Source organism: Equus caballus, chromosome 27 (assembly GCF_041296265.1).
Source record: "Equus caballus isolate H_3958 breed thoroughbred chromosome 27, TB-T2T, whole genome shotgun sequence".
Classification (NCBI taxonomy): Eukaryota; Metazoa; Chordata; class Mammalia; order Perissodactyla; family Equidae; genus Equus; species Equus caballus.
The window spans coordinates 31,221,580-31,475,183 of NC_091710.1; the positions used below are offsets into that span (position 1 = coordinate 31,221,580).

Here is a 253,604-nt window from a genome sequence, read left to right on the forward strand (position 1 = left end):
ACATCAGATGCCATTAGTACTCCCAACAGCACTCCTTTCCCTGCCCTGTTGTGATAACCAAAAATGTCTGTAGAGGGCAAGATTGCCCTGGATTGAGACCCACTGATGTGGATGTAGGGATTTGTATGGGCCTATCTACAACATAGTCTTAACAATGATATCTGTGGGGTGGGATTATAGATTTTGCTCTCCTATATAATATTTGAATTTAATATTGGTATTTATTGAAAATTTGAATATATGGAAAATACATATATATTTTTGAATACATATATTCAAATACACAAATATTTCATGGCAGTCACTATTACTGTCACCAAAAGAAATTCTGAGGAGATAAAAGGATGAAGCACACCAATTTGTACCCATTTAATGAGAACTGGGTGTAAATAAAATCTGAATATGTTATTCTGAGTTTAAGGATAAGAATCCAACCTGGCCATCCCCTACCTCCTCATCAGGGGACCCAAAATCCCTTCTGAAAACTCTGCCAGGCTGCCTTGGGACAGGAGCTGCCATTTCCAAAGAGATTCTGATACATATTGAAGTTCGGCAGAGGGAAGCAAGACAGGAGAGACACTGTCACCAGTGAGGGAGGCAGGCCCTGTCCAGGGATCTTAGAAACCCTGGGGTCCATCATGAAGTTCCAGTAGAAGAAGGACCATCCCTTTAAATATTGGAAAAGAAAGGAGAAAAGATCTGGAAGAAATATCCAGACAGAGTCCCTGTGATCGTGGAGAAATCTACTAAAGTCAGAGTGCCTGATCTGGACGAGAGGAAGTACCTAGCGCCCTCTGACCTCACTGTTGGCCAGTTCTACTTCTTAATCTGGAAGAGGATCCACCTGAGACCTGAGGACGCCTTATTCCTCTTTGTCAACAACACTATCCGTCCCACCAGCGCTGTAATGGGCCAGCTGTATGAGGACAACCATGAGGGAGACTATTTTCTGTATGTGGCCTGCAGTGATGAGAGTGTCTATGGGAAGTGAGTGGTGGAAGCCCAGCAGATGGGAGCACTGGACTAGGGGGTAGCGGGATGGGTATGTGCGGGACTTGGGGAAAGAGAGGGAGGGCTCCCACTGTGGAGGAGACAGAGGTGAAGACATCTGGAAACACTACACCGCACACGGCGGCACTGTATTTTCACACACTCAATTAATACTTTTTGCTGCTTCCTCAGCCCAGGGAGAAAGCACGTCCAGACAGAGCTGTTGGATTGGCTTTGTTAGAGGAATGGGGATGACATAATTTCACAGCATTGCTGCGAATTCATTTTTGTGCGATTTCATAGAAGCCTGAGGAGGTAGGCAAGTTGGGCCCAGAGATGATTATGGACCAGCAGCAACTTCCTGCTCTTCTCTTTGGGCAGACACTCTGTTTTTGACATGTGCACAAGATGGGTAGGGAAAGCGGATGGGAATCTTTTAGACTATTGGCAGTGGACCATTCCCCGGGACCAAAAGGGATCTATTGTAATTAAGACGTTGTGATGCGTGATCTCTTCTATCTCCACACCTACCCCCATCCCAATCCTAATCTCACACACAAATATCAGAGTATGACCTCAGTGGTAGTGATAGACATCAGACACAGAAATTTAGATGGCGCTCTCTTACTATTGGAAAATAGGAATAAGGAGAGAAGGACATTGTGATTGTGAAGATAGTTTTGATGGCATTAAAGCGGAATTGCTAATTATTGAGCATCTCTGTCTAACCTGCTGGTGCCCCTTATTCCACACCTGCCTTAGACTTTAATGAGCCTTAGCCATTTTCAATTACAGGCTAAAACCACTCCTCCAGCATTCCGCAAACTTCACTCCGTGTGTGGGGACAGAGATGTCTTATGTACGGAAGAGGCAGGTATGAGGTAAGGCAGATTGTCTACATCTCCCACTCATCCAGAATTCTTGCCCTCTTGCTGCTGTCCCTTCAGCCTAACACGCACAGAAATGCTAACAGATGGCCAGCTGCATCCCTCCTTTGGTTTTTCATCTACTGCTACTGCTAGTTAGGAAAGTTTGAGGGGATGACTTTTAGTAATTCATGGGGATTCTGTTGATTCGGATTATTTTCACTTTAGGGGTTATTATATGGGTGGGGGTGGGGAGCAGGAATTGCACTCAGACTTGACATTTCAGTTCATCTCTGCTCATGAAAAGTGTTCTTCCTATGGGGGAAATCTGTGTGTCAGTTCTATCAGCTGCAGGTTCTTGTATAATGAATTTTATACTGTCAGGCCAAGGAAATAAAATAATTGCATACCTTAACCACCCCCCCACCTAAAAAAAATCCAAACTCTGAGTGAGAGAAACCGGAGCTGGGCAAACTGAATTGCTTTTCAGGAGAGGAATAGAAATAACTCCTGAGAAAACACGCCTGTGATATTTTGTGACTCGTTTGCTGAAGAGTTTCAGTATGAGATCTACCTCCAAGTTTCCCCTTGAACTCGAAGAATTTGTACCACAGCAGAGCTAGACCGTGCTTGCTGGGGAGCCAACCAGAAAAGGTACATCACTGAGCGTGTGTGTCACCTTCTCCTCACACTTACATTTATTCCTCCAGTCTCTTCCTTCTTAGATATAAGGTCCAATGCATTTTTCAGTAATTTATCGGTTAGACAAGAAATGGAGAACCCATCAATAAAACAAAACATTTATCGACTGCCAAGTACATGCTCAGAACTCTAGATAACAAAAATTGTTCAGCTTGTAGCACCAGTACAAGTAGGTCTCTTTCCAAAAAATGAAAAACAACCCTATGGTAAAAGAAATCTTGGCTAGAATTTTAATAGATCTTTCGTATTAGTTTATGATGGTTTTGTATGTAAAAAAAATGCCTCAGAATGAGAAATTTAACTCTTTTTTGCCTGTCTTTTAAATTTATACAGTTCACATACCATAAAGTTCACCCTTTTAAACTGTACACTTCAGTGGCTCTTAGTATAATCGCTAGGTTGTACAACGAGCACCTATACCAAATTCGCAAACATTTTTCATGACCTCCAAAAGAAACCCATATCCACCAGCAATCACTCACCAGGTCCAGCTCCCCTCAGCCCCTGGCAATCACTAATCTACTTTCTGTCTCTGGATTTGTCTATTCTGGATGTTTCCTATAAGTGGAATCATATAATATGCAGCCTTTTTGCGTACAGCTTCTTTCACTTAGTATGATGTTTTCCAGGTTCATCTATGTTGTAACATGAATCAGAACTTCACTTCTTTTTATGCCTGAGTAATATTCCACTGTATGAATATACTACATTTTGTCTATGTATTTATCAGTTGATGGATATTTGAGTTGTTTCCATTTTTCGGCTATTACGAATCATGCTGCTATGCAGATTCACGTACAAGTTTTTGTCTTTTGATTGGAGCATTTAGTCCATTGACATTTAAAGTAGCTATTGATGAATATGTACTTATTATCATCTTGTTACTTTTTTTCTGGGTGTTTTAGTAGTCCTCTGTTCCTGTCTTCTTCTCTTGCTCTCTTCCCTTATGATTTGATGACTTTCTTTAATATTATGTTTGGGTGCCTTTCTCTTAATTTTTTGTGTATTTATTGTAGGTTTTTGGTTTGTGATTATAATAAGGTTTATATGTAATAACCTATGTAAATTGTAATCTATGTTAAGTTGACGGTCTCAAGTTTGACTGCTTACTCAAAGCCCTACACTTTTACTCCTCACTCCTCCATTTTATATTTTTGATATTGTATTTAACCTCTCTTTTGTGTGTATGTATCCTGTAACCTCTTATCATGGAGACAGACATTTTTAGTACTTTTGTCTTTTGACTTTCGAACTAGCTTTATAGATGGTTGATCTGCTACTTTTACTATATATTTGCCTTTAGCAGTGATTTGTTTTTCTTTGATAATTTTCTTATTCCTATTTGTGCTCTTCTCTTTTCCACTTAAGTAAGTCCTTTTAACATTCTTCATAAGGCTGATTTAGTGGTGGTAACTCCCATAGTTCTTGCTTGTCTGGAGAACCCTTTATCTCTCCTTTCATTCTGAATGATAACCTTGCCGGATAGAGTATTCTTGGCTGTAGGTTTTTACTTTTGGCACTTTGAATATATCGTGTTACTCTGTTCTAGTCTATAAGGTTTCTGCTGAAAGTCAGCTGATAGCTGTATGTGGTTTCCTGTGTATGTCACTTGTTGCCTTTCTCTTGTGGCTTTTAGGATTCTCTCTTTATCTTTAATTCTTGACATTTTAATTATAATTTGTCTTGGTGTGGGCCTCTTTGGGTTCATCTTGTTTGGTGCTCTCCCTGCTTCCTGTACCTGGATATCTATTTCCTTCCTTAAGTTAGGAAAGTTTTCAGCTATTATTTCTTCAAATATGTTCTCTGGCCCTTTGTCTCTCTCTTCTCCTTCTGGGACACCTCTAACACAGATGTTAGTATGCTTGATCTTATCCCAGGGGTCCCTTAGATGGTCTTCATTTTTTTTTATCCTTTTTTCTTTTTTCTCTTCAGCTTGGGTGATTTCCTCTAGTCTTTTGTCCAGCTCCCTGACCCATTCTTCTATGTCTTCTACTCCACTGTTGATTCCCTCTAGTGAATTTTTCATTTCCATTATGGTATTCTTCAGTTCTGATTGGTTCTTTTTTATATTTTCCAGTTCTTTGTTGACTTTCTCACTGTGTTCATCTATTCTTCTCCCAAGATCACTGAGTATCCTTATGACTACCAGTTTGTACTCTTTATTGGGTAGATTGTTTATCTCTGTTTCATTTAGTTTTTCATTTAATTCTATTATTTCCTTGTTGATTTTCTGTCTGGATGTTCTGTCCATTGGTATTAATGGTGTGTTGAGGTCCCCTACTATTATTGTATTGTTGTTGATGTCTTCTTTTAGTTCTGTTAAGAGTTGCTTTACAAATTTTGGTGCTCCTGTGTTGGGTGCGTATATATTTATAAGTGTTATGTCTTCTTGGTGGAGAGTCCCTTTTATCATTATATACTGTCCCTCTTTGTCTTTCTTTATCTGTTTTGCTTTGAAGTCTGCCTTGTCTGATATTAGTATAGCGACATCTGCTTTCTTTTGTTCATTATTAGCTTGGAGTATTGTTCTCCATCCCTTCACTCTGAGTCTGTGTTTGTCTTTGGGGCTGAGGTGTGTTTCCTGGAGGCAGCATATTGTTGGGTCTTGTTCTTTGATCAATCCTGCCACTCTGTGTCTTTTGATTGGGGAGTTCAATCCATTTACATTTAGAGTGATTATTGAGATGTGGGGGCCTACCACTGCCATTTTATGTCTTGTTTTCCGGTTTTCTTCAATTTCCTTTGTTTCTCGTCCCATGGTTTAATCTGTTCTGATGAAGAGCTGCTACTCTCTGTTGTTGTCCTTCTACTTATCTCCTCTGCTCTTGGTTTTGTAGCCCCTTTCCTTTTTTGGATTTTTCAGGAATGAGGCTTTTCCTGAGGGTTTCCTGAAGAGGAGGTTTTGTGGCAATGAACTCCCTTAATCTTTGTTTATCTGGGAAAGTTTTTATTTCTCCATCGTATTTGAAGAATATTTTCGCTGGGTGTATTTGAAGGATATTTTCGCTGGGTTATTTGAAGGATATTTTTGCTGGGTTCATTTAGTTCTTTTTTCTGAGGATTTGTCCTGTTCCCTTATTTGGAACATATTCCTTGGTCTCTTCATTTTGCCTACTTCTCTGTGCTTGTATCTATGTATTAGGTAGGTCAGCTATGTCTCCCAATCTTGGAGATATAATTCTTATGTAAGAGAGGGCTTATGGGGCCCAGCAATGTGCTTCCCTCTCATCACCAGTTCCAAATGTTCCCAGAGTGTCCCATATGTGGGCTATGTGTGCCCTTCTGTTGTGGCAGGGCTGCTTTTGCTGCAGGTGCACAGGTAGGCTAGGCTGACCCCTGGGCAGGCTGGTTGTAAGGCTCAGCCGCACATGGTTGCTATGGTCACTTTAGTCACTTTTTTTGGGGGGAGTGGGGGGCAAGCCCCAGCATGGCTGCCTTCCAGGTTTAATAGCATACACATCCTGCTGTTTTGCTGTTAAGTGAGTCAGGCCCCCAGTGTGGCTGCTTGCTAGGCTCAGAGGCTCACAATTGCTATAGGCTTCTGGAGTGCAAGGCTGTTATCAGCTCTCTCAGGAGCTCAGCGGGGTGGGGCTGACCCCACGCATGGCAGCACACAATCATTTCAGGCATTGGAAGGTGGGGCAGATCCCCCGTGTGGCTGTTTGAGAGGGCCAGCAGCACAAGTCTGCTGCAGCCAACACACCCCACTGCCTGCAGGCCCACACACCCTGCCAATATAGGCCTGCCCTGCGTGCACACCCCACTCCACTAAGGCAGACCCACTCACCCCACTGCAGAGGACCCACACACCTCACCTACCCAGGCCCACAAGTTCTCCACAGGCTTGCTGGTGGGTGGGGCCAGTCCCTAGGGCAGGCTGCCTGCCCTGGCTGAGCTGGATTAAATCAAGTGCTCTAGTGGGCAAGGGATACTCTTGGGGTAATAGGCCAGAGGAAGAAATCCAAGGGCTTCTGCCAGCATCTGTGTCAGCACACTTGTACTAGGTCACAATAATGGCTGCCACAGTGTCTCAGTCCCTGGGGTGATGGCCCCAGCTGCCTCCTACCTCATTGCGTTGTGCTCAGAGCTTATCAGGTGAGTCTCTTTTGCCAAAGGACTATGCACCTTTCTCTCTGGTGATTTTGTGTTGGTTTTCGGAATGGGTGAATCTATGTGTGGGCCCTTTAAGAGCAGGCTTTTCTTTCTCTTATATTCAATACCTTTTCTAGGGGTATTCCCTGTTAGTTCTAATAGCCAGAAAAGCCAGGTATTATGACACTCATCAAAACTGTGCTGAATTCAAAAGCTACTTATTGTGGCGTAGCTCTTCCGCTCAGATCCCCCATTCCTCCAAGAAAAGCTTCATCCCTTAAGATTGCTCCCAGCCATGAAGCACTGCGCCTAGAATGTGGTTTCATCCTCAGCAGAAAGGTATTTCTGCCTCTTCCACCTCTTTCAGTGTTGTCCTTTGTGGTGGGGGTTATTTTTATCCAGTTTCCAGTTCTCTCTCAGAGTTAATTTTTCCGCTAGTTGTAGATTTGTTGTGTCCGTGGGAGGAGGTGAATTCTGAGTCCTCCTATGCTGCCATCTTCCCAGCAGTCCTTATACAGTTTTGAGAGCCCATGTTTACGGAAAAGAATAAAAATTTATGAATACAAAATTAGGTATGGGGCCTGGCCCAGTGGTGCAGTGGTAAAGTTTGCACTTTCCAGGGGCCTGGGGTTTGCCAGTTGGGATCCTGGGTGCAGACCTAGCACCTCTCATCAAGCCATGCTGTGGTAGGCGTCCCACATGTAAAGTAGAGGAAGATGGACACGGATGTGAGCTCAGGGCTGGTTTTCCTCAGAAAAATGAGAGAAGGATTGGAGGCAGATATTAGCTCAGAGCTAATCTTCCTCAACAAACAAACAAAAAACTAGGTATGAAGAAGAAAGGATATCAAAACACAGTACAGATTTTAAAAAGCTGACAAGGGGCCAGCCCCATGGCCGAGTAGTTAAGTTCATGCGCTCCGCTTTGGTGGCCCAGGGTTTCACTGGTTTGGATCCTGGGCACAGACATGGCACTGCTCATCAAGCCATGTTGAGGCGGCATCCCACATGCCACAACTAGAAGGACCCACAACTAAAAATATATAACTGTGTACCAGGGGGCTTCAGGAAGAAAAAGGAAATATAAAATCTTTAAAAAAAGTTGACAAATACCACATCATCACAAAATCCAGGAAAATAACATGAGATTTTATTAACTACATGATACATCTCTCATATATACTTTCTCCCTCTGTGTTTAGGCTTCATTCTCTTTGAATGTCTCTTTGTATGATGTAATGTTGCACATACTACCATTTTCTATAGTGAGAACAGGAAAACAATTTAGTCTTCCAGCTTGGTTGGCTGATTTTTAATTTTATTACTGATAGCTGAGATATAAAAAAAATACGAATTCACACATATATACTTGCTGTTTGAAGTTCTTATAAGTTTTTGACCTACAAACACAGGAATTCTGAGAAATATTGGTGCTGGACATGATGGGACATATTTAAATCATGATTCAACTTCTCAATATATATACAATACACAGAACTGACTGCGAAACACAAAAATACATCACATAAACTCAAACTAAAAGTATCCCCAATTCAAGATCCCCACAGTCACATCCTTAAATTGTCTAAAGCCCTTTCAACCCTACTCTGAAGGTGAAGGTAAGTGAAAGAGGGGAAATGAAGTCAAATCAGTGGTCTTAACCAATAGTCATTAAAATATCTTACTTTCGCAAATCCTAACCAAAATATATGGCCAGGCAAAGATATTGCTGCAGCCTCTTTCAGGAACCGGGGAGAGATCACCCAAGTGAGGATCCTGAAACTTACATTTCCTTAGCTTCATGGTAAACCTACCCTTGCCTATTTCATAGAATAGTTGTGAGGGGTTATTGAGATAGCACGTTAAGTATTCACTTTTGTTTTGCACAGTACTTTATAGAGTTCCAATCACACTAGAAGCCACCTTTTTATTGTCATAGAAATTACTGCATCTCAGTCGGTCTTTTTCCTAATGGAAAAACAAGAGTAATAGTGTTTTTTCCCCTGCATACTGTATAAAGCTATAATAGAAATACAACATCATTTATGAACATGATTACTTCTATTTTTTTCCTCTGATAGGCAGCTTAGCATATGATATGAGCCAAAATGTCAAATGGAAATAATTTTTTAAAGGTTATATTAATGTAATATATTAAAGGATGATGGCAACACCTAGAATAGTTACAATTCTGTATAAATGCATCAAACAATGCTTATTCAAAAAAAAGATCGGCAATATGGATTTTTTTTTTCAGATGTTTTCAGTAAGAGGGTTCTGCATTTCTAAAGAGAAGAGAGGACAGGATGCACAATAAGAATTGTGCAGGATGAATGAGCCTTTTGCATGGACCGACTGATCTTGATTCTGCATGTCTTGGCACAGGCCAGGGGTGGGGTGTGAGGAGAGGCCAGCACTGCTGTACTTAGAGGGCTAGAGGTAGAGAATTTCTCGAGTTCAGAAGGCTGCTTTGCTCAGCCCTGTTGTAGGGCTTGCTCTGTGCAGTACCGTGTGCACAGCTGCCCTCTACCGGGTGGAATGACAATTTGCCCACGTTCATTGAAACTGGAATTAATTTACTCAAGTATTTATTTAGCATTTAACAAACATGACTATCCCAGATATCGTGTTGAGCTTCAGGGATACAGACATGGGGAAAACCCAGTGCATTCCCTTGAAGAGCTCACAGAAAACTGGAGGAGCCTCATGAGAAAATCAGCGACTGCCATACAGTATGAAGTGCTGTAATCGTGGCACAGGTACAATTTGATTACAGAAAAAATACTAGTTATAGTATTTTCTGAAGTTTTTACCTTGGAGGTGGGGTTGATGGATAAAAATACAAGACACCCAGTTAAATTAGAATTTCAGATAAATATTACATAGAACATAGAAATATTCAGAACTTATACTGAAAACTATTTGTTGTTTATCTGAAATTCTAATTTAACTGGGCATCCTGTAATTTTATTTGTTTATGTTTTGCTAAATCTGGCCACCTCCCCGATAGTGATTTGTCCAAGAACTCCGGGGACTCAGTGAGTGCAAAGGGGCCAGTTTAGCTTTGGAGAGGCTATGTGGAGAAAGAACTGCGTGATCAGTCCACTAGACTGAACACTGCACGGTTCTTTCCTGCAGCTGATGCATCTGTCACTGCCAATGCCGCTCTTGTCGCTCCATTTTATCATTGAAACAGCAGTTCCTGAATTACCTCTGTACCCTTGCTTATGTTTGTGATGGAGCCATCGATCTTCCAGCTTCTTGCAGAGGTCTTAGAGATTCCTCAAGAGAAAACAGCCTTTTTCTCCAGTTTTGTGTTCCAAGCTCATGCCCCTAAGGTTACACAGCACCAGGGATTCCCCATACTGGAGCAGCTGGTTCAGGAAGAGCTTCCAGATGCAGCCAAGGCTAAGTACCAATGTTAGCCATTGTCACTGCATTTTCTCTTCCTTCATAGAGTGCTCCTCCCTGGGGATCTTTCAGGGAGACAGCCTGCCAGCGTATCTCAGTGGGGACCATCTCAGATCATCAGAGAAGTTTTACATTGACCCTAAAGTTGGTCAAGGCCTCCACCTCTTTGCTCTCAGAAAGCTTACTGGTTCTGGAGTAAATTTGCACATTTTCTCCCCAGTGTCAAGATTTTCACACCAAAAGGGTAAGGGAAAGTCATGGGAAATTGCCACTACACTCTTTCCCTGGGGAAGTGGGGACATATTTGCGTTTAAATTACATAACTATTCAAGTGATCCTTTCTAGATCACTTACAATACGGAGAAGATACTGAAAACTTTTAACTAATTAATTTATTTTTTTAGTTGAGCTAAAATTGGCATATAACATTATATTAGTTTCAGGTGTACAACATAATAATTTGATCTTTGTATACACTACAACACGATCATCACAATAAGTCTAGTTACCATCCATCACCATACAGTTGACCCCTTTTTGCCTGCCCTCCAACCCCCTTCCCTCTGATAACCATCAATCTGTTCTCTGTATGAGTTTTGTTTTATTTGTTCATTTGTTTTGTTTTTTAGACTCCACACATAAGTGAACTCATATGATATTTGCCTTTCTCTGACTTATTTCACTTAGCATAATACCCTCAAAGTCCATCCAGGTTGTCGCAAATGGCAAGATTTCCTTCTTTTTTATGGCTGAGTAGTATTCCAGTGTCTGTGTGTGTGTGTGTGTGCGCGTGCGCACGCACGTGTGTGTGTGTATACATATATCACATAAATATATACATATATCACATCTTCTTTATCCGTCTCTCCATCGATGGACACTTAGGTTGTTTCCACATCTTAGTTATTATAAATAATGCTGTAATGAACATACGGATGCTTATATCTTTTTGAATTAATGTTTCTGTTTTGTTTGGATGAATACCCAGAAGTGGAATAATGGGATTATACGGTAGCTCTATACTTAATTTTTTTAAAGAAACTCCATAGAGTTTTCCATAGTGGCTGCACCAATTTACATTCCCACCAACAGTGTATGAGTGTTCCCTTCTCTCTACATCCTCTCCAACACTTGCTATTTCTTGTCTTTTTGATCATAGCCATTCTAATAGGTGTGAGATGACACATCATGCTGGTTTTGATTTGCATTTCCCAGATAATTAGTGATGTTGAACACATTTTCATGTGCCTATTGGCCATTTGTATATCTTCTTTGGAAAACTGTCTATTTAGATCCTCTACCCATTTTTTAATTGAATTGTTTGCTTTCTTTTCTGCTATTGAGTTATATTTTGAATATTAAAACCCCTTATTGGATATATGATTTGCAAATATTTTCTGCCATTCAGTAGGTTGCCTTTTCATTTTGTTGATGATTTCCTCTGCTGTGCAGAAATATTTTTAGTCTGATTTTGGAGTCAGATCCCAAAATTCCGCACAAAGACAGATGTCAAGGAGCTTACCGCCTATGTTTTCTCCCAGGAGTTTTATGGTTTCAGGTCTTACATTCAAGCCTTTAATCCATTTTGAATTAATTTTTGTTTATGGTACAAGACAATGGTTGAGTTTCATTCTTTTGCAGGTGGCCGTGCAGTTTCCCAAAACCATTTATTGATGAGATTGTCCTTTCCCCATCGTATATTCTTGGCTCCTTTGTCATAAATTAATTGACCATATATTGTGTAGGCTATGCTGGAAACTTCTACATGGTAGCTTTTTTGCCAGTAAATTAATGATTAACAATCATTCAAGAAAAGAGATAATTTACTTGGATTTAAGTCGACAGCATTTGTTGGACAGCCCTTTTGCATGTACAGCACTGCCTTGGAACTACAGTAATTAGCCAAAAAATGTCAAAGACGTGAACTTATGAAAGTTATAACATCATTAGGAGCTTAAAAATTTGACAAATAAACTATCCCTACTTTTGGTATTTGGTAAGAAAGTATTTGTTCTTTTCAAACTTCCACTTAGTGGAAAGAAAGTGGATTTTAGAGCCAGATCTCTTACATTTGAATTCTCACTTTACCACTGATTAGCTGTGTGTGCTTCAGAAATGATTTTATCTGAGCTTCAGATTCTCCAACTGTAAAATGAAATTAATGCCACTTTTCAGGATTGTTGGGAAGAGTAAATGAGAATATATGTAAAGGGCACAGCGTTTGGTAACATATACAAAGTGGTAGTGTCCCCACTGAAGCCCTAAAGGGCTAGAAAATATTCTACAGAAAATTGACTTGATCCAACTTCTTCAAAGTATCATAAGTTAGTTTTATCTTGTCTCTGTGGAAGATAGAGACAGAGAGAGAGAAGAGAGCACAGATGAATATGTCTTGATGCAAAGATGTTTTGAGTTAAAACCCAGACAAACTAACTACGAAATATATCTAGAAACTGATAACGTCTTTCTGTGTAGAAGGACACTGGTTCTTTCTATGACCCATTCCTCTTCAATCTCATTTCAAATGGAGTACAGTGTGTGGAAAGTAAGGGATTTCTTAGTAAGAAGAAAGGCATATGGGACAAGCCCTGTGACCAAGTAGTTAAAGTTCCATGTGTTTCTCTTCAGCAGTCTGGGTTCACAGGTTGGGATCCTGGGAGCAGACCTACTCCACTTGTCAGCCATGCTATGGAGGCATCCCACATACAAAATAGAGGAAGAGTGGCAATGGATGTTAGCTCAGGGCGAATCTTCCTTACCAAAAAAAAAAGAAAGGTATATAATTTACTGATAAATATTTAATAAAGTAATAGCTATATGATTTTGGGCAAGTTATCTAAAACCTGGGACCTCAGTTTCCAGAATATCTAAGATCTTTACCAACTCTAAAACATGAGACTTTCAATGTCTGGACTGTAGCTTACACTTAAAGTTCAGCACTACCTTGTAAAATCCTGCTCTTATTGCTAACCCTACAGTATTTGATTTAAAAAAAGCATTCATATTCATGACACTTGGGGACTAGTCACATCTAGGAAAAGGAATCAGAGTTAACTTTGGAAATTATTTTTTAAAGTGCCATATTTAAAATTAGAATAGAATTTTAGAATAGAGCAAGATTTCCACATTTAAGATTAAAGGTATGGAATAAAGAAAACATTGGAGGAATGAGTTGACAATGTTTGTAGAGTTCCCAGCAGGAGCAGATGTCCATCAGCAAACCAATGCAGGAAATAAGAAGCCTATAGATTCCAAGGAGGACAAATTAGACCGAGAGAAATTATGAAATTATCACCTATATCCAGTGAAATTCAAGTAGAAAAAAATTCAGCAGGATATTTGCTGCTTTGGAAACTAGCCAAAATCATCTGCCAATGGGGGTGGGGGGAAGAACAAGTTCATAAGTTGAAAAAGATAGCTGAATGGCAGAATAAAGTAAACAAATGATTATCAACTGCCATTGAGTATTATGAATCTAAAAAGAAATCAAGGCTCAAAGGAGCAGATTGCAGCCTTTGAAATTATTGAGAAAGAGGTGAAGATGCAAACTGAAACTAAAGGTATGAGAAAAAATGAGAAACTTAAGGGAATCACAAAATACGAGTAAGTGGAAAATTTCAAATATCAATAGAAAACAAAAACTCCATAGGTGTCTAACATACATATGAGCAAAATATTCAGAAGTTACAAAAAGGAGCTCCTTTTAATATCCACTGTCATGATACTCCACACAGCATTGCTTCTGGGTACCAGGTCAAGATGGTGACATAGGAGGCTACTGAACTTACCTCCTCCTGTGGACACATCAAATTTACAGCTACACATGGAACAATTCCCTCTGAAAGAAATCCAGAGAGTAGCTGAGTGACTCCTACACACTGGGAAAATGAGGGGAAAAAATCACACTGAAACAGGTCTTGGCACACCCTCAACTACTGGGAGACAGTAAGAACAGAGAAGCCCGCTTGGTCAATCACAAATGTTTGGGAGACAACCAAGAGCTAGCCTAGGCTGAAGGATAATGTTCATCTCCTACACAAGACCACTCCTTCAAGACTGGGAGAGGTGGCTGTTTATCCAATGTACAGAAACCAACACAGAGAATCAAGGAAAATGAAGAAATAAAGGAATATGTTCCAAACAAAAGAACAAGATAAAACCTTGGGAAAAGACCTTAATGGAATGGAGATAAGTGATGTACCTGATAAAGAGTTCAAAATAATAGTCATAAAGATGCTCACTGAAGTCAGAAGAATAAAGCATGAACAAAGCGAGAATTTCAGCAAAGAGACAGAAATTATTAAAAAGTACTAAACAAATAATAGAGCTGAAGAATACAATAACTGAACTAAAAAATTCAATAGAGAGGTTCAACACTAGTAGAAGTTCAACTATATGAAGTGGAAGAAAGGATCAGTGAACCTGAAGACAGGGCAGTGGAATTCATCCAGTCAGAGGAGCAAAAAGAAAAAAAGAATGAAAAAGAAGGAAGATAGCTTAAGGGACTTATAGAGCATCATCAAGCAAGCCAACATTCATATCTAGGGGTCCTAGAAGGAGAAGAGAGAGAGAAAGGGGCAGAAAGCTTATCTGAAGAAATAATGGCTGAAAACCTCCCTAACCTGGTGAAAGAAAGACATATTCAGATCTAGGAAGCCAGAGAGTTCCAAAAGAGATGAATCAAAAAAAAAAAAAAAAACCCATACCAAGACATATTATAATTAAATTGTCGAAAGTTAAAGACAAGGAGAGAATCTTAAAAGCAGCAACAGGAAAACAACTCATTCTAAAGGGAATCCCCATTAGACTTCAGCATATTTTTCAGCAGAAACTTTGCAAACCAAAAGAGAGTGGCATATAGTCAAAGTGCCAAAGGAAAAAATCTGTCAACTGAGAATACTCTATCCAGCAAAGCTGTCCTTCAGAATTGAAAAAGAGATAAAGAGTTTTTCAGACAAGCAAAAGCTGAAGGAGTTCATCACCTCTAGTCTGGCCTTACAAGAAATGTTAAAAGGACTTCTTCAAGCTGAAAAAAAAGGGTGCTAATTAATAACAAGAAAACATATGAAAGCATAAATCTCACTGGTAAAGATAAATACACAGTTAAATTCAGAATACTCCAATCTTGTAATGGTTGTGGTTAAATCATTTGTAAATCTAGTAAGAAGGTTAAAAGACAAAAGTAGTAAAACAATTATAACTACAGTAATTTGTTAATGGATACATAAAAAGATGTAAATTGTGACATCAAAAACACAAAACATGGGGGAGAGGGGAAAATAAAAATGTAGAGCTTTAGTATGCATTTGAACTTAAGTTGTTATCAGCTTAAAATAGATTTATCAATATAAAATGTTTTATACAAGCCACACAGCATTGCTTCTGATCAAGGAATTCACTTCACAGCAAACGAAATGCAGCAATGGGCCCACGCTCATGGAATTCATTGGTCTTACCATGTTCCCCACCATTCTGAAGTACCTGGCTCAACAGAACAGTAGAATGGCCTTTTGAAGATTCAATTACGGAGCCAGCCACCTGTCAATACTTTGCATGGCTGGGGCAAGGTTCTCCAGAAGGCTGTATATGCTCCGAATCAGCTTCTAATACATGGTATGCTGTTTCTGTGATAGCCAAGATTCCCGGATCCGGCAATCAAGAGGCAGAAGTGGGAGTGGCACCATCATTATTACCCCTAGTGACCCACTAGCAAAATTTTTGCTTCCTGTTCTTGTCACTCTATGGGCTGCTTACCTAGAGGTCATAGTTCCAAAGGGAGGAGTGTTTTCAAGAGACACAATAGTGATTCTATTCAACTAGAAGTTAAGACTGCCAACCAACTATTTTGGGCTTCTCATGCCTCAGAATCAAGAAGTAAAGAAGGGAATTACTATGCAGGCTGGGGCGATTGATCCTGACTACCAAGAGGAAACTGGACTGCTTACTCCATGACGGAGGTAAGGAAGAGTATGTCAGGCATACAGGAGATCCCTTATGGCATCTCTCAGTATTACCATGCCCTGTGATTAAAGTCAATGGAAAACTACAACAACGCAATCCAGGCATGACTGCTGATGGCCCAGACCCTTCAGGAATGAATGTTTGGGTCACTCCACTAGGTAATGAATCATGAACCGCTGAGGTGCTTGCTGAAGGCAAAGGGAATACCGAGTGGGTAGTTGAAGAAGATAATTATAAATACCAGCTATGACCATGTGGCCAGTTACAGAAACAAGAATTATAATTGTTGGGAGTATTTTCTCTTTATTTTTTATGAATGTCTCATATGTGCATATATGTATATATATTAATACATAATAAGCAAATATCTTTGCTTTCATCCCTCCTTTGTTGCTTTATCATGTAACATAAGATACACTGACTTTCTATCATAGTATTAAAGTTTTTTAAATTTTACATAGTATTATTTAAGCTACAGGATATCAGGAGAAGAGTAAATATCCCTCAAGGACTTTACTTCCTTTCCTGGGGAAGGGATTAGTGCATTTTCAGATGTACGCAGGATAGTTGTATCATCTTAAGTGGAATTATGACCTCACTATTGTCTTTATTTGGGAATTAAGCATGATTTATGGAGATAAGTATGGGTGTCAAGTTGACAAAGAGTAGAGTTGTGATGATTAATTTCATGTGTCAACTTGACTGGGCCTCGGGTGTGCAGACATTTGGTCAAACATTCTGGATCCGTCTGTGAGGATGTTTCCGGATGAGATTAACATTTGCATCAGTAGACTGAGGAACGCCGATTGGCCTTCCTAACAGGAGTGGGCCTCATCTACACAAATGTAGACCTAAATAGAACTAAAAACCTGAGTAAGAAGGAACTTCTCTTGCCTGACTACCTTGAGCTCAGACATGGGTCTTTTCCTGTCTTCAGACTAGAACTGAAACGTTGACTCTTCTTGGGTCTTGAGCCTGCCACCTTTGGAACCAGAACTACACCATTGGCTCCTGAATCTCCAGCTTGTAGACTGCAGATCTTGAGATGTGTCGGGCTCTATAATCGCATGAACCAATTCCTTATAATAAATCTCTTTATATACATATTTATCTTAAATGTCTTAAGCTTACAGTGTCAGAACACTTAAAAGATTATAAGATTCACCATACTTATAAGTTTAATTTTTTTGGCATTATAAAAATTATTTAATACTTGGGAAAATTTGTCAGACAATTAGTACATAGCCAAAGAACACTGAATATGTTAAATTTGCAAGTGCAATTCAAAAAATAAGTTCAATTATCCAAGTTTATAAATGGGACCAAATGTTTAGCAAATGCCCTTTAAAGTAATTATTATAACTTACTACATTTTTAAATGAAATAAGATTTATAGAGTGGATTTAAAAGTTTAAGGAAGGCGCCAGCCCAGTGGTGCAGACATTAAGTGCACACGTTCCGCTTCGGTGGCCCAGAGTTCACCGATTTGGATCCTGGGTGCGGACATGGCACCACTTGGCAAGCCATGCTGTGGTAGGCATACCACATATAAAGTAGAGAAAGATGGGCACGGATGTGAGCTCAGGGCCAGTCTTCCTCAGCAAAAAGAGGAAGACTGGAAGCAGATGCTAGCTCGGGGCTGATCTTCTTCTTCAAAAAAAATAATAAATTAAATTAAATTAAAAGTTTAAGGAAGAACCAAGTTTAATTTTGCCTGGTAATTGATGGACCCATTTTCTGCAGACTAAGGGCTTTGCAATTAACAATTTTTTTCTATGACAGTATTCATTACAGCATACATAATTTAACATTTAACATTTCAATCCAAGTTAAAACAAACGAACCGACAAATAAAAACCTTGCTGTGGAGTGAACTTTTTAAAAGTATCTATCTCAAGGGCCAGCCTGGTGGCATAGTGGTTACGTTCATGAGCCCAGCTTCTGTGGTGGTCTGGGATTCGCAGGTTCAGATCCCAGGTGCCAACCTAGCACTGCTCCTCAAGCCACACTGTGATGGCATCCTACATAAAATTAAGGGAGATTGGCACAGACGTTAGCTCAGGCCCAATCTTCCTCACACATACACAAAAAGTATCTCAAGCCATGCTGCTTTCAAACTATAAAATACATTTAAAATTTGCCTTATAATAAATGATTACTGGGAAATGGAACAGTGCATCATTTGGGTTCCCTGTACCAGTATTTTTACCCATAAATAGTGAAGGATGCTTCAGGCCTGCAATCCTGAAATTAAATCTAAGTGACCAGAGTGAAGAACCTGGATGCTATGATCTACATAGCCCTTGAATCATACGCCATGCTATAAAGAATTAATTTTCTGAATGCAAGGAGTCTTAAAAGTCTTGATATTTTAGATCCCCAAAACTTATTGTGATGTTTTTGCCACCGCCAAGCTCAAGCCTTAGCTAAGACAGCTGGCCACTCGCTGCAGAACATATAAAGTCATTTCAAAACTTTTGAGCTATCATCCATGCCAATCCTCCTCTTTTTGCTTGAGGAAGATCATTCCTGAGCTAAATCCGCGCCGATCTTCCTCTGTTTGTTTACGGGATGCCGCCACAGCATGGCTTGATCAGAACAGCAAACCCAGGGCTGCCTAAATGGGGTGTGCGAATTTAACTGCTACACCATCAGCCGGGCCCCTTTCAAAACGTTTTAAATCGAATTATAAAGTCATTGAAAATGTCCCAGAATAGCCCCTTCATAAGAACTGAGGATGCCTGGAGGCTTTCTTAAGCAAGGCCCACTCCGTTCAGTTTAGGGAAAAGAACCCAGACCTCCATCTGAGTCAAAAAGAAGCCGGTAGCACGTACATGCCATTTATTTAGTCATTGAACAAATGTTTGTTGAGGGCCTACTATGTGTAAACGTACTACGAACTGAACACACATTCGACTCTAGGAAGCGGAACCCCTCTACGCAGTCCTCCTACCCAGCCCCGAATCGGCGTCGCTCCCGGCGTCCCCCGGAGGGCCTCTTGCTCCGCCCATTGCGCAGGCGCAGACGCGACGTTTTCCTGGCTCAGAAGCCTCCGCAAGTGCACGTGCATCGGGATCGCAGCTTTGTTCGTGAAGTTTCTTGGGGGACCTGTGGGAGAGGCTGCTTCTCCCGTGAAGACTTACCTTCTGAGGAGCTGACTGGGTAAAGAAGGCGGCTCAAGGTTTATGGGGAATGTAGCGGATGAGGGGAGGCGGTTTAGAAGCTGGCGGGGTTCTCGGTGAATTAAAGAGGGAAAGAATGTTAATTATCATGAAGTTTCAGGGATTTTTAACGTGGGCCCCAAGGTGAGCCTCCGAGGGGCCTGGCGCCCCGACAGGACGTGAAATGCTGGCTTTTCTCAGATGAGCTAATGCTCCTCATCCCCCCCACCCCGTGCCAGGAGCCACTGAGGTAGCCTGCTGCCTCCGTTAGGAGCCGGGGACATCGAGACACCGGGAGGGGCAGCCTTCCAGCTTGGACGTGTGACCGCCCCTCCCCTAACCCTCAGTTCTCAGCGGCCCGAACGCACAAGGGAGCATCCGAATCCTCCGTGGCCGCTGCCCCGAGCGGGCGCGTCGAGCGTTCGATTCGCGTTGGTTCCGGGACGCCCGGGTGCGGTCTCCCGGGGGTAGGCGTGGCTTCGTCGGGGCGCCACTTCGGGCTCACGCACGACCCGCGGCTCTAGAGCGTGGAGGCCAGGAACGCCGCCCGGGTGACGGCCGCTCCCGCGACGCCGCGAGGCGCTGACCTCCCCGGGCCACCCAGGCCGTCCGCGCGCCGCGTGGCCGCCGAGCGGAGCCTGCGCTCGGACGATGCCCGCCGGCGCCGGCCGCCCGCCCGCCGTCTCGCTGCAGGAGCCGGTGGAGTCGGCGGCGCTCGGGTAGGCGAGGGCGGCTCGGGAGCGGGGCGTGGAGGGCGCTCGGGCTCCGGCGAGGGGTACCCGAGGTGAGTGTCCTCCGACGGCCAACGGGGCGGGCGGACTTGCGCGCAGAGGTGCGGCCGCCGCGTGTCCGTGCGCTCCGGCCGTTGTAAGGCTGGGTGGAGGTTTTGCGAGGCTGCTTCGCCTTGGTGATTCCTGACTGCTGGATTCAGCTCTTTGAACATCTTGAAACTTTGCGGGTCCTACAGTGATGTAGGTGCAGAAAAAGTCCCCGAGCGTCAGGTAGTTTAATATGAGCCGCTTCCTACGTCCGTCCCCGCTCAGATCTTTGAAGGCAGTTTCCATCCTTTCCACGCTTGTGGTTGAGTTTATTCCATTTATTTATAGACTATTCCGCTTGAGATACGTGGCCGCCGTGGTGGCTGAGTGGAAGAAACTATTTAGTAATGATAATACAGAAAGTGGAAAGGTCGAGGGTGATTGGTAACTCCAAGGTTTTAAAAGATAACAGTTCCCCTCAAGTTTTAAAAATTGTGGGCTCCACGTGCAACGTGAAGCATGCCAACACCGTAAGTGCGTTGTTTGCTTTTTGGAGTGACAGGTGAATATGGGACTATTTCAGAGTATAAAGTCAAAGGGACACAAAATTATAATTTGCTTACGTTTTTTAATTTCCTTTTTGCTAATTGTGTGTTGTGTGTATGTGTAGACAGAGTAAAAATGGTACAAGCTTTAAGAAAAGTGTCACCGAGTTCACATTTAGAAAGTAATTTTATTTATTAAACGTTCTAAAAAGGTTTTAGGCTTCATTCAGAATATATCTTTGCTGATTGGAAAGGAGAATATATTTTAACTTTTGAGGTGAGGCCAAGGGGACTGGAGGAGTGAAATGAGTATTTAGAGAGATTTTCAATGCTATTTCCTTACTTCTTAAAAGCCTCTAATTAAAAGAAAAGTCTGTCTTTACCTTATTGGTCAGATCTTTAAAAATCTGAACGTTACTTAATCATAAAGATGTCAGAATTTTGGAGACAATGCCTGAGCGTCTTGAAAACCCATGCACCTTTTCTTTTTAAAAATTTGTTGGAAAATTCATATCACTAGGGAAAAATAATGAATTATCTGTAGAGGTCAGTTGTTGACCAATAGGAAAACTAACTTTTATTTACATTTTCTGAAATTTTAACTCTAGTGGCTAGTGATAATTTCAAATTTAGTATATATTTCAGCCATATTTTGTAGTTTAATACATTAAAAATGTTTTTTCATTTCCCACTATATGCATATGGAATCATTGCGTTGTTTGCCTGAAAGTAATTTGATGCTCTATGTCAGTTGCCTCTCAATTTAAAGAATGTTTTATACAACCAGTAAAATAATAGTACTTTTATTAATAAAATATTGTAGTACCTTTACTCAATTGCAAGTGACCTGAGGATCATCACTTCCTCTCAGTTTACCAACGACTGTACTTGGTCCCCTTCAAACTATAAAGTTATGTTTTATTATAATGAAGGATGACATAATGTACCTTGATTGCAAAATTTTTAAATTAGGGAAAACCATCACCATTCTACAATATCCAAAGATTAATTTTAGAAAATCGGCAATTATGATGTTTGGTAAATGTATTGCTTTGGTCTTCTTTTGCTGTGTTTCTCTTTCCTCTCTCATTTATTTCGAAATATTTTTGCTTTCATGAAGGGTGATTTAGGGAATTTGAAGTGCCTGCATGTCATCCTGTTAGATGTGATAGAATCTGATTAACTCTGCAAACCCTGCATGTGTTGCACAGTTGGGATTAGTTTTCCTCTAAAACTTATCTTTTTTCTATTCATATTTTGTTACTTATCCTTATTTTTGAAAAGGAACTTTTTTTTTGCTCATTTGAACAAATATTTCCAGAACACCAGTATTTTATTCGTTGATTTGATGGATTTATAAGTGATATTATAAGGTGATTTATTTTTGCTTTGTAGTAATTTCAGTTTTATAAAAGTTAGTCTAGTAGACTAAGATTGTCAGAAATTAACTTTTCAGAGATAGCGATATTTTACAAGGTGAGGTGAAGCTGGGTAATAAACTGAGCAAAGTTCAGAAAATTTTAAACTCATGTATAGAGTAAATTTGATGATTGCCTTAATGAGCAACTTTGCTTATTAAGATAGTCCCTGAAGTCTGGTAGCAACTCTATATCCTTGGAATGTATAATCCACATAATGCAAAGTCTTTGTAATTACTGCTCTTTGAAACTAATGATAGCTGCTCCTAAGGGTCTGTCTTAATTACAACAGCTGAGACTTTGGCAAAGATGCAACTCCTGCTTTCCCCAGTGTGGCTGTGAGTATATGTGGACAATTAAATCCTTATCAGAACCTAATCTTCATTTGGGGTAGCTGTGATAGTGCTTATTTTATTAGACCCTAGATAAACGATACAAGAAATACTTTGATTTTTAGATTTCTCTGAGAGGTTTAACCCACTGTAACTCAACTTGAGGATTTTGAGGACAATAATGCAATAGAGAAAATCACGAATTTGGATATCTAGCTTGTCGGGATACACATCTAAAACCTCCTGGCTAGTGCACATGCCTAAGGGGGAAAATACTTTCCTTTTACCAGTGAAGATAAAATTTTCTTTCTTTTACACTTTTATAAGCATGAGCTTGTCAGCAGTGGTATATTTACAGATTGAAGAGCAAGACTGTGAAGCGTATCTGTGTGAGAGAGAACAAGAGAAAGAGTGAGTAAATGGCGTTTTTTATGTTAAATCAGCAGGACCCATTGTAGTAATCTCGTACAGAGGTTCTTAACTTGGGATACGTGGACTTCAGCGATTACTTGAAGCCCCTGATTGTTTGCAAAAAATGTGTGGGTTGTCTTAATTTTTATTGAGGAAAAGATATGTGGCTTCATCAGACTCACTAAAGGGTGTGAGACCCTCTTCCCCCAAAACAAATTTAGCAGCAGTAAACTGGAGAGAGCTTGTTTCTAGAGAAAGACATTTTCCTTTTTATAAGCTGAAACAGCTAGATAGTAGCGGAATTAGAACTCACACCTAGGTTTCTGACTGCCAGTCCTTTGCTGCTTCCATCAGTCCACATTTACTGCACCTTGTGGTGACGTGCTTTGATAGGACAGTGTTTCATGCTCTGTGGCTTACGAGCGAAGCCTTGTTTAGAGAGACATTTCAAGCTCATGCAGGTATTTTAATGCCGGATCTTAGCAGAAACTATGAGCAAAAAATGAATCATCATCTGTAAAGGGAGATGTGAACAAATATTTCCTCATAGAACTAGATGAAAATATTACCACAGTTTTGTGCCATTAGTATAATACAGCAAATCCAAGAGGGTCAAAGTTTTTGTAAGATCAACAGAATTTTTGCTAGTAGAATTACGTATCGTAGTGGTGGTCAGTCAAGTCTCTAAGCCCTTTGAGCTGGGAATGATCGTCTTATTTAAGGGTTATACATCCCTTACATTCTGTGTGGTGTGTGACATCGTATTTAGACAAGGAATAGGAAGCAATTTCAGCAAACAGCAAAAGAACAAATTTTACAGAAAAGTTTCACAAATGCATCTTTTCCTCGCTTTAGAAAACCCAATTTTTATGTTTTTCTTTTGTAGTTTTGTGTTTCTTTTTCTTTCCTTTGTGTCTTCCAAGCCCATTTCAATCTATTAAACCTCGTATTTTAGTTTTCCCAAATTTATTTTGTGCCTTCCTATCTGAGGTATTTAGTCCATACAAATACAAGCACTTTATACATACTTGTTCTCTCTGAAGGCTTCACCGGTCAGTAAATACATAGTATGAACTATTTGAAAAAGAATGAAGGAGTGTTAGATGATTAATATTAAACTATAAGGATTAAAAAATAACTTCCTTAGGTGATTAAACATGCACTAATAATAATAGCCGGCAGTTACATAGCACTTTACTATAAATCGATCATTGTTGTTTGTGTTGCGTGTATATTAATTCACTTAATACAGCAGGAGAATGTTGATTAACTGGATTAACTTACTAAGTAGATATTTGATTTTCCATTTTCATATTTTAAGAAACTGAGGCGCAGAGAAATTGGGTAACTGGTCCAAAGTTGCACAGTTAGTAAGGGGGAACAACAGGATTTGGACCCAGGTCATCTGGCTTTACCAAAGTGCCACTAAAAACGTTTGTCTCTAACCTATGGCTTAAATAAGTCAAATAATTTCTTTAAAAAACTATCTGAACTTCTTAGGCTAAATTTTTTTAAAGGAAAGTTATTTGCTGCGCAGTTTGCTGAGTCTGGAAAAAAGCTGATGGCAAATTATTCTGTTTTGGTCACCTTATATTTGTGGACTCTCCAAAAGTGAGACTAAAATGTTTAGTTTAACAGAAGAAGAGCATCACGAAAGTCAAGAAAAATGATCCAGATTCATTTCTCTGCCTGAGGTGCTGTGACCGGTGTTCTAGTTACTTTTCTTCTGGGGACTCGACAACATTCAATCTTTGCCTACAGTGTTCTTTGAAGTGCTTTAAGTCTCCAGTCTGTCTACTTGATGTAATAATCCCTGCCAGGTTTATTTCCAGCACTTTAGACATTGCATGCCTAAACTGCTTCTACAGGATTTTTGAGAAGCTTGTTATTAAAGTTAGGTACAGTCTTAAAATGGATGTGATGTTAGACATAGACAAATTATATTAAAATCCATGCCTGAAAGGAACATTAGTAAGGATGCACATTACTAGTTTATTGCTGATGTGAAAGAAGATTGCATGATTGCCAGTTGCTACCCTCAAATCTAAATTTAAATACGGAAAAGTTAATTTTTAAATGAACATTCTGCCTCTTTCTTGAGAAGAGTGTATAATTAGATAAATTTATTTAGGAATTATAATTGTGTATTAGTGTTTCTGGGCATGACTCCATTATACATATACATGATACAATATTAAATAGTTATCTTAAAAATTCTTCTCTTTATTATTCTAGCCTCAGCCATACATTTCTTACTTTTAGGTTCGGCAGACCGTAATAGGTGAATAATGGTTGGTGGCTGTATTTTCCATACCAAGATGTCTAGAAAATGAAATTGCTTTTGACTTCTTTGGACCAACACAGAAAGATAGCTTAATATGTTAAAATGAGAGGAACGCTTTGTATAGCAAGCATGATTCAATGCACAGTTCATGGATGTTGAAGGGCAGTCTGAGGAGGACCTTTGGCTTTTAACTAGAAAACAATGCAGTGCAGGAGGAGAAGCTGATTCAGTGTTGCCTCAGTCTTAGAAATTTATCAAGCAGTGCTTCGTGCATTACTTGTATAGTTATTTTTCCTATATTAATAAACATGCACTGTGGGGATTTTTAAATATGGCCAGTTTTAGAGATTACTTTGTTGTTGGGTAAAGTAACCGATAAGTTTTCTACAAAGATTACATAAGGTGCTCTTATTATTCTTTTTCCCCCAAGTTTTATGTTTTAAATTCCCTTGAAAATTGTGTCATTATCTTTAATCATCTGATTACTCCTTTGTATTTCCCTAATGTCTTTTAAAAAGTCTCTTAGCCATAATAGATTAGCTATTAATCTTATCCCTGTGTTTTTATAATAATTCCATAACTCGTTTTGCATGTAATTTCCATCTGCTGAGCAGAGAGTGCACTCAGTTTGAGGTTATATTGATTGATTTATCTGTTCCTTGTCTTTCACAGCCTGGTAGCACAATTTACTTCCATATGTTACATCCGTCTAGCAACACATCTAATTTCTAGGACTTTGGCCAGGCAGTCATCTCTCTATCTGCCTTGGGAGGACAAGAAGTGGCTTTAAGCTGGCAAAATGATGGCTTTATTGCTGTTTTCATTTGCTTTTCACTGTGTTTTCAGTAGGATAATTTAGAGGAAAGCAGTCTTTATATCTAATACTGGCACTCACTAGTAGTAAGCGTTATCCTCTCATTGTGTTCATCTATAAATGTTATGAAGCAGGGTTGGTAGAAGAAGGGTAGGTAATCCAGGTTATTTTTCTTGCTGTGGAATGGGTTGCACGTTATCCTTTGCTAGTTTACTCCCTGGTGGTGTGGTTCCGTTTCGGTCAAGCCAGTGTGAATCTGGTCATTTGAGAAGGTTGAAGGAAGGACTAGGACTGGAGGATTGAGTTAGTGAAGAGTTGAGCTGTTTTCTCACGTTTCTCTAAAGCCAGGATGACCTTGACCTCTTTGTGGAACCTGATCTGTTTTTACCAAAGTTCCTAGACTCCAAAGGGAAAGAAGCCCGGAGAGTCGTAACCCTTGAGGAACCCTTAACTTTATTCCCCTGCTGAAAAGCAGCTGGACTGGAAGTACTCTTTCCCATAGCCTAGACTCTTGGGATAGTCTTTAAAGTGTATAAATTAGTTTTTACTCTCATTTGACTGTGTATAATTAGAAAGAAACAGGATCCTCCTTGGGTTTGGAGTGAGAGCCTGCCTCAGACTTGTAGAGAAATCCATCCATACAGTACAGGACATTAAAACAAAAGTAGGACTTCTGAGTCACCACAGAGTAATAGAAATCTTTGAGTACTAGTTTTTGCTTCTAGTTTAGGAAACTCCTTAAATTGGGGCTTGGTTGATCCACCATAGACAACTGAACATGGGTCTTGTGATAAAATAGTTAAACAATATAGTTTAAAAGATAATCGCTCTTTTGCCTATTCTCTTTGCCCTGAGGGCAACAGACTAAATCTCAGCAATAAATATAGATGAATAAGCCTTGAAAATGTGCTGGTAATTCTTACTGTGCCTGATCATCTAGATTGGTGCTTTTCAAAATGTGGTCTCTGGACCATCAGCATCACCTGGAAATTTAATAGAAATAAAAATTCTTGGGCCTCAGCTAAGACATATTGAATTGGAAACTCTGGAGGTGGGACCCAGTAATCTGTGTTTCAATAAGCCCTCTAGGTGATTCTGATATATGTTCAAGTTTGAGAACCACTAATCCTAGAACATCAAGAATGAACCATGGTGTTTTGCTAGTGCACTGCTTCAGCGTAAATACCTTATTGCTCATGTGGGTATCACTGCCCGTGTATACACCAGGAAAAGACAACCTGCATTATTAGTATTACATTGAACGTTACACAAAGTAAAATTGTTGGTGGCCTTCAGAATTCTATTTCCCTCTCTTCTTGCTGAGTACCTGGAATAAGGTAACTGCTTGATAAATACTTATTAAATGAATTCTTCCCACCCCCAAAAAGCAAAACAACGTTCTCTTTTTTATTTCTTGTGGATTCTTCCTTTGCAGGAGCATTAAGCCTGAAAGTGAGGTTCCCAGTTAAGAACATTTCTTTCTCCTAATAGTGATATTGGTTAAAGGAGATTGCTGATACTAAAAATAAGAAAGAAGAAAGAGACAAAAAAGACATAGTTCCTATGTAGCTGATTGTATGCTTTCCTCAGAATTATCTACCAGTAGCTCTCAAATGTAGCCTACATCAGAATCACCTGGAGAACTTGGCAGACATAGATTGCTGGGCTTAACTCCTAGAGTTTCTGATGTGGTGGGTCTCGCATGGGGCCAGAAGATTTGCATTGCAAAGTTTCCAGGTGATACTGATGCTGCTGGTCTAGGGACCACAGTTTGAGAACCACTGCCCTTAGTTCACTAAGACCAGAAATACAGGTAATTTCATGAATGTGAATGTTAGCTCCTGGTGCTTACGGAGCCAGTGATCTGTAAATGGAAAGTATAGTATACACCTGGATAGCCAACCTAACTGAATTTTTTTTTCAGAGGTATCTGTTAAGATCTTCTTCAGCATAAGACTTTTTTCCCAACACTTCTTTAAAAACTGACTCAAAACTCACCTACCTAAATAATTTGAGTGGAACAGATTCTTCATCCAAATCTTGCCACACCGGTAATTTCATTTCTCTGCTGCTTTTCACCTCAGGGTTTGTTGAGAGTTTAGCTAAGCTACTCCATGGTGTTGCTGCCTCGGCATGTGTTCTGTTTGTCCACGCAGCCTGCAGTGACCTTAAACTGACAGTAGCCCCCTCATGCAAGTGCATGCCCTACATAGTAGCTGTCAGTCACAAGCAAATGGAAGTTTCTGATACGTCTTCCCTCATGGCCCTTATGATCAAAAGATTCCCCTCCTCCCATTGCCTTCCCTTTTTGCAACCCTTAGATAAGACTCCCTGTGGCTTACCAAAACCCTGCTCTCTTGGTTTGAGTTGACCAGTCCAGCCTTAGCCCAGGAACCCCAAAGCACTCCACTCACAGACCGTAATAGGGGTATGTGCCCCAGGTCCTGCCTCTCCCTGCGCTCTGCCTTGACCTGCCTATGTTGTCCCTTGAGATGTGTCAAGTACTTCCTTCAGGACCTGTGAATAATGAACTTCTCTATTTCATTTCCTTTTGTGTCTGGTTGAAGCTTGGCTCACCATCCAGCACCCTGTGCTCCATTTAATGAGTTAATTTGACATATTCATAACAAGCTTACTTAATTTTACACTATAATTTTGTACCCAAACATACGTTGCTTCTATATCTTATTTGTTTCTCTATTTTCTGTCCTCAAATTGAAGTTCATAAAAAATGAGAAAGTTGGCTTTTCTTTTGAATTTTTTCTCACAATGAAACACTTTTTGTAGACTTAACTCCTTGTCACTTGGATTCTTACATAACACATTCTTAGCATTTGCTGAAACATGTTAAAATGAGGTGAAACTGAGGCTTTTTTTCCTCCAACTCTTTTATAAGCCTTTTTTCTTCTTGCTAAACGGGTAGTTGTGAAGAAGGAAATCTGAAGTATCTCAATGAATACAGAATTCTTACATTTAATAGAAACTTTAGTTGAATAGTTTCCCCCATATCCATATAAACACACAGAGCCCTCTGTGAATTAAATTTAGTGTTACTGTACTAGATAGGTTCTAGTGGAGAAGAAAAGTCTTGAAGACGGTTTTAGGTTTTTTTGTTTCTTTTTGCTGAGGAAGATTTGCCCTGAGCTAACATCCGTGCCAGTCTTCCTCTATTTTGTATGTGGGTTGCCTGACACATGATGGCTGAGAAGTGGTGTAGGTCCAGAATCTAAACCTGCAAACCTGGGCCACCAAAGCAGAGTGCTCCAAACTTAACCACTACACCACGGGGCTGGCCCCAGTTTTTCTTTTAATGGAATGTCTCCCATGAATTTGTGGAAAGACTTACCAAATCAGTACCTTCTTTGTTAAAACCTGTGGTTGGTGTTGCTCTGTAATTTCAGTGACACTATAGCCAATTTTTTTTTCCTATTTCGAGGGGTTATTTTTAACCACTGTTTTGCCATTACAGAAAGTCTGAAACAGCTCTTTGTAAGTGTCTTTGCCTTAACGTGCTTCTTTGAGCAACTTTCATGATCAAATTAAAAGGCAATTGGTAACTTTTATATCCTCATACATATTTGTTTTTTATACATGCCAGTTGTGTTAATTTACACATTTGCTTGAGAGTCTTATTAATACACTGACTTATAAATTATCCTTTAACTTACTATAATTATAGTGGACATGCAAAGGCCACTAATCAATTTCCAGAGGTACATATTACCCATATAGTTATTACTAAATATTTGATGCCATTATTGATATTCTTATGTGAATGCCAGCTCACATCATGGGAATTTGGGTTGGAATAGACCTTCACTATCAAATTGCTCAGAATTTCTAGTGTGCAAATTATTTGGCATTTCATTTTTATGTGCTAGTCTCTCATCCTTATTACCCTGATACTGTGTGACTATACCTACTCCTGGTTGTTTCTTTATATTCTCTACTTTTATTTCTTTGAGTCTCTTGGGCAATGACACTTCATTAAAGCACCTCAGTAAAACATAGTCAAAACAATAAATAAGCAAAAGATAAGATGTTCTTTTATTTATACATTGAGCGTTAAAATGTGTAGTAATGATATTTTCTTTTCAAAAATGGATCTACAGTGTCTGTTTTAAATAGCTTTTTTATTTTCTTGAATGTTTAGCTTGGAGAAAAGAAAAAATTAGAATTTGCAATCAGTCCCAAATTTTAGTGGATGTTTCGCTAATGAAAAATACCTTTTTCTAAAGAATGTGTAGCATTTTAATATATGGATTAGTACCATGTAGATATTACCATGTTATCAGTAGTAGTAGTCTGAAGTCAAGGCATAAGTAGTGTGTTCCTGAAATCAAGACATAAACCTGAAGCTAATTATAACAGGTCATTAGGATTTGGACTAATTATAGTACTTTATTGTTTCCATGGTGCATACAATCAGAGTTAAGGTTTAAATGCTTCTAGAAAGAAAACTTAAGAACTGGTTGGGATAGTGTAGTGATTTAGAATCCAGACATCAAGCCTGGACTTGAAAATCAACTTTGCAGTTGGATAACCCTAGGCAAGTTTCCTAAACTTTCTGAGTCTCTGTTTTCTCACCTGAAAAAATGGGAGTAATACTACCAATCAGTGAGGATTAACTGGGATGCTGTGTATAAAGTACCTGCACAGTGCGTAGAATGTATCGTAACCATTTACAATGACTGTTAATTAGAATTTTGGCATAAAACTAGCAGTGTTACTACTTAGTGTTTAGTATTTTTTGCTCTATATAAAAATCCAGGAGCAAGCTCATTTGCTATGTCACAATGTCATTTTCTCTACTGGATGGCTGCATAAAAGTGGTAGGCTGATTGTATTCAGCAGATGAGAATGCACTGAAGGGAAGAGAAAGCAAAGACTTAATGAGAAAAGAGTGAGAAAGGAGAAAAGAACGCAAAGGTGTGAGAGAGAAGGCACTGAGACATGCAGAAAACAGACGCCCCCCTCCCCTCGAAATGAAACAGGAGTGAAAGGAAAGCAGAAATAAGGAGAACAAAACAATGGAGAGGACTAGAAAGATTATTCTGGGGGAGCTTCTGACCATGATTCTCTACATATTTCTGCCTTTTTTTTGTAGAGTTGCTATTTTTCATCTATGGATTGAGTCCTGATCATAACCATATGATGATAGATTCCATTGAAGAGTGGTAAGTATTTCAAATAATGGCTTTACTACTGCTATTACTTACAATACTGTATTGATGTTTTTTTCAACCCACTTTGGGTAAACTCTTCTACTTTACAATTGACTTAATAATTTGGCAATAAAAAAGATACATGAAGAACATGTGTATTTTTTCACACACTGGAATACTTTTAAAGTACACACGTATTTATCCTTCACAGTAATTATTTATTAGATACTTATTTTGTAAGGAACTATGGTTGGTGCTGGAGACAGAAAATGGGTAAATTATGGTCCAGTGAGGAAGATTGGCCCATACAAAACTGACCTTAATTTAGCATAAGTATTGAATCTTTGAATAACTAAATTGGAATGTCAGGCCAATATGCAAAAATTGCTTAGAACATTTGTGGTATTCAAGATTTGGAATTGCCCTTTGAACCAGTACATAAGTAGGATAAAAAATTTATTTTTTATCACCAGATTTTTTTTGGTTTTACATTTTTAATCAAAAGTAGTATTGCCACATTTGGTCACCAATATATTAATCAGATGGATTTTAAATGATAGTTGGTTGGTTCTAAAAGCAAAACATCTCAGAGGATGGAAATTGGACCAGCTGTTGACATTTAAAAAACAAAAGCGCCGTAGTCATAGACAGAAGTACTCCAGGCCGTGAATTTTCTAGGTTGTTTAAAAGTTAGGAAAGGGATCAGAGCTGTTTAACTTAGGAAGCTATCAAACTTTTATGGCATCAGCCAGCATACGGTGTATAATTTCTTACATATGCCTGTATGTGGAGCCACAGAGAAAACTTAAATAAAGCCTAGAAGTGGTGGAAAGAGGATAGGTCTAGGAGGGGGCAAAATATTGTACAGTTCAGCATACAGTTTTAAGCCGGACTGAAATGCAGGTGAGAAGAGTAAAGCTTAGGAGCAGACGTTTAGCAAGTGGCAGAATCAGAACAGTGGGAACCCATGTCTGCTGATTTGTAGAGTCCGTTCTCTCCTGTATCATAAATACTTTTTAAAAAAGTGTTTTCAAGCCAATTTCCTGAAGACAATTTAGGATGACAGTGAGAAGTTGGATTGTTCAGTCGCAGGAGTATGCGTTCTCTAGCCAGGTCACCCTCAGCTCCTTGTAACCAGGCCAGAGAATTTAGATATTTCCCCTCCTTCCCCCATGTTTTAACTGGTCAGTATGATCAGTTCTAGGGTTTTTGGCATTTGGGAAAAAAATTGCTTTTTCAATCTTAGTAAAGTCTTCAAAACACGTCTGAGATTTTATTTGGTAACTCTCAGATTTTTATTTGGTAACATTCTGTAATATATTTACTACATTCACCCCACGGTATTAAGGTTTTATTCTTCCCACAAAGTTCAAGTCCGTACAGTTTTACCGTAGATTTCTAGGAGTTCAGAGGTACAGCACATTCTAAGGTGTGATATTGTCTTGATATAGCGTGTCTTTCCGGGGAAGTGATTGATACGGGCACTGATTTTCAGAAGCACACAGGTTCTGCTTGTCTAAAGCCTTTAAACCTAAGTAAGACAAGTATCAGCAGAGCAGAGCTGTTCTCTTGGGGGTTGTGTTGGCTTTTTTTTTTTTTGTAATCATCCTTGTTATTTCTTGGTAGTGAGTCCAGGTAGCTCTTGGAGTTACTATGCAGTTGTTAGAAGCCCTTGTCTCTGACGCACAGTAATACCTCCAGGGAACTAGGGCTCAACAGATGGCCCGTCTTCTCCAAAAGGATTTGATAATCTCCACATGGTGCTCTTTCTAAAGATTCTGAGATTTGGCAGTGGCAAACTAAACAGGAGGAGCTGAAAAGAAATGATTAGATAGTCCTAATGGACATTTTAAATAAGATTAAAAGCATGATAAAACTACTCTTGAGCCTCATTTGCTATTTTGTTTTCTCTTAATTTTATATGAAGAGGATGGAGATGATCTAAAAACATTTTTTATTTAATAACTTCTACCTTCTGTGTATGACTGAGGGGCAGTTTTTGAAAAAGAAAACTTCCTGATTATCATTCTGCATTTAGGCATTCCAGATGTCCCTCTCTCCTCCTACGCTCCGGGTTACCTAGAGCCAAATCCAAGTTAAAGAAGAACTTGAGAGAGAATTAAGGATAGAACTTGCTAAGTCACTGCAATCAAATTAAGCTTTCTTGAAACGTATGTGTTCACAAAGTGTTGACATGTAAACCTCTGAATAACCTCTAAATTTACCTAAGGGGATACGTGTCACATCATAATGGCTTCATAGATGTTGAATCTGAAATCCGTGAGAAGTGATCGATGCTCAACCAAATGCTCCTGCCCAAATTGATAGACAGATAAGGTCAACAACATTCTTTGAGTGAAACGAGAATTGTTTAACAGTTGAATTTTACTGATAGCAGCTTAGGGGCATCGTCTGCCGCTTCAACAAAATTTGGCTTCAAGCTTCTAGTTCATGAAAAACAATGTATTGTTTAACTTTACCTCTGCAATCCTCACTCCCCAGTTCAACAGACATTTATTGAAAATCTATTTGTGTAAAGTTAGGTGTGAACTTTTGAGTCATTTTGCTGTATATTTTTTTCATATGAGCCTTTTTCCTTCTCATCACACGGATCATAAGCCTTTAGATTGTGACCTTGCTCTCTAACAATTAGTTCAGCCTCAGCTATTGGAGATTTCCTAAAAATCCTCCAAAATTCATATTTTCCTTCTTAGTGTTTTATTCATTTATTGTGCTATCAGAAGGAATTTCTTTCTCCAGTTTTCTGTCATCACTCCGTTCCTTTCCATGGGCCTGTATCTTCCTGCTTTTGGCTGCCTCAGTCTAATGCTTCATTTCCACTTGGATGGACACTCTTCATTACCAGAAACTGTCACTGTGCTAGTATTGCAGACAGTCTCTTTGCCCACAGTCTCTTTTCTTTCTGTGCTTCCCACTCCATCTCTCCTATGGTGCTTTTTTAGCTTCACTGCAATCTCTACCCCTTTCACCTTATATTTTTTATCAGCTTCTTTTAGCATCCTTTGTATCATTATTGAAGGGGGATTTACCCAGGTTATTCATTTCATTAATAAACTTCCTAATATTCTAGATGTTGTTTCCCCTGAAATGCCTTAGCATTGCTAGAAAGTATTATGATTGATTCTAGTGTACATTTACATCCAACTTGAGGTTTTTTTTTTAAAAGAACAACAAACGTTTTTTATCTCACACAGCTTTTGTGGATCAGGAATCTGGGAGTGGTTGGCTGGCTGGTTCTGGCTTGAGGTCTCCCATGAGGTTACAGTCAAGATGTTGGCTGGGGCTGGAGGATCTGCTTCCAAGATGGCGCCTCACATGGCTGTTGGCAGGAGGCCTCAGTTCCTCCCCACATGGACCTCTCCCTTGGGCTGCTTGAGTGTCCTCATGACATGGCAACTGGTTTCCTCCAGAGCAAGTTGTCCAGCTAGAGCAAGGAGGACACCAAATATTTTGGACACACACCATTACTTCAGCCACATTCTCTTCATTAGAATCAAGTCCTTAAGTCCAGCCCATATTTAAAGGGAGGGGAATTAGGCTCCACCTGTTGGAGGGAGAAGTATCAACCAGTTCAGGGACCCGTATTTAAACTCCCACACTGCTCTAGGATACCAGGAAGAATGAAAGGCCTTTTTTGTTGTCTCCTTCCCAATAGGCAGCCAAATCTTAGGATTCTAAATCTGAATGCCCTTGCCAGAGGGGATTTTTTTTTTTCTGAGATAACATTGGTTTATAACATTATATAGGTTTCAGATGTACAAGATTGTAATTTGATGTCTGTATATACTACAGCTATAGTGCAAGATTGTAATTCAGTGTCTGTATATACTACAGCTATAGTGCACTCACCATCAAGTCTAGTTTTCATCCATCACAATGCAGTTGACCCCCTTTACCGAATTCACCATCCCCCAACCCCCCAACTTGAATTTTTTAATATTATGTTCTCAATTAGGGATCTAGTCTTGTTTCCTCACAAATATGTAACCATTCATCTTGGCACCATTTAATAAATAAACCATCTCTTTCCTAACAAATTGAAAAGCCACCTGTATTATATATTAATTTTTCGTAGATGCTTAGATTTATTTCTGGACTCTTTTTCTGGTTCTACTATCTATATATGTCCTATGCTAATACTTTATCATTTTGATTATAGTAATATTGTAATAAATTTCAATAACAGCAAGGATATTGGCTATTCTCAGACACTTATTCTTCCACATGAATTTTAAAGTCATTTTTTTCTAACTGCAAGAAAAAAATCTTATTGGGATTCATAAAGAAATTGTCTTAAGTGTATCTTTCTTCCTCTTGATCAGCCTTAGCAGAGTTATTTTTCAGGGTTTTTTGGTCTTTATGAAGAACTGATTTTGTCTTTTGTTAAGACAGTTCTCTATTATAAGATTGTTTTCTTTCTCTTATTTTAATTAAATGAGACTTTCAATGATTAAGTGCGAGTTAAAAGTTATGAACTCTGTAAAAAAGCCTGCTACCAGGAGAATTAGGAGGGGTAAATTAACAGAAATAACAAGAGTGCAATTAGTAGCAGTTATTGAAAAAAATACATAATCAGTGTTTACAAATCAGTGAGTTGAGACTCTTTACCAAACCAATTAATTATTCATCCATCTTGTTAGCCTGGAAATTAAAACATGCATGCATAACTTAAGTCTAAAGTTAATTAGTGGGGCCGGCCCCGTGGCTGAGTGGTTAAGTTCCAGTGCTCCGCTGTGGCGGCCCAGGATTTCGCCTGTTCGAATCCTGGGCGAGGACATGGCACTGCTTGTCAGGCCACGTTGAGGCAGCGTCCCACATGCCACAACTAGAAGGATCTGCAACTAAGGTATACAATTATGTACCAGGGGGATTTGGGGAGATAAAGCAGGAAAAAAAATAAATAAAGTTAATTAGTATGTTTACCTTCCTTGTAGATAATGTGGGATCTTAGAACGGTTTTAACTCCATCTCTCTGGGGTCAACATGTTAGAAAATACAAAAGTAGAAAATAAAAAGGAATTTAACCGATAACCCAAGCCATAATTATTGTTGAACTTTTGCTCTATTTTCTGCCAGGTTTTTTCCCCCTCCTGAATTTACTCAGTGACCCATGGTGTTTGCTTCTAATAGAAACAGGCTAGTTCTTTCCACTTATAGCAGACTGTCTCCTCATACATTCTTTTTAGTGAAGAGTTATGTGACAACCCAAACCCTGAGTTTAGTTATATATTTACATTAAAAAGTGTTACTCTGCATAGTACTTATAGTGGGAGAACAGGGATATGCCAAGAATGGTTTCTTTCCAGGCACATTTCTAGTGAGAAAGGGCTTTTTACAATTTTGTTCATTCTTCTACTGTCTAATCCCTGTTTCTTCAAGATTTTATTACTTGAATATAAGCACTTACCGCTGAATGTTTTTCTTTTACATTGTTTGCAAGTTTATAATTACTATTCTTTTAGCCTTGATTTTCTTCTATATACAGAATATTATCACTTTCTATATAGCGTTTGATGAACTAGCCAATTCCAAATGAAAGTACAAGCATTGCTTATAAAAATGTCAGGTGTGGGGCCCGACCTCGTGGCTGAGTGGTTAAGTTCACCTGCTCCGTTTTGGCGGCCCAGGGTTTCACCGGTTCAGATCCTGGGCACGGATATGGCACCGCTCATCAGGCCATGCTGGGGTGGCATCCCACATGCCACAACTAGAAGGACCCACAACTGAAATATACAACTATGTACCGGGGGACTTTGGGGAGAAAAAGGGAAAATAAAATCTTTAAAAAGAAAAAAAAGTGGGGCCGGCCCGGTGGCGCAGCGGTTAAGTTCGCACGTTCCGCTTCTCGGCGGCCCGGGGTTCACTGGTTCGGATCCCGGGTGTGGACATGGCACTGCTTGGTGGCCATGCTGTGGTAGGCGTCCCACGTATAAACTAGAGGAAGATGGGCACGGATGTTAGCTCAGAGCCAGGCTTCCTCAGCAAAAAGAGGAGGACTGGCAGTAGTTAGCTGAGGGCTAATCTTCCTCCAAAAAAAAAGAAAAAAAGAAAAAGAAAAAAAAGTATCAGGTGTGTTACAAAAACTGAATAATGCAAATAAAATTAAGAATTAAAAAGGACTTGGAACATTTCTATAATAATAACCACTGCAACAACAAAAGCAAACTTTGCCCCCGTATTCCTCAGAATGTTATCTGGATCTGTGAGAACTCTGACGTATGATAGCAAATTTCATGGATGACTTCTGATTTTTCCATCAAAGTGAATACTCTGCCTCTCTCTGAAAGATGTTATACTCTTCTTCTTTGATATCCTGATTCCTGTCAAAGTTGTTGCCACAGGTAATGGCATAATCGTACAACTTAGTTTTATCCAAATATGAATTATAAAATATGCCACTTTTTAAAAAAATTAACTTTTGCTTTTTAATCAAACTGATATTTGCATATAATTTAAAAAGTCGTGGTCCAAAAGATGTATAGTGGAAAAAGTTGTCCGTTGTCCCACTGTCTTCTATTCCTACTTCCTAGGGGCAGCTGCCTTCAACTCTTGTTACTTTCCTAGTTATTCACCTCTACACTTATAAATAATATGCTTTTACTAGTATTTCTTGGTTATCAGAGGTAGAAATTATGCATTGATTTTTGTCATCATAGTAGATGAGAACATAGCTGTCCCACCCAACCCCTGCCATCCCACTCCCTTCCCCCATTCTTCCAACATACTTAAGTTTTTTTGTTAAAAGTCAGTGCTCACATTGTTATGATCCAGATATTGTTTACTACAACTGTGACCATCCGTAACTACCTTCCTTAGAATTAATGGTTTGTTTAGCCTGCTTTTTTATAAATCTAATCATTTTTTTCTGTAGATGTGCTAGTAATTGCCAGTAATGTGCTAAGACATGTAAGTTCCTTTTTTCTTTTTAACCTTTTTCTTTGAACGTCTTTTAGACCTTTCCATTTTCCTGCTTCAGTCTAGACTGATAGCTTCCTGGAAATTGTGTGCCACTCTCATCCATCTTGGGTTTAGAACCTGTGTTGGATCCATTCATTTTTTTATCCAGTGTTATCTTCATTTTAGATTCATTCTCTTTCTTTGCAAAGCGCATCTTCTGGTAGCTCTCTAAGACAGGGTGTGTGTTAAATATATATGTGCTTTACCCCTCGCATACCTCGAAGGGCTTTCTCTTACCCGAGGACTGACACTGTGAGCCTGGCAGGGTAAAAGAGCTAAGGCGTCTGTTTCCACCCCAGCCCTCTTTTTCCTGGTGTTACTTGAGTCATGAAACTTGAGTCTGCCCAGTAAGAACAGCTGCATTTTGGTTGCACAGTCCGTGTCTCTACTTCTATGAGTTTCATAGTCACTGGTGATTACAGCCAAAACTATCAAAGACGACAGTATTTGATCAAAGAAGTATCCTTTGTCTATTCATAAAGTTATCATAGGATCTAGTAGCAGTGGTCAAATTCGTCAGAGATTTGATTTTACCTTCTCTGCATGTCACTAGATCAGTAAATTTTAGAACATTGAAATAGTTCCAGTTAGGATGAACACAGTCCAATTATAGCTGTTTTTAAGTTTATGATTACTTCTTAAGTAAAGTTTGAGTTCAGATCAATAAAAAATATAAAACTCACTTACTTCAAATAAGTCATTAAAAGCTAAGTTTTTAATATAGTAATACAGTTCTGGTTGAACACAGTTCCTCCTGATTCAGGCCTCTGATTTCTCTGTCAGTAACGGACTGGCTGTTAGGTCAGAGTGAGAGCCAGTATGGTACTTTAGGAAATTTGTAAAGTGTAATAGTTAACAATAGGGAATGGTAAAAGGAATTTATTGGGACTATTGAAAAATAGTAAATTTTCAGTGGTCAGTTTTTTTTTTTTTGGCAGCATTCAGCTGCTACTCAGTTGTGTAACATCTATCATATTCGTTCTGTTCTAGATTGCCATTGATGTAAGATCTTTATCAACTTAATAGTAATCTGTTTATGGAGAAGATAAAAAATACTGCATTAGAATTCATATTGATGTTAATATATGTCCTGATTCAGAAACATTGAAATTTGAAAAAATAGGTTTCCTGGAATTCTGATATAATACAGTAGTTATATCAATCATCAATCTGCCTACATAATGAAACCCCATTAATGGATGGTGAGGAGGAGGAAGGCTCTTACTATAGATCTGTAAAGCACAAATTTGTCTAAACCCTTCTGTATATTTTTTCCTAGACTGACTTAGTCATTCACCTGGTATAGGATTGAAAATTTTCGATTGAGACCCACCAAGGTTGTTACACACTGAGCTGATGACGTGCCTGCTGAGATATTTCTTCTCTTCTAAATTGTTTAGTTTTACTTCTATTTTTTAACTTTATATAAATGAAATCATACTTTAAGTAATCTTTCACGGCTTGATTTGACGTTGTGTTTCAGATGGCTGTAGTTGATTCATTTTCATTCACGTGTTGTGTTTCCTGGTATGTACACTGCGGTTTATTCACTCCGCTGGTTGGTAATGGACGTTTCACTGATAGTGCTGCTTTGAACATTCCTCTACTTTCCTTTAGGTATACGTGTGCAAGAGCTTCTCTAAGGCAGTGGTTCTCAGAGATTTTGGTTTTAGAATCTGCTCTGTTTCCACCCTCACTGGAGTGTAATGCTGTACAATTCGAACGCTAACCATCTGGACTTAGTGTCAGACCCCACAAGTTAGGGGCTGATTCCAACACAAAACTGCCCTTACTTCAGATGCCAGTCTCAAGGGGGGTCCTCAGGCCATCCACACTTCTGACCAACTGGCTACCAATTCAAGGGTTCTCATGAACTCTTCAGTTTCGATAGTTTGCTAGAACAATTCACAGAACTCAGGAGAGCACTGTACCTACAATGAGGACTATATCTATTGATATTTACTGTACTAAATTAAAAGCAAGAAACTTAAAAACATTTATTTTTCATTTAGAAATAATGCATCTGTTACATGTGCCATAAATAATATTTTAATGAAAAATAATTATTTACCAAAGAAGAATGCCATTGTTTTACATTTGTTAACCTAAAAATAAAGGACCGAAATGAGAGGCAGAGAGACATTTATTTTGGGATCAAAGAATTGCAATTCCAGGTACACAGATTCAGGTAGCAACCCAAATAGTGTCCAACTAGAGAGTGAGAGGCAGGCGCTTTTAAAGGCAAAAGAGGGAGGTTCGTATTACAAAGAATGTTCCTTGGCGTTGTTGGAAGAAAGCTGATGTTGGCTCAACATAATTGATTGCTAAGGCTAGCTGGGGGGAGGCAAAGGGCCATCACTGTGATGAGCTTGCAGCATCACTTGGTTCAAAAGTTCATGTTCTGCCCTATGAGGACATGGGTAAGACCCCTTTCCTTAATGGCTTTCCGACTCCATTTTAAAGCCTTTATACATAAATGACTCTGTTTTATTTCACATTTTTCCCATTTGATAAGATCTTTTTCTGAAAGCATTGCTGATCAACCATAGATTTGTGTAGTCCCACGTCACTGGGATGGACCTGTCCCAAGAAAGTTAGTGTCCCATGTTGGGGGGGATTTTTTTTTTTCCTTTCTTACTAATGGTTATTCCAAGGAGTCAGTGTCCTAAGGGTTAGGCCACATTTGAGAAACAAGGAGACAGTCAGGAAATGACTCTTAAGCAGTTCCCTTGACCAGGAATTTCATCTGGTTACCTCAAAGTTCATGTGAATAAGCCTTATCTATCATTTCCGTACACTGAGTAACCATAATCTTGGTGTCTGAGCAGATCTGAGTAATTAATAGCATAAGAAATTTAAATACAAGTACACATAGTAGAATTTCAATAATAATTATAAGCAATATCTGAAGTCCTGATCTTATCTAAACACCTAGACCTGAAGGAATCTGGGTGAAAACCTCGTTAGGGAACCAGAGGGTGTCATTAAAAGACGTTAGGTCGGCGAGATCCTGTGCTGTTCTTCTAATTTTTCCAAATTGTAACTCAACTTTTCCAGAAGAAAAGTGATCCAGGTGCAGCAGGGGATGTTGGCTATGGCACAGATGCTTCCCTGATCTGCAAGGAGATAACTGAGTGCCGTTTGATTATCTAATACAACCCTCGCCAGGGAATCCGGGGATCGTTAATGGTGAGCCAAGGCTCAAGTGGTAGAATTTGCCGGTTTAGCTATAGTTAGGGATAAATTTTTTTTTTCAACACATCGTTATGGACTGTGTGAATCCAAGGGACAAAGGTTTGGCAGTGGTAATTAATGGAGAGTAGATGGAGTGTAAAAAGGGGGTCACCAAGTCTCATCTATACCTATGAGATTGTGGTTGGGTTTCTTCTTTAACAAGAACTTGAAATGGAATACTGTAGTATGCTAAAGGGCATTGTCCTGTCATACACCAGCCGTCTAGACATTCATAAGCCATGATTCCCCATTGTAATCATGCAGAAAGGTGTAGCGGGCTGGAGCACATAGTATTCAATGCCTTCTAGTTCTGTAGCAGTGTCAGTGGTCAGGAGCACTTGGTAAGGTCCTTTCCAGCAGAGCTCCAGTGCTGTCTTCCTCTTAGGATGCTTCCAGAATACCCAGTCACCAGGCTCTAGACTGTGACCTACAGGATCTCTTAAAGTGGAATCTGGGAAAGCTTCTTTAACCTGTTGATAGTAGGCTTGAGCAAAAGACATTAGAGACTTACAAAAGCTGGTGATACTAGTATAAGACTAGGGATCAGCAGAAGGTTGTATACCAACAGACATTGGTCTGCTGGTAATTATCTCATGTGGAATGCGTTTATGTTTTACAAAGGGAGTAGTGCAAACAGTCAGCAGGACTAAAGGCAATACCTTAGGCCAGAGGAGTCCAGTTGACAGGTATATAACATACTTCGAAGATCATTAACAGGACTGGAATCTAATATCTACAAAGGTGCAAACATAATTCTTCTCTCTATAATCCCCCCTCCTTTTTTTAACCAAAGATAGTCACAGTAAAACTAACTTGTCTGTATTAAAACTTGGCCTGATTGTTTATATGAGTAAGAAGTTCTGAATTTTGGCGGGATCAAGTAGAGAGAAAAAGTAAATGTTTCATCTTTGCTCACAAAGCTATCTTACCAAAGAGAAAAGATTTATTTAAATCTGGAAAAACAAAATGTTAGTGCATCCTCCTCAGTTCATGCAGTCCCATGTAATTAATACTTGTTCTGCTTGAATCCAGTGTTTCCATTAGTTTTCTCGACTTTGCCTGATGATTGAGGATGATAGGGACAGTGATAATCACGAGAAGTTTGCAAGGTTTTTTAAGGCTCGTTTGATTTGCCTAGTAAAGAGGGTACCTCAGTCATTGGGGATTATGGAAAGTATACCCAAGTGGGAAATACACTTTCTGACAGTTTTCTCCACCATTGTGAGCACATCAGCTTTGTGATAAGGGAAGGCTTCAGCTCATCCAGAAAACATACATACAGTAATAAGGACATACTGACAACTTATGCTAAGTGGCAGTTGAACGAAGTCCAGCTTTGGGTGTTCAGAGGACCCAGAGGGAGGAGTTCTGAGGACTCTGGGTACAGAAATAATTTTTCTTAATGCACTATGGTGGGTGAAAGAATGCAAAAAACAAAAAGTGGAGTTTACCAGAGAGCTAGGAAGAGCCAAGAGGCTGTGTTGGGTTTCCTATAGCCCTGACTGTTTCTTTAATTTACAGCCATTGTCTCCCCATCTTAATTTTTCTGATTCAGGAGCAAACTGTTGCCATGTTACAGGGACATCAGGATGGCAGAAGTCGGCAGTGAGGGGCTGCTCTTTGCAGAGGCAGAATGGACTTCATCCACAAGTACCAATCTTCATAGATTCTGTTGTTGCTGCTTTTACATGAAAATCAGCTAAGGAGTTTACCTGATACTCAGATTCATTTCTTTTAGTGTGAGCCTCAATTTTGATGACAGATGATATTTTATACCAGGACATATTAGACTTCCAGGAATTTTACATAATTTCTGGAACTCTTATAACATATAAAGACAACATAAAGAAGACTTAATGTTATTTGTTATTTGACAATGCTTCCCATGTAATTTAACATAACAAATAAGCCTATTAGTTTAATATCCCCCTTTTTATAAGGAGAGAGAACAAATCTTTTGAGACGTTTCAGGGATCCTCTGAAAAATCCTAAAGTTATCTAGAGGTCAAGAAAGACTTCATTTAGAATCTGATGTTAGAATGTTCGTGGAAAAATATCAGGGGCGGTCCAGTGGCGTAGTGGTTAATTTTGTGCAGTCTGCTTTGGCGGCCTGGGGTTTGCGGGTTCAGATCCCGGGCACCAGTCTACATACTGCTCATCAAGCCATGCTGTGGCGGCATCCCACATACAAAACAGATGTTAGCTCAGCGACAGTTTTCCTCAAGAAGAGGAAGATTAGGAATAGATGTTAGCTCAGGGCCAGTCTTCCTCACCAAAAAAAAAAGAAAAAGAAAAAGAAAAGAATCTCAGGCAGATTAAAGACTTAGAGGTGAAATGCAAAACTATGAAACTTTCAGAAGAGAATGTAGAGGATTATATTTAAGACTGTGGAAGAATTATTTCTTAAAGTTGATGAAAAGCAGAAAATATAAAGGAAAAAAACTCATAATTTCAACTATGTTAAAATATTTCTGGGGGGGCCAGCCCCATGGCGGAGTCGTTAAGTTCATGCGCTCCACTTTGGCGGCACAGGGTTTCGCTGGTTCAGATCCCGGGCACGGACATGGCACTGCTCATCAGGCCGTGTTGAGGCAGCATCCCAAATGCCACAACTAGAAGGACCCACAACTAAAATATACAACTATGTACTGGGGGGATTTGGGGAGAAAAGCAATAAAAAAAAAAGATTGGCAACAGTTGTTAGCTCAGGTGCCAATCTAAAAAATATATATTTATATTTCTGTTCAAAAAAGTGAAAAAAGAGGTTTTAAAAGTGGAGGAAATCATTTGCAAGAAGTATAATTGGTGAGGAGCTAGTATTTCAGAAAGATTTCTTGTGAATACATAGAATGAAATAAACAGCCTCATAGAAAATTAGGTAAAAACAACTTGAACAGGCATTTCACAGATGTGAAAACACAAATGATCAATAAACATAATCAGTAGATGATCAGTCTCATCAAAAATCAAAGAAATGCAAGCTAATCTCAATGAGATATCATTTACATCTATCAGATTGGCAAAAATTAAAGTTTGCCATATATGGAGCAACTGACACTCTCGTACACTGCTGGTGATAGTATAAAAATCCAGTCTAATAAAAGATTAAGAAATTGTGTGGGAGTAAAATGCCATAAACAAAATTAAAGGCAGAAATATTGCAACACTCATGACAGACAAAAACTAATTTCTCTGTATATACAGTTCTTACAAATCCTTAAGACCAAAAAATGGAGAAAAAGGCAGGAACAAGTAATTCACAGAAAAACAAAATGACACAGCCTCACTGATAATGAAATACAAATTAAAACCACAGGGTTCTATTTTTATTGTTTGAAAAGCTTGGTTCAATAAAATACTAAAAAATTTTTTAGGATATTTTCTTACTTTTCTTATGCAAGTAAAAATTAGTTAAACAATAATATAGGCCAGATAAAGATAAGTTGTTAAGAGACTACCAAAGCACCACCCGAGAAGTAGCTTTCAAACAGGTCAGAGGAAGAGTGCATTAGTTCAAGAAGAGATTGGTGAAGAGTATCAAACGTAGAAAGTCTGAGTAAGTTATGAGCTAGAAATGTACCTATGTGAGTGAGAGACCGTGGTGGAAATCACTGGTCACTGAAGATTGCTGTTGAGGTAGAGTAATGGAGGTAGAATGAAAGTAGATTGAGGAAGAAGTAGGAGGTGATGTAGGTAAGGGCAAATATGGACCCTGGCCGGTTTTTGTTTATTCTGTAAATGATCGGGTTTGAGCCTGTTGAAACGCTGTTGGGCAGGGTGCAGAGGGGCAAAGTGCGTAGGGGTGAGATTCAGAATGCAGTGGAGAGATGATTGAGACAATGGGAGAATAGGAGAAAGAGCCCTGAAATGGAAGTCACGAGACCTAGTTTTTATTGTCCCAGTTCTTTGATACTTAACTGCTTTATTTATAACAGGGGCTGGCAAACTTTTTCTGTAAAGGGCTAGGGAATAAAATATTTTAGTCTTTATGGACCATAGGGTCTCTGTCACATTTACTCAACTATGCTCTACTAGGACAGCAGCCACAGACAGTAGATAAATGAATGGGTGTGGCTGTATTCCAGTAAAACGTACCATGGACCCCTAAATTTGAATTTTATATAATTTTTTAAGTGATGTGAAATAATAATCTTGATTTTTTTTTCAGTCATTTAGCTTGTGGACCCTACAAAAACTAGTAGTGGGCTAGGTTTGCCCCACAGGCTATAGTTTGCCAACCTCTGATGTATAAAATGAGAAGTTGGACTAAAATATATTTCATCTCTGCATTGTATAGTCTTAACTGTGGGATTCTTGACTTAATCTCACTAAGTGTATGTATAGTTTATTATACGTATGATCTGATTTAGCCTTTTGTTTATCAGAAGTAATTTTTAGTCTCAGCCATTTAGAGCTCTGCAAAGAACTCAGAATTTATCTTTCTCTGACTAGAGTTCCAAGTATATTATTTATTCATTTTATTTGCTCATCAGAAACTCTTCCCCGAGTTTACTAGAAGAGGGATAATCTTTGCCATATCCGCATACCGTCATTGCAATCTCTCTTTAATGTTTTGAAACAGACTTATTTTTTACGTAAGTATATTTTGGGTTGGAAAATCAGTATTATTTAGCACAAATAAAAGGTAGTTGCAAAAATAAATTAGAACACTGTTATTAGCCAGAAAATCCTGAAACTGAGACATCGTTTCTTTTTAAAAAGATTAGCAAATTTGTAGAGATGTCAAAGATAAATTAACAAGTTGATTAATGTGAAAGTTTGAAGAGAACTGAAAAAATCTTTCTCACTAATGCCTCATCTGTCTACAGTCATCCTGAGAAACCTTTTCATAACTGATAGCAGCTGAGTCTTATTAAAGGAATTCTAAGGCTCTCTAAGTTATTCAGTTGAAACAGCAAGTTGTGTTATTAAAGACTCTGATAGTAATCAGGTAAAAGATTTTGCATGTTTATTTAGTAATCTCTAATCTCTAACCACTGGTCTCAAGCATTCAAATCCTTAATTTTTAAAGATCATCTTAGGAACCTCAGTACAAATATTCTTTTAAAATAGGCTTTGAAAGGATCAAGTCTTTAGACTGGCTATTTGACGTAAGGAATTTATTTCATTGCCACTAAAAAATGTATTACCATTCATTATGCACTCAGAGTAGTGCACTGCAAGGGAAGTTAGTTTCTTGTCCAAAATTAATTGGTTAATTGCAGAGCTAGAATTAGAAGCAACATCAGTCGACTTCTAACCCAGTTATCTGTATAATACTGTGCTTCTTGACAGACTCCATAACTTGGTTCCATAGCACAGGCTTCAAGAGTACGCTAATGGTTAATTGTGCAGTTACTGTGTACCAGGTTCTGCAGCCATGTGAGGTATACTCTTGCAGCCTCAGAGAAGTTAGGCGTTTTGCCTTCTGTAACATTGTTAATTAACGGTAGAACAAAAATTTGAACCATGATGATTTTTTGCCTTTCTAAGTAAAATTCATTCTTAATCTGTCTAGTATTTGGTTCTAAGCTGTGTCTTAAGAGCTGAGACTCACTCTTTCAATCCCAGAAATTCCCAATCCTTTTTCCTTTCCCTGTTAGCTTTTTAGTTTCTTTATACCTTTTATTTCTTGTCTTCTGCCTTTGTGAGCACCTCCAGCACACTGTTAAAAGGAAGCAGAGGTAGTAGGTATCCTTGTTTTATTCTTAATTTAAAAAATAGTGCTTCTAACATTTACCAGTTTGCTGTCAATTTTCAGTAGACACTCGTCATCAAATTATGAATGTTTCTGTAAATTCCTTTTTACTAAGACTTTTTTAAAAATCATAAGTGAATTTTGAATTTGGCTAGATGTTTTTTCTGCTTCTATTGGGATACTCTCTTGATTTTTCTCCTTTGATAGGTTTATGTAGTTAAGTGAAATAAACATATGTCATATTGTTAAATCTCCCTTGCATTTCTGGGGTGAACTCAGCTTCTTGATGATATATAAATATCATCTTTATTTTTAAAACCAATTTGTAACTATTGATTTAATTTTTTTCTGAATAGTAATAGGATAATACACTCTTTTAATTCCTTCTCAAATCAGTTTTGGTAAATTACATTTTTCCTGGAATTTATTATTTTGTATAATCTTTAAATGTATTGATTGAAAGTTGTTCATAATATACATACTCTTAAGACGTATGTGAATAGATGCTTTAGTTGTTGGGGATTCTTTCTGGTTTTGGTTTCTTTGTTTGATCTTTAAGTTCATTCATTCATTTGAATCTGTTATTTATTGAATGTGTTAAGGACCCACAGTGTGCAGTGTCTTGTGCATGAACTGTGCTTGAAGTGTTTAGAGTTGGTTTTTCACTCTCTCCTTTCCCACTGCTAGGATAACCAGGACGCCGTAGAATAGGCTCGGCATGACCCCTCAGGATTCAGACTTCCTGATTTCATTTTACATGTATAAAAAGGAATAATACATAAATATATGGATAATGGTTATAGGACTATTGTATTTGTTTTGCAACATATAATTTATTTTTTTGCATCTGTATGTAAAAATAAACAATATAAATAATGTAATGGTTATGGGACTGTAAGATATGAATGGAAAGAATCTATGAATTTGTTATCACTTTAATATGGCTAATTTGGGCTGAAGTTAAAGAGGCGTTATTCCTACTTGAAAGGTTGTACTTGAAAAATTGCTGGGTGCAGCTTATTTGATGAAGGACATTGAATACCACTGTGCCCTGAATAGTCTGTCTTTCATCAGTTTTTAACTTAGCTACTTTGTGGCCAAGTATTATCCTAAGCACTGAGAAACAAAATTAGTCAATTTCAGAAGTCTTCATTAGTAAATTCTACTAGTGAAATGTTTTGTAAGAAACCATACAGCTGAAATATCATCCATCTTTCCTGAAGATATAATTTAACTTAGTTAAAAACATTGAGGATTGTCGCAGCACTTGGATCGTCAAGTAAAGTATATTCATCTGACGGTTGTATACCTTTGTGTGCAGAAGGTATAGATCATGATGAATTTAAGAGTTTTTTGTAATATGTTATTCTAAATAAGTTATTCTCCCTTTTTCTCCTTACTAAACTAGCAGGTGTTATAGCACCTGGTATATGTTAAGATTCTGTCTCTGGAGCTGGTATATATTAAGGGTATTCTTGGTAGGAGGCAGCACCGCTGGTGTCTATCCATGTGACTGGATGAGAGAAAGGCTGATTTGTCTTCTCTTTGTAGAAGTCTGTTCTCTATTCTGAAGCATATTTGATTGGGAGATGGCAAGATAACCTTTCATAAAGGGTGGGGGAGTGAAGATGGGGGGGGAATCTTTTGGGAACCTTCTATGAAATCTTATCCTTTGTGATCCTTCTGTGGAATTTTGGCAACTCTTAATTTGGATTGTGATCTAAGGTTTGAACTAAGCAGTTAGATATCAGAGGACCCATGAACCATGTAATGAAATGGTATGAAAAGTCCATGTTTACATATATTTCTCTGTGTGTGGGCTCCATAGCTTTCCTTTGATATCCAATATGAGTTCTACTTGGAAGGTTAAGAATCAATGTGTGTGTGTGTGAGCAGGGGGAGGGCAGTTGGAGAAAGAAGGGAGGAGGGAGGAAAGGGAATTGGTTACTGTTAGTATGACTGCATATGCTATCTTAATCCATTTGCAGAGTGGTACTGTGGAACGGTAGCCAGTGAGTGACTGACTGTTTTCAGCCATCAGTTGTAGGGATAGCCTTGTGATAGTTGGTTCACACCTTTAATAAGTTTCTCCCAAGGCAAGAGATTCTGATTTAGGTAATATTATTCTATTCATAGAAGTATATAGGAAAAAATTTTTAAAAATAGAGTATTTGGCAAGAATTTTACCAAATGTTAATAAAAATTGTCTTTTGGAAGTTATTATTAAACCTTTAAGGAACACAGAGGCTTTTGGTTACCTAATTAAAGTAACATGAATTACAAGGAAAAGGTCTATTAGGAACTATAAAATAAGTATTTTTAATGTTATATAAAAGTCAAAGTTAATTCATTTTCTATTTTGGGTAACCTGGCGAATTGAGACTGAAACCTATTGCAAGTGTGACCAAGAATATGTCTTTATTCAATTTAGTTTAAGAACTTTTAAACAGTTTTACTGCCATTGACTCTTATGTATTTATTGACCTTTTGCTTAATAACTTTCAGTTGGTTTTAGGCCACCAACAAAATGGAAATAAAAGAGATTGTTAAACACAAGACACTATGGAAAATGAACTCAACCAATGAACCTTTATTAGTTACTGGTGTAGACATCAGTCCTTTAAAGAACTTCACCATTCCCAAGATCAGGAGGACAGCTGGGAAAGGTAATATTTACTATTTCTATGAAAGATAGGGTTATTTCATAACTCTTACTGTATTTTTCTGATTCTTTATGTTCATCTTCTATTTTGACTAATTGGGTTAAGTCAGGCCTTTAATTTCTTAAACACACATCTACTTTTGGTTCCACACAAAGTGGAACAGACACCTCTCCTATTTCTCTCACTAAGTACACCTAAAAATGCTGGACATCATACATAAAATAAATATAAGATTTTGAAAGGTAGAAGATGACGAACCAGCTAAGGATCCTGGGACTCAAGGAATAACGTAGAAGTAAGTTCTCTGGATTTTCTTTTTGTCCTCCATGTCTCAGATTGGATGCGCACAACCTAAGAATGCCTAATGGCATGGACCCAAAAAGTCCCAAGGAAAGTCTGTTCTCCCTTTCCAAGGACTGGGAAAGGGTCATCCTAGAAAGACAGAAACCTATTTGACAATAAACACCCTAGTTCTGCAAAACGTAGGGCAAAAAAATAGCATGCCTCCTACACCTTTGTAAACAGAGGCTAAATGGAGGGCCTAGACTTCCGTCTATGCCTCTCCCCTTCATGGCAGTTCACAAGTTCCCATCCCTGCCATCCCCTGCAGTGTCAGTGGATTTCCACCCTTGCCCTGTGGTGATGAGACACCCCTTCTCCCTGGGAGTAGAGTTAGTGAATACCATGTGGGGAGCCTAGACTTCTTTCACACCCACCAGTAACAAGGCATGTGTTGCCCTCCCACAGTGTGGGAGGCTGAGTCCGAGTCAGGAGCGTGGACTTCCACCCCTTTGTCATGATAACAAAGCATACGCCCAGGGTGTCAGTGGAGACCCTGTGGAGAGTCAGGACGTCAACCCTGCCTGGTGGTAGAGTCAGCACCCTGCCCACCTTTTCACTACTAACAGAGTTTCGCCTGCTGGCTCAGTTTTAGTGGAGGCTTGTTCAAACTCAAGATTAACTATGATTCAGAGTGTTTTAACGGTACCCAAAATGCCCAAGGTGTAATTTTAAAAATCACTCGTTTTACCACACACAAGGAAAATCTCAACTTGAATGAGCAAAGATAGTCAACAGATGCCAACACTATGATGAAACACATGTTGGAATTATCTGAGAAGGTTTTAAAACAGCCATCATAATCATGTCTCGGCAAGCTACTACACACACTCTTGAAACAAATGAAAAAAATAGAAAATCTCAGCAGAGAAATGGAAAATGTAATAAAGAACCAAGTAGAAGTTTTGCTTCTGAAAAATTCAGTAATTGAAATAAAAACTAGTTGGGTGGGTTCCGAAGAATTGAGAAGACATTGGATAGAACGAGTGAATTTGAAGATATAACAATAGAAATTATTCAGTCTGAACAATGCAGAGAAAACAGAAAAATATTAACAGAGCCTGCCTCAGTGATGTGTGGAACAATAATAAAAGATCTTACATCTTTGTCCTAGAAGTCCCAGAAGTAGAAGAGAAAAAGTGTGGAGCTGAAAAAGTATTTGAAAAAATATTGGCCAAAAATTTCCAAGATTTGGTAAAAGACATAAACGTGTACAGTCAAAAGGCTGAATAAACTTAAACAGGTTAAACCCAAAGAAGTTTGTGCCAAGGCACATTATAATCTAATCAAATTTTTGAAAACTAAGGACAGAAAACGTCTTGAAAGCAACTAGAGAGAAACCACACATTGTCTATAGGGGAAAAATTGTTTGAATGACAGAAGATTTCTCATTAGAAACCATGGAGCCCAGAGGAAGTGGCACAACATTTTTCAAGTGTAGAAACCCAGAGTTCTGTCCCAGGCAAAGATATCCTTCAGGAATAGAAGTGAAATAGACATTCTCAGGTAAAGTAAAACCAAGAAATATTTCATCAGCAGATCCACTCTAAAGGAATGGCTAAAGAAGGTTCTCCAAACAGAAAATGACAGAGAAGCTGGGAACGTTAGGAAGGAGGGAAGAACAATAGCAAGAGTAAGACTATAGCGAAATGTAATAGACCATCCTCCTCTTGAGTTTTCTTATTATGTTTGGCAGTTGGAGGACAAATTATAACATTCTTTGATGTGATTCTTAATGTATATAGAGAAAGTATTTGGAACAATTATAGAGCGAGATATCACCATTGGAGGGAACTGGGTGAATGGAATATAGGATCTCTCTGTATTACATGTTACAACTTCATGTGAGCCTACAGTTATCTCAGAAGTAAAAGCTTTTTATAAAAACACTATAGATAAATCAAAATGGAATTTTTTTTCTGTTCTGTTTTTTTTTTTTTTTTTTTGAGGAAGATTAGCCCTGAGCTAACATCTGCTGCCAGTCCTCCTCTCCTTGCTGAGGAAGCCTGGCCCTGAGCTAACATCAGTGCCCATCTTCCTCTACTTTATATGTGGGACGCCTGTGACAGCATGGCTTGACAAGCAGTTTGTAGGTCTGTGCCCGGGATCCAAACCAGTGAACCCCAAGCCACTGAAGTGGAACGTGAACACTGAACTGCTGTGCCACTGGGCTGGCTCCCAAAATGGAATTTTTAAAATGTTCAAGTAACCTACAGGAAGGTAGGAAAAAATGAGATAGAAAATTGAATAACTGAGGAGAAAATAACCAGTTAAATGGCAGGCTTAAGCCCTAACATACCAGTTATATTAAATGTAAATGACCTCAATATACCAATTAAAAGACAGGTTGACGCAATGGTTAAAAAAAACATGATCCACCTGTATACTGTCAATAAATTCACCTCAGATTTAGTGATATAGGTTTGTTGAAAGTAAACATGAAGAAAGATAGGCCATGCAAATAATCAAAATAAAGCAGGATTGGCTATATTAATGTCAGATAAAGTAGGCTTTAGAGGAAAGAAAATTACCAGGAACAATGATGAAAGCGTCACCCCACCAGTAAGACAGCAATTCTAAATGTGTATGCACCAAACAGAACTTCAAAATGTGTGAAGCCCAGTTGATCAAACTGAAAGAAGAAATGGACAAATCCAGAATTATAGTTGGAGACTTTAGCACACTTCTCTCAGTAGTTGATAGAACTAAGACAGAAAATCAGCAAAGACAGAGAACTTAATGCTGTCAAGCAACAGGATATGACACTTAAACATTACTCTACCCAACAGCAGAATAGACATTGCTTTCTGTCTTTTGTTTTTTGTGAGGAAGATTCGCCCTGAGCTAATATCTGCCAATCTTCTTCCTTTTGTATATGGGCTGCCATGAGAGTATGGCCACTGGCAGATGAGAGATGTAGTTCCACACCTGGGAACCGAACCCTGGGCTGCTCAAGTAGAGCCTACTGAACTTAACCACTAGGCCACTGGGGCTGGCCCTTAACATTCCTTTCAAGTGCCCATTTGACGCTCATCAAGATAGACAATATGTTGGGCCATGTGACACATCTCAACGTATTTAAAAGAATTGAAGTCATACAGAATGTGTGCTCTGACCACGTGGAAACTAGAAATTAATAAGAGAAAATAATAGGTAAGTCTCTAAACGCATGGAAAATAGCACATTTCTAAACATTCATGGGATTTCAAGGGAAATTTAAAAAATGTATTGAACTCAATAAAAGTGAGAATGCAACATGTCAAAATCTGAGGGACACAAAGCATTACTAATTTATAGCACTAAATACTTCCATCAGAAAATAGGAAGGATTTCAAATCAGTAATGTAATCTTCCACCTTGAGAAACAAGAAAAAGAATAACAAATCCAAAACAAGCAAAAGAAGGGAAAATCAATGAACCAAACAAAAAAACTGGTTGATTGAAGCCAAGGTTTGGAAGCAACCCAAGTGCCAATCAATGGATGAATGGATAAAGATGATGTTGTGTATACATACAAAGGAATACTACTCAGCTATAAAAAAGACAAAATCGTGTCATTTGCAACGGCATGGATAAACCTTGAGGGTATTATGTTAAACAAAATAAGCCAGACGGAAAAAGACAAACTGTATGATTTCACTCATATGGGGAAGAGAAACAAACACATGGACAAAGAGAACAGATTAGTGGTTACCAGAGGGGAAGGGGGTGGGGGAGAGGGCAAAAGGGGTAAAGGGGCACATATTTTTGGTAATGGATAAATGAGCATGACAGTGGAGCACGATGCAGTCTATATAGAAACTGATATGTAATAATGTACACCTAAAATTAGACAATGTTATAAGTCAATATGACCTGAATAAAATAATTACGTTAAAAAAACTGGTTGATTGAAAAGACCAGAAAAATAGACAAACCTTTAGCAAGAGGAATTTTTAAAACACCTGCTAAATGTTATATAGGAGAAGGGTTATGCAGCAAGTTTTCAACCATGATGAAACTGGCTTGTTTTACAAGGATGTTGGCAAGCAAACCTATATCGCAAATGGCGTTTCATTTGTCAAAAATGTGACCAGAGGTTCATAGGAAGCTACCTAACCATGTATTTCACCTAAGAGTAGTAGTTCAGTATTCACTAGTTCAATATTGGCGGTGACTTTAATAGACTATAACTACCACAAATAACAAGAATCTACTGTATTTGTTCCCTGCTTTCCTCTGAGTCCTCTTCCTTAAGGGTTTTGGTCCTTTTATGCATCTACTTAATATAGCGGTGCTTAAAACATTGCTCATTGTCCTGAGAAAGTCTGTTACTTCTTACTCATGCTACTATATCAGTTAGCAGTTTACAAAGATGTTCTGGTATTTGCAAGTCAAAATAGCCAACTAGTTTACCAGTATGTAGATTGCCTTATTTGGGGGAAATACAAGAAATGTTCATGTCCTAACAGTAGTTCCCAGATTTGTGTGACAATGCATGTTGTAGAGTCAACATCTTAAGTTGAAAATGAATCACCTGAATTCTAATACTGTATAATATGTCTGTGTCAACTTTCAAGAACTCTGTTAACTATATGCAGAAAAACAAGGTTTGTATTTTCATTTATACCAAGTGTAGGAAGTCTATGTTACTGTTATAGAACCTTAAACATAAATAGATGCCTCGACATGTTAATGAAAATTCCACGTGCTTAGCTATTTTGTGTCTCATATCAGATATACGTTTGTCATTGTACAGATGTACAATGATGACATCCTAAACACAAATAACCATGTGCCCTTTTCTTTATGTTTAGTTTACTTGTCACCTTGTTGCACCAATACTAGAGAATATAGTTTCATACATGATACTCTTAACCAGTGCCGGCTTGATGTAAGCTGTGATCTGCAGTCATCATGGCAGTTTGGGGATACAAAACTAGTTCACAATGAGGATCTGGAAAAAAATTTTACTTCTAAGAGGTAAGTTACTGTGACCTAAAGAAGTTTGAGGTTTTGTTTTGTTTTACTATGAAGTCTTAATATGAGTTTATTTCTACTGTTTGAGATTTGGTATTACTAAGAAAATAAGTACAGAGACTGTTTATTCTTTATTTTGTTGCCTTCTCATAGCTTTGTGTAATAGTGAAAAGCTAAGTGTGAGATTTGATTAGTAGGTTGTAGACATTAATGTAGCCAGATTTCAGACATTGTTGATTGTTTGATCTTGATAAGTTTTGCAGAAGCGTACATCAGCACGTTTTTAGGCAGCCATTTTGTAGATCTCTTGTGCCTCCTGCATAACATAAAACAGCAGTTAAGGAATTCAGAAAGTAGATTTTCAGAAACTGGGTTGATGTTTTAATTTGGCAGGATTGTATCTGGCTATTTCTAGCTGTTCCACCAGAGCCACTATTTCTGAAACTTAAGTTTTAAAAAATACTCCTGCTTTTTGGGAAGGCACGTTCCATTATGTTATTTTGATAAGAAAGAATAACAGCGTATGCAAAGTTCTCGTCGTAAACATTTTTTATATGTGTACATCTTGTGTGAGTACAATTTAGTTTAGCTTTTCCATTTTCTGAACTTGCCTCCTTCACCAGTTTGCACTTAACTTAAAACCTAACTGTAGCTTGATGGACCCAAAAACTTCAAACTCGTTTTGGGATGTTTTTGGTTTTTCGTTTTAGAATCAGTTCCTCTTGATTCAAACATGCTATCCCACTTGGTGTCAGTTTGGGAATCTTGGTGAGTGACAGAATTAGTTTATGGCATAGTCTTTTATCTAAAAACCACAGTTTTGAGCAAAAGTAGAATGGACTGGATATGCCCTGCCCCTTCCAGATTGAAATAACAGTTTGATCAAAAATGAACTCCTGGCATGTTCTTTGATTTTGGATCTTTGAGGCATTTTAAAATTTTGTCCTTTTTCTTAATGCCCCCTTGCCTAACACTTAATTTTCAACCAGTTATTTGTCTAATACTACACAAAAGTTAGAACAACTACTTTACAATACATGGTACAAAGTTCTAAGAGTTCTAAGTGACCAACAGGTACAGGATTTATTGGTTTCTTAGTTATTTGCCCAATTAGACAAACTCATTTGTTTCCCATGGTACTTTCTACTTGTTTTATAGGATTTACCACAATGTATTGGTTTTTTCTGATTCCCCTACTACATTGTGAGTTTTGTTTTATTTTGTTTTTGTGTCCATAGTATAAGTATAAAGACGTAGTATAAAACTAAGTCTGGCAACACACTGGGTGCTTAATGTTCAATTAAGTTAAATTTTTGTTTCACTTTTTTAAATCAGTGATGCTGCAAAGCACCCTTAAGTTGCCTTAAGGGACAGGTAGAAAAGAAAAATAAGTAAGAATGGTTAGTAGTAGAGAATAATCAAATGAAAAGAGAAAGTACAGTCGTGTGCTGTATATAACGGTGTTTCAGTCAACAACGGACTGCGTATACGATGATGGTCCCATAAGATTATAATGGAACTGAAAAATTCCTGTCGCCTAGTGATGTCTGTCATAATGTTGTAGTGATGTATTTGTGGTGATGCTGGTGTAAACACATCTACTTCCCTGCCAGTAGTATAAAAGTATAGCAATGCAATTATGTACAGTACGTAATACTTGATAATAAATGACTGTGTTACTGCTTTATGTATTTACTATAATTTTTATTGTTATTTTAGAGAGTACTCATTCTCCGTATTAAAAAAAACGTTTAGGGGCCATCCCCATGGCTGAGTGTTTAAGTTCTCATTCTCCGCTTCGGTGGTCCAGGGTTTTGCCGGTTCAGATCCTGGGCGCGGACATGGCATCGCTCATCAGGCCATGCTGAGGCGGTGTCCCACATGCCACAACTAGAAGGACCCACAACTAAAAATGTACAACTGTGTACTTGGGGGCTTTGGGGAGAAAAAGGGAAAAAAACAGAAAATCTTTAAAAAGTTTACTGTCAAACAGTATGCTGTGTTACACCGGCAGCAGCCTCCAGCATCTCGTGTTTACCATCTCTTGATTACATCATTTTTTCTTGCATTTGATTTAATCTCATGTTGTTTTGTCCATCATGCCCCCTAAGTGTACAAAATCCACTCCTAATGTTGCCAGTAAGAGTCCATGTTGAATGATTAACTTGGAGATGAAATATTCCACCACAGCTACGATCTTGAAAAACAAGAACAAAGTGATGGAAGCTATTAAAGGATATGCTTCATTGAAGGCAACGAGAACAACACAGATTCAAGAAGGGACTATATCAGACGTGGAGAAACTTTGTAATGACCTGGATTGAAGACCAGGCACAGAAGCCTATCCCTCTCAGCACCATGATGATCACAGCCAAAGGAAAAAGTTTGTTTGTGATGTTGAAAGAAAAGGCTGGACCCAACTATGATGTTGAATTGACTGTTAGCTCTGGGTGGTTTAAACGATTCAAGAATTTGTATTCATTACACAATGTCATAGTGAGTGATGAGTCTGTGAGTGCTAATGTAAAGGCAGCTGAAGAATTTTTGGAAACTCTACACAAGCTGATTGTGGAAGAAAATTACTTGCCAGAGCAAATATTCAATATGGATGAAACCTCCCTATTCTAGAAACAGACACCTGAAAAGACTTTAATCCATAAAGAGGCCAAGTTGCCTGGTTTGAATGATAGCAGTCTTGCTAGGGGACAGTGTTGCAGGCTACAAATTGAAGCTCTTTGTGATCTGGCACAGCAAGAACCCCAGGGCCTTCAAGCGTATCAGTAAGCACACACTGCCAGTGTTGTACGGAAGCAATAAGAAGTCAAGGATGACTCATCTCTTCTTCCAAGATGCCCTCCTGAATTGCACTGTAGTGAAATGGAGAAGTACAGTTTGGAGGATAACATACCTTTCAAAATTTTGCTTATTGTTAATAATGCTCCTGGACATTCTCTTATTGGTGATCTTCATCTCAATATCAAAGTGGTGTTTCTCCCTCCAAACGCCACCTCTCTTTGGTCCAGCCAATGGATCAAGGAGTTATAGCAGCTTTTAAGGCCTACTACCCGAGGAGGACCTTTGTCCAAGCTATTGCTGCAACTGAGGAAGACACTGATGCAATTCTGGAAGGACTGCAACATCTCTGACTGCATCAAGAACTTTGCTTGGGATTGGGGTGATGTCATCAAGAAGTCTGTGAATGACATCTGGAAGAAGACACTAAAGAGGTTTGTCCATGAATTCAAAGGATTTGCCAAGGTTGAGGAGGTTGCAAAAATCAACAGGGCTATGGTTGAGAAGGCAAACAGCTTTAACCTAGGTGTGGATGAAGATGACGTTGAGGAGCTCCTAGAGGTGGTTCCTGGGGAATTGACTAATGAGGAGTTGTGAGAACTGGAACAGGAACTCATAGCCAAAGAAGAGGCAAGAGAAAAGGAAACTGCAAGAGAAGAAAAAGAAGAAGAACCCTCCAAAAAATTCACTGTGGAGGGGTTAGCAAAAGCTTTGGCAGATCTCACCAAGCTCCTTAAAAAGTTTGAAAACATGGACTCCAGCACCAAAAGGTTTACATTAATGGGGAGGAATGTTCATGGTGCATTATCTGCTTACAAGCAAATCTGTAATGAAAAAAGAAAGAAACCAAGCAAACCACCATGGACGTTTTTCTGAAAAGAGTGACAGCTCCTCAGGAAGAGCCTCAGGCAGGTCCTTTAGGAGGTGTTCTAGAAGAAGTAGTTGTTATCATAAGAGATGAAGGCTCCATGCATTTATTGCCCCAAAGACCTTCCAGGAGGACCAGATGTGGAGGTGGAAGATAGTGATATTGATGATCCTGTCCCTGTGTAGGCCTAGGCCAGTGTGTGTGTTTGTGTCTTAGTTTTTAACAAGTTTAAATAGTAAAAGAAAAAAAATTAATAGAAAAAAGCTTAGAGAATAAGAATCTAAAGAAAGAAAATTTTTAGAAAATATTTTTGTACAGCTGTACAATGTATTTTAAGCTAAATGTTATTACAAAAGAGTCAAAGTTAAAAATATTTTGAAGTTTACAAAATAAAAAAGTTACAGTAAGCTAAGGTTTATTATTGAAGAAAGAAAAATACTTTTTTTTTTTAATAAATTTAGTGTGGCCTAAGTGTGCAGTGTTTACGAAGTCTACAGTAGTGTGCAGTAATGACCTAGGCTTCACATTCACTCACCACTCACTCACTGACTCACCCAGAGCAACTTCCAGTCCTGCAAGCTCCATTCATAGTAAGTGCCCCATATAGGTATACTATTTTTATCTTCTATACTGTATTTTTACTGTACCTGTTATATGTTTAGATATGTTTACATACATAAATACTTGGAATTGTGTTACAGTTGCCTACAGTATTCAGTACAGTAACATGCTATACAGGTTTGTGGCCTAGGAGCAATAGGCTATACCATATGGCCTAGGTGTGTAGTAGCTATACCATCTAGGTTTGTGTAAGTTCACTCTGTGATGTTCACACAATGACAAAACTGCCTGACGACACATTTCTCATAATGTATCCCTGTCATTAAGCAGTGCATGACCATATTAATAACATTGACTGCCTGTGGCTTTTCTTTTTATCGCTCCCCTTAGAGGAGTTTATAAATCTGTGGTCTCAGCAAAAGCAAGTAGCTCCATGGACCAGCCCAGTGGCATAGTGGTTAAGTTTGCGCGCTCTGCTTCAGTGGGCGAGAGTTCGCCAGTTTGGATCCTGGGCGCAGACCTACACACTGCTCATCAAGCCATGCTGTGGAGTCATCCCACATAGAAGAACTAGAAAGACTTACAACTAGGATATACAACTATGTACTGGAGCTTTGTGGGGGAGGGGAGAGGAAGATTGGCAACAGATACTACCTCAGGACCTATCTTCCTCACCAAAAAAAAAATACCTTGAAAAAAAAGCAAGTAGCTCTAAAAAAAGATACCAATTTCTACTTATTATCTACATTCCATCTACTACTACTTAGCTGTGAAGTCAGCAAAAACACATTAATAATCTAAACGTCTATGTATCCGATCATTCATTAAACACTTGAGTACTTACTGTGTCAGATACTGTATTTGATAACCTCAGAGAAAATGAATATTTTCTTCTCAGTCTTAAAGAATTTACATTCTAGTGGAGAAGGCATATGGTTAAATATAAAATGCAACATTATAATAAAGACGTACAAGCACAGATGATGGATTGATTATTCTTCCTAAGAGTCTTGAGAGATGTTTTGAAGAGTTAAGAAACTTGAGCTGGTCTTAATAGGTAAAAGGGAAACTGAATTCTTCTGAAGTCCATTGCTTTATTTGTATCAGCTTGACCCTTTTTTGTTTTGTTTTAGGATAACTTACATTTAAGCATTTCAAATTTATATGAAAGGCTATCATTTTAAAGACTGTCAGTACCCAGCTTGATGCTGTGGTTGAATTTGTGCTCGATGTGTCAATACCTTGGGGCACAGACCACGTGCTTCATGAGGCTGTGCTTTGGGGGGATAATGTACAAAAAATTCAGCACCATTTCCTTTTAGACCCAAAAGGCCTTTAGAATTCAGATTTGGTAAGAAAGATCCTTTCTGCTATTGGCCTAATTTCACAGATTAGCTTTGCAAGATTAGCTTGAAGTAAAGAATTCAATGATGTCTTAATAATTTTACAGATCTTTCACCTCCTTGGTTAAAATTTATTCCTAGGTAATTTTTGTTGCAATTGTGAATGGGATTGTGTTCTTGATTTATCTTTCTGCTATTTCATTGTTAGTGTGTAGAACACAACCATTCTTTGTATGTTGATTTCGTACCCTGGAACTTTACTATATTTGGTTATTTCTAATAGTTTTTGGTGGATTCTTTAGAGTTTTCTATATATAAAATCATGTCATCTGCAGGAGCCGGCCACGTGGCCTAGTGGTTGTGTTTGGCACGCTCTGCTTTGGCAGCCCAGATTCAGTTCCTGGACACAGCTCTACACCACTCCTTGGTGGCCATGCTGAGGTGGTGACTCACATACAAAATAGAGGAAAATTGGTAACAGATGTTAGCTCAGGGTAAATCTTCCTCAGGGAAAAAAAATGTCATCTGCAAATAGTGACAGTTTACTTCTTCCTTTCCAATTTGGATCCCTTTCACTTCTTTTTCTTGCCTCATTGCTCTGGGTAGGACTTCCAATACTCGGTTTAAGAAGAGTGGCAAGAGTGGGCATCATTCTCTTGTTTGTGGTCTTAGAGGGAGAGCTTTCAGTTCCTCACTGTTGAGTATGATGTTAGCTGTGGGTTTATCATATATGGTCTTCATTTTGTTGAGGTACTTTTCCTCAACAAAAAAGACAAGGGAAACAAAAGAAAAAAACAAATGGGACTCCAGCAAATTAAAAAGTTTCTGCACAGCAAAGGAAACCATCAACAAAACAAAAAGACAACCTACTGACTGGGAGAAGATATTGCAAATTTACGTATCTGATAAGTGATTAATATCCAAAATATATGAAGATCTTATACAGTTCAACAACTGAAAAACAAACAACCTAATTAAAAAATGGGCAGAGGATCTGAATATTTTTCCAAAGAAGATATGTGCATGGCCAACAGGCACATGAAAAGATGTTCAACATCACTAATTATTAGGGAAATGCAAGTCAAAACCACAGTGGAATATCACCTCATGCCCATCAGAAAGGCTGTAATTAATAAGACAAGAAATGTGTTGGAGCAGATATGGAGAAAAGGGGACTTTCATACACTGCTGTGGGAATGTAAATTGGTGCAGCCACTATGGAAAACAGTACCAGTATTCCTCCAAAAATTAAAAATAGACCCATCATATGATCCAACTATTCTACTTCTGGGTATTTATCCACAGAACACAAAAACACTAATTTGAAAGTATATATGCACCCCTCTGGTCATTGCCTCATTATTTACGATAGCTAAGACGTGGCAATAACCTTAAGCGCCCTCCAACAGATGAATGGATAAAGATGATGTGGTTTAAATATGCAATGAAATACTACTCAGCCATAAAAAAGATGAAATCTTGTCATTTGCGACAACGTGGATGGATCTTGAGGGTATTATGCTAAGTAAAATAAGTCAGATGAGGAAAGACAAATATTATATGATTTCACTTATGCAGAAGATAAAAAGACAACAAACTCATGTAGATGCAGAGAACAGTTTGGTGGTTAACAGAAGAAGGAGGGTTGGGGGAGGGCGAAAGGGGTAAAGGGGGACATTTGTACAGTGATGGATGGAAACTAGACTTTTGGTGGTGAGCGCAAAGTAGTCTATACAAGCTGAAATACAGTGATGTACACTGGAAATTTATATAGTGTTATGAACCAGTGTTATCTCAATTTAAAAAAAGAATTCATCTTTTCCAAGGTTAGTGTGAACATGAGTTTTAAAGGAAGGAGGTTTAATGGGAGATAAGTATTCGTCAGCACAAATATGTTGCCTTCGATCTTCCCCAAATACCTCTTTTTAAGCATTTTCCACCTGGTAAATGGGAACTACTCAAATTTATATATAAAGATTTATTTTAAATGCAGTCTCAGGGAGGAAACAGTTTCAAATTGTAACGCAATAGTTTGTAAAGTCCATTCAAAATTCAGGCCATTGGGGGATGGGCAGGTTTCAGAGGTGGTTGTTGCCAGGAGACTGAAATTCTTAATCGTAACCATCATCTAAACAAGATCTTGCTATGGTTACTAGCCTTTGGAATTTTGAGCGCAAAGAATGCTAGCTACTTGTTAGAAGGATATATTTTGTGCTAAGGACCAATTAACAGTCTCACCATCATCGTGTCATTTTCACTTTCCTGAATTTAATTGTAGTTACCCTATTTTTTCTCCACCAATGTATTTTGAGTGTATATAACTGAATCTTGTAGCCGTGTATTGGCCAAATTAATGTTGACTATACAGATCTATATCCAGGCCTGTTAGAAAAGAAGGCATATTACTCACATCATAAATCTGAAGTTAGATGCAGTAACCGAATGACACTTTGGGTTGTTCCCTTTTGTGAGGTGCTTTGTGTGAGCATGAGCATTTTTGAAAGTATATGTGTTGGAAGAAGGGTGTGTATAAAGGGTAACAAAATGAGTAGCTGCAGTCTCCCTAACAGTTCTAAATCATCTTACATAATTAGTCTGAACTGTTCTTCATCCCATTCCCCTTACCTTTATTGGTTTAGTGATGTACAAGCCTAGTCAATATGGTTCAATAGAACACAGAGTGAGACTTGCTTAGAAACCCTGAGAGGAGGAAGTCATTGTCTCTATTGATGGCTGTGAGCAAGGAAGCCAGTAGGCCTAGTTCCTGCTGGCAGCCCTCATAGCATCATAACAGGAGCCAGACATAAGTAAAGCTGTGTACAACAGTGTAGAGTGTCAAGGAAAAGAAACTCGAGTTCCCAGTATTGTTGAGGGGCCGAGTAAGTTCAGAATCTACCTGTGGTAGATAGCGTAGTGTTCCCCCAAAGATGCTCACATCCTCATTCCCAGAACCTATGAATGTTACTTCACATAAGAAAAAAGACGTTGCAGATGTGATTAGGGTTACAGACCTTGAGATGAGTGATTATCATTAGTTATCTGAGTGGGCCCAATTTAATCATATGAACTCTTAAAAATGTAAGAGGAAGGCGGAAGAATGGGTCAGAGAGAGGAGACAGAATAAGCGAAGTATAAGTGGAATTCAGCCTGCCTTGGATAGGTTTAAAGATGCAGGAAAGGTGTTACAGCCAAGGAATGAGAGTCACTTCTGCACCTTGGGAACAGCCTTTATCTGAGAGCCAGCAAGGAAACAGGATTTCAGTCCTCCAGCTTAGTGGTTGCATTCTGTCAACAAAGAAAGAGATCCTCCCCTAGTGCCTGAGAAAGGAACGCAGCCCAGATGACACCTTGATTTTTAGCTCATTGAGACCCATATTGGGCTTAGACTTACAGAACAGTAAGATAATAAACTTGATTTGTTTGAATCCCCTGAGTTTGTAGTAATTTGTTACAGCAGTAATAGAAAACTAATGCACTGCCTTATCTCTGGACTTCTTGTGTGAGTTAGAAAATTTCTTTTTTTTCCTCCAGCTTTATTGAAATATACTTGACATAGAACATGGTGTAAATTTATGGTGTACACTGTGGTGATTTGATACATGTATATGTTGTGAAATGTTTACCAAAGAAGGTTAGTTAACGTGCTTTACCTCACATAATTACCATTTTATTGTTATGGTGAAAATATTAAAGCTCTATTCTGGTAGCAACTTTCAGGTGTACAATATAGTATTGTTAACTATGGTCACCATGCTGTACCTTAGATCCTCAGAACTTATTCATCTTATAACTGAAAGTTTGTACCCTTGACCAACATCTCCCTATTTCCCCCACTTCCCTGGCAACCATCATTCTACTCTGTTTCTATGAGTTTGATATTTTTAGATTCCACATGTAAGTGAGATCATATGGTATTTGTCTTCCTCTCACTTATTTCACTTGATATAATGCCCTCAAGATCCATTACATTGTCACAAATGGAAGGATTTCCTTCTTTTTAATGACTGAGTAATATTCCATTGTGTATATATACTACATTTGGTTTATCGATTCATCTTTCAACACACACTTAGGTTGTTTCCATGTCTTGGCTGTTGTGAATAATGCTGAAATGAACACGGGAGTGTAGATATCTCTTTGAGACAACAATTTCATCTCCTTCAGATACATACCTAGAAGAGGGATTGCGAGATGATGTGGTAGTTATGTTTTTAGTTTTTTGAGGAATCTCTATACTGTTTTTCATAGTGACTGAACCAGTTTATATTCCCACCAACAATGCATCAGGGTTCCCTTTTCTCCTCATCGTAACTAGCACTGATCTTTTTGAGAACATCCATTCTAACATGTGTGGGATAATTTCATTGTGGTTTTGATTTGTATTTCCCTGATGATTAGTGACGTTGAGCACCTTTTCATGTACTTGTTGGCCATTTATATGTTTTCTTTGGAAGAATGTCTATTCAAGTTCTCTGCCCATTTTTAAATCAGATTGTTTATGTTTTTGCTATTGAATTGTATGAATTCCCTATGTATTATGGATACTAACCTCTTATCAGTTATGTGGTTTGCAAATATTTTCCTCCATTCCATAGGTTGTCTTTTCCTTTTGTCAATTGTTTCTTTTTGCCGTGCCAGAAGCATTTCAGTTTGAGGTAGTCCCGCTTGTTCATGTTTCCCTTTGTTGCTTGTGCTTTTGATGTTATATCCAAAAAGTCATTGCCAAGACTGGTGTCAAGGAGTTTTTTCCTATGTTTTCTTCTAGGAGTTTTATAGCTTCAGATGTTACCTTTAAGTTCTTAAGCCATTTTGAGTTAATTTTTGTGAGTGGTGTAAGACAAGGATCTAATCTCATTCTTTTGCACGTGAATATCCAATTTTTCCAACACCGTTTGTTGAAGAGACCGTCCTTTCCCTGTTGAGTGTTCTTGGCTCCTCTGTCAAGTATTAATTGACCATATATGGGTGAGTTTATTTCTGGGTTCTTGATTCTGTTCCACTGGTCTGTGTGTGTTTCTATGCAGGTACCATACTGTTTTACTTACTGTAGCTGTGTAATATAACTTGAAATCAGGAAGTGTAATGCCTCTAGCTTTGTTTTCTTTCTCAAGGTTGCTTTGACTATTTGGGGTCTTCTGTGGTTCCATACAAATTTTAGGATTGTTTGTTCAGTTTCTATGAAAAGTGCCATTGGAATTTTGATAGAAATTGCATTGAATCTGTTAATGGCCTTGGATCATACTGACATTTTAACAGTATTGACTCTTCTGATCCATGAACATGGGATATCTTTGCATTTTTTTGTGTCTTGTTCCATTTCTTTCATTGGTGTTTTCACTATATAGATCTTTTCATCTCCTTGGTTAAATTTATTCTTAAGTATTTTATTATTTTTGATGTTATTTTAAATGGAATTGTTTTCTTTTTCAGATAGTTCATTGTTGCTATACTGAAACATAATGATTTTTGTATGTTGATTTTTTATCTTGAAACTTTACTGAATTCATTTGTTAGATCCAACAGTTTTTTTGGTGTAGCCTTTAGAAGGAGCCTTTCTATATATAAGATCATGTCATCTGCAAACAGATAATTTTACTTCTTCTCTTCCTATTTGGATGCCTTTTTTTTTTTTTTTTTTTTTTTTTACCTAATTGTTCTGGCTAGGACTTTCAGTACTCGAATAAAGGGCGAGAGTGGACATCCTTGTCTTGTTCCTGATCTTAGATGAAAAGCTTTGGGCTTTTTACCATTGAGTATGATGTTAGCTGTGGGTTTGTCATATATGGTCTTTATTATGTTGAGGCATTTTCCATATATACCCAATTTATTGACAGTTGTTCTTTTTCTAGTTCCTTGAGGTGTAAAGTTACGTTGTTTGAGATCTTTCATTTTTCCTAATGTAGGTATTTATCACTATAAAAGTTCTCTCTTAGCACTGCTTTCACTGCATCTCATAAAGTTTGCTATGTGATGTTTCCATTTTCCTTGTTTGAATATGTTTTTTTATTTCATTTTGACCCATTTTTTGTTCAGGAATGTGGTGTTTAATTTCCTCATATTTGTGAATTTCTAAGTTTTCCTCTCTTAAGTTTCCTGTTATTGATTTCCACTTTCATACCATTAAACTTAGAAAAGATACTTGATATAATTTCAATCTTTTTAAATTTTCTGAGACTTGTTTTGTGACCTAACATAGGATTTATCCTGGAACGTGTTCCAAGTGTGCTTAAGAAAAACGTGTGCCCTGCTGCTGTTGGATGGACTGTTCTGTATATGTCTGTTAGGTACATTAGGTCTAAAGTATAGTTCAGAGACAATGTTTCCTTATTGATTTTCTCCCTGGATGATCTATCCATTGGTGAAACTAGGGTATTTAAGTCCCCCACTATTATTGTATTCTCGTCTATTACTCCCTTCAGATCTGTTAGTATTTGCTTAATGTATTTAGGTGCTCTGATGTTGTGTACATATATATTACAATTGTTATATCCTCTTGGCGAATTGACCCCTTTATCATTATATAATGACCTTCTTTTCTCTTGTTACAGTTTTTTGACTTAGTTTTATCTGATTATAAGTATAGCTACCCCTGCTCTCTTTTGTTGTCCATTTGTGTGGAATGTTTTTTCATCCCTTCATTTTGAGCATGTCTGTGTCCTTGAAGCTAAGATGAATCTCAAAGGCAGCATATAATTGGATCTTGTTTATCCATTCACTTACTGTGTGCCTTTGATTGGAGAATTTAATCCATTTACATTTAAACTAATAATTGATAGGTAAGGACTTACTTTTGTCATCTTGTTAATTATTTTCTGGCTGTTTTATAGTTCTTTTGTTCCTTTCTTCCTGTCTTCTTTTGTGAATTGATGATTTTCTTTAGTGATACACTTTGATTCCCTTCTCTGTATCTTGTGTGTATCTACTATAGTTTTTGTTTTGTGTTTACTTTGTGGCTTACTTGAAACATTACAGTAGTCCCCCTCTTATTCATGATTTCACTTTTTGCAGTTTCGGTTACACACAGTCAACTGTGGTCCAAAAATATTTAGTGGAAAACTTGAGAAGTAAACAATTCTTAAGTTTTAAATTGCACACCATTCTGAGTAGTGTGATGAAATGTTACGCCATCCTGCGCCATCCTGCTCCATCCTGCCTGTAATGTGAATCATCCTTTTGTCCAGCGTATCCATGCTGTACTGTATAGGAAGAAAACATGGTGTATATAGGGTTCAGTACTATCCACGGCTTCAGGCATCCTCAGAGAGTTTTGGAACTAACCCCCATGGATAGGAGGGGAGTACTGTATATAGATATAGCAGTCTATTTTAAGCTTATGACAGTTTAACTTTGCATACAAGAACTCTACTTTTTTATTCCCTGCACACACATTTTATCTTTTTGATATCATACTTTACATTTTTTATATTGTGCGTCCATCAGCAAATTATTATAGCTATAGCTGTTCTTAGTACTTTTGTACTTCAGCCTTAATTCTAGAGCTGTGATTAACACACCACCATATCACAGTACAGAGTAATCTGAATCTGCCTATATGCTTCCCTTTATCAGTGTGTTGTTTATTTTCATATGTTTTCATGTTACTTGTTATAGTCCTTTTGTTTCAGTGTGAAGAACTCCTTTTAGCATTTGTTGTAAAGCAGGTCTAGTAGTGATGAACTCCCTTAGCTTTTGTTTATTTGGGAAAGTTTTTATCTTGCCTTCATTTCTGAAGAACACCTTGGCTGGATAAAGTATTCTTGACTGGCAGTTTCTTTCTTTCAGCACTTCGACTATAGCATCCTATTCTTTCCTGTCCTACAGGATCTCTGCTGAGAAATCTGCTTATAGCCTTATATAAGAGAAATTTTTTTCTCTCACTGCTTTTGAAATTCTCTCTTTGTCTTTGATTTTAGACAGCTTTATTATAATGTCTTGGAAAAGATCATTTTAGATTAATACTTTGGGGTGACCTATTAGCTTCATGAACTTGAATGTGTATATCTCTCCCCAGGTTTGAGAAGTTCTCAGCCATTATTTCTTTAAATAAGCTTCCTACTTTATCACCCTCTCTCCTCCTTACAGGACTCCAGTGATGTGTAGATTGTTTTCTTAATGGTGTCCCATAAGACCTGTAGGCTTTCTTCATTCCTTTTCATTCTTTCTTCTTTCTGCTCTTCTCACTAGATAATTTCAAATGATCTGTCTTCAAGCTCACTTATTCTTCTGCTTGATCTAGTCTGCTGTTGAAGCTCTCTATTGAATTCTTCAGTTCAGTCATTGTATTCTTCATCTCCGGAATTTCTGTTTGGGTCTTGTTTATGTTTTCTCTTTGTTGAAGTTCTCATTTTGTTCTTGTGTTGTTTTTGTGATAGCATTAAATTGTTTATCTGTGTTTTGTTGTACTTCGTTAGAACAATTTTGAATTCTTAGTAGGGAAAATCCTGTACATCCATTTCTTTGGAGCTGGTTACTGGAGGTTTACTATGTTCCTTTGGTGGAGTCATGTTTCCCTGATTCTTCATGATCCTTGTAGCATTGCGTACATGTCTGTGCATCTGAAGTAGTAGTTACCTCTTCCAGCCTTTGTGGACTGACTTTGGTAAGGAAAGACCTTCACCTTCAGGTGGGGGCACACTGGAGTATGCTGTGACCCCAGGTTAGGGGTGCAGGACACTAAATGGGGAGGCATGTGGTTCTTCCAGGTCTGTGGTGGGGTATGGTGATTCATTGGATCAGGCCTTAGGATGCACAAGCATTGACAGTTGTATGGTCTTTGGTGAGCACTGCCTGGAGCCCACAGAAGCTTCAAAGACTATAGAGATTTTTAGCAGCTCCTCCAAGTTTATCAGCTAGGGACCAGGGTATTCAGCAGTAGTAGCCTGAGCCAGTGGTGAGCACACACTTGACTGCGGGGCCAGTTGCAGGTGCCTGTGTCAGGGGCCAATTGCAAATACACATGTAGTGGTGGGGGCCAGGGCAGTCAGCAAGGGCTAGGTGCACTGGCAGCAGTAGGGGTCCTGAATGTTGGCATGCACTACTGTGGCTGCTGGATCTTGCCATGGACAAATGCCAGTGGAGGCCAGTGACAGAGATTAGGTTGGGGCTATGTGGGTGCATAGCTAGAGGGGCTAGCTGCAGGTGAGCCTAGTGGTGCAGGCCAGTGACAGAAGACAGGACTCGATCTGAGCCCACATGCAGTTGGCTGTCAGTGTGGTTTAACGTGGCTACAGGATCTTGCCCTGGGGTAAACACAGCAATTCAGGATGGTGACGGACCTTGGTTGTAGCTGGCAGTGTGTAAGTTCACTGCTAGAGGGGCTAGGCCTGAGCATTCGCAAGTTGGTGGGTGTCAGCTGCAGGAGTCTAAAGTGATCTGTTGCATTCATGCAGCTGCAGAGGCATTGCTTGGCTGCTGGTGGGGATCCCAGGCTCCCACCAGGGCTGAGTTGGGGGAGAGGGGGTGGGGAGGGACTTGGGCAGATGGTGTCAGCAAACGCAAATACACGTGGAGTAAAAGCTGATGAAGTTTGCAGGGATCTTCAGCAGCTGTGATGGCCATTAGTTTCTTCAGTGGTGAGAGCTGCTGGAGTTGTTGCAGAGCAGGTCACTGGAAACCATGGTTGTTCCTGCTGCGTGGCTGATGTTGGTAGCGCCTGCTTTTCTTCTTTGTTCTTAGTGGTTTCTGTATGACTTAGCTTTACTGGTCTCTGGTTGTGGTGAAACCAACACAGGTCCGTCATGTGGTCCCCCTAAAGGCTGGGGAAGCTGGTCACTCACCCTGCTGTCACTTTCCCAGTGAGGGGAAATCTTTCTACCCTCTTGGCACTGAGTAGTGCCAGCTTAGGGGCTGGGATGATGCAGGCAAGTTGAAGCTGTTCTTCCTTCCCTTTTTGTGCAGTTATTCTCAAATTTTTTGTGACACCATGTTGCTCAAGTTTCTTAAAAGAACTCCAGAGCTCTCCCAGAGCTGTTTTTTCTCGTGGATAGTTGTCTAATTGTTGATCTTCGTGAGAGGCCAGAGGCTGGGATCTCCTACACCATCATTGTGACATCACTACCCTTGAGTCAAAAATTTCTTATTTAAACTTTGTTGAATCCCAATTTCTCTTGCTGTCGATCCTTCATTTCACGTATTGCACTTTCTGCCAGCTGAACAGTGATCACTTATCACCAGCAATCTGATGGACTTGAAAACAATTAAGTTCTCCTTCAAGCTCTCCAAAGGCAATTACTTCATTTTCTTTAACTATTTCCTAAAAAACATACCTGAGTACTTTCATTCTCTCCCCTAGGCACGCCCAGTAGCTGAATAGCCAATAGCAGTAGCTAAATAACCAATAGCAGTAGCTAAATAGCATGCTTTTTGTTTCCAGTTAAACTTGGAGATATGATCCTTCCAGTGTTTCATGTATTCAACATAAAATTATTCATTACCTAGTATGTACGCATTATCTTGGAACCTGTTCTGTATAATGTAATTAACTATGACATAGGCATTCTATTTGAGACACTTATACTTTGTACTCTGTTGTAGTTGATTTCAGTAGATAGACATGGTAGCACAGAGTTAATTATAAGTTTGTGGTCTTCCAAAAGATGTCCAAGATTCTAATCCTGTTTTCTACCATTCGTTCATTGTGCTATGTTAACTTATAATAACTTCTCCATCAATATGAGTTTCCTTATCTAAGTCTTTTACATTTATTTAACTATCCCTTAGCATAGAATCTGATGTGTATTAATGTCTCTAAATAATAGAGCACTTTGTACGTACTCGGTCTTTATATTCTTATCTGATTACATGTTACTGTAAACATGTAAACTATTTGGATTTATTTTACCTGTTGTCTCTGAAGTGGAAATCTTGAGACTCAGAGCTTCTGTCATTTAATGAATTGACATAGATGCTAGTGTCTGAATAACTTTGAAAAGTCAATATTTTACCAAACTTTTTAGACCTAGACATAGTCATAAAGGCTAATATTTTTATTGGTCATTTTTATTATCTAAATCATATTTAATCCTAAATTTTTTTCACAAGGAATTCTGAAAACATACTTCGAAAACTACGAAGTATTTATCGGTATTTTTACCAATATAAACTCCAGGGAATATTCTCTACTTTAATTTATATAGGTTTTTGGAGCCCTGGGTCAGATCTTTCTGAAGTTATGTTTTTTCGTTCTACTCAATTCCTTAAGAGAATATAATTAACCAGTTGGATGACTCAGTAACACAAGTAATTATTTGGCCCAAAATATCAGTAGTGCCACTGTTGAGAAACCCTGCTGTCTAGGGCTTACATTATACATTATACATCTTTAATTTACCACAGTGTTCTATTCATGCGTAGTGCAAGAACCTTACAACAACATACTTTGATTTCCTCCCTTCCTCCCATCCTTTGTGCTGCTGCTGTTAGTGCTTTCATGTGGGAATTCCTTCCAGGCATTGCTCAGAAAGTTGATGTTTTTTTGGACCCTGAGAAACACCAATTGAGAAATTGGAAAAGAAGAAAAAACACTTATAATTCTTCTGTGAGAATTAAACCTTAACAATTAGCATAGGGATGTTAGTGGTTCACAGAATCTACTGATGTCAAGTTGAAAGCAAGAGCAGGAAATGATGACGTGTAGAGTTGGAAGTTAAGGTTGACATTTCCGGGAACTGAGAGAGAAGTGGTTATGATCAGTATCGCTTGTAACTCTTGCCTTGTGTTTTGTGGCCCTGTCTGCTGTTAATGGTGTGTCATTCTTGCAAATAAAATAAATGTTAATATGCCAGTGTGCATAGCATACTTATACAAATTCTATGAGTAGTGTTCCAAGAAATAAAAAATACTGATTTTTTTTACTGGTTTTCAAGAACAATTTTCCTTTTGTAGTGTACACATTAATTTCTGGGTTCTGTTGGTTCTCCATTGCTGATAATCATTTGGAATCACACTTCTATGCTAGTGATTGAACCTCTGTACCACCTGGTGTGGCAGTTGCTGCTGCTGCTACACCTGAGCGAGCCATATAGAACTCCCTATGTATGTAATCTCCCAATTTGGGGGGTAGGAAAAGTTTTTGTTTCATATGCTTAAGTGGTTCTTGTTGTGGAATGTCGTTGAAATTTTAAGAGTATCTATACCTTACATTATCTTTTCTGAGGATGATTCATAATTTTCTTACTACTAAGATAGGAGTCTGTAATCAAATCCTAGCTTGTTTCTCACAGCTGTTAATTAGATCCATGAAGAATGGAAAATGTCCCTAATAACTGACCATACATGTGTGTATGTGTCTCTCTATATATATGTATTTAAGAAATGTACATTCTTCCTTCCCTAACACAAATGAGTAAGAACTTGTACTCTGGAACCTAACAGATAAGAGCTGGGGCATATATAATTCCAACTCTGTCGCTTTACTACTTTGGCAAGTTTTAACTCTCTGAACCTCAGATTCTTCATTTTAAGAATATGTAAAACAACAGCCATAAGAAGAAGAATAGCAACTCAATTCTTGGGGAGTTGAGAACAAAATGACAAAATGCAATTAAGTCTTAACAGTGCTAGGCATAATAGCTGCATTCAGAAAACGTTAGCCTTTATCATCGCTAGCCTATAAAGAACATAGTCCGTAACCCTGGACAAGTGGTTATCTAACTACTTCTTCTGTTCTTTCCTTTCCTTGAGTGATTTTCAGCATAACATGTTACCGTAGGATAGTGACACCTCTGAATGTTGTCAGTTCAGTCTTGTATCACTTAACAGGAATACATTCTGAGAAATACATCATTAGGCGATGTCGTCATTGTGTGCACATCATAGAGTGAACTTAGACAAACTTAGATGGTATAGCCTACTATACACCTAGGCTATATGGCACTAATCTTATGGGACCGCTGTCATATATGCACTCTGTCATTGACCAAAGTGTCGTCATGCATTGCATGACTGTAACTGTCTTGCATTCTAACTGTAGTAAGCTGAAATAGTTATCTTCTCCGTGAAAATGCTGTTGATATTCTCATATAACTAAATGCTGTTTGTTTTGCTTTAGGTCAGAGATGCGTGAGAGTGGAAGACATGGCAGAGAGCTTGAAGAACATTTCTGCTTTTTAGCACTTCCTCAGAGTGATGTGGCTGAGATACATCAGAATGGGATAAGTACCAGAGCATCTACATTGAAGATATTAGGAAATCCTCTTCTTGGAATTTATATGTTTAGACATGTTGATGTTGCCTTGAATTATGCTCACAGTAGAAGCATTACTGTAGAAAGTATTATAATTTTTAAGGTAGGTAGCATAAAACAAATATTAAATATTATATTCACTTTGCTTTAAATTGACCTGAATATATTTTCCTTTCAATAAGAATTGTTAGTGTTTTTAAGTGGCAGTATATAAAATAAATGATAATTATCTACCATTATCATCATCATCATTTGAAATTTCCCCCTCTTTCTGACTCTAGTTGGGTGTGCAGCATAAAACAAAACTCCAAGTAAACAAAGGCAGCCTTTATCATCTTTGTCTTCCCAATATATATTTTTTCTGTCCTAATTGACTCTCCTCTTTTTCTTCAGACCATGATTAATGCCAGAGTGTTTTAAGTGTCGTTCTCCAAATCATTGGTTATAATAATTCTAGCTGTAGCTCAAGTTACTAAACTCTTACTGTTTATTTTAATTAATCGTATTATACAATGTTAATTTCTTAGTTTTGATGATTTTGCCTTGTATGTAAGATGTTAATTAGGAGAAGTTGGGTACAGTTATGTGGGACCTCTGAACTACTTCTGCAACTTTTCTGAAACCTAAAATTACTTTTTATTTTGGAGTAAATTTAAATTTACAGAAAAGTCAAGAAGATAGTACAGAAAGTTCCCATATACAATTCATCAGCGTCCCCTAACGTTAACATTTCACATAACTCTGGCACATTTGTCAAAACTGAGAAACTAACATTGTGTATGTCAATTCTATCTTAATAAAAAAATTTTAAAAATAATGAAATGAAAGGAAAGTAACATTGGTACAGTACTATTAACTAAACTATGGACTTTATTCAGCTTTTTACCAGTTTTTCCACTAAGGTTTGTTCTCTTCCAATATCCAAATGCAGCATATCACATTACATTTAGTATTGTTTTTAATTTTGAATGAGTATATTAACATATTTTAAAATAACATTATTAGAATTGCTAACTAAAATGTGTACTTGTTTTCATGTTAATTACACTTTCTTCTGTCTTGTCTTTTATCACTTAATTATGTTCATTTTTTTTAAATTTTATACTCGTTTTTGTACAGAATATACATCACTTCTGTTATATACAGAAGTTTTGGAATATTTTACGGTGAAGTCTCTGTTTTTGGTTCATGGTTTCTTGGCACATATTTAGAAAAGAATTCTCCCTTTGAGATCAGATAAATATTTGCTTGTGTTTCTTTCTACAATGTTTGCATTACTTAAATATTTAACTTGTTTGGTATTTGTTTTGGTTTATAGATTAAGAAAAAAATTTAAGTTTTTGCAGTTGTTCCACACTATTTATTGAATAATCTGTTGCTTCACTTATTTCAAATGGTACTTTTGATATTATATTTCTATAGACGCTTGGGCTTATCTGGGCTTTTTATTTGGTTCAGCTTTTTTTCCCCCTCTCTGCTTTTTATTGTGGTAGTACCATCCTTGTAAAAAAGTATTTAATATCTGAAAGTGTAAGTCACCTGTCTTGTTCCATCATTCTCTATCCTTAACCCCCAATTGTTTTTCAAAAATCTTTTTTCAAAACTTTCTGGAGTATGCTTGTTTTGTTTAGCCTTCCAGGTAAATTTTTAGACTAAAACTCGTTTGTACAAATAGATTTTTATTGAATTACTATAATCTTAGAGTTTAATTTGGGGGTTTAGACTGTAATTAAATTAATTTAGGGGTAAGGCTGGTCTTAGAGTTTAATTTAATTAGACATAATTACGGTAAGCCATCCCAGTCATTTATCTGGCACATGGATTATGTCTTCATTTGTATTTGTTTCCTTAAAAAATGTTAGCCTTACTTTTCTGTTTGAGTGTGAGGGTTTAAAGTGTTTGGTATATTTTTATATATCTCCTTTCTGCTTTTTTATTTTTTAGGTTCTCTTTGGAAAAGTGAAGAAAATTCAGCCTTCAGTGGATAAAAACAAAGTTTCTTTGGATCCTTCTCCTAACTTTGATTGCCACATGTCAAGAAATATACCTTCTCTGAAAGATACCATTGAGCTACAAGCCTACAGTTCAGCTGTATGTTAACTTTTGGGTTCATCTGACTACTTGAAGGTCACATGCTTCACGTAATACGATACAAGACTTAAAACAACTTCCCAAAATATTAAATGAAAATCTCTTAATGCATTCAATATAATATGTCCTTAAATAAATAAATTGTGAAAGCTCTCTTAATATTTGTGGGAATGGATAAAAAAGTTTCCAGATTTACATTTAACTTTGTGCAAAGTACAGTAGTTGCTTTTCTTTAGGTATTCCATAAATAAATTCCTAACTTGCAAAACATGCCAGTTTTTTTTTAAACAAGGCTATTGTGAAATAATGTTATTAATCTTTTCTACTTTGCAAAAGGAGAAAAGACTTATGTGTTAGTCATTATGTGTGAAACAGTGATTTTCTGTCATATGTTGCTGACACACTTAGTAGACTTTTAATCTTCTATAGAAGATTATATATAACATAATATATATGATTAAATGAGGATAAATCTAGAAGTATATATATGCTCCCACATGTAAAGTGAGCTATTATTTTTGTAATTAACTTTTCCTACCAAATAAAATATAGTATAGTGGTTCACAGCATATACAAAACATTGAACTTTTAATGGAAAAATACCTTTCTATTTAAAGACAGGTTGTGTGTGCTTCTGCTGGTATTGGTAGCCTACTAAAGAAAAAATAAGTGGTGGGGAAAAAAGTTCACACATCTTCAGAAATCTAGGGTTGAAGAAGGCAAGAAGAAGAGGATATATAGAAGCAGATGAATAAATAACACCATGCAGTTATATAGTTTTTTTTAATATGAGTGTATTCAAGTCTGCTAAATTAATCAGCATAAAAATATTCATTCTTCTTTTTTATGTTTCAGGTCTACTTCTATGAATACAATGTTCTTTCAAAACCAGTAGATAAACCTAGGCAGTGTCTACCATATGCAATAGTAACGGTGAAATTTATTGGTCAAAAAGTAGATAATGGACACTTTATGACATCTTTGAGATTTCTCTCAACAGGAATTTCTAAGAAGGCTGGTAAGATATATATATTATTCTACTTCAGTAGCATTTGTACTGGTTTTATAACTTCTGAATAGTGTTTGATAATATATTATGAATCTCTAAGCAAAATAGTTGTGCTTTACCTATTTTGATTTTATGTATCTGGAATTATACTGCAGATAATTTTTGTGACTTCTTTTGCTCAGTATTATCTTTGTGCGATTCTGCCATGTTGAGATGATAACTGTAGTTTCTTCATTGTAATTCCTATGTATACATATAAACACATGCGTGTGACTGCTTTTTGTGGCTATACACTGTTTCTCTGGGGATTTGGATACTTTCCAGTTTTCTTCATATTGCAAACCTTGCTGTTTTCAACATTCATGTAAGTTTCTTAGTGCATATGTGCAAGAGTTTTTCTATAGGTATATATCTGCATCAAGACTGTGCAACTTAGGGGCTGGCCCTGTGGCATAGTGGTTTAGTTCGGCACACTCCACTTCACTACCCTCAGTTTGCAAGTTCGGATCCCAGGTACAGACCTACACCACTTGTCAGCCATGCTGTGGTAGTGACCCACATATAAAGTGAAGGAAGATTAGCACAGATGTTAGCTCAGGGCTAATCTTCATCAGCAAAAAGAAAAAAGAAAAGAATGTGCAGCTTAATCCAAAGACAATGTCAAATAGTTTTCAAAAGTGATTGTATCAGGTTACATAACTACTCTACATCTTTGCCAACACACATACTTTTTGAAAAATGTTTTTTTCTGGCATCCTAGTGAGTGTGATATGTTATCATGATCACCTCAAAAAGAAACTCTGTACCCTTTTAAAAGCTATCGTATCCTTTTCCCTGCATGTCCTCCACCCCTAAGCAATCACTAATCTGCCTTCTGTCTATATATTTGTCTATTCTAAGCATTTCGTGTACGTGAAGTCATAAATATGCAGCCTTTCATGACTGGTGACTTTCACTTAACAGTGTTTTCAAGGTTCTGGCATGTTGTAGCATGTATCAATACTTCATTCCTTTTTATGGGATAATATTCTGTTGTTAGACAATACTACGTATATTTATCCATTCATCAGTTGATGTACATTTGGGTTGTTTCCACCTTTTGGCAATTATGAATAATTCTTCTGTGAACAATCTTGTATAAGTTTTGTTGTAGACATGTGATTTCCTTTCTCTAGGGTATATAGCTAGGAGTGGAAGTGCTGGGTCACCTGGTAACTCTGTGTTAACCATTTGAGGAACTACCAGACTTTTCCAAAGTGGCTGCACCATTTGCATTTATACCAGCAGAGTATGAGGATTAGGATTTCTCCACTTCCTTGTTAACGTGTGTTATTGTCTGAGTTATTGATTATAGCCATCCTAGTGGGTGTGAAGTTTCAAGGTATAAGTTTTACACTTTTTTTATTAAACTTATTTCTAAGTGTATTATTAATATGATCCTATTGTGAATAGAATTATTTTCTCAGTTTCATTTTTGTATTGTTAATTGCGAGTATATAGAAATACTGTTCATTTTTGTGTACTTGTCTTATATCCTCCAACCTTGCTCATCTCATTAATAGTTCTTAAAGTTTTTTTACTGGTTTCCTTGGGATGTGCTACATACAATATCAGGTCATCTGCAGATAGAGACAGTTTTACTTTTTATTTTCCAATCTGGATGGCTTTTATTTCTTTCTCTTACCTGATTCCCCCGGTTAGGACCTCCAGCAGAATGTTTATAGAAGTGGTGAGTGGACATCTCTTATCTTGTTCCTAAACTTAGGGGGAGAGCATCTAGTCTTTCACACCAGTTAGTATGAAGTTATCTGTGGGGTTTTTTGATGTCCTTTATCATGTTGAGAAAGTTCCCTTCTATTCCTAGTTTGTTGAGTGTTTGTATCATGTATTGTATTTTGTCAAATGCTTTTGCTCTGTGTTTTGAGATGATCATGTGATTTTTATTCTTCACTCTGTTACTGTGGTGTATCAACACTAATTAATTTTCAAATATTAAGCAAACCTTGCATTCCTGGGATAAATCCCATTTTGTCATGGTATAGTCATTTTATATGTTGTTGGAATCAGTTTGCTACTAATTTGTGGGGATTTTTGTGTCCATATTCATAAGAGATATTGATGTGTAGTTTTCTTGTGATATCTTTGTCTGATTTTGGTATCAGAGTAATACTGTTCTCATAGAATGAGTTGGGAAGTGGTTCTTCCTCTTCCATTTTTTGGGAAGAGTTTATGAAGAATTATCATTAATTGTCTTCAAGTATTTGGTAGACTTTACTAGTAAAGCCACCTGGGCCTGGGCTTCTCTTTGTGGGTAGTTTTTTAATTACTCATTCAATTTCTTCACTTGTTCAGACTTTCTGTTTTTTCTTGCATCAGTTTTGGTGGTTTGTGTCTTTGTAGGAATTTGTCCATTTCATCTAACTTACCTAATTGATTGGCATACTGTTGTTCATAGTATTTCTTTACAGTCCTTTTTATTTCTATATAAGGTTGGTAGTAATATCCACTTTTTTGTTTGTGATTCTACTAATTTGAGTCTTGTCTCTGTTTTTTCTGGGTGAGTCTAGCCAATGGTTTTTCAGCTTTGCTGATCTTTTCAAAAACCAACTTTTGGTTTCGTTGCTTTTTTTTCCCCTATTGTTTTTCTATTCTCTGTTTTTTTAATTTCCTCTCTAATCTTTATTTCCTAACTTCTGTTTGCTTTAGGTTTAGTTTACTCTTTTTCTGGTGTCTTAAGTTGGAAGGTTAGGGTATTGATTTGACATCTGTCTTCTTTGAAAACATATGTATTTACAGCTATAAATTTCCTTGTAAGTACTATTTTAGCTGCATCCCTTAAGTTTTGGTATGTTGTGTCTTCGTTTTCATTTATCTCAAAGTATTTTCTAATTTCCTTTTTGACTTCTTATTTCACCCGTTGGTTTTTTAAAAGTGTGTTGTTTAACTTTTATGTAAATATGAATTTCCCAAATTTCTTTTTGTTATTGATTTCTAATTTCATTGCATTGTGATTGGAGAATAAAATTTGTGTTGTCCTTCTTTTAAATTTATTGAGGTTTGTTTTATAGCCTGGCATGTGGTCTGTCCTGGACAGTGTTTCATGTGCACTTGAAAAGAATAGATATTTTGCTGTTGTTGGATAGAGTGTTCTGTAGATGTCTGTTAGGTCCAGTTGGTTTATAGTTTGCTTAAGTTTCAATTTTCTCAATGATCTTCTGTATAGTCATTCTAACCACATTACCACTCAGCTAGAAGGCTTCACATGGAGACAATACATGAGAACCTTTCCCCACTTCTACTCCAGCCCACCCATAATCTTAAAGCTTATTACTTTAATCAAGGATGATGCCTTTCAGCATGATAAACTTTGAGGAATACCTATATTATGCCCAAAGTCAAGGTCACATGTGTTGGCTATCAGCATACTCATCTCCTTCTAGAGTACTCTAGACCTGTGCTATCCAGGAGAGTAGCCATTATTCACATGTGGCTATTTAAATTAAATTAAATTAAAATTTTAATTCCTCAGTCATACCAGGCACATTTTAAGTGCTCAGTAACCACACGTGGCTTTTGGTATTGGATAGCACAGATAAAGAAGCTGTCCATCATCGCAGAATATATAGTGCTAATAACTATTGATTGTAATTTCACTTTTTTTACACTTTCTTATTTTATTGAAGATATTAGGTTCTCCATTTTTCGTTTGGTATTTAAGAATTCCAAATATGGGAATAAATTTAAAATGCCTTTATTAAGTTTAAACAAATAGCGTAACATAGTGATTAAGGTTCTGCTGCTTATAACTGTGATCCTGGGCAAATTACTCTTAACTTCACTTTCTCATTGATAGAAATGTTGGGAACATTAAATGAATTAATATGCATAAGGCACTTAGAAAAACCATATCTGGCGTTCACACTAAGTACTTTATAAGTTATTAATATTATGTATATGTTAAAATATGCATTTACCATACATTTATGAAATTGAGATCATTAAACTTAAGTGATTAGGTTGGCTTGTATTAATGTATCTTAGTCTTTGTAATAGCTGCATAACGTTCTGTTTCTAGGGCATTCTTTTAGCATATGCACGTAGTACTTTTACTGTTATAATTATTGATATGCCAGACTTATTTAACCAATCTCATATTGATAGATAGGTTTCTATCTTTCAGTTTTCTTAGATTATTGTGCTAAAAATCCTTGTCCATATATCTTGGGTATTTGGCCAAGTGTATTAGACTAATAAATGTGTAAAAGTAGATTTGCTGGGTATAGATGGTTATACATTACATCGCAATGAATACTATATGTTTACTTTCCAGGGAATTAGTACCAGTTTATACTCCTGTGAACAATATAAAGAATGCTTACATCTGCAGAATATTAATTATCCTTCAAAATTTTTGCCACTCTAAAAAGTTTTTTAATATGAATCTTATTGTTAGTGGGGTTAGAGATATTTCTGTGTTTGTTGACAATTTTTATTTAATCTGTGATTTTCTTGTTCATACATTTGCCCACTTTTGTGTTGTCTTTTTATTAATCTTTTGAAGATGTCTATATACTCTTTATGTATTCTAATATATATGTAATTATGCTCTAAGCTTGTCTCATTCAGAATATCTTTTTGTCAGTTTATCCTTCTTAGTTTTGTTTATCACACATTTGACCTATTAAAATATTTAATTTATATGTAATTAACATCACATTTTCATTTTTGGTTTTCTGATTTCCAGACATGCTTAAAAACTACTTTCCTACCTCAAGGTTATAAAACTATCTCTCCATGTTTTCTTCTAATACTTTCATGGTTTTATGTTTTTTCCACAATGAATTTTATTTTATTTTGGTATAAAGAGGTATAGGGATCCACCTTTCCTTTTTTCTGCTGTAGGTCCCATTTTTAAGAACTACCTCTCTATTTCTCATATTTCCACTGTAGCTTACTTTAATTAAAAGAGTACAATCACAAATGATTATAGAATTTAGAAAACTTCAGCAAAGCTATCTTTCAACATATAGTGAAAAAGAACCTCATGGTACATGTGTGTCATAAATCTCACAAGCAATTTTCCATCAACGTCTGTTTTAATATAAGTATTTTTATGGTATTACTCAGCTATGAATGCTTTGCAAAGATTTTACTTGCTAAATATGCATTGTTATGAGTTCCTTTGTTATTACATGAAGTTCTTTATGAAATTTTAGGAATAAATCTCTCTAAATTATAAAAGAAAATTCGCTTTTATTTTCCAGGTTTTATTTGCATGTATTATTTGCAGGAATACTTATTTCACTAGGGAGCAGGGTAGTGATTTGCTTTGGTTCCTGGGAAGGATTTTGTGGAACCTTTTTGATCTTTTCCCTCAGCTTCTCTGCCTCCTTTCCCTTTCCTTTCCATTTTTGTTCTCTCATGGTGGAGGGAAAAGAAGCAAGGTAACAGTAGATAGAGGGAGACAGTTTTGCCTATTAATATGTAAATTTTATTATTAAATATCTAAATATGAAATTAATATAAGAAATATGTAGTCTATGAATATTGTTTTATTTCTATTTAATTTTTCTGTTTCTTAGTATGTGTCAGAATTCAAACTTTTCTATGGCAAATAGTTTTAAGGTTCGTAGACTAGGACAGAGTTTCATGCTACATCATTTATACTTTATCAGTTTGTTATTCATCTTCGTCTCTTTTTGCTTTTTCTGCTGAGAACATATTTTTAATTATCATTAGGTTATTTGGTGAACTTTCAGTTAAAATTGCTCATAATATAGTTAACTTGTATTAATAGTCTATAGAAACACTTTTTTCTCCTATTTTTCCTTTCTTATTATTTCCACAGAAAGAACATGCTCTCTGAATAACTGTACAGTGGCCAAAAGAATTGGAAAAGGAAAAGATGCTACTGTCATATTTGAGCATTTCAGGAAACCTGTAGATCCATTTGTCCGGGAAAACTGTTCGTGCAATGCGCTAAATTCAGAGATAAATCCTCCCAACTCAACTATTTCTAATTCCTATGGAAATGTGCAAAGTGGAAACATTTCTGTGCTTGAAGCACACAATGGACAGATGGAGCACAGTTTAGCAGAATGTAGAGATACGTCTCAAGTGCATGCACAAGATTCAGGTCTTTCATTTATTCCCACTGATAGCAGAGAAAGTGTAAATGGTGACCTCTTGTTAAATTTGACACATCTTAAAAATATTTTAAGTAATCTTTCTGCTGCTTTTCCCCTTCATAACAATATTGACTCAAGCACAGTTATTACTTCAAAACTCATCAAAGACCCAAGACTGATGAGGAGAGAAGGTGGCATGGGAAAACATAGTAATATTACAGGTTTAAATGAGATTTTACCATTTGAGAAGAGTTTAGATGTTGTTAATTCAGGAGTAAACCTATCATCTATGCCAACTAATTCTGCCTCCTCATCTGAAGTCATGCCTGGTGATCATGCTCTTCTTACTAATTGTTTGGATGCCCCTGGCTTCAAAATTTCTTTTGATGATTCACAGTCTCAGATTCATACCATGGACTTTAACAGCTGTAATTATACATCTTCTAATATAATTACCATGGCAGGACAGCGTGAGGGCCAAGACAATTTTTCCTTCCCAGTGTGTTTGTCAAGTGTAATTTCAGAAGTTGAGAACTACAACCACAGTGAGGAAATAGCCCAGAGATCCCAACAGAGAAGTAACATCCCACTTTTAATTGAACAAAACAGTGAGCCGCATAACTCTTACGAAGCAGTGAATACCTCTACAGAAGGGTACAATGGTCACATCTCTCAGGAATCACAGTCTTCTAATTTAGAAACTAACTATCAGACTGGTCACCAGATGGCTACAGTTTTTCAACTCCAAAGGAAAGAAAGCATACATGACTACATTCAAAATATTGGAAAGGTGAGACACTTCACTGGCCCGGAAGACAATTTGAAACCTGGAGAAAAGCAAAATTTGTGGAAAGAAATTGATAATAATTTTGCTAATGAAACAAAAATCAGTCCAGTGGATAGTTACATTTCTTTTCACCAAGAATGCAAAAAGGTTGAGAGTCTTGATTCTTCTGGAAAAAATAGTGATCAAATATTAATTACTCAAGAGTTAGAAATACCAAAATTTTCCACATCTACCACGAAGGATAAGTATGAGCTAGATCATCTAGCACTGGAATTACAAAACAGTCTTACTCCCAAAGTAGAGGGCATTTCACAAAAGCATCGTCAGCACTCTTTGGAGTATGAAGATAACATTCATACAAGTTTTGCCATTTCTCAAAAACTAATGGAACTGAAATTGGAAAAACCAAATCAGAATTGTGTTAGCATTATGACTGATGCTTTCCAGGAAGCAAAAGACAATCCCCAGGCCAAAGTACTGCCAAATGATACAGTTGTTTCATCTCAAGACAATTCAAACTGCAACATATATAGAGAACATATACGTGTCAATGGGAGAAATCAAAATGATCTGTTGTCATTAGAGAACTTTCAAAGAGACTGCGAGGAAACTCCTCAAATTGATGATAATAGTCAAGATTATACTCAGTTCTCTAATGCGCAGTTGAACAATGATATACACCTGAATATTGATTTCAAAGAACAAAGAGATAATGATAAAGAAAACCAAAATGAGGCTAAAGAGGAAGACATTGCTTCATCTACAGAAGACAGCATAGAGAAAATATATGGAGGTGAGAAGCAGAGTTTTCATACAAACGAAAATTTCACTGATATAGCTGAAAGGAGGGAGAATAAAAATTACAATAGTGTAGAAATTGTGGATTCCGAAGGTTTTTCTACTACATTGAATTTGACTTGGGGAAAAAAATATGTATCAACAGAAACTACATTATTAGAAAGGGAAGATACTATCAGTGCCATAAAACCAAAAGATACTGAAAATACTGGAAGAGGTGTGGAGCATTCGGCTTCCACAACGTTTCCTGAAATTTCAGATTCTTCAGTGCACGTAGCCTCAAATGCTGCAGTACAGATAGCCAGTACTGTGGTGCCTGCATTAGGCACAAATCATGAATATCACCAAGGATACCAGTTTAAAGAAACTTGTTCTTCAGTGAGTACAGATTTTGGTTTGTTCATAAAACATGCAGTTTCTGATTGTGAAATGGATGTGGATAAAAATAAGTCACACGACCCATTTCACCAATCAATAAGTGACAACCCAATTCTTCAAAGTTTTGAATTGGAAAACGAGATTGAAGTTGGATCAGAACAGTGTGATGATGCTTTTCTATTTCAACAAGATACCCCCAGTCATGGCAGTGTACTGTGTGAAGAATTCAGGGTCTCATTTGAGGCTCTGAAGTCTCGTATCGATTGGGAAGGTCTGTCAAGAGGTAGTAATGGAGAGACGGAAGTTTTGAAAAGCACCACAAGTAGAGAGAACAGTGATCAGCATTACTCTGAGGAAAGTAATTGTTTTTATTCCACTACACAGAAAACCAAAACAGGTCTCTTCAACCCAGTTTTACTTCCAGATCTACAAGTTAGAATTACTAATATGTTTATGCCAGGAGATAGTCCCACTGTTGAATCCTTTGCATTGAAAGATAATTTTTGCAAATATATAACTGAAGCGACAAAACCAGAAATAAATGAGGAGGAAGCAAAAGTTCCAAGGTTTGAAATTTGTTCCCAGTGTTCTGGTGAAAATTTAGATTATCCGTGTGAAGATGAATGTGGTAACCTGAGGCATGAATCAGGACCAGTGAATAAATCTGAAATCTCACTTTCTTTTGATTTGAGTCATAATACACATGCGAATCACATGTCTGAAGAACAAAGCAGTGGACCTTTGCTTACTGAACCTGCTAATGTCACAACAGTAAACGAAAGCAGATGTTCCTTGACACAGTCAAAAACTGATTGTATTGATACTAGACGTAAAAAGGACACAGAATCGAGAATTAGCAAGAGAAAGTCACATACACTTTTTAGGGACCGGAACATACCAGATAAAGATTTAAGACGTCACAAAAGTAGTGGGAAGAAAAGAAGGCTAATCAGTCAGGGCTCATCGGAATGTTTTGCTTCCTTATCCCAAGGACGAATTAAAACCTTTTCACTGTCAGAAAAGCATATTAGGAGTGTCCTGGATATTCTAAATAGTGAAGCATCTTTATGCAAAAGCAAACGTCTTTCCAGAAGGCTTGACAGAGCTGTTCTTCACTTGCAAAAAGCTCATAGAAGAGTTCACACATCTTTGCAGCTTATAGCTAAAGTGGGAGAAAAAAGAAAAGGCCCCTTACCAAAATCATATGCAATAATATGCAATAATTTCTGGGAAAGTTGTGACCTTCATGGTTATAGTTCTGTGTCTGAAAGAAGATATTATTCTAAGCATTTTTTGTCAAAAAGAAAATATGACAAACCAGGAGAAAAAAGAGCTTTGGGATTTGAAGTTGATAAATCATTAACTCATGTATCAAAGCACAAGTCTTATAAAACAAGTGGAGAGAGAATTACCAAGTGCCTTTCTACGAAAAATGTGGCCAGCAGTGTCTCTAGAAGTCATACCACTATTCACATGAGAGAATTTTGTGATCGAGAGGATCCTGAATCACAGTTACCCCTGTGTTCCGCATCCCAAAGTACAAGTCAGTCAGCCTATAACAATAGCTGTGTGAGAAGTCCAGGATCATCAGGACTTCAGCCCTCTTCTGGAGAAACTGCGTGTCTGTTTTCCACAGACTGCCCAGATGAGAAACTAACTAAAAAAGAAAATCAAACTGACAAAAAGTTTTTATCTAACATTGGTAAATATGAACAGCTTGAGAACCATTCAGCACGTAGTATTAAGGATGCAACAAAAGAAAACTATTCTGAGGCTAATGAAGTAATAAACAAAAGTAATTCAGTATCTTTGAGTTGCATAAAAGAAAACAGTGTAAGTTTTAGCACAGACAAAAATTATGATGCAACTTGTATGGCTCACACTGACATAGTTATTTCAGTCTTAGAATCAAATGTGAAGCACTTCTTAGACGTTGATATCTGCAAACCAGATAACCTTGTTTTATCTGGTTATAAAAGAAACCTGGAAGTAAATTTTCCTCTAGAAAAATGGGTGGCTCCTAATGAGAGCTCTGAACCAGGCATTATTACAGGAAACTTCCATGTGGACCCATTAAGTCTAACTCTGATAAGTAAGAAGTGTAACAATATTCCTCAGTTGTTATCAGCCACTTCAGTGACAGATAGTGAGGGAGAATCTCACTCTTTGGATGAACAGAGGATTTTTGCTGTAGATTCTTTTGCAGCATCCAGCAGTGTACTGCATTATCAGCAAGAATGTGGTGGAAAGGAACTTCTAAAGACAGAACAGTGCTCTTCAAGTAATTGCTTCCATATAGACAGGAATGAAACAAATATTACTGAGAGTTCTGAGATGGGTCTCACATCAGTAAATGAAGAAAGTAAAAGTCATGGGGAAAATACAATGAAGAAACTATTTTCCAATGATAGTTCTCTGGTCTTAAAAGATAATATAAAGGATTCTTCTTCAGAAAAATGTATTGCAAAGAAAAGCACTCAAGACAGGAAAACATGGGAAGTTCAACAAGCAGAAAAAATAAAAGATTTAATTCACCAAAAAAGCATGACTGAAGGATCAGCTGTTAAGACTGAGCACAAAAATCAAAAGAATAAGATCTTGGAAGAATCCTCCTGCTCAAGTGAGAAAACAATTAAAAATAACTTGATTGATCCTCATCTAAGCACTAAAAATACTACTGAGGAAGTCTCTTTGAATAACACAATTTCTAATCAGCTTAAGAAAAGAGAGAAAGAGCAGGGAGTTAAAGTTAGTAATGACTCTCATTCTGCCTCTACACTGCATTCAGAAATAGCCTGTCATTCCAAACCAGGCATTATAGGAATGAATCATATGCCTGTTTTACATGCCCACTCTGAAACTTCCAAAATCGCTACTCCTCAGAAGAAGCCCACATCATACATGAATGAATTAAAAGAAAACCATTGCTCAGCTAATCGTTCAGCTCATGTAGCTAGGCTAACCCAAATTTTGAGGAGGGCGGATGAAGCGTCTTCTTTGCAGACTCTACAAGAGGAAACTAAGGTTTGTCAAAATATTCTCCCTTTATTTGTTGAAGCTTTTGAGAGAAAGCAGGAATGTTCAGTTGAACAAATCTTGATTTCAAGAGAACTGTTGGTAGAGCAAAACCTGTGGAATAATTGCCAGCAGAAACTCAAACCGTGTGCTGTTGACTCCTTGGTAGAACTCCAGATGATGATGGAAACTATTCAATTCATTGAAAACAAAAAAAGACTCTTAGGAGGTGAACCGACGTTTCGAAGCTTGCTTTGGTATGATGAGACATTGTACAGTGAGCTGTTCGGCAGGCCACGTGGATTTCAACAACAATCCAATTTCTATCCTTCTTTTCAAGGAAGGTTAAAGTATAATGCGTTCTGTGAGTTGCAGAGCTATCTTGATCAATTAATTGAATTGTTTGAGGAAACCAAAAAGGTGAACAATTCATACTACGCATTCTTAAAATACAAACGGCAGATTAATGAGTGCGAGGCGGTGATGAAGCATTGTTCTGATTGCTTTGACTTTTCTCTTTCGGTTCCGTTTACCTGTGGAGTTAACTTTGGAGATAGTTTAGGAGACTTAGAAACCTTAAGAAAAAGTACTTTAAAGCTGATCAGTATGTATGGAGACTCTTCTAAAGCTGATTCCTATCCAGGAAAACAAGACCATCTGTGGATTATCATAGAAATGATCTCCTCGAAAGTTAATTTTATCAAGAGCAATGAGGCAGTAAGTATTAAAATCTCTCTTTATGGTCTGGAACATATCTTTTTTGATGCTGCAAAAAGTCTTTTTTGGAAAGAGAGGAGACAATCTTTCAGCAAAAAATACTCAGGAAAGAAGAACAAAGAAATGCTACTCAGAATGAATCAAAGTGCGTTTTCTAAGTTGCAGAAGATATATGATACATTGTCTAAAGATTTATGCAGTGAACAAAATTCCAGTATTGGGCTTGAGGAGAAGACTATAGTTGCTTCCAGAAAGTCAGATGATCTAATAAACAAAGCAACGATTAGCATAGAAAATTGTAAGTTTAACAGTACTTTGCTTTCACACCCAGATATCTGTAGCATTAGTGAAATACTGGATCAAGCGGAGTTTGCAGACTTCGGAAAGCTACAGGAACTTACTTTGAGGTGTACCGATCACTTAGATGTTTTAAAAAAATACTTTCAGATGCTACAAGAGGATAACATAGATAATATTTTCATCACTGAAGAAAACGTTTTGGACATGGTGAAAAACCACAGCCATGAGGCTATAATTTTAAAACCTGCAGCCATTGAAACCTATATTGAAATCGTCATGCTCTCCGAAACCATTCACTTTCTTAAAAACTCAATGGCAAAGAAACTAGACAAACAGAGATTTCGAGGTGTGCTTTGGTTTGATCTGTCACTTCTTCCTGAGCTGGTTCACTGCCAGGAAAAAATGGCTTCTTTTTCATTTCTTAAAGATAACTCAACAGATTGCCTTTGGAAAGTGATAGAGACTTCTATTTCTGAACTTAAGAAAGATCTGGATATTATCTACAAATATAATGAAGCTGTTAATTGCTCATATGCTCTTCATTTGTTCTCAAGAGAACTTGAAGAACTTTCAGAAATAAAAAAACTTCTAAAGAAATCTAAGTATTCCATTTCCACATATATTGACTTTGTGCCTTATACGGCATCCGTAAATTATGGAAGCACTCTGACAGAGTTAGAATACAACTACAATCAGTTTTCTACACTGCTCAAAAATATACTGGCTGCCCCTCGGAGAGATTTAGGGAAAATGGCCCATACTATGAAAGTCATGAAAACTATTGAACATATGAAGATAATATGTGCTAAAAATGCTACGTTAACCGTTTCCTTTATTCTATGCCAAATGCTACATAACAGAAAGAAGACTATGCGACTGAACAGAAAAGAAAAAGTGAATATTCATGTAAAACCTAGAAAGAGTATCAGTAAATCCAGTACTCGTATGAAGGTGCCCTCAATTTCAGAGCGCATAATGAAAAACGTTTCGAATTCCTCTAAAAAGCGACCTATCACTGTAGACAGAAGGGAAGACTCTCAGGAACAAGAAAAAAGTACTACTGTTTCCAGTTGTAAAAAACAAAAGGTAACAAATGTTTTAAAATGAAACCTATGTAAATATTCTTTTTGAGAACAAGTATACTCTTTAAGCAAAGGCAGTTTGCAGAATTTTGAAAATGCTTTAAATATTGCCTTATAAAATGAATTTACTAACTAAAGTATTGGATTAAACAGTTCATATTATCTGTAAAATGATATGAGAGAGCTTGCAAATGTTCCCTTTTTAACTTAAAAATTAAATTAATGTAGAAAACATTTCTTGGAAGAATGTGAATTTTAATAACTTCTTAAGGGAAAGTCCAATATTATGAATGTGAATTAAGTAAGTTACCAAGTATTTATTGAGTTGCTTCTATGTCACAAGGCTATACCCAATGTAATGAATATTAAAAACTGGCTACTGGAGCCTGTGTCCTTAACCATTATCATCCGCATGGAGAAATAGGACAAATATTTTTAAGTAGATGATTCTGAAGAGGTTAGAGTCCTACATAAATACGTTTTACTGAAATTTTATACAGCATTTATTATGTACTTGGCACTGTTCTAACAATTGTACAAATATTAACTCATTATTCACAAAAATCCTAGTGATGTAGGCACTTATTATTATCTTATTTAAAGGTATGGAAACTGAGGCATAGAAAGGTTCACTTTCCCAAGGTCACAGAGTTTGTAAATGGGAGGAGACCCCAGATATAAAACAGGCAGTCTAGCTCCGGAGCCCACTAACAATTGCCCTGCTCTACTTTCAGAGGCTTCTCTTAAAATTTTTCAGGCATTTCTCAGTTCAGAAGTAAGGAAGGAGAAACCTATTTGCAAAATGAAAAGTAGAATTCTTTCTCAGCTTTTACTCTGTGTTCGTTAGTTAAACTAGTTTAGAGACTAGGAAACTAATCGTTTATTGCATGTACTGTGTTGATAGCAAAATGCTTAATAAACAACCAGTTTATAAACATACTTTAAAAACACAACAGGAACACAAATTGTGTATTCCATATCAAGAGTAAAATGAGGGTGTGATACTAAAAAGGTGTTGTAAGTATTAAGAAGAAAAGCAAAAAAAGAAAAAAATTAGATTGTTAGAGAAAAGTTTACTTATTAATTTCATGGAAGAACACAGACCATAGCTTTGCCTTAAAGGAAAAAACGTTATCAGATAAAGGTAAAATGAAGAGAGTAAGTTATGGAAAATATATGAGCAGACATAATACTTACTGACAGTATTTGAGAAATGAGTTTAGAATTGTCTAAAAGAAAAAATTTAACTTAGTGGACAAGAGAAACCTACGGATGGAGGAGAATATTATTTTAAATTATAGAATGTCTTAAATATAGGGCTGAGGAGTTTGAACTTAACTCCCTATGTATTGAAGGGTAGCGTCCTGGGAAATGTTGTTTTTTCAATGATTTAAAGAGTAGAGATTCTGAATACAGTTAGGAGAAGTGAGTCATCCAGGGCTTAAAAAAGGGGCTGTTTTACAAAATAAGAAGTGAAAATTCATATTTGACAGCCATTATTTCCAAGGGGCTTAACGACTAGTTTACTGAAAAAGGTATATAAGAGGGAGCAGTCATAAATGGACTCGGAGATTTGTTGTAAGAATGTGGAGACAAAAAGATTGTTGCAAATTGCCTTTTAAAAAAGTTCCTCCAAACGTTTATGAAATATGGGAACTTGAGCAGAGTCGCTGGTTTTTGAAGGGGAGGGTCATGAATGAATGTAGTTTTAGATAATGACCAAACAAGCAAATGCAAATATCTGATATTAAAATAATATATGTTTATATGGTATTTTAGACCATCACCAATGTAGTTTTTCTTTGTATCTTTTAAACATAGATTAACATGAAAGATGTCGCAAAAATCAACAGAGAAAAGAGAGCGTTCAAGCATCCAAGGTAGGAGTTGCATCAGCCCTGTCTGAAGAAAAACTAAGCAAAATCGAGTACATGCTAAGGAATAAGACTAAAACATTTGTTTGTATACCTCTACTGGATCATACATGTAACTTAGGGGACAAGAGTAAGCTAAGGAGGGAGAAGAAACTTGTTGCAGGTTATGCAGCATCTTAAGTGAGTCCTAAGGAGTTTGAACTTCGTTCCGTAAGTATTGAAGATAATGTCTTGTGAAAGGTGTTTTTTCAATGATTTAAAAGTAAGGAGATTCTCATGTTCTCAAAAAGATACGTTTCGAATTCTAATCCCATCTGCTATGATTGGGATTTTCCGAGAAGTTTCTATGGGACTAGTTCATAGAGTCACTATTCTCTGGCCTTGGCACATGTTCAAAATTACAGCATTGTCTCAAGAGAGAACTTTGGGATTTGATGAGAAACTGGCAGTCCTTAAATGTTTTTAGTACTTTATGAAGATTTTTGAAAAATGCTGTGGCCTCATTTGAAATGGAAGTTAAAATTTTAATATAAATAATAAATTATTGCAAAAAATATAATTTTCAGAATATAATAACATTTACAATTTAAAATAAAATTTTACGTCACCAGAAAAAAAAGTAAGGAGATTCTGAGTACAGTTAGAAGTAGTAAGTCAGCCGGAGCTTAGGAAAGAGTGGTGTTTTACAGAATAAGAAAGTAAAATTCATATTTTACAGACATTATTTGAGAAATTGATGGGGCTTAGTGACTGGTTTACTGAAAAGGGCATAAAACAATAGGACAAGTGATTTGATTGAATTTTTAAACTTATGGATTTTATAGACCAGTCACATTTCAAAATTGGTTAAGAAGATTTAAATTGCCAACTTATGTAACTAAGTGGGAACTTAGTCATAGACACACACATATTATAAATATACTACTGTTTCATAAAAGGATATTTTAACACCATGATGTAGGAAGAACATGATTTCAAAATAAAAGCTAGTTCTTTAAACTGAATTATTTTCATGAAAAACTCACTACATTATTTATACGTTTCTCATTTTGACATGAAGTGGCACCACTGGACTTGTTAACCATCTTTGTCTCATTCAACTCTGTAAGATTTTTAATTTATGACAAGCTTTATTTTTGCCATCTTTTCCATTTTATGAAGGAGAATGAGTGTAATAAAAAATAAGCATCCTCATTTCTGCCTTATTTGGTTTTGCTTCTTTAAATGCAGCATTTCGTTTACTACATTTCTCAGGTCCTTTTCCTGGCACACAGGACTCTTGAAATAGTGGTGTAGCGGCATGAAGATGAATAGGCTGTGTTCGAGGGATAACACAAACCACTTCTATAATCATCTTAGTTTTGGTAGCTAAGTATAGGTGGTATTTGCTACTCAAAGAATCAAAGTTTGTCTCATTTAGCAGGAAAATTAATTCTAATGTAAGGTTAATATAAGGTGCTATCATCATGGAAGAATAGCCCCTAAAAAAGTCCATGAAAGGATAGACCCTACAGGCAGCTGTCAATCTATAAACTCGAGACATCCCGGAAACATCATTGGAAATGTGATAAAGTCAAAATTATACTTTCTGGAAACTCTGGCAAAGTGTTATATGGGGTTGGATGATGATGTAGGTTATCATTAATGTAGTGCCTCTTAAGGAGGCTGGATTAAGTGAAATATGAGGCTTTTAGTTTCATGAGTAGGCTATACAAATTCCAGGCCAAAGATTAATTTCTCTTGACTGGAGGAGTGGTTACATCTTTGTTCTTTTTAACATGTTCTTTTCCAACATGTAATTCAAAGAATTTGATGAGACACCAAAAGATATAATTGTCTTGGGGATCTGTATTAACTGTCTGGCTGGGCATTTCCGTAATGGGAGCTTCCTTCAGCTTGCTTGTGACTGTCTAAATTTAGGTAGGAATGCCAAGGATATTAAATTGGCAAGGTATTTTGGAGGTCTGCTTTTCCTGTTCTTGACTTTGAGCAGACAGAATATCTTAGTTCGTGATAACAGAAGATGATCTTCTGGGGGGGTGGGCACAGCTGGTGGTTTCACCAGTTATATATAGCCATTTACAGGAAAGAAGATTGTCACTGGGTTGGAGGTATGTGAATTAGAAACTGTGCTAAAGAATTGAATAATGATACTTTCCTACTTATATAATCCTCTATCAGGAAATGTCCAAAGCGTAAAGTAATTTATTATAGTATTGGCAGCACTGTATACTTCTTATTGGAAGTATATTTGAAATGTGGAGTATATCACCTTCAACAGGAAAAGTATCCAAATTCAAACCAAGGGAGTAAAACTAGGGAAGTAACGTTGCTTTTGTAAACTGCCAACAGAAAGAGAAAATGTAAATCTTAACTCTTTTCCTGAATAAATTTCAAATATATACTTATATTAAAATTTTGTGACTCTGTATACTTAGAGTTGTTTGTGTTTATGTGTTACAATTAATAGGACTATAAGATCTCATCCTGAAAGTGAAAATGAAGTAGGACCAAGTTCATCTGACAATCTGAAAAGAAACCACGTATCTCCAAAAATGGGTGAAATGCAAAGACCACTACCTGACTCACTTTTACCTTTAAAGAACCTAAAAGATACTTGCATGTCAAAGTCAGAGGGCGAAATAGATTTAGCTGATATTTCATCTGACACTTCACAAGATTTTACTGGACAACAGGGCAACTTAAATAGCCTGAAGAAAAGAGATGTGAATTTTAGTGCTGCTGAAACAAAGAGTGATGAGAAAGATTGTTCTTTTGCAGTTTTTGGCCAAAAAAGTGTGGATGGCACGTTTTCAAAAGACCACGAGACACATTCACAGAAATTTCTTAAGAATTCTCCAGATCCTACAGAAAAATCTTGTCCCTCAGACGTAAAACCAGGAACTTCTCTTCTGCCTGATGCATCAGTGCTCTCAAAGCCTGTTTTTCATTTTGTGAGGGATATCCGTGCCAACTTAGGAATGAATGACACTGTCTTTGAACTTGAAGATAATGAAATATTAAATTCATCTATTAAAAATTCTACATGTACCAATTCTCTAGAACCCATATTTATCCAGAACAAAATTCCTGTTCTGCAAATAAATAAAACACAGCCAGCAAAAACTGAGTCAAAAGAAAAATATATGAAGGATACATTGAATCCCAGTACCATACCTGTTGGAGCATCTGGAAACATAACACTTAATGTGAATCAAACAGCGGAGTGTTCTTTTTCTGAACAACAGAGTAATGAAAGTTCGAAAGTCCTAACTGAGAATGCTGCAGCGTATTGGAATGGACTTCCACAGTCGGCCTGTACCCCAATATATAATTCTTCTGAGCACTCATTTGGAACTTCATATCCTTACTACGCTTGGCGTGTCTATCATTACAGCAGTAGCAATGACAGTTCCATTACCCAGACATACCAGGGGATAACGTCATATGAAGTACAGCCACCTCCTGGGATGTTGACTGCAGTTGCAAGTACTGTCCAAAATATACATTCTGAACTTTTGTACACTCAATATTTTGGTTACTTTGCTGGGGAGCCACAAGCACATGACTTTGTGCCAGTGAATGGGTATTTTCAATCTCAAATGCCTGTTTCTTACAATTTTCAGCAGCCTATTTTTTCACAGTATGCTTCCTATCAACCATTACCACAAGCCGCATACCCTTACCCTCCTGATTCAGGTGTGCTTCCAGACGTTCCTTGGACTTACGGTGAGTTTCACAAGTTTTAATGCTTGCTTCATTGAGTCTTTACTTTTATCTTTGTACATTTATGTAAGTGGAATTTACAAGTGATATATAGCAGTCACTTTTTTGTGCACATTTGTAGAATTGTTCAAATATCAGGCAGAGCGGAATTACGTCGTCAGGTAGAAATCCAGGTATCAGAGGTTGAAAAAAAATTGGTAATATCACTAATCTCTCCTTCAATAAAACTGAACTTTAGGGGACAGTTAAGTAAATTATGGAAAATCTATGCTGTGAAATATGCAACCATTAAAGAATTTATGAAAGTTTTTAATGATAGTTTTTAAGAATATATCATATAAGTTTACCTGTGTAAATAAATAAATGAATAGAAGTACTGAAATGAAATACACCAACATTGTAACTTATCTGCCTCTGGGTGATAAAATTTGGGGTATGTGGAGAGTGTTTGTCTGTACCTTTTAGATTTTCTACTATGAACATCAATTATTTTGATAAATGGAGGGAAAAAATAGAGTAAAAAACCAAGATGGAGAAAGAAACTTCAGTCAGATAGAGAAACCTTCCTTTCTCTGAGTATTGTAATAGAATATCTTGGTGTAAGTAAACGGACTTAATTAAAATGTGTTGATAGAACAGCTTGGTAGTTTGCCACCAGAACTTGAAAATTTTTCTCTTAAACATAATTGTATTTGTAAAATATTAGAACATAGATTTTTAAAATTAAATTGAAATGTATATTTACCAGAGTTAAAGCAAAATTTTTTAAAAATAATAAGTCTGCAAAAATTACAGTTATCCATTAACACCCAAATATTCTACCATCAAAGGGAAAATGTACTGTAAGTAAAATTAGAGAATCTCTTTTAAATTAAAAAGTTGTTTCCCAATCCTGGGTTCTGTTACAAATTAATAAGTAGAAAAAATTAATTGATTGATTCATTTATCTGAATTAGACAGTAAGTAGCCTGTTAACATAGTTTATTTCTAATTAAGAAATCTGAAGGTGCAGCAGCACCTTCCAGTGGAGTTGTCACTGGCGCCCTATAACCTATAGGATAAAATTCAAGTACTTCAGCTTGGAATGCAGGGCTCTTCACAGTCCTGCCTCACCTCCATCACTTCCACCTCTGTATTTAAGCCGCATTGAACTTCTTGCTGGTCTCCCATGTGACAGTTCCACTTGTACTTCCATAGTACTTTTTGTGTGTGTTTCTCACATGTCAGTATTATGTGGTATCATAATTATCTGTGTGTCTTTCCCTTCCCTCCCCACCCCACCAAATGAGTTTAAACAGGACTGGAAATTTTTCACTTAAAACCTAAGGAAAAACTATAGAGGGGAGAAAGAGCAGGAGTGGGAATGGGAGAGTGTATGATGGTGCTTTTTCCTTTTTGATTAATTTGATACATTGCTGCTGCTGCCTTAACGATAGACACACCAAGCATGGGCAAACCTATGAATTAGAGTAGACTTTAATTTCTGAAATAGAAAATCTTGAATATAATTGTTTCATAAAGGTTCTCAGAGTATGAGCTTTCTTGTGTTCTTAATAATTAAGCTATTTTGATGATAAAGATATTTCTGAATCTATAAGTCAAGTCTAGCTTTGATTTTCAAAAATTTTAGTTGTTACCTCCTTGGTTATATTAGTCAAGTGAAAATAAAAGAAAAAGAAACAATTTTCTATTTATTATAGTACCCAAAAGTAGCTCTAAAAAAAATTAGGCAATACATCTTTTAGTGTTCATAAATGCAAATAATCCATAGAGAGTACCTGTCACACTTTCAGGAACTGTGTCTTTCTAAAGATATGAAAATCCCTGTGACCCACGCATAGGTGTTTTGTTTATGATGCTTGTATTCAGCATCATAAATGGAACTAAAGGAAGGGGCTCAGTGAGCCCTGTGTGCCAGACACGTTACATCCTTTATTCCATTTAATTCTCACAGGATACCTGAGAGACGCAGCGATGTTACTTTTCTTTTACAGAGGAGGAAACTAACTTTTTCTCAGGCTCCCATGGCTACTGAAGGGCAGATGTGCAGTTTGAAATCTTTGGCTCTAACTTAACTCGCCTCTTTCCACTATACTATTGTGTACCATTAGTTTGCATCGTTAACTTATCTCAAATCTTTGTGGTTTTTTCTTCCAGTTCCATGGCAACAAGAACCCTTTCAGCCAGGACATTGAAAATAGTCTTCTGTCTACTGAAATAAAGCAGATTTAACAAGTTTTTTCAAGTATCTTTTACTTACGTTTTTTTAACATTTTAAAACATATGTAAATGTGGTAGGAAATATAAACCATATAGCCCTTTGTAAAATATTTAAATACAACAATATATCATCTAATGCAATAGGAAATCAATTTCTGACATCTAAAATACCAAAATTTTTCCATGAAATTATTTTAGTGAACAGTATTAGGCAATTTTCACTATCCACCTAGCCATCAGAAACATTAATAATATTTTGAAATGTATTTTTTGAAATGTCACTATCACAGCTATTACAGTTATGTAAAGTCTTCCGTTGGGATTATTCTAATGGAATGAAGAGAGTAAACGTTGCATTTAATGTGATTCGGGTTAAGCAATGGTAGTAAAATCTTTAAAACAAGATTTTTGTTTCTGATATTTTTTGATACATTGTTGATGGCAGAGTTGTGCCATTTGACGTATTGGTCATTAGACCAACAATTTTATAATTCTTTATACTTTATTCATCTAATTTATAATTGTACTGTGTCTAATGGGACAAATTTTTTAATTTCAGTATTTTCTAATTTTTACTTGTAAAATGCATTTTGATAGAGAGCTCGATTTGCGTATTTTTAGTGTTCGTCCTTGAGTAGAGATTTTTTAAGTTTTATATTTGAAGGAGTTTGGGTTCATTGTGTTGCAATTAAAGCACATTTTAGCACCTTTTTCCGTAAGAGCCTTTTCCACAAGATTATTTCTTTTGTATTTGTGTTTCACAATTTAAATGGTTCTTTCAATGATTTTGTAGGAAATATAGGGAATAATGTCTTTAGCTTATGCTGTTAGTTTAGTCATATTGCAGTAATTTAAATGATACAGCACAAATACAAGTTCTTTAATGCTGTGGTCATAGAGTTTTTTTCCTTTTCAGTATTCCACAAAAGTGAAAAATGTCTTTGTACTAATCGTCATAGAACAGGGGTGTGGTGTGTAACTGGTCTTCAGCAACCTCTCCACCCACCAGCAGTCATTCCTGTTTACGTGTGAGAGCCCAGTCAGAAAGATTGCTCACACCTGGGTAGACCTTTCTCCAGTGCCAAAGGGCTCTGAAATGTGACAAAAGCTCTGCATTGGCTAAATCGAAACAGATAGCTAGCAAAGCTTCAGTGTTTTCTCAAACTTTTTATATTATCCAGCACAGCCTTCCAAAGAGAGTGTAAACCAGCCCAATCCATTAGATGAGATGTGGAGTAACTAACTTTTCAATTTAGGAAAACACTAAGAACCCCCCAGGATAAGTCACATTAACCAAATAGAGTGAAAATCAGAATACTTAGGGTTCTTCTCTGACAAACAGATGTTTAAAAGGGGCAAGTCAAGCCGAGAACTGCAACGGAAAGAAAGAAAGAATTTGAAAGAGACTATAGAATTAAAGCAGTATCAAAATAAGGTATTTTTTTGTCCATATAGTTATTTCATTTGAAAATAATCTGTAAAAGTCAGAACTCCTGAACAAGCATAAAGCAGTAATATTAGCTGTTATTCAAAAAATGATTTTGCCTCAGCCATTTGATTTATGTTTGATTATGGAAAGATGTTACAAATTTATAATTAAAAATGTTTCTGTTAGGTAAACCAAAAGTTAAATATTCTAATGAAGGAGGCTTTTCTTTCAGATTCTGTTGATACTGTCTTTGTGATATTTTTATTTCATGTGGTTTAATTTCTTAAAAAAAAAAAGGAAATGAAAAAACCTTATCTAACTACTGTTGCATTTAAAAATCTGCACTTTGAAACAGAACATGAAAAAATGGAGTATTTTCCTTTTTTCCCCTCAAGTATGCATTTTGGTTCTAAAAATAAAACAAATTAAAATTTGAGCAAACATTATAAACAAAACCTGCTTGTTGTAAACATTATTGTTTTGGAACCTAAGGAAGAATTATCTGAATAAACTGAATTCCTTCTAGTTTCGGAGTTTTTTTCCTTTGGTGTTTTTTGACTAGTGAGCAAATATATGGATAGTCCTTGGTTTGCACATACCCATTACATGAAAAACAACCCACAAAGAACTGACGTAATTAGATGACTAAGTAAACTGCTGGAGCACTCCTTTCACTCTGGCTGCCTTTGCCTTCATCTCCTTCCCTCCTCTCTCCTCCGTCTTACAAAGTTTATTACTGCCTGGAGTTTCCTAGGACAAGCCAGAGTCCCTGTTCTCGTGCAGTTCTCATTCCAGTCAAGAGAGCCAAGTAGGAATACATGGAAGTAATTCATTTCACATCGTGAGAAGAGATATATAAAAAACAAAGTAATGGACTAGAGAATGACAGGATGATACATAAGCCGAGATGTTCAGGGAAGGCCTCTTCAAGGGGGTAATCAAATGAACTTTCATATTCTCATTAATTCTGTCACTCTACCTTCTGTTAATAACACGTAATGCAAAAGTGCCTCTAAAATTTGAGTTCTGAACCTAGCCCAATAAAAGGCTATGCCGTTTTCTCAATGAGGAGATTCCCCCAAAAAAGTTTTTTGGTAAATTTAAATATATAAACTTTTAGAGATTTAGATGAAATGTTTAAATGTCAATCATATGTTATATAAATATTTTAAATTATTTTTAAACTCATTTTGTAGAACAGTTTCATTCAGTGTCCTCTCATGCATCATTGACATCAGTGTCCTTGTCATCATTAGAGCCTTTTTGAGCCCCTTGAAAGAGTTTTCTAAAGCATATCATCCTCATTTGTAAGTTGAGAAAATATGCTTTTTAAGTCCATGTACATATCCAAAATTACTTTTGATTGAGGTCATTTCAGGCTAATTTCTTCCCCAAAGACATTCCTTAATGACTTAAGTCTTCAGACTGTAGGAAGGCCCTACATTCTTTTCAGTGGGGGTAATTTTAAGGGAAAAAAATATCTTTTATTTAGGCATATGTGGTATTTTAAAACTGTTATTTTTTTTTTTCAGGCATAGTTTGATTTCAATTCATACAATATTGATATTGCTTGAGTATTATTCTAACCTTCTAGTTATCTGTGCAGTTTGAAAAATAGGATTGTGCAGGGGCCTGGCCCTGTGCCTGAGTGGTTAAGTTTGTGCGTTCCGCTTCTGCGGCCCAGGGTTTCACCACTTCGGATCCTGGGTGCAGACATGGCACCGCTCATCAGGCCATGCTGAGGTGGCATCCCACATGCCACAACTAGAAGGACCCACAACTAAAATATACAACCGTATACCAGGGGGCTTTGGGGAGAAGAAGAAAAAAAAAGATTGGCAGCAGATGTTAGCTCAGGTGCCAATCTTTAAAAAATAAAAAAAAGGATTGTGGAGGAAGAAAATTAAATTATTCTAGAAGACAGACGTTTTTTAAATTAGTTCCGATAAATGCAATTCTAAAAGCAGTGACTGCAGATTCCTAGTTAGTTGCTCTGAAAAGAAACTGAGAAGGTAAGAGGTTGTTGATTGCTAATGTAATGTGGAAATAAGATTTAAAAGAACTCATTAGATAGAGATTATGAATTTTGTAAGGAAATAAATCCTAGTCATTTATTGGGGTGCAAACTCCGCTGTCTGCTTTATTGTTACCATCGTATTTCTGAATCTTATAACCATTAAAGAGTCCTGGTATTGGTAAGAAGTCTCCTTTGAAATAATCCTGTGGAACTCTTAATCTCAAAATACACTGCATTCTAGTTTGTCACAGGAAACTGCATTTACCTTAGGATTTGTAACGCCTTTCATTTTTAAAGTCTGGTTTTCTTTATTAGGTAAGAATAATTCAGGTCCGTGACAGATTCATTTCCTTTTTTAAAATAATGAGAATTGTTTTGAGAAGGCTGGTCTAGTCAGTTGAGCATGTTTGGTTAATTCAAGATTGTATTTACACTCAGTTGGCAGTTATTGCACATCTGACTTGTACTAAAAGTGTGCTATTCTGTTTGTGTGTGCATCAACTAATCTTTATCATGAGCTCCATGAAGGGAACTGTGTTATTTGCCTATTTTATAAATGCACTCATTCAGAAGGCCCTTCAAGATATTTTTGCAGTTCATGCCATCTTTGTGAACATCAATTAATAGGTTCCAGCATTGCTAGTTTGAAAAGAATGTAAGATCTGTCTTAATCTCTCTCCTTTGACATACTTCCTTTTTTAATTCCAGACATCAGCTTGTGTACCTGATGCGTAATCCCTGCTTTTAAAATTTGAATGTAGGTTGTACAAAGAGCAATACAGTAATTTGAGATTCTTGCATGTTTGGTTAAGATACAAACGCTCTATGTGCATATAAATAATTCTAATCCTTTGGCTAAGATTATTTTAATTACTAAGTGAATGTGTTTTGCATCTTGGGAGTTTTGCTAAGTCAAGTAATGAATGACTCCTAATCCACTGATGCCCAACCAAGGTGTTTTGAAACCATGTCTATATATTAATGAAAACATTAGTTTCCTCAAAATTGACACTGTTCCCACTTTGTCTCTTCAAATGCTGTCCTGAAGCTTATTCTGCTCCATATCCCTTGAGAGGCAGGCTTTCTACCTTCCTTCCCTCCCTCATTATTTTCAAAACTATCCTAAGACCATTCACTTGTGTAACAGTTCCTTGGAGCTGTGCCCACCCTCTTAACCTTTCTTACAGGTCAACTATACAAAATAAAAGGAAGTGATGTTTCAAATATGCCATCTATGGAAAATGTACACACACAACCTGCTGAGTCAGCTTTGTTGCTTTTGTGGTCTTCCACCAGTTTTTCAGGGCAAAATATTAGGACAGACTAAAAACAAATTTTCTTACCCTGCTTTCTGGGTTTTTGATCCAGGAACCTGTAATGATGGAAAATTTTCTCCTACAAGCTTCTGCTGGTACGCATCAAAGTGAAAATAAAATGTTAGTGAATGATATTTCATCATGAGTGTTTCTTTTGGATATCAGTCAGAGTGAAAAACAATTCAAAAAGGATTTGAGGTGGGAATGACAATAATTTGCTTGCTTCCTTTCGTATAAAGGCAAAATGAAAATCCATTCCATTCAATGTAAGTACACTACCAAGTGAAAAACAACAAATGTTTATTCAAACCTAATCAAGACTGTAAATGTCATAAGTTCAATTGTCAAAAGATGTATTAAGATAAAAAATGTGTTGCACTGTTCTGTGACTAATTCCATGACACTAACTGGTGTCTTCCACTTCATTTCAATTCTGACACTACATGTAGTTAGCACACACCCCACAAGCAAAGTGCAGAGTCCTTCACAACACTGTCCCCACTTCAGACTCCAACCCCAAACTTCAGATATACCCCAAATAGGCTACAAATTCAGGGGTTCCCATGACCCTTTCAGGTTCAATAATTTGCTTGAAGAACTCACAGAATTCCCTGAAACACTGCATTTACAATTATAGTTTTATTATAAAGTAATGCAAGTTAGGAAAAAAAAAACTAAGAAACACTTAGACCAAGTTCTTTGGGAGTGATGGGGTATGGAGAGCTTCTGCACCCTTTGTCCTTGTGGAATCCGGGCACCTCACCCTCCCGGCACATCAATGTGTTCACCAACATGGAAGCTCCATAGAGCTTTGGTGCCCAGAGTTTTTACTGGGGTTTCATTACATAGGCATGTTTAATTAAATCACTGGTTACATAGTTCAGCTCAGTCTCCAGCCCCATTCCCTCCCCTGAGGTGAGGCTGGCCCAAAGTTGGCTGACTTGTCATGTGGTTGGTGTTTCTGGTGACTAACCCCCATCCTGAAACTAGGGGCCCAAGTGAACCACCTCATTAGTCTAACAAAGACACTCCTAGGGACAAAGACCAAATAAATTCTTTATTATACCACTGTTGCTTATAAACGACATTGTAAGTGGAAAGATAAACCTTATGGTTTAATATTGGACAAAGATTTGCCAATTGTCATTTAGAAAAAAAATTGGCGATGATAAGCAAAGTTACGTTAAGGTAAAACGAGAGTAGTAGGTTATAAAAATATGAATACATAAAAATACATTGCACAATATTGTGTAGTTAAAAAATTTTATCAAAAAAATTTTAGAAACTCAGGATTATTATGGGAGGTTTTTCACTTTTTTGGCCTATGACAGATTTAGTAGATTTAAATAAGGCCATAGAAATGAAACCAGGGACCAACTTGCTTGGACTATGCTCGGTTGGTTGTTGACAAAAGTAGTGAGATACTGCATTACTAAAGCCCATCCTATAGCTAACATCTCTGACTCTTGGGTCACCGTGGTAACAGGTGCTTAAGTTTTTCAAGAACTGAAAGTCAACTCCTTGTCCGGTTCGGGCGGGTTAAGACCACTGACTCAACAACCAGGCCTGCATGAATGCCTCTAGGTGACCCTTTGAGATCAGCAGGCTGAAAACTCCACCTCAGATCATGCTAACAGCACTATTTAGTGAACATGCATCCTATGAAGAACCAAGAAGCTTGACTAAGCTTGCGCAGAGCATTGATTACCTTACTACTCCTTACCTCCAATCATCTATCCCCACACTTCAGACCACCCTGTCCCTTTATGCCATAAATATCCCTAATCCCCATTTTTGGGAAGGCAGATTTGAGACTTGTTCTCCTGTCTCATCACTTCGCTACCTCAGTAATAAACCCTTCCTATGCTGCAAAACTCATCATCTTGGCAGTTGGCATACAGTGCAGCTGGCAAAACGTGCCTGGCTCAGTAACAGAAGAAATGACAATATACAAAAATAGATAAACCCAGAGTAACTTTTGTTCTAGCATTCCAGTGTTATTATCAAGGGGTTTGTGTGCAGAAACGGAATATTTTCAGGTGATTTAATCTCAGCATGCATTGACTCACTGATTATTGCTGAACATTCCTCTCAAGTGTTCAGCATGTTTTTGTTTTACATGTATCCCCAAAAGCAGCTGTCAGAATCAGGATCTCAAGCAATGCCTCAAGTGAAATCTTTTGCTTCTGTCAATATTTAATGTGTTTGTTTACTGTATTTAATTGTTATTCCCAATATCTTCTTTTACCGTGTTCATGGTTGTAAAACACAATCCCATGTTATTCTCTTCCCCTTTGATTACCACTTTTTGGTCATTCATATCCAGTACTTCTGTTCACTTCCTCTGGAGGTCCTTCTACTTTCCAATTTCCAGTTGTTCTTAGCTTTCAGATCTTAACTTTCAGAGATTATCTCGTCTAATTTTTAAATGATAATTTTACTATTTTTAAGTAAATAACCCATCCAGTTCTTGACATTTACTACCCACCTTGCCAGTCATTGTCAGCGTTAGTAAATGAACCTGCTTGGTTTGTAATTAGTCACTGGGTTTTTGCATCTTAATTTCCTTGAAGGAGCAAGTGAAAAAACACGCCTAGGTGAACTTTGGGTGGATACACGTGTGTTTGTGACACACTCTTTCCCTAGTCACAAATGCATTTCTTTGCTGTTAACTAAACCCCGATTTTGTTCAGATACTTAGAAGGACAGCCTTTGAAATTGGGGGGAAGACACATCCCTGCTCCCCACCTAGGGGATTATTCATTATTAAACCAGTGATAGTAATCTAGTTTTGGAGAAAAATGAAAAAAGCAGAAATGCAAATTAAAAATACGTTGAGCTATCATTTCTCACCTATCATATTAGCACAATTTTCAAAAGCTTGACCGTGTACTCTGTTGGAGAAGTTGAGGAGGAACAGACACTCTCATACATTGCTTGTACGAATGTTGCATTGTACAACGTCTATAGAGTAGAAGTTGTCAATATCCAATACCCAATGAAACTACATGTGCCTTTTCTCTCTCGGTAACTCTACTTCCAGGAATTTATCCTAATGATAACTCTCCAATTATATAAAAATATAAATGTATTATGTGTAACTGGGAAATCTTGGAAATTATCTAAATGCCCAAACATTTAGGCGTAGTTGAATAAACTATGTTACATACACTGGTGGAGGACTATGCAAGTGTAAACAGAATGAGGACAATTTATATGAACCAATAAGGAGTGTGTTCTGTGAAATATTTAATTGAAAAAAGCAGAGTACAAAAGAGTATATATATTACTTTTTGCATAAGAAAGAAAGGGAAATATATATGCATGTTCTTGCATAAAAGGATATAGGAGGGGCCAGCCTGGAGGCATAGTGGTTAAGTTTGCATGCTCCACTTCAGTGGCCCGGGGTTTGCTGGTTCAGATCCTGGGCGCAGACCTAGCACTGCTCGGCAAGCCACATCGTGGCAGCATCCTACATAAAAGAGAGGAAGATTGGGGCTGGCCCCGTGGCCGAGTGGTTAAGTTCGTGCGCTCCGCTGCAGGCGGCCCAGTGTTTCGTTGGTTCGAATCCTGGGCGCGGACATGGCACTGCTCATCAGACCACGCTGAGGCAGCGTCCCACATGCCACAACTAGAAGAACCCACAACGAAGAATACACAACTATGTACCGGGGGGCTTTGGGGAGAAAAAGGAAAAAATAAAATCTTTAAAAAAAAAAAAAAAAAAAAAAAGAGAGGAAGATTGGCACAGATATTAGCTCAGCCACAATCTTCATCAAGCAAAAAGAGAAAGATTGGCAACGGATGTTAGCTTAGGGCCAGTCTTCCTCACACACACACAGAAAGAACATAGGAAAAACCAGAAAACAATGAAGTTGGTTACCTGCAAAGAGGAAAACTGGGTGAAAGGGCTAAGGAAAGAGTGACATTTTTCTGAATTCACCTTTTTGGATAAACTTTACTTTTGGAAGCTTTTGTAATGTTCTACATATCAAAAGGAAGATTAAATCAATAAAGATGGAAGTAACAAACTATATGCAAGCAAAAACAAAATTAACTATTAAATGAGTGCTATAACCACAGTGAAATGAAGGGAGGGGAGGGATCAAACTAAAGTAGTTTGAACACAGCACTTTGGCTATAAACCCTCCTTTTAAAGGGATTTGATGGAATCTAAGATGTCATTGATCGTAAAATGGAACTCAATTTCAGAGCAGTTAAGCTGCGGAAAAAAATGGTATTTTAGAATCAAGGAAATTTGATGTAATATGGGAAAAATATAATTAAATCATAATCCAGATAACTCAAGAGTATTAGAATAAGTACCAAAAAGCTTCTTCTGAGGCTTATGATAATATAGAAAGGTATTTGTATATGGGGGGGGGATGGTGATTATTGTTTAATTGGTACAGAGTTTCTGTCTGGGATGATGAAAACGTTCTGGAGATGATAGTGGTGAGGGTTGCTCAACATCGTGAATATTCCTGAGGCCATTGAATTGTACATTTAAAAATGGTTAAAATGGGTGGCATAGCGTTAATTCACGCACTCCACTTCAACAGCCCAGGGTTCGTGGGTTCAGATCCCGGGCACAGACCTACACACCGCTTGTCAAGCCATGCTGTGGCAGCGTCCCACGTATAAAATAGAGGAAGGTGGGCACAGATGTTAGCTCAGCGACAATCTTCCTCAAGCAAAAAGAGGAAGATTGGCAACAGGTGTTAGCTCAGGGCCAATCTGCCTCACCAAAAGCAAAAGAAGATTAAAATGGTAAATTGTATATTTTCCCACAATAGCAAAAATCACCAAAAAGATGGATTGCAAGATTTTAGTAGAAAATCTACAATCAACTCTATATTTCATTTATGTATGTATATAAAATACATAATAAAATAGTCACACAGTCTTGGGGCAGAGGAGCCTTTCTAAACAGCCTTAAGCAAAATGATTGACAGGATTGGTGACAGAATACAAGACAGAGGTTGGAGAGCATAGGCTCCGGCTACCTGGCATCATTTCCCAGCTCCAGCTGAGGGACTTTGGGCTAGTCACTTATCTTCTCCACCTCAGTATCTTCATTTGATTAACTGGACCAATGATAATAGCACTTGCTTCATAGGGTTGTAATGAAGGGAATATATGAGATGATAATCTAAGTACATAGAATACTGACATCATAAATACTCTTATTATGACCAAAGACATCAAAAACTTTTGTATGGCAAGTATCTTATAAACAAATATAAAATCCAAGTAACACACTGTAGAACATTTGAAACATATATCAAGGAGCCTATAAACCAATAATAAGGAAGTGAAAAAACCAATAAAATGAACGCTCAATTCACATACACAATCTAAATGTCAAAAAAATATGAAAAATTGTTCAAACTCACTAATTGTCAAAATTATATGATTTTTCAGCTACCATTTAGTCAAAGCTTAAAATAAATAGTATCTGGATGTATCAGTCAGATTTGTGTTCAGATCTAAGTAACAAAACCCCTGAATGTAGCTTAAAAAAATGTTTTCTTTTTCATTCATAAGTCTGGAGGTTGGCAGTCCAGAGCTACTGTTCTGGTTTCACATTGCCCTTAATAACCCAAATTCATTTTATCTTTCTTTTTAGCCATCCCTAACATGTGGCCTTTAGCCTCTTGCTTCTTTTCTAGTGGCCTCAAAATGGCTGTTCCATCTCCAGCAATGAGTTCCAGGCAGGAGCATTTTGAGTTTGCTCCCTTTAACAAGCTTTCCTGCAGAGCCCCACTCAGCTACTTCTCCTTACATCTCTCTTGCCTGAATTACACCACATGGCCATCATAGGTATTTTCTAAGTGGGGCATTGTTCACTACAAACAGAATTGTTAAGAAACGTACAGTGGGTATTGGCTAGACTACTAACGATCCCTGCTCCACCAGTGTTGGCCAGAATGAAAAATACGGCGTCAAAATCATAACAAAAGCGTAAGTTACCTTTTAAAAGAGAGAAGATGAAACAAATATTGAGGCTTTCCCTAAAGGTGAACCATTCCTAAATACTGAAAAGAATCCTTTTAGTCAGACTAAAGTTCCCCTTCATTCTTGCTACTTTCCTCAAATTCACTCACAAATATTTACTGAGCACCTGCTCTCTAAAGGGCTTGTCCTATGTTTTTGGTATCACGAATGTAGGATATACATGGATCATGTGGTCGAGAGATTTATATTCTAATAAGAAAGAGAAGAAATTCAGATAGATGAGTAACATGAGGCATGAGGTAGAAAGCATGTGGTATGGAAAAAGCACAGACCCAAAGTTATGAAATTTTAAAGTGTGGAGAGATGAATTCCTTCTGGTGTCAGTAAGAGAAAGGACTTCATGGGAAAAGATAATCCTGACGCTTGTCCTTAAAGATTGAGGCAGGTTTATATGTGCATGGAGGAGGGAAAAAAGTACTTCGCATGGATGTAAAGCATGAATTAAGGCACGAAACCAAGAAAATGTGTGGCCAGTGAGAACAGTAACTAACTGAACAGAGTAGATTAAAGCCATTGCCAGACGTTATGATGATGGGGCAATTAAATGGCTCTCAGAATTGATGCCACCACAGTTTCTTCTCCAGTAGTTAGTTATGGAAGCTTCTCAAGTTTCAAAAGAGAGATGGAGGCTCCGTGACCAAGAAATCCGCACCCCAGCTGTGTCAGTCTTTAGAATATCGTAGGCCTCAGCTTTGTAAAAGCCCATAGTGGGAGATTACAAAAAATTCTATTACGTAGAGGAAAAAGTGTCAACAAGGATGTACAAATTTTTAAAATTTCAAACATAAGATTTTCACTTTCAGTATTATAGATGTCCAGGAGCTCTGAGGGAACTGCCTGCTCCAAAACAACCAGACCCAGGATAGAACACAATTTTTTGAGGCTTCATCGGTCTTACAAAAGTGGGATGGGTCTCCATGGATTTCCCAAAAATAGACAAGCATGAGTTTAAGACCAGAATGGGTAGACACTGGGGCTGGAGTGGAAAGGATCCGGGGCTTGAGCCATCTGAAGTTTTGAGAACTGGATGCTTAGGACAGAACGGCTGGGAACTAAGGCCACCAGGCCAAGAGCCATGGCCCGGCCTAAACCAGCAGGGAGGCTGCCTGGGCAAGATGGCTGCCAGAAGGAGTGAGATTGCTGTGAGGCCGGATTCCTAAAGACACTGCTATGCGGACACTGAGGTGCGGAAACTGACACTCCCGTTCTGAGACAAAACTCTTGCTCAAGTCGTGCTGGGTTAGGGATATTTCCTGGAGATTTCTGGAGATATAGAAGCAAACTTTCTGGAGGAAAGCCTTCCCAAAGTTGGCTCCCAGGACTGCCACAATCTGTCAGGCTGTGAATCCATACGCAAAGGAGGCAAGCCACTGTGAATAAGAGTCAGCAGAAACAAGAAAAATATCTTTAGTTACTTAAGAACTGACAGTTTTGGAACTGTCAGATACACAACATAGAATAGCCAGGTGTGAAATGTTCAAAGATATAAAGGACTCCACTTCCATAGTGGTATGCTGGTGTATTTGAGCCAAGCCTCCTGTTGAGGTCAACAAAGAAGGACAAAATATTAAACCGCATCTTTTTTGGTTGCTTTATCTTCAAGTAATTCCATCTCTTCCTTGATAAATTTGAAGATTAGAACCAAGTTTTTTGGGCAGTACAGTGAGAAGAGGAGAAAAGAACTATGGTCTTTATTACTAATAGTGATTTACAGTTTTTAAATTCAAAGGAAGCATTTCCAATTTGACTTTGTCTTTTTAATCTCATCATTATAGATGGAGATTCTGATGCAGAATTCCTGGTATCAATCTCAACATCATATTCACATTCCAATTGTCAGAAGGTTTTCGAACTAGAAATAAATATATTTATTTAATCTTTTGAGAATTATGGTGGTATAGAAGAAGTTTTTTAGACCAATATAATGTGTAATTTTAAATATACAACTCCCTGGATACATTACAAAATATAAATGATTCATATTTCATACTTTTAAATGGCATAATACCATTTAAGTCAAGAAGGATATCAATGATTATATATTTGAAAAGAACCTAGTTAATTGTGTAGGAAAAAAAATCTAACATGTAATTTTAAGACAAAGGATTTGCCGAAGTCAATGATTTTAAAATTCTTTGACCAAAAGGAAAGAAATAAACAAAATAAAAATGAGAACACTTCTGGTAAACAAAGAAATTTAGAACTAGCCTGCAAACCTAAGAATTAAAGGCATTTTTGCATGACGTGATTAGCAAGGATTGGAGATTGATGGTTATGTTCCACAGGGAAAAGTATATAGATATGTACATGACAGAAGGCCATACGTACATACATACAGAAGCAAAGAGCAAAGAAAGAAAGAAGTTTAAGAATTACAGTTTTTATTTTTAATTAAGATGCCTTCACAACCAAAATATCAAAAGCTGAGATTACAATCACCAAGCCCCTTGGCCGGTCTACCAATCCCCAGCTTTCCCTCCTCCCGTCAGACCATAGAGGTCATGTAACACAGAGCGCAGAGTAGACGTCAGACAGACTTGGGTGTTAGTCCTTACTGCACCAGTTACTATCTGTGACCTCTATGTGTCTGTTTCTCTTCTGTAAAGTGGAGGGTAATAAGGGCACCTGTCTCATAGGATTATTGGAGGATTAAATGAGAAGACAAATGTAAAACACAGCAAGCACATAGGAAGAACTCAAAAAAGCCTTCTGATTTGCTCTCCAGCATAACTTGACTACGCTTTTCAGAAGCACTATTTTCACAAACTCACCTGCCTACCCCCAACTCTAGGAACGTTCTCTCACATTAATTCCAAACACATTTGCTTTATTTCAAGGATCTCTCTCCCTAACCACTATCATATAGAGTTCCCATTTCTCCTCAATGTATATTTTCTGTTCTCAATCCATCTTCTCTAGGAACTCCGAAAATGCCATTGTCATTCTCATTTTCATTCTGAGCTTTTCAGCGTTAGCTGACATTCAGCCTCCTTTAAACCCTTATAGACTAACCTCAGAGACTGCAATATCTATTGCAATCATACAGGTACCCCTTCTCCTCAGTATTGTTTCATTACCTTTTCGTTTTGTTCTTCAATAATTGGTTAGCTACTATTTACAAATCACTTGAGAGCAGGAGCCATTCCAGCCTTATTTCCCACCATATGACCTATTTCTGTTGATAGGAACATTTATAGCTCTCCAAACAGACCGTGGTCTTTCACACATTTGTCCTCTGCTACACGCAAAAAAAATTGCTTAGAACTTCTTTCCTCTTCTCCAAGAAACTTTAAGGTCTTGCCTTGGGAGAAGGTTCAAAATTCCGTTCAAATGCCACCTTTCTAAAGCTTTCTATAACTGTTGCTTAGGAGGCATAAGGCAACTATCACATTGCTTCCATACTCTACTATTGGGTAGACACTTGTAAAATTTAATCTTCACAACATGAAAAGGTTGGCTTTACCGAGCCCTGTTAACAGATGAAGACTCTGAGGTTTGGGGACATTTGGTGATTGCCCAAGGACACAGCTAAGAAGTTGGCAAAGCCAAAATTGGAACCTTGTCTTCTGATACAGGATTTTGCCTCCCACTTGGGTTCAGCGGCAGTACTATGTACCTCCAATGGAGGAAGTATGGTTGTTCAGCATCTGCTCTACAAGGGATCTGGCAATTAGCAGCTGCTCAATAAATATTTGTTGACTGAACAAATTATTGCAACTCAGTAAACATTGCAGTAAATGCAGTGAAGAATGCTGTAGGGGACACATTGATATTATACAGAACAATCATTTCATCTTTCTGATGCTGAAAGGGGTGATTCGAGATATTAGGGCCCCACAGATAGTTAGTAGCAGAGAAAGGCTAGAAAGAATTCATTTATTTACTCAATAAATATTGCATGCTTGCTAGGGGAGAGTGCTAGACTCTGGGGAGACAGTGTTGTCGAGGAAAGTCACAAGCTTCCCAATTCCCCCTCCAGAGCGCTGAAAAAGCTCCGCAGGAGACCAAGATGGGGACAAAGTTCCCAAAGCAAAGTATGTGAAGAAAGAACCAGGACAGCTTGGTCCGGACCCGAAGGGACAAACAGGATGGAGAAGGAAAGAGGGAGAAAGCGGCGACCCTTGGCTCCCTTGGACCGTTTCTCCGCCGAGCCACACGGGGGCGCTGCGCCCCTCCTCGCATCCCGCTCCCCCGCGGCGCCGCCTGCTCGCCTCCTCCCGGCGGAAATGCCCGGGCGATGACGGAAACCCGGAGAGAGTGAGGGAGGGAGGAGAAGGAGCGAGAGAGAAGGGGCGAGAGAGCCGGGAGAGGCCGGCGGGCGGGAGGAGGCGGCGGCGGCCATCGTGCGGCGGGAGCTGCGCCGAAGCCCCGCGCCGCGCTGCCCCCCACCTCCCCGCGCGCTTCACCGGCTCCCGGGCGCGCGGCCCGCGGGCGGGGAAAGAAGGGAGGGAGGGCGGGGGCTCCGCGGGGCCGCGCCCGGAGCCGCCCGCTGGCCGTAGGCGGGGCGCGGGGCCCGCGGCCGCCCTGCCCGGCTCCTTGCTCTCCCGCTGGGAGCTGGCGGCGGCGGCGGCGGCGGCGGCGGGGCGCGGGCCGCCATGGACGACAAGGCGTTCACCAAGGAGCTGGACCAGTGGGTCGAGCAGCTGAACGAGTGTAAACAGCTGAACGAGAACCAAGTGCGGACGCTGTGCGAGAAGGTAGGGGAGCCGGGAGGAGGGCTGCGGGGGCCGCTCTCCGCCGGGCCTGGCCCCGCGGGGCCGCGCCTCCCGCTCGGACGTCCACCCTGGCGGCGGGGAGTGGCCATCGCCGTGCCGGGGGGACGGTGCGCTGGCCTCCCATCGGGACCCACCCTGGCCGCTCACCTGACTGACCTGAGGGCTGCGGTGTAGATGGGCGGGGAGAAGGTGGCCCCCGTGCCCTGAGTTTGGGTGGTCACCGACCCTCTCCTGGGGATTACTGACCCCCCGGCATCTCGGCGTGGACCAGCGATCGCGGCCGTTTAGAACGGCGGCCCGTCCGTCTGATGCGCTCTCCTATTCGAAAATGCACTGAAAATTAACCTGGACGTTGTTAATATTAACGAACCTGTGAATAAACGTAGGATCTTTCTCAGGTGAATCGGGCCCTTCAAAAGTCACCAACTTGCAGTGCGTCAGGCATTTGTTTGTAGAGAGGTGGGTGTGATGGCAGGCTGTGATTTTTAAAAGAGAGGTTGATTTTGGTTGAAACAGATGGTGATCGGTCTTCACGTTGAGTGGCTCATGGAAGCAAAATGTGGATTTTCAGAAATAAAACAGCAAGTCTTAAGTTTGGCAACAGTGCTTGCTTCAAGTGATAAATGGGGTATGTTGGTAAATAGGATATGTATTTTTCGTACAGAGTAGCACTTTTCAGAAAACCATTTCCATTTTTGTTGTATGTAACGTTTTTTTTCTTTTCCGAAGAGTAATAAGATATGCAGGTGGTGGACTGTTTACACTCATTCCAGTTTGTGTGATTGTAGCTTTCTGAATTCTGTATCCACTGTTTTAACCAGTGGAATTATTTCTGGCTCTCCATCTTATATATATTAAAGTCTAGAGTTTCTGTCATTCATCTTGTTTAACCTGGACTAAATAATTTTTATACATTTTTATGTTAAAAGGCCCCGTTTAAAGTCCGAGGAGTAACAAGGTTATTTATTCTTTAATGCTGTTGGGTTTGTTTGTGTTTTTAAGCCATGATCTTTAAAACTTTCTTGATCACAACGTTTGGAAGTTAGGATGCCCCAGAAATGCACTGGAGAAGGAAAGATTTTGTCAGTATTGTTAATAGGGCACTCGAAATAAAACAACTTAGGGATCGGGGAGTAATAGCTAATATTAAGTTAAAATAGTGTTTTTAACAAGTGAATGTTGCCTAGGGCCTTTATATATTAGATAACTATTTGTTAACACAGGACAATTTATTTCTGTACATAGAACTGCCAAGCAAATGGTATTTTTCTCTCTGTGAAAAAACTGTTTATTGATAGTTTCAGGTAGACATTCCGTTTCCATGTGTGGTAGCTTATAATTTCATGAGTCTTAACATTTACATTTTAAATCTCTCTCTCTCTCTCTTAAGCTCTAGTGTCAAGTGAAATAGCCAGTTTTGAAATTAGCTGAGTCAGTTAACCCCGCTGCGAGCATTAGACAGACTTGACACAGTTAATGGACGCAGTCAGTAGCTGAATCAGCTTTTCCCTTGACGCTCTAATCATTTTCAGATGTATTCCTAGGGAAGACTGTCGTGCCACTACTCACTCACGCTTGAGTCTTAATCATGGGAGGAAGCTTTCAGTATTTGTCAAGAAAGATTATTTTTGCTTCGGCTCCTAAATAATTGGACTACCAGTCCCTGGGACCTTATAGGTATATTTAAGCTTATGTTTTACCCACTTTTTTCTTTGACTATTTGTACTTATCCACTGAACGTGAGTTTTGAAGTGAAGATCCCCAGTCATTTATCTTTCTCCTCCCCCCCCCCATGGAGTTGCCAGTGGGATGGAGAAGTAGGCTAGTCTTCTTTCTCTCTGCCTTTTAAAGCAATGCTTGGTTTTGAAGCCCTCTTCAACTGTGGCGTCCCTTTGTGGTTTATATGTTCTGTCTTCTACCCTTAGTCTCTAGTTCCATTTTCCATCCCTACCTCTATTCTCCTTTGTCCTGATGGATGTGGTGTTTACTTACCGTGACCTTGGTGGTCAGCCTGAGCTCACACCCTGGCTCTCCGATAGCTGCCAGTCTCTCTGCGCTCTGATTCCTTGTCTGTAAGACAGGGGCGATAATGTCTGCTGATCTCCTCGGTTGGTTGTGAGTATTAAGATACCACCTGTGTCAAGTCCTGACAAGAAATGGCACGCAATGAATATTAAATGAAGAAGAGCTAAATAAAAATAGCTATTTCATCTTGTTTTACATCTGTCACCTCATTTTCTTTTGGAAAAAAGGTATAAAATAAATCCATGTGATGATGTGACTTCTCTGTGGAGCATGCACTTCAGAAAAGGTTTTTTATTTAGTGGCTGTAGAATTCTGAAAAATACACTGTCAGGATTTCTTAGGATCCCACTTATCTGAAGCATAAAGTACTGGGATTAGTAGCAATTTGTGAAGTAACTTTACCATCACTTGGTCTACTTAATACTTGCCCTACTCTGGGTCAAGAATGGCAAGCACATGGAAGGCACAGAAGAGAAGAAGAAAAAGTGAAACCTAATTATGTAAATCATCTTTTTGTTTAATTCTTTGTGACTAGATTTTAGTTTCTGTTTTTGAAAACATGATTCTTTGGAGTCGATTGGAAATATCACCCTATAGAAAGTTAATGGTGGTGATTTTTCCCTCATAATTCAATTCATATTCTGACTCAGATTGCCTAAAAACCAAAGGAGTCAGCTGAAACGAAGATCAAAGTGGTACTGGTAAAAGCCCTATTTTGAGGTAATGGGAAAAATAAAATCCATCCTAATGCTAATTGGGGGATAACCACAAAAAACATGGGTATGAATGGTATGTATGTCTGTCCTTTGAGGTTAATTTCTGTCTAAAGACTAATTGTTTGCGTAAATAGTAAGGCATACCTTCTGAGAAGACTAGCCCTTCACATGAACTTAAATGAGCAGTGTGGCTTTTGAAGCTAATTGCGAATTTGACTCCCCTTACGTGTGTGGAGAAATCACTTCTGCCATTCATTCTGCAACAGCAGTCTGCAGAGTCGTTTTTAAAGATAGCGGAGAGCCCGTCTGCACTGTTCAGGACGTTCTGTGACTAGAACTATATTTAACTCTTGGGAGAGTCTCAGGAAGAGACATTTTTTAGCTCTCTGACCTGATAAACTTTATTTTCTACTGAAGAATCTTGGTGATAATACTCCATGTGGGGAGGGAAGTTTAGCTTATTTGTGTGCTAGCGGATCTTGACTCTGATGATTATAAAGTGCCTACTTAGAAAAATTTTGAGGCTTGTGCAGGAGTGGAGTATAAATATGAAAATTTTATAGTGGACAAATGGATCTGTTTGTGGGTCCTGGCCTCAGCCTTGAAATAAGCAGAAATATCTTGAGGATATTACTTACTTCATTAGTGTGAAATAGCAGCTTAAATTCCTGAATGCCTAAAAGCATTTTAATGAAGATTGGATCCTGGTGATAATGAGTGATTTTTGAGAGTCAAAAAAAATCTCTCGGATTACTTTTCTGTGATAGGTTATAGCTAAAAAATAATGGTTGTAACAGCCAAAAAGCCTAACTGGTACTTTGATTTGAACTTCCTGATCGAGGATTAGTGCCAGCCTTGGTGGTCCATTGATACAGTCCAGAATGCCGTGGTGTAGAAAGCAGCTCCTTCCTTTCTTACTGTAACAAAGAGTGACATGATTGCAGTGGAATATGAGGTTAAAACTCATTCTGCTGACTGAACAAGTCATCATTTTCCATGCTGATCTAAGCCAAACCTCTCGCAGCAGACTGGTGAAGAAACTAAACAAAACTAGACTAGCCTGACCTGCCAATGACTAGAAAGCAGACTTCTTAAAGTCACGTCGTTTCTCAACTGGATGTGTGATGTGTGAAATCGTATGTGTAGATAGATAAAATGAAGATATTTACATTATAAACTTTATTTTCACGTGGAGTAATTTTATTTGCAGCATATGCCTTTTATTCCAACTTGAAGATCTTGCAGAAATTTTTCCTTCGCAGTCTTTTCTTCTGGATAAATGCTAGGAAGGTGGTGGATGGAGTCCTCTGGTGAAAGGAAACTGAAATGCCAGAAATTGAAGATAAAATTAATGCCAAAATAATCACTGCATTTTAGACTGTATAAACAGTATCTATTCTCTGAATTTAGCTTTTCTGAGAAGAGTGGCATTAAAATCACAGAGGTAACCTCTGTATGAGAAATTTGAGTCTACTTTTGATTAAATGAGAATTTTGAATTGTTTTGAACTGAATTCCTTATAATTCTCCTTCCTGCAAATGTAGTGAAATGTAAAACTAATCTTGATTTTTTAAAATAACTTGCTTGAAGAAATCTTTTCTACTGTACTATTCCCTTTATTAATGACGAAACAGTGTCTAGTACTTCCTGTACGTTGTTTTTCAAGTCTGAATTTCTTTAATAATCATGTTAACCCGGAGAACGAGGTCTGTGCATTACAGATGGCAGTTTTCTTTCTAGGGAATGGGGGAGCTCTTATAGATCCAGTTTCCTTTCTAGGGAATGGCGGAGCTCAAGCTTATACTTGGTTCGCTTTCTCTTGTAGTCTGGGACAGCTTATTTTCCCTTGCAGGCTGTCCTTTGACTGAAATACTTTTGTGATCGAAAGAATTAAATGACAGTCTTGAGGTCCAACCTGAGATTACTGACTTGTACCATAATAGCACTGTGGTATATTACCACAGAAATGTGCAAAATTCTTTTTAAGATGTATTAAGTGATATTTTATGCAAAGACAATCACTTTGTTTTGAGGATGGGGTGGGGAGGTGAAATTGAGTATCCTGGCTTATTCAATCTTAAATGAAACTTTATTTGAACTGACTTTTTAGCATAGAATTGGATTTTATTTAATGTGCAAGACACAGTCTGTAGGCTACAGTTTAATTTTGCTCTTCCCATTTTGTCGAGAGGAAATAATTATAAAGTTTCTTCTACCTGGGAAGGATTTCCACGTGGTGTTTGCGTCCTGGATCCGGAGCACTCAGAAGGGGCTCAGTGCAGTCTTGCCTTTGCTTCTGGAGCAGAAGAGGCACTTGTTCTGAGGGACGTGAGAAAGAAGAGAGGAGTGGTTGAATACGTGCTGCCACGGTGCATTGACACCGTTCGTTCAGCATGTTGTACTTGTGCTCCTACGTGGCAGCCCCTGTTCAGAGTGCTGGGGCTTCAGCTGTGAACAGAAGGGGACAGGTGATGGACAGGTGAAGTGGAGTGCCGGGCAGTGATTCTCGCTAGGAAGAAGCAGGAGCACGGGGGGAGTGATGGGCTTGAGTTCAGGAGGCCTTTTTAATAGGGTGGGCAGAGAAAGCCTTTCAGATTCTTCCTAATGTGACTGACTTTTGTGATCAAAAAGGCTACTGCCAGAGTGGGAGGACACAGTTCCCAAGATGCCCTCACTTTTGACACCAATTGCGAGTTCACTGGGTTCCCAGAACCATTCTCAGCTTCAGCAGTTCACAGGGGGGACTCTTAGAACTCAGAACTCTCTGGAAGCTGTGAAGCTCACAATTACAGTTTATTACAGGGAAAGAATGCAGATTAGAGTCAGCCCACGGAAGAGACGCATAGGGCAGAGTTGAGGAGGGGCAGATGGCATTAATCTCCAGGTCCTCCAGAGACTGCAGTGGTTCCAGGTCACCCAGAGCCCCATCGTGGATCACACTGTTAGACTGTCTGGTGGTCAGAGCCCACAGGCAAAGACCCTCTCACCAAGCAGGACATCCCAGGGCCTAGCCATCATCTCCCAGTAGCCAAGGGCAAAGGCCATACCTCTGTGGGTAAGGCTAATTCTTCACTACACACGTTTTTACTCCGCAACATATTTCAGGTGACAGGAACTTTAATGAGCAATTAAAAATGTATAAAAACACCAAAGTACATGAAGTGTGTCCACATGGGTGGATTTATCAGAATCACAGAGTTAGTAGGATATGAGGTTTTTCCCTGTGAATTGAGTTGGCATATTCCTTTTTTGTTTTAATTTCATAATATTTTGTCTTGTCTTAATTCTGTAAGCTCTTTTAAAAATGGTTGACTTTCTTCATTTTCAATGTTTCAGAATTTTTCCCAGCTTTTAAAAAAAATTTTTACTACACAAGTTTTAGCATTTTTCTGTAGTCCAAATTGTCCAGCTTTTCCTTAAACTTTAAGTGTGCATAAGAATCACTTGGAAAGCAAATAAAAATTCAACTTTCTTGACTTCGTTCCAGAGACTGATTGATTATGTCTTGGGCAGGTGCAAGAATCAGCTTTTTATTTTTACTTTTTTGCTGAGGAAGATTAGCCCTGAGGTAACATCTGTGCCAGTCTACCTCCACTTTATATGTGGGTCACAGCCACAGCATAGCTGATGAGTGATGTAGGTACGTGCCTAGGATGTGAACCTGCAAACCCAGGCTGCTGAAGCAGAGCACGCTGAACTTAACCACTATGCCATAGGGCCAGCCCCAAATATCAGCCATTTTAAAGAGCTTCCTCAGGTATTCAGATGTAGAAAGTCCAGATTGCATTTTGAGAAATGCTGCTTTGTAGTACACACTAAGATTCTGATAAGTTTTCCTTTTCTAAGTTTGGATCAGCTTCCAACATTTTCTCCTTTGTGCTTTTTTTTTTTTAAAGGTTGTATTTTTCCTTTTTCTCCCCAAAGCCCCCCAGTACATAGTTGTGTATATATATATGTTTTTTTCTTAAGATTGGCACCTGAGCTAACAACTGTGGCCAATCTTTTTTTTTTTTTTTTCTGCTTTATCTCCCCAAATCCCCCCTGGTACATAGTTGTATATCTTAGTTGCAGGTCCTTCTAGTTGTGGCATATGGGACGCCTCCTCAACATGGCCTGACGAGCGGTGCCATGTCCGCGCCCAGGATCCGAACCTTGGGCTGCCGCAGCGAAGCACGCAAACTTAACCACTTGGCCACGGAGCCGGCCCCAATAGTTGTATATTTTTTTAGTTGTGGGTCCTTCTAGTTGTGGCATGTGGGACACTGCCTCAGCGTGGCTTCATGAGCGGTGGCATGTCCGCACCCAGGATCAGAACCGGCGAAACCCTGAGCCGCCGAAGCAGAGCGTTCAAACTGAACCACTCAGCCACGGGGCCAGCCCCCCTTTGTGCTTTTAATGTCATTAAATGTCTCTGAGAGTTCCTTTAATGAAACTTTTGCCAGCGTCACGTCCTCTGAGATAGCTTCATCCTTTTTGTCACAACTGCTTTCCTCATTTATGTCAACAAGCATATTAATTTATTTCCCGCCTGCATATCTAGTCTCTCCAGCAGCAGCAGTCAGCTATTGTGTGTACTTTTTGTTTGAATTTCATTCCCAGCATTACCACTTTTCATTTCTTTGCTGCAATTTCATCATTGTTAACCAAATCCCTGCTTTGAGTATCCATTTTTGTAAAATGTCATGAGTTTATTGCTAGAAGATAAGGAGGCAACACAGCTCTATGCTTTGCTGTCTGGGTTGAACCTTATAACTGATGCTGTGGGCAGTCACTGACAGACTTTGAAAGAAGCAATGTGATAGATCAAGGTCATGACTGATTGTGATGCTGCACCTGTTTATGTAGTGCTTTGTATGCTAGCAGCAAAATTTTTACTTTAGGTAATTACAGTAAATATACTGCGGTAACTTAAATTTGAGTTATTTTGGGGGCCTCGTGTTATTAAAATAAGGGGTCATAATTGAAATTCGTGCATATAGGAACTGTGCAAAGTGAGAACTGCCTATATTAAAGAGAAATGATGGGGTAGAATTCAAATCCACCAGGTAATTTTGTTCTAACGGCGTCAGTTTTAGTTTTTCCCCGCATATAGTTTTTTTTTTATTGAGATGTAATTCACATACTAGAAATGTCGCCCTTTTGAAGTGTACAATTCAGTGGTTTTAGTATATTCATAAACTTTTGCAGCCATCACCACCATCTAATTCTAGAACATTTTCATCATCCCAAAAAAGGAACCGTGTACCCATTAGCAGTCACTCCCCATTCTCCCCTCCCCCCATCCCTTGGCAACCACTAATCTACTTTCTGTCTCTATGGATTTGCCTATTCTAGACATTTTACATAAATGGCATCATGCAACATGTAGTCTTTTGTGTCTGGCTTCTCTCGCTTAGCGTAATGTTTTCAGGATTCTTACCTGTTGCAGCATGTGTCAGTACTTTATTCCTTTTTATGACGGAATAAAATTCCACTATATGTATATAGCACTGTGGTTGTTTTGATAAATTATTGCCATCTGGAATTTGTTTTGAAGTTCAAAAAGTTATTTTTTCAGATTTAAAAAGTAATATATATATTTAAATTTAACCATCTCATAAACGTAGGGAAAACAGCAAGCCCTGTCCCCTGTTGCACCCACCGTCCCCACCCACTGCCCTCCTCCCCCGGAGGCAAACAGTGTGTAGTCTTGCAGGCCTTGTTCTCTGTGTGCAGAAACGCATGCTGGGAGGGGATGGCTGTTTGTGCTGTATTGTTTTTATTAAAATGGGATCATAGGTGTAACATCTTAACACTAGTTTCATTGAGCAATATATCTTGGCCCATGTATGTACACATAACTTATTCTTTAATTTGGACAGAGTATATGATTTATTGTTGTGTTTCCAAGCTTGACGTTGCTTGGCATACAGACACTTAACTGTTGTTGAACTGAAAGGCAAAGTTCATTTCCTTGTATTTAAAAAAAAAAAAAACAGTCAGCAGTCGTTTATGGAAGAACCTTGTAACTATAGGAGAACAGGCACCCAAGCCCTGTGGGATCTTAACTTCATTTCATTTCATCTGTTTGAGACATGAGTGTTCTATGGCTGTCTTTAGGTGAATTTGCCTAGAGAGTAAGAGAGAAGGTATAATGTTTTATAGCAGATAAATATGTGCCAAATAGAGATGGAAAGAAAATCATTTGTATATTGCCTCTGCCAAAACCCAATATAGTGCTTTTTGCTATGATGGCTCTGGCGATGGCACCGACACAGAAGCAGGAATAGAATGTCACCTGTTGGGAGGCAGGGAAGACTGGAGTGTATTTACATATTCTGCAGTCCTAAAACATGGGGAGAAGGGAAAATAAAATATGTTGTGCATCCTAATATACGTGAATGCCAATCCCAAATCTTCATTTTCTCAGTTCTGTTCCTAGGATGGATTTGATTTATAGCAGCAAGAAAGAATATGTCTTCGATGAGTGAGAAAGGAAACAAGTTTGAATGGCTAGGGATACAGCAATGCGTGCGGCAGTAACAGCTGTCTGCCTGGATGTGTCTCTGCCAGGTGGCAGTCAGCATCACCACAGGCCTTCACTTTACAGGTTTAAACTTGGCCTTACCCGTGTCCTAGAGATAGTTAAACTTTGGGTGCTAAGTCACGTTAAAAAACACTCATAAGCATTACATATAGAGTCACAAGATGTGCAGAAAACAGTTAACATAGCAGTCCTGAGACCACTGTCGGCAGAAATGCCTCGTTTCAAGGTTGCCCTTGGCTGGTGTCCAGAAACTTGGGACTGGGGAGGGTTCTCACCATTCCCTGGTAAGAGTGGCCCACTGTGCCTGAGCTGTTCGTGCACACAATGTGATTATGCTGAACACGTGCCTTCCTTCTGACAGTCTGGAAGTTTGGTCCATGCCAGGCAGAGGGTACCTACATGACGAGCGCCCAGTTACAGGGCACTGAGCCTCTACTGAGCTTCCCTGGCAGACAGCATTTCCTGTGTGTTGTCACAGCTCGAGGCTGCGGGCCTTCAGTGCGGTCTGTGCGACACCCCCGGGAGAGGACTCGTGGAAGCTCGCAGCTGGTTTACTCAGGGCTTTGCCCCATGCGCCTTCTGCCTTAGCCATCCTTTTGCTGTAATAAATCACAGCCGTGAATATGACTACACGCTCAGTTCTGTGGGTTGTCTTTGTGATTCACCACCAAACCTGGGGACCCCTGACACACAAAGGTTTTTACACTGAGATTTCTAAGTATCAGGTGAACTGTGTACTTCCTTCTGCCAGTCCAACACCTTCTTTCCCTGAAGGCAAGCCAAACTGATCTTAAACTAAAATCACCTGGTGAGCCAGGAAGCTGAATGAAGGGTGTGAGTTTAGAATAGGTGTTGAAAAACATCAGGGGATCTGTACAATGGAGACGAAAACTTGGTGGGGGATGGGGGTTGGCTCACACTGGCCTGGCAAGTACTTTCTTCACTACTATGTAGATAAAAGCTCAGGAAGTATGACTGTAAAGCATACACACTCTATGTCACATAGCTTAACCCATCCATGTAGTTTTGTAAAACCTGTGCTGGGTTAAGATAACCGTATATCCTTAAAAGAATAATTGAATTGGATAATATTTACATTTTGGTGCTTTTATTCTATATTTAAAGTAGGACAGTAAATGATAGTGATTGTATTTGAAGCAGATTTCCTTTTTGGATTTGGAACCATCAGCCAAGTGTTGATTTTTTTTTTTCCCCCAGTGAGAAAAATTGGCCCTGAGCTAACATCTGTTGTCAATCTTTCTCTTTTTGCTTGAGGGAGATCGTTGCTGAGCTACCATCTGTGCCAGTCTTTCTCTACTTTGTGTGGGGGACACCGCCACAGCATGGCTTGACGAGGGGTGTGTAGGTCCGTGCCCGGGATCCGAACCTGCGAGCCCTGGGCCGCCAAGGAGAGCACACGAGCTTAACCCCCACGCTGCTGGGTTGGCTCCTAGTATTGATTCTTTAAAAATAGTAATAAATAGAAGACATCAGCCCTGATTGAACTTTCTAATGATTTATGCCATTTTATTTTTTTCTAAACAAAATTAGGAAGCTGTCTTATGGAATAAACTTGGTAAAAAGCTTGTTTCCTTTGTAATCTTAGCCAGTTCTGAGCCATCTGTCAGACCCTGTAGGAGAGGCTTGATAATCTCTAAAATTCCCTGCGGCTCTGATTGGAATTACACCTTGTAGTGACTCTCCCTTCATTCTGGTCACATCCCTGTGATTGACTGGGGCAGCAGGAAGCGTGTGTCTCAGCTGGTCGGTGAGATGTAACTTCTGGGAAAGCTGTGTAAGCTGGATAGACTAGGCTGGCATGGGCCCTTTGGCCTTTTGCCCCTTCTGCCTTCTTGCTGAGTGGGATACCAGATACAGTGCCTGGAGATGCACCACCCTTCTGGGACCATGAGCTGGCAGCTCTGTTTACTGAGGGTGGTGAAGAAGGTAGGCGGAAGGAGTCTGCTGTCATGATGAGGTCCCTGGAGAAGCCGTGCCAATCCTGGGCTGCCGACCTCCAGGCTTCTTGGTATGTGAGAAAAGGAAACTCACAGTTCGTCTTCTCTCCGCCGCACGAAAAGATCATTTCAGTAACATGATGATAATAAAATAATGTATTTTGCCACACAGCCAAGAATCAACCCTTAAAGAATTTCAGTTTGGGGGCCGGCCCCATGGCCAAGTGGTTAAGTTCACGCACTCTGCTTCAGTGGCCCAGGGTTCACCTGTTTGGATCCTGGGTGTGGACCTACGCACTGCTCATCAGGCCTGCTGTGGCAGTGTCCCACATAGAACAACTGGAATGACCTACAACTGGGATATACAACTATGTGCTGGGGCTTTGGGGAGGAGGAAAAAAAAGGCAGATTGGCAATAGATGTTAGCTCAGGACCAATCTTCCTCACCAAAAAGAATTTCAGTTCAGAAAAGAATAACTATTTCCATGTTATACATGTGGAAATAAGAGTTCATATATATATATATATATAAGAGATGTAGACTCATAGGTACCTAATCTAAATACAGAAACTGAAGGGGATATAGGTCTTAAGCTTACACAGGTTTGAACTGGGAGGGGAACCCATTGTTTCTGAAAGAGTTCTGTACATATAATCTCATTCCAACTAATTATAGGCAAACAGAAAAAAACGTTTGGGCTACATTGTTCCTAACTTGTGAGAAGCCTACCAGGCTAATTTAAGCAGAAACAGCATTTGTCGGAAGAATATTTGGTAGCCTAGAATCAAAAGGAAAGCTGACAAACCAAGCTTGGAAATTCTGCAGAAATTAAGAGAGATTGGAGCCATAGTCAAAGTCATTCCACAGAAATGTAGAACACAGGAGAGGACACCCCTGCTGAAATAGGACTTGCCACTGTCCCTACTGCTTAGAGACGGTTTAAGTTAAAAGTCTGTGCTGGGGCATCCAGTTGGTATAGGTGAATCTGGAGGTGACTAACTTTGTGATTCCTACAGTGTGTATGCCGACTTTCATTGTGCTTGTTTTACATGCTCTAACACCAGCACTTTGGACTGGTGTAATAGGACACTAACAGTCACTGCAAACAAGTTGAAGTGAATAGAATGCATGCCTTTGTAGAAATGTGAGCCCTCCTGCCCTGTACGTGCTCTCTGTTTCTTTCATGTTACGTGTAGGTCATCAGAACAGTTGTATTAACATAGAGTTTTAAGTTTTTTAGTCTCATGACCCCCTTTAGACTCTTAAAACTTAAGGACTGCAAAGAGCTTTTGTTTCTATGGGTTGTATTACTGTATTGGCAATTAAAACTGTAGTTTCAAAAAATACATATTCTTTAAAACAATAGTAAATCCATTACATCTGAACATGCCCTTGGGTCATACTTTGAGAACTGCTACATTCATTTATCTTTGTATTAAGTGAATAAACACAGTTTTTTCAACAAAACTTCATAGTCTCAATATTACAAGTCTTAGACCTATTAAAACCATCAATATTACAGAAAATCTCCTTACCTAGACTTAAAAATTAACTTTCTGATGTTAAAATGCAGAAAAATATAACTTCAGATTCCATTTTAAGTCAATTGGTATAAAAAGTCACAAGCCCTCTTCCGTTTAACAGTTTAAAGATGGCTAATTCAGAACGTTATATTCTTGAACACCCTTATATAAATACCAGAGTTTATACATATATATGTATGTGTATATATATAGATTCTTATATGTAAACTATATAGTTTCTTAGAGGGGCTGGCCTGGTGGCATAGTGGTTAAGTTCACGTGTTCAGATCCCAGGCATAGACCTAAACACCACTCATCAAGCCATGCTGTGGCGATGTCCCACACACACAATAGAGGAAGACTGGCACAGATGTTAGCTCAGGGCCACTCTTCCTCAAGCAAAAAGAGGAAGATTGGCAGTAGATGTTAGTTCAGGGCCAATCTTCCTCACCAAAATAAATAAATAGTTTCTTAGGACTTCTCAAAAATATGAATTTCTAATTTTAATTAAGATTGAATCAATGATTTTTTTGAGACAGATTGTAACCTACAAATATCTTTGTATGACTTATGTTAACGTGTTTCTATTGTGTGCTACAGATACTCTCCCAGGCTTCTCCTTTTATCTCTTTTTGTGTACAGAAGTGGTTTGATTTTTTTTATTGAGTTCACAATGGTTTACATCGATGTGAGCTTTCAGTTGTACATTATTTCTTGTCTGTCACCACATAAGTGCTCCCCTTCACCCCCTGTGCCCACTCCCCCACCCCCCTTCCCCTGGTAACCACTGAACTGTTTTCTTTGTCCATGTGTATGTTTACATTCCACATATGAGTGAAGTCATTGCATACAGAAGTTTTTATTTTGTTCACTTGAGCCCGCCGAAGCCAGCATGTTGAGGCTAGAGAGTTTACATGTTCCTCTTTTTGTCTCTGGTAGCTGGCCTGCAACAGACACTTGGCAAGTGTTTGTTACATGAACCTTGCTCTTCAGGGATATTTTGGTGTGTCAGGTGATTACTGTGTATGATGTACATCAGAGGGAATGGTCTGTCGACCTGATGACTGTTGTCCTGTACACGTGCTATGTATGAAATCATTTTTCCTCCGTTTTTTGGTAAGGTTTCCTTTAGTGGATTTTTAAGTAGGATTAGCTTGTTAAATTCTTAATGTTATATGACTTGAGGATTCTGTTTTACTATTTCTGCAAAATGTTGGTTATTTGCTCCTGTCTAACTTGAAAAACAAATTACTTGATGCTTGCTAAGCACGTGACAGAATGATTTTACTCTTTTGACTTTTTTTGTCCAGTTAATAGATCCATTACAGGAGGTGAGGTTGTGTTGCTCTTGAAAGACCTCTGCTAATTGTTTTCTCAATCTTCAGCTATTTTACTGGGGTCCTTTTAACTTTAGGATTTAGCTTCTAATATTAAGGACTTTTTTCTTTACCCCCGATGCATTAATTCTTTGGCTGAAATTGGCTGACTTTGCTGTATTTTGCCGCTGTGATCTAAAATAGCTATCTGGAGAACCTAACGTGATCGTATCTGAAAAATTGTTAGAGCAGCTGCTTGGTGTGGAACTCCTATGTAGTTTTCCTTACTAAACGGGGAATTGTTTGGTTTTGTGACTTGCCTTTTGCATTTATCTATCAAATACCCTTTATATCAAATATACTTCTATACCATTCTGAATGTCTACTTAGTATTCCATTCTATAGATGTGTACTATATTTGTTTCCTTAACTATCCAATGGACATTTATAATTTCCAGTATTTTCCCTTAAAAGCAAACATTCCTTTATTTATATCCATACATATTTATCTGATTTTATTCATAGTATGGCTGTCTAGAAGTGGAGTTGTTTGGTCCAGTATTGTAACCATGTATCAGTTAGTGTTAGGTTTGGTGTGTGTAACAGAAAACCCAAAATAATAAAGGCTTAACCTAGTAGCAGTTTGTATTTCTCTCACATCCAGGAAAATTCAGAGGTGAGCAGTCCAGGGGCAATATGGCAGCTCTACACAGTTATCAGGAAAACAGACATCTTGCTGTATTCGTTTTTTGTGGCTGCTGTAACAGATTACTACAAAGTGGGTGGTTTAAAACAGCAGAAATATCTTCTCTCACAGCTCTGGAGGCCTGGAGTCCAGAGTCAAGTCAGCCGGGCCAGCTCCGTCTGGGGCTTCCAAGAGAATCGGCTCCTTGCCTCCTCCAGCTTCTGGTGTCTGCTGGCGTTCCTTGGCCGCATCACTTCAGTCTTCCTCTGTCTTTATGTGGCCTTCTCTTCTGCGCTTGTCTGTCTCAGAGCTCCCTCTGCCTCTCTCTCATAAGGAGGCATGTAATTACATTCAGGGCCCATCAGGATAATCCAGGATAAGCTCCTCCTGTCAGCATCCTTAAGCGCATCTTTTCGTGTGAGGTTATAGTCACAGGTTCTGGTCACTAGGAAGTGAGTGTATCTTTGCAGGGTGTTTTTTCAGCCTGCCGCATCTTCCACACTCTGTGCTGCTGTTACTAGGGAGCAGCTCTTGTCTTTATGGTCTGAGCTACCTTGATTTTAAACCTGTTGCTCCTTGGGAAAAACAAACCAGTCTCAGATGTGGCAGAGTGGGAGTTAATAAATGACCCACAATATATTGGAGTAAATAGAAGGTTTAGACTGATAGATCAGCAACAAACTGAGAAGGGACAGCATGGCAGACAAATTACAGCAAGCAAGAAAGGAACATAGCTTGGGGAATGATGTACAGAGAACCCAAAATAAATCCAGGGAACAGGAAGAAATTACCCACTGGTGCTCAGGTTATAGGACAACTCACTATGATGTGGATTAAATAAAAGAAGCTCAAAAACAAGAATTGTTGGGGCCAGCCTGGTGGCATAGCAGTTAAGCTTGTGTGTCTCCACTTCCCGTGGCCCAGGGTTCACCGGTTTGGATCCTGGGTGTGGACCTACACACCGCTCATTAAGCCATGCTGTGGAGGCATCCCACATATAAAGTAGAAGAAGATGGGCACGGATGTTAGCTCAGGGCCAATCTTCCTCAGCAAAAAGAGGAGGAATGGTGGCAGATGTGAGCTCAGGGCTAATCTTCCACAAAAAAAAAACAAGAGCGTTGCACCATGAGCTGAATAGAGATTTATGAAACAAATTGAGGGCAAAACCAGTAGTGAAAGTTAATAACAAGAGAAGCAGAAGGGACATGGCAGAAAAACATAACTGCCTCCAGAAAGGAAAGACTTAAGATAATCGCAAGGAATGCACATGAGAACAAAAAAGAACAGACAAACATGATTTAAAAAAACCTCAAGTAATTAAAGTTTCTGAAATAGGAAATACAACAAATAAAACAGAAAAAAATACCCCATCCCTTGACAAGAAAATTTCTCTGAATTTAAGAAATTCTGGGATTTTTTATCAAAGGAGCTTCTGGAAATCTTGATCTTAGGCTTCCAGCCTCCAAAACTGTGAGAAATAAATTTCTGTTGTTTCTAAGCCACTCAGTCTGTGAGTTATTTTTGTTATAGCAGCCTGAACAGACTAAGGCACTAGTGGTTATAAGATTTATAAAGGAAAAAACAAAAGCGTCATTTTATATGATCTATATGGAAATCCAGGAAAATCTATAAACTATTAAAACTAAACAGTTTTCAAGTTACAAGAGTGTAGCTTGTGTAAAAATCTGACATTGAGAAATATTTTTTAAAATCCCAGCATCATCTCAAGTATAAATTACCTTGGATTATGTCCAACAAGTAGACATTATTAGACAATTATCAAACTTGTTTAAAGAATAAAGGAAATCTAAATAAATGATGATCAATGCCATATTCATCAGTGGAAAGACTTATTTTAAATATACCCATTTGCTCCAAATATATAAATTCAATGTAATTTGAGTCAAAACCTCAACAAGATTTTCATAGGATTTGACAACTTCTAAAATTCATATGTCAGGCTTAATGAAAGGGCCAAAATAGCCAGATAGTCATAAATAAAAGGAATAGGAAGAGAGCCTCTCTTCCCAGATAGTATGATTTCTTATAGTAATTAAAGCAGTCTGTTATTGACACAGGAGTGGTAGACCAATGAGAATGGAGCCTGAGGAAAAGATGAAAATGCTGACACTTTATTTGGGGAATGCAAGCCCACAGACATAAAGTGGAAGAAAAAAATAAAGTGAGGAAATGTGTAAAGCAGTGTGATATGATGCATTACCTTGGGAGGTGGGACTTCTTCACTATCCAGAAAAATCGCGAGGAGAAGTCGTACCTCAGAGAAGTGCATGGAAGGAAAAACAGTGGCAGTTTATTTCCCTGGCTCCCTTCTTTCTCTCTCTTCCCACTAGTCAAGGTTTACTCCACGGGGAGATGACTCCCACGTATTTCCAAATCGTGCCATCCAGCCCTCAGCACCTGCTCAAGAAGCCAGATCCCACATCCCACCATGTGGCATTCCATCCGTGTCTGTTGGAAGAGGAGCAGCTCAGCATGTTAGGGCTGAGCAAGAGCCACGCAGGTCCACGACTTCAGCTTAGACTCAAGCCAGCTCAGGGCTGGGCAAGGTGTCATCAATGATGACAGCAGTGCAGTTTGAGAGACGGCAGCTCAGAAAAAGAATATGAAGGCATCTGAGAGGGTGTACAAGGTTGTGTCCAGTTCAGGTAAGAAATTAGGAAACAGACATAGGTCTTTACAAAAACTTGGCAGAGGTGACATTACAAATTAGGAAAGGATGGCACTATGTAATAATAATGCTGAGCCAGTTGGCTAACCATTACGAATAATAAAATTAAAATGAATTCCTACATTACACCATATAACAAATTCCACTGCTGGGTTAAAGACTTGTGAAATGTGAAAGCAAAAACTTCCAGGATAAAAATACAAAAGTGCTTTTTCGACCTCCGTGTAGGGAACAGTTTCTGAAACAAGAACCCAAACAGCACAGACCATAAAGGGGAAAGAGTGATAAATTTGGCTATCTTAAAGTTTAGAAACAACAAAAGAAACTTCAGTGACACTATACATAAAATGAAAACACTAGCGTCAGACAGAAGATATTTAAAATACATAAAACTTGTGGCCGGCCTGGTGGCTCAGCGGTTAAGTGCTCACATTCTGCTTTGGTTCACCGGTTGGGATCCCGGGTGCAGACATGGCACCACTTGGCAAGCCATGCTGTGGCAGGCGTCCCACATAGAAAGTAGAGGAAGATGGGCACGGATGTTAGCTCAGGGCCAGTCTTCCTCAGCAAAAAGAGGAGGATTGACAGCAGATGTTAGCTCAGGGCTCATCTTCCTCAAAAAAAAACAACCAACAACAACAACAAAAATACGTAAAACCAATATAAGGTAAATATTTATAATACTAAAAAAAAAAAGTACAAATCAATAGGAAAAATACAAACAACCGACTAGAAAAATTAGGTTAATTTTGTGAGTAGGCATTTCAAAGAAAAAAAAAATTTAGTGACCAATAAGCATGAAAAGCTGCTTTTGTAAAGAAATGTTAAGTATCAGAGGTGCAAATTAGAAGATACTATTTCACACCTGCTAATTGGCAAGAATGTCAAAGTCTGTTGACAAAGATGCTCAGCAACAAGAACTTACATTATGCAGAGAGAAGCTCAAAATCCGTGTTTTTAAATGCTCCTTAGATGATCAAATCCCTGCAGAGGCAGAGAAATGTCTGTCCCTAAAATTCCACTCCCACTGCTCTTAGCTCTCCGCTGCCAGCTCCTACTGTCAGCTTCCTCCTGGGCAGCTGACTTGTTGCCCTGCGTCATTTTCACCTCCTCACCCTCACCGCGGGGTTGTTTCTTACTCTTAGTTTGTATGTACACGTCAGTCTCAGTTCTTACCTCTTGTTCTTCATGGTTTTCTGTTTCTAATCTCGTAGACCTGGAAATGTGATAAGCAGCTTGTTAGAATTTTGTACATAACAAGTAAATAGGCCCAGAATAGGGCCTAATAGAGTCCTCTGGCAGGTTGATGGGAAGGTGCATATGCTTGTATTCTATCTGTTTTATTACAGGCCTCAGAGACCTTTTTAATTGTCTTTCTGCTTCTGGGATCTTTTTCCTATTAGGCAAAGTTGCTAAATACATGAGGTGCGATGAACTTGACTTTAGTCAGTACATTTAATCTGCCGTCGTTTATATATGAACTCTGTGCTTCAGGGCCTCCTAAGGGTATATTCTCACTTGATTCATTGAATATAAACTAATTGGAATAAAGAAGTTGGAGATTGGCTTATGAATTGGTGTAAGAATGTGTTTATTTATAAAAGAATTTGAATAGTTTGTGACTTTTTTCTTTATTGATCTATTTTAACTTGTAAATAAGATTATTCTTTTTAAGAAACAACTTTATTGAGATATAATTCCTATACCAAACAGTTCGCTCATTTGGAGTGTACAGTTCAGTGGCTTTCAGTGCATTCCCAGATATGTGCACTCATCACCACAATATTAGAACATTTTCATTCCCCCCAAAAGAAACCCTGTATACCTTAGCCATTACTCTCCAGTCTCCCCGGTTCTAGGCAGCCACTGGTCTACTTTCTATCTCTGTAGATTTGCCTTTTCTGGATATGTCATGTAAATGGAGTTATACAATCTATGACCTTATAATCTGTCGTATAAATGGAGTTACAATCTATGACCTTACAATCTGTGACTGCCTTCTTTCACTTATATAAGCAAAAGATAGAATACATTCGCATTATATCAGTGTTTTCAAAGTTGTAGTGTGTATCAATACTTCGTTTATTTTTATTTCTGAATAATATTCCATTGAGAGGATATACTCAGATTTTACTTACCCATTCATCAGTTAATGGACATTTGGGTGGTTTCAGCTTTTTGGCTATTGTGAATAATGCTGCCAGAAACCTGTAAACATAATTCTCTTAAGTATATTTCTAAGTGGAATTGCTGAATCACGTGGTAATTGTTTAACTTTTTGAAGAACTGCCAGTTTTCCACAGCAGCTGCACCAACCACTGCATTCCCACCAGCAGTGTATGAGAGTTCCAGTTTCTCCACGTCCTCACGCACACTTGCTATTATCTGTCTCTTTTATTTGCAGTCTTAGTAGGTGTGAAGTGGTATCTCATTGTGGTTTTAGTTTTATGATTTCATAAAGCACATTTCAGGTGTTTTTTCACCAGATTTTCTTTTAATACACAAAGAATAATGCCTTTAATTTGTGATAGAATCTTTTTTTAATTGTTGGTTTCATTTTTCTAACAGGCTAAGGAAATTTTAACAAAAGAATCAAATGTGCAAGAGGTTCGTTGTCCTGTTACCGTCTGTGGAGATGTGCATGGTCAATTCCATGATCTCATGGAACTCTTTAGAATTGGTGGAAAATCACCAGATACAAACTATCTATTCATGGGCGACTATGTAGACAGAGGTTATTATTCAGTGGAGACTGTGACTCTTCTTGTGGCATTAAAGGTATGATTAATGACATTCACTTTTCTTTTTTTCAAGCTTTAAACCAACAAAAGGCAAGAATGGCAGTATTGCACCTCATCTGTTCTGTTTTGTGATCCATTCAGTTTCTAACCCCTTAAAATAATAGTTGATTTTACATCTTTTAACAGAGAGGGAGATGAGGATGATACCTTAAACCTCTCCTGCCTTCTCCTGGTAAATCATTCTTTTGGGTAATCCATAGCTGAAGTCTTAGAATCATTTTTTACTTAGTCACTTATCTCTCATATTCAGTCAATTAACAAGTCTTTTTTAAATTGTTGCCTTAAGAAGTCTTATATCTCTGTCTCTGTTTTTACTATCAACACACAATTCGTATCTCTACCACTTTACACTTTGTTGCAGTAGTATGGTAACTAATATTTTTGCCTCTAAGGTCTGACTCCTCCAAATTGACCTTGCACCTTGCGTATGCTGCCAGATTAAATCTCTTTTATTTAAGATTTTCATCTTGGTACTTCCCTGCTCCCAAACTCTTCAGTCATTCCATATTGCCTGTAGAGTGGAGCTCAAACTCCTTGGCTGGCCGTTGTAGTCTAGCCTGAATTTGCCTGCCAGTAGTTGACAGCATAAACTCTTTGACTCAAAGAATTTCAGTGCTCAGTCTATCTCCATAAATTTCTTTAACCACTTTCCCCAAAGGATTACTCCATCTGTGATTTGTTACCCCTTCTACCACAACACAAGTCCTGCTTCTTCCATGAAGCCTTCCACCATTTTAGCCTCACTCTTCCTACTCTAAATTAACGTGAAACATCTTCTCTCACCCCTTATTCATACTCCATAGTGGTTTCTTGCCTTGTATTATGTACTTCACATACCTCTTTAGTGAGATTAGTCCTTAGAGAGGAGAAGTCATGTATTATACTTGTGCGGACCTGTCACTTAGCTTTAAGCACTAAATTTAATGTTGGACATATAACAGATGCTTAGTAAATATGTATGAATTAAAGTATGCATTTGCAGCTTTTGGTTAATTTGGTTTACAGAATCTGATGCTTTTTCATACTTCTCAGACATATTCTTAACTATAAACAGCATGTTATAAGCCATGTGTCTATATTTTGTTATGGAAAAGAGACTGTTAATACATTTGAAATCTTGCCTAGATTTGGCAAGGGTCTGTTTTTGTGTTTTTGTTGGCAAACACAATCTTCCTGTGGGAAATAAAAGTTGAAAGGGGAGGGAGAGGTTAGTCTATAGAAGAGTTTGTCTCAGGTCCAGATCTCTGATCTTCAGTGTCCATTCAGCAGTAAGAAGTCATAGTGTTCTGAAAAGATTTAGAAGACTAGTGATAGTTTGAGGATGAAGAAGATATTTGAGACAAATCAGGTACAAGTTTATTATAGTAATAGAGGTATCAGTTAATAAGGATTCCAATGAGGGTGATATAAATAGTAAAATGACTGCCTATATAGAAAATATGTCAAAGTTTAATCAATAGGACCTGGTTATGAATGAGAACATTTTTTATTCTGAAAAAGAATTAGCATTTACTTTACTAGCAGGAAAAAGAGCCATTTAAAGAAATGGGTCAGCGGTTAATGTGCTTAACGTGACGCTCATAAAAATATGATTTGTACAACATGGGTTTCTTTTGCTTTTCTTCCAGGTGCGTTATCCAGAACGCATTACAATATTGAGAGGAAACCACGAAAGCCGACAAATAACCCAAGTGTATGGCTTTTATGATGAATGTCTACGAAAGTATGGGAATGCCAATGTTTGGAAATATTTTACGGATCTATTTGATTATCTTCCACTCACAGCTTTAGTAGATGGACAGGTATGTATGTACGTGCTTACATCGGGGTGGGGATAAAAGTAGGAAAAGATTTTCTACTAGTCATTTAGGATCTAGGTTTACATAACGTGTATGTCTGTATCCCCTTGGCCTTTTCTGCCTCTTTCCCTTGTACTTAAGATTTCAGAACAGGGAATTGGATAAATTTTATGTACATTGGGACCAGCAAATTTCCATGTTGTTCTCAGATATATTTGTAAAGCTTTTGGCCAAAGGATATGCCAATATGCTTTTTTATTATAGATAAATATTGTAAATAAATGCTTATGGTCCTGACGTGCACGCTAGTAAAGCAAAGCCATTTTTTGAAGCTGTCTTCACACATTTAACCAGTGTCCGCTGGTTACCATTAATAACTTTTTCTTCCTATGTTCATGGTAATTGCAAGCCAGTAATATTGTGTATTACGCCGCCTTCACTAAGAAGTGAATGCTTTGTTTCTACCTGTAACAAGTATTACAGACATAAAACGTTCAGAAGTGTAAGAAAAATTTGTGCCAGTTTCCTGTTATTCCAATTTCCGGGTGTAATCACTGTGAGCATGAAGTGGTTTCAATTTCAGTCTAAGACGTGCTGTGGGCTCTACAGCTCTTAAACCACAGACGCCCACAGGCTGCCCCTGGACCACTACTGCCGATAGAATCTGCTTCTGACCTTTTCTGTGTGATCCTGACGGTCCATGTTTCCCAGCTGTGATTCTGAACATCACAATAATTAATTTAAAAGGGCAATATTTTGCTTAGACTTGCTAAAATGAAAGAAAACAATGAATTTAAAGGAGGTTAAATTTTAATTAAGGTTTTTAATTTTAAAAAGCAATATAGCTTTCATTAACATAACAATTGACATAATTATTTTAGAAGGACAGCCTATCAGTGTTATGGTGAATCTAGTTTTTTAAATGAGAGCATTAGTATAGCTTTTATTTATTGAATATGTTTATATTTCTCCCCCTCCCCCGCAACCTTTTACCTTCAGTGGACCATTGATCTTTCCTATTGTAGTACTCTCAAGGAACAAAATAGCCAGTACACACACACACAACATTGGTAACACGTTATTGTTTATAAAATGTTGTTGTGGGAAGACTTTATACACCTTAGAAATGAAGTAGATAAAAAATAAGTATATAGAGTATTTGAACAATGGGACAAGCTTACCTAACAGATATAGACAGTATTTATAGCTTTTGGTATATGAGTACCCAACAAACAAAAACCAGATAATTTTCCACATATTCATTCATTTATTCTTTCTTTCCTCCTTTACACCCTTTCGTCTATCCATCCATCATTTATTTATGTATCAAATGTTAAGTGACAGTCTCCAATTCTGAGTAGTAGAAGAAAAACTCAGACTGGGAATGAAATAGAAAAGGATAAAAGAAAAATCTACTTGCTTGGGAACTTTCACCATCTTTTATTAACACTCAGAAAATAAAAGATAAGAATCCAAATCATTTCTAAATGACAGTGGAAGTATGGTGTAGACCGAAACTTTTAGATGTAAACAAGGGAAGAAATACGTAGTCTTACATTTGTTTTGTAGAAAAATAGAAAGGAAATAATGTTATATAAACATTTAGCTCAAAGAATGACACAGTAAAATAAAGGATTTATTAAGGATCAAAGCAGAAATGGATACTGATCAATATGGCCAAAAGCAGTTTTTGAAAAGTCTACTAAAAAGAAATGTAATATTCAAAACTGATCTAGAAAAAAAGGGGGAGATCACATGAAACACTAGGAATGAGAAATAAGGCGTTACTGTAAATATGGAGGTGCTTACATATCACAACAGATACAGCTTTATTCCAATAAACTTGAAAAGATGGGCGAAATTTATTATAGCAAAATATTAATTGTTAAATTGGTTTTGAAGAAATTAACCAATGTAAATAGACTACTAGATTTAGCAGAAATTGGAAAAGTAGAAATTGGTCTAGATAGATTCATAGACCAATTCTACCAAGCCTTTAAGGCACATAGAATTTCTGTGTTCCAAAGCTTAGGGAAAAGATGGAGAGCTTCAGAACTCACTCTATGGCTAGTATAACCCCAACACCAAACTAGACATGGCTAACACAGAAAAATGAAACAGATCAAAACTGTTTGAAAAAAATTCTATATCTTCATTATTTAAAACTCAGTTATTAAGGAGTAAGATAAAATAACATTAATTGGAAAAGAAACTTTATACTGCGTGTACTTTTCAGCAAAACATCAGAAACCTCATCAAAGTCAGGAGAAAAATGCCCTCTAAAACTTGTAGTATTAATTCTTCCTGATTCAGCATCTGTAGAGGATGGGCTTGGAAATAAATGTTTTACAAAAAAAATCAACTTGTATCATTCAGTTTTGTTTTGAAAGTCCTAGCCTTTGCACTGAGCAATAAAAAGAATTAAAAAGTATAAACTTTGAGAAGACAAAAACAAATATTTTTGCAAACAACATGATTATGTACTCAAAAAAGAAATCTAGGAAACTGAAAAACTGTTGGAACCAATAAAATGAATCAGTAGGGTCTTTAGTGTAAGAGAAACAAATGTTATATATACTTCACCAGTAACCAGCAAAAAATGTAATGGTGAGTCACAAGGATGGAGATCCCATTCACCAGACAAGGGGAAAAAAACATATACCTAGGACTACAAAGAAAGAAGACAAAAGAAATACATGTTAACAAGTCTCTCTGATGATATGGTTTTTGTTCTTTTCCATTGAATTTTATATATTTTCCACCGTGAATATTTTTAAACTTTATTTTGGAGAGAAGAGCTGTTAGGATTGAGAGTTGGCAACCAGTGTTTACTCTCCATTAACTTTTAGCAATTAATAAAACAAATTCATTTTCTTTTTAAATTCATAAACAGATATTCTGCCTCCACGGTGGTCTCTCTCCATCCATAGACACACTGGATCATATAAGAGCCCTGGATCGTTTACAAGAAGTTCCACATGAGGTAAACTCAGTTTTAATAAAAAAAAGAAAGAACTATAACCACATTGTGGTAAAGGTAAATGAGTTAAATGTGACTGGTAATAATTTATAACATGTACTTGATTTTCTTGGCCAGGGCCCAATGTGTGATCTGTTATGGTCAGATCCAGATGATCGTGGTGGATGGGGTATTTCACCACGTGGTGCTGGCTACACATTTGGACAAGACATTTCTGAAACATTTAACCACGCCAATGGTCTCACACTGGTTTCTCGTGCTCACCAACTTGTAATGGAGGTATGTCCTTTTCCTACAGGATGATGATCTTTATTTCAAATAAATATATCTGTCTGTAATAAAGCTTCATGACTTAGAATGTCAGAAACATTTGAGGAAGGAGAAAAAACTTGTCTGGTTTTAGCAAGGAGGAAAGTGCTAGTTGGCCAGAGCAAAATTATGTCACTTTTTAAATTAATTTAGACTTAGCGAAGAGTTACAAAAGCAGTGCCAAAAAGCTCCCTTGTATCCTACAGTCAGATTCCTCAAATATGAATATTGTAATATTTGCTTTATCATTCTCTCTCCCTCCCTGTCCCCCTTCCCTTACACATATTACTTAGTTTCTTTTAAACTGTTTGAATGTCAGTTGCAGGTATAATACTCCTTCACCCCCAAATTTCCATATGTATTTTGTAAAAATAAAGACTTTCTCTTACATAACCGCAGTATTGTTATCACAGTCAGGAAATTTGCAGTGACATAGCACTATTATCTAATCTAAACACTTTATTCAAATTTTGATTGTCTCACTAAAGTCCTTTATAGCAAAACTTGTGTGTGTGTGTGTGCATGTATAATCTAATCCAGGATCATGCTACATTCAGTCTTCTTTGATCTGGAAATAATTCCTCTGGTTTTCTTTGTTTTGCATAATCTTTACATTTTTGAAGAGTATAAGCAATTTTACTTTGTAGAAATATCCTTCATTTTTGGTTTGACTGATCTTTCCGTATGATTACAGATTCAGGATATGCATTTTTGGCAGGCATACCACAAAATGATTCTCAGTGCATCTTATCAGGACTCATGAAATCTATTTGTCCCACTTCTGGTGGTGTTAACCTGGATCACTTAGTTAACGTGGTGCCTGCCAGATTTCTCTAATATGGTGTTAGTATTTTGTAAATACTAGAGAAATATAAATAGAATATAATCCTTCCGAACCAATAGGTAGTGGCTTCAAGATGTTGGAGAAAACTTCACAAACCTGATAGAGGCAAGAGGAGAGGTGAAAGCATGATAAATAAAGAACATAAATTCTTACGGTAAAGATAAGTCTAGTTATATCAGTAAGCATAGGAAATGGAAATGGATGAAAACTTTTCCTTTCCTAAAAGACTGAGACTCTCAAATTGGATAAATAATCAAAATTCAGCTGCTATTTGGGATGTATCTAAAACATGACACTAGAGACTAGAAGTAGAGGGAGGGAAAATGGTGTATTATCTATGTCAAAATCATGATTTTATGGTGAAATATTGATTTTTTTTTTATTGCTGCAGGGATACAATTGGTGTCACGATCGGAACGTGGTCACCATTTTCAGTGCACCCAATTACTGTTATCGCTGTGGGAACCAGGCTGCTATCATGGAATTAGATGACACTTTAAAATATTCCTTGTAAGTAACTTTAAATTTTAATGTATATAATCACATTTGGAGGGAAAATTTTAAATGTAGGTTATTAAATTAAGGTAGAGAGTTTCTGCGTCTGGAACAATGGGGTGAGGAACATGGCAGACACTTTCTCCAACATAAACAACCATTTAACCAGAGAAAATTGTTTTAAACAGGTATTTCGAGTTTTGGGAAGTTGTCCTAAGTACATACAGCAAATAGGGAAACAATTATTCTAGAAAATCTAAATCTCAGTCACAGCAGCCAGAGTCTGTGGAATTGGAACACAGCATGCTCCCTCCCCCTCCCCCAGATCCCTTGTATAGAAACTACTCCATGCATTTCTCTGGGTGGGTGTGGTCAAGAAGAGGGGGGCTTTTCCCCTTCCCCAGCTCCCAGTCTTGTGCTATGGTTTCAACCCTAAGTGGGCAAGTGTCAGCATGCCTCACCTACCCCAGTCCTGGGTGACAGAAGCTCTATTCCTGGTGGGTACAGTCAAGAGGCTGAGACTCCCTATCCCCACCTATCTTCTGGAGTGGAAGCTCTACTCTATACGTGCATGGTGGGCAGAGAATGCTGGGTCCCCAGTTGTTCTTGCCCCAGCACCTGTTCATAGAACAGCGTATGTCACTAAGAAGTGGGTGACATAAATGGGTGACAGTGGTCAAAAGGTACAGGCTTCCATTTATAAAATAGGTCCTAGGGATGTAATGTACAGCATGTATTGTACAGACTATAGTTAATAATACTGTATTGTATATTTGAAAGTTGTTAAGAGAATAGATCTAAAAGTTCTCATCACAAGAAAAAAATTGTGACTGTGTGGTGATGTATGATAACTAGACATATTGCAGTGATCATTTTGCAGTATATACATTTATCAAACCATTACATTGTACACTTGAAAATAATATAATTTTATATGTCAGTTACAGGTCAATTTGAAGAAAAGTGGGCCATAATACCTGCCCACAACTCTGGAGCAGTGGCATAGAAGTTCTGCTCCGAGTGACAGGCAGAACAGAAAGTTCCTCAGCTCTTCCTGAGAGGACTGACCTTACTTAGAGCACAGGGTAGAGAGTTCCAAGCCTAAGTGCTTTGTTGAAAACAATGCGTATCGTGGTGGAGGCCACTTAAGAGGGCTCTCATAGCTCCCATGATGCTCCTAGCAACAAACAAAAGATCAAAGCAAGGAGAATTTTAACAGATAAAAACAGTGAAGAAAAATGAACCAGAGCCTCAGGAAATGTGGGATACTGTTAAGCACACCAGTATAGGTGTAATGGGAGTTCCAGAAGGAGAGAAGGGAGAGATAGAGACAGAAAGAATATTTGAAGAAATCATGGCTGAAAACTTCTCAGATTTGATGGTAAACATTGATAAACACGTCTAAGAAGCTCAACAAATAACATGGATAAATACAAAGAAATCCATACCCAGACACACCATAGTCAGATGCTGAAAGTCTAAAAGAAAAACTCTTGAAAGCAGTAAGAGAAAAATGACTTACAAAAGGGAACCTCAATGATAATCAGCTGACATCTCATCAGAAGGGCAATGGGATAACATGTTTAGAGTGCTGAAGGTAAAAAGCTCAACCAAGAATCTCATATGTGCAGCAAAACTTCAAAATGAATGCAAAAGAAAGATTTTTCCAGATAACAAAATTGAGAAAATTCAACAGTAGCAGACCTGCCATACAAGAAATACTAGAAAGAGTACTTCAGTCCAAAAGCACATGACACCAGAAAGTAAATCAAATGTATTACACACAAGATAGTAATTGTGAAAGACAGTACAATTGTATCTTTCTTCTTAACTGATTTAAAAATCAGTTACTTAACACAATATGGATATATTTGTAGTGTAGTGGACCTTAAATGTAATGTATAGAGATGGGATATATACGACTGTAACAGCACAGAGGAGGTGGCCGGGAACAAAGCTGTACTAAAGTAAAGAAGAGACACCAGATGGTAGTTCAAATCCTAAGGAATAATATGAAGAAACTAAAAATAAGATTAATATATCAAAATCTGTAAATATTTGCTCATTTTCCTTTCTCTCTCAACTTCTTTAAGGTCACAAAATTATGTAAGGTAATAATTAAATAGGTGTTCTGGGGGTTGTAACATATCTAGATATACTATGTATAATGTCAGTAGCAAAAAAAAGGAGAAGGGAAAGGAGCTATACTGTATAGGAGTAAATTTCTATAATTCACCAGAATTATGTTAGTATAAATCTGAAGTAGCATTCTGTAAGTTAAGTTGTGTATTGTAAGCTCTAGAGCAACCACTAATAAAATAATTTATTGAAGCTGTTAAAGGAATTTAAATGGTATACTAGAAAATATCCTTTTAATAAATAAGAAATCAGTTAAAGCAGGAACCAAGAAACAAAGAAGAGAGACGTTAAAAAAAAGAAAATGACAGGTATAAATCTAGTCATATCAATAATATTAAATGTAAATGATTTAAGCAATGCAATCAAAAGGCAGAGATTATCTTTTTTTTAAAAGATCCAGTTTTATGATGTCTACAGGAAACAAAATTTAGATTCAAACACACAAATAGATTAAAAGTAAAATGGTGAAAAAAGATACCACGCAAACAGCAGCCACAAGAGTGCTGGACTGCTTATACTAATAGCAGACAAAATAGATTTCAAAACAAAAATTGTTACTAGACATAAAGAAGGACATTTCATAATATAGAAAGAGCCACACCGTTAGGAGGATACATCGCTTATAAGCGTATGCACTTAACAACGGAGCCCTAGAATATATTGAGCAAAAACTAACAGAATTGAGGGGAGATGTACACAACTCAACAATAATAGTTGGAGACTTTATTATGCCACTTTCAGTAATAGAACTAGGCAGAAGATCAGCCAGGAAATAGAAGACTTGAGAAACACTGTACCTAAGATCCACAGAACACTTCACTCAGCAACAGCAGAATACAGAGTCTTTTCAAATGCACAGGAAACATTGTCCAAGACTGACCATATGCTAAGCCATAAACCAATCCTCCATGAATTTAAGAAGATTGGAATCATACAAACTATTTTCTCTAAACACAATGGAATGAAATTAGAAATCAATAACAGGAGGAAGATTTCTAAATATGTGGAAATTAACACACTCCTAAATAACCTATGGGTCAAAAAAGAAATCACAAGGGAAATCAGAAAATACTTGAGATGAGTCAAAACAAAAACACAGTGTACCAAACAGATGCAGTGAAAGCAGTGTTTTCAGGGAAGTCTATAGCTGTAAATGCTTATACTAAAAATCAAGAAAGATCTCAAATCAATAACCTAACTTTATTTTATTATTACTATTTTTTTGGTGAGGAACATTGGCCCTGAGCTAACATCTGTGCCAGTCTTCCTCTGTTTTGTATGTGGGACACCGCCACAGCATGCTTGATAAGCAGAGTGTAGGTCTACACCCGGGATCCTAATCCGTGAACCCAGGGCCGCCAGAGCAGAGTGTGAGGACTTAACCAGTACACCACTGGGCTGGCCCCCAGTAACCTAACTTGACACTGTAAGGACCTTGAAAAAGAGCAAACTAAACCCAGTGTAAGCAATGGAAGGGAATAAAGTTAAGAGTGGAAATAAAATGGAGTAGTGAAAAAAGAGTAGAGAAAATTAACGAATTCAAGGGTTGGTTCTTTTAAAAGATAAAAAAAATTGAGAAGACTTAACTAGACTGGGCAAAAAAAAAAAGAATGAAGACACATAACCAAAATCAGTATACACCTTACTGAAATAAAAGAATTATAGGGGTATATACAGTGAATCTCTGTATAGCAACAAATTAGGTATCTTGGATGAAATGGACAAATTCCTAGAAAGACAAAAACTACCAAAACTGACTCTAGAAATACAAGTGAAGAAGTTGAATTACTAATTTTAAAACTTCCTACAAAGAAAAGCCAAGGCCTGCTTGGCTTCACTGGTGAATTGACCAAATATTTAAAAAGAAATTAACACCAAACCTTCACAAACACCTGCAAAAAAACAAGAAGGATCACTTCCCAACTCTTTCTTTGAGGCCTGTGTTACACCAATACTCTTCATGCATATAGATGCAAAAATCTGCAACAAAGTACTAACAAACCATATCTATGAATATGTGAAAAGAATTATGCTCCATGACCAAATGGGATTTATTCCAGGAATGCAAGGTTGGTTCAAAATGTAAAAATCAGTCAAGGTAATAAGCCATATTAAGAGAATAAAGGACAAAAATCACATGATCATCTCAGTAAAGCCAGAAAAAGCATTCGTTGAAATCTAACACCGTTTCATAATAAAAATACTCAACAAACTAGTCAAAGAAGGGAACTTCCTCATCCTGATAAAGGTCATCTACAAAAAACCCACAGCTAATGTCTTCTGAGCTAACATCTGTTGCCAATCTTCCTCTTTTTGCTTGAGGAAGATTGTCACTGAGCTAACATCTGTGCCAGTCTTCCTCTATTTTGTATGTGGGATGCTGCCACAGCATGGCTTCATGAGCAGTGTGTAGGTCTGCACTTGGGATCCCAACTGGCAAAGCGCAGGCTGCCAAAGTGGAGCATGTGAACTTAACTGCTATACCACTGGGCCGGCCCCTAACTTCATTCTTAATAGTGAAAAACTGGATGCTCTCCCCCTAAACTCAAGAACAAAATAAGCGTGTCCACTCTCACCATTTCCGTTCAACTCATAATAAGATTACAAACGTTTTATGCCAGACACCCACCAGACATTTTGTCTGCTTAACTTTCCCCGATAACTCTGAGCTAGTTTTTGGAAGAGAAGACCTGCAGTGCCGTGCTCAGGGTCGGTCCTGTCCTAAACGGCACGGGAAAGGTGGAAACCAGGACTGCTCTTTCTACTACAGTGTCTTGTTCTTTGTTGATTTATTTGCTTGCAAATTCAAATCCTTTAACCATGCGCTTTCTTTTTTGTCATTCACAGCCTTCAGTTTGACCCAGCACCTCGTCGTGGAGAGCCTCATGTTACCCGGCGCACCCCAGACTACTTCCTGTAATTCCTCCTGGGAAAACCTGCCTTTCTATGTGGAAGTATACCTGGCTTTTTAAAATATATATATTTAAACACCAAACAAAAAAAAGCAACAGTAATCTGTGTGTTTCTGTAACAAATTGGGATCTGTCTTGGCATTAAACCATATCATGGACCAAAATGTGCCATACTAATGATGAGCATTTAGTACAATTTGAGGTTGAAACCGAGTACGACACTATGTTCTAGATGGGTCAGTCTTAACAGTTTGCCTGCTGTGTTTGTAGTAGCCATTTTCCTGGACTGTTCAAGCAAAAAAGGTAACTAACTCCTTCATCTCCTTTCGCACTTACTTGGAAATTTTAGTTATAGTGTTAACTGGCATGGATTAATAGAGTTGGAGTTTTATTTTTAAGAAAAATTCACATGCTAACTTCCATTTAATCCATTACCCTTTATTTTATTGAAATGTATAATTAACTTAACTGAAGAAAAGATTCTTGGGAGTATGTTGTCATAACATTTAAAAAGATTTCCATTCATTTAAACTAAATTACTGTTTTATGTTGATCTGCATATTTCTGTATATTTGTCATGACAGTGCTTGCATCCTATTTGATGTACTGAGCAAATAAACTTTCCATTTTAAACAAAAGCATTGATTTACTGTGGTATGCTTTAAATGAAAGTTTTACTATTTTGAAACTTGATATAAAATCTCTTGACCTTTAATAAACAGTTACATTGAGGTAATTTAAATGTAATGTTCTTTGTATGGGGCATATTTTCAGAAGAAGGAGATTCAAATAGTAGCTGATAACTTTTAGACCATAAAAATAGCCATTTTTATTTCTAAACATGATTTCCTTAGGTAAATTTGTATTAATGTATTCACATTTTTAAGTATGGTTTTTATGCTAAAATTGTAGAATATTGTATAGCTGGGAAGAATCTTTTAAAAACTAAAATATGTGTTATTTTACCTTTACCTTTTGATCTAGAAGTGAGAATAAATCTCCACAAGAGAGTTTAGTAGACATAGTAGTAATAGTACTATTCAGATGTATGATATAAATTCCGAACAGTAGACAGGAAAACATGGAGTGAGGGTGGCGGTGGAAGACACAAGAGAAGAAACTCAATATTTAAAATCTTTATAAAAGAAAACGAGGGGCCGGCCCCATGGCCAAGTGGTCAAGTTCGTGTGCTCCGCTTTGGCAGCCCAGGGTTTCATCAGTTGGGATCCTGGGCGCAGACACGGCACCGCTCGTCAGGCCATGCTGAGGCAGCGTCCCACATAGCACAACCAGCAGCCCTCACAACTAGAACGTACAACTATGTACTGGGGAGGCTTTGGGGAGAAGAAGAGGAAAATAAAAGAAGATTGGCAACAGATGTTAGCTTAGGTGCCAGTCTTTAAAAAAAAGAAAATGAGACAGTAGAAATAAGTATAAATATCTCAAAATTGTAGTCAATTAAATGGCTTGAATTCTCTAGTTAAAAGATAAAGGGTCAAATTTGATTTTTAAAAAAGTCCAGCCATGTACTGATGACAAGACATACACCTAAAGCAAAATGACTTGGATAGGTTGAAAATAAAAGGATGGAATAGCCCAAGACACTAAACAAAGGAAATCTAGAATAGCCATGTTAATATTAAAATAGACTTTGAGACAAAATTTAGGAACAGAGGATTAATACAAATAAACTTAGTAACTCACAATTCTAAACCTGTGTGTACATACTGAAATATCCTCAATATGTTAAAACCAAAAATCCTTAGAAATGCAGAGACAGATTGACAGGTTTTCATTACCATGGCAGATTCCAACTCACTTCCCTATTGTTAAGTCAAAAAAAGATGTAGATTTGAATAACACATTTTAATAAGATTGATATAATGAACATATCTAGATCTCTGCACCCTAACAGAATTCACATTCTCATCAAGTTTATATGGGCCTCTTAAAATTTATAAAAATTATTGGGCCATTAAGGCAAGTCTCAAAAACTTTCAAGAAGTTCATATATGGCACCAAATTATCGGACTAGAAGGCAGTTAATTTAAGAAATCAATAGCAAAAGTACAATTTTTAGACATAACTATTCATTTTGAAATTTAAAAGATAGGAGGTGGCTGTTACAAAAATAAAAAAGGTCAAAGATGAAATAATGGAAATTTTAAATCCTGTGAAATCAAATTTAGAAAAACTGAGTGCTTATGAAAATACATATTAAAATGTGTGGACAAAACATCTAGAATAGCCAAAACAATTTTGAAAAGTAAGAACAAAGAGTACTTTCACTTCCCTATGTCAAAACTTAGTGTTAAAAAGTACAGTTTGCAAGACAGTATAGGCGTAAGCATAGACATATAGATCAATGAGCAGAGCTGAGAATCCAGAAATAAATCCTTACACTTGTAGTCAAGTGTCTTTTGAAAAAGTGGCTAGGCGATTCATTGAGAGGATGCTCTGTTCAAGTGGTGTTAGGACAATTGTATATCCACGTGCCAAAGGATGAACTTAAGATGCTTACCTCACTGTACACAAAAATTCTCTAAATATGGATCATAGACTAAGAGCTGAAACAAAGTTTTACAAGAAAACGTAGAACCCCTTCGAGACCGTGGGTTAGGAAAGGATTTCTTAGATAAAATACCAAAAACATGGTTTTAAAATTGATAAAAATTTAAAACTTTTGTGCTTCAAAGGACAGAAATGAAAAGACAGCACACTTAGAGAAAATATTTGCAAAACACATACTTAATAAAGGACTCCTATCCAGATTTTTAAAGAATTCTTACCACTCAAGACAACCTAATCGGAACACCGGTAGACAATGTGAATAGACATTTCACCAAAGAAGATACACACATGGCTCTAATAAGTACATGAAAAAATCAATATCTCATAGTCATTAGGGGAATGTAAACTAAAAGCACAATTGAGACACTATTTCACACCCATTAGAAAGGCAATCATACATAAGACTTTCTTATTTATTAACAAATATTAGTGAGAATGTGGGGAAATTGGAACTCTCACACATTGCTATCAAAACATGGAAAATGATGCAGCCGCGTTGGGAAACAGTTGGCAACTTCTTAAACGTAAAATTACCTTATGACCCAGCCATTCCACTTCTACCTATCTACCCAAGAGAAATTAAAATACATGTTCACACAAAGACATGCATGCGAATGTCCATCAACTGTTGAATGGATAGACAAAATAGATTCATACAATGGTAAACTACCATTAATAAAAAGGAATGAACTGAAACATTACAACACAAATGAACTTCAAAACATACTAGTGAAAGAAGCCAGACATGAGAAATTACAATTATATGATTCTATTTATATAAAATGTGCAGAAAAGACAAGTTTATAGAGACAAGTAGATTAGTGGTTGCCTGAGGCTGGCCAGTGGGAATGGGAATTAACTGTAAATGGGCATGAGGGGTCTTATTGGAATGATGAAAACGTTCCAAAATCGATTTATGGTCATGGTTTCTCCATTTGGTAAATTCATTAAAAATGTTTGAACTGTACCCTTTAAATGCAAAAATGTATGTAAAATATACCTCAATGAAGCTGTTTATAGAACAAAATAAAACTTGTACAATGCAACCAGTCTGTAGGGGAAATTTACAACTAACTGCTTGCATTGTAACAGGAGAAGCTGAAAAGTAATGAGCTAAGTGTTTACTAGTCCATGAAAGTTAAAAGATTAAAAGCAAATATCAAAAGAAATAAAAGATTCAAAAGAAAAGATCAACCGAACCAAAGTTGGTGCTTGACAAGACTAATAAATATAAAGAAAAACATTCTGAAGACACAAATAAAAGCATGAATTTGCAAACTAAAAGATACAGAAGAGATTAAAAAATTGAGGGTACTATGAATAACATCTGCCAATAAATTTGAAAAGTAATGAGCAATTACCAGAGTATTGTCGCCTTATCAAACTGACTCAAGAATAGTCTAAAATACTGCCGTTACTGTTAAAGAAATTGAATTACTCATTTAAGTCTTATAAAGCATACACTAGAAACCAATGTTCGTAGCAGCATTATTCACAACAACCAAAAGGTGGAAACAACCCAATGTCCATCAATAGACAAATGGATAAACAAAATGTGGTAGAGTATTATTCAGCCATAAAAAGAAAGGAAATTCTGATACATGTTACAACATGGATGAACCTTGAAAACATGTAACAAACCAGACAGGAAAGTTGTATAATTCCACTTATATGAGGTACCTAGTAGAGAACAGGCAAATTCACAGAGACAGAAGGTAGAATAGAGATTACCAGAGGCTGGAGGGAGGAGAGGAAGGAGGCAATGGGGAGTTGTTATTCAATGGGTACAGAGTTTTGGATGATGAAAAAGCTCTGGAAATAGATAGTGATGATGGTTGTACAATATTGTGAACACACTTAAGGCCACTGAATTGTACACTTTAAAATGGCAGGTTTTGTTATATATTTAAATATTCACACATGAAGGAAAAAAAAACCTCCTGGGATTTTGACTAGGATTGTATTGAGTCTCTATTATTTTGGGGAGAATAAACATTTTTCACATTAAGTGTAACAGTCCATGGAGATGGCATATACATCCTTTAAATCTCCCTTAATTTCTCTCGACAATGTATTACAATATTTGATGTAGAAGTCTTGCCATCCAGCCATATTTGATTTTTAAATACTGTTGTAAATGACACCTTTCTTTGAATTTTATTTTCTAATTGTTTATTGATGATAAATAGAAATAAAAGTGATTTTTAAAAATATTTTGCTTGACGCCACAACTAGAAGGACCCACAACTAAAATATACAACTATGTACTGGGGGGATTTGGGGAGAAAAAGCAGAAAGACAAAACATTGACAACAGTTGTTAGCTCAGGTGCCAATCTAAAAAATACATATATATATATATATTTTGCTTGTGTTCAGTAGCCATACTAAACACACATTTCTTTTTTTTATTACAAAATCATGTTGTCTGTGAATCCAAAGCTTTTTTCTTCCTTCCTAGTCTTTATGACTTTTCTTGCATGTTTCGTATTGATTAGCTAAGACAAACAGTATCATGTTAGCTGTAGGGTTTTTTGGAGGTATTTATCCCTTACTACTGTTTCTTTTAGGCAGCATGTATTTTTTTTAAAACAATCAAACACTCTGTCTTTAACAGAGGGTGTATAGACTATTTACATTTAGTGTGATTATTGGCGTAGGTCAGGTTTAAATCTGTCATCTTGCCATTTGTTTTCTATTTGTCCCCTACATTCTTTTTCTCTTTTCCTTAATTCTTTTGGTTTAATTTAATAGTTTTTATTCCATTTCTCTTTAGTGACTTATTAGCTGTCCCTCTTTGCTTCGTTACTTTAGTGGTTGCGCTGGGATTTGCGGTACAGACGTCGTTAATGTACAGCCTACCTTCCAGTGATGTTACGCCACTTCGTGTTTGCCATAGGAGCCTCCTAATAGTGTTCTTCCATTTATCCCCTCTCAAACTTTGTGCTACTTTTGTCATACATCTTTCATTTACATATATTAAAAGTCCCATATAACTATTGCTTTTGATTAGACAGATTTTCATTTAAAGGGATTTAAATAATAAGAACTTTTATGTACTTACTCTTGTGAATATATGCTATTTCCAGTGCTCTTCATTCCTTTGTGTAAATTCATCTTTTTGTCTGGCATATTTTTTCCTCTGCCTTGAAGACGTACTTGAATATTTTTTTTACAGCGCAAGTCTGCTGGTGATGAATTCCTTCAACTTTTGGATGCCTTAAAAGCTGTTTATTGCATGTTCATTTTTGAAAGATATTTTCACGAGATATAGAATTTTATCATTGCTCATAGACTCAGAGCCGATAGGCCTCAAATTCCCCTGACGGCGAGCTGGCTGCTGTTATGTGCTTAGGGTAGGGGTTGAGGTGCTAGGTTTTCTGTGTTCGTGATCCCCGCTCCGCTTTCCATTGTCCCTGCATCCCTGTATCAGAGACAGGGTCTCTCTCCTCGCTCTCACCCCTGCCCCAGCTGCAGACTGCTGTTGCTTGCGACTCGGTGCTAAGCTCCCGGCAGGGGCAGGTGAGGGCCCCTCTTGTCCCAGTTCTTCGGAGGCGAGCTTTTCTCAGCATCCCCGCCCCTCCTGCCCGTGGCAGCCAAACTCTGCCTTCTAACTGTGGTTGGGCTGGGCTGACTGTTCTCCCGCGGCTGTAGCAAACATCTGTTTGGTATGTGTATCTGCCCCTCCCCCAGGAGTAGAGAATTTTTTCTTGTACCCTTCCCCCAGAAGCAATAAATCTTTGCCTGTGTCCTGGGGGAGGCACGTGGATTTTGCTTCTTACTGCTTCTCCAGAAGCAGTAAATCTTTGCCGCTGTCCTGTGGTCATAGTACTTGGTGTTCCTACCACCCCCAGCAGGTTCAGACTTCGGCTTTGTAGGGGAGACGGATCCTGGGAAGCTAGTGGGGTTTTGAGCTTGTTCCTCCTCAGCCACCATCACCTCCCGGTTGGCACCGCGGTCGGCCTCCTCTGGTCTTTTGCGCGGCGCTCACGCCTTCTCGTGAACCTGGTGAAGGCCGATGGAGAAGAGCTTTCCGGTGAGTGGGAGCTCCCTTCGTGTCTGAGGCCCCCAGCCAGGACTGGCTTCACAGGGGGTGACCCGTGCACTGACGCGTAGCACCAAACCTCGAAGGGCCATGTGCTTGGTTTAATGCTCTGCTGTCACCATGTGGAATTCTTCATTTTTGAGCAAGCATTCTTGTATTTTCATTTTGCACTAAGACCCACAGATTAAATACCCAGTCGTGTCCCAGAATGATGCCGTAGCCCACACTTGGGCTTTAAAAGTGTTGTTGTCTTCTTTGAATTTTCCTCATCTTCTTATCTATCAGCCACCTTTTCTCCCACGCTCTGCCAAAGGGAAGAGGCCACATGTCCTGTCTCTCCTGGAATTCAGGTTCTGGGATTGCTTGCAGCCTCGGTGGTCTGAGGGCTCAAAAAGGTGACCATTTGACATCGTCCAGCTGTTTCTTGTTGTTAGGGTGGGAGAAACATTCTTCTACATACTCAGTGGAAATCCCAAACTGCTGTATGGTTCAGAACTTGGTTATTTTTAGGATCTCAATGTCAGTTAGCAGAACAATTAACTGATTAAGGCTAGTTCCCCTCCTCGTAAAGGGGAATGTCACATTTCTTTTAAAATTTCCTTGAGAGAAAAGATGGCTTTGTGTTTTTTAATTTCTTTTCTCCCCACAGCAAAACACCTCTTCGTGTCACTGTCATAATAGTAGAACAACCTGAAGTGACATTTATAGGTTGTTTTGATAACAGGTGGCTATTGTATTATTACTCAAATGAGATCTCCCATATCAGTGCATTACAGTGAGGGAGAGAGTTTACGAAGTGAAGCGTAAACAGAGATGAAGAGTAGCACAATGGGGGGAATTCTCTAAATAAGGATATGTGGCTTGTGTGCCAGAGATATATAGGTAACACAGTGCGCTCCTGACCCTTTTGACCACACACTATTTTTAGATACTCAGAATATTCTTTAGTATACTAAAGATGTAGGTCTTTTAAATTCTTCAATTTCATTCCTTCACTGAAATATATTATTAAAAATAATAATAAACCGGCTAACTTGAAACAAGATTCAAGTGAGTTTTTCCTGGGGCTATTTTTTTTTCTTTTTGAGGAAGATTTGCCCTGAGCTAAAAACTGCCAATCCTCCTCATTTTGCTGAGGAAGACTGGCCCTGAGCTAAGGTCCATGCCCATCTTCCTTTACCTTATACGTAGGATGCCTACCACAGCATGTCTGCACCCGGGATCCGGACTGGTGAACCCCAGGCCGCCAAAGCAGAACGTGTGAACTTAACCGCTGCACCACCGGGCCGGCCCCTATTTTTTTTTGTTTATGTAAAGCTGTCTGAAGTCACAGCTTTCTCATATATCACTTGAAAAATTTACAAATCTATCCCTTTTTTATCTTAAACCTGTTGATATCTTTCAACATTTTGTCATGGAAAATTATACAGAAGTAGAAAGAGTATCAGGTACCTCAATGTACCTTTTACTTAACTTTAATATTTATTCATCTATATTCTCACCTGCTGTTCCCCTGTTCAGATTTTGAAGCAAATTTTGACCATAACTCCTATCATATTGTAGTATGTATCTTTAGAGATAAGGATTATCTCTCTCACCTAACCACAATACCATCATCACACCTAGAAAAAATAATTCCTTAATCATATGTTTCTAATTTTTCCAACTCATTGCAAGAGGACTACAGTATAAAGGAATAGTATTATTAACCAAGAATCTAAAGATTTAAGGCGTCTGTGGCTCCTTTCCCTAAATTCAGAGAAAGAATTAGCGTTTGTAACCAAGGAAACAATTAACTATCTCTATTTTTAGCCCTTTAGTTGTACATGCAACTGATAGTGTTTTCTCTTTGTGTTAAAGAAAAAAACATTGCCACCCAAGAAATGGCCGTAATGATTTTTGTGTTAGAAATTGGGGGGGATGAGAGAAATCTTTATTCCACAAATTTTAGAAACTATTGGTTAATGGCTGAAATTTTGGCTTTGTAAAAGATAACAAAGTCTTTCCTTCATGGTAATAATCATCTTCTGTAGTCAATATCCTTGGAAATACATGTGGATGGACAACTGAAACTAGAGCCTGTGAAAGTCTGTGATCAGAACAGGTAAATATGGAAATGCTCCTTGTTTTTCTTTTGCATTTCTATTTGCATTTGGGTCTATTTCAAAGAATAATGGAAGCTTACTGAATCTTTGAAAAGGACCCTGATAAAGAGATATCAACAACTAGAGAAACTAAAGACTCTACCCAGAAAAGCAAGTCATTCCTAAGGATGTCTTTATATTGTTGGGGAAAATGCCCTGAATATTTCTTGTATCAGTTATCTATTGCCACACAACAAATTTCCCCAAAATGTTACAGCTTAAAGCAACATTTATTATCTCCCACCATTTCTGTGGGTCAGAAATCCAGGAGCGGCTTAGCTGGGTGGTTCTGGCTCCAGGTCTCTTATTAGGTTGAGTCAAGGGCTCCGCCAGGCCAGCAGTCTCCGGGATGATTGGGGCTGGAGGATTCACTCCGAGCTCACTTAGCAGCTATTGGCAGGGGGCTTTAGTACCTGGACACGTGGTCCTCTCCACTGGGCTGCTAACAACACGGTTTCCATCAGAGTAATTGATGAGACAGAGACAGAACCAAGACAGAAGCACAGTCCTTTATAATCTAATCTAAGAAGGGACATATCAGTACATCTGGTTAATTCTATTGGTCATCATACTGATCAACCTAGGTATGTTGTGGGAGGGAACAGCACAAAAGTGTGAATACCAGGACAGAGGGATCATTGGGGGCCACTTTGGAGGCTGGCTCCCATAGCCTGCCTCAACCCCCAATGATTCATTGCCTCCCAAGGAACACAAAAGTCACGTCCCATTACAGCATCAGTGCAAAGTCCAGAATCTCATCATCTAAATCAGGTCCAGGTGTGGGTGAGACGACTAGGGTATATGCAGTTCTTAAGTACAGCTCTCCAGCACAGTTTCTCCTGATCTGCAGGCCTGTCAACTAGAGAAGCGTTACTGTTCCCCCCCGCCCCCCAAACAGTGGTGGGATAGACAGGATGAGCCTGTTCAGAAGGACTGAAAATGAGAGACACGGAAGTTCCTGGTCCCTGAGCAGTTCTGAAACCCAACTGGGCAAGTGATAGAAATTCCCTGACTAGAACTGGGTCCTACTCCTGCCAGGAAATGACTTTCCAACGGCTCTTGACTCAGCCCTCGGAGGGCCTGGGCTCACCTTCTGTCATTCTTTTCATGAAAGGTGGCACAGGTTTACAGCAGAGCTGTTTCTTCAGCTTGCTTCCTGCCTGCAGACTTTTGGGGGTCCAAAGGCCTCTTTTATCACTTCTCTCCTTCAGTCCAAGCTGTCCGGGTTACTGCTAATAGAATTGTTTCTAAAACTTGGAGTCTTCTGTGAATCTCATTTTGAGGCATCACCTTTGATATTTCTCAGGTCTTAACAAAGGATCTTACTATTAGACTGTTGGCTTAATCTTTATATCACACTTTCCTGAGAGTACCCTTGATTTGATCTTTGCTCTGAAGCCATTTCTTACTTTTAGCATTATTTGCCACCTGGAAAGGCTGAGAATCTTCCAAACCAGTGAGCCCTGGTTCCTTTTTAAGTCCTTTCTTTAGCTTGTCTCTTTCCTCTCACATTCTACTATGAGCAGCAAGAAGAAACCAGGAAGCCTTTTCAATACTCTGGGTGGAAATATATTTAGCTCGATCACTTAATTCATTTGCTATTTTCCACTTCCCACATAACTGCCGGTGATGGTGTTGCTAGACTTTCTGTCCCTATATAACAAGGATTTCCCTTCCTCCAGTTCCAGTAATATTTACCTCACTTTCCTGCAAGTCCCACCTCCAGCTTTATCAAAGACTACGAGCCTTATATCAACAATTTCAAGGCACTTTACTTTCAGCAACACACTCCTCAAAGCCCACCGCCGGGGTGCAAAGCCACGCCCACATTTTAGGATTTTGTTATGGCAACACCTCACTTACAGATTCCAAAATCTGTATGTTCTCTATTGCTCCCTAACAAATTAACTCAAAACTTGGCCCGTTAAAAGTATTTATTATCTCACTAATCATGAGGGTCAGGAAGCTGGGGGCATTTAGCCAGGTGGTTCAGGCTCAGGGCTCTCACAAAGTAGCCATCAAGCTGTTGGCCGGAGCTGCAGTCTCTGAAGACTTGACTGGGGCTGGAGGTCCAGCTTCAAGCTTTCTCACATTGCTGTTGGCTGGAGGCTTCAGCTCCTCGCACGTGGACCTGTCCAGGAGGCTGCTCACAACACTGGTCACACAAACCCATGCTGACACACTGTGGGAGGCAGGGATCACTGGGGCTACCCCAGAGGCTGCCACATCTTCCAAGTGGCATAATTACTTGGTAGCTTTCACAATAATGTTTCTTAAAAAGGTCCAAAAATGTGGGGTCTTTTGTACATGAGCATAGAAAAGTCTGGCAGGACATACAGAAAACCATGATGTTAGTTATGTTTATTTCTGGGTATTGGGATTATGGGTGATTTTAATTAGTTTTGGTAACTTTGTAAAGTTCTGAAACACTTTCACAATTAATTTATAATCAGGAAAAAAATGTTGCGTATTTTTCAATGTGGGATATTCCAGAGACAAAAAAAAAGGTAAAAGTTGAGAAAACTTATTATTTTCAAACATGCATTAAGCACCTACTATATACTAGGTATTTTTTTTTCTGCTTCTTATTCTTCTTCTCCCCAAAGCCACCCAGTATGAAGTTGGATATTCTAGTTGTGAGTGCCTCTAGTTGTGCTGTGTGGGACACTGCCTCAGCGTAGCCTGATGAGCAGTGCCATGTCTGCACCCCGGATCCGAACTGGCAAAACCCTGGGCCACCGAAGCGGAGTGCACAAACTTAACCACTCAGCCACAGGGCCAGCCCCCTACTAGGTACATTTAAGGGAAAAAAAAGACATAACCTTTACCTTTGAGGAATTATGTATTTGGAAAAACAAAAATATAGCTATAATACAGTGTAACAGATTCTACAGAAGAATAGTATAAAGGAGCATTAAATAAAGGGCAATACACAGAGGAGTCAAGTTAACTGACTTGTACGACAGAGCATGGGAAAAGAAAAAGGGAGTGACTAGGACAAAGAGCCCTTTGTACCACACTTGGAGTGTAAACTCGATATCAGAGTCCATGAATACATCATTACAGGTTGTAAGGAAGAAAACGAAATGACCAGAGATACAAACAAAAATTCACTTACATTTTTAATGTTTTCATTGTTTTATTTTAAAAAATACTGATCCATCCGGAATGTTACAATTTAATGCAAGGCAAAATTATATAAATCTCAAACAGTAGTTAAATTAATACATACCTATCGAAAAGAACTTTAAAGCCTTAAAGAGCTTTGAAACATCTTTAAAGTTTAATTTCCAGCAATACAGCAGAATAAACATTTCTACTTAAAAGATTTTAAAGAGTGTGACTTAAGTGTGAAATGTTCAGTGTGGCAAGACAGACTGAAGAGGCAGAAAAAGTCATGAGACTTTGTCTCAACATACCAATAAATGATGTCAGCTAGGAAAAATACAAACTATTGAGTGCGTTATTGTACACATTTTTACCTAGTTCTCATTTGGTACCTTATAAGATGGCACACTCCAAAAATTACTACATGCAGGGAGCAGTCCTTCTCTAATCCTTTATGTCCATCAACATTAAAGTGCTTACTGCCTTGAGCTCAACCGAGGAAGGGCACGATTCCCGTGTGAATTATTTACTGTCCTGTAGGGCACGGCATAACCGATTTTACGTAGAACAGGCAGTTCTCACTTCTTCACCAGTGGCTCTGCTCTTTCTCTTCCACATTGAGCACAGTGTCCATAGTTATTCCTACATCCTGCAGTGAGCAACCCCCCTCCACTTCCAGAGGCCTTCTGGGAAAGGAAGTAGAGAGGCTGTATAGGGATGTGTGGTAGCCAATTTTCATCATCCAGTCAAATAAGACCTAAAAGATAAAAAGTTTAGTTACCAAATACTGTACAGAGTTGTGTCCTCCAGATCACCATGTTATTTCACAATTCTTTCATTGTTCAATCATGCCCCTAGGAGTAATGAAACAGAACTCTCACACCTTTCGAAGGAACCTTCTAGAGTGTAAAGGGAAACAGCATGCCATGAATTCTGAGATGTGAATAACCTTTAACACCTTCTGTTTCAGAGAAGGCTTAGGGACTACTGACGCCTCCAGATAGGAGACGCATTTAACAATTAGGAAACCCCCAACCATAGGGAATAGAAAAATTTATAAAAAGATTGAGAACGAAAGGTTGGCATTTGGAAAAAAGATTATTTAGATCAAAATCTAAGCCAAGAGTCTACATCAGAATCACTCAGGAACTTTGTCACAATAGACATGCCCAGGCCCCAGAGACGCCGCCTTATGATAGCCTGACTTTCAATGGGCCATCCCTATAAATTTTTAACATTTCATGTCATGAAGATTCCCATAGTAACTATCCAAATTTCCACTTACAATGCCTGCCAGAGGATGATTTGTTGCTTGAGGAAGAAACCTGAATGAAAGAATGCCCTTGGGGGAAGCTGGAGCACCAATTATAGGTAATCCCTCACTTCTACTGCTAACCACCATCCACGAACCTACTGATATTCCACGTAATAAATGTACATCTATGTCATAAAGCTCCATAATTTTCCGATATCTGGATATGCCTTAATTTAACCAATCTCTACACAAACACTTACACTTTTGATCATTTGTCTTATTTCCAAGAATAAATTCTCATAAATGAAATTACTGGACCAAAAGATTATGTTTTAAATATTTTAAAGATATATACTGGTAAATTATCCCACAGGAACACTGGTCCAATTTACACGCACATGAGCAATTAATGAGAATCCCTGTTTTCCCCACATACTGACCAGAACTGGGTACTCTTCTTTTTAATCTTTGACAATCTGATAGGTAGAAAATGATGTCCCATTTTATTTTTAATTTTTTTTTTAAAGATTTTACTTTTTTCCTTTTTCTCCCCAAAGCCCCCCCAGTACAGAGTTGTATATTCTTCGTTGTGGGTCCTTCTAGTTGTGAAATGTGGGACGCTGCCTCAGCGTAGTTTGATGAGCAGTGCCATGTCCGCGCCCAGGATTCGAACCAACGAAACACTGGGCCACCTGCAGCGGAGCACGCGAACTTAACCACTCGGCCACGGGGCCAGCCCCAAAGATGTCCCATTTTAATTTGCACTTCTTTGATTCTAAGTGAGGCCAAATATATTTTTCATATTTTTATCTGTCGCTTGGTCTTTCTTCTTTAGGAAATCTTCCATGTTTCTTATCAGTGATTGGGCTGAGCTGTTTATCTTTTCCTTCATTTCTATAGCTCCTTATAAAGAAATGACTCTACCACACATAGACAGTAAAACATTTTTTCCAAATTTTTATTTAACTTTATAAACTCTTTCTTTATAGAATTTTAAGTTTTTATGCAGTCAAATCCATCAGTATTTTCCATTATGGTTTATAGCATTCTTGTCATAGAAAGTTAAATGCAACAATCAGGATAGAATATTATTTAGCTATATTTTTAATGCATGCATAATTATATGTTATGCACTTAAAAATAGAAATACATCAAAATATTAGTAATTGGCTTTGGTGTCCAACTACAGATCAAAATTTTTTTGTTTTCCAAATTATTGCTAATGAACACAGTATAGTTTTTAAGAGAAGGAAGAATCTATTAGGACGAAAGGAAACAAGCCTTAAAGAATGATTTGAAAATTACACATAAACAGTGGGGCAAAGGTTAACAATCCATCAGGGATAATGAGAATAAGGTTAATACTGGCTGCTTTGAAAGCATCTTACCCACCAAGCTGCAAAAATGTAATTAAAACAAAAAACAACAAATAAAAAAGAAATAGGACAAGGAAGAACTGAAAAAATTTGAATGCAGAAATCACAATTCAAAAAGGCCCAGCCAGCATGGCTAACGATTCCAATTTCCGCAGCATCTTAGAGCACATATAAATGCCCTTACCCTGGCCTGAGGGGCGCACCAGCCAACACAGCGATAACACCTCCTCCACTGCAGGGGAAGAAACTATTGCCAAATTCAACAAAAACACTTCTCAAGATAAGAACTTCCTCACCTGTGAACTGCAAGACTTAAAAAACCGTCTCCTCAGGACCTTCCCACTTGGACATCGGAGAGCAACAGTAACTACCTGAGGAACAAAAATGTTCAGGTAAGAATTCCAACGCACTGCTTTTTGCAGTTCCAAAATTACTACTCCTAGGAAACGTCGGCAGTCATAACAGCACGTCAGGTTTTGTAGGAATTTAGTTCTGAGAGTTGTAAACCAACATAAAGGTCCAGATAAATTCACTCTAAACACAGAAATAATTCTGAAACTGAAACACATCTTCCTTCTGATTGAGGAGACCAGGGGCAGAGCCTTGCAGAAAGGACACCAGAACTTCAATGGCTCTGTCTGCCCAGATAATACCAAAATTGCAGCTGGGCTTCAGAAGTGACCTACCAAACCAAGACCCTGTGCCACCTCAGAGACCACAGGAAGAAAAGCACCAGGTCGGAAGGAACCAAAGGTTAGCCCGTCCACTCCTGCTGTAGGCTGCGCACCAGGCCCGCAGCATCCAGGCAAGGAGAGAGCAGTCTAGAGCTGGTCCTGGGGGCTGGGCGCTCGAGGAGGCCTCCTCCCCTGGGAGCAGCTCCTGCTTTATCTGCTCTATATACTGGGCTTCCTCATCATCTTTCCTTTGATCAAATGATTAAATAGCTAAAAAGAGCTTGCAAACTGCTAGTATATTAAAGGACATTCTAAAAAGAAAAGATGATGAATTAGTAATTTATTCTGATGCTCATTATTTACTTGTAGGAAACCCTTTCTCATGGTTAACATCATCATACTGTCCTGGGAGTTATGGTACATAAAAACGGTGGTTTCACAGCAGCATCTACCCCCTTCAGGAAAGCCATATTAGAAAATATCTCCAACCAAGGAGGTAAGGTATCTGAATCAGTGTAATGTTCAGCTCTGTTATTACTTCTACTAAAGAAAAGTTTTGTAATAAAACAAAGAAATCACAAAACAACTGAATCACATATTAAAAGCCAATTTTGCTTTTTTTTGCTGAGGAAGATTGACTCTGAGCTAACCTCTGTTGCCAATCTTCCTTTATTTTGTACGTGGGTTGCCACCACAGCATGGCTGCTGATGCATGGTGTAGGTCTGCGCCCAGGATCCGAACCCAGGCCACCAAGTGGAGCATGCCAAACTTAACCACTAGGCCATGGGGCCAGCCCCAAATTTTGCTTATTTTTAGGAAGAATAAAATTTAACTTTTACAGTGAGATTTTGTTCAAACTTTAATGATCTGAAAGAATTAAAGCCAAATGCTTTATGAGAAACTAGGGTTAAAATATAGCCAATTAATGTTTTTCATTAGAATTAGATAAAAACTTGGGAGAGACAAACTATCATTGTTTGAAATCCAGCAATTGTTCTGTTATTACAATTACTGTGAAAGTTGGCTGCACAATTTCTCCTACTATTACTGACAATGTAGTGGGCTGACATATGGATGGGTAAATGGCCTGGGACACAATCCAAATTAGAAAGTAAAACATTGTCCCAAACGCAGATTCTTAAATGGAATCTAAATTAAAAGTAGCAGCACTGGGGCCGGCCCGGTGGCCCAGAGGTTAAGTGCACACGTTCTGCTTCTCGGCTGCGTGGGGTTCGCTGGTTTGGATCCCGGGTATGGACATGGCACTGCTTGGCAAAAAGCCATGCTGCGGTAGGTGTCCCACGTATAAAGTAGAGGAAGATGGGCATGGATGTTAGCTCAGGGCCAGTCTTCCTCAGCAAAGAGAGGAGGATTGGCAGTAGTTAGCTCAGGGCTAATCTTCCTCAAAAAAAAAAAGTAGCAGCACTAACTGAAATTTGTACTCCTTAAAATGAAATAAGATGGCATACAATAATGAAAATTGTTGCTATGGTAATATGGCAACATTATATGATGATTTACAAAATTATTTTCAAATTCTAAAAGTAGAATAGTAATATATGGTGAATATTCCATTGTGAATTCCAGACTACCATGAATTATTTCCTCCTCTCATTTTAAAAATCTTACCACATTATTTTAGAACTCTATAGAAGGTTGCAAAACAAAATACATAGGAGACACTAAAAAACCCAGGTGTACTGCTTAAGTAAGAATTGCAGTAATTATGTTTCAGATCCCTCCTTCCTTGTCAGAAATCCATGTTAGTCATTAGTTCACTCATCTATTAGTCTGCTTCTAAATCCAAGCGGGCTTCCACTGTAACAGGAATTTTCTCTTATGGCTCACTACTTTAGAGTGACAGCTACAACACATACAGAAATAAACATACATATAGTGACAGCTTCATCTGGCTGTGATAGCCTTTAAAATGAATGTTAGTTGCCCCAGCAATACAGAATTATAAAGATGTCCTTCTATTCTGTGGGTGACACCAGACATTTAATGGGACCTCACTTAAATAAGAAAATAGAGAATTTCCTAAAAATTATAATTTCCAGCGTTCCTAAAAGTGAAATTATCCTTTCACATATGTACTCACCAAAGTTATGTAGTTAGGGGTTAAAACATATTTGTTATGACATGGGCAGGCTTTATGAATATGTCATGATTATGTAATATGGTATGGAATGATTATGACACCAGAGCAAAACCATTAAGGTGACAAAACAGGAAATAGTATTTTGCAGAAAGGCAGAAACAATGTGACTATATAACAACAAAGACAAATATCCTAAAAGCATGAGTAACCATCTGCCTCTCATTCCCTACGCCAGGCATGCCTTTTTTCCTTTGAAAACACTTTATTAGGGTGATAGGGTGGAGGACAGGTTGGAAGAGCACACTCCCCAAAACAGAATGCCTTCTTTTTCTTATTTTTAACTTTTATGAAGATAATCACACTCTGTGCTTAACGTCTATTTGTCTATTTTCATTATCCTCAAAAAGTTGGCTACAACAGACAGTCCTTCAATTCAAGGATCTACAAAGTAGCTGCATTCTTTCCTTTTCTCTTTTTTAAGGGGAAAACTACAACTTGAAGTCATCTGCCTATTTTGATTCTGTTTTAATAAGTAACTCAAATGCTGACCTGAAGTTCTGGGAAGGACCAGCTATCCTATGTCAGCCTGATGAAGCGAGGGCTCTAAAAACAAACTCAGAGGACAGCAGGCTTCCGGAATACCACCGGAGCCGAGGAGTCTGACCCGACACCATGTGCAAACCAACCCCTTAGTGACAGTGCATCACATCGACACTTACACTATCTTCTCCTTCCAAACCCAAATTCAGATAAGACATACTTGATGTTAGAGAAACTACAATTTTTAAAGAAAAAAAATAAGCTTACTTCTTCAGCTGTTTCAGGAGGTTCTTCAGGTAAGTCAAGAACCTAAAGAAAAGTAACTATTAGGAACAGGAACATAAGCATCCAAAGAAGAAAACGATAATCTCAACAAGAAGAGTTCCTTTCAATATAGAGTTTAGACAGATCTAAGCTTAGTGAAGTCTTTTCTTTTAATATACAAAAAGTATGTGTTTATAAAAAGTATACAATGAGAATGAGAGCTCAATTGATACACATTTTTGGGTAAGCAACTTTGTGATAACAATAGACCATAAAAATAGGATTTGAGACGACAACTACCAATCTACGCACATTTAAAGAATTTTGTTTTTATGATGATCCAAGATACTATGTAAAAATGTCCTATTTAAGGAAACAGAGGACAAATATTAACATGAATTAAGTTCAAAAAGACCCCAAAGTTATTTAGATTCATACATATACACATTTTAGGCTGAGATTCATACATATAAACATTTTAAACTGAGTGCGTATTTTTCTTCACTGGAACTTCTGGGGGACTGGCTAACAACCACTTCATTTTCAAGATTTACTCACATTTCCCTATTTCTGTTACTCTATTAAGAAATCAGGTGTTCAGAGCATTTTCTCTCATTAAAACACTTGTTACCAGCAATTTCACCTCTAGGAATGCTTTTTTATTTTTTAATCCCTTGGACTCCATGTTTTGCAACACTTTGTCTAACAACCATTAACTGCATCTAGTAAGTAAACTATTTGTTTTCCTTTGGTGTCAAAAGCATGATGACAGTTAACCAAAATTTACCATCAGCAAGAGATAATTCATGTCTTGAATTATCTCGACATGCTCTTGAAAAAACAAAGAGAATTATCTGGACATGCTCTTGAAAAAGCAAAGAGTCTTGAATTTTTAATTAGTCCATAGAGTTCATTAGATCTTTTTGAAATATTAGAAATAGTTCAATGGTCTGATTCCCACACTCAGCTCCATTAAGGGACCAGGAAACCTCAGAGTGAGAAGCAATACATTAGACAGTACTGTGAGGGAGCAGATGGCCTACCAGCTTTACCCAAGAGTAGGTAAAAACAGACTTCTTATTTCCAACCTTTACCATCTCCAAATCAGAGTCAACTTAGGGATGAAGATTCGAAAGAAAACAAGGAATAATAAATCTGGGCACTGTTCTAAAGTGAATGGTTGCTAACCCATTCCCGAGAAGGACCACTGAGAAAAATGATACACTCATGTTAATAATATTAGCCATTCACTAAATATGGCTTAATCATGCCTTAGCTACTCATAGAAATATTTCCCGAGGCCGGCCCCTTGGCCCAGTGGTTAAGTTCGTGTGCTCAGCTTTAGTAGCCCGGGGTTCGCTGGTTTGGATCCTGGGCACAGAACTATACACCACTCACCAGGCCATGCTGTGGCAGCATCCCACAAAAAACAATTAGAATGACTTACAACTCGGGTATACAATTATGTACTGGGGCTTTGGGGGGGAAAAAAAAGAAATATTTCCCTTATTAAACAGTATATTTTTCATTTCTATACAATCAAGTTACTTCCTCAGAAAGAACTGAGCATTATCTAATAGTGTCCATTTATCTTCATAGCTTCCTTCTAAGTTTGGTTCAGAATATTAATATTAATATTAAACAGGAAAAGTGATTTTTTTTTAAATTAATTCTGTTGACAACCTAAAGTCTAGACATAGGTTTATTTTTGCTGTGCAATGCCTGTATTTCTTTTTTTTTTTTTCCCGTCCCTAAAACCCCAGCACATAGTTGTATATCCTAGTTGTAAGTCCTTCTAGTTCTTCTATGTGAGCCACTGCCAGAGCATGGCTAACGATGGATGAGTGGTGTGGTTCCACACCTGAGAACCCAACCCGGGCCACCAAAGCAGAGTGCGCCAAACTTTAATCACTAGGCCATCAGCGCTAGCTCAGGAAAAGCGATTCTTAATGAAGCTGATCGCTTTGTAAGGTAGTAGGGGAAGACATCATCTGGATTAAAAGCCAGTCCTAATCTTCACTCAGTATCCCACCTCACCCACAGAACAATACTCCCCCCCCCCGGCCCCGCACGCTGACACCTTCATTGAGCAGGCATTAAGTGACGCACCTCCCTCTGCGTGGGCTTTTCAGCAGGTGGTGAAACTTTGGTTAAACACTTAAGCAAGTTCCGTCTCTTTGCTGCTTCTCTGTTTGAAGTTTCAAAAGATGTCTGACTCTCATTTTCAAGCACCAAATCTTCACCACTCTGGTCAAAAACAACAGAGAATTTCTAAAGAGATGCTATGGACTCTATTACGTTCAAAATGGTTATTTCTTTTACCCTGATAGCATTTCAGTAAAAAAATACAATTAAGTCATCATTAGATCCAGAAAATTAAAGCTTTATCTCCTCAGACAACAAAACATGGAGCTTAATGTTTCATAGGAACTACCCTTATCTAGGTCTGGGGTTCCCTCCAACAGATACAAGGCTAAGAGGGACCTTTCCATTTTAAATGACCCTCAGGTTTTTCAGTAGGATGTAAGAAAGAAGAAAACCTGGATGATACACTTTCCTCCAAGGGATCACATCTTAAAAAGCTGTGAAAATAGAACCTGTGTATAAAAACATTATGTCTATGTATGAGACCATGCAGAACTTCCTTAGCCGAATGAGGCCCTAGTATCTTGTTATATATAAACATACTTTAGTTCCTCAAATTCAAACTTTGATCTTCCATTTGAATTAATTACTTTAGGAGGCAAAAAATTGTATTCCAGAAATCATAAAGATTACTTTTTATTAATATTGTCTATTAAAACATCTTCCTTAACCAGATCATTGACGTAAATGCCAAATTCTCAAATATACATGTATTTGTTCAATAATGCCTTTCTTCCATATCCACTGACCTTCTAAAAGTTCTCTTTATTAGATTAAAATGGCCGCCATTTTCCCCATTCCTTTATCCTAAGAGAATCTGGTGGAAGGAGCGTGGGGACCAGGAGTCAAGAGATCTTGATGCAGAACAATTAACTGGCTAAACTTAGGCCGCCCCCCTGCAAACCAGGGGGCTGGATCAGCCGATGGATACACTTCCCTCCAGCTCTAACGTGCCGATGCTCACGTTCTTTGATAGTCCTAAGAGCCTTAAGTCACAACAACACCAACAGTCTACCATGTCCCTAACTTTTTGTGGTCCCCACTAACTATGTTAAAATATATACTAGCAGTGCCGTGAAGACACAGCCTAAAAGCAAGGGGCAGGGTGACTAATTCAGATTGTGACCATTTCAGAAAGAGCTGTGGCGGCTAAAATCAGGCTGCCAATGTCTAACACGGCAAAACTGAAGAGGAGACAAACTCAACTGAGAAGGGAAATCACGACACAGAGCAGCTGCATTTTATGTTGCCCATCTTCCACACTAATTTTATTACTCTTGATTGTTTTATGACATATTTGCCATCGTGAAATGAAGAACAAAAACTGATTCTGCTTCACTGTAAGAATCCTGTTTACTGGATTATTTTCTTTAAAACATGGTGAAAGGTGCAGTATAAACAGAAAGCAGAATAAACAAAAAAGTATTTGGGACAGAAATGATCTTACACACAAAAGCTGTGGCCAGTTACTCTAAAATTTAATTCCTTTATGAATATCCTTTTTCCTCTGTAAGAAAACTTCAAATTGTAAACTTCCATGAGCAAATGACAAAATTCATACTCAGTACCAGAGGAAAAGAGTCACAGGTTAACTGGTTTTACCAAAACAGAGCCAAACAAACAACAAAGAAACACATAGACACAGAGATTAGACTGGTGGTTACCAGAGTGGAAGGGGGGAGGCGGGGGCGTGAAAGGGCTGACCGTGTACGGTGACAGATGGTAATTAGTCTTTGGGTGGTAAACATGATGTAGTCCACACAGAAATCAAAATATAATGACGTACACCTGAAATTTATATAATGTAATAAACCAATGTTACCTCAATAAAAATCTTTAAAAAACAGAGCCAAACATAATGAATATAATGTGAGCTTATTAGACCTTGGAGATCTTACTTGAGGAAGGATCTGAATTCACGCATATAAAACAGTGACGTAGTCAACAGTTTTCTCAAAGACTACCTTCTGTTCGAGCTTTTCAAGGATCTAAGTTACATGCTCTGCAGGCACCAAAAACCACTCAACCATTTGATACATAAATCTGCTGAACAAAACTGATGTACCATCACTATTATTAAGATTCCTAAAAAACAGACTGTAATAACAGTTTAACGTCATTTGCAATTTTTCAAAAGAAATATATGTGAAAGGAAACATAAGAGCAGAATTCAAAATATAACATGAGAACATTTCCTAACCCCAAGTTTATGACCATTGCTTAACTTCCAGGTTTCACCCATCATCTGATAAAAGCGCTCTTCCAGTTTTTTCAATTTCATTTTCTGGTGAGGTTTTAGAACATTTTCTATGTATCTGCTGGCCTGTTCAAAAAAAAGAAAATTAGACGCTGTTACTATACATTAACTTAATTCCTAAGATTTTACACTGTCTATAAAGTTGTAAGTAAGAACCAGGTAAGAAACTGTGTTTTCACAATACCTGAATTTTGCCCAAAAAGCAGCATCCTCCACTTTTGCATCACTCTCTAAATACATGCATTTGTATATAATGCAAATAGAAACGAATATTCTAACTTGTGCTTGTATGGCATCCTGCCTATAGATCCAAATGGTCCTTGAGCTCTAGGAGCTGCAGTCAGAGCGATTTGTTCAAGGCATCATGCCTGAGGCGTGAACTCACTTGGAAGAGTGTTAACTGAATGGCTCAATGATGGTAAAGCAGAAAATATTTTTTGGAGTCAAAAGAAAATGGAGATTCTGGTTTTAAGATGACCAAGTGAAATTATTTTTGCCTCCCTCTCCTCTTGAAAATCAACCCAAAACAACCATGTGAACAAGAAATAGAAACCCAAATTCCACCACCAATGAAACAAAGAAATACTATAACCTGCAGACCTCTCAGTGTAAGGACAGAGGGAGGAGTGCTAACTGAAAGAACAGGGTGAGAGAACCGTAACCTAAGGGCTTGCTAAGGAGGACAACAGTAAGAAGCACGCTGTGCACCCCGCACACCTGGAGCAGCTCAGGAGAGACACCAGATACCACGGCAGGGACACGGGTGAGGTGCAGAGCTTCAAAAGGGGGGCCTCAGGGGAAGCCATGTATCAACCAATGACATTTGTAGTGAACCAAGGATTACGACTATTCCAATTCTTTGCACCTGAGGTTCTTAGGGAAAAGATGGGAAGAAAGACAGAAGAGCCAGTAGACCCCACATCCACTAACCTACCACACATCCAGGCATGGAAGGTTTATTCTCTGGGAATCTGAACCAGAGAGGCTGCAGTCACGATCCCAGGCCTAGTGGAGGGCAGGAGTGCAAACTAAAACAGAGAGTAAAAATGTACACACTGAAAGGTAAGACTCCCCAGCCACCTTCCCCACCAGACTCAGGCTGCTGGTGGCCAGGCTCTAACTCCCCCAGGCGGGAGAAGGAGGCGCCCTTTCTAGAGAAGGTGAATTGCAAAAGAGGAACATAGATACCGACAAAGTTAAATTACTCCTCAGTCACCCTGCAGTTAAGATGGCGTACACCCAACACCAGCAGACAACCATCAAGCTCCACCCTCATAATACAGAAATTCCAATTCGCTTTATATATATAAGTATAACTTATAAACAGTAAAGAACACAAAGCCTGATGAAATTTTACAAATACATACACCATCAATTAGCGTTTTAGTGCACCATTCTTAAATCTGAAAGGAGAGGGCCAAGGGTTACCAGATGTTTAAGGAAAGACTCCAACATGAAAAGTGAAGGCTAAATTAACGAGGAGAAAAAAAGAAACTTGAAAACCACACTGGAATTTGAGGATAATAGTGCAGTATTTCAAAATCTAATAATTTTCAACCTGTAATTCTATAACAAATCAAATTATCAATTAAGAGTCAGAGCAGAAAAATCACCTTTTTAGAATGCAAAGATTCAAAAATTTTATGTATCATCAGGCAACATGTCTGCACAGGCTGGGTACTTGCTATGTACACAGACTATACGAGGAGATATTAACTTATTAATTTGCCTTTGTCCAAAGAGAGAAGACACAGGGTTAAAGTTTTTAGACTTTTGCCAAACAAAAAAAAATCCCAACTTTATATACCCTTAGGAATTATAGATGCCAATTAGTATGCAATTGGCATATAGACGGAATTATAGTTTACTAATTAGCACGCCAGGCTTTAAAATCAGGGGCCAGTCCTGTGGCTGAGTTAAGTTCGCGAACTCCGCTTTGGCAGCCCAGGGTTTCACCGGTTCGGATCCTGGGCGTGGACATGGCACCGCTCATCAGGCCACATTGAGGCAGCGTCCACAACCAGAAGGACCCATAACTAGAATATACAACTATGTACTGGGGGGCTTTGGGGAGAAGAAGAAGAAGAAAAAAAAAGATTGGCAACAGATGTTAACTCAGGCGCCAATCTTTAAAAAATAAATAAATAAAATTAACAGTTGGGGGCTGGCCTGGTGGCACAGTGGTTAGGTGTGCACATTGCACTTCGGCGGCCTGGGGTTCACCAGTTTGGATCCCGGGTGCAGACATGGTACTGCGTGGTGGGCCATGCTGTGGTGGGCATCCCACATATAAAGTTGAGGAAGATGGGCTCAGATGTTAGCTCGGGGTCAGTCTTCCTCAGAAAAAAGAGGAATATTGGCAGATGTTAGCTCAGGGCTAATCTTCCTCGGGGGGAAAAAAAATTAACAGTTACTTCTACAGGAGATAACATTAAACTTTAGAAGTTCAAATATTTACAAGAGGGCTTCCTATAAAAGCTCTTGCAAGGACACTTTCATTGTTACTAAATTCAGATCAGAGTATTACTGCTCACATACAACCTGACAGTTCAAAGTCAAGAAAAGATAGATAACCAGCCATGGGAAATGCAGTTCCTAGCTATCAAAACCAATCTCAGATAGGATGCAGCAAAAGCAATGCTCAGAGGGAAAGTTATATCAGTGAACATCTAATTAAAGAAGAACTACTCAAATCAGTAAGTTGACTTTACACCTTAAAAAACTAGAAAAAGAGCAAACTAAAACCAAAGCTAGCATAAGGAAGCAAGTAAAGATTACAGAAGAGATAAAAACATAGGGAACAGGATAGAAAAACAATAGAACCAACTAAAATAAAAAACTTGTTCTTTGAAAAGATCAACAAAATTAACACACCTTTAATTTGACTAAGAAAAAGAAAAATAAAATCAGAAATGAATGTGGGGATATTACTACCAACCTTACAGAAATAAAAAGGATTATAAGAGACTACTATGTAAAATTGTATGCCGTCAAATGAGATGAGCAAGATAAAATGGACAGATTCCTAGAAACACACAAATTACCTAAACTGACTCAAGAAGAAATAGGAAACCTCAAGAGACCTAACAAGAGATTAATTCAGTAATTAAAAACCTCCCACCAAAGAAAAGTCCAGGGGCCGGCCCCGTGGCCGAGTGGTTAAGTTCGCGTGCTCCGCTGCAGGCAGCCCAGTGTTTCGTCAGTTCAAATCCCGGGCACGGACATGGCACCAATCAACGAGCCACACTGAGGCGGCGTCCGACGTGACATAACTAGAAGGACCCACAACTAAGAATATACAACTATGTACCAGGGGGCTTTGGGGAGAAAAAGGAAAAAAAAATAAAATCTTTAAAAAAAAAAATAAAAGTCCAGGATCAGATGGATTCACTGATGAATTCTCTCAAACCCTCTAAAGAAGAGTTAACACTGATCCTTCTCAAACTCTTCCAAAAAACAGAAGAGGTGAGAACAGTTCCTAACTCATTCCACAAGGTGAACATTATCCTGACACCAAGTAAGACAAAGACACTACAAAACAAGAAAAGGACAGACCAATATCCTTATGAATATAGATCCAAAAACTATCAACAAAATATTAGCAAACTGAGTCCAAAAGCATACTGAAAGGATTACATACCAATGCCAAGTGTGATTTACCCCAAGCATGCAAGATGGGTCAACATAAGAAAAAGCAATCAATGTAATACATATTAATAAATACAAAGGAGGAAAAAAACCATGATCATCTCAATTGATGAAGAAAAAGCATTTGACAAAATTCAACATTCTTTCATGATAAAAATACTCAGAAACTAGGAATAGAAGGGAACTTGCTCAACATAAGGAGCATCTAGAAAAAGCCGACAGCAGGGGCCGGCCCAGTGGTGCAGCAGTTAAGTGCGCACGTTCTGTTTCGGTGGCTCGGGGTTCACCAGTTCGGATCCCAGGTGCGGACATGGCACCGCTCAGAAGGCCATCCTGTGGTAGGCGGCCCACATAGAAAGTGGAGGAAGATGGGCTTGGATGTTAGCTCACGGCCAGCCTTCCTCAGCAAAAAGAGGAAGATTGGCAGCAGATGTTAGCTCCGTGCTGATCTTCCTCAAAAAAAAACCACAAAAAAACCATAGCTAACATTACACTCAATGGTGAAAGCCTAAAAGCTTTCTAAGATCGGGAACAAGACAAGGATGCCTACTTTCATCATTGCTATTCAACAATGTTTAGAAGTTTTAGTCAGAGCAATAAGGCAAAAAAAAAAAAAAAATACATGGCATCAATTTTGGAAAGGAGGAAGCAAAACTATCTCTATTCTCAAATAATAGGATCTTACTTATCGAAAATCCCAAAGAAGCTACACGCAAAAACCACCAGAGCTAATAACAATAAGCACAGTTGCAGGGTACAAGATCAACACACGAAAATCATTCGTGTGTCTATACACTAGTAACGAAAAATAAAAAAGAAAACAATTCCATTTATAACAGCATCTATAGCCAATTGATTTTCAACAACAGTGCCACCACGACCATTCAATGGAGAAAGAATAGTCTCTTTAACAAATGCTGCCGGGACAACTGGATATCCACGTGCAAAAGAATGAAGCTGGACACCCACTTCACACTACATACAAAAATTAAGTCAAAAAGTGGGTTAATAACCTAAATATGAAATCTAAAACTATACAACTCTCGGAAGAAAATACAGGGGCAAATCTTCATGACTTTGGATTTGGCAATGGATTCTTACATAGGACACCAAAAGCATAAGCAACAAAAGAAATAATACATAATTGGACTTCATCAAAATTAAAAATTTTTGTGCATGAAAGGACACTATCAAGAGAGTAAAAAGACAACCCACAGAAGGGGAGAAAATACTTGCAAACATATATCTGATAAGAGTCTAGTATCCAGAATATATAAAGAACTCCTCCAATTCAACAACAAAAAGACAAACAACCCAATTTAAAAATAGGCAAACAATCTGAATAGACATTTCTCCAGAGAAGACATACAAATGTCCAACAAGCACATGAAAAGATGCTCAACATAATTAGTCATTAGGGAAATGTACATGAAAACCACAATATGATACCACTTCATATGCATTACAATGGGTATTTAAAAGGAAGGGAGGCAGTGGGAATAACAAATGTTGGTCAGGATGTGGAGAAATTGGGACCCTCAGAAGTTGCTAGTGGGAATATAAAACGATATAACTGGGGTGGAAAACAGTTGGGCAGTTCCTCAAGAGGTAAAGAGAGAATTACCATACGACCCAGCAATTCCACTCCTCTCTATATACTCAAAAGAACTGAAAATAGGTACTCAAACAAATACTTGTACACAAATATTCACAGCAACACCATTCACAATAGCCAAAAGGTAGAAAAAAAACTAAATGTCTACCAGTGAATGAATAAAGAAGCAAATTTTGATATATCCACACAATGGAATATCATTCGGCCATAAAAAGGAAAAAGTACTGGTATATGCTATATGGATGAACCCTGGAAAAATTATGCTAAGTGAAAGATGCCAGACACATGTTGTATGATTCCATTTATATGAAACATCCAGAAGAAATAAATCCATTAAAGAGAAAGGCGATTTGTGGTTGCCAGAGAATGGAAGGAGTGGGCGGGGGAAGTGACTGTTTAACAGGTATGGGGTTTTGTTTGGGGGTGAACAAAATGTTCTGGAACTAGACAGTGGTAGTGGTTGCACAACTTCGTGAATGTTTTAAATGTCACTGAATTTTACACTTTAAAATGGTTAATTTTATGTCGTGTGAATTTGACCTCAATTATAAAAAAAAATCTGAGCAGGAACACAGAAAGTAAAGACCTAATTTTAAATGCCCCAGATATTTCTGTATTCTCTCTCTATATATAAACTCTCTAAAAATTAGGCTTTACCTTTTCCCCCTGGGCCTCTTGTTGTTTTTTTCTCACAAGTTTTTGCCTTTTCTCATTCTTCTCTTCTTCTTCTAAGACATCAAAACATAAAAGTGCTTTTTAATTCCAAAGTATCAGTAAGGTTAATGCTATTTTCTCTGAAAACAGTTTGTAGATCTTAATATTTTGGGAGAGACAAAGCTTCAAAACACAGATTATATTTTTCAAATAATGAAAATGACATCCATGCAGATAGTTGAAACAAAGAAATCCACACGTAAAATCTATAAGAAAAGGTCTTTCTGAAACAAAATTCTCTGACATGTATTAATATTGTATGTTATAGTTTTGGTAAGGAGGTTCCAAGAATGATTATGGTGGGTTTTCTTTGCAGGCCCCTGACACGGTTTAAGCAGCTTCAAGGCACAGACAGTGTGGAGCCCATTACTGCACATGAGGGGGGAACGCTGCACGGAGGCACAAGGAGTGCCATTGGTGACCTTTGGACATGACGGTAGGAGCAACACGCCTAGATCCCGAGGGTGGGTGTGCGTGGCAGCTCCTATACTGACTGAACCAATCTTAGGTCACAATCCACTGAAGGTCAAGAGGAAGGATTTCTGCCGTTGTATGGAACTTTTTTATTCTGGGTATGATAAATTTCATTTAAGTTAATTTCATTTAACCATATTCTTTTGAGGAATTATCCATCTTTTAGGAAAATATATCCTTTAAGTCACTTGGCTCATTCAACAGGGGTATTTCTTTCTGTCAACAACTTTATCTCTAAGGCAGTAAATATTTCCTCACATTTATTAAGGAAAGATTAGGACAGAAAAGTGCACAGGAAATCAGAAGGCTCAGTTTGGCCACTAACCTGCTAGGTGATCAGTCAAACTTAGTGATCCTAAGACTCCTTCCAAACTCTGAGTCAAAGCATATAGTTTTTAAATAAATCACCAGCAGGAGATTAAGCCGCTTTCATCCTCAAGGCTACTGAGAACCGACTACTTCTGAACTTTTGATATACCTCATCCTGCAAATCTTTACAAAATAGGGAGAACTAAAGTTTTAGATAAATCTACAGTCTTGTATCCCAACATCTGACGACAGTAGGGCACATAGAAAGTGTGTGAGCAAGCTGATTTTTCACTCGTTTGAAGACAATCTGACAATAATTAGGCACTATACACAGTCTTAATTACTTATTAGACAGTTTTAGTCTTCAGTGACGATTGTCTCAAAATTATCAACCCATGAATGCACCAAAATGACTTGCACTCCAGGGACATAAAGGTACAACTTAAAGCACAGAAACTATGTCAACTGCACATTTCCCTTATTTATAAAACTCTGAAAATTTGACACGATAGTTTAACATCTATACCAAATACCTTCCTGATATCAAAATGTATTTAATACAAAATTTCTAAGAGAAGCTACAACGAGTAATTTTAATTTTCCAACTGAGTAATTTTGAAGTATAAGAGATCAAATAATTCACCAAAAGAAGAAAGAAAAAATTTCGAAAATCCATGATTGGGAGACTCTGAAACGGCCATGCTGTCTTTTATTTTTGGGTTGAATAGCGTAACCTTTTAGGATCCTGGTTTTATTCACAGTTAATTTGAAAGGGCTATAATTAAACACTGCTCATTTTCCTTTTATTTATTTACATTTAAATGAACAGCAAAACAAAACATAATGCACCAAATTCACTATTGGCTAGCTTCTTTCTAGGAGGATATAAGATTGTAGGCATTCGTTTCAGAATTCATCTGTTCTGAGGTAAACTACAATATTGTCTTAAGAGGCTTCTAAGACTCACAAACTTTTGCTTATCAAAAAACAAAACAAAACCAAAACAAGAATAAGCATGGTTTCCTAAAATTAAGTGCACTTGACTGTACATAAGAGATTAGTATGTAAACAAAAACTGCCAGAATGCAATGAAAAGTTAGGGTGAAAGGCCTTTAGAGATTAATGGTAGACACATCTACCATTCGTAGACTAGTTTGTCAGCTGTTGGTATCAAACAGCAGTTATGCTGCACAAACACATAGTTTAAAACTAGAGAATTTGCAATGTCTCAACTTAGAAATGATATAGTTTTAAATGTATATGTAAGGAAAATGTACCAGTCCTCATAAAAATGTTGGGATTTATAGTCCATTCAAAATCATGACTAAAGTTGTAACGATTACTCTACCTTGAAATTACACAGCATAAACTAATGATAAAATGGTTCTTATTGTGCAAATAAATAATAAATGAAGGAAAGAAATTTCAGTAGAAAAGTATAAGCGTAGTATAAACAATAAACTTACCTTTCAGATAAACGGGAGAAGATTTAAATGAGTTAAGCCATGAGGTAGTCACAGAAATAATTAAAGTAAGAAGAGCAAGAAGTAAGAAAATCCGGCCACACAGCAAAATTAGATCTTTAATTCCTTATAAAGGTAAAAAAAAAAAAAAATTACAATTAAAAGTCAAAACACTTTTCTTGATACTAATAATAAACACAGTAGAAGATTATTCGTACTAAAAAAGCACAGTAAAAGTTGAGTCCTACAACTGTATTAGGATTGTTCATATAGTCTCCTTTGGGCGCCAAAAGTCATCATTGTTGCATTACCAGAACAAGTTTTCAGCAAACAATTCTAGAACATCTTCTGTCTCAGGTAAAATTTGAGTGACTGGCTAAATTATAAATATCATAACTATCAATAATGCATAAGTTATGGTCTCCCTTCTTCCCAGATAAGGAAATAAAATTATCCAGAGAATTAGGAATTAAATTGTGACGGTACCATCTTGTCAGCTTCCAGTTCTATTTAAAAACTATCAACCCCACTGAAACACTAAATTCTTGCTTCTCAGAGTTAAATTATGCAACGGTATATTTCTCTATTTCTCAATATTCATTCAATCATTTGTAAATAAAATTACCACATACACATTTGCCTAGAAAAAAAGTGAAAATTCAGTATTTGGTTTTATATTAAGAAGCAGGATGAAACTTAAATCAGCAAAAATGTAACAAGTACCTGCTCTGTGCAGCACAATCTGCTAAACGGTGAGGGAGCAAAGATATAAAGTTCGATTAAAAATAGTTTCTACTAGGAAATTTTAGTTTTGTTTTGTACTTCTCAGAAGTTACCAGGCACAGGTGCGAGGAACCATCTTGTCAACGTGACTGGGCTGCTAGTTAGTCAATTAACCAAAAATTAAAGAAGGAATTACATATATACAGGCTTAAATATATCACTTTTAACTAAAAACAGATATGTATGTTACCCTTTTTTTTTTTTAAGTGATTTAAAGTTGTTTAGAGAAGAAGTGGTTACAATTCAGTGCTCTCACCGCCACGGCCTGGGTTCGTTTCCCAGTCAGGGAACCACACCACCCATCTGCCAGCTGTCATACTGCGGCCACTGCACGTTGCTGTGATGCTGAAAGCTATGCCACCGGGATTTCAAATGCCAGCAGGGTCACCCCTGGTAGACAGGTTTCAGTGAAGCCTCCAGACTAAGACAGACTAGGAAGAAGGACTTGGCCACACAATTCCAAAAAAATTGGCCAAGAAAACCCTGCGAATAGTAGCTTGGGGCATTGGCTGATATAGCACTGGAAGGTGAGAAGGTGGCGCAAACAGACGGGGCAAGGTTTCCCTCTACCGCATACAGGGTCAGGAGGAGTCGGAACCAACTCAAGGGCACTAACAAAAAGAGAAGAAATACTTTCTTTTGCATTACAGTCCTTCCAACTTTTGTCAGTATTAACTACTGAGTCAGGCGTTGTTCAACAGAACACATAATTAAACCTAGGATGACTCCGGCCATTACAAAAGTAATTTAATACCTAGAGTATTGGTATTTAAACAAACCAGTGAGCTGTCGGATTGATGTTCCCATAATATTGCTTTGTGTTCTAATAAGCAAGCAATTTGCAAATGTCACATATAAAAGGACCAGATTTGTGTGTACACCTTTCAGGTACACTCATGTATTGCAAAACCACGGCCTGCATATATGACGGTGGTCTCATAAGATTAGTACCATATAGGGGCTGGCTGGTGGTGTAGTGGTTAAGTTTGCGAGCTGAGCTTCAGCAGCCTGGGGTTTTCAGGTTTGGATCCTGGGGCAGACCTACACACTGCCCCTCCAGCCATGCTGTGGTAGCATCCCACATATAAAAAAAAAAAATAAAAGAGAGGAAGATTGGCACAGATGTTAGCGCATGGCCAATCTTCCTCACCAAAAAATAAATAAATATATAAGAAGAGTGAAATTAAAAAAAAAAATGAGTACCATAAAGGCTGGGTGTGTAGTAGGCTATACCATCTAGGTTTGTGTAAGTACACTGATATGATGTTTGCACAAGGATGAAATCACCTAACGATGCATTTCTCAGCACGTATCCCTATCGATAAGTGACGCGTGACTGTAAGACATTGGAGTTTCTTTGTACCTACTCTCAACAGCCAAGGTGCAGGGCATTTCATAGGATAACAAATGTGAGGAACCAGCATTAAAACATTAGCCTAAAGTATTATATTATATAATATTAGGCTAAAGTATTAGGCATTAAAATAGCCTAAGTATGAGTAAAAATGTATTGCCAATGAAAGCTTTTACACAGTAGAAAAAGACAGGGATCATTTTTCAATACATGTCCAAAAATACAGCCCAGATGAATGAACAGGTCTAGGAATTCCACTTTTCCCCCTGGGAATTCAATTAGCAGCTCCAGTTGAGAGTATTAGTATTTATAAGTTCTGTTCCACACAAAACCAGCCCAGCAGCTGCTACACTAGGATGTACGATTTGTAAAATAGACTTAAATACTGTTACTGGATATTTGCAGAACTAATGTCAAGAAACCAAAGTAAACAACCATCAGTTCACAACTAAGAGAGGATTCTAGGAGAAAAAAGTTAAGTGAAAATTTCAGCACCTAGACGGAGATGCTGCCAGGAGCCCAGTTGCATTTTCTAGAACTTGTGGCCTACTTTTATTAAACATTGTGATAAGTGATGGGAATACAAAAACAAATCAGATGTGGTCTCTCCCCTCAAGAAGTGTATTTCCCTGTGGTCAGAGCTTATCACACGAACAGATCTCTTTCTGCAACCATCGGTCACCACCTTCTCATTGACTAGTGACTCAAATATTAGTGCAAAGTAGAAGATTCTAGATGAGCAGAGTAGGAGTGGATGCTGTAAAGGCAAGAAAGCAGGTAAATTCTGGAATAAGTAAGTGTGAACATAATATTTCTGTATATCATTTGGATGAAGGTCTTGTTGATTCTAATACAGCTCGAGTGAGTAGGAGGCTTCTCAAGGGTCTTTGTAGGTTTTTTTAAAAAGCAGTTTATTTTAATTTCTTATTTCAAGCAACATGCCTGAGTACCTGACTTCTTGAGGGTGGGGAGGGAGGGTGGAGAGAGAAAGAGAGGAAATATGCAAAACTAAATTTCATCATGGTCTCCAACTTTAAAACTGAGTTTAACAAAGGAGACACAGAGGCCAGCCCAGTGGCCTAGTGGTTAAGTTCTTGTGCCTGGCTTCTGCAGCCCAGCAGTTTGTGGCTGGATCCCGGGCAGACCTACACACTACTCATCAAGCCATGCTATTGCAGCATCCCTCATACAAAAAATGGAGGATTGGCACAGATGTTAGCTCAGCAGCAATCTTCCTCAAGCAAAAAGAAGATTGGCAACAGGTGCTAGCTCAGGGCCAATCTTCCTCACCAAAAAAAAGGGGAGACAGACATGTAAACTGATCACTAGTATGTCCAAAAATGAAGTGATTCTCCACAGGTCCACCACTTTCCTTTCAGTTTTCCCTTTATCACTGGCACTACCAACTACTTAGGGTTCTTCAATCCCACAGGTAGGAGTCATCCTTGAATTCCTCCTTTCCTTCACCCCAAACATTAATCCATCAACAAATCCCGTCGATTCTACTTTGTAAACACCCCAAATCTGTGCACATTTCATCTCCTCTGCTATCACCCTACTCCCGGCCATCATCTCTACTTGCCTACTTCAAAGCTTAACTTCAAAGCTGCTTCTACTCCAGCTTCCTTCCAAAATATTCTCCACGCAGAAGCCAGTGACCTCTTTAAACCTTAGGGAAATCACGTAACTTCCCTCTATCTCCGTTTCCTCCTGGTAAAATGGGGATTATTATAGCATCCACGCCCTATGGTCCTCATTCAGATTAAATGAGACAAAGAATACACAGCACTTAGAGTTCGGTTTATAACAGGTGCTCAATGAACGTTATTATATTGAGCCATTCTGCCTCAAACTCCTTCATCCAGCCACAATGATCTTCATTCATCCTTTTCCTCCCACATGTCACAATTCCATTTGTCTGGCATGTTTTTCGCCCAGCTTTTCAAAGGAGTGGCTCCTTATCATCCTTTAAATCTCTGCTTAATTCCTCAGCAGGCCCTCATCCATCACCCCGTTTGTTTCCTTTTGAGCTTTCAACACAACCCGATAGTGACTGTTTGTTCCTGTGCTTTCTACCTCTGCCCCCTTATACGCAAAACTGCACCAGTGAGGAGGGACACACCTTCGGCCAAGACCAGACGGCCTCCCGGCGTCGGCGGAAGACTCTCTTGGGAGGACCCGGCGCCGGAAGAGGGAGGAGGAGGCGATGCAGCCTGGGAATCGTAGTCAAAGCCGCTCAGAGGCTACGCGGCCGGGAGACGGCAATTCTACGCAACCGTCATTGGACAGTTGCCGGGGTGTGAGCGCCAAGAGAAGAAAGCCAACACTTACCTAGACCCGGGATCCCACGCCGCAGTTCCAGACACAAGAGCGGGAGAGCAGAGAGGAGGAAAATGCCAACGACCCCACGAGAAGCCATGATGGCGGGCGCCCGCCTCCGGGCGGAAGGCCCGCCTCTTCCGGTTGCGCCTTCCCTGGGAGGGTCCCGCGAAACCCTTCCTGAGGGAGGGATTTTGCGCGAGAGCTAGGATCTAAAGCTGGGTCGTTGGTCAAACTGAGAAAAGCCCCTGTTTCTGAACTCATAGTCTGTAGCCTCTCTCAGAAGAAACAGAAGTCACCTCCTCACGTCACATGATGTCCAGGGAGACGGCCTCCTTGGCGGCCCGCCTAGCCCAGTCCTGTGAAGGGAAGGAAGCCTGGGCCCTGGCGAGGCGGCTTCCGAGGCGAGGCCGGCAGCGCCTGTCCCTTCGGCCGGCGGACTCTGGAGGCTGCGGGAAAGCTCTCAGGAGAGAAATGAAGTGGAAGAGAAAGCGTAGGGGCGGTTGACGCTGGGAGGAGGCAGCCTGGCCCCTTGGCCTTGTGTCCGTAGGGGCTGACTGGGCTTTTGGGTCCGATCTCCCAGGCACCACTCTCCTGAAGCACCTGCCTTATCTCCCTAAGGGTTCTTGGGCCCTTCCGCGGTCTCTCGTTCCTGCGGGAAGATGATTCCAAAGTGGGCCCTGGCACCGCATTCCAGATGCTGGACACCCGCTACCCCTTGCTCCGCTCCTTGTCAGTTTTGCCAATGGGAGTTATTTTTAGTGACTTAAGTTGGCCTCACAGTTCTGTGACCTCATTGCCATCCCATGACTCCCCTCTGTGGCGCTCCTGCCAGCCTGAAACTCAAGCTACGGAGGTCCTCGCAACTTACAAGATTTCATGCTTTGAAATGTCATTTTCTGGCCTATCCATCAATCCTCCCACCTCAGCCTTCAATTTAGTTCAACTAACATTTATTGAGCCCTACGATTTGCCTGGTGTTGTAGAACTCAGGAGATTCACGTACTTGTAAGTTACTGAATTTGTCCTCAAGAAACTCAGTTTAATGAGAAAGATAGCCCTGTAAACAGATAATTATAATACGGGTACCTGAGGGCTATGATGGGGATATTCCCAGGATGCTACAGAATCCTACAATGAGGACTTGCGCGAAGGCTTTCCCGAAGGAAATCATTCCTAAATTGTGTTGTAAAGGTTAGGAACTCCGGGGAGAGAGGACAATAGGAGGTGTGGGATCTTAAGTTTAGGAAACTGAGTGCGAAGGAGCTACCAGCAGTTACAATATTGCAGTTTCAAGTTTGAATGGAGGTGCGGAGCGGCAGATGGGAGCTAAGACCACAGAGGACTTTTCTTTGTATATAAGCTAAGAACCTTATCCTGGAAGTGAAGGTGCAAAATATGAGGGCACAATCGCAAAGTCAATGCTGGTCCAGTAATATCAGTTATAACATGACATACCAATTAAATAATGGACTATATTGACTCATTCAGAGGTCCTCGTTGTCTGCATGAAGACAGGAAAGAAAGGAAGTTCTACAGCTCTTACCATCTCCATGTTGGTATGATTTCCTCCTTGAGGTGTTTTGCTTCCTCCTTTCTACAGTCCTAATTTAATCTGTTGATGGCACCAGTGAATCTCTGTCAGGACAATAAACTGGAGACTCCCAAGTATTCCAGATTTGCTTGGAGTCTTACGCCTTGCCCAAACTTAACTGATTGTGAAATCTCTTCACTGCAGTTGTCTACTGATCACTCCCACCAAAAGACTACCAGAATAACGTGTTCTGAGTTGTTGAACTTAAAAATAAAAGTCATCTGTTTACCAGCAAAAGTGGATTATTACAGAACAGCAAAGAATTGCAATTCTAGACGTGCAACCTATGGCGAACCACAGCCCAGTTTGGCGAACAAAGGAGAGGAACCTTCTGTTACAGAGGAGAAGGGGGAGTTGGGCGGGGCTGTTATAAACAAAGACTCCATTGGAGGACACTGGGAGTTTGAAGTCTAGTGGCTTTTCATTGGCTGAGCTGTGACAATCTCTCATTGGCTGAGCTGTTGCTGGGCAAGGAGAAAACCTTCCTTCCTTCCTTCTAGGGCAGTAAAGTAGTATCACTTCCTGCAGGAGATGCAAGGTACCTATCTTCCTCTTGGGGTCTGTATTGATGATGTGTGGTAAATGTGTGAGAGCAAACCTCACACAAATGAGGTTTCTGTTTATTAATTTTCACAGAGTAAAACCAAGTTTCTCACTTACTGCATTTAGGGAGAACACTGTTTTGACATAATCTTAGCAGTGTCTCAGAGGGGTGGTCAAGGGTGATTTTTATAGGGTTTTTGGAGTCTAGATTGGAGTAGTTTAAGGTGGCCTCTTCTATGCAGGGATCTCATTGGGATTGGACATGATGCATGGTTTAGTAGTTTAGGACTTGTGGACCCAGCAAGATGAGAGACTGGAAGGCAGATCTGCCCCCTTTTTTGATAAGGAAGGGGATTTGCCCAGTTAAGTGATCAATTCAACTTCTGAGTGCCTGACGGGGAAGGTTTTTACCCAGATGAGCAACCTTTTGCTCACATAAATGGATTTTCAGGAAGTCTCAAGCTAACAATGAAGTTATGTACTGATTTACAGCCTATCTTTGTGAGCAAGAATTTTGCTGGAACAAATAGTAAAGTCATGTCACTTGATGTAAGGTCTTAGTTCTTAGTGATGATAATTAAGCTATGGGCCACAGGTGTCTCAGTGCTCACAATAAAATCTTAGGAATACCCTTGAGTAAGGTATAAGAGAAAGAGATTTTAATTTTTATATCTAGATAGTTTATATTAAACCATTCTCTATTAACATTCTTAAAACACACATTTCACATTTTTCTTATTTAACAAGTGATGCAACCTGTTTTCTTTACATATAAAAAAGTAGGATTGTCAACACATTTAAAAATTACTTATAATCATATTTGTTGGGGGGGTGCAAATGTTTATTAAAAGGTAGCCTGAATTGTAAGTATTAAGTGTATCCAAACGGCTTTTGTGACCTAACGTTTGGAATTTTTGCATTTAAAGAATCAACTAGTTAATTTTTGGGATATTTTATTATGAAAATTTTGAGACAGAAAAAATTGAAAAAAATTTACAGTGGGTATCCATACACCCACCATATTTTTATTATACTTATTTTATCACATATCAATCTATCCATTCATCAATCTTTTTTTGATGCATTACAAAGCCGCAGACATTAGTACACTTCCTCCAAATACTTCAGCATGCCTATCATTAACTGTATCATGTGCATATGCAGACTTCATATGACATGCATACTTCAGCATGCATATCATTAACTATAATGAAATGCACACGTCTTAACAGTACCATTCCTTGAGTTCCAAAATAAGCATTGTTAAAAGATAAACTGAGGCATATTAAAAATGTCGAGTTTATTTGAGCAAAAATCTATTCAAATCAGGCAGCATCCAATCTAGCAGATAGAAAGGAGCTCCATGGAAGACTTTTATAGTGAGCAGAGAGCAGGAACAAGGAAGTTATATTATGCAGAAAAGCAGGTTGGTTATTGAAGGTTACTTTCCTTTAGGGGATGGCAGTGGTCTATCAGATTACGTAACTAGTGCTGATCAGGAGATGCCGTTTCTGGGAGAGCTGAAACTGTGTTAAGTCTTGGTTTGATGACATGGGGCTTAGCATAAGTGACTCCATTTGGGGCCTGTTGTCTTGTTTTTTAACAGCATACACCAGTGCAACCCATTTCACTATCAAAATAGAAAACTTTGCCCAGAAAGTAATCATTGTTCTGATGTTTTTTTTCCACCATAGATTAGCTTTGCCTCTTCTGGGGTTCCTATAAATGGAATTGTACAAAATGTACCTGTTTGATTAGGCTTTGTTCACACAGCATAATTTTTTAAACTTTTTATTTTGAAACAATTATAGGTTCACGTTGAATTGTAAGAAATACTACGGAGAGATCACATACATCCTTTACCCAGTTTCCCCCAATGGTAAATTCATGCATAACCAAAATACAATATCATAAACAGAAAATTCATATAGACATAATCCACTAACCTTATTCAGATTTTACCAGTTTTACATACATCCATTTGTATGTGTGCATTTAGTTCTGTGCAGTATTATCACCTGTGTTGATTCATGGGACCACTACTAGTCAAGATACAGAACAGTTCTATCACAAGAATCTCTCGTTCTACCCTTTTATAGCCACAGTCACCTCACTTTATCCTTCACCACCACCATACCCCAGGCAACCACTAATCTGTTCACCATCTCTTTAATTTTGTTATTTCAAGAATATTACGTAAGTGCAATCGTAAAGCATGTAAACTTTTGAGATTGGCTTTTTTTTACTCAGTGTAGTCTCCTTGAGATCAATATAAGTTGTTGCGTACATTGATAGTCATTCCTTTTTGGGTTTTTTTGGTGAGGAAGATTGGCCCTGAGCTAACATCTGTTGCCAATCTTCTGTGGGTTTTTTTTTTTTTCCCTCTCCCCAAAGCTCCAGTATGCAGTTGTATATCCTAGTTGTAAGTCATTCTAGTTCTCTGTGGGATGCTGCCACAGCATGGCTTAATGAGTAGTGCATAGGTCTGCGCCCAGGATCCAAACTGGTGAACCCCAGGCTGCTAAAGTGGAGGGTGCAAACTTAACCACTCTGCCACAGGGCCAACCCCTATTCATTCCTTTTTATTGCTGGATAATATTCCTTGGTATGAATGCGTCATAGTTTAACTAACCATTCACCTGTGAAGGACATCTGGATTGTTTCTAGGTTTTGCTATTATGAATAAAGCTGCTATGGACATTTGATTACAAGTTCTTTTGTGAAGTTATATTTTCATTTCTCTGGGATAAAATGCCCAAGTGCAATTGCTGAGTAGTCTTGATACCAGCCCTGATATCAGTTTCCCTACGTTAAACCCAGCATATATGGGGTTAAAACCAAAAGCACTCATCCCCTCCCCTGCTTCTCTAAGTTATGTAAGTTATGTAAATATCTGTTTTTTAAACTTTTATATCCCTGAACTTCAGAAGGCAAATAGAAGTTACAAATTGTTAGAGCCCAGGTGGCCTCATGCTAACATTTTGGCTAGTTACAGTCCTTTGAAGTTTTATTACAGGGAAACTAATATCCAGAGAATATCGAGAAGCTGAAGCTTCCCAGACCCCAATTCCTCGGCTTCCTAGCACCAGAATCCACTATCCATCATGGAGGCAGACAACCAAGAACGCTTGCCTGTGGATTCCCTTATCTTGCCATCTCCCTTCCTGCAAGCAGCCTCCCAAGGCCAAAGGCAGGCTAGAGGGGAAGTGCTGACCTGCAAGGCCACAGGCTCCTCTTCCCCTACCTAAAACCCCAAGTAAAAACCCCTGCCTTTTTTCCTTTGAGGAGGTGGGTCTAACGAACTCCCATCTCCTCATTTGGCTGCCTTTTGATAAAACTGTCTCCTTGCCATAAGCCTGGTGTTCCCATTTTTATTTTGGTCTCTCTCTTGTGTGGCGGGTAAAAAAACCTGTGTTTGTGGCCAGTAACAATCTGCTAAACACACGTTTAGTTTTGTAAGAAAATGCCATATTTATTTTTTGGAGAGGCTGTACCATCTTATATTCCCACCAGCAGTGATTCAGTTTTTCCACATCCTTGCCCACATTTGGTATTCTCACTATATTTTATTTTAGCTATTCTAGTGGATATGTAGTGATTTCTCATATTTAATTTGTGTTTCCTTGGTGACTGATGATATTGAGGACTTTTTTTGTGTGCTTATTGACCATTCGTTTATCTTCCTTTTTAAGTGTCTATTCAAATCTTTTTAACTGTTGTTTCTCTTTTGTGTTAATGAGTTGTAGTTTTTTATGTAGCCTCGCTACTTGTCAGATATAAGTTTTGTGAATATCTCTCTCAGTCTGTAGCTTACCTATTTATTTTCTTGATGACTTTTCGATAAGTTTTTAATTTTGAAGACCAATTTATCAAATTTTTCTCTCATGGTTATTGCTTTCTATGTCCTGTCCAAGAAACCTTTGCCTACCCTGCAGTTGAAGGATTCTCCTGTTTTCTCCTGAAAGGTTTATGTTTTAGCTTTTATATTTAGGTTTATGAAATTAATTTATTTTTGTAGTTTATTTTTTTTCTAAATAATGGGAAAGATGGCTACTTTTGAAAGTACTTTTTCCCTTAGGCTTTATTCCCAACAACAACTGCAAGGTTGAATTGCAAAAAAAAAAAAAAAAAAACCTTAATTTTCACTTCTCAACTTTGTTTTAGAGACATCTTGATGTACTCTATTAGAATTTTGATCAGTTGAATATAATTTAGTGATCTGGTAGAAAGTATTTTGTGATGAATTTGTAGGTTAATATTTTTATGTCCCTTATTAACTTACATTTAAACGTCAATATTCTTTAGCTTCCTTCTTTTTTTAAAGTATGCTTTTTGGTGAGGAAGATTGGCCCTGAGCTAACACCTGTTGCCAATCTTCCTCGTTTTTCTTCCTCCCCAAAGTCCCAGTACATAGTTGTATATGCTAGTTGTAGGTCATTCTAGTTCTTCTGTGTGGGATGCAGCCACAGCATGCCTGATGAGTGGTGCTAAGTCCGCACGCAGGATCCAAACTGCAGAAACCTGGGCCACCAAAGCGGAGCATGCAAACTTAACCACATGGCCATGGGGGCTCCCCCCTTTAGCTTCCTATCTTTATCCAGCGGTCCATATGCACATAAATTAAAATATATGACCAAGAATGTAGACCGTTTAAAACTACATGCTGGTGAAAACCTCCACAGTGGCTTCAGTGTTCAGCAACCACAGTGATCTCTCCTTCCTCTGACTTCATAGCACTCATTGCCTTTTCTATTTATTTAGAATTCCATAATACTATTCTTATATTGTTATTTGATTAATATATTCAATATCTTTTATTTTTAAAGATTGGCACCTGGACTAACATGTTTCCAATCTTCTTTTTTTCTCTTTTTTTTCTTCTTTTTCTCCCCAAAGCCCCCCAGTACATAGATATATATGCTAGTTGTGAGTGCCTCTGGCTGTGCTATGTGGGACGCCACCTCAGCATGGCCTGACAAGCAGTGCCATGTCCACACCCAGGATCCAAACTGGCGAAATCCTGAGCCACCGAAGCAGAGTGCGCAAACTTAACAGCTCGGCCATGGGGCCAGCCCCTCAATATCTTAAATTCTCTTTAGAAGAAGCAGAGAATAAATGGTAAATAAATTTTTAGGACATTCGTTATTGAACTTTTCCTGTGTGTATGGACTTCTTCTCCAGAGATTCTGATTTAGGAGCTATTATTCAAAGCTCCACAGGTAAGTTTTATAAGTCATGTTTAGATACCATTGAGGAGGGGAGGGAGAATGAATTTAGGCAAGCAGTGTGATTGTTATATAAGGAACCATGATTTAAATCTTACAGACTCGATTCAGTCAATCAACAACAAATATGAAGCAACTACTATGCCCCAGGCATCGTTACAGATGCTGGGAACAGAGCCAGAAATGCGACAGACAAGATTTCTGCTCACCATGGAGTTTGCATTCCAGTGTGTGATGGTTAATTTTACATGTCAACTGGGAGGGTGTTTTGGATGAGATTAACATTTCAATCAGCGGACTCTGGGCAAGCAGTTTACCCTTATACAGTGGTGGGAGCAAGGGGGAATTTTCCAACAGACTCCCTTCAGACTGGAACTGCACCATCGGCTCTTTGGGGCCCTGCCTGCTGGACTGTGGGCTGGAACTAGGACATCAGTTCTCCTGAGTCTCCAGCCTACTGGCCCACACTGCAGATTTTGCACTCGCCAGGCTTCATAATCACGTGAGCCAATTCCTTAAAATAAATTTCTTTCTATAAACAAATAAAATCTTATATGTAAAAATACATTTATATAAATGCGTATATGCACACACACATATATTCTATTGGTTCTGTTTCTCTGGAGAACCCTGACTAATACATAGTGGGAGAGACTATGAAAGAGAAGAAAACCAACATAATATTTTTAGGTGGTGATATGAATTATGAAGATAAAACAGGGTAATATAATAAAGGATGGGGATTGCAGAGAACAGTTGGAGATATCTTAAATCAGTGGTTCTCAAGGTGTGGTCCCCAGGTCAACTGCATCACCTAGGAACCAGTTAGAAATTCAGATTCACAGGCACCAGACCAGTAAATGAGAGCTTCTAGGGGTGGGGCACACTGTTTTAACAGGCCCTCTAGGTGTTTCTGATGCAAGCTAAAGTTTGAAAACCGCTGCTTTAGATAATAAGCAGCAAAAGTCTCTCTGAGAAACTATTTGGTCTGGATCCTGAATGACAAGGAAGCAGCAATCTTGTAAAGAGCTGAGAAAAGATTTCCCAGGCAGAGGGAACAGCAATTACAAAGGAGGAAATAAGCAGAAGACCACTGTGTTTGGAGCATAGTAATCAGGAGTTTTGATTCAAGAGGAAGAAGACATTGAAAAATTGGGCAGAGACTAAGAATAGTACCTTCTCCTTAAGGTTGTTTTGAGGATCAACTAAGAAAATTCCTGTTAAAGTGCTTGGGACACTGCGATACACCTAAGTGCCTAAGAAGTGTTAACTGTCATTGCCCTAATGTCACAGATGAGCAGGAGAAGCTCAGAGAGGTCACCCCGAGTTCCTCAGATGTATATCTGGCAAATGGTAAAGTTGAGATTAGAAGCAAAGTTTATTTAAAGCCTACCCACTTTCCACTATACCACCCGTGTCACAAAAAGATAAATAAAATAGCCACAAACATGGGATTTTTTTTATTAAGATTATGATAGTTAACAACTTTGTGAAATTACAGTTGTACATCATTATTAGTCATGTTGTAGGTACACCACTTCAGCCCTAGTGCCCTCCCCACACCCCCCCTTTCCCCTGGTAACCACCGATCAGTTCTCTTTGTCCATATGTTAACTACCACCTATGAGTGGAGTCATACAGAGTTCGTCTTTCTCTGTCTGGCTTATTTCACTCAACATAATACCCTCAAGGTCTATCCATGTTGTTGTGACTGGGACGACTTTGTCCTTTTTTATGGCTGAGTAGTATTCCATTATATATATATATACCATATCTTCTTTATCCAATCATCAGTTGCTGGGCACTTAGGTTGGTTCCATGACTTGGCTATTGTGAATAATGCTGCGATGAACATAGGGGTGCATGGGACTTTTGGAATTGCTGATTTCAGGTTCTTAGGATAGATACCCAGTAGTGGGATGGCTGGGTCATAAGGTATTTCTATTTTTAACTTTTTGAGGAATCTCCGTACTGTTTTCCATAGTAGCTGCACCAGTTTGCATTCCCACCAACAGTGTATGAGGGTTCCTTTTTCTCCACAGCCTCTCCAACATTTGTCACTCTTGGTTTTGGATATTTTTGCCATTCTAACAGGTGTAAGGTGATATCTTAGTGCAAAAAGTATCCACTTATGTGTAGATATAGGATCATCTATAAATGTTTGGATTTAATTAAAAATTGCAACACATCACTCAAGTTAATGATGATTCCATTGTACGTTTTGGGGATGACACTGTACAGATGGTCATTTTCATATGTTCCAGTATGAAAAATGGATTGTCTTCCAAGAAAATACAGTAGACAATTATGTGAGAAAACAAATATGTTTACATAGATGTAAAACAGTAACAGGGCTTTTCTTTAGTAAGGGAATTATGGATAATTTTCACAATAACAATAATAAAGGCTTATATTGAGAGCTCATTATATGCCAGGCATTTTCTCACTTAGTGTTTTTGTTTTATTACTTATGTATTCTCCATTTGACTAAATTTTCCATGTTTTCTACAAAGAACTTTGTTTTTTAAGTGAGAAAAAGTTACTGACTTTTGGGTAAGATTGCAGGGACAAAAACATGAATCAAGCTTTCTTCCATTGGAAATCCCACTAAAATGACATCAAAGAGATGTCATTAAAAGGCCCAAACCCACAAGAATACAGGGAATAAGAGAATAGGATCAGCATAAAAATATTTGAAGATAGAAATCCTATGGAAAAGTGGTAAAAGACTTCTCAGACCTAAGAAAGCAAATTGCAAAACCAGCAGGAGGTAAATGCCAGGCACTAAGCTGATTACAATGCAAAATCCCCAAAATGCCAAGGAATTGGAAGTACCAGATAGCTCTGGAAGTGAGAGTGGGTGAAGGTAGAGCTAAAACAGAGCACTGGCCTGGTGGCACAGCAGTTAAGTGCACACATTCTGCTCCGGCGGCCCAGGGTTCGGGGTTCGCCAGCTCAGATTCCAGGTGTGGACATGGCACCGCTTGGCAAGCCATGCTGTGGTAGGCGTCCCACATATAAAGTAGAGGAAGATGGGCATGGATGTTAGCTCAGGGCCAGTCTTCCTCAGCAAAAAAAAGAGGAGGATTGGCGGCAGATGTTAGCTCAGGGCTAAGCTTCCTCAAAAAAAATAAATTAAAAAAAAAAGAAAGTCCATTTAAGATGCAGCACGCCTCCCCTACTCTGTATGACTGCTTCTCCCAAACCCCAGCTGAGAATAACTGAGATTGGTCATCTCGAAAAGGGAAAACAGAGGTCTCTACACTGGAGAGGTCAGGCTCTACCTGGTTCTGCTCTTTCATAGTTCCCTGTACTTTTCCTTGAGAGCACTTACGACCATCAGACATAATAGTTAAACAATTATTTAAATGTTGCTCCACTACACTGTTAGCTCACGAGGGCAGAAAGGTGCTTAGTTTATCACCGCATTTCCATTGCCTACCACAGTCAATGGAACAAAATGAGTAAGCAGTGGATATCTGTTGAGTGAATGAATATATACATATTCATTAGACTAGATATTATGTCCTCCATTTTTAAGTTGGGATTATTGCATTTTTAATCACTATGGAGCAATTATCCCCACAGTCCTCAAGAGAAAATTGATCCAACATAGGTCATTTAAAACTTCTGGCATTTTGTAAGTAGTTTAAAAGAGGAGATGTTGTAAGCAATGCTTCTTCAAAGTTGTGCTCTTTCTCTACACCTAATATTTTCACTTTTTCAGCAACCCGTATTTGGTCCATGACAGATGAGGTGAGCCCAAGGGACATTTGACTGTGAAATCCAGATCTGCACCATTGCCAGGGTTTCATTGATCAGAAGATTGTTCAAAGGCCACTTTGAACAAATGCCCACATTTTTCACTTTCGGCCATTATGGAATAATAGGGACCAAATCTACAATTAGAAAACTCAACAAGAATATGAAACAAGTGTTTTTCAGATATTGGACAACTGGTAGCACAGGATTATGATACTTAAGAGAAGGAAAATAAATGAGGTGAACCCAATGATCACCTCGGCTTTCTGCCTGGAGGCACATCACATACCATGGTTCCAGGGGGGCCCTCAAGCAGAGCACATATGAGTTGAGGAGACTCAGATGCAACTCTGTCTCACTGAGTTGAGGAGACAGAGATCGGAGTTCAGTGAGGTTAAGGTCACTAGAAATTGTGGTGTAGAGTTCTAGAGGAGAGGGAGCTAGGAAAAAAAGCTCCTGTGGCTGGCCTGGTGGTGCAGCAGTTAAGTTCGCACGTTCCGCTTTGGCAGCCCAGGGTTCGACAGTTCGGATCCGGGGTGTAGACATGGCACCGCTTGTCAAGCCATGCTGTGGTAGGCGTCCCACATATAAAGTAGAGGAAGATGGGCACAGACGTTAGCTCAGGGCCAGTCTTCCTCAGCAAAAAAGAGGACGATTGGTGGCAGATGTTAGCTCAGGGCTGATCTTCCTAAAAAAATATATATATATATGAAAAAGAAAAATAGAAAAAAAAGCTTCAGAAATCCACTTGGGGGCCTAAGCTGCACATACAAAGGGAGAAACTCCTCAAAACCAGGCAAAGACAGCTCAGGGTGCTGTAAGGTGAATGAATAATACAGCTCAAGTAGGTAAGGAGACATTCATATTCCAATAGCCAGAGCAGAGAGTTCTTCTTGATCATCTAGGGAATGAGTCAACACACATTTTCTGTAAATGACCAGATAGTGAGTATTTTAAGCTTTGCAGGTCATACAGTCTTTACCTCAGCTATTCAACTCTGCTGTTGTAGCAGGAAAGCAGCCATACACAATAAATGAACAAATGATTGTGGCTGTGTTCCATTAAAACTTTATTTACAAAAACAGGCTGTGGGCTGGGCTTGGCCTGCAGACTGTATAGTTTTCTGACCCCTTAAGTGAGGCATTTAAGAGGCCACAAAAGAGTGGTACCCTATTCGTGGGGATAAACTATCCTTAGAGTAAGGGCTACTTTAGACCTGCTCTAACAAAAGTTCTAGAAGATGGGTCACAAGAGGATCAAGCTGATCCGTAAATAACAACTTCCTGCAGAAACAAAGCCCAACCCTTTTTAAAGAAAAAACCCAAAATTCAGGTATTTACTGTCATGACGTCCACCATTAAATAAAAAATTACTAGACAAGCCAAGAAGCAGGCAAAGATGACAGATAAGCAGAAGAAAACACAGTCAATAGAAATAGACCCAGAAATGACAGACATGATGGAATTAGCAGACATGACTTTATTTATTTTTTTAAAGATTTTATTTTTTTCCTTTTTCTCCCCAAAGCCCCCTGGTACTTAGTTGTATATTCTTAGTTGTGGGTCCTTCTAGTTGTGGCATGTGGGACACTGCCTCAGCGTGGTTTGATGAGCAGTACCATGTCTGCACCCAGGATTCGAACCAATGAAACACTGGGCTGCCTGCAGTGGAGCACGCAAACTTAATCACTCGGCCACGGGGCCAGCCCCTAGCAGGCATGACTTTAAATACACCAACAATGAAAAATGGTTATGTCAGAGTGGTGAAATTATGTATGATTTTTTTTCTTTTTCTAAACATATGTATAAATAAATTTTTAAAACAGTATATTATGTATCTCTATGTAATATTGTTTAGCATATTTTAAATGTCATATAAATATATAATACTCTTTTCTCATTTAACATTATAGTTGTTAGATTATTCCAAGTAGATATGTGTAGTTCTAGTTTATTTTCACTTCTGCATACTTTTCCATTATAAGACATGAATACCTATTTTTCTGATGATAGACTTTTATTTCCAAGAAGAGAGAAATGATAAACACCAAATTGAGGATACTGATTACCTCTTAGGGGAGGGAGAAAGGAAGGAGGATGTGACTGGGTTAGCTATAGAGAGCTACACAGTGTGATAGTACTTCATTTCTTAAGCTGAGAGGTGTGGATGTTCACTGTATTTTTTTTTTTTAACTTTTTTTTTTTTGAGGTAGATTAGCCCTGAGCTAACATCTGCTGCCAATCCTCCTCTTTTTGCTGAGGAAGACTGGCCCTGAGCTAACATCTGTGCCCATTTTCCTCTACTTTATATGTGGGATGCCTACTACAGTATGGCTTGCCAAGCAGTGCCATGTCCACACCCGGGATCCAAACTGGCAAACCCCAGGCCACCAAAGTGGAATGTGTGAACTTAACCACTGCGCCACTGGGCCAGCCCCTGTATTATTCTTTATATTTTGTTTATCTTAAATATTGCAAATACATTTTAAAAGTAAATAGTCACAGAAACAATACCACATATTTAGGTTCTGAATAGGAATATTAGTGTTATTCCTAAGGCTTTTTATGATTTCCCTCATCATCATCTTTTTTTTTTTTTTGGTGAGAAAGATTGGCCCTGAGCTAACATCTGTTACGAATCTTCCTCTTTCTGCTTGAGGAAGATTGTCACTGAGCTAACATCTGTGCCAATCTTCCTTTATTTTGCATGTGGGATGCTGCCACAGCATGGCCTGATGAGTGATGCACAGGTCCACACCTGGGACCCAAACTGGCCAACCTCAGGCTGCCAAAGTGGAGTGCACAAACTTAACCACTATGCCACCAGGTCAGCCCCTACCCCACCTTCTAATTTCAAAATACATTTGTAAAACAACTTGAGATCAAAAGGGTGAAAGAGAGCTAGCCCCAGTGGTCTAGTGGTTGAGTTTGGCATGCTGTGCTTTGGCAGCCCAGGTTTAGTTGCCAGGCAAGGACCTACACCACTCATCTATCAGTGGCCATGCTGTGATGGCAACTCACATACAAAATAGAGGAAGATTGGCAACAGATGTTAGCTCAGGGCTAATCTTCCTCAGCAAAAAAAAAAAAAAAAAAAAAAAAAAAACAGGGTAAATGAGCTATTTGGCACATCTATGATTTCTCTCTAGATATGTCTTCTGAGTTAGTATCCATTTCCCAACAAAGCAGATTTGCTGTTCTGCCTCGGAAAGATTCTTTCTCATGATCATAAAATTTGCCATTTGTTAACCTCACATTCAGTTATCGTAGTTATTGCTCAGTCTTTTCAATGTTTATCCTTTGCCTCAATATAAAACACTGAAATTGTATAACTGAGTAATATTTGTTTCATTCCTTTCCTCATATTATTTTTATCCTTCTCACAAAACTGTAATTACCTTCACACAGTCATGTGCTCCATAATGACATTTCAGTCAACGATGGACTGCATATGATGGTGGTCCCATAAGATTAGTACCATACAGGGCCAGCCCTGTGGCAGAGCAGTTAAATTCGCATGCTCCACTTTGACAGCCCAGGGTTTCGCCGGTTCGGATCCTGGGCGTGGACATGGCACCGCTCATGAGGCCATGTTGAGACGGCATCCCACATGCCATGACTAGAAGGACCCACAACTAAAAATATACAACTATGTACTGGGGTGATTTGGGGAGGAAAAAAAATAGAAAAAAAAATATTAGTACCACACAGCCTAGGTGTATAGTAGGCTGCACCATCTAGATTTATGTAAGTACACTCAGTGATGTTTGCACAATGATGAAATCACCTAATTACACATTTCTCAGAACATATCTCCATTGTTAAGTGACACATGACTGTATATGCTCCATGAGAAACACATTTCATTGAGCAACCCCTTATGTGCAAGGTTCTTTGTATACCACTATTTCCTGCACAGGCTTCTCAGGTGTTTATAGAAGTACCATTACCATCTTCTTTCTAACGTAATAGCTCCTGACCTGTAACCTCAAGTAACACAAAGTTATTATATAAATTAGTCACTCATCAAGTTGGGGGTGGGGGTGGTAGAATTGGGGAGAGGCAGGAGAGGGAGGAGGGAGGAATACAAAGGGGCACCAGAACACTTGGGGAGGTGATGGATGTGCATATTATGATGGTGGTGATGATTTCATGGGTGTATCCATATGTCAAAACTTACTAAATTTTACACTTTAAAAAAATAAATAAGTACATTAGTCACTTATGAGTCATGAATATATTTCTTACAAATTATACTATAGAAAAATTGCAGAGGGAGGGCCCGGTGGCATAGTGATTAAGTTCATGCTCTGCTTAGTCAGCCTGGGGTTTGCTGGTTCAGATCCTGTAAGGACCTAGCACTGCTCATCAAGACACACTGTGGTGGCATCCCACATACAAAACAGAGGAAGATTGGCACAGATGTTATCTCAGCAACAATCTTCCTCAAGCAAAAAGAGGAAGATTGGCAACAGATGTTAGCTCAGGGCCAGTCTTCCTCACCAAAAAAGAAAGAAAGAAAGAAAATGTGATATTCAACAATTTCTCCTACAAAAAACTCATTGAAAAAAATCCTGGATCTTGTCTTTTCACCATAAGACATTATCTATGATGGCTTCTTTCCAGTAATGGTTAAGAGATTAGGCTTCAGAGTTAGGTCTCCAGGATTTGAATTCCTGCTCTGCCATTCACCAGCTGTGTAATCTTGGACAAGTTATTTACCCTCTTTGAGCCTCAGTCTCCTCATCTATAAAATTGAGATAATAATAGTATTTATTTCTTGGGCTGAGGAGGGGATAAGATGTAAAACTCTTAGCACCAGCCTCATAAAGCTCCTAGGCACAATGCTTAGCTCAGTGCATATTAATTATTATTTTGACAAATACTTCAGTGTCTTTGTGGAAATCACCTTGGTCTAGTGTTCAAAAGAAAATATTTAATGATGAAACTATTAAAAAGTGAAATAATTGTTTGGGGCTCCACCATTTCTCACAAATCATGCTAGCTTATAATGATGTCACAAGACTGCCACGTTTGAATAATTTAGTTCATTTTTATTCTCAGCCTTTAATATCATCCTGAAACTCTTATTAACATTAACTAAATTTTTACTTTCACTGACATTTCTTTGCTTGAAGAAGAGAAAGCTTAGACATGGTGTGAAGTCTTCCAGTGCTTAGGATATATGGCTACCTGTTCCCTTCCCACCTAAGTCAGAAGCACAAAGGAAAAACACTGACGTGAAAATAAAATATTTTAGTCCCAAATAATACCTTAGGAATCTTTAGTTTCAACATATTGCATGGGATTATGTAATTAGGTGATTAAAAAGTTTTTTCTTGAGGCCAGCCTGGTGGTGTACCAGTTAAGTTTGTGCAATCACTTCAGCAACCCAGGGTTCGCAGGTTAGGATCCTGGGTGCGGACCTACACACTGCTTGTCAAGCCACGCTGTGGGGGGCGTCCCACCTACAAAATAGAGGAAGACTGGCACAGATATTAGCCCAGCAACAATCTTCCTCAAGCAAAAATAGGAAGATTGGCAACAGATGTTAGCTCAGGGCCACTCTTCCTCACCAAAAAAAAAAAGCGCTTTTCTCCTTTAAAACTAGCAGAGACATAGACCTTTACAGACTCTTTTTATCTTCTTTATATTTGCTTTAAGGTGTCATTTTTCTCCCATTTTTAAGGCGTCCATTTTTCTTCCTGGTTCAAGACTTGTCGTCTTTGACTCTTGTACCCTCCCTGCAACTTATCAGTTTCACCTCTTCATGTCTGTTCAATCTGTTCCTTCCTGTCCTCAATACTGGTACCTATGACCTTTGCTTCCCATACTGCCAGTTTCACCATGTTCATTTCTTATATTTCCAGGGAAAGACACCTCTGAGAAATCTCCAGTGACTCCTATTGCTTGTGGAGTAAAGTCCAGACACCTTAGCCTGGTTATAAGCAGGGCTTTGCAGGACTCCACCCATGTCCCATTATCCCCTTCCAGCAGCCCTCGGTCTAGCCAGTGCACCGCTCTACTTACTGTTTCCAGTCCCCGCCCTTTCATCTCCTCCACTCTAAGTTATTCTCCTTGTTTCACGTCTTATTTCTTTTTTCACTTCATGGATGAAGAAACTGACACTCAGAGAGGTTAAGTGACTATGACAGCACCTGTGGGAGAATAAGAATGCAAGTTTCTCTGCCTCAGACCCTACTCCTGAACGCTCCAGTGGGTATCTCTTAAGAACAAGGATATTCTCTCACATAACCACAGGACAACGATCAAACTCAGGAAATCTAACGTCGATGTAGTACCATTATATATTATACGGGCCATATTAAAATTTCACGAATTGTCCTTTATAGTGAATTTTCCCCAATCCAGAATCCCACCCAGGATCAAGCCTTGCTTTTACTTCTCATATTTCTTCAATCTTCTTTAAGCTAGACTAGTTCTTTAGCGTTGCTTTGTTTTCAAGACATTGATAGTTTTTAAAGAGTAGAGGTTAACTGTCTATAACATTTCCCTCAATGTGGGTTTTTCTGAGTGTTACCTCATGATTAGATTCAGGTCATGGATTTTTAGCAGGAATGGTACATAAGTGAAGTTGTGTACTTCCTTCCTCACATCAGGAGGCACACAATGACAGCTGTCTCATCACTGGCAAGACATGACTTTGGTAAGCTGGTGTCTGGCCCACTGTAAAGTTACCATTTTTTCCTTTGTGATCAATAAGCAATCTGTGGGGACATATTCTGCAGTCGCTTTTTCCCCATCAAACTTTCACTCAGCGGTTTTAACATTCATTGATGTTTAACATTCACTATGAGAGGTCACTACGATAGTTGCAAAATGATTTTTCTAACCCTGTTGTTCTTTCTACATTTATATAAACACCTGACATTCTACTGGAAGGAAAAACTTTCCCTTCTTCCCGTATGTTACTTTTTAATCAGGAAAAGAAAAAAACCAAAACGTAAAAAAAGAACTGGATACCATTCTAACTGGAGTGTGCTTGGTTCCGGTTCCCCTTCAGGCTCTGTGGCCCGGACCTTCATTCCTCTGCCTTCAGAGCTCTCAGCCTTGCGGGCGATGGGCACGGGCCATGGACGGTGGACGATCGCCACACGGATTCAAAGCCCAGTTACTAATTTGCTGTGCAGTTGGTAGTTCCAGATATTCTAACACGACACCCCAGGCTCTTTAGCTCGGGAGGAAAATGCTTTTGTGTCTCCATCTCTACCCTATCTTTATGCTTCATCTGTGGATCACAAAAGTATTTATTCCAACATTTCCCAAACTAAATGTGCTTAAGAATCACCCGAAGGCTGGAGAGGGCGCTGCTGAAAGTGTAGACTGCTGGGACGCCGCCCCGGGGGGTTCCCGATTTTGTAGATGAGGGTCAGGGCCCAGGAGTCAGCACTCCAGGTGGTCTGCGGAACAAACTTTGAGAAACATCACCCTCGAAAATAATGGAGGTAAATCTCCCTTCCTCAAGGAAAAGTCGGCGCCACTGGCAACTCCAAGGTGCCCGCTCAGGAAAGGCTGGGTGAAACAAGGGGGCGCTCATCCTTCCGCGCCCCACTGGCCTTCAGAAACAGACATCTGGTTGATGCCACGACGGTCGCGGGAGACAGGTGCTGGGGGAAGAGGCGGCTGGCGGAGGGAGACCGCAGGATCCCCACTTTGGGCAGGCGGGCGGCCCGGTCCTCGCGCGCAGGGACGGGGACAGGGTGCGGGGAGGCCCGCCCTGGTTCCGCCGACCCTTGGCCGGAGAGCCCCACCCCTCACCCTTACCCCCGCCCCCCCGGCCGGGTGCTTAGTCACGATGAGGCTGCGCTCGTCCGGGGCCCGCGCCCCCGCCTTTCCCGGGGACCCGCCCCGGGCCTCCCCGGCTCCGTGCACTTCCGCCTGCATGGCCCTGCTGCCGCGGGCGCTGGGCGCGAGCGCGGGCACGAGCTGGCTGCGGGCGGCGCGCGCCCTCCCCGGCTTCCCGCTGGTGCAGCGCCGGGCCGCCCTCGCACTCGCCCTAGCCCGCGCCATGGCCTGCAGGCAGGAGCCGCAGCCGCAGGGCCCGCCGCCCGCCGCCGGCGCCGTGGCCTCCTACGACTACCTGGTGATCGGGGGCGGCTCGGGCGGGCTGGCCAGCGCGCGCCGGGCGGCAGAGCTGGGCGCCAGGGCCGCCGTGGTGGAGAGCCACAAGCTGGGCGGCACTTGCGTGAGTATCGGTTCCCCCCCGGCGTTTTTCCTCGCGCCTCGGGCTCTGCAGCGCAGCGTCCCGCAGCTCCCCTTGCTTTCACCTCGCCAGGAGCAGCCTGTGCTCTTTCCTGGTACGATGCATGCACCCGATACCCGAGGATGGGCCCCCAGCGCTGCGCTTTCCGCTTTCCCACCAGCATCTGAGGTCAGGATCTCAGCAGGTTTAGATGAGAGTAGTGTAAATGGTCTTCCAGCGGCCCCCGAAGCTAAGCCTGCGTCTGTTTCAGCCCAGGTGCAACGTTAATGATGGCCGCAGGTGGTTAAATCCAGCATGACTTTCCTGCCCCTTCCCTCGTCCAGGTGGAAGAGTATTGCGTTCCATGCTTGATCTCATCCCTGGGTCCACGAAACATGAAGCTGCACCTGGAAAAATTGCGGCAGGCCTGTGTGTGAGGAGTCGGGGTGGGGGGTAACGCAGATCCAGTTCTGTCCCTTCAATTTCAAGGGCAGAATGACTTCCAGCAGTGGTTGTCGCCCTTGCCTGCACGTTACAATCACCTGAGGAGTTGAAAAATCCTGCTGCTTGGTTGCAGCCTCGGCTCTGGGAGTTTTGGAAGCTCCGCAGGTGATTCTGAACTGCAGTTAAGGCTGAGAACCATGACTAAAGGTTACTTTGATGTAGGATTTACTATTAAATGAATTCTCAGACCTTTTCCTTTTGTTTTGTTTTGGGGGGGATTTTAAAACTACCATAAAAAAAAAAAAGAGAGTTGTAAATCCTGCGATGAGAAATTAGTCATCATTTAAAAAATAAGTTTTGGCCCCAAATTATTGGTGTGGCCTTTTCTGTCACAAGACTTGGGTGAGGTACTTGCTGCTAAAAGTAAAATGTTGTGGGGCCGGCCCGGTGGCCGAGTGGTTATGTTCGGGCGCTCTGCTTCCCTGCGGCCCAGGGTTGCGCTGGTTCGGATCCTGGGCGCCACGTGGCGCCGCTCAACAAGCCATGCTGAGGCGGCGTCCCACATAGCACAACCAGAAGGACCTACAACTAAAATATACGGCTATGTACTGGGAGGCTTTGGGGAGAAGGAGGGGAGAAAAAAAAAGATTGGCAGCAGATGTTAGCTCAGGTGCCAATCTTTAAAAAACAAGTAAAATGTTGTATCTAAGAGAAACCTGGGGTTGGGGATGGGTCCTCTAAATTCCTTTGGAGACTGATGTTTAAATGATACTAATTTGGGAATCCCTTAGGGCTGTTTGTGTACCTCTTATCACCTTAACAAAATACCTTGCTCAATAACTGTGTGTGAAATGAATGAAACTCGGAATTGACAGCTGTGAAAAGGCTGACTCCGTTGTCCAGTGCTCATCTTTCAAGTTCAAAATGAAAGTTTTGAGGAAAGGTGATTAATTATCCAGTTGCACCTTGACATCTTAGTCCAGACAGACTCTTAGGAATGTCTGTCTCTACAGAAAGCAGATTGTGGGGTGCCACTAAGAGACCCCCTGGACAACTGGTGAAAGCACTCGGTAACTGCTCATCTTTGTACCTCGCTCATCTTTGTACCTCGCTCCTTTTTTCTGTTGTCCTTCTTCCCTGTTTATGTCATAATCAGCATGTGGCATCTGTCATCATTGCCTGGTTCCACTGGTTTTAACCAAGAAGGGGCTGACCTGGTTTTTAGGTTCCTGTTAGAATGTGAATACACTCAGAGAGAAACTACTGAGAGCAATCAAAGGACAGCTCGAGATGGGCAGCCATTTACTGCCCCAGAGAGGGCCTGGCCTGACTTATCTCCTGCTGCTGCTGCAGCTTTTATTCCCCTGGAAGCATTGATATCTCAGCAAATCCCCTATTGGACAGTTTTATGGAATTCCGTTTGGGCTCTTCTCTAACCGGTTTTTGGTTTGGAATTACAAGGAAGGGTGTTAGGTAGGCGTTGAATATCAGAGAAGGTACAACCAGTTGCTAAGACTCAAGTTCAGATTTGGTGAGATTCCAGTTATTTGGGCTAGCCCCAGCTGCAGGAATGAACTGATTACATGCAGCGACTTCCAAGCAGGTCTGGGGAAAGCTGTCTGAAGCACATCGTTTCATTTGCTCACGTCCTTATTTCTTGTATTCTAAGTGCTAAGTATTTGGATTGGGGCTGGCTGAGAGAATGGGGTAGATACAAACATTTGTAAACAAAGGTCCCGTCCCTCGAGGAATTTACAGTATAGTGGGGGAGCAAAATGTGGACAATCCCAAAGTGAGGTGCTCTGGATTCGGTGCTGCAGGTAATAGCAAACTACAGAATTTGTGAGAAGAGTTGGAATTATCACTTCTGCCTGAGCATCATGGGGTGGTTTCGCAAAGGAGATCGTTTCTTTCTCAGCTTGAACAGATGAATATCATTCTTTGGCAAGGAAAGGTCAGGGGCCGAGGCATAGGGGCAGAAGATGTTGTGTCACCAAATGTGACTAGAGCAGAAGTGTCTCTAATAGAAGTAAGAGATAGAGAAGCTGATGGGTAAGTTGTGGTAAAAAAAGTAGAGTTTCTGAAAGCGCAATAAACTGTGGAAGGGTTTTGAGTAGGAGAGTGACAATAGGAGTGGTTTTCTGGTTGTGGTACTATTGAGAGATGTCCCTTGGGAAAGTCAGATGGGAGTTTCTTTAATATTCACTCTCCAACTACTTTTTTCCTTAATAACATACATTGATTCTAAAGCCTGGTACATCTTTTTAAGTTGCCATGGACGAATTTACATGGGAGGTTCAAATTAGCCTTACTGTAGCCGTGGTTATTTCCAGGTCATGGGATGATATTTTGTTTTTGTTTTAGTTTTTTTGTTTGCTTGTTTATTAGTTCGTATGCCAGGTATATAGGTATTTTTTAGATGCTGGGATCAAGCAACAAAGCAGATAAAAATCTCTGTCCGCAGGGAGCTGACATTGTAGTGGTTATCTGTAGTTTCTAAATTTTCCATGCAGTACTTTTGTAACGATTAAAAAAAAATTCAAGTTTTTGTTTTAAGCCTTCCTCTGTGAAAGTTCGGATCATGGAGTGATAGAGCTGGAAGTGATTTTGGAGATCCACGGATCCAGTCTGATTATAGTTTTTTAAAAAATGGAAGCGCTAACGTAAGCTTGCTGACTTAATTCTTTTAGAGTAATGGCCATTAAAAAAAATTCTACTATCACTATCATTTTAATGAAGAATGATATTTTAATAAAAGTAGCAAGCTTATAATTTCAAGTAAAGAACTGCACTTTAAAGAGTACTTGTAGTTTTATGAAACACTAGAAGGGTCCCATTGTTTTCATTTCATTATGGATTGGACTCATACAGATCGATGCAGAAATTTAGGAAGCATTGTTCTCGTCCAGGACCCTCACATTACTGAGGAGCAAATTGAGTGTCAGCTAAAATGTGGTTGAAAACAAACCAAGCGTAGTATAACCTGTGGAATTAGCAGCCCAGCCATCAGAAACCATGGCTTTGGTGTAATTGTGTGGAGTAATTGTGACTTGATGAATGTTTTTAAGCATTGTTCTCAATTACAAGGGAGAAACCTTATTCCTGCTTCTTACGTACCAGACATCATTTACTCTGAAAACACTTGGTTAAGGGTCTACCGCGTGGGTCTCCACCCCAGAGCTGATTTAGTTGGTCTGGAGCGAAGGCCCAGCAGATATATTTTTAAAGAGCTCCATTCTGATTCTGGTGTACATGAGCCACACACAATGTGGGGCCTTTGTGGGAAGCCGGAACTGTGTGCAGACTTTCACTCCATGAAAGCATTAGAATGAATCTAATGAACCCTGCCTGATTGGGGCGTCAGATGACAATGAGTTTGGTCCTAGAGTCATTCATTTCCTGCTTTCATCATGTCATGCTTCGGAGCTAACCAGCCTCACATGCCTGCCAAGGGTGGTGTCTATGTGGTGTGACTGCTTCCCTTGATTTCCTGACTCCTTTTCCAGGAGGCTTTTTTTTTCTTCTGTGATACAAATGAGGAGACCCCTTTCAAGAAGATATGTAGGGTGATTAGGGTCACATGTGAGGGGATGCACTATAATTAGTGTTCGGGTGGTAAACATGATGTAATGTATAGAGAATTCGAAATGTGATGTACATCCGAAAAAAATAAAAATTAAATAAATAAAAAAAAAGAAGATATGTATTTTCAAGATGAGTGACATGTTGGTGTACCTGAGAGTTCACTTTTCTTTCATAGAATTTATTCCTTTAAACTGTTAAGAGGGTCAGGTATGAGATGATTTTGCCCCATATTGTGTTCAACGGAGGAGGACAAACTTTTCCTCTACCCTCTTAGGTTTAGTAGCTGGGGCCTGCAGATTAAACTGACAATAGCCAGATTAACAGGAGAAAAGGTTCATTTTGTATGCACATGGGAACATCACAGAAAGAAGTGAGAAAAAGAAGCAGTAAGGCCTGGGAGCTTAATACCAATTTAACAAAGGGTGATACATTGTGGAGAAGCGACTAGACAAGGGAAAGGGAGTTTGGGCTTCTGCTGTGGTGAATTGTGGGAAGGTAAATATATGGGGTGAACTAATGGAAGATAAGCGTTACTTTAATAAGGTTTTTTGGCGCAGATTCATCTCAGTGCTTTTTTTTTTTTTTTAAAAGGGCGTTTTAGTACCTGCATAACCAGCACATTCCCATTGTTTACAACCCCACCCTAACTGTTTCCTTTTAGTTCTTTTAGGTGTGGTTCTCCTTTCCACCCTGGAATATATATATATTTTTTGTGAATAAGATTGGCCCTGAGCTACCATCTGTTGCCAATCTGCTTTTTTCTTTTCCTCCCCACAGGCCCAGTACACAGTTGTATATCCTAGTTGCAAGTTCTTTTAGTTCCTCTACGTGGGACCCCGCCATAGCATGGCTTGGCGAGAGGTGTGTAGGTCTGTGCCAGGTGAGCCCGGGGCTACCAAAGCAGAGTGCATGAACTTAACCACTTTGCCACCCAGCCGGCCCCCTCAGTGCTATCTTTCCATTTCCAGTGATAAGAGTTGTTCTCTTCCTGGCACAAGAGAGGGGTGAGGGACGCCTTCACAAAGCGAGATTTATGCCGGGCTTCTAGGTAGGAAGAGGGAGGTCAGGGAGTTCTTCCTGTGTCTGCTATTTCTTAATTGTGTTCAGCTCAAAATAATCCTTGTGCCAAAGTGGCGTATTTTGGAGTGGTGTGTCCTGATCCCCTTCAGTTCAAACTAAAAGAAGCAACGGGCTAAAACTGCTATCAAACTTCTAATGGATAAACTAGGTCAGGAGGCACAGGCAGGGCCAGCCCAATGGTGCAGCAGTTAAGTTTGCACGTTCTGCTTCCGTGGCCTGGGGTTCGCTGATTCGGATCCCGGGTACGGACATGGCACCACTTGGCAAGCCATGCTGTGGCAGGCATCCCACATAGAAAGTAGAGGAAGATGGGCACGGTTGTTAGCTCAGGGCCAGTCTTCCTCAGCAAAAAGAGGAGGATTGGCAGCAGATGTTAGCTCAGGGCTAATCTTCCTCAAAAAAAAAAAAAAAGAGGCACAGGCAGCTCTAATAGTATGATTCCACTATTAATTTGTCTGTTTTTCTGGATCAGGCAAAAAACTGTAGTAGTAGAATATTAGGTTAGACATTAAAAATGGGAAATGGAAAGAAATCATCTATTTTTCCCTAGAATTCGATTAAAGATGAGTAATCTCTTGTGACCTACTGTGATTAAGTCGTTTCTGAGGGCGGAAACGTACATGAGATAATCTTTGAATTTAGTTTTTGAAGTCTCCAGAAAGCTAAATATTCTCCCATGATTCAATGTAGACCAAGGAGAAATGCAGAGATCGCCCAAAGCTGAGGTGAATTCGTGCCTTCTGGGAGCTCTGCCTGGCCGTTCAGTTCTCTGCCTACGCAGACGGACGTGGGAAGACTCAGCTTGAGGAAAAGTTCTTTCTCACTTACTCTGTCTTTGCCCCAGGACCTGTGGGAGCACGTGTCTGTGTTCTTGCTGAGTGTACTGATTCTGTGATAAAGAGTAACCGGGTTCTTGTGGTATAGGCGTGCAGTTCTTGCCAACAAGCATTGGGGTAGTAAATGTTGATCACCAGGAAAAAAGTCTTCTTGCTTTCTTTTTTTAATTTGAGGTGTAATTGACATATAACATTGTCTTAGTTTCAGGTGTACAACATAAGGATTCGATAGTTGTATATATTGGGAAATGATCACCACCATAAATCTAGTTAACATGCATCACCAGACTTAGTTACAGAATTTTTTTTTTCTTGTGATGAGAATCTTTAAGATCGACTCTGTTAGTGACTTTCAAATATTCAATGCAGTATTATTAACAGCAGTCACTAATGCCATATGTTACATCCCCAGGACGCGTTTATTTTATAACTGGCACTTTGTACCTAACAAAAGCCTTCTTGATCGTTAACGTCAGTGTGAACTGTGCTGCACTGCAACGGTTGGAGGGGCCAGCAGGAGAGGTGGGGGTTTAAAAGCGGCCTGAGAACAGGCTGCTCGGCTCGGTAGATGTTGTTTGCATTCATCTAGCTGAAAACAATTACTTAGCAACATGTAAATCATAACCCACCTTGGAGATGAGAACGTGCACTTGATGTTATGATGTCTGTATCCCCATAGGGCGGAACATGCTATTTTTTTTTTATGGGAAGAACGCTTAACATGAGATGTACCCTCTCAGATTTTTAAGCCTGCGGTGTAGTATTGTTGACTGGAGGTGCAGCGCTGTGCAGCCGATCTCTAGAGCTTACTCATCCTGCTGAACTGAGATTTTGGGCCTGTTGAGTGTGAACTCCCCATTTCCTACAGGCCCCCTCCCCCAGTTCCTGGCAACCATCATTCCACTCTTTGACTCTGAATTTGCCTGTTTTAGATACCTTATATGAGTGGAAGCATGCAATACTTGTCTCTCTCTGCCTGGCTTATTTCACTTAGCATAATAGCTCGAGGTTGAACATGTATTTTTAAATGTACAGTTACTAAAAGGAGAACACAGTTCAAAGGAACCCTGCTGTTAGTTCCTTCAGTATTGACAAGTATCTCTAAAAACCAGAAAATTATCCTAATTTGTTTCATGGGTTTAGAGTTTCATAAAATGTGGCACACCTATATTCGTAGGTGCCAAATAAAGGAGTGATCCTAAAGGGTGGGGTTGGTTGAAGTAGGCAAATGCTATTGTTGAAATTGGTCTTTCGATTTACCTTGTGGATTGTTTAATCTTCTGCATCAGTCTTAGTATCGTATTGCTTCACCATTCAGAACCCAGTAAATCTGCAGGACCGGAAGAAAGAAAGGTTGCCTCTGAATCCCTCAGAGTTCCTATTCTTTGTAAAAGGTGCTTTGAACAAGTAGCAAGAGAAGGTTTTCTCCTAGAGTGGAACTGAAGGAATTGTATGGAAATACTCGTAACCTTTGGCATTTATAAGTGGATTCCAGTGTCATAGTTAGTAACCATTTATTCACTGGGTGTTACAAGATGAGAGATTAAATAGCATGTGGGATCCTAGATCCTCTTCTTTGGGGAGCTGGGGGCAGGAGATGTGGGGCCAGATACCATTGCAGTGGTGTCACGTAGGAGAGAGAGACATTCTGGAGGAGTTTTGACTCTCACAGCCATGTCTAGGTCACCCTGGATACCCCAGAGGAACAATTCTTCTAAATTGGACGGTCCCCGGGACTGGGAGGTTTATGTTAATCAAATGTCCTGCTTAGCTAAGTATTCAGCCCAAACTATTTTAGTTCCAACCTTTATTAATGCCTCTTCCATCAGTTCATTTTCATGCGTTAGATTCCACTTTACACAGAATACTTTTCTTTCTAAAACTAGATGCCTTTATGGACTAACCTTTATCTGAAATGTGAAGATAAAGATGTGGATATTGAACATTTAATATGTGCCAGGGTAATATTGTGATTTATAATAAGAAATATGTATTTGTTCTTCGTCCCTATTCCTGGCACCAAGCTCCTAAAACCCTTGGAATTTCCTCAGTGATAAGAATGATAGAGGTGTCTTGATATTCATAACAATCCTCTTTCAACCACATCTAAGTTTATGTTAATGAAGTGGCTTTTGGAAAGAACCTAAGGATGGGGGCTGATTGCCAGGGGGACCAGCCCTGTGATTTGAGGGTTGGAATTTCAGTCCTGCCCCCCGACCTCCAGGAAAGGGAGAAGGGAGATGGGCTGGGGGTTGAATCAGTTATCAGTGGACAGTGACTCAATCAATCATGCCTGTGTACTGAAGCCTCAGTAAAACCCCAAAAGGCCTGGGTTCGAAGTTTCTGGGTTGATGAACATGTGGAGGTGCCGGGAGAGTGGTGCACCCAGAGAGCATGGAAGCCTCAGGCTGTTTCCCCCGTTCTTTGCCCTATGCATCTCTTCCATCGGGCTGTTCCTGAGTTATATCCTTTTATAATCAACTGGTAATCTAGTCAATAAATGTTTCTCTGAGTTCTGTGAGCCACTCTGGCAAATTATTCAAACCCAGGAAGGAGGTCATTGGAACCTCCCATCTAGAGCTGGTTAGTCAGAAGCACACGTGACAACTTGTGATTGGCATCTGAAGTAGGGGGATGGAGCTGTCTTGAAGGACTGAACCCTTAAAGTGTGGAATCTGATGCTATCTCCAGGGCCAGAGTGTCAGAATTGAGTTAATTGTTTGGTGGTGTGGGGGAAAAAATCCACATTGTAATTGGTGTTAGAGTCGTCCAGGAACAGGGCCAAGTGGTGTTCAGACAGTATCTTATTTATTCATTGTTGGTGTGAAGCTGATGAAACTCAACAAAGAGTTTCTGTTCTGGTCACCTATATATTCCAAGCCCCTGGAACAGTCTTGCGCTAAGTAGGTACTCAATGTATAGTTGCAAAAAGAATAGGTCGATGAATCAATAGTGTTTTGCTTAGTAAATGATGACTAATCCATTTTCTAAGTGCTCCTTCCACATACCAGCCTTGAACTAGATTTTAGGATGCAAAGAAGGAAGACAGAGGAAATTATAGGCAACTCTGTGATGGGGGAACTCTGTGAAGGGGAACACTAGAAGTAGTTTACTATTACTTAAGCACAGGTGACATTCTTAGCAGGTGCAGTTGTAGATTAACCAAGTTCTCCTTTCACCACCGGCGTGGGCAATGTGAAGTTTTCACCTGTCTAGGCAGAATTGAAGGTAAGAGGGCCAGCCCTAGGAAAAATGGTGAAGCTCCTGAATTTTGCCACATGGATCATCAGACCCTTCACATGTTCTGTCCCTGTTTGGAGGGCCCCCTGTCCTCACTGTGAGCCAATGCTGGCAGGCCGACTGAACAGAAGGATTCTGAACAGCAGGTCGGAACAGAGAGAGATGGGTTGTCAATTTGGAAAGGGAGGCAGGAGTCTCTGGTGCTGGGTGTACTTGCGTACAAGAAACTTGTGTCTGTTCCTGCAGCTTATTGTTGGTTAATGTCTGCCCAGAGATGGGGGCTCTGCAAGGGAATTTGCCAGTGGAAAGTTGTATGTTTCAGGTCGTATCAGCTATGTGCCCCTTTGGGAAGTCAGAGTCCTGAGAACCTGCCATGTTGGTGCCATATTCTGGGAGGTAAGCATGCTTTGCCGTCAGTTGACATGTTTCTGAAAGGCAGCCAGCCACCGAGGGCATTTATCTCTTCTCTCCCATCTGCCTTTTGTGCACAGGGGGAGCCAGCAGATGGCAGAAATAATTCAGAGGGGTCAGCGTCATGATCAGATCTATCAGAAATTTAAAAAGATGAGCTTTATATACATTATCGCTAATCTTCTCAAAAGGTCTCTAGTGTATTATTACCATTATTATTAATGGTAATATTATTACCATTATTAATTGTAATTGTAATATATAATAATATTATTATAGTTATTAATTATAGTATTATTAGCATTCTTTGGAGTAAGAAACTGAGCTCAGAGAGATTTAGAAACTTACCCACCAATAGCCAGTAAGCCGGAGAGTTGGGGTTCAAACTCATCTCTGTCTGACTACGGCTAATGCGCGTGTCACTTAGAGAATGGGGAAGAGAGTTGAGCATGACTGTACACAGCTCTGCATCCCTGGGTTCCCCAGATTTGTATGTAACTAATTGCTCTTTCCTTCCCTTCCAAGTCAGAGGCATCTGATAATCAGTTGTGTTGTGGTGAAGTATACCTAGGTTTCTAACAGCTGCAGAAAGCCCTGGAGGCCTGTTACTTAACTCGGAGCTGCCAAAATAGGACCAGTAGTATTTCAGGGTCATGGTCTTCCTTTCAACCATAGCCCCAAGACCCAAAGTGTGCTGTGCTAGAATACAGATTCTCTGGCCCCAGAAGGTCACAGTTTTCCACCATCCTCTTCCTCTGATTTCTGGCCCAAGGCTCCACAATTTTAGGGAATGTCGCATGATTCTGCTGCTGCCTCTTGAGTCAGCATCTTGGATAGACTGAGAGTCTCTCTGCTTAGGCCTGTGGGCTCCGTTGAGCTCAAGGACTATATCCAAGTGCTTTCCTTTGCATAATGCCAGGCCCAAGTGAGCGAGTGGTTAACCAGTACTTCTGGGTGAATGAATGGTTGCAAGTTAAAAAATTGTGAAGCCAAAAAGGCAGAAAATTCTAAAAAATAAAGCAAAGTAGTCATACACTTGGCCACCAGTGAGAGTCAGGCCATCTTGGTCCTTAGAAGAAGCATTCCAAACTTTTTAAAAATTGCCTTCCATAACTTGGAAATAGCTTCAGATATTCATGAGGAGTAAATTGATGATATATGAGAGTGATTCAGAACATTTGGTGCCTTATGAGATTTTGAATTCCTTTTAAAGTTTCCTGGGAAGCCAGAAAAGGTTCACTGGAGGACAAGCGGAGTGAATTTATTTAATATGTTGAAAACATCTCTACTTTTGAAGAATTTGGTTTTGGATTCTGTCCCAATTGAAGCCTCTTAGTGAACTTAGGCTGCAGACTGCAGGGCATAAAGGTGTCGATTAAAGGGTCTGGGAATCACTTTACCTGCCAAATGAACTGGAAAAGGCACATCTGATGATGGAATCAACCCCACCAAGGGGCTGGGAGCACTCTTCCCACGGGGATCCAGCTGCCTTCCTCTGTTCTACTGTATAGGAGACACCTGTCTTCCTCTTTATTTGGAATTGGTTCATTCCGTCTATCCCCATAACTTTGTCAAATATCAGTGGTTGAGAAATAGCATATCCCCTGCTTAGTTAGATGGGAGGCAGTCTGGGTAGAAAGCCATAAATGATTCTAATTGCTAATATAAAGTACTTTCTGAATAGTGTGCTTGTAATGCTGCTGTAGGTGTCGATACCTTTATGTTATTAAGCTTGAATTCTGCACCCTTCGCTCAATCCTATGAGTTCCTGCTTCCGTTGCCTTATGAATCCTTATTGTGGCAGAATCTCATTAAAAATCCAAGTCCACGACTAGACAGTATATGACCTACCTATCTCTTTCTAGGAAAAAAAAATCCCAAATGACTGAAAACTTGAGATTATATAGAAACGTAACTCACTGCCTTATAATTCTTGAGTGCAGAATAGTAGCAAATAATGGGATTATAATGAATTTGTAGCAGGTATGTTGTTAGCAAATAGCATTTGGAAAACTAGAGGAATAGAAGGTTACTATTCAATAAAACCCCCTCTTTCAAACATTTGCAGTCTTGATGAGATTTGGGCAGGTTCCTTTTAATCCAGCGTTTCATGTCAAGTCCCTTGGCAAGTGCATATGTGGTTCAGGTTTCAGCATAGGACACCTAGAAAATACTCTGCTGTAAGAGGTAGGCTCATATTCTTTGGGCATACAGAGAGCCGACCTGGTTCCTTATGGTCATGATCAGCAGAGCTGTAAGCACCTGAAATAAATTATGTCTAGAAGACATTTGTTTACATATAAAAGAAAAATAATTGTATTTTAGTAGTTTCCCATTATCCGCAGGGGATAAGACCCCTAGTGGACCCCTGAAACTGAAGATGGTACCGAACTCTGTGTATACTATGTTTTTTCCTATATGTACATACCTGTGATAAAGTTTAATTTATAAATTAGGCGCAGTAAGAGATTAACAACAACAATAATAAAATAGAACAATTATAACAATACACTGGAATAAAAGTTATGTGAAAGTGTTCTTTCTCAGAATATCTTGTTGTACTGTCTTCCCCCATCTTCTTGTGATGATGTGAGATGATACAGTGCCCACGTGATGAGGTGAAGTGAGGTGAGGTGAATGATGTAGGCATTGTGATATAGCACTATTTTCAGACCGCGATTGACCATGGGTAACTGAAACTATGGATAAGGGGGGACTACTGTATAGAAAATACTGAAAATAGACAAGAGATCAAAGAATCACCTATCTAAATTCCACTGCCAGATGAAATCATTTGGTTTATTTCTTTGTCTAAATGAATTACGATATTCCCATTATTAAAAGTGTATAGTGTAAAATATGAAAGTTTTCTCCCTCCTCAGAGATGACTGTTAACAATTTGAAGTATTTGATTGAACTATTTAAATGCGTGTATATATTTACAAGTATATATAAATGCACATTGAAACATGGAATACATATGCAACGTCCTTTTTGTCACTTAATATTATGTCTTACAGCTCTTTCAGTAATAGTATATAGAGAGCTACTTTATCCTTTTAAATGGCTGCAGAGTGTTCCATAGACTCAATGTACAATAATTTCCCTACAATGATACTTGCCTCCTGATGGAGAATTAACTTGTTTCCAGTTAATCACTAGGACAGTGCTGTAAGGAACATCCATCTACATGTATCTTTGGGCACTTGAGCATATGTGACTATTTCTGTAGGATACATTCCTAAACATAGAATTGCTGGACCAAATGGTATGTGCTTTCTAACACTGGTATGGTTGGTCTTTTATATTTTTACCAGTAGACTTTAAATATTTCGTTATTTAGATTCTCTTTTCTCTCTAATCTTTTAAAATGTAGTTTTCTACTGAATCTTGCTTTTTTCACTTTTATTACATAAACATTTTTCTATATGATAATTAACAGTAGAGAAATTATTATACCTAAATAGGCATTTAGACATAACATCATCTTTGGGTGTTTAGCTTTTCTATATCTTAGTTTATGCCTTTACGCTAAATGCCTAGGAGTAGTTGTAAGTCATAGTCATATTTAGGAGATCTAACATGTGTTTAGGTTTTCTTAAGTTTCTTTGCTAATAGTTGATTAATATCCTGAGTTCCATGCCATCTAACTTATATTTTTGTGCTTTTGGTAAGTATTCACCAGTATCTAAATATTCAGTCTTTACTCTGTGCCAATAAGCATGAGTGAATATACTGATTTTTTTTAAGGATATACAATTGAGACCTTGTTTGTTTAGGTCTTATAACTTTATTACAGTGGCTAAGACATCACCAACACGGCCTAGTCAGCCTTTCTAAGGTTAAAGGGTATCTGGAATGCATACTACATGGCCGGCCTCCAGAGCTAAGGGGTCTGGAATTTGCCCTTCAAAAGAGCGAGGTCAATCTAGTTTTCCTTGTGCAACCAGCTCCTCTGCTAGGGGACACTAACTGCTTACCCATTCGATCAAGTCCAGATTTCTTCACCCTCAGGGCAGTTTTAATCAATCTTACTCTTGACTCAGCTTTTTTGTTTTTTTTAAGTTATAAATTTTAGGATGTGATCCAAAGGAAATAGATATAAACAAAAATTTGTGTGTAAGCATATACGTCACAGCTTGTTTACAAGGACCATTGGGAGAAATTTCTCTCGAGTCTAATGAGTATGAATAGTTATTTTCGTAAAGATCTGGTTAGTTTTTATGTGAAATCTTATAACTGTGTTTTCCTTTGTGTATTGACTGCTAGAAGGCTAAGAGTCAAATTTGTGGTCCATCTCTAGCAAGTATATAAGCATGGATATATACAATATATATACACACATACATATACACATATATACGTGTGTGTGTGTGTGTGTGTACATACATAGCATGAATGAACCTTATTGCTTGATTCATCATTGTCATTTGGTCCTGAAGAAAAAAATAGATTTCCACTAGAGGTTTTCTCAGAGGGGACATTCTGGCTGTTTTACCCAGCATACTCCATAGTAAGTTTCCCAGAAATCCTCTAGGACAACTGTTTAGATGGTTCAGTTGGTGGGTCTTAATTCAGCTGCCTGGCCTCTGTGCTGCTGTTTCTCTTCTGCTTCGTCCCTCTGGGCTCTGTGCGTGCTCAGGCTTCTGACCTGTACTATCTCTGCTGTGCATGGCCCCCTGGAAATAGAATTGTTCTCTCTCTGACTGCTTATTTTAAAGAAAATGCTGATGAGTAAAATCTCTGCCTCATCACATAAGAAAAAAAGTTTATATCTTTTGTAACTCTATAATAGAAAAAAGGAAGTACATAGCTGTAGATTGTGACTTAGAACTCAAGAAAGTCCCCTGGCTTGATGCTTGGGGTTCATTTCTTGTAGGTTTATTTGCTGGTTTGAGTTTCATATTCTTTAAAATATGTCCTTTTTTATTTTTTCTCCTAGGTGAATGTCGGATGTGTACCCAAAAAGGTAGAATTTTTATTTCTTATTCCTTCCACATTCCTTTTACGTATTTGGCAAATTATGACCAGAGTTAAGAATGTTTCCAAATGTATTGGTTAAAATTCTTTCTGCAAAAAATAACTGAGAAAGCAATTAAAAGTGGTGTTAAAAAATAGGATAGTTTTTGTTTTTATTTTTAAATATCACTTATTAAGAAGCCTGGAAGGAAAAAAAAGCATGGAGATAGGCAGTTTCTGAGATTGGCTTAGCACTTAAGGGTATCTGAGAGGATCCCGGCTTCTCTCCGTCTTTCCATTCTGATACCCTAGGTGTGTAGTCAGTAGTAACTTCCCCTTCCCCAATGGCCACAGGCTGACTCCCAGAGCTCCAGGTAGGATGTCCTCACCTACCACTCTCTGCAGATTGCTTAGGTTCTCCTGGCCAGGACTGAGCTACTCCTGCAGGGGAGATTGGGGGAGTGAGTGGCATTTTCAGCTAGGAAGGAGGGGAGGGGGTGACAGCTGGAGAGAGAACCACAGAAATAGTAGCTCCTGGATGCTAATTGCATCATGCATGCAAAAGAAATTCATCCTGGATGTTCGCCCTGTGGTAAGTTCTCATAGTAACGAAGTTCCTGTGGGGACACAGTGGGGAGGTAACCAGGAATAGAACACAGTGTCTGGTCTCAAACTTCTGATGATCTAGACGGAACAAAGGCTAACAAAATATCTGTAGTCACGGCATAAAAGAAAAACACTGTCCATCTGCACAGGTTAACTTTTCCCCAGTAGGGAGCTCCAGCCAGGAAATTAAAAAGTTTATACCCAACTGTCAGTGCAAGTGCTGATATGACCAGGACCAAGTGGACAACAGTGCCAGATGGATGCTCCTCTCACACATGGCCCTGGTTGACTACCTGGAATCCTGGGGTGACTTTGCAGAGGGTAGGATGTTCACCTTAAGCCGTCTGGCCTTTCACCTGCTCCAGTGCATTTCTGGATCAGTTTTTCCCAGGGAGACTAGAACTCTCTTTCTCCTGGAATGATGGGTCAAGATTGTCATGCATTTTTGTTTGTTTTATTTTGTTGGTAGTTTTTGTTTTTAAATTCAGAGATCTATTTCCCCATAAACTATTCGTGTTAAAATCCTATATCTTGTAACTTTGGGTGTCTCGTGGCCATTTTAAGATTGTATTTCTCAAGTTGCCTGAATGACATTTCTGAGTATGGTGTGTGGATACCTTTGAGGTAAACAGTCTGCTGATAAATTGCAGTGTACTTGGATCTAGTCCCCATCTTTGCTGTTCCGTTAGTTCAATTTGTATTGGTTCATTCAGGAGTGATCAGACAGACTAGTGAATTGATTACCTGACCTTGTAAGAAATTGTTTTATAAGACAATACACTGATTTATTAGTTTAGAGTGAGTGAGATTGTATCTGGGCCTAGTAGTTAGGACTGACCTGCAGAGGATAGTTTTTTCTCAAAAGGGAGACCTAGCTGGCAGTTCACATTATTGAGTGGAATCTTCTTAAGTATTTCCATTCAGTTCTGCAGCCTCATGCAGTCTCTTGACCACTGTAGTGATTTTTGGTCCTAATACCGTGGTGCAGGTCACACTGAATGAACTCATCTTTTACCTGTGAGTAAGAAGAGGAAGAAATGGCAGCTCTTGTTTCCACACCTGCCTCTTGCTTATCCTGTACTTGCAAATAAGTTTACTCTTAATTTGAATGTACTTTCAAAACGTCATAATCCCAAATTTACAACCTTTTGTTACTGAGATTACATTTTAAATCGGCAGCTTTTTCGTATCATGTAAGCAAATATTCCAGTCTCATCAGTGACACACACCTGAGTTTCATTCCAGAAAGGTTTTCTGTAACCTGTTCCCTAGTATAGGGAGGTTTTTTCTCTCTTAGAAAAATTTGGTTTTTTCTGTGGGACATCTTTCCTCAGTTATTTTCTTTCCTTTTAGTCCTAGATTTTGTAATCTGTTCTACTTGGAGGCATACAATTGTGAATATATGAATTATGTAAATTAGCTATAAGGTAGTTTCATATAGTTTAAACCAGTTATGGTTGTAAATCTGGTGTTGGTGCTACCTCATTATTTTAAGCCTTCTGGGCTAATACTGCATACTGGCCTCAGTTTGTAATATTTTGTTCCACTATATTGTTTCACTTATTCCTTCTATTCTGATCACATGTGCTGGACATCTACCTTATATTTTTATAGGGCTCTATTGATTTCAAAGTGCTTTTGCATTCTTGAGGTTGGTAATTGCGTCTTGTTTTGTAGAAGAACAAAGCAAAGTGTAGAGTAAGTCCCTCCTCCAGAAGGGTGGAGTGAAGCAGTGGAGAAGGAAACAGATGATGAACCACGCTGAGTAGGTCTGAGCCTGAAGGCCCAGAGCGGTTCATATAGAGGCACCCTCTCCAGAGGGTGTTTGATGCTATAGTATCATACATCATACAAACTGGAAGTGAATACATATGGTCCCTCATGATGAGATGAGGTATAGTGATGTTTATGAAAATAGCATACCTTACTTGTGGTATTGATAAGTCATTCATCTACATTGTTTAAGATAAAGAATCTAGCAGATAAAATGGTTAATTCTATGTTATATGAATTTCACCACAATAAAAAACCCAGCATCTAGTAGAGTCATCAATTTATTCATCTTTAGGCATAAAGGGAGAAGGGTAAAAAGAAGGAATCTAAGCCTTGTCAAAAATGGAGTCTCAGGGGCCCTGCCCAGTGGTGTAGTGGTTGAGTTCATGCGCTGTGCTTTGGCGGCCCAGGATTCAGATCCCAGGCGTGGACCTACACATTGCTCATCAAGCCAAGCTGTGGTGGCCTCCCACATACAAAATAGAGGAGGATTGGCACAGGTGTTACCTCAGGGACAGTCTTCTTCAAGCAAAAAGAAGAAGATTGGCACCAGATGTTAGCTCAGAGACAATCTTCCTCATCCAAAAAAAGGAGTCTCAGGTTTGTCTGACAAAGAAAAATAATACTTGCCTGTCACCTAGAGTACTAGATGTCACTGAATTCAGTTATCACGATGATCAGTTGGCATGAAAGGCCTTTACACATTATAGGCTGCACCCACAAGAGCTGCACTGAACCTTGCGTTCCAGATGTCTAATCACGTATGTCCTTAGAAGGACATGTTCGCAGTTACTAAATACCTAATAGGAACCATTCTGTTAAGTTTTCAGTCCTCAACGTTATGTAATAGCTTCCTTCTAAATCACTGTACTATAAAATTACAGATGCAATTCCATTTCCTGGACCTAATCACAAGAGGCATGGCTTCAAATCTGAAACTTCAAGAGAGAATATAAGCAATAGTAAATTTTAACGGGAGGACTATGAGGCTCATAATATCCTGCTTTTATAGAGTTTATAAACTAGGGAATGTAACAGTAGAAGTAATTTTCCCCAACATTTCAGAAGCCTCCCTATAAAATCTATCTGGTCATATCTCTGAATTTCTCTTTTAAAATGTTTAGTTTTGTTTTAAATTTAAAGTTCAGTATTTTAATCTGCTATTATGTAGTTACCTTTCATTCATGGTTTCTGTTTTCCCTTAGGACTCATGTGCTATACTGTTCTGGGCCCTTTTTTTTGCAGGTTATGTGGAACACAGCTGTCCACTCTGAATTCATTCACGATCATGTTGACTATGGTTTTCAAAGTTGCGAGAGTAAATTTAATTGGCGGTAAGTGTTCATGCTTAGAGGGTTTGATTTACGAATGTAAATATTTTTCTTTCATAATTAAGTGAGCCATAAATCTTTTGGGGGGGGGGGATGTTATTGTGGTAAAATATATACAACATAAACTTTTGAAGGTGATGAGTATGTTTGTGCCCTTGATTGTGGTGGTGGTTCCACAAGTGTATACTTACCTCTAAACTCATCAAGTTATTTACGTTAAATATATACAGCATTTTGTATGTCAATCATACCCCAATAAAGTGGTTCTTAAAAAATATATATATTTAATATATATACACATACACATACATATATACAGACTCAACATAAAATAGCCATTTTAGCCATTTTTAAGTTGTCAATTCAGTGGCATTAAATATATTCACAGTGTACAACTATCACCACTATTCATTTCCAGCACTTTTCTGACCCAAACGGAAACAATGTAACCTTTAAACAATAACTCTTCCTCTCCCCTCCCGCAGCCTCTGGTATCTCTATTCTACCTTCTGTTCTGTGAATTTGCCTGTGCTAGGTTCTTTATACACTGTTTGTCCTTTTATGCTTGGCTTATTTCTCTTAGCATAGCGTTTTCAAAGTTGATCTATGTTGTGGCATGTGTCAGAATTTCATTCCTTTTTAAGGCTGAATGATATTCCTTTGTATACCACATTTTGTTTATCCATTTATCTTTCAGTGGACTTTTGGGTTGTTTCCATCTTTTATCTGTTGTGAATAATGATGTTGTGAACATTGGGCTACAAGTCTCTGCTTTCACTTCTTTTGGGTCTATACCTGGAAGTGGAATTGCTAGGTCGTATGGCAAGTTTATGGTTAACTTTTTAAGGAACTGCCATAAAATTTTTGAAGCCATCACATTTTGAAAAAATTTTGGCAAATTCATTCATTCATTCAACAAATATTGAATGGCCACCACATAGTAGGCACTGTGCCAAAGTGGCTCTCCTTGTCTTCTATGCAGAAAGAAATTCACCAGCTGTAGATGCCAACTGAACACTCTTCACGGAGTAGAATAAGGCTTCTCTACCTGTGGGAAAGCAGATGGACACAGGGGAAGGGGCGACTGTCTTCAGAGACATTCATTCATGGGGTTCCTGCTGACAGTCTGTGATTCTCTGCTCAGGGATGTTCAGGGACAAATGTCCTGGTTACTAACTGAAAGGGGAGAACCCTGCTTCTCAGTACTGACTCCGGTTTCGTTGCAGTGTTATAAAGGAAAAGCGAGATGCCTATGTGAGCCGTCTGAACACGGTCTATCAAAATAATCTAACCAAGGTGAGTGAGCTGGCTTTTGAACTTAGGCAAGGAGCTCTTCTCTGCTGGAGTATGCTACCAAGTCTGGCCAGACTAAAACATAGCCTTTGCAATACCTCTTATGGTTTCTGCTATTTTTTTTTTGCAATTAATGATTTTAAGGTCGACCTGTCAGAGCAGAAGCCTCTGACTCAGTAGGCAGCCTCTTTTCTACAGAGAGTGGACAGTATGTGCCAAAGTTGGTAGACCAGGTCTCACCTGATGGCTGTACCTTGGGTAGCTCTGGCCTTCCACTTGGTTCCAGAAACTAAATACACAAGAGACTGATTTTTGCACCAGTATGCCAGTTTGTTAATTTAAATCAGGCACATTATTTGAGTGGAAACCTACCATCATTCATTTGCTCAGAGCACCCTCACTTTTGGTGGCTAGGTCTATTCAGGAGACCAAGACCAAATTATGGTTTAAAAGGTTGTTTTGTGAATGACGTCTGAGCAAGAAAATTGGGTGAAGATGTGTTTGTCTTCAGCAAATAATATGTTGTCCTTCGCTATTCTGAGGCTTTTTCTGCCTTCGTGCTTGGATCTCATACCTCTTCCACCTGGGACTGTGCCAGAGACATTGGCAAATGGTGCACGATCCAACTCCTTTTTCTTGACTGTGTATATCCCACCACCCTTCATTTGCCTTTTTGCTCTCACTTTGTGTTTTCTAAGATTTCGACATAGCTTAGGTTATATTTAGATCAGTAGATTCTTGATGATATTTGGGCCACCGTAATCTCATTAGCAGCATGTTTATAAACCAATTTTTAGGGTGAGTTACTCCTACAGGTGGCTTAACCTCATATATTTTTGTATTGATTCTTGTTCATTGCATTTATTTTTTGGAGGGTAATATTTTCTGACCTTAATTCCCGTTCAATGGGAAAATATTCAGTCCCCTATTCACTGGTGACAAGAGATTTTAAGGCTGCTAAACATGAGTATAGAGATACTGCTTGCTATGTTAAGACACCCACATCAAAAATATTTTAAATGGAGCTAGCTAAAATGCCTTTGCCAAAGAGATAGGAAAATTACTCAGGAAACAGCATTTTTTAATACTTAAAAATCTTGGTGTGTAGTAGAACTTACTACGACCTTCAAGGAAAGGAATTACAGTTAATCTAGAAATTCTGAATAGGTGAGGAAACTTTCTATCAAATATCCTAGCAAATGAAAATAAAAATTTCATCAGTTCTTCCCCCCAAGCTATTATCTATATTATTGCCACTTGACCTGTACCTCTTTATGTCTAGCACCCCATAGGAAATCATCATGTCCTGCTGGAAGGTTGTTCTGGAGGCTTGTGGCTTTTGGCATTAGTCTTGGTCCAGCCTGATTAAGCAGGGCACCTGCCAAACAGGCCTGGAGGGGTGATTAGAAAGGAGGAGCTCACTCAGTTCAGAACCAAGCCTGTTCCAAAATGTTAAAACATTCTGTTCTGTGATTGTGCTCACCCGATTCCATTATCCTAGTAAGTTGCTTGCATTTGCACGCCAACACATGTAACATAGCTGGCAGAAGCTCACCGGTAATCCCCAGATTGAGGCCTTGGCACCGAGGATGCCAGTAGGAGCAAGTCAGAGTCTGAGATCTCAACATCTCTGGCACAGAATTTCCTTGTCATGTGACTTTGTGGTATTCTTCCCATTTTGTTTAAGAAAACAGAAGCATTGCATTTTCCTCCTTTGCTAGAGTCCTCTTTTACCTCTACTCCCTTCACCTTTATCCTTTTTGCTTTCTCAGCCTTCTGTTCCTCCTCTAGACCCATCATTCTTCAGTGTGTTTTCATTGCAAGTGAGGAAGACTTTCTCCCTCGACTCCTGGGGGCAAAGATGTAATCTTTTTCCTTTTAGGGTTGACTTGCATATATTTTTTGGTCTTGGGTGTTGGCCTAAGGGAGCACCTTTATTTCTTCTTACTGTACACTTCTGCGTCAAATGGCAACCCTCTTTCCTAAGCGTCAGTTAACAGTCAGAAGTTCTGCAGAAACTTAAATATTGGAGAGTTGTCTTGGCATCAGCAAACCCAAAATCAAAATCCTCAGCAGAGAAATGGAAATATCTGATAAGTTGTGTAGGCATGCAAATGTGGACAACTTACTAGGGTAATGGGATCAGGTAAGCCTGACCACAGAACAGAATGTTTTAACATTTTGGAACATCCTTGGTTCTTTTTTTTCCTTTTTTTTGAAGTGGGGGAAGGTTAGCCCTGAGCTAACATCTGCTGCCAATCCCCCTCTTTTTGCTGAGGAAGACTGGCCCTGAGCTAACATCCATGCCCATCTTCCTCTACTTTATATGTGGGACACCTACCACAGCATGGCTTGACAAACAGTGCCATGTCCGCACCCGGGATCCAAACCGGTGAACCCTGGGCCACTGAAGCGGAACGTGCATGCTTAACTGCTGTGCCACCGGGCTGGCCTCACATGCTGGGTTCTAATTTAAGTCATCAGGTGTTTTTGTTGTATCTTAAGAACAGGCTAATGTCATGGTTCCTTCTCCAGTCCCATATAGAAATCATCCGTGGCCATGCGGCATTCACGTCTGATCCCAGGCCCACGGTAGAGGTCAGTGGGAAGAAATACACTGCTCCACACATCCTGATTGCCACAGGTGGCATGCCCTCACGTCCTCAGGAGAGCGAGATCCCCGGTGAGTCTTCCAAAAGCAAATGCTCATCAATAACAGTGAGAAGAGTTTACTGTTGTTTTCAACCTTACAAGCCATGCTAGGGGATATGCCTATACCAGTTCTTTCTCATGTCTCTCTCATGACAAGGCCGTGAGAGAAGATCTCTGCAGAACCAAAGTGCGTTTGGCTTAACTGGTGCCTGGTGATGGGACAGAGAAAGATATTTCAGCCAGCTCCAGGCTCAGACATAGTACAGGTAACAGCCTCCTCCCTTCCGTCTCGGCATGGTGGAGATTTCTGGCCTCAGTTTGTAAGATGGGTTATTATTTACAAGACACATGATTTATTTACTTTTTTGTTTAAGAGAGAGAAATTTTATAAGGATATAACTTAATTACCTAATTAAGTGTTTTTATATGCATGTTTTTCTCATATGGAGAATTATAAAATTAAAGCAGTAAGAAATCTTAGAGGTAATCATATCTGCCTTTGCATTTTATACACACAGGGATGAATTGTGGATATACTGCCTTACTCTCCCATAAGAAATGTGTCTTTCTCCCCAACTAGATTATAAAGTCTTTGTGAATGGTGATTATACTTTATACATCTTTTGTATTCTCCCTGGATTGGCTTCATAAGACTCATGCCCAACCTGAATTTATATGGAAAATGTTGAGTGTGTATGCATTTATGCATTTTTTTCTCTCTGAGAGAGAAGGATCCATAAATTTTCAGCAGCTTTTAAAGGGGGTTCATGACTCTGAAAAGGTAAAGAACAACTACCATAAGAGATATGAAGATACTGTTCTCAAGTAACTTAAAATTTAGTTGGGAAGATTAAACGTAAGCATCTTGATATGGGACAGTCTCCAAAATTGATTGTTAAATGAGAAAAAGCAAGATGTGGAACAGTGCATATAGTATGCTACGATTTGCCTTTCTAAAAAGGCAGGGAGACTATCCAGGTGCACTGGAGCATCTCTGGAAGGATACTCAAGCATAGCAGTGCTGCCTTCTGCCAAGGAGAGAACTAGAGATAACCTGCTTTTCAGTGGATGCTCTGTTATGCTTTTTGAATTTTTTAACATATACATTTCTAATTGAAAACATAAAATAAAAGCAAATGCAAAGAAATAAAATAAAAAGTAAATGTTACAAGGTAACTGCCAGACAGTCAGAGTTCGGATGCTCAGAGGTGGGACAGACTATTATGGGCTGGAATAAACAAAAAGACTTCCCAGGAGGGAGGCTCCCAAAGTGAATATTGTGTGCTGAGGAGGAAGAAGACTGGAAGAACCAGTGGATGATAAAGATGTCTGTGAAGGACATTCAACCCATTCAGCCAGTTTTTCTAGCATTGAAATTCCAGAGGCGAATCCAGCAAGCTGAGACTGGAAGAGGGCTAGGGCCCAATTGTGAAGACATATAAAGTCAAATTAAGGCAATTTCTAGAATTCATGACCACTGGGGCAAATAATTGTTAGCTTACATATAGGGTAGTGACAAGACCTAAGGATAATTTTAGAAAACGATTCTGACGGTGACTAACAGAGGAGGGAGGCTCTAGAACAGTTAGAACGCTGCTGTGGTGGAATGTGCGGGAGGTGATGATACGGTTCTGAACTACACGGTTAGCACCTGAAATGTGATGGCAAAGCGCAGTTCTGCAGACAGCTCCTGAGCCACTGCTACGTGCCAGGCACTAGAGAAGAGGACAGGTGTAAAAGACTCGGAGAAGGAAGAATCAGTTACTGTGTTTCATCGATTCCCAGACACTTTTAAAAAAATATATGCAACACCTCTGAAATCAGGATATGTCCTTTAATCATGGTGCCTTGGATTTGGCGAAGTACAATATTTTTAATAACTGATGAGATAGAGGAGGATGTTGAGAGAAGGAATCAGACTGACAACTCAAGACTTTGGATTATTGCTGGAAGGTCGTCCCTTTAACTGAAGGGGGAAACTTGAGAGAGGGATATGCTTTGGGCCATAAAGTTAAGGCTCAATTTGAGTTTGAAGCAAAGTAGAATTGTATAGCAGAGTAGTTAGAAATATGGAATTGGAACCTGGGGAGAAGGGCAAAATTGGAACGATGTATTTGGAAGTCCTCCACAACGAGGGGAGAGTTGGTTGAAACCTTTGGAGAAAAAGCAGAGAAGAGGGCCAAAGCTGAGCCAAGAAGTTCCCACCTACATTTGGGGGCGGGAGAGTAAAGCAGAGTCTATTCATGAAAGCTGAGAAGATCTTAGTTCCTCAGAGAAATTTAATAGTTCTTTAGTCATCACTGCTCTTATTTCTACAGAGAAAATAAAAATGTTTACCTAGGGAAGATTTGGTTGGCAGCTTCCCAAATGGAGACCTTAACAAAACTTGTCCAGACAGAGTGTGATGGCTGAGAAAGTGTTTGGTTCTTGCGTAAAGTGTGATTATTTTACAGGAAAAATAGTCTCAGTCTGTGTGATCTATGTTACATTTTCCTACATAGGTGCCAGCCTAGGAATAACCAGTGATGGATTCTTTGAATTGGAAGAATTGCCTCGGTAAGCTGGTTTCCTTCCTGACCTCGATGTTCATTATTCCTCCCTCTCTCTTGCTAACATTTCTTCTACTTCCACCTCCCAACCATTGAATGTAGGCCGTTCCTGAATTCTCTTCTCCTTCCTCTTCTCTGTTTATGGCCTTGGGTATCTCATCCACTAGCACCCCTCAGTAAACAACTCACGTCTTTCACGCTTTTGATCAAAGGCCGTTGCAGAATTTTTAGAACCAGAATCAAGTACAGGGTAGTTTTGAAGAATAAACAGTAAAGTCCTAAAACTGTCTTCTTTCTTCAACTTGGGAGAGCATCAATTGGTAATGCGTCTCAAGTAACTTATTCTGGTTTTCAAAGCAGCTAGGGCAAGGGGATCTCCATAAATGAAGGCTGTGTCGGTCTCACAAAAATAGATTTTCTGAAATTGTCTTTTATACGTGTTTGTCCAAATAATCTTAGTAAACTTCTGTCATTGATTTAGATACATAGAAAAAAGATAAGGAGGAAGATGTTTTCTCTAATTTTAAGAAGCTGCCAATTGCAGGCTTTCTAGGTTAGAGGGACTCTTCCTTCACTCATGATGAGAGACAACCCCTAGGAACTGGAGGAGGGACCCTGTTGACCCAGGAACTGGCCTTTATCTCCTGAACAGCACTCGTTCTGGAGTCAGTATTGCTCAACTCTGCTGCTCCCTCAGCGAGTGCTGACAATCCAGTTTGAGGTCTTAATCCTGTGCTTTTATAAAGGCTTTCATGGAGGGTGACTAACAATCCATGCTCAAACCCTTAGCTTAATTCACCCGGCGTCACAAACAGTTAATAAGGGGATAAGAGGGCTTCTTTGCAATACCATAGCTGCAGTGGAAATGTCCCATTGAGATATTCAGACCAGGCAATCTTCTGACTTTGAGAAAAGCAGACAGTTTTTAGCTGTACTGTTTGGTCTTAGGGTTGAATAATATGATACTTGTGAGAATGTATCCAGAAATGTGGTCATGACTAGTCATGTTTAGATGATATAATTCAATCTAGACTCACCCTAAAAGAAGCTTCATTATAAATATCTGTCCATTAACTATTTTTAAGTCGTTTATTAAACTTGTATTGCTAGCCATACAAGTTTAATAAATAAATTTATGCATATTGTATACAAAAGACTCTGGGAACATAGGAAAATGAATTAACAATTATATGAATTTTGTTTTCTTTTTCTCCTTTAAGACTCCTTTATCATTGTTATGTTGGTAAATAAGTGAAGAGTTGGAGGAAAAACAAATTCTGTAGGCAAGGTACCATGTTCTATGGGCTGTGTGATTCAGTTTTTGCCCTCACTTGTTGGATGAGGCTGGAGTGTGGACCCTGTGGAATGCTCTGGTACAAGTAGATCTGAGAGCCCTAATGAGGTAAAGAGAAGTGCGTTGAGGATTTGGCGGGATATAAGATCATTTCCAGTGGACATGTCAGTGGTAAGAGGTAGAAGAAAGGCACCTTGGGAGCTGAGGGGGAAACACAGCACTCGTCGCAGTTCTCTGAAGAAGCCAGCTTGTTTCACATCTATTTCTTATATGTCCCACTGCTTGGAATGGAACCTCTGCAAGAGCTACTCGTCTTTCAGGGATCTGGAGCCCTGTCAGAATCGGGAGCGTTTCCTTAACCCTCTACTCTGCAGGACTGTTGACCTCCATGCTTCCACAGACCCCAGGGCATGTCCCCTCAGGAATTCCTCAAGGGCAGGGACTGCTACCCATCCCGTCTAGTGCGATGCTTAACAGAAGTAATGATAATAAATGTTTGGGCAAGAAAGAGAAGATGAATAGAAGAAAGAAAACAAGAAAGAAGGAAGACCCAAAGAAAGGAAAAGGGGACAATATGTAATAGGAAAGAGAGAGATAGAGATGGAATAAGAAGTATTTCACAGTTTTCAAACTGTTTAGACATTTCTCTTTTCATACCCTGGGTTGTAAGATAAGAGGGTCCTTACCTGTAACTTGCAGCCATGTGGATTCATACTTCATCCTCCATCTAAACCACAGCCCTCTGAAGATAGGAACTCAATGCAAGTACCTGCTTGTAGACTGTGCTAAAGAAGGGTTTCCTGTATTCTTCCCTGATGGCTTACTCTTACCCAAGCATTGGAACAATGGTAGAGGACCGTATTTGAAGCTTTGGAGAACTCCAGCCCCGAAGAGGATAGCTCTGGCTGAGGGGCACTTATTCTCTAGGCTGCAGCATAGAAGTAAACGTTATTGCGCTTGGGGCCAGGATCAACTTCTCCACCAGTGATTCACACGTTCGTCCAGCATTTATCTGGTGTTTAAGATACATTCTTAGACCAAAATGTATGCAAGGAGCCTTGTTTTAATTCAGACCTATCCTACAAGTTAAATGGCTTGCTTGAATTGGCCTTTAATCATATTGCAAAGATTGGTAGAACTGAATAATGATCAAAGAGAAATACTGAGCAGAGAAGAATAATGGTGGTGAGAATAGTGGTGCCAATTTCCATTTTAGTTGTGAAGATAAGGGATCATCTCTAGTTTCAAAAGTTTTTTGTTTGCTCGCTGAAGAAATGAAACTAAGGAACTTTTAAAACAATTAAAAATGTATTTCCCCTCCACAAAGGGATATTTCCTACTTAAAATTGCCATGCGGTTTCTGGATGGGATCTTGGAACAGGAAAAGGAAATGAATGGAAAAACTGAATGAAGTCTGGAGTTTAGTCGATAGCAATGTTCCAATGTCAATTTCATAGTTTTGACAATTGTACCAAAGTTATGTGAGATGTTAACCTTAGGAAAAACTGGGCAGAAAGTATACAGGAAATCTCTGTCCTGTCTTTTCAACTTTTCTGTAAATCTAAAATAATTCCAAAATAAGTTTATTTAAGAATATTACCCCTTTGCTCTCCTTTTAGCCGCAGTGTCATTGTTGGTGCGGGTTACATTGCTGTGGAGATAGCTGGGATCCTTTCAGCTCTGGGTTCTAAGACATCGCTAATGATACGGCATGATAAGGTAAGTGAGAGTTTTCTCTTCTGTTGTCATTAATTACTAGGATGCAAAGCAGGTGGAGGTCGGTTGGGTTTTTTCCATGTGGAGCTGCATAGAAGCTGTTAGAATTAGGCCTTATGTCCTTCCCAACTACCAGCTGCTAGTTGATAATGATGATTTTGATTTGATCAAACTGGCTAGTATTTCATCATTAAGTGGTGGATAGTATCAGATAACCTTAATAAGGAGACATGCAGGCTTCAATATAAAAATTAGTTAAATTGAACAGACTACCAGGTTCATTTCTTATTCTGGAAATCAATTTCATATGCTCAGGTAGAGTCAAGTGGTTAACAGTCAAAAAAGTTTACTAAATTCTTTGCATTAAAAGAAAACTTATGAAGGATATTTGCACCCCTATGTTCATGACAGCATTATTCACAATAGCCAAGAGGTGGAAGCAACCCAAGTGTCCATTGACAAATGAATGGATAAACAAAATGTAGTATATTCATATAATGGAATATTATACAGCCTTAAAGAGGAAGGCCGTTCTGACACATGCTACAACATGGATGAACCTTGAAGATATTATTCTAAATTAAGTAAGCCAGTCACAGAAAGACAAATATTATATGATTCCACTTATATGAGGTATCTAGAGTAGTCAAACTCACAGGAACAGAAAGTAGAATGGTGTTTACCAGGGGTGAGGGGAAGGAGAAAGTGAGGAATTGTTTAATGGGTACAGAGTTTCAGTTTTGCAAGGGGAAAAAGTTCTGGAGCTTGGTGGCACAACAATGTGAATACACTTAACACACTACAGAACTGTACACTTAGAAATGGTTAAGTTGGTAAATTCAATATTACGTGTTTTTTTTACTATAAAAAATAATAATAGAAAAGGAAGCTTATAGATCATCTAATTAAACTTCATTTTGTAGATGAAGATGATAAGCCAAGGCAGGTTTTGTGACTGCTAATTAGAATCAAAACTGAGAGCGAAGGTCTCAGAAAGCCCAAGCCAGTATTCTTTTTGCTAAAATCCTGCCTCCATGTTTGTCATTACTTGTGAAGTGTTGCTTTAGGTATTTTGTTGATTAATCATGACTGAGCACCACTGGGTTGTGGCATCATATGGGAGCTTTCAGAGACATGGTGTGGGGCAATAACAAGAATGTTGGCCTAAGAACCTAGCTGCCCCTAACAAGGGTGTGACTTGGGCAAGTCATTTAACGCCTTTGGAACAGCACTTGTGAGATCCCTGACCACTCAAATGCTGTGATTCAAATTCTTGATTATTTTAGCCAATGGAGGGAGACGAGAGAAACTGACCATCCTAGTCAGTGTGTACTCCAAGGAACTTCCTCTTTGGCTTTCAGACTTGTCATATCATTAGCCCCCAGGAAATTTATGTCCCGAATGATGTTTTTCATAGGTAAATGTTATTTTGCATTTCTGGAATATATCCAGCAAGTTGGAAGGAAGGAGAAAGGCAGAGGGACAATTTAAGTAAATTAATACACAAATAAGCAAACCGCAACAGTTTATCAGTAGAGTAGATAGCTCCCACATTTGGAAAATTGGCTTGTTTGCAGAGAGCAACATCTACTTCCTGCCCTCCCCCACCCCCAGTGCATCAGGCTCATTCTCCTTCTTCTCTCTGTCCTGGCGTAACTCTGTTCTAGAACTATTCTGTGAATAACTCATCACCTTCCTCCTTTACGCTTCCTGGAGTGTGTGGCATGTGTGTTATCAGAAAGAAATCTCTAGAGAAAGAAAGAAGAGGCGTATGAGTAAAGAAAAGTTGCTGGACAGTGACAACTATTATTCCAAAGAATGGTCTCCCTAGGGTGGTAAATGGAATCCATCATATGAACATTGAAATCCAACTGGAAATAACATTTAGGGGATTCTGAAAAAAGAACAACCATTCTAGCAGCAAAACTGTAGATTAATTGTTATGTCAACTCTATTTCTTATTTCAGTGATGTTTTGCTATAGAATTCATGTGGCTCTTAATTAACTCAAGGCTATGTAAGAGTCTCCTATTCCTTGAACTTCCTAAAGGCAAGCAATAGGATAGATATTTCAGCACCTAAAGTGAAATGAACAAATAATGATACTTATCTCTGGGCATATTAGATACTAGTAACATTGCTTATTCATAGAAGTGCCAGATGCTTTTTAAATCTTACAGTTCTACTTAAAGTAATACTATCTCTTAATTCTGTCCTATGACACTGAGTTCTGCTGGTTAATTATATATCTCAGGCTGTTTCCTTGTTACCAGTTTTACATGTCTTTAACTGGGTCTTCTTTTGTTTGAAAGAGGCGTGATCTGTCTCATTAGATTCATTGCCTTCCTTAATTAGTTTAGCTGACTATTAAATCTACTGCATTATCAATTCCATGATCTCCCACATGCTGATACCATCTTTGATGCTGCATTCCTTAGGTAGAATTAGGATAGACTTTCACCAATAATGTGGTATAGGGAAAACATGATTTTCCATTCCCTTTCCAATAATCTGCTTTTCTACTGAGCATCGTCTTCCTCTTATCTCGCTCCTATCACCAGATCACCACAATCATCGTCATCCCTATCATCATCACCACCAAGTCCTCCCCAAATATATTTTCTGGCAGCTTGATGTGCTCTTGTGATTTGTGAGGCTTGAGCATCACTCCAAGTGTATACTGAGCCCTCATAATACAGTCTCATCAGACGTGGTCCTTGTCTTCAAGAAGGAGTTTAACTCTCTCTAGCCTTATTCCCCACTCCTTTCCTCAAATTTCTTCTATTCAAACTGGCCTACTTGCTGTTCTCCTTCTGTAAGCTGGTCCCATCTCCTTATGTTTGTATGGCCTCTTCTGCATAAGGTGCTTTCCCTTCCCAAGTCATCAAGATCAGTGCACATGCCATACTCCCCATGAGACCTTCCTTGGTCTCCTCTCTGTATTTCTGTCTCTTCTAAACCTCCTTATCTGCACATCCTTGAAGTTAATTATCAGTCTGCCTTTTATTCTAATATTTTACATCTTCCACATAATAGAGCTTAATACATATTTGTTGATGGAGGGAATGAATAAGCAAATTTATAGTGTTGATCTCAGTGATGTTTCGATGATTTTGTTTCAGTGATGTTATGAAGTTGCAGTGAAGTCAGATGTAATACAGACATGGGTGGTGACACAGGAAAATAGGATTTCTTAAAACTCCACTCATAATATGGCCATAAATGAAGAAGGAGATGAGAAGGAGGATGATACTGGAATTTCTCTCCCAAGTTTGTGTCATATCTTTAATCAAGTTTTATCCCTTTCCCACCCACCCGTGCCTCTGCTGTCACTGTTTGTATACAGGTACTTAGAAATTTTGATTCAATGATCAGTTCAAACTGCACTGAAGAGCTGGAGAATGCTGGCATAGAGGTCCTGAAGTACTCACAGGTATGACCGAGCCCGGGGCATGCTTACAGCCCCTAGTTGTCTGTCTGCTGTCAATCACACTTTCTGCTTTTGGCTTCACCCCATTAGATTTATAAACACAAACTCTATGTCTACCACAGTCAATTTACTCCTTTCTAGAGTACTACCAATTCTTTATCCTAAGAAGATGTATTTCACGTTAGTATTTTAATGAAGTCAAGGTGTAAAAGATTAGAAATCTGGTAATTGAATTTAGTTTAGTTAGAACTAAAACTTTATTTTTTGTGCTCAAATGCCTTATCAAACACGCTTATTTTTCAGGTTTATCTTTATCTTTCAGGAAATATTATTATGGAATCTATTTTTAAAGCATACCCTTTTGGATTTTGCAGATGGAAAGAATTACCAAGTACTTTACTTCTCAGGGGAGCGCCTAAATTTCAGTTTTCCTGGAGCATTAGACTTGTAAAAATAATTTTTTTCCCCCCCAGTTTTGCCCTTTCAGCAAGGCCCTATCAAGTAAGATAATAAACGTGAATACACTTTGTGAATGAAAAAGTGCTAGACTGATGGTGGGGGTTACCATCAGACTCACCTTGGGACCTTCACTAAACTGTGTATGTACTCAGCTCTTCTGACTTCATTCTCACTCTCCTTCCCCTGTTCTGATTAAGAATGTCCAGAGGGGGTCCAGCCGTGTGGCTGACTGGCTAAAGTTCCACACACTCCACTTCGGCAGCCCAGGTTCGCAGGTTCGGATCCTGGGCACAGACCTACTCCACTTACCAGCCACGCTGTAGAGGCGTCCCACATACAAAAAGTAGAGGAGGATTGGCACAGATGTTAGCTCAGGGCTAATCTTTCCTCAAGCAAAAAAAGAGGAGGATTGGCAATGGATGTTAGCTCAGGGCGACTCTTCCTCAGGAAAAAAAGGAAAAACAAAAAAGAATGTCCAGGCAGAAGCAATGACTGTGCAGTTTGAAAAAATTTCTTAATGATGCTGCTATACAGCCCATTTCCTTCCCGCATTCCAGTTGCAGATCACTGTGCTTAGATTTGTACTTAACATTTTCTCATAGTTTTTAAGAAGTACACTTTAAAATACTTTAAGTTGAGCTTTAGGATGGTGACATGAGCTTACATTTCTGGCCATTGGCTGGATGATCTGAGGCAACCTAGGAAACAGTCTTGGCTCCAGGGAGTTCTGGTGTTAGTGGCCTTTCGGCAAAAGTAAATATGTCAGAGTGTAATATGCACGTGTAGGATTCAGTAGGGGTTTTTTAAATGTTAAAAATTCTGTTTTCCTCTTTATTTACTTTCTTTCCTTTCACCCCTTCCACCCCTAGTTAGCACGTTTTATTTGCCAACAGGTCAAAGAAGTTAAAAAGACTTCCTCAGGCCTGGATGTCTGCATGATTACTTCAGTTCCCGGTAGGAAACCCACCTTGACCATGATTCCAGATGTTGACTGCCTGCTCTGGGCCATTGGGCGGGACCCAAATTCCAGGGACCTGAATTTAAACGCACTGGTAAGCTGACGTAGTCTGCCTAAAACATTCTTGAATCTGTTAGTAGTCCTGTGGTTTCCCATGCCCCCTGGCACCCAAAATTTGGGTGGGTATTATTGGATTCTTTTCTGTTTATTCCATGTGTTACCGAACCAGGTTCATTTTGCCCATCGCGTAGAAAGCCCATCACCGAAATCACAAGTTTGCAAAGAGAAAGGGTTTTTATCACAAGGCAGCCAAGCGAGGAGGCAGGAGAACAAATCTCGAAACTGCCTCCCCGAAAAATGGGGATTAGGGATATAGATGGGGTTAGGGGGAAAGGTGGTCTGAAGTGTGGGGATAGATGATTGGAGGTAAGGAGAAGCAAGGTAATTGATGATGTGCACAAGCGTAGTCACCCTTCATGGTTCCTCATAGGACACACGTTCACAAAATGGTGGTGTTAGCATGATCTGAGAGTGGACCTTTCAGCCTTTTGACATCAAAAGGGTTGCTTATCACGTGTTTGTGCAGGCCCGGTTGATGGGTTGGTGGTCTCAACTGACCTGAACTGGACAAGGGAGTCTTAATTCCTGAAAAACAGCTCAAACGTCTGTTACCGTGGTGACCCAGGCGCCAAGGCGCTGTTATCTGTAATGCGAGTCAGATAGTATATGGCCTAAGCAGCACCGTTAACCATGGGTGGGCAAACAACTAAAAGCTATAATTGAGACTTGCAAAAAAATACTTTAGTTACTAGCCACCTAACGATTAATGGCTAACTGTTCACTGGTTTCATGTGTGTCCAGTTTGTCACTAAATCCCATTGCTTCTTCCTTTGAAATTAAAAAAAATTTCTTTTCCCTTTCTAGCATCTCCACTCTAGATCAAGACCCTGCCACCTCTAATCTAGATTGTCCAGGAGCTTCCTGACTAGCCTCCTCCTTAAAGATTTCCTTGTTACCAAGATGCCTGTCTCTTTAAAGCCCTATAATTATTCCTTACTGTCTGCAACTCTAATCCTGATTGTAACTCGTGTTACAATCAGGTGTGTAACTCGTCTTTGACCTTGTGGCTCGGGGGGGGGGGGTGGGGGGGGGATGGGAACACGTGTGAAGCTGATCTACCAGTGCTATCATTAGCATTCTTATTTGTTCTTTTAAATTTTGAAGAAAAGTCTAGGGTAGCAGCTTGGGGCGTGGGTCCCAGAGTTTGACCCAGTTTCAAGCTTTAATTCTCTTACTTACCAGCTGCATAGCCTTAAGCAGCTTAATTACTCCTAAGTTTCAATTGCTTCATAAATATGGGAACAAAAATAGTACTTGCCTCATTGGGTTATAGAGAAGAGTAAGTGAAAAAATGCAAAGTAATTCGCTTAGATGCTGGCTTATAGAATGAACTCAACAGATGTTAACCAACTGCTGTTGATGATGATGGTGATTTTTCTGATATGCTATATAATAGAATATTTTATATGTTTGAGGTTTATATATTTGATAGAGCCTCTTAAGCAGTGTGTAACATTTTGATACATGTTCTAATATTAATATCTGTTATAATGTGGATTCCTTTTTCCTTTCTATAAAAGGTGTTTTTCGGCATTAAAAATATATATATCCAGGGAGATTTTACTTGTTTTTAATCCTGCCATTCAGTGAAATTTAGTAAAACTAGTTGTCTATTTTCATATTAAAGGTAGCTATCCAGCTTTTCACCTTTCAAGAGATGTTTTGCCATTGTACAGACATAGGGATTGGTTGGTCCCTTTTTCAACTATTTTTGCTGAAGCTCTAAAAAATGAGGCAAAATTTTTCAGTCTCTTTCACTGTTAAGATATATTTGTATAATGAATAATTACCTCGTGTAGGTCTTGTCAACATGTTACTAACCTAATTTGATCTTGTCAACAACTCTTTGAGGGGTAAGGATGAGGAACCAGGGACCAGAGATAATAAATAATTCACCAGGCTGTAAACTCCATGGGTTATGGAGGATGTCTGTATTGCCTACCACTGCATTCACAGTGACTAAGGTAATGCCTCCTTTGTACTAGAAGCTCAAAAACGTGTTGATAGGGGCTGGCCCCGTGGTCGAGTGGTTAAATTCGCGTGCTCCGCTGCAGGTGGCCCAGTGTTTCGTTGGTTCGAATCCTGGGTGCGGACATGGCACTGCTCGTCAAGCCACACTGAGGCAGCAGCCCACATACCGCAATTAGAAGGACCCACAACGAGGAATATACAACTATGTACCGAGGGGCTTTGGGGAGAAAAAAGGGAAAAAAATAAAATCTTTAAAAAAAAAAAAGTGTTGATAAATAGGTGACTATACAAGGTCTCATAACTAGTATAAGTGGCAGGGCTGGGATTTGAACCCAGATCTGTCTAGTTCCAGAGGTTGTACTGTTAACCACTGTGTTACCCACTGCCTACTTCTGCTGTCTCTCTGCTTCTCAAATGAGAGTATGTACACTTGGAATGTGCAAAGCCACAAGATAAGCATGACACACCTTGGAGCAAAACTTTGAGTCAATATATAGGCAAAAGATTGGGTGAAAGGAAACAAGAGTATTTTTTTAGAGTAGAAGGCAAAATTTACTTGGACTTTTTAAGATAAAATGGTAAGCTTCGAAGAAATCGCTTTTGCTGACTGCTTCAGGCTGGGCCCCTCCGAGGGCGGGGTTAGTGGGCTTCAGGAGGAGGGGTTCACAGGAAGAAGCTGAACAGCCCTGTCTTAGGCGGGCTCCACAGGGATGGCAGGTGGCACGTGGGATTCCTTTTCCTGTTTACCTGGCCAGTTGAACTGTACATTGCAAAGTCAAATCCTGTTAAAACATCTCAAAACTGGATAAAATACTTACGTTCTAGATTAAGCAAAAGATATGAAACCTGCCGACTTGCTAAGATGTTTTTCATCTTTTGGTTGAGTCTTGTGGTTTCTCGGAGATTCAGGCCAAAGAGTTGCTTGAAATGAGGTAGATGCAGAGATTTGAGCTGCCATTTTTTTGTAGATAGGCCAAATATTGACATGATGTCCTTTCACCATTTTAGGGGATCCAAACTGATGACAAAGGTCATATCCTAGTAGATGAGTTCCAGAATACCAGTGTCAAAGGTGTCTACGCAGTGGGGGACGTGTGTGGAAAAGCTCTTCTCACTCCAGGTAATGTTTCTTCTTTTCGTGGGTAAAGGAGGCTCTGTGTGTCATAGAAAACTGTTCAGTTCTTCACAGTCAGATCAACTTAAGCAAAGTTAAAAGGATGAGTGTAAAAATGTCTTAAAATAGATGTTGGTTGGGTACCTGATGTTTTCTGAGTAAGATTCATTTTTCCTTAAAAGACTTAAAAAAAGGCTTAGTGAAGACTGACGTTTTTATATGGATGATACGGTCACCATCTGAAGAACGCTCTAAGTTAGAATCTGAGTTGTGTGTTGTGACAGTGGAAGGAAGTGACTTTGGAAAGAAGTAACTCAGAGTGACATTCTTATTTGGCTATTTAATCTTGATAAAACCAAGATTGATTCCCGCCCCTCCCCCCATCTCAGACCTAAGCCTGCGTCCTGAGTTAACTGGCGCTGGCACCATTTCAAGCTCTTTGTCCTGCTTCTGTCTCTTAGTGACATTGCTCTATCTGCTTTCCCTCTGTACCCCTCTGGGACCTCAACAGTCTTTCCAAAATGGCCCGGGGTCTTACCTCAGAATGGAAACTCACACCAGTCGTGCACCCAAAGCCTTTTAGCTCCTTTAGGAAGTTCTCTTAACGAGAACAAGATAAGCCAGTTTCAAAAACTTCATAACATAATCTAACAATTGAAAATTATGTCAAAGTGAGGAAGATTTCTTACGTATCCTACTGATAATCTATTTTGGAAAAAAAAAAAACCTGTCAATTTGAAATCAATAAAATTAATAACTGATGCTTCTACTGAACTCAGGCATTTTTTTCTAAAAAACTGTTAGGATTAAACATAGGCTAAGGAGAATAAACTTAAGAAAATAATAAGAAATAAAAATAATTTAAAACATAAGCTTAAAGAAATCTTAGTGTGAACTGAATATGGTTGTAAAGTAGAACTGAAGATGCTTGAAACTTGTATAGTTTGCTCCATAAATGTTGTATCAAAAAGCTGATATCCTCATTAAGTAGATAACTGCCAGATGATTGGGAACTTATAAGTATGTCTTTTTTTTTTATTGTAATAGAGTATACAGAATTCACATTAGCCAGTAGTTTTGAATTGTTAGCTAAGGCATTGATATGTCTTCATGGTATTGAACTAGATAGTACAGTGAGCATTGGTGTAAAACTTTGTCAGAGCTAGTATGTTAGGCCAGATGTATAGTTAGTAGAGCAATTCTGCTGTGTTAAAACAAGCAATAAGCTAAACGCTGATTTTAAAATATCTTTGTAGTTGCAATAGCTGCTGGCCGAAAGCTTGCCCATAGACTTTTTGAATGCAAAGAAGATTCGAAATTAGACTATGACAACATCCCCACGGTGGTCTTCAGCCACCCCCCTATTGGGACAGTGGGCCTCACGGAAGGTAGGTATTTAAAAACAAAGGTTGTTTATGATTTCCTTCCCTCCCCACAACTTCAGGTGTCTGTCGGCTGACTAAATCTATCTCAGCCTCCAAGTTATACTCCTTTTTGGTTGGCCTCTTATAACGGTTCCAATGTCTTCCCCAACTACTAATATTTTGAGAGTGTAATTCGTATTTTCACACTACTCTATCTCTTTGACTTTTTTTTAGCTTTTTCATTTGAACTAATTTCAAATTTGAAGAAAAGTTACAAAAGTAGTACAAAGGATTCCTCCATACCCTTAACGTTTTTGCGGTATTGTTTTCTCTCTCCACACAGACACACATACACACACACTGCAGTATCTGTTTCCTAAGAACAAGGCTGTTCCCTTACAGAAGCACAGTGCAATTTTCAAATGACAACGTTTAAATTGATACAATATTCTCTAAACTTTAGACCTTATTCAAATATTGCCACTTATCTCAAATAGTGTCATTTTTAACATTCCCCCCCCCTCACCCAACGTCCAGAATTCAGTCCAGGATAATGCATTCCATTTAGTTTTCATTCCTCTTCGTCTCCTTTTACCAAGAGAGATTGTGTGTCCCTGATTGTGGTTTTGTTTGATATTTCCTCATGATTTGTTTTAGGTTGTCTATTTCTGGCCATCTCTCTCTTTGATAGCTCAGTGGAATTGTTTAGGCTTTTGATAGATGCTTTTTTTTCCCTCTGCATTATAGATGAGGCCATTTATAAATATGGAAAGGAAAATGTGAAGACCTATTCGACCTCCTTTACCCCAATGTATCATGCAGTTACCAAAAGGAAAACAAAATGTGTGATGAAAATGGTTTGTGCCAACAAAGAGGAAAAGGTATGGGAAAAATTCAGTAAGCGAAAGTGTCTTCAAGATTAGGGCTGAGGGGGGTATTTTGATGAGGTGGGGAGGGAAGAGCCTTCTCTGATTCACTTGGGGCAGTCCCATTTTTGTGTGTCTATATATATTGGAGTTCTTCATAATATTTCATTTGGAAGGAGGTACCACTGCTTTTAAAACATAGGAGGGAAAGGTTGAAAAAAGCTCACTGTCATTGACCAATAGGCCAGACTAAATAGACAACTTGGAAATACTGGTGGGTGTAAGAATTTAATGTAAGAGAAAATTTATATTTAAAAAAACTAATCAGTGAAGAAGAGGAAGTTTATTCAATAAAATTTTCTGAGGTAATCAATTATCTATTTTTGGTTTGACTGTCGTTTTTTTGGAGAGGAAGATTCACTCTGAGCTAATATCTGTTATCGATCTTCGTCTTTTTTTTGCTTGAGCAAGATTAGCCCTGAGCTAACATCTGTGCCAGTCTTCGTCTATTTTTTATGTGGCTCGCCACCACAGCATGGCTTGACAAGTGGTGTAGGTCCATGCCTGGGATCCGAATCCATGAACCTGGGCCGCAGAAGCAGAGCACATAGGACTTAACCACTATGCCATGGGGCTGGCCCCTGCTTTAACTTTTTGAGGAACTGCCAAACTGTTTTCCAGTGTAGCTGCCCCATTTTCTGTTGCCCTCAGCAGTGTATGAGGGCTCCATTTCCTCCACACCCTCACCAATACTTGTTATTGTTTTTTTATTAAAGCCATCCTAGTGGACACAGAGTGGTATCCCACTGTGATTTGGGTTTGAATTTTAAAAAGTTGTTTTTATTTTTTTTTGTTCCTCCTTCTCCCCAAAGTCCCCTGGTAGTTGTCTATTCTAGTTGTGAGTGCCTTTGATTGTGCTATGTGGGATTCTGCCTCAACATGACCTGATGAGTGATGCCATGTCTGCGCCTAGGATCCGAACCAGTGAAACCCTGGGCCACCGAAGTGGGGCGTGCGAACTTAACCGCTCAGCCACGGAGCCAGCCCCTGAACAAGTTTTTTTTTTTAAATTTTTTGAAGGATTTTGTTTTGGTATTAGGTAGCCCTGTAGGGCTTTTTCTACAAATTAAATTAAATATTAAAGTGGAGCTTAGCAATCTACCTTGGGAACATGGTTCTGGCTTAATTGAAGATTGAGATATAGTCTCCAACTTCTCTTATCAAAAAGTGCATAGTCTGTATCTGATTCAGTGGCCTCGTACACCAAAAGCCACAAGACATAGTCCTTGGCTTATAGAAATCAATGTCAATGAGGATTGACAAAAGCAGAGAATCAGAGCAAAGAGAAGAAAGTAACTGGATTGACAGCAAAACCGAGGTTGCTGTTTCTTGGTCCTGAACGTTCCTCAGTAGCCTAAGATTTCCAGATATTGAATCAGCAAGGTTCCTGCTCATGTCTTCATATCAGTTATTTCTCCATACCAGTTATCATTCATTCATTCATTTGATAAACATTACCTGATAGTCTACTAAAGACTAAGAACTGGATATGGAGAATAATACAAAGGTCCTGCCATCACCAGAGGCTCTTTGTAAATTCAGTTTAGATCACAGCGTCTAGAAATCTGGCTGTGTTTAATGTATATACAATAAGTGAACTGGGTTTTTTTAATTTTAAATTGAGATGTCCTTTTTTTTAATTGTAAAAAACACATAGGATAAAATTTATCATCTTAACCATTTTTAAGTGTACCATTCAATGTATTAAGTATATTCTTGATTTGTTTTTAAACAAAATATTTTTGTGGCTACATTTTATGTTTTCTAACTTTGTTTTTCAACAGATTATTTACCTAAAAAACCTTTTTGAATGTCTGAAGTTGAGCATTAACTAATAGTTTTAAAATGTGTCGAGAAACCTCACTGGAAAATTCAATTTGAAACAAATGTCTCTTTACAGTCCTTCACGCCGTCATTCAGCATGTATGGACTGAGAGCTTCCTAAGGGCCGTCTTTGTGCTCAGCCATACGGATAGAGTTGGGAGCAAAAGCAGGCAGGGTCCCTTCCATCTAGAGATTAAAGTCTACTGGGAAAGATGGACTGTAATTGTCCAGGCCCATATAAATAAATACAACCTTGCGGTGTGGTAGAACCATGATGGAGAAACTTTGGTACTGAGAGATCACATGATAGACAGTTTAACTTGGTTGGGAAGGCAGGTGCCGCTATCTGAAAAGTGAATGGGCTTTAACTCTTCAAAGAGAGGAGGAAAGATTGTCCAGACAGAGACAACAACTTGTGCAAAGGAGAGAACACGGTAAATGCTCAGGACAGAAGGAACACTGGTGAGGCCAGAGCAAAGAGAGCCTGAGGGGGAGCTGTATGAGATGGGCTGGGGAGGAACGTCGAGGCAGGACTACGCTGGGCCGTGTAGGCTGTCTTATACCATAATGGGATTAGAGATGTAAGTTTTTTAGAGGTTTTAAAATATCAGGTATCTCTCATGATTAATGAAAAATTTATTAGTGTACCTAATAAAAAAATTTTACTTTAAGAATTGCTCTCTTCTTTTTCTCAGGTGGTTGGGATCCATATGCAAGGAATTGGGTGTGATGAAATGCTGCAGGGTTTTGCTGTGGCAGTGAAAATGGGAGCCACAAAAGCCGACTTTGATAATACGGTTGCTATTCACCCTACCTCTGCAGAAGAACTGGTCACACTTCGTTGAGAACCCAGAGGCAGCTGGACCAGTAGACCTTCTGATATGAACCAAATAATCACGTTTACTTACGTTCTCGTTTTATGTATTTTATTGTAATCAGAATCTTCTGATGGTGGAAATGTTCAGTAAATAATAGAACTTATTTATGTAATCGGAAATTTGTTTTGTGTTCCAAGATTGATTTTCATTTGATCGCATCTCACAATAATTAATATTTTTCAGTTTTTTATGAACAGCTCTGTACTGCCTGGTTTTTTGTTTTGTTCTGTTTTCTTTTTGTTTCAGCCTCCTCCCAAGTATATAACTATGTGAAGTACAGTTAATTAATGTACTTGAATGAATATAGCTTGCTAATTTTTATAGAGGAAGATGACAGGAGCTCTTCACATTTAAATAATATGAGTGCAGAGAGTCATTTTATTCTATTTTTTTTAAGCCAGTACTGTGCTCTATGTATTGCACAGCTGCTTCAAGGATGTGACCTGTCTCTGAAAGCATAGAACGTGACAGGCCTGCCTCCCTTATTTTATTCTTTCTTTTGTGTTAAATGACTAAGAATTGTTTGTGTTACTTTCATGAGATGAAGTATACCACACTTGGGAAAGATTTGAGGAAGCTGGTTACATAAGTGAGGGACATTTTAGAAGTGATTCCTGCTTTCAGGAGAGGGACTCAACTGCTTCCAAAGTCCCTTGCTCTGTTAAGAATTCATAGTTTGATGAATGGTTTCAATTTGTGTGTGTGTTCCTGTCATTTTACTTTTCTGAAAACTATTTCCCCAAATTTGAAAATAAAATCACAGCCTTTTCTTCTTATACAATTTGTTGTTGTGAATTTACAGGTAACATTTCACTTTCTAAGAATATTTCACATTGGAGGATCAGATGCCAACACTGAGCTCCCTTAAGGAGACTTAAGGCCGTGTGGAGAGAAGAGATTTTTCTTTGATAAATAAAAAACAGATATAAAGGAAACATTTAGCAAATTTAATGACTGAGTTGGAAGAACAGTCTAGAAATCACTTGGTTTTTTAGTATTTTATTTCCGTTAGCCTTTACCAGCTAGGTAAGTTAGTTAAGCTTTTCCATGGCTTTCGTAAGTGACACAGTGCTACTGAAATTTTTCGTTAAGCTTTTACTGAATGTCTTTCTCATTTGCCATGGCCAAGTTGCTGCCCTGACTTTTTAAGTAGGTCCAATGTCAACAAAAGAAAAACACCACATTAGCAACTAGGTTATGTACCTGTTACAGCAAGAAAATAGGGTCTAAAAACCTGGACATGGACCGACATAACCATTCCCCCTTCTTCCCTGCCAGCCTAAAAGGTAGTGCGCCAATGTTCTGGGCTCCGCTGACCTGGTGGGTTTCTCAGTCTGCCTGGGGCCCAAACTTTGAGTGTGACTCCCTAAGGAAAAGGGGAGGCCCAGTAGTCACGTATATGCTAACACTATGTATTTTTTTGTCTCAGGTATCCTTTGAGATACCTGCCTGTTTCTGGTTCTATAGTAACCCAAAGTGAAAGTAACCTTTTTAAGTTGCAGTCTTCATTCTCATCAGTCCTCAAGTCAATCTACCTGTGAGGTGATCTGCCCTACCAGCCTCCCTTACACAGGGCACTAGGCAAGATAAAGATGTACAAGGTAGCACCTTGTACAAAATCTGGCATGTTGTAGGTGCTCAGTAGACATTTATTGAAGGAAAGAAATGGTACTTGCTTTCAGGTAATCATATTGTCTAGAATAAGAGATAAATTCTACACAACTGCAATTCATATCAATATGTTAAGCACAGAGTGACTATATGATTTATTGCCTATAATGGGACATTTTTGGGAGTGAAAGAGAGCACTATTAATTGGGACAATAAGCACAAATTTGTACTGTTGGAGGAACATGGGAGAGTGCCACCCTAATTAAGTATTATTAGGTGGAAGGATGCAAGTTCAGAAGAGGCAGAAAGTGCCATTTTGCTGGGAAAACTGAAGAAGGCTTTGGGAAAGAAAGGTTATGTATGATTTGAAATTTGAGGATCGTGGAGTTGAAGGTCAGGGCATGTAGAAGGTTCAGTGAGGCAGAGTCGGGCAAAGTATACATGGGAAATGATCAGAGTTCAATTTGGCTGGAACATAAGAGTGCAAATTCGTTTTGTGTGGAATGTTCTTCCCCACGTGTTTATCTGGTGATCCAGTTATGTATTGCTGCATAACAAACCACCTGAAAACTCAGTAACTTAAAAGCAGTCATTATGTTATACCTCACGATTTTGTGGATCAGGAATTGGAGCAAAACTCAACTTGCAAGGATGACTTTTTTTATTGATGTGGACAAAGATCATTTGGTGGTATTCACCTGGTAGATGGGCTGATCTGGAGAGTCTAAAACAGGCAAGTCCAGACTTGCCTAAGTCTGGAACTTAGGCAATGACTGGAAGGCTGGCCTCAGCTGGGACTGTGGACCCGAGTGCCTACCTGTGGCCTCTCCAGCATGGCAGCGTGGCAATCTCAGGGTAATGGACTGACATGGAAGCTCCTAGAGATTGTTCCAAGATTCCTAGGCAGATGCTGCAAGCCTTATGACTTAACCTCGGAAGTTCTAGAATGACACTTCTGCCGCATGTTATTGGTTAAGCCAAGCCACTAAGCCCAGTTCAGATTTAAGAGGAAGTGAATTGGACTTCATCTCTCAGTGGGAGGATTGGTAAAGAATTTGTGGCCATCTTTAATCACCCACACCTGACAACCTCCTACTCCTTTTACAAGCTTCCGCTAAAACCACCTTTGTGAAGACTTTAATAGTTCTGTATATTATGTGTTCCCAGAACCCCTTGTCACATAGTAGGTCTACATCACATATTCACCTTGTGTATGTTGTTTTGTACTTAATGTTAATTATTTCTACATTCTCTATGTTGTGTTTCACAGTATCATTCCTGGTATGTCATGCGGCAGCTTTGGCTGCAAGAGGGCAAAGCAGTGTTAACTGATTTTTTGACACTAAGATCTATAGTAGAAAAGAGCCAACATTTTATTCCTTTGCTATTATGAAAAATGAGTCTTCAGCAGACTTTTCCCTTCCCATGAATCTGACCTGATGATAGATGAAGAGCTGTTAGATGTAATATAGATGACCGTTTCTGTTGCAAACTACTCTGAGAAATGCTCATTTATTGCCGTTGTTTTTAATACAATAATTTAGCATGTTGATTTTTCAATAAATATCAGAGCATTTTAAAGGTAAGAATGATTATATATAGTTATTTCTGTTTTTTTATGTAGTATATTTTAAGTGCTCTTTAATGTGTTGGGGGCAGTGTTAAAAGGTAAAAAGTGTTGGTTTGTAGGGCTGGGCTTATAGCTAGACTTTACATAAATTTTTCTGGAAACAATTCCCTTTTCAAGTCCTTTCTCTGTAAGCTGTAGTAGCAGACTTTGTCCTTTTTGGCTGTTGAGCATCCAGACTCTAAGTTTGAGGAATCCCAACTTTATGAGCCTTGGTAAGAGATAAAGCCCATCTACCCACATAGAACCTGAAAATGCCAGATGCATGCTTTCCCAAGCTCCCTTGCAGCTGGGGAGAAAGTACATGACATAGGCTTGGCCAATCAGATGTACTCACCCCTGAATACTCAGAAACCAGTGATGCAAAGAAACAGACAAGAGAGTATCCATTCTAGTGGCTGTGGCAACAACATCAAGGGTCAACCTGGCAGCAGTACCAGGGCCTGCCATATCAGTTTCTAGCTATGGTGAGTAGAACCCTGTGGCAGCAATGGTGACCTTGCTGGCTGGTTTCTGAGTCATGCATTTGGCCACTGTGGCTCTGGCTGCCTAGCCTCTGAGCCTGGATCACCAGCTGTGTCAAGATATTATTTCTTAAATAGTAGCTGACCTTTTTCACCCTCTCCTAAAATTTTTCCCTTTCTCCCCGCCTTGTTTGAGTTGTCTCTTTACTCACTGTATTCACAGAGGAATATGTCAGGGCAGAGAGCAGAAGGAACTTTGATTTTCAAAAGCTTAAATCTTTGGGGAATAAAGGCTTCCTTTCATCCCCATTCTTGACATATATATTTTTTTCTGAGTAATGTCTCCCTCCTTTCCTTTGAAAACGGAGATGGGCTTTATCTCTTACCATCAGCATAAATGTCAACTTTTCCCCAAAGTTGACTAATGAAAATGGCATCTAATTGTGGTTTTGATTTACATTTGTAGGACTCCTTGTAAGATTGAATATACTTTCATATGTTTACTGTGATAGATTCCTGATCTTCAGATGTCGAACAACAAGATCAGGATGGAAAGTAAGAACAAGGTGAATAGAAAACATATTACATTTGCTAGGCCAATACTACGCTAGTAAAGGAAATCTCAAGAAATTATACCCAGCATGGACATGGAGAGTAGACTCCCCAAACCACAGACTTGCTGTAAAATAAAGTCGCACAGCATGAGAACCAAGATGGAATCTGAGTGCCCGGGGCACTTTCTGGCATATACTAGAGGCTTAGTTAATGACTGGGGGAGCGGAAGAAGACTGACGTTGGCCATCTAGGAAGCAGTATAATAGAGTGGCTCACAGGCTCTGGAGCCAGGGTGCCTGGGCCAGAACCTGTGTATACTGCTTATTTGCTGGGTGCCTTTAGACAAGTTACTCAATCTCTCTCCGTGCCTCCTTTGAACATGCGTTTGTAGGGTAAGTGGGGTTATAATGGAGAACAGAGAAAGGAGAAGTCCGAGTTAAGGCGACAATGGGACCCGTTCAACATTCTAAAAATATTTGCTGTGCTCCTTCTGTGTGCTGGCCCCGAAGAAGATAGAAACTTTGGGTCAGGAAAGAAGCAGAGAACTTGCACTCAAAACAGGAAGCCCAGGCTGAGGGGTGAGAGGAAAAGGGACGAGGCACAAAGGTGCTTTGAAGTTGACTGGTCTGTACCCTTGTCCTTTGCTCTCTGGCGGTGTCTCAGGCCACCTGCTACCAAGGAGGCCCATCTGAGGTGGGGCAAAGGCCCTGTGATGGGGGAAAGGAGGGGCAGGGAAGAGGAAGAGCTTAAAATGTACCCAATCTTTAAATCGTTATTTTAAATATATCTATCCTGTTTGCTGTCCTCAGGCAAACCTGGGTTTTTCTTCTTAACTGTAGCCCTATCCTTTCCCCAAATTGCTGATTTTCAGGAGAGAAAGCTGACAAATGATCAAGTGTGGTAAGAGCTGTGATAGGGGAAGCACCTGGAGCTATGGAGCAAACCAAGGGCGTGCACAACCCAGACCAAAGGGTCCAAGGAGGCTTTGGACTTGAGGACTTTGCTCCTTCTCTCTCTGCATCATAGATTTCTCTTTCTTTATTGCATCAGAACCATCCACATACACGATTCTGTAATCAGCTTCCATTGAACCCAAATCCTTCCGTGACTTTGTATCCTTCTCTTGCTACTCCTTTACTCCTTTGCATCTGTTTCTAGAAAAACCCTTAAAAGAATGGTCTAGACATTCTTTCTGCTTCCTCACTTCTCAGGTATTCATCCCCACCACATTATGGAAACTGCCCTAGTGAAGGTCACTAATGACTACATGATATGAACCCTAATGGTTGATTCTCAAGCTTCATCTTGCCTGTCCTCCCACCACTGTTTGACATATGGTCAACCTTTTCTTCTTGAAACATTTCTTCTCTTGGCTTCTGAGACACCCATTCTCTCTTGGTCCTCTTTCTCTTTCACTGGCCCCTTCTTCTCAGCATGTTTGGTGGTCTTCCTTTGAGTGTCCCAGAGCTCATTCCTTGGCCACCTTTTGCTTCTCTATCTTCATCCACTCTCTAGTTGAGCTGATCCAGTTCCATTGGCTTTAAATACCATCTCTAAGCTGACATCTATAGCCAATCACCTACCTAACAGCTCCACCTAGGTATCTAATAGGCATTGTCAGCTTAATGTGGCCAAACAGTAACTTCCTCTCCTAACTTGCTTCTTCCCCAGCGTTCTCCATCTCAGTAAATGGATCATCATTCATTCAGTTACTCAAAACAAAGATTTGTAGTGACTTCATTCTTTCTTTGAGTGAAAGTCCTTATAACGGCTAAAAGGTTTTATAAGATTTGCTCCACACCACACTGGCCTCCTTTCTCTTCCTCAAAAAGCATCAGTTCTCTCTGCCTAAAGAGCTCTCCTCCCCAGTTTTGCATGTTTCACTCCTTCTCTTAATTCAGTTCTCTGCTCAACTCTCACTTTACCAAAGACACCTTCTTTGACCTTGTCATTTTCTATCTTCTTGTCCTTCCTTATTTTTCTTCATAGCAGCTATTACTATGCAACATTAAATCATGTTTTTCATTATATGTATAAATATATAAAGTAATATATAAATATGTAACATATATTTATATATTCAAATATATATTTTATATATCTATGTCTATCTATTTATCTACCTGTGAATGTGTTTCCATACATCTTCCCCACTAAAATAGCTCCACTAGGTCAGAGACTTTGTATGCTCATCTGTGTATCTGAATAAATACTAGAGTAGAGCCTAGATCATAGCATTTGTTGAGTGAGGAGGACATGATATGGGGTGATGGGCACGATGATTGGAGCACTGCATGAAAGGGACTGGAGATAATATTGGAAAGCAAGCTAGGTTGGATGTAGGCCCTTCAGAGGAGACAGGACTTTATAACAGAGATATATGTCTAGGCAAAGGGTGATTTTTGTTTAAGAAAGATACCTGGAGAGAGTGATGGTTCAACACCCAGTTTTGTAAGTGGGTTTAAAGGATGCTAGCCTGAATCTCAGGTGAAGAGGAAAGGATTGGCTGAAAGGGGACTATAAGGGATCTGTGGGGGGGATATCTGGGTAGGGCTGAGCACACTGGCAAGTAGGAGGCTCCTTCTCAAAGGCAGAGGTGGGAGGGGCTAATCAAGAGTCAGAGGTCAAAGTACTCAAAAAATACTCAAAAGGGATTAGATCCAACAAGTTGCTACAGAAGTGAATTCGAAGGATGAGAATGAGTCCAGGAGCCCATTTTGTCAAAAGCATAAGGTAAAGGTTGCCATTTAATTGAATAGATCTGATGGATACACTATCCACATATGTCCTTGTCCAAAAGACCAGTGAGAACACTGCCAGACAAGGGGTTATTGGGACAGCTGACCTTCATACTAAGAGGCACCAGCGGAGAAAAGGATGGTGTTGAAAGTAGAGAGAGACTAATTATAGATGTTGTGTGGGGAGACCAGTTGACCACTTAGGAAGAGACTTGATGAAGTCAGTAGGACACAGGCTGGTACTTAGCTTTATAGGAGCAAGAACTAAAAAGTTGCAGGGCACTCGCACTTTATCAGACTAGGGATGAACTCAATGGCTTTCAGCCATAAAGAGTATTTCTGACTCACGCTACATGTCTATTGTGGGATGGGCCACGGCTCTGCTGTATGTCATCTTCACCCTAGAATCAGGTTGATGAAGTGCCCCAATCTGGAATATAGCAGGGTCTTATGGCAGAGGGAGAAGCAAGACAATGAATCACATGCTAGTTCTTAAATTAAAGCTTCTCCTTGCATGTTACACACATCACTCTGTTTTATATTCCATTAGCCAAAGCAAGTCACATGCCACTCCTATATTCAACAGGGCAGGCAGTACAATCTTCCCTCAGAAAGAGGACGTGAGTAATTATGAACAATCATACAAGCTACCACAGAAGCCATTGGATTTGGCAGTTGGGAAATCACTGGGGACTTGTGAAAAGAGTTTAACTGGAGTGTTGGGTTCTAATAATAATAATAGCTATAATTTACTGATTACTTGCTATGTAGTGCACACACTGTGGTGAGCGCTTTACATTATCTCATTTAATCCTTGTTATAAACTGCATGTTTGTATCTCCCTCAAATTCATATGTTGAAATCTAATCCCCAATGGAATGGTATTAGGAGGTAGGGCATTTGGTGGGTAATTAGGTTGAAAGGGTGGAGCCCTCATGATGAAATTAGTGCTTTATGAGAAGAGACAGGAGAGAGCATGCTTCCTCTCTCTCCCTCTCTCTCTGCTTCCGTGTGTGGACACAGCGAGAAGGTAGCCACCTGCAAACCGGGAAGCAGTCTCTCATCAGATACTGGATCTGTCAGACACTGGACTTTCCAGCCCCCAGAACTGTGAGAAACAAATATTTGTTGTTTAAGCCACTCAGTCTTTGTAATTTGCTGTAGCAGCCTGAACGGACTAAGACAATCCTTTCCATTACAGATGAGGAAATTTAGGTTTAGAGAGATTAAATACTGGCTCAAGGGTAAGTGGTGTAGCAGAGATTCAGGCCACTGCTGCCTGGCTCCAAGGCCAGTATTGCAACCCCTGCAGACTGAAAGTTACTAAGTGGAGGCAAGAGCAAATGTTTGCTTTTTGGAGAAAGTTTGAGATAGAGAGGATTGTAGGGTAGCAGAAAATGCCACCGCAAAATACGCCACCTTGTCATAAAGATTATTTTGAACTGGAGGTAACTGAGAGGAAGCAGATACAAGAAAAGCTTTCTGCCCTCCCCCAAATGCCTAAAAGTAGGACATAAATTTGTAAAAGTGTCTCTGCTCTTCTCGTTACCAAGAAGGACAAACGTTAATCACCAGAGACAACTTTAGACCCTTATGAGCCTGAAGATGGTACCAGAGGAATCCACAAAACAAACTTTACTTACTAGCCCTTATCTTTCATTAGTTTCTTCATATATTTGCCTTTGCACAATTTACTACCCTAGAAACTCAAAGTCCTTTTCACTCGAAGTCTTGTCACTTCTCTAAAAATTTATTGTTCTTTTGTTAAGATGTTTTATAAGCCTAGATTCTAATCACCCCTTTGAGTTACTCATCACTGGGTTCTCCTGTGTGTGTGTGTATGTGTGTAATGCACATGTTAATAAACGTCTGTTTGCTTTGCTCTTGTTAATCTGTCTTTTACTAGTCTAATTGTAGGGTCGCAGCCTGAGAACCTAAGATGGGTAGAGGGAAAAAATAAATTTTTCCTCCCTTATGTGATGAATGCTTGAAATTGAAGCAGGGTCCTGGGAAGATATTTTCCCCATTGGGCAGGCTGAGTCAGAAGGCAGGGGAAAAGTCTCCAAGGGAGCAGAGACTATTAATGCTAGAGAAATTCAGGACATATGAACAAAGTACTTACTTTAGTTCTTGATTTGTGCGGATGTGAGCTAATTTGCTTCGTCAGTTATTTTGAAATTTAGGTCTCTAGTTAGTTAGTTGAGATGGATTAACAGGTGAGAGGAGTTGAAAGACACTTGTTATTTGATGGCAGAATGAAGTAAATTTATTTGCCTTGCCTCAATTTTCCTCTTCCAAACTATTTTTTTTTTAAGATTTTTTTTTTTTAATTTTTTCCTTTTTCTCCCCAAAGCCCACCCGGTACACAGTTGCATATTCTTAGTTGTGGGTCCTTCTAGTTGTGGCATGTGGGACGCCGCCTCAGCATGGTTCAATGAGCGGTACGATGTCCACGCCCAGGATTCGAACCGACGAAACACTGGGCCTCCTGCAGCGGAGCGCATGAACTTAACCACTCGGCCACAGGGCCAGCCCCTTCCAAACTATTATATAATGTAAAAATATTAAAATGTAAAATTAAGCCACTACATAAAAAAGAAGGAAGTTCTGATACGTGCTTCAACATGGATGAACTTTGAAAACATCATGTCAAGTGAAATAAGCCTGACACAAAAAGACAAATATTGTATTACTCTACTTATGTAAAATATCTAGAATTAAGGCAAATTCCTAGAGATAGAAAAATTAGAAGTCACCAGAGGCTGGGGGAGGAGGAGGTAATGGAGAATTACCACTTAATTGGTGCGGAGTTTCTGTTTGGGGTGATGACAATTTTGGAAATAGCGATGATTGCTCAATATTGTGAATGTAATTAACCCCACTGAGTTTTAGACTTTATTTTATTTTATTATTTTTTTAAAGATTGGCACCTGAGCTAACAACTGTTGCCAATCTTTTTTTTTTTCTGCTTTTTTACTCCCCAGATCCCCCCAGTATATAGTTGTATATTTTAGTTGTGGGTCCTTCTAGTTGTGGAGTTTTACACTTTAAAATGGTTTAAATGGCAAGTTTTATATTATATATATTTTACTGCAATTAAATAAAATAGTAAAAAAAGTTAATCCACTAAATTGGAATTAATCCTGTGGTTACACTGAGTTGTTTTTTTGAGATAGAAGGGCTTGGGTAGGTCAAAACAGAAGAGTAGTTTATACAATATATGAATTATATTTCCCTCAGGAAGCTACCATACTTTCTACCAAAGAGTATGCAGGATTTTATGAGTATTCATGAGACAAGACAAATTACTCTTTTATAGTAGCTTGGGTCATTCTTTACATAGTTTGACACTAGCCACACCCTTCTGACCTGGAAATACTGAGGCTGCAACTACGTAGGTGGTTTTAATTATGATAAAGTTTTATTTAAGCATCAGTGGTGGAGACTTTGTGTATATTACACAAATAGCCACGTCCTCACCTCTCAGTGGGATATTTTTCCTATGCCTTCCCTAAGCCCTGGTTCGAGGCTGCCTCAGAAGCAATCCAGATGATGTCTATATTGTGTAACAAGGATGAGAAGGCAGAATAAACATCTATATGTTCAACTCTAATCTTGAATTCTCTGAAATCACGCTAATTTGGGCTGATGTTTAGAAATGGTCAAGTTGGTCACTGTTGTAGTCAACATTTCCGGCAGACAAAGAGAATCCTTTTTTAGTTCATTAGTGTGGCATCCAATGTGTAAGTACCTCTGACACAAAAATGGCCTAATTATGAGCCATATAGGGAGCCCATTTTTGTCTTCACTTGAAGAGTACCTTCAGAGTACAGGCTATCACCCAAAAGTGTTTTGAATGAATGCAGTCGTTGCTCTTAGTGCTGGGACCTAGTTACAGGCAATAGGCACTATAAACAGGAGCAATGCCATTGGTTAACAATATTCATCATCTATACATTTTAGCAGTTTGCTGGGGTGTGTATGGGAGGGTTTCAAGTTGGGCAATGACAGTAATAACAGCTAATATTTGGGTAAAGGAGGGTAATTGAGATTTGGGTGTTTGGATTATAAATAACATTCTAATTTTGGCACTGGAAGGCTTAGCTGTGTTCAATATCTATTCCAAATGGCTGAAATGAGACAAGCCATTGAAATAAAGGAATAATTATGAGCATTTTGTTAAAGTAATTAAACAAGGAAGACATTAGATTGAGGTGGCTCTAATGCCTTGGTAGCCTACATAAGCAAACTGAAACTTACGCCACAGTCAATGCACTGGAAGCCACAGAAACGAAACTTAAGAATAACTAATTACAAACAGCCAACTAGGCTTTCCCAAATAAGGCAACCACTTAAGCTACAGCCAATCAAAGACTTTCTTTGATTTGCTTCGGAATCTTCTCTATAAAAACCTTTTCTCTGGCTCCTGTCAGTGGAGTGCTCCTAACCATTTTTGGTTTGGGGCTGCCCAATTTGAACTGATGTTTGCTCAAATAAAGTACTCAAAATTTTAATGTACCTCTGTTTTATTAACTGTTCATTGAGTGCTTTCCATGCAGTAGATCTATTCCGTAAAACCATGATTCTCTAATTGTTAACTCATAATTCTCAAGTGGCTAGATAACGAGCATGTGTTAAAGTTTTATTTAACACATGGAAATAAATGAACAACACAAATGAGAATAGAGACGACAGAGCTTGCTGTAGCAAGGGATCAGCCCCCATCACTTGTGTTTGGCAGAAACTCAAAGGCAATCAAGGAAAGGGGAAGTTTTATAGTGAAAAAAAAGGATGCTTCTGGTATGTTCTGATTAAAAGTTGTTGGCAGAGGAAGCTGGAGATGGAGTAACTAGAAGTGAGGCATCTATATAATTGGTTTGGGGAGCGTATTTGTTTTTCTGTGGTTGATCTTGGTGTGTGTGTGTTGGGGGTGGAGGGGTCTAAAATAGGGAAGTTGGCAGCCTTTGAGGAAATCCTGACCATTCTGAGCCGGTTGCTGCAGAGGTTGTGGCTTAGTTTCTTATGTGGGTCAGAGTTTTATTATCATGTATGGTCTAGCCATTGCCTATTTGTATATTAAGTCTCTCTCACTCACTAACAAGGGAGCCAACAGAATAACAGAAGTGATTCCACGAGAATATGAGAAACTGGAATTTATATAATCATTGAGGAAAGGAACAATGAAATAAAAATTGATACAAAACTGACTCATGTATCTCAGGACAATGCAATTTTAACCTTTGGGATTATTTTTTTGTGCTGGATACCTGCTCTTTCTCCCCATTACACTTCATTAGTTTTTCTTACCAGTTAATCTCTGAGTTTACTGGGTTGTAAAAATCTCTGGGCTTTAATAAATTGTTATCAAACGAAGTTACGTTTCCTGAGGGTGTCGGATGATTACCACGTGGGTTTACTACAAAATCCTCTAGAATGAAACTAATTTGAAAAAGTCACACAACCTGCCGGGAGCCGTCAGCCTACAAGTTAAGCCTCTGCCTTGTGACACGGTCCGGGAGAGAGATGAGGGGACGCACGGCGACCCTCAAGGGATTCTACCAGGCTGCCCCTGCAACGAGTCTCCCTGGTACTTCTGACTTTTCTGCTTCTGCTCACTCTGTTCTACACCTGGGGTTATTTCAGGGGAAGTCAGCCCGGCCCTGGCAATGAGAATGATACAATGCAATATTCTAGGGAAAGTTCTGGGGAAAAACATCTTCTAGGGAAAGAACATTCTGACCCGTCCTTTGGTCGGGTGAAGCGATGGGAGTGGAGAGGGAACAAAGAAATCTGTAGCCCCCACAGATCTCTTTAGGAGGACGGTGGTTGCCACGGCCCATTGAGTCAGGAGGCCGCTGGGGGTGGCCTCCTTGAAGTAAAGAATTACAGAAGCTTGACTCCCCCCGGGCCTACACACAATCAATTGCTCTTAGGACTATTGTCTACCTTGCAATCAATTACTCTTACGACTATTGTCTACCTTGCAAAAACCCGCTTACGCGAGCCAAAAATATGTACTGGGACTGTTTCATGAAATCATCCTTGCATACCCTGAGCCCTATATAAATCATACATACACAAAATAAAGTTAGACTTGGACACCAAACTCCTTGTCTCACTGCCTCCTCCTTCGCCGACGCCGTCCATCCCTCAGGAGACCCTGTTCATGCTGGGGCTGGACCCAGGCAACAACCAATCATCTTTTGGCTTTATTTCCAAGTTTTGAATAAAAATTCATCTATTTATTTAATCTTCACAACAGTCCAATGCAAGTAACCCATTGTGGTAGTACAATTATTCTCACTTCCCAGATGAGAAAACCAAGACACAGGTTAAGTAACTTGAGGAGTAATCAGTACTGAGTACAGTACTAAGTAATTAAAGTACTAAGCAAACGACAGCTAGTTGACCACTGGCTTTGCTGCTCCTTTAGGTTATAAAGACGA

At 38.9% G+C, this 253,604-nt stretch overlaps 4 protein-coding genes, 3 long non-coding RNA genes and 1 pseudogene across 8 annotated transcripts; 5 read left to right on the forward strand and 3 right to left on the reverse strand.

The window, feature by feature from the left end:
* The first annotated feature begins 638 nt into the window (after positions 1–638).
* Positions 639–1,016, forward strand: LOC100058235 (gamma-aminobutyric acid receptor-associated protein-like 1 pseudogene; annotated as a pseudogene).
* An 18,345-nt stretch (positions 1,017–19,361) lies between these two features.
* On the forward strand, positions 19,362–99,607 carry TEX15 (testis expressed 15, meiosis and synapsis associated). The gene is made up of 11 exons (XM_070252724.1): positions 19,362–19,901; positions 30,852–30,921; positions 49,325–49,485; positions 54,618–54,783; positions 73,394–73,631; positions 75,473–75,619; positions 76,475–76,637; positions 82,477–89,837; positions 91,655–91,713; positions 94,178–95,436; positions 97,591–99,607. The coding sequence occupies exons 3-11, from the start codon at positions 49,347–49,349 to the stop codon at positions 97,626–97,628; spliced, it is 9,570 nt and encodes a 3,189-aa protein (XP_070108825.1). The 5' UTR covers positions 19,362–19,901; positions 30,852–30,921; positions 49,325–49,346; the 3' UTR covers positions 97,629–99,607.
* Positions 99,608–112,683: 13,076 nt separating this feature from the next.
* On the forward strand, positions 112,684–145,504 carry PPP2CB (protein phosphatase 2 catalytic subunit beta). The gene is made up of 7 exons (XM_001493873.7): positions 112,684–113,130; positions 133,156–133,365; positions 135,017–135,190; positions 138,081–138,170; positions 138,285–138,446; positions 139,712–139,830; positions 144,802–145,504. The coding sequence occupies exons 1-7, from the start codon at positions 113,029–113,031 to the stop codon at positions 144,872–144,874; spliced, it is 930 nt and encodes a 309-aa protein (XP_001493923.2). The 5' UTR covers positions 112,684–113,028; the 3' UTR covers positions 144,875–145,504.
* LOC102148441 (uncharacterized) lies at positions 117,054–118,634 on the reverse strand. The gene is made up of 3 exons (XR_289614.4): positions 118,565–118,634; positions 118,106–118,208; positions 117,054–117,210 (listed from the first exon to the last, which is right to left on the reverse strand). It is a non-coding gene; the product is annotated as an uncharacterized lncRNA (long non-coding RNA).
* A 10,944-nt stretch (positions 145,505–156,448) lies between the features above and the next one.
* Positions 156,449–182,013, reverse strand: UBXN8 (UBX domain protein 8). The gene is made up of 9 exons (XM_001495441.5): positions 181,572–182,013; positions 180,038–180,677; positions 175,573–175,695; positions 173,267–173,337; positions 167,290–167,412; positions 165,054–165,191; positions 162,948–162,989; positions 159,661–159,735; positions 156,449–157,490 (listed from the first exon to the last, which is right to left on the reverse strand). Exons 2-9 carry the CDS (start codon positions 180,123–180,125, stop codon positions 157,320–157,322), a joined length of 831 nt encoding a protein of 276 aa, XP_001495491.1. The 5' UTR covers positions 180,126–180,677; positions 181,572–182,013; the 3' UTR covers positions 156,449–157,319.
* LOC138920962 (uncharacterized) lies at positions 180,208–187,935 on the forward strand. The gene is made up of 3 exons (XR_011433086.1): positions 180,208–182,157; positions 187,059–187,381; positions 187,488–187,935. It is a non-coding gene; the product is annotated as an uncharacterized lncRNA (long non-coding RNA).
* An 889-nt stretch (positions 187,936–188,824) lies between these two features.
* LOC138920963 (uncharacterized) lies at positions 188,825–198,647 on the reverse strand. The gene is made up of 3 exons (XR_011433087.1): positions 198,133–198,647; positions 197,179–197,306; positions 188,825–191,837 (listed from the first exon to the last, which is right to left on the reverse strand). It is a non-coding gene; the product is annotated as an uncharacterized lncRNA (long non-coding RNA).
* Positions 198,648–198,727: 80 nt separating this feature from the next.
* On the forward strand, positions 198,728–240,939 carry GSR (glutathione-disulfide reductase). 2 transcript variants are annotated; one of them, XM_023630720.2, is made up of 13 exons: positions 198,728–199,354; positions 213,890–213,916; positions 217,531–217,619; positions 218,843–218,912; positions 221,445–221,592; positions 224,063–224,117; positions 227,024–227,123; positions 230,466–230,552; positions 231,902–232,060; positions 235,066–235,177; positions 236,428–236,559; positions 237,283–237,416; positions 239,981–240,939. In XM_023630720.2, the coding sequence occupies exons 1-13, from the start codon at positions 198,749–198,751 to the stop codon at positions 240,128–240,130; spliced, it is 1,869 nt and encodes a 622-aa protein (XP_023486488.2). In that variant the 5' UTR covers positions 198,728–198,748; the 3' UTR covers positions 240,131–240,939. The 2 variants fall into 2 exon arrangements, with proteins under 2 accessions (XP_023486488.2, XP_023486486.2); XM_023630718.2 differs by having other exon boundaries at positions 198,937–199,354; positions 231,878–232,060.
* Positions 240,940–253,604: the final 12,665 nt, after the last annotated feature.

Bases quoted from the DNA above. Each gene is read 5' to 3' on its own strand.
- TEX15 (XM_070252724.1), top strand. From the start codon at position 49,347: ATGGAAATAAAAGAGATTGTTAAACACAAGACACTATGGAAAATGAAC. The intron at 49,486-54,617 runs GTAATATTTACT...CTTTATGTTTAG, and splicing joins CAGGAGGACAGCTGGGAAAG to TTTACTTGTCACCTTGTTGC. The intron at 89,838-91,654 runs GTAACAAATGTT...TTTTAAACATAG, and splicing joins CCAGTTGTAAAAAACAAAAG to ATTAACATGAAAGATGTCGC.
- GSR (XM_023630720.2), top strand. From the start codon at position 198,749: ATGCCACGACGGTCGCGGGAGACAGGTGCTGGGGGAAGAGGCGGCTGG. The intron at 224,118-227,023 runs GTAAGCTGGTTT...CTCTCCTTTTAG, and splicing joins GAATTGGAAGAATTGCCTCG to CCGCAGTGTCATTGTTGGTG. The intron at 237,417-239,980 runs GTATGGGAAAAA...TCTTTTTCTCAG, and splicing joins GTGCCAACAAAGAGGAAAAG to GTGGTTGGGATCCATATGCA.
- UBXN8 (XM_001495441.5), bottom strand. From the start codon at position 180,125: ATGGCTTCTCGTGGGGTCGTTGGCATTTTCCTCCTCTCTGCTCTCCCG. The intron at 162,990-165,053 runs GTGCGTCACTTA...ACTTTTCTTTAG, and splicing joins AAAAGCCCACGCAGAGGGAG to GTTCTTGACTTACCTGAAGA. The intron at 159,736-162,947 runs GTAAGCTTATTT...TTTGTTCCTCAG, and splicing joins CTCCTGAAACAGCTGAAGAA to GTAGTTACTGTTGCTCTCCG.
- PPP2CB (XM_001493873.7), top strand. From the start codon at position 113,029: ATGGACGACAAGGCGTTCACCAAGGAGCTGGACCAGTGGGTCGAGCAG. The intron at 133,366-135,016 runs GTATGATTAATG...CTTTTCTTCCAG, and splicing joins CTCTTCTTGTGGCATTAAAG to GTGCGTTATCCAGAACGCAT. The intron at 138,447-139,711 runs GTATGTCCTTTT...TTATTGCTGCAG, and splicing joins CTCACCAACTTGTAATGGAG to GGATACAATTGGTGTCACGA.